The sequence below is a fragment of the Tenrec ecaudatus genome, chromosome 15 (assembly GCF_050624435.1).
Source record: "Tenrec ecaudatus isolate mTenEca1 chromosome 15, mTenEca1.hap1, whole genome shotgun sequence".
Classification (NCBI taxonomy): Eukaryota; Metazoa; Chordata; class Mammalia; order Afrosoricida; family Tenrecidae; genus Tenrec; species Tenrec ecaudatus.
In genome coordinates, this window is record NC_134544.1 from 50134949 (window position 1) to 50383907 (window position 248959).

The 248959-nt window shown below is 47.0% G+C and overlaps 1 protein-coding gene, 1 non-coding gene and 1 pseudogene across 3 annotated transcripts; 2 read left to right on the forward strand and 1 right to left on the reverse strand.

Moving 5' to 3' along the window:
• Nucleotides 1–13618: 13618 nt before the first annotated feature.
• On the forward strand, nt 13619–145915 carry KCTD1 (potassium channel tetramerization domain containing 1). 2 transcript variants are annotated; one of them, XM_075533102.1, is made up of 5 exons: nt 13619–13943; nt 67433–67611; nt 122045–122189; nt 139622–139927; nt 144974–145915. In XM_075533102.1, the coding sequence occupies exons 2-5, from the start codon at nt 67448–67450 to the stop codon at nt 145130–145132; spliced, it is 774 nt and encodes a 257-aa protein (XP_075389217.1). In that variant the 5' UTR covers nt 13619–13943; nt 67433–67447; the 3' UTR covers nt 145133–145915. The 2 variants fall into 2 exon arrangements, with proteins under 2 accessions (XP_075389217.1, XP_075389216.1); XM_075533101.1 differs by lacking the exon at nt 13619–13943 and adding an exon at nt 13971–16105.
• LOC142428427 (small nucleolar RNA SNORA42/SNORA80 family) lies at nt 27823–27971 on the reverse strand (annotated as a pseudogene).
• LOC142428318 (U6 spliceosomal RNA) lies at nt 102568–102670 on the forward strand. The gene has a single exon (XR_012780241.1). It is a non-coding gene; the product is annotated as a U6 spliceosomal RNA (small nuclear RNA).
• Nucleotides 145916–248959: the final 103044 nt, after the last annotated feature.

A 248959-nucleotide genomic window follows, 5' to 3' on the forward strand; every position in this document is an offset into this window, starting at 1 on the left:
CTCTAGAGAGATAAAACCAGATTGCTGATAATTTTACATATATTTATAAACAAATGAACTGTTAAATTATACACAGATAGATATATATAATACAAGAAATGAACAGTTAAATTATAAAGCAGTACAAATGGCTCAGTGCAACTCACTCCTGGTGAGAGAGTTGTGAGACACTGGTAGTCCTTCAAGTCTTGACAGCCACCAGGTAGTCCTCTGTAGAAAGAGCGAGGCTATCCCAGCACAGGCAGCAAACAGCAAGGCAGGTCATCAACTATCAGCCAGGTCACCAACTGTCAGTCCCCAGCTCCAGAGATGTACATTCCAATTGTGTGGTCTTAAAGGGACCTCAACTTACAGCAACACAGTCCACAGACTAGGCATCCCATAGGTAGTGTACCCTTTCAATTGAGGCGCAGAACAAGCAAGGCAGCTGCACACTGATCTGATGATTAAAGAGTCAGAGAGAAGAAAGGCGAGGCTCACCAAGCCATTTATCTCTCCGCCCTTCAATTAATCCCACTTGTGTTTCTTGGCCAGGCTGGCACAATAAACTACCTCAGTGGGACAGGAAAAAAGTGAAGGGAAATAGAGGAAAGAGCTGGGAGGCAAAGGGCACTTATAGAGGTCTAGATAAAGACATGTATATATGCAAATATTTTTATATATGAGGATGGGGAAATAGATCTATGTGCATATATTTATAGGTTTAGTATTAAGGTAGCAGAAGGACACTGGGCCTCCACTCAACTATGCCCTCAATGCAAGAATACTTTCTTCTATTAAATTGGCATTCTATGATGTTCACCTTCCCGACAAAACCGCTGAAGACAACGCGGGTGAATAAGCAAATGTGATGAAGAAAGCTGATGGTGCCTGGCTATCAAAAGATACAGCATCTGGGGTCTTAAAGGCTTGAAGGTAAACAAACAGCCATCTAGCTCAGAAGCAACAAAGCCCACATGGAAAAAGCATACCAGCCTGTGCAATCATGAGGTGTTGAAGGGATCAGGTATCAGGCATTATCAGAACAAAAAAAAATCTTACCATAGTGAATGAGGGTAGGAAGTGTGGAGTGGAGACCCAACGCCCATTTATAGGCCACTGGAGATCCCCTTGCAGAGGGGTCTCGGGGAGGAGATGAGCCAGACAGGGTGCGATGTAGCAACAATGAAAAATACAACTTTCCTCTAGTTCCTAAATGCTTCCCTCCCCACCTCCACTATCATGATCCCACTTCTACCTTGCAAGTCTGGCTAGACCAGAGGATGGACACTGGTACAGATAGGAACCAGAAACACAGGGAATCCAGGGTGGATGATCCCTTCAGAACTAGTGGTGTGAGTGGCGATACTGGGAATATAGAGTAAGGGTGGGTTGGAAAGGGGGGCCCGATTAAAAGGAACTACATGTGACCTCCTCCCTGGGGGACAGCCAACAGAAAAGTGAGTGAAGGGAGACGTTGGACAGGGCAAGATATGACAAACTAATAATTTATAAATTATCAAGGGTTCATGATGGAGGGGTGAGTGGGGGGGTGGGAGGGAGGGGGAAAATGAGAAGCTGATGCCAGGGGCCTAAGTGGAGAGCAAATGTTTTGAGAATGGTGAGGGCAATGAATGTCCAAATATGCTTTCCACAATTGATGCATGTATGGTTGTGATAAGAGTTGCATGAGCCCCCAATAAAATGATTTTTTTAAAAAAGAAATCACCTCAGAAGGTCCTAGATAGAGTGCGAGAAAAGATAAAAAAGAAAATGTGGAACAAAAGTCAGAACCTTAAAAAAGACCAATCTTACTGGTTGGATAGAGACTGGCGGGACCCCAGAGACTAGTTTGCAGCCAAACAAGAGAAGGACTATACTGGGAGCAATCACAATAGGGAGGGCCACACACCGGAGCGCAATCAGCCATCTGAGCTCAAAGGGACAGTTTGGGGAGGGTGAGATGAGGAGGAGGCAGGGCCATAGGAAACAGGATGCGAGATACCTGATGGGACGTTGAAGGATGCAGTGAATAAGATGAAATAGAATGGGTACTGATAGCTGAGTGAACACAGACAACCCACTTGGCAATCACACAATTCACAATAAAAAGTGAGAAGAGAGAAATAGTCTTCTTCACATTTGGCCAAACTTGCTTTATCAGCGTTGGGGTGAGTGAGGACTAATATTTCTCCCCGGATTCTCAGGGATGTTGGTCTTTGTAAAAGTTTCCCAGGAGATTCGAGGGCATCGCCAGTGTGGAGAACCACGATGTGAAGCTTTCCAAAGAGACGTAACTACAAGCGAGAGATAAAAGCACCTGTGGGTGTCAAAGTAGGATCAGGCTGCTGGCTTTTCTGGCTGGAAGAAGATCACCGGGCCTTTTTCTGAGGTGTCTCTGGGTGCACGCCAGCTCCAGTCTCTTGGTTATTGGTTGGGTGCTTAACTGTCTGCACCACCTCAGGACTTCAGTGAGAGAGTAGGATGAAGACAGCCATAGGCCGTCCCCAGAACTTAGGCCCAAAGAGCCTCCGGAATTCCTTCTGAGTGAAGGGCCTGGCGACAGGGGTCAAGGGCACAGACACTTTCCTTCTGGTCATAGCTCAGTGGTCAGGGAAGCCTTTACGAAGAAGTGGGGAGTGGAGCTGGACCGTAATGAATCAAGACACTTTAGATCAAGAGAAGAAAGGGGAGTTCCCAAGTCACTCTGATTCAGACCTCCTCCCAACTCCTCCCAAAGGGGCCCTGGTGGAATAATGGTCATGCATTGGGCTGCTAACTGCAAGGTCTGCAGTTCAAAACCACCAGCTACCCCTTGGGAGAAAGACGAGGCTTTCTACTCCCATAAAGAGTGACTGTCTTGAAAACCCACAGGTTTCTTAGCATCGTTACAAGCATAGTGTGTTTGGTTTGAGCAAACAGCTCCTCCAGCCATAGGCTCCATCCACCATGGGAGTCACAAAAGATGCTTTCCCTGCCGCCTGGAATTGACTCCGGTAAATGAACAGGCTCTTCTCCTTAACCACTTGCTCCACCTTCCTTTCCACTGCCGTCTCTTCCCTGTGGATGTGCTTACCCTCCTCCTCCTGGACCAGTGGATCTCCTCGTGAGCTCTGCAAACCAGAAGCATCAGATCCGCGTGAGGGTGTGCAAATCCCCAGGCCCCGTCTGAGACCTGCAGAATCAGGTGATCCTGATGTCTGTGGAACTTGAGGGCCACTGCCCTCAGGGCTGCCAGCCGTGTTTGCTCCCAGAGCCTGGCATTTCCAGCTCTGTTCTTCCGGAGTCCTGCCCCTCCAAGGGCTGAGTTCATGGAGTGCCCTGTTGTTGGGTGCTGGCGAGCCTATTCTCTACTCAGAGTGACCTGAGTGACAGCAGAAGAGCAACATAAGGGTTCCTGGGCTGTGATATTTTATGGGGCAGAGTCCTGGTGGCAGAGTGGTTACGAGTTGGGCTGTCAACCTCAGGGTCAGCTGTTCAAAACCACCAGCCTCTCCATAGGAGAAAGACAAGGCTTTCTGCTCTCGTAAAGTTACTGTCTCAGAAACCCACAGGGGCCGCTGTACCCTGTCCTATAGGGTTGCAACTAGTCGGCCTCCACTCAATGGCAGTGAGATCTGTTACAGGAGCAGATGGTCAAGGTTTTCGTCTGTGGACTCGTTGGGTGGATTCAAACTGGCAGCCTTTCAGGAAGTACCTTTGTACCATTAGGGCTCCTTGAACTCAGGTAGACCATTGGAAACATTGGAAAATGAAGCTGGGGCAAGATGATTGGACTTGGAATTCAAGTAAAGGAGGATCCATGCTACCATGTTGGACCAGGAAGAAGTGTTCAAGCGAGGCTCGAGTTGAATAAGGCGATCAGGGAGCAGGGTTACACTTTGGGTTGCTAAAGCAGGAGGCCAGCAGTTTAAAGCCACCAGTTGCTGCTCAGGAGAAAGAGAGGGCTTTTCCCACGAACAATACAATCTCAGAAACTCACAGGGGCAGGTCTCCCTTGTCCAGGAGGGCCACCGTGGTCACACAGACCGGTGTGCTTCTTCCATGTGGGCTTTGTTGCTTCCCTGCTAAATGGCCGCTGGATTACCTTCAAGTCTTGAAGATCTCAGATGCTCTATCTTTTAATAGCTGGGCATCATCCACTTTCTTCACCCATTTGCTATGCACGCATTTTCACTTCAGTGATCTTGTCAGGAAGGTGAGCATCACCAAACGCCATGTTATTAGAACAAAGTGTTCTTGCATTGAGGGAGTACTTGAGTAGAGACTCAATGTCTGTCTGCTACCATAATACTTAATATTTAAATTTATGTGCATAGACCTATATCCCTATAGTTATATATTAATATATTTACATACGTGCATGCCTATATTTATACCTCTGTAAATGTCTCCAGCCTCCTAGTTCTTTCCTCTATATTTTTAACTTCCTCCCATCCACTATCATTCTGCTCTCAGTAGTTCCTCCCACCTACACTTTACTTGATCAAACCCCACGGGCATTCTGTGCTCTCCTTGCCATCAATTTTAGATACCTTGTAGTTCCCTTGTCCCTGGGTTTGTAGGCTTCCCCACTCCTTCTCCTTCCCCTACCCTTCCTCTCCACTGTCTCTCCAGAACCGTCTGCCCCATTTTTTGTTCCTCAGGATTATTTATCCGGCCTATCTTATATGGACAGACATGGGGGGGGGGAGGGGTGAAGCCTATAAATATTTCCAGTTCTCTCTCCTGACCCTTATGTTTTCCAATTAGATTTGGTGAGGTGCTGATCCCTGCTCACCAATTCTGAAGTCTACTTTTGGGATTCCTCAGGGACTTTGTTGCTTTGCTCCCCTTGCTGTTCTGTTGCGCTCCCTTCCTGTTTCACCCCAGTGGGGGGTTCAGATTGGGCACAATCCCCTTACTGTGTGTCTTCATGGTATCCCCTGTAGTGCTGTGGGTCAGTGAGGGGACATCGTGTCTCCTGGTGGGGCCAGCCCTATGGTCCTCTCTGTGCGTTGGCTGCTCCACGCACGTATGTTGTTCTCGAGGCTTGGTGGGCCAAGATGTTCTCCTCCTCCTCCTCCTCCCCCTCTCCTCGTTTCTTCTTCTTCTTCTTCCTCTCTCTCTCTTCCCCTCCAAGAAGGGACATTCTTTTATCACTAGTCAGCCCAAGTTGACTACCCAGTAAGCAAGGTAAGCTTACTTGTGCTTCCTGATCTGCGAGTAGTGAGTCACTTCACATGGTACCATCTGTGGTAAAACCCACATGAAATTGTTCTGGGTGTTCCGTACCTGTCTCAAAACAAAACAAAAAAACCCACTGGCATGAAGGTGAAGCCGACTCAAAGCAAACCTGTGGGACAGAGTAGAACTGCCCTAGTGGGCTGCTGAGAATAAAACTCTTTCCAGGAGCAGAAATTCTGTTTGTTTTCCTCAGAGCGGGTGTTGGTTTCAAACTGCTGACCTTGCAGTTAGCAACTCAATGCATACCCCACTCCGCCGTCAGGGACTGTCAACTTGAAGAGATTTTTATTTGGGTGGAAGGTGCTGGGGGTTGGTTGGGAGAGAGACAGGTGCTAGCAGTACCTAGTAGCAGGATCTCTCATGTGCTAAAAAAAATGTGACGTTGTTCACTGCAGACTAGTCAGGAAGCACAAGTAAGCAAGCCTTGCTCTCTGAGTAACCCTCCCCAGATGGACTCCGATGTTAGCTTTTGTGGCAGCGTTTTGCTAAGCGTGGCCAGGTCTGCATTAGAATCGTCTGAGCTCTGGGTTAAAAATGTACAATTCTGGGCAGTGCCCAACACCAGAATCCGCTGGAGTTGGGATTCAAAAATGTTTATTTTAAACACATTCCACAGGTGGTTCTGGGTAATTCTGATGTACCCTCATGTTTGCAAACCTCAGTCTCTGCCCGGCTCCGACTCTAAAAGCCGATGCTTCCCGGAGAGCTAAATGAATAGGGAGATGAGGAAGCATGCCAGCCACTACATCGCAGTGCTCAAAAGCACTCAGGAGATCCAAATTGCCACCTACATGGGCACAACAGCCATGGCAAACACGACCTCAGGTGTTCTGGGGACTGTCCATCCACCCGGTCCCCAAAGAAGGCCTGGTAGCAGGGTCTTCCTCAAACCCTGGCAGGCCAAGTTGAAGGAAAACGGTTAGTGTGGGTTTCTGGAGCAGATCAGCATGGGCTATGAAAACCAACCCCAATCCAAAAGCCACTGCCATCAAGGCGATTCTGACTCCTAGCACCCCTATAGATCTGAGTCGAGCTGTTCCCAAGGGGTTCTGCAGCTTCTTCTTTCTCCTTCGCAACAGACCGTGGCCTTGAACTACAGAAACTTGTCGTGAGCACGACGCTCACCCCACTGGGCTTCTTCACTATGAGAAAGGCCCTGGTGAATGGCTGCCTGGAGGCTGCCCGCTCCCTCCAGTCAGCCTGGTGTGTCCCTGGAGAGCATCCCCTGGGTACGACTCACCCCTTCTGCCTCCGACCATTCCTGCTTCCCACCCCTCCTGCCTCTTCCAGTGGCTTGGCAAAGCTTGCCAGAAGTGCACTGGTAACACTGGGTTATGGATTTTGAGATATGTCGTGCTTAAACAGTAAACCATGTGGCATAGAATTCACAGAGAGCCAGCAAACCTAAGAAGTGGTTTTGTCTGGGTAAAGGACATAGAAGGGACAGGACTCGGTTAGGAAAAGCCGTAGCTCTGGAATCTGATGCTGACAGCTCTGTGTCTGATGCTGACAGCTCTGTGATGATGGACAAGTCCTTTACCCTCTCCCTCTAGTCATAGACACCCTGGTGGTGGAGTGGTCACAGGTTGGGCTGCTAACCACAAAGTCAGCAGTGTGAACCCACCAGTTGCTCTGAGGGAGAGAGCTGAGGCCATCCGCTCTGGTAAAGATTCAGTCTCGGAACTCCACAGGGCAGTGCTACTCCATCCTACAGAGTCCGTGTGAGTCAATATGCACTCCATAGCAGTGAGTTTGGTGTGAACTGGTTTGGGTCTCTAGCTGTAAGATAGGAACAATCATATGAGAAAGAAAAACACTTTCTTATACGTGTGTAAAAGACTCGACCAAAGCCCCTCATCTCAGGGCCCTCCCGCCAAAGCCAGTTGCCATCAAGTTGAAACCAACTCAAGATAAGCTCATGGGCGTCCAAGCAGAGCTGAGCTCCGCAGGGTTTTCAACAGCGGTTTTTCAGAAGTAGCTCACCACGTCTTGCTCTCAAGGTGCCCCTGGGTCAATTCCAACCTTCAACCTTTTGCTGAGTAGCAGAGCATGCTGACTGCTTGTACCATGCACCTGAGCTAGCACTCATTAAGGTGAACGAGAAGGAAACACGGTGGACATGTCTTCCCATTTCAGTACTTCCCAAATATCTTCTCCAACAAAGTGTGTGTGTGTGTGTGTGTGTGTGTGTGTGTGTGTGAACTCTAAGAGAATGAACTATAAAGACAGCAAAACAAACAGATGAAATTGTCAGGGGAGTTTATTTGTATTTGAAATGTGACCCCTGGGGCGTCCCAAACAAAGGACAGAGTACAAGAAGACTGAACATGAATAACTGTGGGTCCCTTACTGGTACCAGCCATGGCCAGGCTCTGGAAACTTGGATCTCTCCATGGAGGGGTTAGGTCAGAGTGTCCCTGCCCCCCTGTCCTCTCCACAGCAGTCCTTTTGCACAGGCTCGATGCCGGATTGTCACCATCAAATTAAAGAAATGGAACAAACCCAGCCCATGGTTTCTTTAAATATTCACATGAGCCCTTGTGTCCCTATCAGTTAAATTAAGCTTTCCTAAGAAAAAGTAAGTCAATTAGTTCAAAATGTGGGTTAGTGCTTCTGGGTATTTAAAAAGTTTTTTTTTTCTTTTTTAGTTCATTTAGAAGCACAGCCACAGGGCAAGTACATACTACTTAGCCCATCCTGTGAATTTCCACGGTATAGACCTAGGTACTAATTTCTGATACCTAGAACTTCAAAATCTGGTCCACAAACTTTCTCAGAAATTTCGAGAATACTGAATTCTGAGCTTTAAACTCAACTGGGCTTCCCTTGTGTGGTTCGTAGCCTTTATCTGTATCATGTACTTAGCTGCCTAAATTGCTTGGGGTTCATATTGCTCTAGAACCTTGAGGAGACAGGATTCTGCCCTGACTGAATGTCTTCCACTACTCTCTCAACAAATATTGACCGTCTCTAGCCCTTTGTCAACACGAACTCAGTTAACCACGGCATTATGAAATGCTGTGCAGGAGTATAACTCGTCAAGTGTACCGCAAAACTCGTTTGTGCCACAGTGTAGACACAATAAACCAAACTGTTCTCAAATGCAAATAAAATGAGCTACTTCTTATGAAGTGTCTCCAGAACTTGGTTTCTGGATCAAAAAGAAGTTCCGTGGTTTTGAAACAGTCTGCCCAATTGCTTTCTTTAAAAGACGATCCAATAGATACTAGCAATACAAAATTACAGGAAGACCATTTTCTCAAGGACCTTTGGGTATAAAGTGGCTCAACGTGTTTCTCTTGTTTTACTAATAGGCTATATAATCATAGCAAATCATTTTAAGAATACTCTTTATGTTATGAGACAATTTTAAATAGCCCCCATTATTAAGAAATACATTTGTCACAAGACATATTGACATAGCGTCGTCTCCTTTGCCACCTGATGGTGCTGAGTTGCACCCTTTTTTAAAAAAAATAGGTGGAACAACCACTTTAAATATACATGCACCATAAAGAAATGATTAGGAGGAGGAAGGAAATCATTATTGATGTCCATAATTGAGTCAACTTGGACAACTTTAAATATACTCCTTTATCAGCCAATGAAGTTGCATGATCAGCATGTTCTAACAGACACTTCTGGGCTCCGGAGAGCATGGTCGACTTAGGGAGAACTACATTTCCCCTGTACATGACTTTTTAAAAAACCCGCAGAGTCCGGTATGTGATTACAAGGTTGAAAGATCAAGAGTAACAGACACCAGGTGACAATTGGAAACTAAACATTCTCCTCCTGCCCATCACTGTCATAAGTTCACTTTGACCTCTTCTTTGACAAAGGGCCAAAGGGAAAAAAGGTCGCGCCCTCCTTGTCCCTGGGAGATTGATGAGGAACAGCCCAGGGTTTCCAGAGAAAGTCTGGCTGGATTCACGAACATTCTTTTCCTCTCAGAATTCATTGACATTTCTCTAGGATACAAAATGAACCCCAGTCACCCCCAAAAGGGCAGCCCTGTTACGTGGCCAAAGGACCAAAGGTAACACCGTTTCTTGGCCCATTTCTGTTGGGTTCACAGCCCAAGACCTGCTCACTAGTCTTACTTTCCAAGATTCCTGAGTCGAATTGCACACTGGAGTATTTTCGTGGTAGAGATTGCTCCCTTGAGGATTTTTGTTTTTAATTCTTCTGTTCCTAGAGGTTAAATGTGGTCAAACAGGCCTTGGAGGAAGACATGCTTATCTACTGGAGACACCTTGGGACTCTTTGGCCTTCCCTTCCTAGTTTTTAATCAGCCCTGGAAAATATTGAAATATTAGACTTAATATAGTAAGAGCTAACAATTAAATGTTTACAAATCTGTCAGACTGTTTAATGTTTCACCCAGATGAACTCATTTCATTCTTCAACCAATCCTATGAGCCATTCTTTTTATTTACTTTTTTTATTACCCCAACCCAAACCCGAACCCTAACCCCAACCCCAACCCTAACCATAACCCCTATGAGCCGTTCTGATCCCCCATTCTACAGAGAGGCTAACTGAGACCTAGAAAGGGTAGCTGGTAATTGACCAAGCTAGGATTCAAACCAGATGGTCTGGTCTCTAGAAATGAAGCTTTTAACCACTCACCTGACCAACGTTTTCTGCAGTTTAGCTCTCTCCCCATACATAACATTTTTTGAGTACTATTTGCCAGCAACTCTGGGCAATACACAAGGAACTGGTGAAGCCCTGATAAGACATCATTTCTGCCTCTGAATGGAGTTATCTTTCTCTTCTGCTACTTTGTAGAATTAGGTTATATGGATTCCATTTGAATCTGAGTTCAAAATATTAGCCAACATGCTCTTCAATTAACAGGCTAATAAATTCAAAACCTTAAAGATATGCCCAAAGAGTTTCCATTTAAGTTACTAACTTCCAATGTACTTTCTGAATCTTTCAGTAATCAAGAAAACATGACCTTCTCTTATGTTTCTTTAAAGTGATTAAATGCTTTTTATGGCCTCTCCTTGTAGAAAGCTCCCCCCAAACTCCTTGCATTTACCAATGTAAATCCTCTCTCAGTTATACAGATAATTCAGTTATGCAGATTTGCTTTCAAGAAGCCACACTAACCCTGCTGAGGGAAACTGGTCCCTTGCTTTACTTCTGCAGTCACTTTCTATAACACCTTCCATTAGGGAAGGAAGCAATGGTAGGGAAATATTAATCCAAAACAGTCTTACAAGTATTTTCACTTGCAAGTCATGGTGCCTTGTAGTTAGTGTTTTGTCCCACTTTTAATATAGACATTCAGATCCGTGATCTTTCAGGGTTTTTCATCAAAACATGTTTCTTGGTAAGAAGAGGATTTAAGTGAAGGCAGATCCTGTTGGTGTTTGCTTTCACTGTCAATAACAATGACTTGCGTGTTCACCGTGTCCTAGGACTCAGCCTGAAATTGGAAGGTTTACTGGCTTAGTAGACAAAACGGAACACCCCCAACCCACCCACCCCCCAAAAAAGCAGTTACAACAAATAAAACAGATGATGCTCAAAAAAGCAGCAAAACTAAAGACCAGCAGACTCTGTTCCTATATGGCATATCATTTCACAGTGTGAACCTGAAATGGGGGTGCATAGTTTCTGAGAAAACATGTGCTTTCCACCCCAAATAACTGTTACTACTTTTACCTATTTTGAGAAATGGAGATGCACACATATACAAAGTAATACTTAAAAAAAAGAAGAGACACGTGGAACATCTCACTGACGTTGTAAGCATCTTAATGTAATTTAAAGAGTTTTTACAATTTATTGCAAGAAATGCCCCCACTGGATTCATTTGTTTGTAATGAAGACAAAGCATTCCACTCAAGAAATAAAGGGTCCTTTTGAAGGAGGAAGCAGGCAGCTAGCAGTCAGCTGTAAGCAGTGGGCGAATGGTCATCCAGATGGGGCGGAGTTAAAGCAGAAAAATCAGGTGTTTGGCTGTGATGCTCAGTCCACGGTCCCTCTTCTATACCAAAACAAGAAGGAAGTTTTCTTGTTTTCCTTTTGGAATTGTGTGAAATCACAAGTTGTTAAACTTCGAATGGAATTCTTTTAGGAATGAGACAGGAATTTTGCACCATTGGGTTAGAAAGAAAATCAAGCAGTGATTTTGTAAAGGAGATGGTGGGCTGGTTATCGGCTGGAGTTTCCTGCTAATGAACACTATGGGCCCTAGCTACCCTGGAGGGACCTTTTCTAATACTAGAGGACATATCATTATGGGCAAAAGAATTTTAGTGGAGATACTTGGTAGCCAATGCCAAGAGGCTGACTGACACACGTTCGCCAAGGCACACTTTCCAACCGGGAGGTTTCGGATTGAAGTGAATGGGGGGTGGGGGGGGGTCATACCCATTGCATGCAAACTGTTGGGGCAACTGAAATGGCAGCTTTTCAACCTCCCTTTAAAGTTAATTGCATGCATGCGTGCGTGTGGTGTGTGTGTGTGTATGTGTGCATGTGTGTGTTCGGCTGTGCTCCCCATGCCTGGTTTTTGCCAGTAGAGACCTGCCTCGGGGGGTATTTTGTCCTGGGAGTACAAAACTATTTTCTTTTCTGGAAATAAGTTGACGTCAACTGGGAGCTGTTTTTGGTTGCTTTGTTTCCCGGAGCGTCTACCCTGCACACCGCCTCCGGCAAACTGCAAGCAATTCAAAGCAGCTCGCCCAGAGCAGAGGGAAGCTAGCAGGAGAGCGGGCGCCGTGGGGGTGGGGGCACCGCCTGCACACCCAGGAGACCGGGGAAGTGCCTCCACTTGAAGGTCTGAGCTTATGTCGGGGTCCCTAGGCTCCTAGGGCAGCCTGGAGCCAGTGCGGCCCTCTGGGTGGCTAAGAACCCGGAAGGCAACCTGCCAGCAGTACCCTGGGTTCTAGTCCCCTCTAGGTCATCCCCGGCCCTTAAACAACTGGGTGCAAAGGGTCAGTTCTTAGCCGTGGACGTGTGCGACGAACATGTGTGGGCCCTCCAGAGCGGCTGACCTGTATTCTGGGACACAGGCACGCCGGGAGGTCAGCGCAGCTCTGGTGGATTCCTGAGCAGGGCCGGCATGGGTGGGGGTGGGGGACGGGGTCCCTAACCTCCTGGGACAGCTGGTGTTTCCCTAAGAAGAGGTAGAGGCCCTGGGAGGCAGAGGCTTGCTTTAACTTGTCTTCACACCTGGCACGGTTTCCCCAGCGCTCCTTGGAGTCTGGGCGAGGACTGATCACTGTCAACCACCCAGCCGGACGCCCCCCTGGCCCACAGACCCGCTCTTCGGCCCTCTTTCCGTTTTTAAAATTACAAACTGATGGAGGGTTCTCCATTAATGAGCAACACTGTCAACTGCCTCAAAAGCAGAATGGGGGGGGCGCCTAGGGAAGGGAAGAGAAGGGAAGGGGGAAGCAGTGGACCTTGACTGAGAATGAAAGTTCGGAGTTGGCTACAAACGCAAAGGTGCCCTGGAAGGGCAGGCAAGGCTGTCTTGGAGAAGGGCTGACCTGGGGGATGGGGGTGGGGGTGGGGGAGGGGGTGCTGCTGGGACCCGAACTCCACCGGAATCATCTCACCCCTGAGCCTCAAAGGTACCCGGGGAGAAGAGAGTCGGGCAGCTCCGCAAGCAAGGGAGGTGGTAGGGGCCAGGGCACCAAAGAGAAAAACCCGAGCGTCCGGCGGCTCGCCGGGCCCTGCTGGAGGCGGGGACGCGCCCGGGGCCTGGGCGCGCCAGGGGCGGGAGCTGGCCTGCCCTGGGACAGTGGCTCCTCTGGGAAAGCGGGACCCGGCGAGTGCGTTGGCTGCTTTTCCAGTTTCCGAGGTGCCCGCCCCCGCGCGCCGGAGGCAAAGCAGCCCCGAGAGCAAACGAATGGCAGTTGGCAAACTTGGAGAGAGAGGGAGAGAGAGAGAGTGAGCGAGCGCGCTCGGGATCCAAATTGCCAGAATTGTTGCGGCGGGGGCGGCCGGGACCCAAGTTCATTTTTTCCGCCCGCCCGCCCGCCCGCCGATCGCGGCTCCCTGGGGCTCCAGCCAGGTGGAGCGCCTCGCCGGGGGCCGTTGTGTCCGTTGGCCCCCGGGCGCAGAGGGCGGCGGCCGGGCCGGTGTGTGGGGAGGGGTCCCCCGGGGTCCCCAGCGCCTCGCCCCGCGTCTCCCCTCCCACACGCCCCTCCCCGGCGTCCTTGCTCCCTCCTTCCCCGGGCGGGCGGAACCGGCGCGGGCTTGCCCCAGCCCCACGGGGAGCGCCCCGGGTCTTTAATGACAGCTTAAAAGTGGCTGTTGGAAAAGTCTAAAGGGATGGGGCGGATGTGGGGCGTGTTTCGCTCCTGGGAGCCAGCCGGCCAGGGCGCTGGGAGCCGCGCGGCTGGCCCCAGGCCCCCGCGCCTCGCCGCCAGCAAGTAGGTGGGGGAGCCGCCGCCAGCCCCGTCCCGCTCCCAAGCCTCGCCCGCTGCGCCCTGGCCGCGGGCGCCGAGAGGGTGCGGGGCCTCGCCGTGCCTCCTCCACCCAGCTCATTAACCTGCCGGCTCCCCGCCGCGCCGCGCCAGCCCCGGACTTCTCGTCGCCGCAGCCCGCCCGGCCCCGCCGCCCCGCACCGCCGGCTCCGGGGGGCAATGAGGGGGCGGGGGAAGGGGCACCGCTGCTCGGGCATTACTTAGCCAAGTGAGACCGCCCCGCCCTCCGCCGGCCCTCCCTCTCCCGCACCCGCCCGGGCCCGCGCGCCACTCCGCCGGAGGGTAAGTTGGGAGTGTTTCACGCCGCCCCCCCCCACACTCCGACAGTACTCCCTCCCCTTCCCTTGGCGCTTTTCTTCCCCCCTCCCCCCGTTTCAAACTTTGCTGAGAAGTGGGAGCGGGCTGGGGTGGGGGGATGCCTGCGTCCTCGGCCCCCTCTCTGTCGAACGCCCGTCCCCTCCATCCCCTGCGCGCCTCGGCCCCTCCGGAGCCCCGCTCGGGAAGGACAATTGGAGCGCGGCTCCTTTAAGAGCCCGGCTTTGCCTCCCGGTAGCTGAAGGTCATTAAACACAAAAGCTCTCAGCGCTGCGGTCCAATATAGCGCATGCGCCCTGCCCGAGGACTGGCAGAGAGACGGCAATATGGCGAGAATGCCTGGCAGCGGGGACTGTAACACCAGCGCGGGCGGCAGCGCCGCCGCCGCCGCCGCCGCCGAGAACAATGGGGAGCGGGGCGAGGGCGAGCGCGGCGCGGGGGCCCGGGGCCGCCGCCACAGCCGCCCGCACTACTGCAGCGCGGGCGAGGAGGAAGAGGAAGAGGAGGACGACGACGACGAGATCCAGGAGGTGCAGATAACGGGGGACGAGGAGGAGGACGGCGGCGGGGGGCTGGAGGAGGACGACGAGGAGGAGGAGGAGATGGGGCTGGACTGGGACGAGCCCCTGGAGCCCGACGACTCGGCCGGGGAGGAGCTGGAGCCCGAGCCGGTCCATAGGATCCGTATGGACCAGAGCGCCGCGCTGGAGCCCGAGGCGCCGCCGAGACTGCTGGCGCCGCGGGCGCGGGCCGGGCCGCCGGCCGCCGGCGCCGAGCTGGACCCGGACCCGGACCTGCTCCCGCGGCCCGAGCGGGCCCGGCTGAGCGAGAACACCCGGCTGGCCACCCGCTACGCCGTGCGCATCTTCCGGGAGTACCTGAGCGAGAAGGCGCAGAGCCCGGACTTCGAGACCATGGACAAGGGGGCGCTGTGCCGCGTGCTGCGCTCCTTCTACGCGGAGGCCCGCTCCAAGAGCGGCCAGCTCTACAGCAAGTCGTCGCTCATCAGCATCCGCAGCTCCCTCAACCGCTACCTCAACGAGCCCCCGTACTGCCGCACGCTCGACCTCACCAAGGACCCCGAGCTGCGCAGCGCCAACCTGACGCTGGCCGCGGTCATCCGCAAGCTCGAGGAGCAGGGCGCCGGGCCGGTGGTGCAGAAGCAAGCCATCACGCGGGCCGACCTGCGCAAGCTCTACACCTCCAGCGTCTTCAGCACCAACACGCCCTTCGGGCTGCTCAACAAGGTCTGGTTCGAGACGTGCATGTACTTCTGCACGCGCGGCCGCGAGAACCAGCGCGAGCTCGAGGAGGACTCCTTCGGGCTGGCCATGGACGAGGACGGCCGCAAGTTCGTCTACTTCAAGTCCCTCGGGCCCTACCACAAGTCGCGCTCGTCGTCGTGGAGCAAGAAGCGCGCCGAGAGCAGCGACGAGGAGAACTTGCCCCGCATGTACGAGACGGGCACCGAGTTCTGCCCCTACGCCAGCTTCGTCAAGTACCTGTCGAAGCGCAACCCCCTCTGCAAGGCCTTCTTCCAGCGGCCCCGGGACCACTGCAGCGAGGGCGATGTGACCTGGTACGAGAACAAAGCCATCGGCAAGAACTTGCTGGGCACCAGGATGCAGATGCTCTCCAAGGCGGCCAAGCTGTCCAAGACCTACACCAACCACTGCATCGGCGCCGTCTCTATCGCCACGCTCAACAGCATCGCGGGCATCGGCACCAAGCTAGGCGCGCCCGGCCCGCCGGGCTGCTACGGCGAGGCTCTGAACGGGGCGGCTCGCCACCACCCCCACCATCCTCCCACCCACCCCGCCCACCACCACCGCCCCCAGCCGCCCTCGCTGGGGAACACCTATATCCTTCCCAAAGACTGCCAGGTCGCCGCCGACGTGAAGTCCGAGGCTGCGCCCAAGCGCGCCCTGTACGAGTCGGTGTACGGGTCGGGGGATCTCTGCGGCCCCTCTTCCCCCAAAAGACTTTGTATCCACCCCGCCGAGCCTGTGGATGCGGTGGTGGTGGTTTCCGTGAAACACGACCCCCTGCCTCTTCTTCCAGAAGCCAATGGGCACAGAAGCACCAATTCTCCCACCATAGTTTCACCTGCAATTGTTTCCCCCACCCAGGTAACCAAACCAAACTCTATGCATGAACTGTTTCTCTGGGGCCATGGCGGGCCTAACTTTTGTGCTGATGCAGGTCTGGGCTTGGAAGTTTTTTGTTGGTTTTTTTTTTTTTCTTAAAGTAGCACATACACAAATTCGCGTTCCGTTTCACCTGCAGAAGCTTAAACTCTCGTGGCGGGTTTCCAGGCAAGTTGTATACGTAACCGTAGGCTGTGAGCGAGGACATGCTCTCCGAATACGCACAGGAAGACTAAAAACTATGTTGGCATCTGAGCAGGGTTAGCTCAAACTCCTGCAGCCTCTCGCCTGTGAACGCGCGCGTTTTATAAGGCATGGAGCTGGGCAGGGACGCGGTATATATAAAAGGAAGCAGTTTTAAATCTTGAAGAGTTCAGTAACCATCGCATATTTGCCAGGCATATGCAGGTAGAAAAGGTTATCCAGTTACTGAAAAGAAAGCATGGCCAAGCCCACTTCCTGTAGTTTTCCTTGTTTGTTTGGTTTGTTTGTTTTTTTCTCAGAAAAAGGGGTGGGCACAGTGGTGAGGGGTGGAGTGGCTGGCACTTGAGTGCCAGTTGATGTTCTCTCATGCTTTCAAATGAAGCTAGGAAGCCACTTGTTAACGTTAGCACTTGAAGTTACTATTCCATGGAGGGAGGGCTAAGAATCTGGAACCCCACACTGGGCTGCCCTCTGGAGCGCCCCATCTACCATATATACTGAAATATAAGCCGACCCAAATAGCAGCCGGGACACCTAATTTTACCACGAAAACTGCATTAAAAATGTGCTGGAAAACTCGGCTTATACACGAGTGTATACGGTAAGTAGAGATGGGAAGAGAGATAATGAATTAGATTGGCAAGAATACCAAAGACTTCTCTCCCAGCAGCTGAGTCACCTTGGGCAAACCAGCTTCCATCTCTGGGTTTCTGTGCCCAAATCAAAGATGAGCGACCTGTTGCAACACTAAAATGATCTCCCCCTAAGCAGCAGCAAAGGGTAGGTCAAGAGTAGGGGCTAAGGTGGATTATTTCTTGTCTGAGTATTATTAAAATGATACTCCTTTTTTGGAGGACAGGGCGATCCTCTCCTCTAGGAGCCGGAGACCTCTGGGACTACCCATGTTCTGTTGTGCAGGCAGAAGGACCTGCTGGGGACTTTGCAGCTTTACCTCCTTGCACTTGAGCAGGGGTGGCAGTTTCTTCGCATCTGGAGGTGGAGAGCAGGCCCTGGGTGGAACAGAAGTCAGGAACCTCTGCCTTTTTAGCAAAGTGGAAATGCTAGTTCTGGATAAAGTGACCCTTTAGCTCCTCAGCAAGCCTCAAGGCCAACTGAGAAAGGGGGGGGGGGGGGGCTGTGAATGGTCACCAAAGTTTTCCAGAATACACAAGACTTGCAGTCTTTATCTTTCTGTACTAGCGTGTACAGTGTGCACTTGGAGAGGTGGGTTTGGGGGAGCTTTTTTTTAGAGAGTTTTAGGGATGAAGAGGAAAACTCTCTCTGCTCTTTGGCAAACTAGTGTTTGCTTTCTATCTCAAAGCAGGAATGGTCACATTCTCCAGATACAGTAAAAACCCTCCCCAGTGCCCTGGGTTTAGAATAAACTAAGATCCTTTGCCTTTGATTGAGTTGATTCCAATTCATAGTGACCCTCTAGGACAGAGTAGAACTGCTGATAGGATTTCCAAGGCTGTAAATCTTTAAGGAAGCTGACTGCCTCATCTTTCTTCCTCAGAGCAGCTGGTGGGTTCAAACCACTAACCTTTTGATTAGCAGTTGAGTACTTAAGCACTGTCTCACCTGTGGCTGATTAAGATTTAAAAGCCTAAGGAACAGTATATATTTGCTTGGAACAATCATGGAACAGTTGCCCCCAGCATCTTGACCTGTCATAGAACCCTGACCCAGACTCCCGGGAAAGCTTTGTTGATTTGATGTGATTTTGTCCTAAGAGACGCCATGTCTCTCTGTTGAAGCCTTTCATTTGAGTTGAGTGAGAGAAATCACTGCTGTGGACCTGTGTGCTGGTCACCCGCAAGTGGAACATAGACGGAAGTGTCCATTTGTGGCCTTAGGACGATCGCGGCTCTCAAGAGATCACCTAAGCTGTTTCTTTTAGTTAAAGCACTTGAAGAAGTAGTTCTCTGCGCACAGGTGAGAAGTAGTCGGCTCATGCTGCTCAATTCTCCCTGGCATTCCGAAGTTTGAGGCAACTCTTGAAACCAGTCACTCCCATGGCCTCACTGAATGAACTCAGCAGTCCAGTATGAACTAGTTGGGTAGTTTAAAAGGAAAGCCGATAGTAAACTTTTTCCTCTTGTATTTTATTAAAGTCAGTGTAAAGGTTGAGGTCAGGCATTTCCTGGGGATTACTGGCCAGCTGGGCGCACTGGCCTGGTGTTCTGCTCCAGGTTTAGAAATCCCCAGGAAATGCCCAGTGCTCCTCGAGCCTGGCTCATTGCAGTATCACTTCATTATGAACATCGGCTTCCTAACCTGACTACTGTCGGAACTCGTCAACGCCGGCACACCAAATCTCACTGTTGATCGTGGTATTAAGAGACTTCTTGGGGGCACAGAGGTTGCCTCCTGGCAGGACTTTGATTGTCTGCTAACCTGACAAGTTTCTCCGAAGAGAAATCGCCCACACCATCAAACGCATGTACTCTGTTCGCTTCTTGAGGGCATGCAGGGGCATGCCTGCTAGAAGGGGGCTTTGAAAAGTTCCTGGAAAACCTCGTCTTCTCTTTCCATTTTCCCACCAACTCTGCATCGCCCTCAAATAGGAAGGGCTGGCGGGTGAATGGATGATTGAGAGTTGAGAAAGGTGTGGGTTGTATTCATGCGAAGTACTTGGGGCTGGGGGGTGGGCAGGGGTGGTAGGGGTGCTGGCAGTGAGGGGGGTTTGAACTGGTTCACTACTTAGTGCTCATGAATAATTACATGAAAAGGAAATGGTCCTTTTGTTGTCTTTTTTTCCCCCAGTGTAACGTGTGACCCAGGTTGGTCCAGTTATTGGTGTTCAGTGGCCTACTTTCCAGGGGGAGATGACATGGTGTGCTTTAATGGGCTTAGAACTGCAGGCTACACCTGCGCAGCTAATTCCCTTTTCACAAACATACAATGTTTTTCCTGCCACAGAGAACAGTATGAGGCGGGAGGTGGGGGCGCTGCTTCAGGAAAGTTCATGGAAATGTTTCATTCTTTTTAAATTCTGCTTTTGCACGAATTTTGTAAGCCGCTTTGTAATTCAGGTTAAGAGAGATGGCAGAAATTTGTCACCTGTCATTTACAGAAGAAGAGCGCTGACAAGTTTGGAGCTGCGATATCAGTGATTGCAGCCTGCACCTCTCTAGGGCCCAACACAAATGAGCTTTTCAAATGCATCGCTTGCAGCTCCTGTAAGCAGGCCGCAGGGGCATCTTTCATTGAGCTTGCCTAGCCTAGTCCTGAGAAACAGCTGGTGGGTTCAGACGTCTGACCAGTTAGCAACCAGGCATTGAACCCGGCCACCACGACTCCTTCCTTGCTTGGCCCTGAAGCAGGTCACTTCCCGATCACCTGCCGTGATGATGGGTCAGGAAACCGTTTCTGAGCTCCAATTATTTTAAATTTTTGTACCAGAATCTTTATAAACTCATCCGTTTTCCATTTGGCGAGTAGTCTCATTGGCACGGTTTTGGGCCCCGCTAAATATTTACACGAGACCAGACTATAAAAAGTTAGAAGGTGATACGCACCTAACATTGCGATGCTTATTTTAGGAATGACATCTTTGTGTTAGTATTGCCATCAGTACCTGGGAATGAGATTTTAAATTGATGTGAACACACACCAAATATCGGGTCACTCTTTCAAATCCGACCCAGGAACTAGAACTACCTGTTGCCAAATGAACGAGTGGGTCCAGCTTCTTCTAAGACTGTCGTCTTTATAAAGATGATAGAATCTTTGTTTTAAAAGCTGGCTCCCCAAAAACTGGCTCCGAAAGGTTGTCCTCTTGTCATTTCCAAAGAGTCCCTCCTTTCTCAGGATCCCTGATTATAAGTGGGGCCCTGAAGACAAGCTTCTCACCTTGACCTAGGCCAGTTAAAGGCTCCATGATGTAATTTCAGAATCGAGCGGTGTTACTTTTTGGTGAAATACTAACTTCTATTTCAAATGCAGAAGGGATCAAGGAGTTCATGTGAAAAATCTTAGGTCCACACATGTAAATATGTCACCTGTGGGCCACTCACCTGCTGAAGTTTTTACTTTTAGAACCTATTTTCCTTCTCTGAATCTGTCATTTACCGCATCATACCAATGAATCAAGGTGCATTTAAAAGACTTATTTAGAAAAGTTAGCTAAAGGATAAGGTAGAGCCATTGTCAAGGCGATCCTGTCTCGTCGTGGGCCCATGCAGTCGCACCGCCCTATCATGGAGCTTCCATGGCTGCGAGTCTTTATGGGAGTAGACTGCCTCAGTTTTCTCTCCGGGAGCCGCTGGTGGGGCTAACAGTTGACCTTAAGGTTAGCAGCCCAGTGCTTAACCTACTGTGCCCATTGATTGGTCCTCTAAGGGATATTAACCCTGATTTCCCAAAATGAAAGAAAATGTGGCTCTATGGTGTGAAACATTGAATTGGCTTTTTGTTGTTTGTTTTTTTTAAATTTAACCACACTGGTGTTTGAAAGATGCTGAATGTATTCCAGCTGTTGTTTATGAGCACCTTTCTCCTTGCTAACGAGGCCCTGCCACGCAGAGCAGGATCAGCTCTGGCCCCCAGAGCTGGCAGAGCAGAGGCAAGCTGGTGGACTAGTTCTTGCACGCAGAACCCATTCTCTGCTCGATACCCACAGCATCAGAGTGGAAGTGGTGAACCTCCTTAAAGCTGTAGGCTCCCCAAACTTCACTTGGGTTTTCACATCCCAAAAGCATTTTCTTTGCCTGCTATTCTCCTTAAAGACTCTGCCTTTCTAGGACCATGATCCCTAAGTAAATGGTCCCCGAGCCCTGGTAGCGTAGTGGATTGCACAGTGCAGGGTCAGCAGTGGGAACCCACCAGGATTTCTGAGGGAGAAAGATGAGGCTTTCTGCCCCTGTAAAGACTGACTGCCTTCGGAACCCACAGGGGCAGCTCTACTCTGTCCTCTGCGGTTGCTGTGAGTCCGAAGGGGCTGGCTAGCCGTGGCTATTTGAGAGGCCATTTGAAACACTTCACAGCAAGTCTGTGACTAAATCCGAATAGGAGACTACATTATCGCATGCCCACTGGTACCACAGGAGGCTGAGCTTAATAAGAAGGGTTTTTAGAATTTCAGTCATTTGCCACGCCCTCTGCTGCACATTCTGTTTCTGGTTAGACCTCCTTCCTCAGAATCTGATGGAGCCTTTTCTTCTCCTTGAAAAGACATTCATCTGTAACAGCAAACTTTCCTCAGCCACTGCTCGTTTTTATTTGTAGCCCACGTCTTAGGTAATAGAATTTTCAAAAGCTCCGGAAGTAAGTGCTATCTCACAGTGCTGTACATTCCAGGTGGCTGAGCTTCCGCTGAAGTTCCCATCACGCGTGCTTCTGGGCAACTCTTCCAGAGCTGCAGCTTGCTTGCGGCCGGCTCCCACATTTTCAGCCCCCTCTCCTCACCTCGGGGGAGCTTCTGTTAACTGGAGACCCCTATGTTTTGAGACATGTGTTTCCTGTTTCTTGCTCTGGCCAGGCAGTGATTTTGTTTTTGTTTTTTATAGATATCAAAGTTTATTAGCGGTTACTAGGGTCGGGATAGAGAAAGTGGGGGAAGGAGGGTAGGGGTTATGGAAAATCTACTTTCATTATGGAATGGTACACTTGCCAACAGATACATGTAATTGCTGACAAGGCTTAAACCTGTACATAACTGAACAGGCAAAAGATGTGTGATATACAGGGGACTTCAGAAATTTGTGGGAAACTTTCATTATTTTAAAATGTATTTGCAGTCATCACTGGGGCTATTTCTTGCTGTCGATTTGTTTGCTGGCCTGCTCTTCCACCTGCCTGGTCAGGCACAGGGCCTTGATGACACCTTTGAGGGGAGGAGGTGCAAGGAGTCCTGGGGAGGAGGCACCTCTGGGCCCGTCTACTACACAGTGCTCAGGCTGCAGGCGCTTCTCTGGCACCAAGCCGTGTGCACAGCAAGTAGGGGCCTCGCTATGACCCCCCAACTTCCCTGTTTTTGTTTTTTAAATCCTGTTGGGGGTGGGTGAGTGGGGGGCCATTTCTCTCAGGTTGAGTCTCAGGTCAAATTCACAGCCATTGACTCGATTCCGACTTATGGTGACCCCATGGGACCGAGAAGTACTGCCCCTGTGAGTTTCTGAGACTGTAACTGTGGAAGTACACCACCTCATTCTTCTTCCAAGGAGTGGCCGGTGGTTTCGAACTGTGGACCTTACAGTTAGCAGCCCAACACGTAGCCACTTCACTAAGCCCTGGCTGTCGGAGTGGGTTTGGGGAGACGGTGGACGATTGGGGACCTGCTAGAGCGGCTCAGTTACACCCTGATCCATTCTCCACATTCATCACCGACCCCAGCTCCACCCAATTACAGAGCCAATTACATGGGAAATTTTTATAATGTAAACCTTCCCTGAGACGGTCTGGATTCCTTCTCACCTTGCATTACTGTGTGCCCCCACCCTCTGTCTGTGAACCCTGGAAGACAGGTATTTTGATCCCCTCTGGGAAAAGAGGAGTAAAAATGCTACCTGAAAGGGCTGACAGATTTAAGAGATTAGGTTCTGGGCTTCTGAGAAAGGAGGGTTTCAGAAAGGAATGTTGAAGGGTGGCAGAGACAAATGCCACTTCCTTTGTGGGTAATTCGGTCACCCAATTAAAATGTCGAGCCGAGTTTGGAAAACTTGCAATCACCCATTTCTAGCTGACTCCGAGTCCCTGGTGCGGGTGAAGCTGGTTTTAGTCCTAGTGTCTCACCATTCAAACCGCCAGCCACCTGCTTCCTCTTAGCACAGGAAAGGGGGGCTACGCTTTGTAGCATCTTTTCCTGTCTGAGGATCCCTGGCGGCATGGCTCCAGCATTGGACTGCGACCTGCAGTGCTGGTGCTTTAAACCCACCCGCTGCTCTGCTTTTCCGGACAAAGGTGAAGCGGCCTGCTCCCAGAAAGATGGACAGCCCCGGGAATGCTCAGGATCCCTGTGTGAGTCGGAAGCCACTTGAAAGCAGTGGGTTTGGTTTGGGAATGAGGGTCAAGAACAGGTTTCTTGCGTTTGTGCTTAATTTTGATGCTTAAACAGGCTGTGACATGTGATTTTAAGGACCTGGTGTGGAAATGAGTGATTTCATTTGCCTCCTGAGTGGCATAGTAAATGAAATCCAGTATGAATGATGGGAGTTTGTTTTTTTTTATTTGGGTGGAGGGGGGCGAGGATGGAGGGCACAGGTCAGGAGGCTCTGGGTTTTAGTGGCCTGTAATCCACAGAGACAAGCTGCTTTCATTCACCGTGACACTTGATGTCAAGTGCCACAACATCTTCATGATCATTTCAAGGGAGGAAAAGCATTCCTAAGAAACAGACTGCACAGAGGGCTGCGAAGCTGCGTTGCCTGGCATCGCATCACCTGGGAGCTTGTGGAAAATGCAGAATCTTAGATACTCTGCCTCCGACCTCACCCCCACCCCCACCCTGCACTGGTTCATTATAACTTGAAGTCTCCCATGTAATTCTTACAGTCAGTCCCTTAAGCATTGATGCATTTTGGAAGTAGACCCACAAGCCTTTCTTCCCAGGTGCCTCTCAGTGGAGTCAACCACCAATCTTTTGATTAGCTTCCAAGTGTTTGAGCTGTCATGGCCAACTAGAAGTGCTGCTTGGTCCCCCCCAAAAACCAAACTCGCTGCCATTGAGTAGATTGTGACTCATAGGGACCCCGTTGGGCAGAGTAGAGCTGCCCTGGAAGGGTCCTGTGGCTGTCCATTTTTCCAGGAGCAGAAAGCCTCATCTTTCTCCCGAGGTGGCGGCTGGTGGGTTCCAACTGCCTGCGTTGGGGTTATCAACCCAATGCGTAACCAGGGTAGATGGGTAGATATCAGATGTCACTCAGGTGTGTCTGCTCCGGCTCTACTTCTGTGCTTTGCATATGCTGTGCGCCAAGTGGGACTGATCTCCATACCTCTTAGGTTTGCCTGCAGACCCTCCCTGCGCCTTATCATAGAGCCGGGGAATTTCCAGTGGCCGGAGCAGAGGGGAGCATTCTCCGACTCCAGCACATCCACACACGTCAGCTTGGAATGAAATCAACAGTTTTCACAAGCTGGTACAGAGCACTGAGCATGGAGTGGCGTGAAGGGAGGGGTCCTCTTCAAGCATTGTTGAGGCTCGCGATAGCGATGACTTTACAAAGCTCTTGATTTCCCTACCCTGGAAATAGGCCCATAGTTGTGAGCCTGTGGCTCGATTGTCTGTGAGGGGCGTTTGTCTTTCTTCACGTGTGACTGGACTGGAATTTCACAGTTCTCTTCTCTGGGAGCCCAGATAAATCAATAGAAGTTTCACCAAAGTGGGGCAGTACACTGAGATATGTTTTGGAGAGACAGCGGAATCTGAATAATTGGTTGGTGTTAGGAGGCAATAGGGCTGACTAGTCATTGACCTTTTGTGATTTGTTTTTAGTTTGGCAGACGCCTCACATAGATTGATGAAATGATGCAGGGATGCAGTTTTCAATAGTCCTTCTAACTTAGTTTGCTCTGTAAGTATTCTTAGCACTCAGCTACTCTAGTGCTTAGAGAATACGCTCAGGGGGGTTTCAGAGTAAGGTGTTTTATCAGACATGCTCGTCTGGAATGTTGGCTTCCATTTGATATGTCATTCGTCGGCCAGTCCTAGATCTAAATTGATAAAAGCACATTTTAGATATTTTATTGCATCTAAGCCCCTTGAAAAGGACCTCATGCTTGACAGCAATTCGGTGAAAAAGAAGGCCCTAAGCTGGTGGATCGACACAGGGGCCGCAACAGTGAGCTCCAGCAATAAGATTGCGGGGTGGGAGGGTGGTGGTGGTGCAGGACCTGGCAGCGTTTTCTCTGTTTGTGCAGAGGCCACAATGAGTTGGAGCTGACTCGACAGACGTTCACGACAATCTCTCACCCCAACGAACAATGAATGTCTTCTACTCCAGGAAAAAAAAAAAAAAAGACTTGCGGCATGTTTCTTTTTCAGTGAATGGAGGTGGCAATTTAAAAACAGGTTGCTGTAGAGACACATAGTTCTCAGTACAAGTAGAACAAGAGTATGAGAAAATGGATTACACTAGTTTCAGTTTCATTTTCTCTCTACCCAGTGTGCATTTATATATTAATTTTTAAAAATAATTTTATTGCGGGCTCTTACAGCTCTTAATAACAATCCATGCATCAGTTGTATCAATCACATTTGTGCATTTGTTGCCACCATCATTTTCAAAGCATTTTCTATCAGCTCCTCTTTTTTCCCCTCCCTCCTCCACCCTCCCACCATTATGAATGCTTGATAAATTATAAATTATCATTATTTTCATATCTTACACCATCTGCTGTCTCTCTTCACTCACTTTTATGTTGTTTGTCCCCCTTGGGCAGTGTGTGTGTGTTACATGGTGATCATTGCCATCAGTTTCCCTTTTTTCCTCCTCCTCCTCCTATCCTCATGGTATTGCTACTCCCATTACTGTTCCTGAGGGGTTTATCTGTCCTAGATTCTGTGTGTCGAGGGCTCTTATCTGTACCAGTGTACATGCTCTGGTCTAGCCAGATTTGTAAGGTAGACCTGGCGTCATACTAGTGGGGAGGGGGGCGGGGAGGAAGCATTAAATAACTAGAGGGGTGTTGCGCATTTTTTGGTGCTGTGCTACACCCTGGCTGACTCCTTCCTTCCTTGCGAGCCCTCTGTGAAGGGATGTCCAGTTGTCTACAGATGGGTCTTGGGTCTCTACTCCAACTCTCCTCACTCACATCGTTATGATTGTCTGTTTTGGCTCTTAATAATGCCTGATATCGGATCCTATCAACACCTGTGATCACACAAGCTGGTGTGCTTCTTCCATGTGGGCTTTGTTGCTTCCCTACTAATGGCCACTTGTTTAACTTCAAGCCTTTAAGACCCCAGATGCTCTATCATCTAATATGGGCACCATCAACTGTCTTCACCACGTGTGCTTATGCACCCATTTTGTCTTCATGTCAGGATGGTGAACATCACAGAGTGCCAGGTTATTACAACAAAGAGTTCTTGTATTGAGGGAGAGCTTGAGTAGAGGCTGTCTGCTACCTTAATACTTGATGCCATATATTATTAATTTTTATAATCAATAGTTGGTCACAGTACTAGCGACTTCACTGACATGGATATTTCTTTATTTGCTGTGGGGTGTTAAATTACAGGATTATTTCGGGGGGGGGGTGAAATTTCTTGACTCATAAAAAGAATCATGGTATACAGAATCTCATTCTTTTGAGCAAGTGTTGCCTCGAGAGAGATTCTGTAGTTAACACCTGTTGGGGTTACAAGTGCTGATCGCGATCTAAGCAGAAAAATGGCGACATGAAGGCAAATACTGTTTGGTTTTTTTAAAGTGAAAAGGGTAATCATTTATAAAAGCATTTATTGAGCACTTGCTATGGAAGGACAGAACTTTGGAGTTAAGGAATGGCCTAGAAATATTTAAGAAAAGACACTGGAGAAACTCCAGGAGATTCTTTATGACAAGTCAACAAAGAGGGCGGCGGTAGAGACGAAGGGGAAGCTCCTTGGATGAAAACGCTCCTGGAAGCCGCCTTCCAGCCAAATCCTTTGTGGGACTATACAACAATGTGATGACTATACCCCTCAGAGCAATCAACGCTTCCAGACCCACCAGGCAGTATTTGCCTAGAACCAAAGCTGAGAAGACGGGGAGGGCCAGGAAAACCCAAGGACGACAGAGCTTGGCATGTTGCATGAGTCGCAGCCAATGCCAGGACCAGTCTGTGTATAAACTGTTGACTTGTAAAACCAACCTGCTATGTAAACTTTCACTTAAAGCACTGCAAAACTTTTTTTTTAATGTGGGTACACCTGAAATGAGAACCTGAGTGGGAAAACTATGGGTGCACAGAAACGCTGGAAAGGGAGACACGGAAGAGGCGGTGAGCCCTGACGTGGGAGATATTAATACCAGGATAAGCGAGCAGCACGCATTCAGCCCAGACACCTGTGTCTCAACCTCTGCCAGTCCTGAGATGTGGGTGCTATGTTTTTGCTGGCCTTGTTTTCTAAGCTAGAGGTTGCGGTTCTAGCAGGGTGTCAAGCCACACCATTTTCATTCCGGTTCTCATGGTACAGTCACATTTTATACATTTGGGCTTCTTCCAGTGTAGCTTTGTTGACTGTGACTGAACCAGCAAGAACCAGTTTGAAGCCCTGCTTAACGTCCACTAAGCAAATACCTTGATCACGTAATATACAGAAGTCGGATCTTAGAAACTTTCGTCATTAAAAACACGTCGCAGATTTTTTTTTTTTTTTTAATTTTTAAAAGCTCATCAGACACCACGTGGTGCTCACGCCAAGGGAGGAAGCACTGTGTCCAGAGACCCTCCGCCCTTTGATGGTACCCATGCTGTTCTCAGCTGACTAAGCGAGATTCATTGAAAATGAGACTTAATGTTCACCAGGATGGTCAATGGGTCTCTGCCCAGGCCAGACCCCCACCCCCCACGGTGCAACCCGCTTCAGTGCTGGAAGCCTATGGGCTAGGAGGCAGGGCAATGGTTTGGGCTACCATTTGCTCTGGCATGGGACACGATGAGATTTTTTAAACATGTTTTAAAAAAATGTTTTCTCCACCATTGTCCAATCTCATTCACCTACCAAAGTAAACAAGAATATAAAGCTTTGGGGCAAACCAGCCAGAGAACGAACAGGGTGGCTGGACTGGTCTGAAGGTTCTCACTTGAGAGGGATTATGTCATTCTCCTCCCTCCTTTTTCCTACTGAACCAAGAAAAATCCTTGCTCAGTTGACATAAATCACCTCTTAGGCTTAATTTAGTAGATTCCAATTTATTTAGAAATGAAGTCAGTAAGGATCTGCATCATGAAGTGTGAATTGGAGTTTAGTTATTAGTCTTCAATATATTGCTTGGTAGCAGGGCTGTCTACATACTTTAATCCTCATGGTCAACCCATCACTAACATGAACGTGTTATAAATGTCACTGCAGATACTCAGTGTACATTATTCTATTTGATCCTTAAAACAAGACTTGATTAAGTAAACCTCCCCAGGCAGTATAGTCAGTAAATGGCAAATCTGAGATCGTTTCTCAGGTTTCCTACTCACTTGGTCATTCAACAGGTTGGTCACTGGTGACCATCAGTTGCCATGACGTCAGTGTCGGTTGATGGAAACTCCCCGCGTTTCAGCGGAGAATAGGGCTTCACAGGGTTTCCAATGGCTGTGGCCCTTCAGGTGAGCCCTGGTGCTAAGTGGTTACAGTGAGGCTGTGAGCCACATGATCAGCCACTTGAAACCACCAACAGCTCCGTGGAAGAAAGGCTGGGCTCTCTACCCCCGTAAACAGTGACAGTCTTGGAAACCCATGGGGGTGGGGGAGGGTCGCTGCGAGTCAGCATTGACTCGATGGCAGTGAGTTTGGTATGGTTTGGTGGTCTTTTAGAAGCTGCTCCCGCAAGCTTTTCTACCAGGGCTCCTCTGGGTGGATATGAACTTTCACCCTTTGCTTAGTAGCCAAGGGCTTACCCACTTGCACCACCCAGGAATGCAAAAAGGACAGACAAGGTGCCTTTCTCATGGGCTTGACAGTCAAGTTGGAGAGCCAGCCATTCAAACCAACAAGACGTGGCTCATGAAATAGACTGACGTGCCAGGTGGCCACTCCGGACTCCAGGATCCTACCTTTCAATTTCTGACCAAACTTGTGCTAATGTAATCACAGACGGGCATGGCAGATGGAGGCTGATGGCCTTGTCCACTCTGGGGGACTAGCTCATGGAGCCGCAGCAGACGGAACAGTCACTGTTGGATGAGCCACATCAGATTTGGAGTTTCTTTAATGAAAGCATCAGGATCAGCACACTGCCCAGTGCAGCCATCAGCAGTGCTTCTTAAGAACACGGTGCCCATAACACATTTGTCAACTTCAACCTGTTGCAAGGTGGGCGAGGGAAGAGAGACTCAGAGATGCAGTGGCAGGGTCTGGTCCAGAGTCAGGAGCCCAGCCTGACTCATCAGCTCCTCATCCCTTCTGCTCTAGACAAGCCTCCTCTCCTCACGTGGCTGCTGATGTGTAACCTTCACAGTGGGATTGCAACATCTTCATTCAGTTGATCTCCATCCTGGGGAGCTGGGGTGTTGCTGCGGGACTAATAACTTTGCTCTCCTCCTTGGGTAATACTGGCCCCCAAATTGCCTGTCTGGATTGATCTGTCAGGAAATCTGTGCCCCCTCCCAGACCCATGTGAAAGAAAACTGGTAAAGTGCCCAGGGAATCAAAAGAAAATATTAACACAAGGAGGCACTTGCTTAGGAAATGCGTAGTCTACATTGGTCATGCCAAAGAATCATGGGGTGAGTGTGTGGGAATGAGAACTAAGCCGAGTAGCCTGGTCTCAGATCAACTCCCTGTCCATTGTGTCTCAGGCGGACTCACTAAATCAATTTACAAGCCTTTCCGAATAGGACAGCTACCACATGGTTCTGGCTACCAACCATCCGCATGTGGAGTAGCCAAAAGGTCCGCAGTTCTAACCTGCCCAGGACCACCTCCAAAGACAAAGCCTGGCCTTTGGCTCCAGTAAAGATTACAACCAAGACCCCAATGGAGCAGTTCTACTCTGGAACACAGTGGGTGCTCGAGTCGGAATTCACTGGGCGACCCAAGACAGCACAACCATCTGATGGGAATTCTTGGTCACGTGACCTTTAAAATCTCTTTTCCATCCTGGGAACCTATGAGTCTGTCCTGGAAAGAAAAAAAAAATTAAAAAGGCTGAAGTTAAAAAAATAAAAAAAGGCTGAAGTTAAAATTCTTGCAAATCAAACGTTTGTACGTTGAATCACAGTTTAGTGACACCAAGAGAGATTCGGTTTGGAGCCCCTCCCCTGCTTTGACATGAGTTCGGATACCAGAGCAAGCTGTTTGACAGTACCTGGCTCAACCACACAGTGTCTGTTGCCCTTTCCAGTGTGGAGTTACATGTTTCCAGGGCTTCTGTGTCGTAGTTATAACATTGGACTTCATGTGACACGTAAAGTAATGTCATCAGTATGTAGATGACATTTTCTAATGAATTTAGGAGCAATGCTTATTGGCTGGATGCAGAGTAGACCCTCAACGAGGCACGGTTGATTCCTTTTAAGAGCAAGCAGCGATCCTTCCTGATTATATTATTATTCATTCTCTTTGCAATGAGGTCCATTCCTTGCGGGCAGGGAGGGGCACTGCAGCTTTTATTCCTCACTGCTTTCTTCCCAGAACCTGGCACGGTGGTTGGCACATACTCTTTGCTCAGAATTTGTAGAAGTGAATCGGAATCATTGTGCATTAACATATTAAAGGTTAATTTATAATCCTTGCCATCTTCGCCTAGAACAGAGAGAGGTCCTAACTATTTTACTTTTCATCTTGAGAACGAATTTCTTAGCTGCGGAAGATTAGAACAGAAAAGCTCTCCCAGCAGCTTGCAGGGGAACACCGAGCCTCACCTGGCCTTGAACAGCTGTTACACACCGACTGTGTACCCAGCACGGTGCTGTGCACCAGAAAGTTAGGTAGGCCTGAAGGTCAAGCCAAGTTCTCTACTCCATCTGCCCTCAATGTAATTTGCTCCTTTCTGTTCCCTTCGCTGCACACCAAGGGACACCCCCTCAGCCAGATACACGCACCGGTGCGGCGGAGGCTGTGGCGGCAGCCGTGCTGTCCTGGTGCAGGCGTGGGCCTGCTGCCATGGTTGTGCCTTTGGGGGATGAGGGAGGGGCAGGTTGAAGGAGCACTGGGCTCTGGCTTTCCAGCCTCCTCTTTTGTGTTTGAACCCAAACCAACCGATCCCACTGCCGCCACATGCACTCAGACTCCTAGCAGTCCTGGGTGAGACTTCTAAGACGGGGAGTCTTGGGGAACAGCCAGCCAGCCTCATCTTTCTCGCAAGGAGCAGCTGGTGGGCCTGAGCGCCGCCCTTGTGGTTCGCAGCCCAGCGCTCACCCCACTGCGCCACCAGCACCCCTCGCCATTGTCCCAGGTCTGTTCAAATAGGTGTGTTCCCCTCTCCGCCTTCGACTCACTCAGAGCCCCGCTTCACCACGGCCTTCACTTCTCATTCCAGCGCCCTTTGCACCACAGAAACACCTTCCATGCGTGTGTTACTCCTCCCATCTCACGCGCTCGTCCAGGGCGCCGTATTTGCTCAAGGCAACACGTTGACGGGGTAGAGGTGAGAGTGATTCGGGGAGGGAACGCAGGCTTGTAGGGGCCGGGGCTTAAGATAAGGAGGAAAAGAGGTCTAGCCTCCTGCTCTGAAGTACCAAGGACATAAATGAAGTTCCTAACCACAAGTACGTGCCAAGCCTTCTACGCCTCATCGCGCAGTAGAATCTGATCCAAGAGTAGCAGTATTTCCTTGGACTAAAGCGCCTGAAAGGCCTGTCCACCTGGAGTTTCCTTGTTTTCCGACATCCTCTTCTGACCCCTCCCTGTTTACATTCTATTAACATTAACGCAATCAGGATCCCAAAGGGGCGGTTGGTGGGTCGGACTTTCTGGAAGGAGTACCCGGGCCTTTCCTCTGGGTGCACTTGGACCGCAGCCTTCCCGTTAGTTGCCAAGCACTTCACTACTTGTGCCTACCGGGGAGATGTTGAGCATCACACAGACCGCATAAGAGACAGGGAGCCCTGGTGACACTGTGGGCTAGCCACTTGGCTGCTACCCGAAAGGTTAGTAGTTCAAACCTACCAGCCGCTCTTGGGGGGAAGATGAGGCTGTCTGGTCCCATAAAGACGGACAGTTTCAGGAAACTTATATAGGATCGCTCTAAGTCTGAATCTGTTCCACGGCAGTGGTTACGGGTCTGAAGAAACTTAATACTTAGATGCCTCCAGAGGAGGAGGGCCACTGGAGTGTAGGGTGTCAGGGCAAAGGCAGTGGTCACCTTTGCTCATTGTCGCTGAGACTTCAAATAAGATGAGAGCACAGCTTCTCTGTAGCGTGGTTGTTTTGTGCCATCGAGTCAATTCCAACACATGGGCACCCTGGGTGGTACAGAAGCAGAAGGCTAGATCTTCCCTTCATGATGCTGCTGGATGGATTTGAACCGCTAGCCACTCAGGGACCCTGCCTCCCAGGGCATCTCATGGGAGCAGTTGTGTGGGGTGATGGTGTCAAAGCTGCATTAGAGGACCGGGTGAGGGAGTGGGACTCGTTTCTGGTTTGGCTGTGAAGGAGAAGAGGCAGAGACGGAGGGTGTTGGGGAGAAAGAAGATTTCTTTCTACCCATGTGGCAGGAGAGATGCTCATTGTGTGGGGGGCGTTATTTTCTGGCTTTTTAAATTTTTTCCAGAGGCAGAAAAAAAGCTTGTTATGGTAGAAGCAACACTTGCATTTTTTTCCTTTTATTTATTTATTCTGGTTGCAGTAGTCATTGCCCTCGCAAGGTGAGAATGTCCTTCCCCTAGGCTTTTTTCTGAAGCCCTCCACACAACCGGAGTCATAGCTTTGTCTTGGTTTGAGTACATTTGTACAATGAAGAAAAACTGAGCCGCTGACCGAGGACTATGACTTTATCGCAATATGTTACTGGATTGTTTTCCATGACTAATCCCCAGCTTCATTCTTCTCGCTCTAAGTCAGTCAGTCATTTCCCCTCCCTGCCTCTGTGGTTAGCATTTCAACAGAAGCTTCCCCCCTTCTTTGGGGTGGAGGGAAAAGTAGACAGAGCTGGCCTCCCAGATGGCCCTTGCTTGGCCTCGCCTGTGTACAGTGAGGAGATTCATGGTGCCAGAGGGCCACGGAGGGGACCCTGTGGCTTTTTAAAGGCATCAACACCCAGGTTGAAGTCAGGACAGTCAAAGGACAACCAGAAAGGTGGCTTGAGAATTAGGGGGTTCACACACTGGCACTCAGGCCTCTACTGTTGGCTCCTTGTTCTTCGTACAGAAAGAGGAGTGGAAGGATGCTGGTCAATTCAGTGGTGTGAACATTGTAGGGGAACGTCCCAGAGTGCTCAGGATGCACTGGGATGAACACGCCAGTTCTTCAGGGCAAGGCCTCACTCGGCTGTTCTACACGCAGGGGGCCTCCTGAGCGTCTCCTCGGTTGCAGCATCTCTCTGGGAAGAGAATTGGTCAAACACAAGGCCACCTTCTCGGACTTCATCCCCAACCAGCCTCTCTTCTGCCCAGGCCTCCTCATTCATTCTGGATAAAGAGCCCTTAGGAAGGTGGCAGGGAAACTCCGTGGCATTGTGATCCCATTTCCCCTCTACCTTTCTGAAGCTTGGCTGCCATTTCTCAGCTCACCTCCTGACAATTGCAGCCTCATCCCAAGTGCTAATAGCCACAAAATCGCAGGCCCAAGGTGCTTGTCAGATTTCTCTAGCACCTGCTCAACCACCTGCTCAACCCTTTATAAGTCACGGGACAGTCGTCTTGTGTCCCCACCTCAAATTGGCCGTGTCTCCCCACGATGCATGCTCTACTTTGGGGGAACCCCGATGTAGACAGCAGCCTCAGAGCGCTGGAAAGCAGAACAAAGATTGCCTGCATGAGTTCATCGAGGCCCAAGGGACCTGGGGGCACATGGGAGGTGTGTCAAGGAAGGGCTGCTTCCTGCCTGATCTTTCTTCGCATGTTTGATGCTCATGATTTTGCACACCATTTGGGTTTCTTCTTCTTTTTTTCCTCCACTCCCAGAAGTGCTGTGAGAGACTGGCCTCTTGCCTCCAGGAACATAAGATTTGTGTCACTTGGGCTCCCACGTTGGCAGAGAGGGACGGGGGCCTGGTCTTGTTTCTGCTGCTCAGTGCTGTCCTGTGAGCTCTGACTACAGCGAGCCTACAGAAGACTGAATGCACCCCTGCCGGGCCCGCCCCATCCTCACACTCGTTCTTACGTTTGAGCCAGCTCACTGTGGCCATCCATGTGGTCAAGAGTCTTCCTCTTGTTTGCTGCCCTGCTACTTTACCAAGCATGCTGTCTCTTTCCAGCAGCTGGTCTCCCCTGATACCAGGTCCAACGTACGTGAGACAAAATCTCACTGTCTGCACTTCTAAGGAGCGTTCTGGCTGTACTTCTCCCAAGACAGATTCGTTTGTCCTTTGGCAGTCCCTGGTACTTTTCAATCTTCTTTCCCATCACCACCATTCAAATGCATCCACTCTTCTTCTGTCTCCCTCATTCATTGTCCAATTTTCACACACATATGAAGCGATTGAAAATCCTTCTCCAAATGGAATACACAGAAATCAAATTAACTACCTCTGTGGGACAAGATGATGGAGAAACTCACTGTCAGCAGCTAAAACTTACATCGCGGAACAGACTACCCATTGCCCGTATGTAAGTTCCGATTGAAGTTGAACATTAAAATGAACCCACTGGAACCAAATTACAATCCTGAGTCTATCCCACCTGGATTTTGAGAACATCCCGAGAACAGATTTGACTTATTGAACACTAATGACAAGACCTGATGAGCTGTGGGCTGACATGAGGAGAGCCTTAGGGTCACATGAACATTAGGAGTAGGTCATTAAAAAGACAGGAAAGGAAAAAGGTCAAGGGGAATGTCAGAAGAGACTGCAACTTGGGTGGGAGCTCAGGGATGTTCAGGCGACTCGACTCTCTCTCAGCCTTCCCTGCGGGGGCTAGATTCTGACTCGGGCTACCTGACGTGGCACAAGAAGCAGATCTCCAGGCCCTTCTGCTGCAGGGCCTTTGGGTGGGTTCAAACTGCCAAGCTTTCAGTTAGTAGTGGAGTGTAAACTTTTGGTACCATCAGGGATGACCACTTGGCTGCTCGCGGAAAGGTTGAAGGTTTGAGTAGACCCAGAGGAGCCTCAGCAGGAAGGTTTGGAGATCCACTTTCAGATAAATCGGCCCTTTGAGAACACTGGAGCACAGTTCACTCAGACATGTGTGGGGTGACCAGGGGCTGGAATGGGTGGCAGCTGGTTTAGGTACAGGAGCTACATAGGCTCCGGGAATGACTGTCATCAACCAAGCAAAGACCTGGCCTCAGGGAATAAGATGGACCAAGGAGGCAAAAAGAGACAACTTCGCAAAACAGCATCATATGGTAGTCTTTTAGAAGAGCCCTGCCCTGGTGGCAGTGCAATGGTTACAGTGCTCGGCTGCTAACCCACGGGTCACTGGTTCAAACCCACATTCCATCCACAGAAGAAAGATGTGGCCCTCTACTTCTGTGTAAGGATGTGCCAACCTGTCCTGTGAGTCAGAGTCCCCCAATGATAATGAATTAAGTACGTTGGAGTAAAGAAAATCGGACGTGACGCGTGGTTATTGGGAGAGTACGACATTCAGGAAGGCAATCTCAGAAGCGGTCCAGATGGGTTAGGACAGCTAAGGCAGAAGTGTTGGAAAACCTTTAGAAAATACCAGCTTCATTCAACTTAACGCTAGGTGCATAGAAAGACGCCAAGTAGAACGGTCCATTGGGACCTCACTGGAGTGGAGTTTGCTCTTGATCCAGAAGGCAATGGGGAGTTACTGGAAATGCATCGTCTCAACCCAAAGGAATCACATCCCAGAGTCCTGTCCTGGAAACAAACCAGTTGTCTTAATTATCAAATGCTGTCACAACACAACGCATTTCCTCACAGCTCCGAAGGCTAGGCGTCCAAATCCCATTCCGAGGACCTGCTCCAGGGGAAAGCACTCTCTCCGCTGGCTCTGGAGAAAGATCCGCATCGCCTTTAACATCTGTATGATCCACATCCCTCGGAGACCTCCATGCGCCTAGGCGGCGTCAGCCTTCCCCTGGGCTTGGTAGTTCGCTATGCACGGACCCAGGTCCAAAGCGCATGCAGACTCCAGCTCCCCTTCCATGGTCATATTGAAGTCCCTCCTCCGTCCACTTCACTTTCCTTGTATATCTTATCAGATAAAAAGTGATGCAGGCCACATCTCAGGGAGCTCCCCCACCCCCACCTTACATCAGGATTAGGATCTCACCATAATGCCCTCAGAACCAACTGTGTGGCTGATCGTCGATCATCAGATCAGGTTACGTCATGGCCATGCACTGTCAGTCATGGCCCAGACAGAATGCCGCATCTTGCTGCCGAACACATCTTGCTGGGGGCAGACGCCTTCTGGGAAGGCCTCTGGTGGAAAAGCAAGTGGGCCTGTGGACAGTAGCCAGGGCTTATTTAGAAGTTGGTGTTTGAATCATTCTGCTTTGTGCAGGACTCCTCAGAGAAAGGCTGCGGAGACTGGCATTTGCTGGGAGTTTTCTGCGAGGGGAATTTTTTGTTTTCAGGGAAATGAACTCTTGATATTCAGCATTCTTTTCCGAGGACTCGTTTGGGTGGAGTTTATCCAGGCAGTACATATCAACAGGGAAATTGAGTCATTCGCTAGAGAAGAAGGAAGAGCTATGGTCCTAACAGGTTTCTCTGGAAGGACATGTATGCATTTTTTTGTGCTCTTGGATTAAAACATGTTTCCCTTTATCACACGTAGATGTTAAAAACTGAAAATATACCATGAAATATAAGTCTGCTTCCTACCTTTGACTCCCAGTTCTCCTTCCCTTTCCTGGCCGTGCGTCTGCACATTCTCCGAAGGATACTCTGAGACATACGCTGCGTAGCCAACCGTGTGTATCACACAGTTCTTAAAAGGGAGAGCTTTACGTGTTTAGGTATAAGGCAGCTGCCCAGCAGTTTGGCGGACGATTACATATGCATATAATAAAGATAAACAATAGAGGGAAAAGATAGAGTCATTAGGCTATTGATCCTGGGGCACTGGGGAATTTCAGGGTTCATATAAACAGCACAAACTGTTGCTAAGATGACAATAAAAGCAACGTGCTGCTACATTGAGCACGTTCTATCTGTAGAGACAGAATGTTTTCGAAATAAGCAGGACCATAAAGTGTCTCATTTTCTGCACACGTGGATGTCTCTCTAGGGTTGCTGTGAGTGGGAATCAGCTGCCTCCGGGAATCCAGGGCAGGAGAAGGGGGAGGCTTGTGCGTGCTGCCCAGGAAGGGACCGTCCCAGCCAGGAAAAGTGTCCCAGGAGTCTGGGGGATGGCATTCTGAGAGCTCTGGTCAGCGTCGGGCAGGCCATCAGTTGTGCCCAGTGAGAGGCAGAATACCTAAGCTGGTGGCTGTGGGTAAGCTGGTGGCTGTGGGCAAGGGCTCAGAGAAGGTGGAGTAGCCAGATGCCCAGGCGAGTGATCTGAGGACATTTGCTTTAGAAGTTCCCGCCCCCCCCAGTTACCATTTATGAAGCTCCTGCCCATGACTTTACAGGAGATACCATGTAATGGTCTGGTGGCATGGTGCATTATGAGTTGGGCCGCTAACCTCCAGATCAGCAGTTCCAAATCAGCAGCTGCATAGCCTGTAAAAAGTTACAGTCTCAGAAACCCACCAAGGCAGTTCTACCCTGTCTTATAGAGTCACCACGAGTCAGAAATGACTCGATGGCAGTGAGCTTTTTTTTGGGGGGGGGGGTTACCCATGACCCTATTCTAGATACTTCATAACATAATTGAATCCTCAGGTCAGCCCTGGGCAGTACATAAGCCGCCCCATTTATGAGACAGTTTCTGCGTGTGTGCACGCATTCATGCTCATGCATGCTTTAATCAGGTTTTTGGTTACTTTTCGTTATCTGGAAAATGAGTATAATTGGGGGAAATTAAAATTTTGCATCAGTACAGTTTCAGGATACCAGTAGCAAATGGCACATACCGATTGTTGGTCGACTGTCACAAGGCCTTTGGGAAGGTGACATGAGACGCACATGCCAAGTGCACGTGAGGCCTGTGTGGTGCTGCGGGCTGCCGCGGAGGCCATTTCAATTCCAGCCTGGCAACGAACCAAACAAGTGGTCGGTGCCAGCTCATGGCGACCCCACATGCCGCCGAGCTTCCTTGCCCTTTGTAGGGTCTCCATCGCGTGACCTCTCAGAAGCAGGTTGCCAGACCTTTCTTCAGAGGCACCTCTCGCTAGATGCCGTGGCTGCCCTTTGCATCAGTAGCCTGAGCTACTAGTTAGCAGCCTTTCGTTTCCCCAGCAACTGCTTGTTGTTAGTTGATTCTGCCTCATGACCACACAATGGGGGCAGAGGAGGGCTGTTGTCAAAAGAAGATCATCACACCTGTGTCCCAAGGCACCTGCGGGTAGGTTTGAACTGCCAACCTTTTAGCTAGTAGTCAAGTGCTTCATCCAGGACTCAAGCAATTGTGTAGTCTGCAACTTAAAAAAAAAAACAGAACAAGAGCACTGTTGTCATTGGGAGACTCAGTCATCACAGCCTAAGCACCTCTGTGATGATCCAGGCCTGCGGCCTTCACCCGGTGCCCCTTGGGGCCCAGAAGGTTCTTCCCAGCTCAGACCTGCACGGTTTGGCAGCGAGTGTGTGCGCTTGCACTGCTGCCCCACCAGAAGCTCTTCACGCAAGGCTGAAGCGTCTGTTTTCCTCTGAAAAGGAAAGTTTATACTAGTCACAGCTGCGGGCAGACCATGGGGGTTGCCCGCTGGGCTGGAGGCAAGAGGAGGCTGCGTGAGGCAGCATTCAAATTCCACTGCAGACGTCAGTAACTTGAAGGAGGAGCTGCCAGCCAGCCAGCGAGAGCTGCAAGGTTGGGCCATGAAGTCCGGACTGGTCTACCCATCACAGTATCTACAGTCAAACAGGAGCAAAAGCCATGGGCCCAGATTGAAAGGTACTAATTTTACCACTTCTTGCTTGGGGCACGTTCAATATGCCGGAGTTAAACTATGGAGTCGGCTGGCATTGTATTCTGAGTGGAGGCCTGGGGTCGCTATGGGTTGGGTGTTGGCTCCTGATTGAAGTTGAGACCCAGGGGATATGTTCCCGTGAGGATTTACAGTGCCGCAAGCCCTCGGCAAACCCACCTCTGCCGTGGGTCACTGGGAGTCAGAATCGGCTTCATGGCCGCGGGCAGGTCTTCGAAGTAGCTATCTTTAATTTTGTTTGGTTTTGCTTCTAATTTGCGTGATTACCCTCACCCTGGTCTGGCATATCACTTGTAAACATATATAAATTAAAGTCGGTTAGCATGTCGGTTCACATCCGCCTCAAAGCACATCTCCAAGTTATCTTCGCGTAAATCTTGAGGAGATAGGGATTTCAGGTTAAGTGGCAATTAAGAAGCAAGAGCTGTGCTCCATCGCCTCCGCGAGGACACCTGAGCTCCTCTGCTGTGGAGTCTTGGCAAACACTGTCTGCCATGATTGCCACGTCTGGTTAGACGATTGTGCAGGGGACCAGTGTCCTCAGGAGGAGCTGGCAGGACAATGCCCAGCAAATGCTTTTAACAACGCCGGGTGTCCTGTGCATGGGACACCAGCGCTGTGGGTACAGAACGCTGGCCATGCTGCTGCTAGTATTTTAAAAATAATTTGGTTTTGGTGTTGCTGCTGTATCAAATACACATCGCCAAACATACACCGATGCCATAGTGTAGCAAATACACATCTCCAAACATACACCGATGCCATAGTGTAGCAAATACACATCGCCAAACATACACCGATGCCATAGTTTCTCCAGGTAAATTCAATGACACCGATTTCATTCTTAACTTCCTTTCCCAAGTTGATCCTCCCCCTGTGAACGTAACCTCACTGCCCCCTACACTTCCTACCGCATCTATCAGCTGAACCCCATGCAGATAAGTCTTTAAAAAAAAAACCCACTCACTGCCATAGAGTGGATGCCGACTCATAGTGACCCTGTAGGACCGGGAAGAACTGCCTCTGTGAGTTTCCCAGACTGTCACTCTTTACAGGACTGGAAAGCCCCATCTTTCTCTCATGGGGACTGCTGACCATGGAGAAAGAAGTCCAATGCATAACCACTCCGCTGTCAGAGCTCCTTACAGATAGGTCTTAGAAGAACTTAAGCTCAAGGCAACAGACGTCTTTCACTAGTGATGCTAACAATTGTTTGGATCTATGAGGACGGTAGCAGCTAGTTTTGGTTTAAGGTTTAAAGATTATCTCAGGGCCATAATTTCAAGAGTTCATCCAGCCTCCATGGCTTCAGAATATCTGGATTCCATGAGATCTGGAAATACTTTCTGCCTCCTCACTTTTTCTAAGGAACCTTCTATAAAATATTTGATCAAAATGTCCACTAATGTAGCCGGGCACCCTCCAGTTCTTCCGGTCTCCTGGCAAAGGGATCAGTTGTTCATGGGGGCGTTGGCCACACATTCCATTTCTGCCTGCAGTCGGGGCTTGCCTTCTGCCAGGCAAATAGGACCAATTGTTTTGTACCTTGGACCTCCCCCTTGCAAACTTTTAAGACTCGATGCATTAGGTAATGAACTTGGAAGTATCACTGACGTTGGTCAGAGCAAGTCCCCCTTGAGTCCCTCTTAGCCTCAGTGTCCACCTTTTCTTGAGAACTGATCGCAAACCATGCCTCCCTGGCCCTGAATTCATTTGCTATTTCATCAAAATGTGAAGATGCAAATTCTGTATTAGCGCTATGAACTCAAATGTGATTCTGTATAACGAGATTAGTAATTTAGGTAAGTGTATTGTCAGATTTGACGCTGCGGACGCATTCAGGCTAATTAGACCAGGTACAGTGAACAGGCTCCTGCTAGGCCTGTCTCATTAAGGCTGAATGGAATTGATTCTGATGCTTTCTTACAGATTTATAAATTAAGAAAAACCAATGACGGTAATTGGTTTCAAATATATCGACTTGTACCTAGAGCGTCACAGCCCCTCTCCCAGGTTACTTCATTTCACATTTGACCGATGCTAATGCCTTACCTCCTCCTAGCCTGCTCTCTATTATAACTCTATTACGTTCATCCCACCAAAGATAGCTTGAGAGAGGGTGAGGCTGGGAATCATTGTTTAATTAGTTTAAACGTTTTAATTCCTCTATACCAAGAACATGGAACAGGGTTTCATTAGCACATAAAACAATATGGCTGTGGAATTTAGTTTGTGGGAACAGTGAGTGATTATCAATAGTCAGGTCGTCCTCCAAACTGATCAACAGGCCAGCGAGCTAAGTGCTGCATTTATTAACGTCACGTGATCACCTCTCCGTGTACGTCTTCTGTTCGTACGCCAGTGCATTTTCACGTGTAGGCCATTACGAAGGTTTTCACGGACTCCAACACAAACAGCAGTCGTTTAGCAGGGCGTGCAGAGCGCCCGGCCTCATAGATGGCGTCTTGGTCGTATGCTGAACCACTGAAAGGAAGGGCTCAGCGTTTCTCAGGGCACTTCCTTTAGCATGGGAATTCTCACCGCGGTAGTTGTCTACGGCCTTCATGAGAGTATAGGAAGATCTCTGAAATGCAAAACTTGTGTGATTTTCACATAACTTCAAAAGTCGGGTAAACTTGCATTCACTAAATCTGTGGATTGAGAGAGAAGTTGCACTTGAACAGCTGGAAGAATAAAAAAAAAAATCCAAACCACACCCCGTGGTGTAGAGCGGTTTGCATCTCAGAGCAACCCCCCAGAACAAGACTATAAATCTTAGGGGGAGCAGACAGCCTTGTCTGTCTCCTGAGGGATGGCTGGTGGGTTTGAACCACCGACCCTGTGGGCAGCACCGCGCAGAGTCTCAGTAAAGGAATGCTAGATAAGAGCGGTGTGCATCTGTTCCGACCCACCTGCAAACTCTCCAAGGCACAGTGAGCAATGGATTGGCGTGTCACCTGGGGACTGCATTCGGGAACCGCTTTTCCCTGCACTCGGAACTGGGTGGGAGCACTGATGGCATATGGTTACGAATTGGGCAGCGGTCCTCCAGGCCGGCAGTTCGAACCCACCAGCAACTCTGTGGGAGAAAGACTGGGCTCCCTACGCCCATAAACATCAGTTACAGTCTGAGAAACCCACAAGAGGTCAGTATGCGTCAGCACTGAACCATGGATGGCAGTGGGTTTGGGTTTAGGGAAATGGGTGGGGTTTGACTCACTTGTTGGGAGCAGCCCCACCCCCCTCCCACCACAGTCCAAACACGTCCTTTGCAGCTGCCGAGGTCCTCAGGTCACCCAGAGCGCCTTAGGCTACCTTCTGCTGTTTTTCTGAAGCAAGGCCTTCCTAGTGCTCCTGATTCCTGCTCCTGGGCACTGAAGGTTCCTCAGGCAGCCCCAGGCCGCGTGGTTCCTGCCAGTACTAGACTACCGACCGCCCCGCACACCAGTGTCTTGGGCAGGGGGGAGGGGGTGTTTCCACAAGTACCATGTCCCCTCATTAGTGTTTGACTGACCTCTGTGCCTATTAATCCCTTGAGACGGTGGGTTTTGTTGCGTTCCGGGGTTTGTGACAGGTGCAGTGAATAACAAAGCCGTGCTTGAAGGGCACCACCTGAGTTTTTTCAAGGACAAAAAATCTTCGCTGGCTTTTTTCTTACTCGCTGTTGGTATTTTTATCTTTATATCACTATTGCTTTATCCTTACCGCTTCATTTCGTCGTCTTTATTGTTTCGGTTGGGTTTCCCAGCGTGTGAAGCACGGAGGGAGTGGATGCGTACAGATAATAACTGATGCAGGCGTTCGTAGGGGCGGAAGCATGGGGTAGGGAGGGGGGACAGGGGGGAGGCGGGAGGGGGGCATTTCGGGAAGGAACAATGAAGGTGGCCGGGGAGTGCACACTAGAACTGAAGGTGATTTTATGCAACTCATTGTAAAGATGGTTTCATTGTGGGGAACGAAAGACGTTGTATTGAAATGGTGGTAATGGTCGTGCAGTTCGTCTTGATATGATCCATCTATTGAATCGTGTGATATAGGGATTAAGTGCCAATAAAACTGTTTGCTTTTTTAAAAAAGCCACTGTAGCTTAGAAACCCCCCGCAGTCACTGACTGGGAGGAGATGGGAGGTCAGTTACCTAATCCTGCCTTCCTTTTCATCAGAGCTGCTGATTCATTTTCTACTGAGTGCACCTGTGAAATAGTTCAGTTACGTACTTTCTCCGGGGAGCAGCGAGTAGTTTCGAACTGCTGACCTTGCCGTTAGCAGCCCACTGTGTAACCACGACACCGCCTGGGCTCCTCGGTACAGTGGAAGCTCTGACGGAGCCCTGCCGGCACAGTGGATTGAGGGTCGGGCTGCTCCCAGAAGGAGCTGCAGCTCAAAGGCAGCAATCACTCCCTGGGAGGAGAGGTGGCTGTCGGCTCCATTAAGATGTCTGCCCTGCCCTGTAGGGTTGCCCTCAAGTAGAGTCCAGCCCACGGCAGCGGGTGGGGCGAAGCTGGTGCATCCATCCATGTCATGGGGGCGCCTGTCCTTGACCAAACACGTGCCTTTTCCAGATGCCAGTCAGGATGATGACATCTGTCTTTATGCCTGGAGTCTGAGACAAAGTCTTTCCAGGGCCCCGCTAAGGAGCATTCTGGTCGTCTTTCTTCTGCTGTGCTGTTCTGCGTCCGCTGTAGAGTCGGTATTGTTCACTGACGCCTCAAACCAAATGCATAAACGCTTCCGTTTTTCCTTGTCCACTTTAAGATAAGATGACCAGATCTTAATATTGGTAAAGTGGGACATCATTGATAAAACTCATATCCTGGCGAAATAGCCACATGGCAGCCCAAAACCGCATACCCTAGCTTGTCATGCATTCTTTCCAAAAAATCAGGACTTTTTAAAAACGCCGCGGGACACGGGAGAAATTGTTCAAAATCGGGACGTCTGGCCACCTTACGTTAAGACCACCCTATAACTACCTCTCCCAAACCGCTTTCTTGGCTGCCAGCTGGAGAGAGCCCTTCAGACTACCAGCTGAGAGGACAGAATTATCACCCCTTTTTGTCTTCCTGGGAGCCCCTGGTGGCTTGGATTGGCTTCGCTTCTAACTGCAAGGTCAGCAGTTTGAAACCACCAGCTGCTCCTCAGGAGAAGATCGGCCCTACGACTCCTGGAAGAGTTAAAAGCCTTCGAAACGCACAGGGGCAGTTCTGCCCTGTCCTTAGAGTGTCGCTGCGAGTCAGCATCGACTCGATGGCAGCACGTTTGGTGTTGGGAGTGTATGTTGCTGTCATCCTTGTCCTCCTGAAGAGTTCAGTGGACAGGTGGTCGGAAAACAGATGAAACTGCTCTGATCCCCCCACCCCCCTACCACCACCACCCACAACTCTCTCCTCTGGTCTCCCTCCCACGTCAGCAGCCTTCTCCTTCCTGCCCTTTCCGCTTCTTTCTCATCTTCGAATTTCTTCTTGGCTTCCTTTCCCGGGCCGCTGTCGTGTCCCACGCCCGCTTCTCCAGCCCCAGCCGCTCTTCTCTGCAGCTAGAGCTGTTTATGCTCCGCACTCGCCCTCCCCCTCCCTCATCTTGGCTTTATAGACGGTGTCTTGTGGTTGAAGTATGAATCTAATAAAACTAAGCTGGGGCTCCTGAGAGTACCAAAGAAACTCTGCTACATGTTTTGCTTCCTACAGCGGAAATGCTCCCATGCGAGGCTGTCTGCTGCCACAGACAAATAAAAAGACCTCTATTTTCAGAGTCTGACCTAAGCCCAAGTGGATCCAGACACCAACAGAGTTGCCCCAGACCGAGACAACCACTCAGAAACGGGCGAATTCAAGTGTAGACCCCCGAGTAATATGCTACGAGGTTGAAATCAGCTAACTCTTTTGACCTTGGGGACTGGATTTAATATTCCTAAATGCCTCCTCACTTTGGGGCAGTTTTCATTTTATTGCCTGATACCATGTCCCCCCTCCCCCCCCCATACACGCAAGCAAGCATCATCCAACCTTGCCTTTTCCCTGCTCTGTGGGCCTTTTCAACCCCTACGAATGTGCATAAGGAGTTTGGAATTCTTTATATAAATATGACACTGCAAATTCCACGGCCGTGGTTTTTTGGTTGGTTTTTGTTTTTTTTAATGCGTTTCCAATTTTGAAGCCAGCTCTTCTTTGCCATATCAGGTTGATCTTTTAAAAGTTGGTTTGCTTCCTGACTCTTGTTGGTGTTTATTTTAAGATCCTCAGCAGGACGCAGATGTCTTCTGTACAGTGTGAGAACTGGAAAGAATAGCTCCCTGCCATGAGACGCTGAGGAGGAGGCCTGCTTTGCTGTTGCCTTCACTGCTCGTTCGCCCTCTTCCCGGTCTGTGCGTTCAATGCTGTCTTCTCTTCCATCTGCTTCTAAGCAGGAAGCGTCACCAACCAGCGTCCCTGCCAAAATAGCTGCAACTCCCTGAGACACATCCACGAAGCTAATACCAGGGCTAGCAGTGGACACTGTTGGGCCTTTCAGGTGTCCCTGACCACCACGGTCAACTGCAGTCCCTGCTGCTTTCCGCCCCCACGGGAGAACAGCCGGAGTAACTCATTGGTTCTCCTCCGTGTGTATTCCCTACAGCTGCCTCCTGTCCACAGCCCAAGTGGACAGCATGTAGCTAAGAGCCAGGGTGACACCCCTAGCTATTCGCTCTAGCTTGTAAACAGAGCCCACTCCCCTCGGTCTTTTTTATCATTACCACCATCCAATATATCTTTCTGAATGGTGCTTTTGAGTGGTGAGGTTGACCGAGAATACCGAATATGCCCTGGACTGACAGAATGAACGGGTTCGTGGTGGAAAAACTTGTCGCCAGAAGCAAGCATGGCCAGGTTTGCTCTTACATGCTTTGGACAGGTGATCAGGAGGGACCAGTCCCTGGAGAAGGCATGTCGGTTGAGAGTTGGCAAAAACTAGGAAGCTCCGCAGTGAGCTGGATTGGCACAGTGGCTGCAACTTGGCTCGCACACCCGGGAAGGATTGTGAAGATGGTGCCCGCCTGGGTCCTTTTCCTGTTCTGGTGCACAGGGGCCCGCTGTGAGCTGGAGCTGACTGACTGGACGGCCTCTCTGAAAAGCTAGCCCTGACGGTACTTCCAAAAGATGTTTACTTATTTCAAAGCATTCGTTTTCTATCACCGAAACTAAATTGTTGTTTTCTATAAGGGAATCCCATACTGCTCTCCAGCCACTCTAGAATTTTAGAACACAGTGAAATATAAATAACACTCCAATAAAGCAATAGGAAATAAAGCATCGCTGGAGCACAGGCGTTCTGTTCAGGAAGCTCCTACTTTATTGGCTATTCTCTCCCGTCAGTAAAAGCCAATAAAAAGCAGTAGTGATTGAAATTTAATTTCCCCAATCAGAGAAGAGGCTGTGATTATTGAGAAATCATCTATTTTGATGGTGTTTTTTTCCCCGGGGGTGGGAGCACTCCCACTATAAAAATGACCAGTTCTCGCTTCTTTGAGAGGAATTTTGAATTCCAATTCTGACCTCATCCCGTGCTGGTGGTCTTAAGCTGTCTGTAGCATGACAGGCCTATTTCAACATCTCAGACTTGTGAACAATCAGAACTGAAGAGAACTCTCTAGACCTGTACATCTAGCTCATGCACATCAGTTGTCAGGGAAGCCCACTGGGAGAGAAGACCATTGGCCAAGGTTCCTCACGGGCTGTGCGGCTCGCACTCCAGCGTAGGTCGGTCCGTGTCACCGGCTCTCAGGGAAGTGGTTCTGCGTTTAGGAGCGCCATCAAGGTAAGTGGCTTTGTGAGCACCGGCCCCTCCTTGACAGGTGATCAGGTCAAGTGTTGGGAGCCTGATCCTTGTCATAGGAGGGTCAAGGAGCCCCAGGGCCACACGCAGAGTGCTCGCTGTGAAATGAGAGCTGGGGATCCGAGGATTCGCTGGGGCAGGCTTGCTGGGACTTGGGATCTCTCTGACTGCATACTACAACACAGAAAAACCAACACAAGTCGGCTTGTATTTACAGATGCCCAGGCCCTTTGGAAAGCCCAGCCTCATTTCCTGCTGCCGGGAATGTATCATTTGCTTTCAAAATGATTCACTTTAAACACCAAAAAGTAGCTCTCAGAGGATTTAAAGGATAACTTGATCCTTTTTAATTATAAAATACACATCATGAAAATTTTGCCGTGTTAACCATTTGTCATTGTGTAATTCAGGTACATTAGTTATGTTGTTTAACCATTGCTACTGTTTCCAAAGGTTTTTCTTCACCCCAAACAGGAGCTCCGTGCTCATTAAGTGATAACTCCCTACTCCCTCCTTATTTCTCCCCCTTCCCCTGCCCTCCCCTCCCCGCCCTTCTGGTATCAACTAATAGAACGAATACATTTTTATCTCTGTGCGCTTGCCTATTCTGGATATTTCAGTGATGTATGATTAGGCACCATCTGTCCTCTGTGACGGGCTAACCTCAGGCACCATGATTTGAACTATCAGAACTTGAGTTCTCTTCTGGGTTCATCTGTCGATGTGCATTTGGGTGGTGTCCATCTGTAACTCGCCTTGTTACATTTTACATGGGGTCTTCATCAGGAATATCTATCCCATGCCTGTGGCCGACTCCCAGCATGGGTTCCCAGCTCCCTGTAGGGCTACGTTCCCCTAGTGGTCTAGCTAAGGGCCAAATAGAGGAGTGGGATTTTCTCAATGAACAAACCAGTGGGCATTGACGTGTAATGAACTGCATTACATTGAAAATTAGAGCCAGTATATTCATAAACCTGCATATCTTAATTCTTTAGTTCTGAAAGCAGAGACACCAAGCAAATTGGTACCCAAGGCTAGAAGGGAAGGGTCCCTCTTAAGGGACTTGATTATGGTTCAGAGGTACAAGTTTCGCTTTTGGCCCTCTGCTGGAAAAGGCTTTTTTAAAAAAAATTTTTTTAATCACATCCAAGATGTCAATAAGTCGGGTTCATTGTCTTCTTTAGAAGCAGGTGTGTTCTTTAATGAATACCTAGACCGGGGAGTTGGGGAAATAAGTAAAATGGTAATGCTCTGTGATGAGGGACTGAAAAATAAGTGTCAGAATTGGGGTGCCCACCTCCTGGGCCAGCTGCCCTTCTCTATCCTCTGACCCCGAGACCAGCTGTGTGTGTGTCCCCAAACAGACAGGGCAAACAATGGCGGGTAGCTGGACCAAGGCAGGCCTCTGCCCTCCCCTGGGAAAACCACAGTGTGTACAGTCATAGGCCCATGGTAACCTTATCTTGGTACATGACGGATAGCGTGTAAAATACCACAGTGAGTTCATTACTAGATAATTATAGGCTAAGCCACTTGACCTCGGAGTCAACTTCCTGCTCTGTGAAATGGTGATAATACTTAACATTGTACCGAGGATTTGGATGTCAAGCTAGAAGGCTCCTCTCTCTGTGCTAGATACAGTTTAGTTGCCAACCTTTGCTGCTGTTTGCATTTTCCTTCCAAGAGTGCGCCCAGCCCAGACCTGTGGGCGCACGAGAGGTGGACATGGGCAGCATGTGTTGTTTGCCTCCCAGGAATGGAGGGCTCTGGGGGAAGGGTCCCAGCAGTGTGGAAACCATGGGTCCCTTCCCTTCACTCAGCATCAAACTAGTTTTTCTGTCAGCCAGTTAAGAGTACCATAGCAGGGCTTCTGTGGTCAAGCCCACATGGGCCGGTTCACCACAGATCAGTACGTAAGCACAAGGAAGCCTGTGCTTACCATGTACACTCTTCACTATGTGAAGGATTGCAAATCTGAAAAGAAGCTTTGGTTCTGCAGGAAGGTGCTAGGGGCCTTGTTAGGAAAGAGACAGGTACTAGCCATTCCTAGAAGAGGAATCTTTGATGTGGTGAAAAGATACACGATGGACCAGTAAGTGAGCACAAGTAAGCCTGTGTTTTTCTTGCTTATTGGATAATCAGACACTGACATGACCCAAGGCTCAGTTCCTTTTCTGTGCGACAACTTTCTTTCTTAGTTTACAAAAAGGGGGAGGGGGAGAGGAAAGGGGGAAAACATTACTCCTAAATATGGTTCTATTTTTGTATTTCTTCTTGTAACCCATCCTTTTTGAAATGTCAAAAAATTCCCTATGTTGAAGGTAACATATAGCAAGATGCCAAAAGCATATGCTAATTGATTTTTTCTATAAGAATAATGTTTACATTTCAAAAATAATAAATTTCAACTCCATAAAGCACAAAAACTTTTAAATTGCCAGTAACATCATCATCCAAACTTCAGTACTGCTGGTACTTGGATTCACCAAATCCCCGAGTTCTTTGTCGGACATGCACAATACTTTGGGTGGTGGAGGTTCTGTTCTTGCCTGTTTTGTTCAACACTACCTTTTACTAAAACCAGAAGAGAATTACTAACATCTGTACCTAAGCTGGGTTTGTATTTTAAAAGACTGTAGTGCTTTAAATGCATCTACACGTATCTGAACAGTGAATTTAAAAAACAGTTTGCCCAGGAAAATTCTATCAAAATATTTTTGGTTTTATTTTTTCCTTGAGATGTCCTTTTATTTGGGTGGGGGGAGGGGCGCAAAGAAATATTGGCAGATACTAATTTCTTTCATGGTCCCAGTTTGGTAGTCTCATAAAGGAGCTCCTCAGATAGATTTCATTATGAAAATGAAAGGGGGAGGGAAAGGCCCAGGGCCCTTCACATCTGGCAGAAACATTGTCTCTGCAATCATATTGGGGAGCCTTCTTTCAGGCCCAGGCCAGGGCAGCCACATTTGACTCTTTCACCTTCAGTTGTAGTGGCAGAGTGACTGAACAAGATTGCTGACCAAACAACTTTGAAATAGTCCACTTTTATTTGTTTTTTTTTTAATTTGGGGAATTAAATTATTTCTCTGCCCAAAGAAAACGGTACAGCCAAGTGTCGCTTCATTTTATAAACCCACTGTGATGATTTCTTTTGCTACTTCTTTCTTACCCTTTGTCCAAAGCACATCATTCCCACCTTGCACTCTGTCCTGTCTACGCCCCTGCCCTCGCCGACACACCACTCTCCTTTTCCAACTCATGAATTCGATGATTCATTGCAACGGACAGTGCAGAATTCTGACTGTGCGCATGATTGATTAAGGAAGTCAATGGGTTACAATGTAGCTGGAGGAATGCTTAGGAAACAGAGATTCAGTGAGGGCACATTACAGAATTTTTTCAGGGCTGCTAATAAATGCCCAAAGGGCATGCCACTCCCCTGTAAGTTCCAATATGAAGGCTTTCAGCTCATGCTCCATGGGTCAGTGAGCCCTGCTTCCCCGATTAGGTGTCCAAAGGCACCCCACTTCATGAAACAGCCTCCTCTCCAATGATTCAACTTAACTTGCTCTGTGGGCTGGGAAGTCCCCAACTCTGATACCCAGGTCCAGAGAGTACGCTCCCTTCCTCACTCTAGCTAGTAGTGAGCTCCTCCCTACAGCCTCTCCAAGGGTTCATTTTATACCCAGCAGAATGGTAATCCAATAATGTCTGTAATAATTACAGGTCAGTCCTATCATTGTCTCCCCCCCCCCTTTCCTACTCAGACACAGCAGGAACTAGTAGGTTGGTGGAAGTTACAGACATTTTGGTTAGAAGAGCCCCTGCTATCCCACACATTGATACTTTATATAGCAACATGAAATGCTGTCTTTTCCACCCATGAGCTGTGCTTTCTCTGCTCCATTAAAAGTTCCCTTTAAGGGTCAAGGGTCTCGGGGAGGAGATGAGCCAGTCAGAGTGCAGGGGAGCAACAATGAAACATAACAACTTTCCTCTAAATGCCTCCTCCCCACCTCCCACTATCATGATCCCAGGTCTACCTTACAAATCAGGCTAGGCCAGAGGATGTACAATGGTACAGCTAGGAACTGGAAACACAGGGAATCCAGGACAGATGATCCCATCAGGACCAGTGGTGAGAGTGGCAATACTGGGAGGGTGGAGGGAAGGTTGGGTAGAAAGGGGAACCAATTAAAAGGATCTACATATAACTTCCTCCTTGGAGGATGGACAACAGAAAAGTGGGTAAAGGGAGACATAAGACAGTGTAAAATATGACAAAATAATTATGAATTATCAAGGGTTCATGAGGGAGGGAGAAACAGGGAAGGAGGGGGCAAAATGAGCTGATACCAAGGGCTCAAGTAGAAAGCAAATGTTTTGAGAATGAAGATGGCAACAAATGTACAAATGTGCGTGACATGATGGATGGATGTATGGATTGTGATAAGGGTTGTACGAGCCCCCATAAAATGATTTTTAAAAATTCCTTTTAAGAGAGATGAAAAAACTACTCAGCAACTTTAACTGGCAAGGAAAGAGACACCAGGTAACCAAAGCATTACTCAAGAACCAATTCAAGGTCTCTCACCTCCCTCTCTGCACCCCTTCTCCAACAGCCACGGTCGTCCAAAGCACAGAGACCACTGGGACTGAATTGAAAAATGACTCTTCTTTGGAAAAGGCTGGAAAGACATTAAAAGGAAAATTAAAATTTAAAAAAACACATTAAAAGGAAGGGGTCGTTTCTTTTAAAAATGGTGCTTGCAAAATTGGACATCCTTTGACGGAAGAATGAAACAAGACCTATGTCTCAGACGATATGCAAAAACCAACCCAAGATGCATCAAAGCCCTACATGTAAAACCGAGGACTATAAAACTCATCAATGAAAAAATAGGGGCAAATCCGGGTTCCTGAATGCATGGCACAGATGGACTTTCGAACATAACTGAAAAGATGCACTCTCGACACCTCCTAAAAATTAGGAGGCACTTCAGTGCACTGGAAGATATCGCCAAAGGAGTAAAAGGTGAACCCACAGACTGGGACCAACCTTTGGCAATGACACATGGGCCAAGGGACTGATCTCTAACATTTATAGAGAACTTCAACAAGAAAAGGACAAATAATTCAGCTTTGAAAAATGGGCAGAGGACACGAACAGACAACTTCTTTGTGGCCAACAAACATGAAGACATGCTTACAAGCATAGTCATTCAAAGGATACAACATGAACACATAACAAACAATAGTCATTCAAAGGAATCAAAACAGCAGGGAGATCCCACCTCACTCCAGTATGATTAGCGTAGTTCACAAAGTAGGAAAGTGCAAACATTGATGAGGGTGTGGGGAAACAAGAGTCCTCATATACTGCCAGCTAGTGGGACGATCAGAGGGTGTGACCACCTGGAAAGAGGCATGGTGCTTTCTAGAAAAGTTGGGAATAGAAATACCAAATGATCCACCAATAGCTCTTCTTTGTATATATTTTAGAGAAGCAAAAACGATGATAAGAATAGAGATATACACGCCCACATTACTTGCACTTGCTCACAAGAGCACAAGCGTGGAAACCACCTATGCCCATCAGTGGAAGCCTGTATAAACATTGGTACATGCATATAATGGGATTGCACACAATGTTGAATAATGATGAACCTGTGAGGTACCTCATACGGGGGATGAATCCAGAGGGCATTTTTTTTCATTTTATAGGGGGTTCGTACAACTCTTATAATCCATACATACATCCATTGTGTCAAGCACATTTGTATATTTGTTGCCATCATCATTCTCAAAACATTTTCTTTCTACTTGAGCCCTTGGTATCAGCTCCTCATTTTGCCCTCTCCCTCCCCGCTCCCTCATGAATCCTTGATAATTTATAAATTATTATTTTGTCATGTCTTGCACTGTCCGACGTCTCCCTTCACCCACTTTTCTGTTGTCCGTCCCCAAGGCAGAAGGTTATATGTAGATCCTTGTAATCAGTTTCCCCTTTCCAACCCACCCTCCCAGTATCACCACTGGCGCCACTGGTCCTGAAGGGATCATCCGCCCTGGATTCCCTGTGTTTCCAGTTCCTATCTGTACCAGTGTACATCCTCTGGTCTAGCCAGATTTGTAAGGTAGAATTGGGATCATGGTAGTGGGGTGGGTGGGGGAAACATTTCGGAACTAGAGGAAAGTTGTATGTTTCGTCATTGCTACATTGTACCCTGACTGGCTCGTCTCCTCCCCAAGACTCTTCTGTAAGGACATGTCCAATGGCCTAAAAATGGGCTTTGGGTCTCCACTCTGCCCTCCCTGCCTCATTCATAATGATGTGATTTTTTGTTCTGATGATGCCTGATACCTCATCCCTTCGACACCTTGTGATTGCACAGGCTGGTGTGCTTTGTCCATGTGGGCTTTGTTGCTTCTGAGCTAGATGGCCGCTTATTTACCTTCAAGCCTTTAAGACCCCAATGCTATATCTTTTGATAGCTGTGCACCATCAGCTTTCTTCACCACATTTACTTATTCACCTTCTTTGTCTTCAGCAATTGTGTCGGTAAGGTGAACATCATAGAGTGCCAGTTTAATAGAACAAAGTATTCTTGCATTGAAGGAGTACTTGAGTGGAGGCCCAATGTCCATCTGCTACCTTAATACTAAACCTCTACATATATACACATAGATGTATTTCTCTATCCTCATATATAAATATATTTACATATATACATGCCTGTATTTTGACCTCTATAAATGCCCTTTGCCTCCCAGCTCTTTCCTCTATTTTCTTTGACTTTCCTCTTGTCCCACTATCATGCTCAGTTTTCATTTGGGTTTCAGTAATTTCTCTTGGTTACATTACCCTTGGTCATGCCCTACCAGGCCTCCTACACCCTCCTCACCACCTATTTGGATCACTTGTTGTTCCCTTGTCCCTGGCTTTGTTAACACCACTACCTTTCCCCCCATCTTCCCCTTCCCATGTCCCCCTGGAACTGTCAGTCCCATGGTTTTCTCCTCCAGATTGTTTATGCAGCCTATCTTATTTAGACAGACCTGCGAAGATAATAGCATGCACAGAAACAAGACAGAGCAAAACTAAGCAAAAAATAAAACAACAACAAGCCAATGACAAAAACAACACAACAACAAAAAGAAGAGCTTGTAGTTCGTTCAGGGACTGTTTGTTGGCCTTTAGGAGTGTTTTCTAGTGGAGTCTGTTGGGGCGCCAACCTGTATTCCATGGGGACTTCATTGCTCTGCTCCCCTTGCTGTTCTCTTGCACGCCTTTAGTGTTTTGCCTCGGTGTGATATCGGGCAGAACTCCCACACTGTGTCTGCAGTGTTGTCCCCTGTAGGGCTGTGAGTCAGTGAAGGATGTCTTGTCTCATAATAGGGCTGGCCAGGTGGTCTTCTCTGTGGATGGGCAGTTCTGAGTGGGAATATCGTCCCCAAGGCTTGGTGGGCCAGGATGTGCACTCTCTCTTCCTCCCCCTTCATTTGCTCCCGTGGGCTCTGATCAGACATGTCAGTCTCCCGGAGCTGCAGATTCATTGCTGTCCTCTGAAATAAATTCTTCTGGGGAGAGGGGCAGGTATCCACATATTTGGGATTGGGGCCAGCCCCTCAGACTTCTCCACTGGTTTCCTACTCCACGCCTTTGATCAAGCCCCTACGGGCCTTCTTACACCTTCCTGGCCATAGGTTTTGGATCACTTATTGTTTCCTTGTCCCTAGGTTTGTTAACACCTACTTCCTAACCCTACCCACTGCCTCACCCTCTCCCCTCTCCCAGAACCGTTAGTCCCAGTTTCTCCTCCAGAATGTTTATCCCGCCTATTTCATCTAGATCGACCTACAGAGATATAATATACACAAAAAAGAGCAAAACAAAGCAACAAAAGAAAACAACAACAAAAAACCAATGACAAAAAAGTAGTCAATCACAAAGGAACAAATATTGTATGCAAGCATTCTTATAAAATCAAGCAAGGTTTTCACACTACAGGAAACCACCTCTGATGGTTACCAGGAGCAGTGAGGAGAAGACAATGGTAGATAATGTGGGCGAAGGGAAAGATGGGTGCTTGGCCAAAGAAGTGATGGAGGCAGGGGAAAACCCGAGAAGGTTTGCTTGAATGAAAGACTCGAGGTAAGTGATATTAAATACACAGTCCTTCAATGACCGTGATCTACAAGTAGATGCATGGCTAGACAATGCAAGGTGAACAGATGTGGTAAGGAGCATGGGTGTATATACCCACAAATCTATTTAGATTTGGCATAGGATATATATTTATATATATATATCCTGTGCTGCAAATAGAGCCATGACTGTGGTGGAATATATAGGGGACAGAGCTATGAGAGCTTCTTAGATAGACCCAAACACCTTAGAGAATGAGTTGCTGGGCTTGGGGGTTCAAGACTGTAGTCTTGGGGGACATGAAGTTCAGTTGGCATAACATGATTTCCAAAGATAATGCTCGACGTTGCACCACAGTCTTAAAAGTTGATGAGCAGCCTGCTGAGGTACAGTTACACTGGCCAACACACATTTTGGTGCCTCCTTGTTTCTGGGTGTAATTGACCTGCTGCTTAAAAAAAAATGGCTCCAGCTTTCCCCTATCGGCTCTAGTTTTTGAGACACAGAACATATGCCGTATACCACTCCATATCTGCTCACCCAGAAAAAACTCAGGATATTGTCATGTAGTGTTGGCTAGCCTGAGATAGAGGAAGTGCATGCTGGCTCTATTTAAAGTAGTTTGTGTTGTACTAAATTTTTAAGTCAACTTATACATTGCATGGTGTGTTCTTTGATCCAAAGCTGAACAGTACACATTACATGAACTTGGTATTTTCCCCCAAGGATCATTTCTTCATTAGGAACTGAATAGCAGGCAGTTCCAATATGTTATCTTACAAAGGGGTCTGCGATAGTTTATTGTGCCAGCCTGGCCGATAAACACAAGTAGGATTAATTGAAGGGCAGAGGGATAAATGGCTCGGTGAGCCTCGCCTTGCTTGTTCTGTGCCTCAATTTAAAGGGGTACACTACCTGTGGGATGCCTAGCCTGTGGACTGTGTCGCTGTAAGTTGAGGTCCCTTTAATCCCACACTATTGGACTGTTCGTCTCTGGAGCTGGGGACCAACATTTGGTGACCTGCCTTGCTGTTTGCTGCCTGGGTATATATAGCCCAGCTCTCTCTACAGAAGGGGACTGACAACTGACGGCTCTCAAGCCTTAAAGGACTGCTAGTGTCTCACTGCTTTATAATTTAACTGTTAATTTCTTGTATTATCTATCTGTATATAATTTAACAGTTCATTTCTTGTATTATATATCTATCTTTAGAAATATATTTATATATAATTACTAGCAATCTGGTTTGTCCCTCTAGAGAGCCCTATCCAAGACAGGGTCAGAAATAGGAGCCTCAATGACAGAGTTGATTATGTGTTGGACTGCTAACCACAAGATCAGCAGTTTGTGCCCATCTGCTGCTCTGAAAGAGCAAGATGAATCTTTCCGCTCCTATAAAGATTGACAGCCTCAGAAACTCAGAAGTTCTACTCTGTCCTATAGGGTTGCTATAAGTCATAATTGAATGACTGGGAGGAAGTTTGGTACAACCCAAAATGGGTCTGTCAGAGTTCAAACTCCTTCATTGAAATTAAAATGCTCTAGTCTTATTATAAGATGGCACAACTTTACCTGTCCACAGAAACTCTTAAAATAAAATATAAAAATTTCCCAGAAAGAAGCTTGGAGTCACCCTTACCTCCGAAACATTTCACCTGAATTAGCCATCGACTCCTGTTTGCTAAAATCAGTTCTGAAATGTTTACTGCATAATTTGAAGAAGAAAGCTTTAAGTATTAAAAGATTTAAGAAAAGTGCAATGAAGGCGTACCTTTTCAACACTCAATTAACTTGCCTTTCAATAAATGTGCCTTTTCAATTAAAAATTTTTAAATTCCATTCTTTTCAAGCTGTGGGCTTTTCAATATCCAACCTGTCATCTCTGTATGTATTGTTCAGCCTCCGATACCGAAAGAAAATCCAGCTGCCAGCTAATAGATTCTAGTCCCGAGTGATCTTATGGGACAGAGAAGACTTGCCCCCGTTGAATTTCCAAACGTTTAAATCTTTTAAAGTTTGCAGAGTGACTGCTGGGTTCGAACCACTGACCTTATGATTGGGTTCAGTGCTTAACCAGGTAGCCACCGCAGGTTATTTACATATGGCTTCCCTTGGAAGCCCCTTAATACCTAGCGCCATTAAATATCGGTCTTTCCCTGTCTGAGACAAAGAACAGTGATAGAGCTCAAAAGACACATGGAAACAATTAGTCCTGCAGACATCATCCCTCACCACACTGAGGCTGGAAGTAAATGGTACCCGCAGCTGTGAAACGGATCACGTTAGTAGGTTCTGGACAGAGTGGAAGGAAAATGTGGAACTAAACTCAAAATCACAAGCGACTAGGTTTACTGGTTGAATAGAGACTGATGAACCCCCAAGACTGGCCCTTAGTCACACTTCACGTGTGGAACTGAACCTGCCCCCCACCCCATAGATCAATTTTCAGCTAATCCATAGATCCATCTGGGGAACTATTACACTTGGGAGGTACACACACCTTAAAATAAGCACCCATTGATCATCGGGCAGCACTTCCCCAATGGCAGAGTCCAGAAGGGCTAGGAAAGGAGGCAGACTGGAAACCGGAAACGGAGGAACGGGGACGCGCTGTTCTGCTGAGGGGATTTCACAATGAAAAGTGAAAGAATAAAACAAGGTTCACGAATCTCACTGAAAAGCCCTGGCGGTCCAGTGGGGCTACTGACTGAAAGGTTGGTGGTTCAAACCCACTTGCCACTCTCCTGTGGAAAGATGAGGTGGCCTGCTCTCGTAGAGATGTGCACTCTCAGGAACTCTGTAGAGCAGATCTGTGTCTGTCGGGTCGCCATCAGCTCCTCGAGGGCAGGGGGTAGTCTCTCTCTCTTGTTGTGGTTGTTTAAATATATGTATCTGTGAATTTTTAAAAAGTCTGCAAAGTCTCCCAGCGCCCACCAGTGGCTATCAGCTAAGTATAGCGGCGGTACAGGATTGCTTTGTTCATTTCTGTCCTTGAATGCCCCTGCCAATTTGTCCCCAAGGAGCATGACTTTCTTCGGATACAAAAGTTTAGCTTTTGACTGACTCATGTGTAGTAAAGAAAAGCAACTTTGTAAAGAACCAGCCCAAGCCTGTACGTAAACCATAGACCCACTGCTGCGACGTCAACGCCCCTCGTGCACCCGATATTACAGGGGTATGATGGTAGACTGCCGTGGGGCTGGTGTCCTCACGTGGTCCAAGCAGGTTCCTTTGGGGTTGCCTGTAGTAGCACAGGTCTTCCGCGTGCACCATCTCTCCCTCTCTACAGGTATGTAGACGGGGCGCCTTTTAGAGATGAGCAAAGTGGAATCAGATCAGTTTTGTCATATCTCAAAGACTGGGTGAAGGTCGAGGCTGAGCTCAAATAGTCGTCTGACCCCCAAACCAGTGTTCTTTCTCCTTAGCCCTTTCAGTGTTCTGTGTACCGGAGTTTTCCAGCTAACTGAAGTTTTAAAAATGGGTTGTACTAGGAACATTGCTTTTCTTTCTTTCTATTTCTTGAGTGTAAACCTTTCTTTAATAAATTATATGCTTTCTCATCAAAATTACTCTGGGCTAATTTTGGATAATTAACTGTTCTGCCACGGACTAGAAAACCAATAACCATGCTATGCTGTGCTAGCTAATTTCCACCACGTTGATTCTGACTCCTAACAACCTGTAGGAGAGGGGAGAACTGCCCCTGCGGGTTTCCAAGACTAGCAGTCTACAGGAGTGGAAAGCTTGGTCCTTCTCTCATGAAGCCCTAGTGGTTATAATGGGTTAAACATCGGGCTGATAACCCAAAAGTTGGAGGTTCAAGCCTGCCAGCCGCTCTACAGGAGAAAGATGGCCGGCTGCTTCCATAAACCCTGTGGAGTCTTTCTTCTCTGGTCTCAAGGGTCGCTATGAGTCAGGAAGGTGCTATGGCAGAAACATGGGTCCATGAGTAAAGTGGATGGAAATATGACTTCAGATTTGGGTACACAAAAGGCAACATAATTCACTTCTGTCTTCCAGATGGTTAAGATTGACAGAAACTGCCTTGTACATAAATTATGCATACAGTACCTCTTGATTTTGAAGCTGCTGGTTTGTTGATTTTTTTTTAAACTCCTGTGAAATCCTAAATGATGCTTTTTCTCTCCAGAGTGTCTCTGTTTTTGGTTACATTCAACAGCGATCTCAGATTGACATAGGAAAGGTACCAATAAATATTTGCATGAAGAAGCCAGTAGGGCCTCTTTCAAAATAGGCTGACAGCGTTGTCAAGAGTCCTGTTATGTGACTAAATAATTATGGTCAGTAAGGTGGCATATTTCTATTTAAAAGAATGGCTGATATGTCATTAGGATGGGTCAGCCTTAACATAATACTCCCAAGGCAGCCACAGATTTTTCCACCCGGGAAGCAGGGTTCGTGCCTAAGATATTTTGCTACTCGTGTGCCATAAAGTGTCACATGGGCAGAAAATGCGTGAATCACACCTCTTCCTCAAGGCATTCTATGTCATTGAAATGGTGTGTGTGTGTGTGTGTAAAATACATGCCCAAACACCTCCCTGCCATTGAGTCAATGCTGACTCATAGTGATGACCCCGTGTGGGTTTCCGAGTCTGTGACTGTTAACGGGGGTAAAATTATCAGGTGTTCATGAGGGAGGGAGGGGGGAAATGAGCTGATAGCAAGGGCTCAAGCAGAAAGAAAATGCTTTGAAAACAATGATGGCAACATATGCACAAATGTGCTTGAGACAATGGATGGATGGATTGTGATAAGCGTTGTATGAACCCCCAATAAAATGATTTAAAAAAATTTTTAAAGCCCAGTCTTTCTCCCTCGGAGCCACTGGTGGTTTCGAACTGCCGATCGTGTGAATCGCAGCCCAATGTGCAAACCCTCCACCATCAGGACTCCTAAAGGGGGTTCCAGGAAGCTTGTAGAGAAATTCCATTGCTTTTTTAGTCCATTTCCCCCACAAACCTGTTGAATCCCTCCCTCATATATTTCTTTAACACCAGGTTGAAACTTGCAGAAGAGTTGTGCTGGGTGCTCAGCTCCTTGCCCACTCTCCAGTGCTCATAAAGGTTTCCAATAGCACAGGTAAGAGTCTTATATTGACCTGCCTGGCTGGAGGTCTCCAAGAAGCCTGCTCTTCCCCAGTGAGGCAGAGAGGTAATAGCCCAGCTTTGTAGTGAACCGTGAGGCAAGGCGGGGGCAGACATTCTTAACAAATAAAGTCATTAAAACTTTCCACTTAAACTTCATCCCATTTGTTCAAGGCAATGTCCCCGGGGCTCCTGTTTGAACAGCATATAGCTAGATTAGATTTAGGAGGTAAATTTTTCATTAGCTCCCTCTGAAACATGCCTGAAGTCAAATCCCTTGAAGGATTCTCCTACCAAAAAATCATTGCTGCCCGGCTGCAAGGTGAGATGGGTGATTAAGCTACCAGGAAGCAGCAACGTGCAGGCAGCCAGGAAAGGGCCGTTTTAGAGATAAACTGATCAGCGTGCTTGAGAAAGAGGGAAGGAGGAATTTGAAATAAAATTTCAGAGGGCTGCTTCACGTCAGAGCATTTGTCAGATTTGCGAAATCCAGGAACGGAAATGATAAACATCTTTCTAGCTGCAGCTGCTGCTTTTTTTGTAAGTAGTATTTTACAGAATTTGTGTACTTGAACAGGAAATTTTTCTGAAGGGAAAATTTTTTTTAATAAATCATTATTGGGGCTCATACAACTCTTATCCCTATCCACACATACATCAGTTGTGTAAAGCACACTTATACATTTGTTGCCCTCATCATTCTCAAAACTGGCTTTCCGCTTGGGTTCCTGGAATCAGCTCCTCATTTTCCTTTTTCCCTTCCCCTCCCTACTCGGTCCTCCCCCCCCCATGAACCCTTGATAATTTATAAATTATTATTTTATCTTATCTTACACTGGCCAGCGTCTCCCTTCACCCACTTTTCTGTTGCCCATCCCCCAGGGAGGAGGTTATATGTAGATCCTTGTGATCGGTTCCCCCAGAAGGGAAATTTTTATAAAATAATTAATTTCAGACTATTTTTATGATTGTCTTTTTGTCAACAGGATTTTCCACAAAGCGACTAACTGTCACCTAGCTGGTTGAGTATGTGGGTGTAAACTGGTGGTCCACGCAGATCAAGACTTTGGGCTTTTCGAATGTGCCAGAAGGCTCCTCCAATACACCCGGGCTTTACCTGTCCCTGGCTTCCTGTGCTGGGAGAACTTTGGTGTAGTGGTTATGAGTTGAGCTGCTAACCACATGGTCAGCAGTTCAAAGCCACCAGCCTGTCCGAGGGGGAAAGGTTTGGGACTCCCATCAAGAGTGGCAGACTCGGAATCCCACAGGGGTGCAGTTCCTCTGCCTTCGGCCCAGCGGAACCAGCTCGATGGCGGGGAGCTGGTTTCGGTTTGGTTTTGAGCTTCCCGTGAATGGAACCACCTAGTGTGTGCTTTCGTGTTTGTTTGTTTGTTTTCTGTGTGGTGTGCGGACTATGTGGGCAGCAAGAGCGCTCCCGTTTCAACAGCCTGCACCTGTGACCTCATGTCCACTGCTACAGCTGGCGGCTTCCGCGTGGTGCTATGTCTGAGGCGTGTGTGTGTGTGTGCATGCTGTGTGTACAGGAGCTCGCCGATCCTGACCTCACTGTCAGCTCTTTCCTTTTCGGAGTCAGTAAAAGAGAGAGACTGTCAAACGGAGAGGGAGGGAGGGCGCGTGTCACAGGGTCATACGCCGTTGTTACTCCATTCGAAACCACCCCTGATTCCCCACTGCACCACGACTGATGAATTAGAAGGCGTCATGGTTGGGGTGTGGTCCTATTGGTAACAGTTAAAGCAGAGATGACCATGCTGCCCGGTGCGGCAGCCACGAACGACATGCAGCTCTCTTAATTAAAATTAAGCTAAAAGTCCAGTGGCTTGGTTGCGCTGGCCACATTTCAGATGCCCAGATAAACCACCTGGGGCCAGTGGCGACCAGGTTGAAGCGGGAGGATAAAAACCGTTTCCATTGTTGCTGAAAGTTCCTTTTTCCTTAAATTATTGAAGTCTGTGGTGCTCAGACTACCAGCTTAAGAAAGCAAATCAGGTTCGGTGACATGAGTTACATTTTGCATGGTGTGTCTGCCTTCTCTTTAATCCCGTTCTGGGTGTTCGATGTCAGGTACTCTTCCCCACCCCCTTACTGTCTCGTCTGTCCTTTGGAGCTGTCGTTGGCTTGGGGTCACACACAGGTGTTGGATTAGCAGACCACTGGACCCGTGGGTCTTACCGTGGATTTCATGACCGTCTCTGTCTGGGTTCAGGCTTTAAAGAGTCTCTCGGAACGATGGCCTCAGGGAGTTCTCCAGTACTCCACTGGCCCAGGAAGTCTGGACTCGGTCAGAATTTGAGCTCTGTTCAGCATTGCACCCACACACTATCGGGGTCCATGATCATCCTGTGTTTTTTTTATCACTGCTGTGGTGGGATTTTTTCTTTTTAGGCACCCTGATGAGACTCAGACAAGCATGTGACGGAGAGAACTTGGCTACGGCCACCCACCTGTCACAGAGACAGGTGTAAACACTTTGTTTGGCGTAGACCCGCGTGTGTGTGGACTAGAGCCCTGGAGACAATACTTTTGAACGTACCTCGGCCACGTGCACAGATAAGATACTGCTATCTGCACACAGACGAGGAACGTCCTGGCCAACTCAACCGGGAGGTCTGCCTTAGTGCTCGGGCCGTTTCTTCAGCCGAGGTGATCACACAACTGAGTCCTTTACACCTTCTGGTTGAATTTCCTGGTTTCCGTTTCTTCAAAACTCTGTCAGAAAGGCATCTAGGTAAGCTGAGCTATGACAGTGGGTGAGTAGAAGACAGGAAGGCTGTGGGGGACTTGGAGTTGACGCATGACAATAAGAAGGCGGAAAGTTCTGCTGCCCCGAAAGTCTCCCCCAGCCAAATGACCTCCCCAAGTGGCGTCCGTGTGAACAGGATGGGTGCTCTGCCAGGAGAGGTTTGGGTGGCAGGTGTCAAAAGCCCCACCCCAAAACCAGCTTCTAGGACAAAACCCCGCTTTCTCCAGGAACTGGAGTGCCCTACCGCAGGTTCCAAGGCAGTGAGCCCGGTGTCTCAGCAGGGCCAGTGAGGACCCATGGTCCTGCCAGCTCTCAGCCCAGCCCGTCTGGACGCGGGCATGGGCTTCATCCTTCAGCCGGTGGCTAGAAGGCTGCTTCAGTGCCCGCATTCCACGCCAGAGCTCCATGTCCAGAGAAATTAGAGCGTGCGTGTCCTCTGTCACGAGCAAGGGTAGAAGGGTTTTAACTACAGCATAGCTCTAGCACAGCGGTTCTCAACCTGGGGGGCACGACCCCTTTGGGGATCGAATGACCCTTTCACAGGGGTTGCCCCATTCATAACAATACCAAAATTACAGTTATGAAGTCACAACGAAAATAATTTTATGGTTTGGGGGGGTCACCACAACATGAGGAACTATATGAAAGGGTCGCAGCAGCATTGGGAAGGTTGAGAACCACTGCCCTAGAAGAAGCCTCTGAAATAGATGGTATCAGTTTTAAGGGTCCTGGCTAATGTCCATTACAAGTGTAATAACTTCTGAGCCCTTCGGTATCCCTCAGCCTCTTAAAACGTGTCCAATTGAAACGTCTTTCAGCCTGCACTGATACATACAGAAAACATGGGGTAAATTGCTTTATTATCAATGAGCTAATCTCAACATGCCTTAGCAATGGTCCCACAGAACAAGGAACATTTCTGGGATGGGTGCGGAGCCAAGAAGGAGAAGTCAGTCGGAGGGTTCACCAAAGACCAGTCCCAATATTCCAATCTTTGCAGCGTGCTCAAGCCTCAGCCAGCTGGAAATGACTTCCTTAGCCCTAAGAGTTAACCCTGCCTCCTGCTCCCCCAAACCCCCCGGGGGTTGGGGGGCTGAAGAAACCTGGTTGAATTTTAAATTTAGCAGTATCCATGCATTTGTAATTTGCAATGTAAATGGTATCTCCTCCCAAGAAATCTGGAATCCTTCAGCCGATCAGTTATGCTCCCTGTTTCTCTCTCTCCTCCTGCATAGACCCCACAGTGTTAGGGCTGTGTGGCGAATGAGGTCACAGTCTGATGACAATATTAACCCTGCAAATCTCTTCATTTTTGCCTGCGCACCCTCAGGCAGGATATGGAATGTGTCCAATTGAAAAACGATTACAGACTCTGCAGCGCTGTAATGGGCTGAAGGGTAGCAGGGAGAGGGTGTAGTGTGTGTGTGTGTGTGTGTGTGTGTGTGTGTGTGTCTCAGAAATCATTATCTAAAAGGAATTCAGGTAATATATATCACGTAAAAAGAGAGATTATTTTAGGGCGGGGATGAGAAGAATGTTTTCTGTCACCCAGATTTCCAAAAGTTCAATGGTTCTAAACCATAACAATTTTAGATTTCCTACCAACTACATTCTTTGCATTTCAACCTTTTTTCCTACCCAGTATCTCTTTAACACCTTCCCTTTGTGTTACAAACCACCTTTTTGGGTGTTCTTGCGTCTGTTTTGCATTGTCAAATATGTACAGAGCAGTATAAAGAATGAGTACCGAGAACTCCCGTGAACTCGCCACCCACTGGCAGCAGTGAACCGTGAACTCTGATTTTTCAGAGTGCTGGGCGATTCTGCATGTGGAAAAGCACCATGCAGATGGTAAACATTTTGTGCAGAGGCCCAGTCCCCACCCGACCCGAGTGATGTTGAGTTCCAGAAAGCCGAGTGTGCACCATCACGCCTGGACATGTGGTTAATGCTAAGTAGTCTAAGAGTTGTGCCCCAGGTAATTCCTAAAGCTGTTCCAGATCATAAAATCTAGGATGTTTTGCAAATTTATATTTTATCGTGCTGAGTTTTGTGCACAAAAGCTCGATGACACTCCCCCTCCCCCACACACACACATTTTGTGTTCTCCTTCAAAGGCAGTTTTCCAAGTCGCTTTGTTGTGCCTTATTGCTGACTTCACCACACATTGTTTGCATGTCTGAAAGCAATCTGTCTAAATTATCAAGTCGAGAGACTGCGATAGTTTATTGTGCCAGCCTGGCCGATAAACACGAGTAGGATTAATTGAAGGGCGGAGGGATAAATGGCTCGGTGAGCCTCGCCTTGCTTGTTCTGTGCCTCAGTTTAAAGGGGTACACTACCTGTGGGATGCCTAGCCTGTGGACTGTGTCGCTGTAAGTTGAGGTCCCTTTAATCCCACATGATTGGAATGTTCGTCTCTGGAGCTGGGGACTGACAGTTGATGACAGTTGGTGACAGTTGGTAACCTGCCTTGCTGTTTGCCACCTGGGTATATATAGCCCAGCTCTCTGTACAGAGGGGACTGACAACTGGCGGCTCTTAAGCCTGAAAGGACTGCTAGTGTCTCACTGCTTTATAATTTAACTGTTAATTTCTTGTATTATCTATCTGTATATAATTTAACGGTTCATTTCTTGTATTATAGATCTACCTTTATAAATATATCTCTATATAATTACTAGCAATCTGGTCTTGTCTCTAGAGAACCCCGTCCAACACAGAGACTACACTTGCATCTCTGTCTCACAGCACCAGCCATAAGCCTCTAAACAATGTGACCCCCTTCATTGAGTGCCAGAGACTTGGCCTGGCTTGTCTGTGGTCTGGACACTAATTTGCAAGCAATCGACTATGTTTAGTGTTTGAACTATTTATACTGTGTCCATGGAAAGGATATCATACTTTATTTTCTGAAGAATTCCCCTTTCTGAAATGGGCACTGGCCGCCACAGTGCGGGTCCCCCTCTGCTCTGCTGCCTTACACTGCACCTCTGTTCCATGGCCGCACAGCCTGGGTCAGCATCTGCCTGCCTCCGTTCCACAGGGGAACTGGGTTTCTCCAAGAAGTCACATGCGCAGAACAGCTTGCTGGTGGTTCACAAGCATATACTAGCAGCTCGAGGGATCCCAAGTCCAAGGTTCTACCTTGGAAGACAACCAGGGACTTAGTAGACCAAGCGTGGGAAGATCATCTTAAAAGTCTGTGGACTAATAAGCTTATGATCATCTGTAACCAATGCAACGAAACTCAATGGTACCCAGTCCAGTCCAACTCACAGCAAGCCTCTTGGACAGCAGTTCTCAACCTTCCTCATGTCACGACCCTTTCATACAGTTCCTCATGTTGTGGTGACCCCCCCCCCCAACCATAGAATTAATTTTGTTGCTACTTCATAACTGTCATTTTGTTACTTTTATGAATCGGACGACCCTTGTGAAAGCGTCGTTCGACCCCCAGGTTGAGAACCGCTGCTACAGGATACGGTAGAACTAACTGCCCTTGTGCCTTTCTGAGACAGCAATTCTTTACAGGTGCAGAGCGCCTCATCTTTCTGCTGCAGAGCAGCTGGTGGCTTCAAACTGCTGACCTGTGGTAATCAGCCCCACACATAATCCACGACACCACCAGGGTTGCTCTGCAAGGTCACTACGTATGGGAGGTGTGCCTCATTTCCCTGATGGTAGGAACAAAGAATTTTAGCAGAATGTCAAGCAAGCATTTGCGAGCACAAGCGCCTTAACCAACCCAAACTGACTTCCAGGGAGCCGATTCTGAGTCATGGCCACCCTGCAGGACAGAGCAGAACTGCTCCTGGGAGTTTGCCAGACTGCAGCTCACCTTTCTGCTGGAGTAGGGCTCCAGGGCTCCTGAGGGTCTTATTTATTCCATGTACAAGGTAGTGAAAGAAGCCCCAGTGGTGTAGTGGTTTACATATTGGGCTGCTAACCACAAGGTGAGCAGTTCAAATCCACCAGTTGCTCCAAGGGAGACTGGTGAGGCTTTCTGTTCTTGTAAAGATTTACAGCTTCCGGAACCCTGGGGATCAACTTGATGCCAGTGGGGTTAGCATACCAGTGGGAAGTTTTCCAAGAGAAGGATAAATCAAACATAGTTAGATACGTGTTGCGTCAAATGTTGATTATCTTTTCATTCGGAATGATTAGCATTTCTCCACATTGCCATTTACCAATTGTTAAGGGCCAGAGCTCATTAGTATAATGAGCCCTTATAGTTCTCAGGGTGATCTGAAATGAACATGAGTTTAACTCCTTGATTCTGAGCATGTCAAGTTTTCCCTTCATGATAAACTCTTTTTCTGCTATTCACTGTGCCACCATTGCAAGAGCGTGCTTCCCTCCCTGATTTTATCACCAAATGAGTATTATTCACTACATGAATTGCATTGAATGTGGACGATAGCCCCTTCCTGTGGATCTTAATTTGTTCTTCAGACTGTACATGTCTCCTTCTCTCTCCCGCCCCAAAGCAGAAACCATGTCTAAACTTGCTTCTCTCTCTGTAGGACAGTCGGCCCAATATGTCAAGACCTCTGATCACTAGATCCCCTGCATCTCCACTGAACAACCAAGGCATTCCTACGCCAGCCCAGCTCACAAAGTCCAATGCGCCCGTCCACATCGACGTGGGCGGCCACATGTACACCAGCAGCCTGGCTACCCTCACCAAATACCCCGAATCAAGGTAATCTGAAACCGACCCACCCACCCAGCCGTGCATGTGTGTGGTGATCTTCCTTTGACCAGGGTTGGGGTTGGGACCTAGAAGCGCGGCATGGGGCTGCTGCACCGCAGAGGCTCTGCTTGGATGTGGCTGTCATCCTCTGTGAGCCAGGATCTGAGCCCCAGCTCAGGCAAGTGTGTGTAAAAATGCCACACCGGGTGGGGCTCTGTCATCATTCCACACCACAGAGCTCTCTTTCTGTGTCTCACATCTTTGCTTCTACCCAAAAGGGGGTGAATCCTCTCCCCTCTCCAGCAGCCCCTTTCTTCTGCCCTCATCCCTGAAAAGTCTGTCTTAGAGATGTGGATAGTTTGGGAGGATATCAGCTGGCCCACTGACTTGTGAACGGGACAGGGAGCAGTTAGACAGACTCTGATCAGTGGGCAGTATATTTAGAACAATGTGCAAAAGTCCAGGAAACCAAGAGAGACCTGTTAATAAAAACAGATTGTGCGGTGGGAGGAGGTCTGGAGTGGCGGGAGGGTGAGCCTGGAGCTTAAGAAGCAGCTCAAGCCCGATCAATAGCATATGAAGAGGAAGGGTAGTCGTACAGGAACGGTATGGAGAGGGAGGGGGGTTTACAAAGAGACACTATAAATTTATGCCGGTGCGATATCCCCTCCCGCCCCCCTTCCCGCCCATTTCCAAAGGCGCTCCAAAGAAATAATTTACTTTGCACACTGAGACAACCCTCTTGGCTGGGCCCCAAGATTTGGGGGCTGGAATGGCATTTCTCTCTGCCAGCTGGGCGGCTGGGCCGGGAGGAGGCGTGAGCTCCCCCGTGGACTGACTCTTCTGCTGGGTTCTGCTCTTTGGGAAGGGAAGAGGCCCTGCTTAGGCGGCAGAAAAGCAGTCATTGTGGTTTTTAACCATCTCACAGAGTGACAGCAGGTAGCTGTCTAACAGCAGCAACTCATAGCAGGTACCGCCGATGTAGAGGTCACAGTCACCTTGATCACCGGAGGAAGGCTGTTTCATGTTTTTCTCTTCTCAATGTGTTTTTATTCTACTTATTTACAGTTGACGAAAGGATGGGAGGGTTGGGAAGAAAGATGAAATAGTCTACCTCTTGATTCCCTGGTTTAATTTGGGAAATGAAATCAAAATGAAAGGGTTCTGTAAAGGAGTGTTTCTAATCAATCAAATATCTGTATTGAAATCGTCCTATTACTGCGTTCCCACCTTCCCTGCGTACATTGGTAAGAGATGCTGCAAAGTCCTGTGATAGTGACAGCTAGGTGAATAAGTAGTGTTCTCACAGACAGCAGCAGCGAGAAAATGCCTGGTTCCAGGCCTTGTGGCCCTCTGCAAATACCAGCATTCACGGCAGAAAATCGCTGCTGCCTTTTCAGACGGTCAGTCTCTGAATGCAAGAGGACAGGTCACAGGACGTGCATGAGAGTCAGAAAGCATTTGCTCACATGCAGCGGGGATCACCTGGCTGGTGGCCTGTGGCTTCAGTTTGTTGTTTGTTTGAAATAATAGGGGTGGGGGTGGGGGGGTGTAAAGTGTACGTGATGAGACACTTGCCGGTACAACCATTTTTGCATGTGCTCCGCATCGACACTGAGGGCATTCTTGGGGTTGTGCAGTGTTATCCCCATCCTTTTGTGGTTGGCTCCCCCACCCTTAGCACAGGCTCAGTTCCCCTGTCTCTAATCAAGGCGAAGCCAATCATTGCCCCCCTTGTGTGTGGCATTAACAGTAGGTTTGCTTTTGGTCTCATTGCAACTGGATGGGAGTCAGCCCCCTGATGAATGGCCCACGGGAGTTTCTGTCCTGTGGACTTCTTTGGTGTCACCTGACCTGTGGATAATGGTAGAAGGTGGCGGACTGGAGGCTCTACTTACTGTGTTGAGAATAATTTGCCGCTTCCATCATTGTGGTACTGCGGTGCAGTAGTAGTAGATAGACCTCAAATCGTATCTCCTTTGGAGAATCTCTTTGGTCCCCCTATCCATGGATATTTCTATGTGACTACTTTTGGTTGCTTGCTGCCCACATCCTGCGATGGCCCTCAGATTACGTGGGTTTCAGTATTGCCGACACCTGCACTGTCATAAGGTGCAGTCCTGGTGGTGCTTTTTGGGTAAATACTGTACTGCTCACTGCCAGGTCAGTGGTTCAAACCTACAAGCTGCTCAGCGTCTGCTCCTCGGAGGATTTCCGGCTTCGGAAACTCTGTGTAGGGGTTGCCAGGCCTCAGAATGGTCAACATGACAGTGAGTTTGGAAGGTTGGTTGGTTGGTTGGTTGGTTGGTGGCTTCTTATGGTTTGCTTTTTGGGCACACTCAGAAGTAGCCACATACATCTATTGAGCACTTGAAATGTGGCTGGTCTCCAAATTGAAACATGTCCTTTAAGTGTAAAATAAACAACTTGGTTTTAAAGACCCAGAGAGAGAAAAAAAATAGGGAAACTATCTCAATAATGCTTTCTGCTCTTGATTTCATGTTGGAATGATACTGTATTAGATGGAATAAAATATATTGAAATTCATTTCACCTGTTTCTTTTTATATGTGAAATACGGCAGCTAGAATATTTTAAATCAGGCCTGGATTTCATTTTGCATTTATTTCAGACAGCCCTGGATGATACACAGATGTTTAAAACTCAATTTAATTAAGCCCACCCCTCCCCCGATGTGATACTGTGTATGTATACCATAAATTGAATTTATTTTTCACCACCTGAAGTAGAGCTGTTCTTTTTCCTTTCCCCAATTTTTCCTTTGATTCCTTGTCACCAAGTGGCCAGAGTATCATGGAAACCAAAATTCAACCAAATTCCCTGCCATGGAGTCAATTGCCATTCAAAGAGACCACATAGGACAGAGTAGAACTACTTGCTCCCTTTGGGTTTCTGAGACTGCAAATCTTTACGGGAGCAGACCACTTCCACTTTCTCCCACGGAGCTGCTGGGGCATGTGAGCTCTTGACCTTGTGGTTAGCAGCTCCACGTACAACGCAGTCTGCCACCAGGATTCCTGGAGTATCGTGGAAGTAACAGTAAAATAACCTTTCAGTTCTTTCATCCTGGGTTTAAATGCTGCCCCTGTGTTACTGTTTGGTCGTGGATAGGTCCAATTCCTGAGCATCTCTCTTCTCTCCTTTGAAATAGGCAAAGGTATCTGTGTTGGACAGGGTTCTCTAGAGAGACAAACCAGATTGCTGGTAATTCTATGTAAATATATTTATAAAGATAGATATATAATACAAGAAATGAACCGTTAAATTATATACAGATAGATAATACAAGAAATTAACAGTTAAATTATAAAGCGGTGAGACACTAGCAGTCCTTTAAGGCTTGAGAGCCGCCAGTTGCCAGTCCCTTTCTGTAGAGAGAGCTGGGCTATATATACCCAGGCAGCAAACAGCAAGGCAGGTCACCAACCGTCGGTCTCCAGCTCCAGAGACAAACATTCCAATCCTGTGGACAGTCCACAGGCTAGACATGTTCATCTCTGGAGCTGGGGACCGACAGTTGGTGACAGTTGGTGACTTGCCTTGCTGTTTGCTGCCTGGGTATATATATAGCCCAGCTCTCTCTACAGAAGGGGACTGGCAACTGGCAGCTCTCAAGCCTTAAAGGACTGCTAGTGTCTCACTGCTTTATAATTTAACTGTTAATTTCTTGTATTATCTATCTGTACATAATTTAACGGTTCATTTCTTATATTATATATCTATCTTTATAAATATATTTATATATAATTACCAGCAATCTGGTTTGTCTCTCTAGAGAACCCTGTCCAACACATTTTGGTACCAGGAGTGCTTCCAGAGAAATAAACCATAAATATGGATTTCTTAAATTGGCTTTCCAACCTATTTAGTCTTGACGTGGATACGTCTGCTACCCTTACTAATCCATGGTGTGAAACAGAAAAGATAATACCTGAAGTAGCATCTCCGATGGATGATGTGCTGGATAAAGGAGATGCTCTAGGTGATCGTATGTTTGATATTTTCCAGGAGTTTTGTGATAATGACAAGTATAGGGAAGCTGGTTGGCTGGTCCTTCGTACAATGGAAAGTATAATTAAAGAGAGGGATGATCTCAGAGCCTCAAAAGCATGCCTCAGGTGCAGACTAACAGATTTGAAAACTTCCATCTGTGCTACAAAGGAGAGCTTTCTCTCCTCTAGTAAAAGAGCTGACATTGCTGAGAACCAGGTCCAGAGTCTCATTATACTAGTGGCTGATTTACAACGGCAGCTGAATCGCAGATCTAGAGTAGTGTCTGAAACCAAAGTAAGGGCATTGATTGGGAAAAGTTGGAACCCTGAAACATGGGATGGGAACATATGGGCTGATGATCCAGAAGAAGAGGATATTGAGCCCTTAGAAACACCTGAGCAGATTAGCCAAACTATTCAAGTTGATATGCCAGGTGGGGCTGCATCAGTAGCATTACCTGAGGAAGATGCCTCGCAAGATATTGCTGAGAGCACCCAGAAAACACCCTCACCACCCATTATTTCCGCTAGACCTGTCACTAAAATTAAGTCTCAGAAACCTCCTAAAGGTGAGGGTGAGAGGATTATCCAAGAAGAAGCACGCTACACACATAAAGACCTGCTCGAGTTCTCAAATACATACAAGCAAAAGCCTGGAGAATATCCCTGGGAATGGTTACTAAGGGTGTGAGATACTGGTGCAGGAAATGTAATATTAGACTGGTCTGAGTTTCTGGATATGGGACCCCTAAGCACAGACTCTTCTTTCAATGTCTCTGCGAGACAGGCTAAAAAAGGATCTAAGTCTTTATTTGGTTAGTTCAATGAAGCATGGACAGCCAGATGGCCTAGATTAGACCAACTTGAAGTACCTGATCTACCTTGGTACACTGTAGAGGAAGGCATCCAAAAGCTTAGAGAAATTGGTATGTTAGAATGTATCTATCAAGATATTCCCAGAGACCCCAAAAGGGGGTGTCCTGAGGCCATACCCTTTACCACAACCATAAGGAACAAGTTTGTGAAGTGGGCCCCAGCATCTAAGACTCCTGTAATTGCTATTTTATGTGCACCAGGATTAACAGTGGGCACTGCCCTAAGCAAACTCAGACATTTGCCCACAATGGGGCTGATTGGTCCCCGTGATGGTAGAGGGCAGGTGTCAGCACTGAATCAACAGAGACAAGGTGGGCGTGGTTGTAATAGACAACAAGTTTTCAATAATAATCAAAGCAACCTGTCTCGTGTGGAATTATGACATTGGCTACTTAGCCGCAGAGTCCCTAGGAATGAAATAGATGGGAAGCCTACTAAATATTTATGTGATCTGTACAGGCGAAAGAATGGTAGATCAGGTGAACAGCAGAATAGACAGTCACGATCGCTCATTCAACTCCCAGACCTGAGCCAGTTTACAGACCCACAAGCCCTTGAAGGAAGGGGAGGCCGGGTCCCTTGTAAGGAGGACCCTGCTATATCACTGAAGGTTTATACTGTTAGTCTTTCTTCTAGCCTTCCGCAAAGGGACCTGCAGCCTTTCACAAGAGTGACTGTTCATTGGAGGAAAGGAAATAATCAAACTTTTCGGGGATTACTAGACACCGGCTCAGAACTGATACTAATTCCAGGAGACCCAAAATGTTTTGAAGGCCCACCAATCAGAGTGGGGGCTTATGGAGGTCAAGTTATCAATGGAGTTTTAGCTCAAGTATGCCTCACTGTGGGTCCAGTGGGCCCCCGGACCCATCCTGTGGTTATTTCCCTGGTTCCAGAATGCATCATTGGAATAGACATACTTAGTAACTGGCAGAACCCCCATATCGGATCCCTAAAATGTGGAATAAGGACTATCATGGCAGGAAAGGCCAAGTGGACACCATTAGAATTGCCATTACCAAGGAAAATAGTAAACCAAAAGCAGTACTGCATTCCTGGAGGGATTGCACAGATCAGTGCCACCATCAAAGACTTGAAAGATGCAGGGGTGGTGATTCCTACTACATCCCCATTTAACTCACCTATTTGGCCTGTAAAGAAGAGAGATGGATCCTGAAGAATGACAGTGGATTATCGTAAACTTAACCAGGTGGTGACTCCAATTGCAACTGCTGTCCCAGATGTGATTACATTGCTTGAGCAAATTAATACTTCTCCTGGTACATGGTATGCAGCTATTGATCTGGCTAATGCCTTCTTCTCCATACCAGTCTCAAAAGACCACCAGAAGCAGTTTGCCTTCACCTAGCAGGGGCAACAATATACTTTCACAACTCTCCCCCAGGGGTACATCAACTCTTCTGCCCTGTGCCACAATTTAGTCCGAAGGGACCTTGACCACCTTTCTATTCCACAAAATGTCACACTGGTCTATTGTATTGATGACATTATGCTGATTGGACCCACTAAGGAGGATGTATCAAAGACTCTAGATTCATTGGTATAATATCTGCATACAAGGGGTTGGGAAATTAACCCAACAAAGATTCAGGTACCCTCCACATCAGTAAAATTTCTAGGGGTCCAGTGGTGTGGGGAATGTCGAGATATTCCTACTAAAGTGAAGGATAAGCTATTGCACTTGGCACCCCCAATGACTAAAAAAGAGGCACAACGCCTAGTGGGCCTCTTCAGATTTTGGAGGCAACATATTCCTCACTTGGGTGTTCTACTTCGACCTATTTATCAAGTGACACGAAAAGCCTCCATTTTTGAGTGGGGCCCAGAACAAGAAAAGGCTCTTCAACAAGTGCAGGCTGCCGTGCAAGCTGCTTTGCCACTGGAACCATATGATCCAGCTGACCCAATGGTGCTAGAGGTGTCAGTTGTAGATAAAGATACAGTGTGGAGTCTTTGGCAGACCCCTATTGGTGAATCACAGCGTAGACCATTGGGATTTTGGAGTAAAGTCTTGCCATCCTCTGCAAACAACTACTCCCCCTTTGAAAAATAGCTATTGGCCTGTTACTGGGCCTTGGTGGAGACTGAACGCCTCACCATGGGCCACCAAGTCACCATGAGGCCTGAATTACCTATCATGAACTGGCTATTGTCTGACCCACGTAATCATAAAGTTGGATGTGCGCAGCAACACTCCATTGTTAAATGGAAGTGGGATATACGAGATCGGGCCAAAGCAGGACCTGAAGGAACAAGTAAGCTGCTTGAAGAAGTGGCCCAAATGCCCACAGTCTCCACTCCTGTCACATTGCCTCCTTTCTCTCAGTCTGCACCTATGGCCTCCTGGGGAGTTCCTTACCATATTTTAACTGAACACCAAAAAAGTCATGCTTGGTTTACGGATGGTTCTGCACGCTATGCAGGTGCCACTCGTAAGTGGACAGCAGCAGCACTACAGCCCCTTTCTGGGATCTCCCTAAAGGACAGTGATGAAGGGAAATCTTCCCATGGGCAGAACCTCGAGCAGTGCACCTGGCCATTCAGTTTGCATATAAGGAAAAATGGCCAGATGCGAGACTATATATCGATTCATGGGCTGTAGCTAATGGCTTGGCTGGATGGTCAGGGAATTGGAAGGACCATGATTGGAAAATTGGTGACAAGGAGGTGTGGGGAAGAGGTATGTGGATAGACCTCTCTGAACGGGCCAAGAAAGTAAATTGTATCTCATGTGAACACTCACCAAAGGATTACCTCTGAAGAGGAGGACTTCAATAATCAAGTGGATAAGATGACACGCACTGTGGAGACTGGTCCTCCTCTTTCCTCTGCCACTCCTGTTATCACCCAATGGGCACATGAACAAAGTGGACATGGTGGCAGGGATGGAGGTTATGCTTGGGCACAGCAACATGGACTTCCACTCACCAAGGCTGACTTGGCCACTGCCACTGCTGAGTGTCCCATTTGCCAGCAACAGAACCCAAGATTAAGTCCAAGACATGGAACCATTCCTTGGGGAGATCAACCAGCAACTTGATGGGAGGTTGATTACATAGGACCACTTCCATCATAGAGGGGACAGCATTTTGTTCTTACTGGAAAAGACGCCTACTCTGGATATGGATTTGCCTTCCCTGCATGTGATGCTTCTGCCAAGACCTGCTGTGGAATTCCAAGATCACGGTGATCTGGAGGTCATTGTAAGCATATGGCAAGGCTTCGGGACTTCCGTCTCTGTTGCTCACAGCTCAAGTGGTGGCACTTCTCGGATGGCACTGGTCTAGCTGTTGAATTGACCACTGAGTGGCGCTTTCGTCCTCAATCTCGTTTTGCTCCGTTTAAGTCATTGAGGGCTCACCTCAAAGCATCCGTCGCTCTCATGGGACTCATGTACAAATCTTAATTAGTCATAGATACCAGGAAGAAGTTAGGCAGGTTTCCCTCACCAGTGGAAGGCACTGCTTGCCATTTCTCAGGAAATCTCTCACATAGCATTCATTTGGGGCAAACTAGGAAATGGTGTTGCCGTTTGTCACAGAATCGCAAATAACTGCAGTCCTTGGAATCCCTGGGTGGCACAAACAGTGAACCGCTGGACTGTCGAAAGGTTGTCGGTTCTGGTCCACTCAGAGACACCTCAATGGGCAGGCCTGGCAGTCTGCTTCTGAAAGCACACAGCCTTGCACACCCCATGCACACTTGGGGTCGCCATGAGTTGGGACTGACTTGATGACAACTGAGAGCACCGCCACACTGTGTGTAACACGTGGCCTTCAGAGCCCACAGGCTCCTGCTGTGGGCACCTCAAAGACTCAGCACTCCAGTTTTACATTCTGTCTCTCCCAAGTAAAGAGCAGCTAACCAGGTTAGGGCATCCTCCTGGAAGGTGCTCGAAGCACCTGGAGACATTTTTGAAAGCCCATGCTGAGTAGCGCTAGCAGGAAGGTAAAGAGAAGGTGGGGGAAGGAGGGGCGGAAGGGGAACGGATCGCAATGATCACCGTGTATCCCCCACCCTGGTGGGGGATGGGACGAACAACAGAAATGTGAGTAAAGGGAGACAGCAGTTGGTGTAAGATATGAAAACAGTCATAATTTATCAAGGAAGTCATGAGTGGGGGAGGGGGGAGAGGACAGGAAAAAGGAAGAGCTGATACCAAAGGCTCAAATAGAAAGTAAATGTTTAGAAAATTATGGTGGCAACATATGTACAAATATATTTGATACAAGTGATATGTGGATTGTTATAAGTGCCGTAAGATTCCCCCAATAAAGTGATTTTTAAGAAATTAAAAAAAAAAAAGACCTGGCTGGGTCCCGCCCTGCACCAATCAGATCTGGGGCACTGGGCTTCTCCTACGAGCTCCTGGTTTGGACCACCTGGATTGGACCATCCCCAAGCCGTGTGGTGGCTGCAAGCCAACCTAGGCTTCTGCTTTGCTTCAGTGCGTATTTTATGCTTTATTGTAACGGCCATTTCACCAGATGAAAACATCTTGTGATCTTCCTTTCTTTATTGCCGCCCCCCTCCTCAGGGGGTGGTGGGGGGGTGTGTGTGCCTCCCCCTCCCTGCCGTGGTTAGCCATCACGGAATAATTCGCCAAGTCCGAGCCTTTGGGATTCTCGCCTCCCGTGGTGTGATCCCCTAGCATCTGTCAGCGGAGGCTCAGCAGAGCTTCCAAACTCAGAGAAACTGGGAAGTCAGCCCTCGTGATCCGCTTCCGTCAATCAGCCGGCGAAACCCCTCTGACTCCCAGGAGTGTGAACAGGGGTGGGACCCGGCACGTGGGCAGCGTTCCGTGGTCCCGTGCATGGGATCGCTGTGAGCAGGCAGCGAGCCCGGCGTTGTGGCTCGGAGCTGCGTGACCTTTCTCTCTCCCAGCCAGGCGGGACACTCATCCTGCAGGCTCTTCCCTCGACAAGTGACCCTTAGGGGACTGCGCTCTTCACATTAACAAATTAACGGGAGGTTGCCGCTGCAGCGATGGACTCTGCCGTTGCCCATCTCTTCTGTGCAGCGTGCAAGGGCTCTTCGTGGGTGCTCCTGAGACAAATTCTGATCTCCGCTGGGCCCCTGATTAGCACTTTGCCCTTTCAGAAATCAGAGCCACCTCTGGTTCTGATCAAGAAAACACATCGCCGTCAAAGAAAGATGACAAGTGTGTCTGCAAAGAAAATAGGACGTATTTTATTGGACGGTGTGTTAATTTGATTTATAACTTGTAAATATCCAGACACATGGTAGGTAAACCTCCACTTGTCCGCTTGCCCCAGGCCCTGCCAAGTTTAACGACAGGCCTGGCTCGAGCTGCCCTCTATGTTCATGTGTAGGCCGTTTGTCGGCACATTTGAATGCAGCGTTTGTGGTAAAATTAGGTGCTTGGCTGATATTTGGGGCGGCTTATACTTGAGTGCACACAGTAGTTCAAACCCCATTGATTAGTGCCATTGATGACAAATACCTGGGTATATCTACATACTTTTCCTCATAAATGATTGAGTGGTACTAAATTATTTCACCTGAGAAAACCTACCACTGACGCTCAAAAATACCACTTTAGCAACACGTGTGTATGTGGCGTGATAACATCCAAACATTCTAATGATGCTTTAAAAAGTAAACAAGTCTGCGTCCAGACCTAGGGCTAGTTCACCCTTTATTACTCCCTCTAGTTCCCAAAAGCAGACTGGAAAGCATTAATAGCAGCTATATAAAGATGTGGAGGTTGGTGGTGCTGTGAATTAGGCATTGGGCTGCTAACCACAAGGTCAGCGGTTCAAACCCACTAGCTACTCCCCAAGAGAAAGATGAGGTTATCTGTTCCAGTACAGATTTACAGTCTCTGGACTGCTACACAGGGTCTCTCTGAGTCCGCATCCGCTCGATGGCAGTGGGTTTGTTTTCTACTGCAGATGCGCAGGAGCAGAACGAGGCGAGGCTCCTGATTAACGGAATCTGTCTGGTGGTAGTAAGGCAGGGGTTTCAGCTAAAAGAGCCGAATGTCAGTGAGTCGGGTGGGTTCCAAGTAAGGTAAACACAGGTTTACTTGTGCTTACTTACTAATCATTCGTGAACAGTTTCACATGGGTTGCACCACATCTGGTACTTTTCACGTGTGGTACAAAACATGAACTTACTCACTATGGACTAGTAAGCCTATGCTTACCTTGCTTACTGGATATATTTCCCCCGCCAGGGATTGTAGGCTTGAAGAGACTTTGATTCTGTGGGGTGTGGAGAGAGACAGAGGCCAGCCAGACCTAGAAGTGGACTCTTGGATGTCATGAAATTGTTCACTACAGATTAGTAAATAAGCAAGCACAATTAAGCCCATGCTTCCCGTGTTTATTGGGTAATCCTCCTCTGGAAGAGAAACATATGCTAGCCACACCTGGAAGCAGACTGATGTGGTGGGGGGAAAGAATGAAATTTCTCATGAGAGATTAGTGAACCTGACTTTACCTGGTCTGTTGGGGCATCTGATACTGCAGCCAGTGACCTGGGGGTTGAAAGGCGAACACCCACGTTACAATCCGACTGCTTGACAGAGCTCTTGTAGAATGTAAACCTAGTGCAAGAATTCACTCCCACATCCGTGGATTATGCTAAACAGGCCTCCCCTAAATGGCAGTGGAGGTCCTAAGCACACTGGCATATGTAGGTAATTGCAGCACTCCAGAGACTACACTCCCAGACTTGCACTTGACACCGTGGCGACCCAAAGGGGGTGTGTATTTATTTGGAGCTTCAGGACGGAGATGCCAAGCATGTGTGACTTGCCAGGCAGGACCTGGCTTCCTGGAGCGCTTCACGCTCTGAGTGCTAGCCGTGGCACGGTCGTCGGTGGGAAGGCAGAGGAGTACAGCTGCGGGCACCCTCAGGACCATCGTGTTCTGTAGCTGGGAGCTCCACACCCTTGTGGTGCGCTCGCCCAGGGAAGAGAGCTTGCTGCAATCTGGGATTGTGGCGGGGGACTCAGGGGGAGTGGGGAGTCTTTTATGACTTCACAGTTCCAGTTGAACTCTACAGTCCTTAGATACGATACGGGTCCAGTAGAGTCACCGCTCAGATCCACCACTCAGGATCACAACAGAAAATCCCCCCAAATGAACGCAAAAGCTATCTTTGGAAATTACTGAATGGTATGGAACTGAATGCTTTTTATTATGAACTGCTTTTAGATCGTTTTGTAAAAGTCGGTGTTTAAAAGTCACAAAACGGGTTACTTGGGATATTGTTCTTTGGTGTTGGGAGTGGGTTCGTCAGTTTAGATAAGTCAAAATCAGCCGTAGGATCCCAAGTCCTTGATGGCTAACTGACACAAGTCGGTGGTCCAGTCCCTGCCATGGAGTGGATGCCAACTCATGTGAGGCAGAGCAGGTGGTAGGTGTGAACTGCTGGTGTTTCCACAGGTAGCAGTCCAGTGCGTAATCATGCCACCACTGGACAAAGGCTTGGTGATCTGCTCCCTGATGGCCTGCAGCCCCGCAGGCCCAAGGGGGGGGGGGTGTTCTTCTGTGCCAGGGGGGCTGCAGTGAGTTGAAATCAGCTGTGGCCACCTGGCAGCAACACCTACTGCAGACACCCTCCTTGGGTCCAGCCACAGCGCACATGGCAAGGGGGAGCCCTCCCTTCCACGCCATTGTGAACATGGCATTAAATGCTCAAGGTCACGGAGAACAGTTTTGATTGGTAAGATCGGTTGCTCTTTAAAAAAAAAAGAAAAAGAAAATTAGTTTATGGAGGAATTAAAAGGAGGAAAAACATCTGGCAAATAAAAATGGAAAGTTTCTCCAGGGCAATTGGGGGAAATTTTCCCCTTTCCTTTCTATTCTTTTCATCTCACAATATTGCTTTTCCAAACTTGCTTGTCAGTGATATAGGCAAAGAGTAAATGAAACAGGCTTCAAAAGACAAATAATTTTTTAAAAGCCATGAAATGGTTTTGGTTTTGTTGTTTTTTTTTTCACTTCAGTGTGGAAAAGCCAACCCTTCAGAGTAATATGGGGGTTGCTAAGAAGGCGGATCATGAAGAACTTGGCTGGTCCCTGAAATCTGGGGGTCAAGCTCAGAGGTGCTGCTTGGTGACTGACTGGCGGAAAATGTAAATGAAGTGCAGTTCTGCCCTCACTCACTAGGGGTCACCGTGAGTTGGCGCTCCTCAGACAGCAGCTGGTGCCTCTGCTAATATTCGGGTCAGCTTATGCTCGAGTATATACGGTAATTTAAAGATAAGCTAGCCATACCGTGCTTGTGGTTTCCCCTGGCACATTCTTGAGTTCCGTTGATAAACTTACTGGGTGCTCACCGTGTTACTGTTGCCAGGTGCCATCAAGTCAGTTCCGACACCTAGGGGCCCCATTCACAGCGTAATGCACGCAACACCGCCTGCGCCATCCTCACATTTGTTCTTGTGTGCGCCCATGCAGTCGCTGCGTCAGTCCATCGTGTCCTCCTTTTCACTGCCCTGCTGCTTTACAGGCAAGACGTCCTTCTCCAGGGACTGGTCTCTCCTGACAACCTGTCTAAAGTACGTGAGACCTAGTCTCGCCTTCCTAGTTTCTAAGGAGCTTTCTGGCTCTCCGTGCACCCAAGACTCTATCCCCTAGAAGTTGACGTGGTGGGCAGAACAGACTACAAACAAGTAAACAAGCAATACGCAATGTTTCAGTTCATCGCATTGTTATGAAAAATATCACAAAGTAAACACTTTGGTATGTAGTTTGCTCTCTCCGTATATAATCTAAAGATCATTATATTTTTTCTTTCTAAACAAAAGTTTTTATTTATCTGAATGTCCAAGACCAAACCAAGAGGACGATTTCGAGCCTGAATTTACGGCAGCGTCACAATGACACCTGATCTCTGATGAGGTGTCTATTCTGAGTTGTCGCTTTGTTATGTGATTGTAATTACATAAGCGAGTAATTACATTCACCCCTCAGCTCAGTGGGAAGGAAATACACAATTAAGTGTGAACCAAGATACTGTTTCTGATAAGAATGTTTTTAATTTTTTAACTTACTGGTTGCTGAAGCTACATTATTGTTGTTATGTTTTAGGTCAGAGTTTACACCGCAAATTAGGTTCCCCTTTTAGGGGGTCCTGGTTGCGTAATGTTTACACATTAGGCTACTAACTGCAAGGTCAGCAGTTCAAAACCACCAACCCCTCTGCAGGAGAAAGACGGGGCTTTCCATTCCCATAAAGAGTTACAGTCTCATAAACTCGTAGGGCCAGCCCTACGCTGTCTTTCGGGTTGCTACGAGTCGGCATGAACACCATGGCAGTGAGTTTGGAGCTTATGTTGTACCAGTTGACTAGACTGACCCACAAAGCTGGTCCCTAGCAATTGAACCTAATAATCCCATGAGTTGATTGTCTATGTCTAGGAAGCATCCATAATTGTGCCTTGTATGTGGTTTGTTATAAATGTGGCTCTATAGGTGCAGGACAGCCAAATGTATATGTACATATTCTCACAAGTACATCTATACATGTGCGTGCACTTGCCAGCATTCGCCGTCCTGTACATACTCTGTGTGCATCCTTATCTGCTCATGTAACATATACATATTTTGGTTGTTTTTATATTGTTGTAAGTTTGTGTGTGTGTGTGTGTGTTATAGCATTTATCGAAATTGTCCATTTTCTTTCTATACATCTTAGTGTCTTCATTTACCTTAGTCAAGTTGTGCTGACTGTGTCTGGAGTGGGTCTTGTCTTCTCCATCACCAAGAGTAACAAGTATACCCTGTAGAAAGTGACTCTCCACTCCCTCTCCCTCCCTGTCTCTGGTAGCCATCAAAGAACGTGACTTTCTTTGTGGTATGCCTGTGCTTGATATGGTGTCGTACAATACTTCCTTTTTTGTGATTTCACTCAGTATAATGTCTTCCAGATTCAGTCTGTGTTAGAAGATATTTCCTGATAGATTCATTATTCACTATAGTTGCTATGCACCTCATTGTACTATACACCACAGTTTGCTTTTCCATTATTTCATTGATCTGTACACAGCTGTCTTCATCTTTTTGCTATTGTGAATAATGCAGCAATGAACATACGTGTGCATGTATGTATTCGGGTCATTGCTTTGAGCTCTCTCTGATATATATACCTAGGAGTGGGAGTTGGGACTAGTTCTAGCTTTTTTAGGAAGCACCATACTGTTTTCCATAGTGGCTTTACCATTTTACAACCTCATCAACAATGCATGAAAATTCCAGTCCCCCATAACAGCATTGGTCTGCTTATTATTTATAGTTCTCATTGCCATTTTTACAGTGGTGAGATGGTATCGAGCTGTTTTTTTTCATTGATTCGCACCTCTCTACTAATTAATGATTATAATCATCACTTCTTGCATTTGTTGGCCTCCTGAGTATCCTCTTTGATGACGTGTCTGTTCATGTCCTTTGCTCATTTTTAAAAAATTATTGGTCTTGTGGTCCAGATGTTGAAGTTTTCTAATAACTTTGTGATAAGACCCTTATCAGATATATTGTTTCCAAAGATGTTTTCCCCAGTCTGTAGGCTTTCTTTTTACTTGCCTCGTAAAGTCTTTTGATGAATGCAAGTATTTAATTTTTAGGAAGTCCCAGTTATCTGATTTACTTTCTGTCATTTGTGTACCTTTAATTTTGTTTGATGGGCATATGCTGAAAATTAGGTCACTAAGTGCTATCTTTTTGAGACTTAATAGGTTTTCTTTTCTGTTTTGTTTTTGCATTTGCAATTAGTTTTTTGATCCTTTTTAAGATAGTTTTGGCGCATAGTGTGAGATTTATGTGCTGCTCCATTTTCATGCATGTGAATATTTGCTTTTGTCAACCCCATTAATCAAAGAAACTATATCTTCCCCCATTGAATTGACCTTGATCCTTTGTCAAAGATCAGCTGCCCTGTTTCATCGGTCTGTGTGTCTGCCATTGAACCAGTGTGAGGCTGTTTTCACGACTGTGGCTATGGTTAAAAAGCTTTGAGCTAAGGAAGTGTGAGACTGCAATAATGCTTTAGCTATTGGTGACCTCCTTTCTTTCCATATAAGGTTGGAGATTATTTTTTTCATTTCATTAAATAATATTGTTGGAACTTGGAGCAGGATTATGTTATGTCTGGCAGTGCTTTGGGGAGTGTTGATATTTCCAGTATGTTAAGTTTCCAATCCATGAGCGTGAAATGTTTTTTCACTTATATGTGAATACCTTTATTTTCTTTCAGGAGTGTTTATCATTTTCCTCTGGAGGCTACTGTAAATGATACTGTTTTCTTTACCCCCTTTTCTGAATACTCTTTTCAGCGTAAAAGTACCCAAGTCATTTTTGTCCGTTGATCAACCCAAGTCATACTGCCTGCTACTTTACTGAATTCTATTAGTTCCAGTACCTTTCTTGTGGAGTATCTAAGGTTTTCAATTTACATAATCATGCCTTCTGCAGGTAAAGATAGTCCTACTCTTTCTTTTCCAATGTGGAGTCCCTTTTTATTTCTTGCCCTTTTCTCAGTTACGTTTGGTTGTGATCAAAGTAAGGAATTAGAAAATGCCAGAATAAGTGTGGGCAGCAACCCCTCAGAGACGCTAACTACAAGGCTGCCTTGAGTGCAAATCTCGGTGGGCCCGGTGGGCCTGAGAAGAACTGAGCTCCATAGGGTTTTCATAGATGTTTGGCTGTTTTGTATTGTAATAGAGATTCCAGATGTGCAACCTACCAGTTAGCACTTATGCCTTTAACCGGTGACACCACACAGAAACTCACCCTGTTCTTTAGTCCAGTCCTATATTGAACCAGGAACAAAGGTCCAGACCACCGACCACCTATAGACGTCTCAATTTTTATTGAAAATGCAGCCTCAGCATCGATACAAACCCTCTTCTCCTGGGTCTGCTAACCACAAGATCAGCAGTTCGAACCCATCAGTTGCTTCTTAGAGAAAAATGGGACTTTCTACTCCCCTACAGAATGACAGTCTTGTAAAACCCACAAGGGAAGCTCTACCCTGTTCTGTAGGGTCACTATGAATCAGACTTGGCTCGATGGCCGTGAGTTTGGTCTTTGAGTATTGTTTCTGCCACCAAGTGGACCTTTACATCTGCTTGATTATATTAAGTAATAACTGGGTAAAATTGTGTACAGAACCAAAGTCTTCAAGACAAAGAATTCGGGAAAATGACTGAGTAAAGCCATCCAAAATCTCCAGCTGGGTTAAAGGCCGTACCGAGTCCGTTACATGCACGATGTTGTTACTGTGTCAGAGCAACCTCTCAGGTGGTGCTGACTGTCCACCCCGTGCGTGGGGACCGCCGTTTGCGCTGGTTTATGCATCAGAGCACGGGGAAGCTGAGCAGTTAAGTGATGGTTTCAGTCTGTATCAGCAAACCAAGAGAAGAGCCAGGACCCATCCCCGCTCTTGACTCTTCCCTCATTCTCACTTCTTTCTGAGTGGTGATTCTCTACCTTGGGGTCATGTTAGCCTGGTGTTCTTTTTAAAAATCCTAGCCCCGCCCCGTGACTTTCTGATAGCACTGGTGTGGGGCAAGGCCTGGGCACGGTGATGCTTCTCATGTTCATCCAGGTGATCCACTATCCTACCTTTCAGGATGATGTCAGCTAGGATCCTCTGCTGATTTCAAGCCCTACAGGACCTCAAGGTCGCTTTGACCTTCCCTTGGGGCAAGTTTCTTGGTCAGTGCTCAGGACGTGGTTCCGCATGCTTCCACATTCAGCCCTGCAGTAGCTAGAGTCCCGCCCACTCACAGCAGCTATGGGCCCTTTTATCAACCCCACTCTCGGGGCCAGCACCCTGCTTTCAGGTTTAAATATGTGTCACAACTCTGTTAAATTTGGAAAGCACTGGTGAAATTGGGTAATGGCATAAATAGTTGTTTTCTTTAAATAGCTATTTGCTTGTAGACTACAGGAAGTTCTTTTTTCAGGCCCCAACTTTCAGTGTACAAAGTTGCACTGCAGTGAGGGACGAGGTTGACCTTGGGCCGGCTGACCTTGCCACTTGCTCAGTGGTTGTATGTGGTTCCCACCTGAGAAGAGAAAATCATTAGCAAAATATTCAGAGACCAGATTCGACCTTGTCATGCTGTGCTCCATGCCCCCAGAAGGCATGGCGATGCCCCTTGGCACGTTGCACAAGGCTGGGGCCCGGGCAGCGCATTGGGAGCACCTCGGCCCTTGGCTACAATAGCTACCGCCCATCTGCGCTTCTCCCCACTGGTGGCTCACAGCCAGGGGCGGAGAGTGTGCCCAGCACAACAGCAAACGCGTTCAGCATTCGCACTGCTTCTGCACAAAACATGACTCAGGGACTTGCACCCCCCCCCCACCCCGTCATGGAGAAAATTCAAAATAAGTCATTGTGAAAACATGCCTTCTCTGCCCTGTGCCTTAGAACCTACTCAGTGGCAGTTGCTTTCTGGTTTGTTAGTTTGTTTTTTATAATACCTATGCCTAAGGGCCCTGGTTACGTTTTGGGGTACTAGCCTGAAGCTTGTTGGTTTACAGTGTCAGCAACTCTTTCCAGGGCTGCTATGAATCGTAATCGACTCAGGAGCAGTGGGGTTGGGGTGTCTCTGCCTTAGGTTTTAAACAGACAGCCACTCCCGTTGCCTTACACACTCTGTCTGGCACATAACAGGTACTTCATCAATATTTATGTTTGCCTAGCATTCCTCCCCCAGGACCTGCAGCAACTCACGCTCCCACAGCTTGGCAATCAAATACTTTGAAACTTCAAGTGCTCAGGCGACTTCCAGATTTAGTCGCAGGCCTGGTCCAATTTGAACAGCAGAAATCCTACCCCCAACCCCTAACCCCCTGTTATTACTTTAAGGCAGAAACCGGAAAAGGTGTTGTGGGCCTACTTATCCTGAAAGGAAAAAGCGAGGAGCTGGGAGTAACCCAACCAAGGTGAAACCCAACACAGGGGGACCAGGTCGACAGAAGGCTGGCACCTGTGCCCTGGGCACTGACCTCTCCGACTTAGTACCTTGACCTCAGGGTCATCTCAAGGGACTTAAAAAAGCTGCCGGTCTCTAGGCCCCCCACCCAGAGCTTGGGTAAGCTGCAGCTTCATTAAGCATGCATGGGTGTGACCCACCTGCGTGTGGACCCCTGGTTTGGGAGCCACTGCACAGTCATGTGGGGACAGCAGCCTTTGTGATAGATGCCAGGGTGACTCACATGACTTGGGACGATGATTGCTCCTCTACTTGTGTCTGATCTGTTGGGCTGGATGGTGTCATTGAGCAGTGCCAAGGTCATTTCCTTTCAAGTATCTGGAAAAGGAATCTTCATTCCTTATCGCCGAACTTAAGTTCTTTAGCGCCTAGTTCCACTGATGGCAGAAGATTCTCGCTTTCGTTGTTCGGCGCTGCCCAGTCGGTTCCAACGCATAGCGAGCCCATCCGTGTACAAGGCAGTGAAGCACCACCCGGCCCCGCACCGTCCTCACTGCTGTTCTTCCGTTGAAGCCCACGGCGGCAGCCGCGGGGGCGAGGGTCTCCCTCTCCCAAACGTGATGTCCTTTTCCCAGGACTGGTATTTCCTGATAACAAGGCCCAAATACCTGAGACGTCTCGTCATCCTTGCCTCTAAGGAACATTCTGGTTGCACTTCTCCCGGGACAGATTGAGTTATGTTTTTGGTAAACACTTTAGGATATTCCTCCCATTTCCTTTCTCATTACCTCTCTTTACGGGTTATATAAAAATCAACCAGGCATACAAGACGGGGCTTTCTACTCCTGAAAAGAGTTAAAGTCTCAAACTCACAGGATCAGTTCCACCCTGTCCTAATGGGACACTATGAGTCAGAGTGGACTCAATGGCAGTGAGTTTGTATTTTGTGTGTATTAGTCTGGGTACTTTAGAGAAACAAATCCACAGAAACTCATGTCTAAGAGAGAGTTTTATATAAAGGGTAAGTGCGCATCAAGGAAACATCCCAACCCAGTGCTGCCCAAGACCACAAGTCCAACATTAACCCATATGTCCAACACCAATCCACAAAGTCTGCCTCCATCTCACAAATCAGACACAATGAGGCCAACAGTAGGAGGAAAGCGGAGTCAGTGAACGTGTAAGCATCTCAGTGCTGGTAGGGTTCTCCACACGGCTGCTCCAGCACCCAGGGCTGCATCGGGGTAGGTCCATGCAGCTTCTCCTCGGGGATGTCTTACAGGAAGTGAGCCTTGCCAGCTGAAGCAGGGAACTGGCTAAGGCAGCTGCACCCTGGTCCAACCATCACAAAGTAAGAGACCCAAGAACTAGAAAGGCGAGGCTCACCAATCCATTGATCCCTCTGCCCTTAAATTAACCCCACATGTGTTTATCAGCCAGGTTGGCAAAATGAACTTTAACTATCTCAGCGAGGCAGTACTAAAGAGTACATCTATTCTGTATCAGGCTTGATTCAGTATTTACACCCATTGCGAGCGTAGCAGCTGTTTTGCACGGTGTACATCATTGAAGTTTGCTGTGCTCTGTGGTCCTATTTCCGGTCTTCAGGTCTCTTCGCCCCATCTGGGACCACAAGCCTCTTCAAAGACCCCTGCCTATTAAGTCTTCTTCGTGTTCCCCTTGGGCACTTGTGAAATTGTTGAAGGACGTCCTACATTTGTCAGCCCTTCCAAAGTTCTTCTAAGGCAGGGGTGGGGAGCTGCTTTTTTTTTTTTCTGCCCAGGGCCATCTGGATTGTGATAGCAACATTCATGGGCCATCCTGGTCAGCCATTTAATGAGCTCACCCCTGGTGGGAAGGCCTGAGGTGCTGCTCTTTGGTGAGGCCTGTGATGTTCGCTAGAGCCGCTGCTGATGCCGAAGGCCAGGCGCCCCCAACCTTTTTCTAAGGCAATAAGCAGTCCCTACCCCAATCTCCATGGCATACAATGATAACCAAGTTCCCATTGGCTCTGTGCGTTATTTATAAAAGCATACTCTCATGGTTTCTCTTCTCAATACAAGAAATTGCACTGATAGTCAACAGTGTGACTCACTCATTTAGAAAACGAGTAGGAATTTCAGAGAGATTCACGTTAAGACAAGATTGGTATATGAAAAATGTGCTCTACTTTCCTGTGTTCTTGAGGACAATTCTGATGTCCATCCATTTAAAAAGGACTTGAAAATGTAAATGTTTTGTTGTTGTTGTTGTTGTTAATTTCCTTTGTAACCCAGCTCAGGAACCTCATGGGACTCATTCACGGACAGACAGGGGCTTCCCCAAGACCTGCCATTTCTGTGAGCTACGCCACTGTGACTCTGGCTTATGCGCCCGAGAGCTTCCCCATGACAAAGGAGAACCAACAGTCAGACACCCTGTGGGTGAATGTCCCGTAGACAGGGACAGCGGGCCCACACGGCGAGCCAGGGGGCAGCAGGCCTTGTGGTACCTATCTGAGATCATCTTCCTTCACCAAGGCTGCTTAGCACTCCTTAGCCCACTACTCTGAAAGCAAGGGTGTGCCATGCTGGGTGAGTCCTGGCTGGCACAGGACAAGGTACAAACAGAAGCATTTACTTACAGCCTCCAAAGTAAACGAAATCGACACAGTATTTTCACCGGAAGTGCGAGGACTTAAAAATATACATAAATCAGCCTGCGGTAAGCAGTGTCACCGCAGAGAGTGCCACTAAGAAATACTATTTGGAGTCTGCTAAGCACATGCAGGCCCTCTGCTGAAAGTGGAGGGGTGTTAGTGGAAGACTCGGCTCCGGCCTATCTGCCAGGCACCGTACTCTGTTCTCATTATGTAGGCAGACAATTAAAATGCCTCTACCTTCCATTACAAGTGAAGGATGTACATGTACAGCCCCCAGTGCACGAATCCATGCCACAGAAGGTCCGCTTGGGCAATGCTGTCCTGATATCCATCTGCTATAGTTTATTGTGCCAGCCTGGCCGATAAACACAAGTAGGATTAACTGAAGGGCAGAGGGATAAATGGCTCGGTGAGCCTCACCTTGGTTGTTCTGTGCCTCAGTTTAAAGGGGTACACTACCTGTGGGATGCCTAGCCTGTGGACTGTGTCGCTGTAAGTTGAAGTCCCTTTAAGCCCACACGATTGGAATGTTCATCTCTGGAAATGGGGACTGACAGTTGATGACAGTTGGGGACCTGCCTTGCTGTTTGCTGCCTGGGTATATATAGCCCAGCTCTCTCTACAGAAGGGAACTGGCACCTGGCAGCTCTCAAAACTTGAAGGACTGCTAGTGTCTCACTGCTTTAAAATTTAACTGTTAATTTCTTGTATTATCTATCTGTATATTATTTAACGGTTTATTTCTTGAATTATATATCTATCTTTATAAATTTATATATAATTACTAGCAATCTGGTTTGTCTCTCTAGAGAACCCTGTCCAACACACCATCCGAGAGGCGGGGAGGTAGGGCTTGTTTGGGTGCCAGAAGCCGGGACGCTGTCAAGTCAGCAGCATCCTGGCAGCCTTGCCTCCGCTCCCCCTGCTGCTGTGGCTTGGTAACAGCGTACCCCCACCCCATCCCCGCCCGCCACCTTGCAGGTCTGGGCCCGGGCAGTGTAGCATCTGAGCAACTCAGAGCTTTGTCCACTGAGCCGGGCCCCTCTGGACTTGCGATTTCAGAGCCAGGTCAGCTTGAGCGGTGGTGAGTTTCATATACGTGGATCGAATGTCTACACAGACATGGTGTATATAACATGGTGTTTGCACAAGGTCCAGATCACGTCCTGGCTCACAGACTGTTAAGGGATGATAACCTCTATTCTGCTTCTGAAAGAATGCTCTCAAGATGCCCGTGCGCCCAACAATAGCAACAGTTCATCCCCAGCAGCAAGTGGGAGGGAGCAGCCCACCTTCCCCGCTGCCCCTTCCCAGTGGGCTCAGCTGGTCCTGGTGGCAGAGTGAGGCCAGGCCCCTGAAACAGTCCTGTAGACTCTGCGAAGTGAACTCTTTTTTGCCTCATATATTTATCTCCCCAAGGCAGACACCCCGCACCCCCCAACCCCAATTGCAAGGGAGTATTAGCAACACATGTTCTGCCCCATAATCGTATCCACCCTCAGCTGGGCTGCCCGAACTTGATGGAGACGTCGCACCACTAGAAATGTCGCAGTCCCTACGATGGCCGTGCCCAGTGCAGGAATGCCGCCTGTGTGTCAGCCTCCTTCCTAATGACGTGGCTGGTTATCTTCCTTGGTGGTAACGAGGAGGGAGGGTTTTATGTTTTTTGTTTTCTAACTCTTGTGCAGCGTCCCTTCTTGTGCTCCCCACGTCCTGAAGATGAATTGCAACTGTGCTAAAGCACCACTTCCACACGGGGCAGCCGGTGCCCGGCGGGGAGGGCTTCATACCTGAAGGCGGAGGTTGGGCTGCCCGGACTTGTTTCCCACATTTGAGTCCAATCTGTTCCGCAGCTTCCACCCAACCTCACTAGGCTGGGCCAGGCCCTAGTGGTCTTCAACCCAAACCCAGACTCCCTGCCCTGAGTCGATTCCCACCCACAGCCATCTGCCCCAGGGAGTTTCTGAGACTGAAACTCTGTACGGGAGTAGAAAAACCCGTCTTACTCCCAGGGCACCTGCTACCCCTCCAGAACCCTTTTTTTTTTTTTTCTTCTTAGAAACTGGCTAGATCGTTCTAAGGGTAAAGGAATTACTAGCATTTACCTTTCATTAAAAAAAAAAAAAGAAAAAATCCATCTAAGTCTCAGAGCAGTACAGTTGACATAAAAGAAAAAAGGGGTACCCCCTCAATCCCCTAAGGAACAGACTAAAACCCAATATCACCATTCTAATGACACGTCGTCCAAGGAGCAAGGCGGCCTTAATGGATGGGATCAGAGAAAACTGCTGGACCTAGTACAAAGGGTGGATACAGGTGTAGCAATCAAGCCGGCCTTGGACCAAGGAGAACCCAGCCCCCTTCGCCTGGCTCTGCGGCTCTGATGGTTGCACCAGTGCAGACAGGGTCCGTGCTTACAGGTGCCTGGCTGACCGGGCTCTTTTGCGGTCCACTGTGCAGATTTTAAGTAGTTACTTGAAAACTGTTCTTGGGCTTCAGTCCACTTCCTCTCACTCAGGAGTTCCAGATGATAAATGACGGGGACAAGTTGCGGGAAGCAATGGTATTCAGCGATGACTAACCCTTTTCAGCTTTGGTATATGATCATCCGCCCCAACCCACTGCATCCCCCCACCCCCAAAATAAAGAGAGAAAAATTCTTCCTATTGGCTGGGAAGTGCGTGTTTCTGTCAGGCTTGGCTCTCGTTGGTTGCATCGGGGATAGGGAGACCTACCTGTAGGACGGTATGTCCTCCCCCCAGTGTGCCCGCAGACACATTGTTGAACTATGACAAAGCGAGCCTAAGACCCAGAAGGGCGTAGAGTGTTGCACAAGACCCACCCCGACAGACAAGGCATTGTGGCCGTGGCCCAGCCTGAGGCAGGGTGCTGTTAGCAGCTTAGCTCCAGAGTTCCCGGCGGCACGCACCTGCGAGTGTTGTCTTTGAATGGAGAGCTCCTCTCTCAACTTCACGTTTCTCACGTGTCGTTTTGATTTGGTGACTCTTTCAGCAGTCTTACGCCATCAACCAGGAACTCTCAGCTTTGCAGTAAAAAGCTGATGCCAGATGCGTTTGGTCTGTTGTGAGATGAAGATACCATCATTAGACTTAAAAAAAAAAAAGATAATGCGGGCACTTTGCTAAGGGCACTTTATAATCTAGACAAGGAGCCTTCACAAGGCGCATGGGAAAACTCGCTTCTTTTAGTTTTACGTTTTCCACCAACTGTTTGATGGCCCCTCCATATTCTTTCAAATGTCTCTGATACTGCTGAAGCTGTGTGAATGTGACTCATGCCCCGTTCCCAGCTTGCTTCCCCTTTTTGAAAGAGGTAGAAGGGATGTTTCTGAAGCTGTCTCCTCCCTGTGGGTGCATCCTGCTGAAGCCCAGGCCTGAGCGTGGCTTTCAGCTTCCTAGTCAACTCTGAGTTTACACAGCGACAGGGTCCTCCCTCCATTTTCAATGGCCCCCTCACTAGCGATGCTTTTAAGTATCTGAATGGTACTTGAAATCAATAGGAGTCCCTCGGCAGTGCACACAAGTGACACACTCAGCTGAAAGTTGCCAGCTCAGACCCACCCGTAGACGCCACGCAAGAAAGGCCTGGCATTCTGCTGCTAAAAGCATATGGCGCACTGCCTACTCAACAACACGCAGGATCTCCCTGCATCGGGATCCACTTTGTTGGTCGCTGGTTTGTGTTTCTCTGGTTCTGAGGCCAGTAGTGAAAGTTCCTGCCGGGGGCTGGGGGTAGGGTGGTGGTGGTGAGAGCGGGGAGGGTCAGGGCAGGAAGTACACACAAGAGAAGAAGGGAAACGGGGTAGACTGAGCTCTTCCACACATCATCTACTAGGCTTTCAGAAACCTCTTAGTCAAGCCCTACGTGGATTCTGTGTATTTGTGCTGTTCTGTCTCTCTCTTTCTGGTAACCCCTATGCTAAAGCCTCTGGTTTCCCACTTATGGTTACCAAGCAAAAGATGTGACTACTCCCCCGGCCGCTGCTATTTGCTGGCTCTCCCAAGTGGGAGAAATTGTTAGATTGAAAATAGAAACAGCTGGCTTGGCCCGCGTCTTCGCGCATATAATTAATAAGACGCCCTCATTTGAAGTGGTTGCTCTAAAGATTTTAAGAGGATTCCAGTAGTCTGGAACAGTGAGGAACCAAGGAAATGTGGGCCAGCTCCACTCCACATCCTGTTCCCATTGGCAAGCACGACGCGGGACCCAGAGGGGAGGGGCCACCTGGAGAGCAGCTCTCGCCGGGCCTGAGTGGGCTGGGGTCTACTCCATTTATGACAGGCTTGCTGACCTGATTGGAAGAAGTGGACCACTTCATCAAACAGTGGGTTTGATGCCGGTGGGTAGCATGTCGAGCTACTGTTCGAGAGGTTGGATGTTCCAGTCCAACCAGAGGTGCCTCAGAAGAAAGGCCTGGTGACCTGTCTCTGAAAAAGCAGCCCTTGAAAAGCAGCCCTATGGGCTACAGTTCTACTGTGACCCATGTGGGGTCACCACGTTAGAGCAACTGCTGGAGTGGAAGCCCGCAGTGTCAAGGTTGGGGAGACTCGGGAGCCCAGGAACAAGAGAGAGGCTCCAGGGGGCACTACCTCATCAGGCATTCGCTCCGTCTTAAGAGATTTGAGTGTGACCGCAAGGGAAGGAAAGATGGTTGGAACAGTCAGGGCAAGGAAGGAGCTGGGAGCTCTGGGGCAAGAACAGCCTCGAACACAGGCTTCCCCTCTCTCTCCAAGAAAAGGAAACGAGGCAGCTCAGGGGCGACCGGCATGAGATGGTCCTGTGACTGTCCAACAAGTCACGTCAAGCTCTCCCCTGTACCACTTCACTGAGTTGTTGAGAAGGACTGAGTCACATAACCCATACCGTTGGCTCACGGAGTTTGCCGCACACCAACTCTTCATCAGTGCGCGTGACTGCGCCCATTTCCGTTTCTCTGACTAGCAATTACGATTGTAACGTGGGAAGTCTATCCTGGGGTTTTAAATGGTGAGAGAAGCGGCTCAGGAGTTTGTCAAAAATACCTCCAAATGCAGAGCAGATTGTTGGCAGGCGGGTGGGGGTGGTCTGCGGGGGCAGGCTCGCATACATATGGGCACGCACGCTTGCCCACATACAAAGCAAGGGAAAGTCTACACAGAAGCCATTTTTCAGCTCAAAGCACCAAATGGAGCTTCCAAGGAAGAGTGTGATGATCGGATGCTGGACTGATCTTAGGAAATTAGCCGCTTGCCCTAGAAGTTATTTTTAAACAGACAACTTGCTCGCACCAAGGAGCAGGAGCAGGTGATTTGAAAGATTTTCTTCCAATTCAAGCTCAGCAGATCACTAAGGGCAGGGTAATTACATAATACTGAGAATCGTACCTAGCCAAGTCGTCCTATATTTTTGAGGGGGGGGGGGAGGAAGAGGAGGGAGTTATTCTCTAACATTCCGTAAATGCCGACTTTGCCCCATGCCTGGAACTTGGAGAGCACTCGGTGTCTCGGTTAGCTAGTGCTGCAGTAACAAACACGACACCCGGATGGCGTTCCTAAGAATGAATGTGTTCTTTCACAGTACAGGAGGGTAGACGTCAGGGCAGCAACTCCACAAGGCTTGCTTGCTCTCTCGGCCAGCGGTGGGCATAGGTCGTTCCTCGGGTCCTTGCAGAGCTCCATGTGGGTTGGCATCAAGCTTTCCCTGGGCTAGGAGGTTCTAAACTCAGGGACTCAGACTCCGAAGGATGTGCTCTGCTCCTGGCACTTCTTTCTTGGTGGCATTAAGGTCCCTTTCACCTCTGCTCACTTACTTAATCTCCCTACCCATCACCCCTTTCGTAATGAGCTGTTTATTGTGAATTAGGTGGAAGGATTTACATTCCAGACCATCCACTCTGCACTCCACAGCTTAAACCACTCATGGACTCCCCTCCCCGCCCCATCCCACCCACAGTACAGTCTGACCCACTTCACCCAAGGCAGGACCTGCCGACCCTCCAATCCAATTCCATCCCTGCCCTTTGGCATGCAAATCTTTAATCTTGGCTTCTAGCCTTCTAATAGTGGTCTCATACAGTGTTTACCCCCTTCACGGCCAACTGACTTCACTCAGCGTGTTCTCCGAGTCCTTCTGTGTCATGAGGGGTTGTGTGTCCTGCATAGGAGTCCGTTGTTTGTATGTAGCAAAGCTTCGGTATCCGTTCTTCCCACTGTTGTAAGCATGCATAAGTCTACTTGTGTTATGGCTCCTTAGGGTAGGTAGCCAGCGAGGTATTGCTGGATGTACGGACGTTCTGTTCCCAGATGTTGGAGGTAGCACTGAATCTCTAAAGCCCATGTGCACGAGTATGAGTCCCCATCATCTCTCACACCCCCTCTGCCACTTGTTGTTTTCTGATTGTTTGAAGTGGGCTCTCGTTGTCCACGGAAAGTGTATGTCGCATGGTCGCTTTGATTTGCATCTCCTGGAGGGCTGATGATCATGTGCAGTTTGTCATGTTTGTTAACCATTTAGATGTCATTTTTACAGAGTTGTTCATGTCCTTAGTCCAATTCAAATTGGTTGTTTGTTGTTTTGGGGTTTTTGGTTTTTTTTTTTTTGCTTATTTAGGTATTGTAGTTTTCTATATCTTTTAGAGATAGTTCCTGTCCTTTGTGCCAGAGTTAAAGATTTTTTTTCCCCCAATCCACATTTATCTCTTTACTCTTTTGATGAAGTCTTGCAATGCGCATCTGTGTCTTTATTTCTGTGGGTCCCTGTCTTCTATTTTGGCTTCTGTGTGTGCTGTCGTCAATAAATTTGATAGGCCCCCTGTGCCCTGCAGTAGGGTCCTGCCGTTTGTCCGGATTTTCACACTGATGATTTTATAGCTCTGGGGTTTACATTTGGTCTTTGCTCTGTCATGACGTTGTCTGGTACCTAGGACGAGGTACCAGTCCTATTTCCTCCTTCTGTAGAGGGAAATCCCCATTTTGCCAGCACCATTTGTTGATGAGACTGTCTCTCCCCTGTTTAATGGTTTTTTGGCCTTTTGTTGAAGGTTAGTTATCTGTGTGGATGGATGAGTTTATAATCCCTTTTATCTCTCAAAAGAGATTGATGCAAAATACAACCTAATCCTATGGATTCCATCTTTGCTTATTACATAACTACCCCTGAGCCTGCCTCATTAACATCATAGAGGTGCAAGGATTCCCAACCCATAAAGATAATTACATCAGATCACACAATAGAGAGTAAACACTTAATACTGGGAATCATGGCCTAACCAAGTTGCTACATATTTGGGGGGTGGGGGCGGGGTGGAAGGGACAGACAAGTCAATCCATAGCCTACAGGAGTGTAACTCTTTTTAGGTACCCCCTTATTCATCACACGAATCCATTGAGCTACATATTACCCTATTTTACAGATGAAGGAATCAAAAGTCCAAAGTGATTTGGTCTCAAAGACAGGAACAGTGGGTGAGGGGTGACGGAGGATGATGTAAGATATGAAAATAATTATCTATAACTTATCAAGGGTTCGTGAGGGAGGGCGGGCGGAGGGGGGAGAAATGGGGAGCTGATATCAGGGCCTCAAGTGGGAAGAGAATGCTTTAAAAATGATGATGGCAGTGTATGTGCAAATGCGCTTGACACAATGGAGGAATGTATGAATTTTGATAAGAGATCTAAGAGCCCCCATTAAAAGTATTTCATTTAAAAAAATTTTTAAAGACAGTAAAGCCAGGATTCAAACCCAGGTCTTCAGGCCTTCAAGTCTTGAGCTGAGCATGCCAAAACTCCCACAGGCAGTGCTAAAAGCAAAACTCCTGTCAGCAGTGGTGTCTAGATGCTCAATGGGGCTGGGCGAGATGCTTCTCCAGCTGTCTGCTCTTCACCCCCACCTCCTTTCTGGCCTCATTGGCTTTGGCCCAGCCATCTCCTCTGCCTGGAGTCTATTCCAAGCCACTGTGCCCATCTCCTTACTCCTACCCATCCTTAAAGTCCTGCACAGGCACTGCCTCCTACAGGAAGCCTTCCCTGCCTGCTGGGTAGGTCCCTTTCCGTATCTTTCCATAACATCCAGGGTACTGTATCAAGCTCATTTTCAGAGACCCGGCAGAGCTCTGAGAGCACTGTAGAAGCTCAAGACTTGGAGGTTTAGCTATATGAATTGTGCTTTGGGAGGGGAGTATTATTACTTTAGGTTTATTTTTTTTTCATTGTAAACAGACCTCCTTGTTTTCAAGAATTCTTTTAGGTGGTCTTTGGAGACCCTGTGGTATTTAGTGGCCCCTTGAGTCACCCTGAGCGTCCACGGGGCCATCAATGTCACCCTCAGTGGTCACTCCAAAACTCTGACTTCTGGAATGTGAGCTGTGCTCAGACTCTTCTGGGTATTTTCAGCTTGCCTTTCCTCCCTCCCCTACTTCCTTCAGCTCTGGGTTCCATTTAAGAAAAGGATGCTGCCTCGAGGAACAGCTACTGGAAGCTTAGCTTCCCCATAAGCAGATGAGCATTTGTTTCATTTTTCCTGAGAAGGTATTTTATCCCTTCTCTTAAATTACTTCCATCCACTTCTTTAACAAGCTCTGAATTAATTTTTATCTGTGCTCATAAAATAAAGATGGAATTTCCCAAGCCTGAAAACTTTAAAGAACTATATTCCTAGAATTTTTAGCAGTCAAAATACTTCAAGCAAATTAAATGCTACTTGTGGCAATTCAGACTTGTAAAATGCTAAATTTACAACAATATCCAGCATAGCATTCTTTTTCTTTAAAAAAATTAAAGAAAAGTCTTCTTATTGTGGGCACTTAAAGATACAGGCAAGAATATGGAATATTGGGGAGAAAAAAAATGGTGTTAACAAACCCAGGGACAAGGAAACAACAAGTGATCCAAATTGGTGGTGAGGAGGGCGTGGGAGGCCTTGTATGGCATGAACAAGGGTAATGCAACAAAGAGGAATTGCTGAAACCCTGGTGGGGACTAAGCATGATAGTGGGACAGGAGAAAAGTCAAGGGAAATAGAGGAAAGAGCTGGGAGGCAAAGGGCATTTATAGAGGCCTAGATAAAGACATGTATATATGCAAATGTATTTATATATGAGGATGGGGAAATAGACCTATGTGCATATATTTATAGGTTTAGTATTAAGGTAACAGATGGACATTGGGTCTCCACTCAATGCAAGAATATTTTCTTCTTTTAAATGGACGTTCTGTGATGCTCACCTTCCCAACACAACAGCTGAAGACAAACATGTGCATAAGCAAATGTAGTGAAGAAAGCTGATGGTGCCCAGCTATAAAAATATATAGCATCTGGGATCTGAAAAGTTTGAAGGTAAATAAGCAGCCATGTAGCTCAGAAGCAACAAAGCCCACATGGAAGAAGCACACCAGCCTGTGCGATCCCGAGGTGTCTATGGAATCAGGTTTCAGGCATCATCAGAACAAAAAGTCTTACCATAGTGAATGAGAGAGGGGAAGTATAGAGTGGAGACCCAAAGCCCATTTGTAGGCCTCTGGAGATCCCCTTGCAGAGGGGTCTTGGGAAGGAGACAAGCCAGTCAGGGTGCGATGTAGCAACAATGAAAAATGCAACTTTCCTCTAGCTCCTAAATGCTTCCCCCCCCCCCCCCCGCCTCCACCCCCCCAACCACTATCATGATCCGAATTTTCCCTTGCAAGTCTGGCTAGACCAGAGGATGTACACTGGTACAGATAGGAACTGGAAACACAGAGAATCCAGGGCAGATGATCCCTTCAGGACCAGCAGTGTGAGTGGTGATACTGGGAGGGCAGAGGAAGAGTAGGTTGGGAAAGGGGGAACTGATTACAAGGATCTACATGTGACCTCCTCCCTGGGGGATGGACAACAGAAAAGTGGGTGAAGGAAGACATCAGATAGGGCAAGATATGACAAAATAATAATTTATAAATTATCAAGGGTTCATGAGGGAAGGGTAGTGGGGAGGGAGGGGGAAAATGAGGACCTGATGCCAGGGGCTTAAGTGGAGAGCAAATGTTTTGAGAATGATGAGGGCAATGAATGTTCAAATGCGCTTTATACAATTTATATATGTGTGGATTGTGATAAGAGTTGTATGAGCCCCTAATAAAACGATATTTTAAAAAGAAAAGCAAAGAAAATACCATAACTTTAGTCAGGGATGATAAGCCCTGGTGGTATAGTGGTTACACATTGGGCTGTTAACCTCAAGGTCAACAGTTTGAAACCACCAGCTGCTCCCAGAGAGAAAGATGAGCCTTTCTACTCCTGTACAGAATGACAGCCTCACAAACCCACAGGAGCAGGTCTACCCTGTCCTAGAGGGTCACTATGAGTCAGCATCAATACCAAGGCAAAAATTTTGGTTTTAGTTTTAGATCAGGTGCACCTTAGTCCTCAAAGTAATATCTTTGCTTTTTCAATGCAAAGATTACAGTGTAGAAAATTCTATGGGACCGTTCTACTCTGTCATCTAAGGTCCTTATGAGTTGAAATCAACTCAACCACAGTTCATTGCAACTACTGATTCAATCTCCAGGATGGCTCCAGTCTTGCCCTTATTGCTTTGATTAGAATGCCATGAACCAATCTTGTAAGCTATCTGAGTAACAAAATGCATGTGCTCAAATCATGGTCCTGCTCCTGCTGTTGTAGGCCCACTAGTAACTGCGATGTATTGATCTGCCACAAAGCATGAATTTGTGACCGTTTTCTTTGTCCCATACCTTATTTAGCTAGTGTCCTGGCTATAAATCCTTGGACGCCACTACGGCCTCCCTCCTCCCAGTGATGTATCTGTGTCTTTGTGTTGTCTTTGTCCCTTTAAGACTTAATAAATGCTCCCCGGAAATGACAAAACAGAATATTGAATACTAAATATTGAGCCCTTATGTGTCCAAAACTGTTTGACACCAGTCTGGCTGCGATAGTTTATTGTGCCAGCCTGGCCGACAAACACAAGTAGGATTAATTGAAGGGCGAAGGGATAAATGGCTCGGTGAGCCTCGCCTTGCTTATTCTGTGCCTCAGTTTAAAGGGGTACACTACCTGTGGGGTGCCTAGCCTGTGGACTGTGTCGCTGTAAGTTGAGGTCCCTTTAATCCCACACGATTGGAATGTTCATCTCTGGAGCTGGGGACCGACAGTTGATGACAGTTGGTGACCTGCCTTGCTGTTTGCTGCCTGGATATATATAGCCCAGCTCTCTCTACAGAAGGGGACTGGCAACTGGCAGCTCTCAAGCCTTAAAAGACTGCTAGTGTCTCACTGCTCTATAATTTAACTGTTAATTCCTTGTATTATCTATCTGTATATAATTTAACGGTTCATTTCTTGTATTATATATCTATCTTTATAAATGTATTTATATATAATTACTAGCGATCTGGTTTGTCTCTCTGGAGAGCCCCGTCCAGCACACTGGCTTTGCTCTTCTTTCTGTGCACTGGGTTTCTTTGCTCTCCCGCGCAACAGGGAAGAAGGGAAGGCATGCGCTGGGCACGGGGTGCGCTCCTGTGTCTGCAGCCTGCACGCCATCTCCTTGCCCTGCTCGGCTGAGGGCAGGTTCCTCCAGAGTTCAAGCCCCACACAACACCCACACATGCACACATATGTCTCACACACTCCAATACAAGGGGGCTTCAAACGCCCATGGCAAAAAGTCCATTGCGATTTTCCTATGAACTTTCTGAAGCCTACACACACACACACACACACACACATGGCATGCACACACATGGCATGTACACAGCGTATGTGCACCACACACATATTAGCCCACACATACACACAACTGTGCAAGCCTAAACCCAGCGCTCTTCCAACGTGGCCATCTCTGGGAAATCTCAGGTACTAGAGCGGACACATGGTGGGGAATCCCAGTTAGCAGGTGGAATAGGAAGGCAGTTCTTGGAGACCTGATGCCTGAGAAAGCCCCTTGGCCTCATGACTCTCTGAGGCACAGCTCACGGGACCCAGGCTGGGGAAATGCCGGAGAGGAACGAAAATCTTGCCCTCTGCCAGGCACAGAAAGCACACAGCGTTCCAGTGGTACCGAAATAACAGGCACTTCAATAAAACTGTCACAGCTAAATAAAAAAATTTTTTTAAAGAGCACTCAAAAAGAACACTTTAATTAAAATTTTGGTTTTTAACTTTTTAATTTTTAAAGTTTAATTTTTAAAAGTTAAAATGTTAAAGTATGAAGTTGACAGTGTTTGCAAAACAGTGCTGCATTCAATAGAAAAGTACACTTTAATGCCGTTTTGTTTTAAATGCCCCATTGAGTGGTGGGCGCATGGCAGATGGTTTTTCTGGTTTCTGGCTTCTTCATCAGCTGTGGTTGCCTTGGGTGTCACCAGCAGTTACACACTCAGCTACTCATCCGAAAGTGGACCCTTTGCACCCACTCGGAGGTGCTGCAGCAGAAAGGCCTGGTGATCGACTTCCCCAAAGTCGGCCTCCAAGAATCCTTTGGAGCACAGCTCACTGTGACACTGCATGGCCTCCCCATGAGTTAGAATCAGCTGGACAGCAATTGGTTTATTCTCTGTACTTGTAGAATTTGCAACAATGAGTAGATAAAATTCTTATAATTTAAAAACGCCCCCTGCCCCCTTCCAAAAAAAGGGGTGAGGGAGGGTTAGAAGGAGGTAACTTGGGAATTGCCTTCACATCCAGCACAGTAAACCTGGACCAGAACCTAAATGGAGTCTTCTCATCAAGCCCAAACAGTATTTCCTATGACTTAGAGGTCCAGAGATTAAAAAAAAAAAGGACATTTCTTGGTGGAGGAGAGCTAAGTAGGTAAAAGCCCATGTCCTGCCCCTTTCTCCCCCTCTGCTCCCTAGGCTGTCCTTGGCACTTCATTCCCAACCCCAGCCCTGGACAGCGTCTTCCCCACCCTCCTGGACAAGGCCACCCTTCAGCCAGCGCAGAGAAGCTCCGGGAACCACCTCCCTCCCTGTGTAATTACCATGCAGGCCCCGGCTTTGGTTAGTTGAAAGGATTAATCTGCTTCCCTGGGAGTGGAACGGGGCCTGGTGTGGTGTTATACACCACCGGGCTCACCAGAAGGGAGGGAGGAGGGGACGCGCGGGGCCTCAGGGCAGAAGGCACCTTTAAGCATGTTGGCCAACCTTTCCAAGCAAAATGTCCTTAGTTGTCAAGTAAGTGACAGATGCCACGGGGATTCGTCAGGATTAAATTTGTAGGGACCCAACGCCCAGTGGAACGCAAGAAATACAGGGAAGTTGCTCTCTTGTGGCCCTGGGGATCTCTGCTTTCCCATCTCGCTTAGGCCGCTTCATGGCTGTTCCAGTGCTTTGAGAATAAGTTCAGAAGCCAACAATGGCGGGGGTGGGGTTTAAGGTATTTTCTTGGAACACCAGTGATTTCTCTGAGCTCAGCTCGACTTAACCCCGGACCTTCCATTCTTACACTGCCGCCATTACGTCCATTTGCTCCCTACAAAGTGGATGAGAAGAACCAAACGTTCGTGTTTGCTTCAGCAACACGTGCTAAAATTGGAACGACACAGAGAAGATTAGCATGGCCCCTGCGCAAGGATGACACGCAAATTCGTGAAGCGTTCCATATTTTTAAAAAAAAAGAACCAAACTTTCTGGTGATGACATGTAATACGAGCAAGTTCTTTTGAACTCTAAAAATTGTATGCTTCCCAAAGGAAATGTTCTGCTAGGTTTTTTTCCCCACCAAATTATAAATGAAGAGGCAATATATTTAGTGGCCAAAAACAGGCTTTGCAATAAGGGAGGCGAAGCTTTTCTTCTGCCTAGGGCCATAGGGATATTTTATCACATCGTCCAAGGACCATAGTACACAAACATTGAGTGAACTCACCCCAAAAGCCATGGCTGGCACCGTGTCTGGTTGGTGAGGTGTGTGGTGGTGTGGATGATTTCGAAAGCCCCCCGGCTTTAGAATCAGATCGAGGTTGGGAACCAGGCATCATTTAAAAGCTGTGACCTAATCAATCTGAGCTTTACTCTCCGTCCCTGGTAAATGGAGAGAATAAGGATGCTTCAAGAATCAGATGAGGTAAAACCCTTTAGCCCCGTGGTTGGCACCTGGTGTGCTCGTGGCCGGCGAGTTGGCTTCCCAGCTCATGGTGACCCAGTGCACAAAGGAACCAAGTGCAGCTGGACCCTGTGCCATCCACGTGATCTGGTGAGGCTAGGGCCATTGAGATCCACAGGTTCTCAAGCTCGTGAGAACTCAGAAAGGAGCCCTGGTGGGGCTGTGGTGCGTTGGTCTCCTAACCACCAGGTGTGTGATTCAAACCTCTCAGCCACTCTGTGGGAGAAGGAGGAGGTGGTTTGCTCCTGTGGAGATTGGCAATCTTGATATGGTATGCTTTTCTGTCCATGAAACTCAGATTAGGTAAACCTAGAGAGACAACTACTGGATCAACTTTTAGATTCAAAGTGACAAGGAAAAGGAGGGAATGGGGAGCTGGCAACAAGTCCAGGGAAGAAGAAATGCCCTGGCATTGATTGTAGTGAGGGGGCGTGGGGGACAGCTCTTCTGAATGTGATTGAACTGGGGAGGGCTAATGGTATGTGGATTGTATGTCAATGAAATTGTTAAAAGCAGACTGAAATAAATGTTTTGAAAAGAATTTCATTCTTGGAAGCCCTGCGAATTGGAATCAACTCCCTGGCAGAGGGTGGCGGGGGGGTAGTGGACAGCAGCTCTGCCTCCAATGGGCTGTGTGTCCTTGAACACTGAGTGGGTGGGGGGGGCTCTCTTTCTTCCTTTGCAAAATGGGGAGGTGGAGCTAGGTCAGCCTCGCTGAGAGTTTCAGGGGGACGACTGTGACAGTTGGAAGTAGCAGGACCGCCAGTTGAAAGCAGGGCCCGTGGGTGCCGTGGGTGGACTCCTGTTCACCTCGCTCATCGCCCTCTGCTCTGCTTTTTCACCTGGCTCTTCCTTCGACTCACTTGGAGAGATTTTCAAAAACTCTGGTTCCAGGACCCCAGAATGTCCAGGCACGAGGCCCACACACCAGTGGTTTCTAAAACTCCTTGGGTGATTGCACTGCTCACCCAGGGATAGGAGCCTCTGTGATATGCAAATTACAGACAGGAAGGAGGCAAAGGAGACGGCCCGACCAGCTGTCTGTGAGAAGTGACTTCAAGTATGTTATTCCCATGCTGACACACTTCTAAATTTGGTTTTTTACTGAATTTAGCTGGACATCAGTCTGCATGGTCCTCGAGGCCAAATCCTACTCTTCGTCTCGGCTTATGAGGCCCTTCAGTACCTGGCTGCGGCTGAGGCCGCGGCTGCTCCAGCCACTTCTTTCAGACTGCCCACCTCTGTGGAGAGTGGCATGCCCTGCATGCCCTGCTGTCATCCCCACAGCTCTCCTCACTTACCTGTCTTACCTCTGGGTCTGTGTACGTGGCCAATTTCTGCGGATTCTACCTGTCTCCAGGGAGCACCCTGCCCTTCGTACTAAATGGAGTCACCTGTGTGCCTCCTTTGGGAAATCCTAACCCCATCTACACCCGCAGTGGCTCGCTTGAGCATTCTGCACTTGGTCTGCATTCCCTCCCCAGAGACTGCCAAGTCCCACGAGCACACCCTCTGTGCCTAGCTAGCACCGTGGTTGCGTGGTCAGGCGCAGTGACTGTTTGTGGAAAGAATGCGCGAATGACGACACAAGAAAGAAGGAACACAACATTGTTCCGGAACTGAGTCACAGTCAATTCAGCACATCACGCTCGGAAACCGAATGAATGAGGAAGAAAAATCAAGTTCTCAGTGGTTCACAGTCAGTCAGGTAGCTCAGGCTTACCCCTCCAATTCTCGTTCAGTTGAACGCCCCCTATTTAATATCCACTGTGTACCAACACTGAGCCGGGGAAGGTGGGACCACCAAGGGGGCCAAACCCACTTCCTGCCACAAGGACCCTGCTTCCATCTTTAGCTTCAGCAGTAAAAATACCCAGGGGCAGGGCAACAATGAGCACAGGAGGGAGACAATGTTTAAAAATGGATTGTGGTAATGATTGTAAAATCCTTAGCTGGCTGAGCTGTCGGATCATATGGTTTGTGAATTATATGCCCAAAAAGCGATTATATAAATAAAGAAGGAAGAGTAATCCGTGAGGTGCTCATTTTTAAAAGAAAGGAGGCCAGCAGTCAGCATCTGTGACTTTACCTTTATAACGAACCTTGATGATCCTATTAGTTAATGAACTGTTTACAGGCAAAATAATATGATGCTTGGGATTCGCCTGCAAAAACCTAGTAGCAAGAGGGAGGAGCATAGCTCCAACAAGATGTGCCCAGAATTGATAACTCTTGAAGATGGGTGACGAGGACATGGGCATTCTTCTCGCTTTTCCCCTTTACTTTGGTACAAATTTGGAATAGTCCAAAATAAAAAGGTTTTGAAAATACTAGTAGGATGGTGCCACATTTGAGCAATGTGTGTACCACAGCGTGATCCAGATAAATGATACCACAAAGTAATACACCAGAAGAAGTCTATTTTGGTAACTGCGAGCATATATGTGTATATTTCCTTTTGAGAATGCATTTATTCATTCATGTTAAGAGTTACGCAATCATTTTCAGAACCATTTATGCAATCAACTTCAGAATATTTTCTTCTGATACTCATTGTTGCTAGGTCCCCAGCCTCCTCTGCTATGCCCCTAGAGAATTAGTAATTAAGTAACTGTTCCTATAGATTTAGCCATCCTGGATTTCCTATAGGGGGGTTGTGGGGGGGGGGGACCTCAGTCAAAAAAGAGAGCAGAAGACATTAAAAACAAAAACAACTTTACAAGAAAAAAAAGAAAATTATTAGGGCAAAGAATGTACAGATGTGCTTTATACAAATGATGTATGTATATGTATGGATTGTGATAAGAGTTGTATGAGCCCCTAATAAAATGTTTAAAAGAAAACAACAACAAAAAAACTTTAAAAGGGAGATCAAAGATAAGATGTACATCTGCCATACTCAACTTTATTTACAATGTTCTCTGTCTGATAGCAAGGCCACTCTCACCCCTGGAGTACAGTCAGATGAGATTCACTCGAGCCTGAAGTCATCCATAGCCTTCTGCAAGCTCTAATACCTTTCCCTGCTTTGGATTTTATTATTTGTGATCGTTAAATCACATAGGCCGATGTGCTTCTTCCATGTGAGCTTAGTTGACTCCTCACTTGGATGGCTGCATGTTTGAAGACAGGCCTTTGAGACCCCCGATGCTGTTCTTACTGATAGCAGGGCACCATCTGATTTCTTCACCACACTTTGTTACCATATCTTCAGTGATATCTTCATGAGGGAGAGTATTCAATAGGGACATGTCACGAGAACTAATTGTCCTTAGATTAGGGCTAGAATGAATTGGGAGCACAAAATCCTTTCATATGGTTTTCGTTTATATATGTCTCTGGTTCACCTGAGAGACGTTATCGTTTTATGACAGAACATTAAAAATCATCCCCGTGGGGCATGTGATAATTGTATTGAGAGTGTCTTTAATTTAGCCAATGGAATAGAATATAACAGTGTTTTAAATTACACAAGGAAATTATACAAGTATAGGCTAGCATTTTAGACCATAATAGCGTGTTGTTGAAGGGCACAGATTCAGCACTTAATTGGACAATGTTTTCATGAACCGTGAGGGTTGTGGACAGGGCAGACTTTCAATACACACATTCACAAAGGCAGAACCATACCTACCAGACCTCAGTACAGGTCTTAAAAAAGCAAAGAGATCATTAAAATAGTAAAGAAATAGTTGTCCCAGGACACCATTCATTGGGCACCGTCAGCGCAAGAGATCTGAACCAAAGTCCAATGACCACCAGTTCTGTAACAGCGCTGGCAGTCACCTGCTTCTTCTCACACTCAGTGCTTCAGCCAGGAGAGTAGGTCAGTTCTTTAAATCTGCTTCAGGAAGTTTAAGATGGAGTCCAAATCACTTAGAGCAGTGGGTCTCAACCTTCCTCATGCCACGACCCTTTAACACAGTTCCTCATGTGGTGGTGACCCGCCCCAACCATAACATTATTTTTGCTGATTCTTCATAACTATAATTTTATGAATAACTGTTATGAATCGGTCGACCCCTGTGAAAGGGTTGTTTGACCCCCAAAGGGGTCGCAACCCACAAGTTGGAAACCTCTGACTTAGTGGGCTTTCTGAATTGTAGTATCATGTTGTGGCCTATGAAGGACGTTGTACCCCTCAAAAGGACAAAGTCTAACGTCCTAGTAGTCTATAACACAGGGCCTGGGTCATCAAGAGCTGGATAGAAACTAGGTCCATCCAAAAGGTCCAATTAGGAAAATAGTACCAGGTGTATTCTCCCTTTTGAGTTCTACATAAGTCCTATCAAGACGTTGCTCTACTTGCTTGACCCAGCAGAAGTGTAACCGCTTTCTCTTAGGCTTGCACATTCATTCTCCCGCCTTGATTAATTTGGGATGACTATTAATTTGGAGTGTCTATTAATTTGGGGTGACCTTAGCACAGCATTTCTCAACCTATGGGTCATGACCCCTTTGGAAGTCAAACGACCCTTTCACAGGGGTCGCCCGATTCATAGCAGTAGCAAAATTAAAGTTATGAAGTAGCAATGAAAATCACTTTATGGTTGGGGGGGGTCACCCTATCATGAAGAACTGTATGAAACGGTCGAGGCATGAGGAAGGTGGAGAACCGCTGCCTTAGCACACAGTTGTATGGTGGCAACTGAATGGTCCTCTCCCTCCCCCATATCCTCCGAGAAACAGCCATCAGCTGAGGCAAGGTCTCCTCTGCTGAAGTGGTTTTAAAGATGCACATCACCACCATGAGGGATGCCTACTCATGGCGACCCAGAACTGCCGCCTGTGGGTTTCTGTACCTGTTTACGGGAGTAGAAAGCTTCATCCTTCTCTCAAGGACAGCTGGTAGTTTCGAACTTCGGACCTTGCAGATCACAGCCCACGTGTAACCACTGAACTACCAGGGCTCTTAAAATTGTACCGTACGTATAAAGTAGGTGATACGTGGTTCTTGGCACTAGACAGGCTCTCTACCTTATTGCGTGGGAGACTAAGAAGATGGCATGATCTGGGAACAGAAGCCTGCCTGTGTCTTGATGTTTATCCTTATCATAGTGGATGTGTTCAATAGTCATCCTTTTGTGATTGACTGACTTCACTCGGCATACCTAAAGGGTCCACAAATACAACATCATTCCAGTCCAAATCCCAACTTCATTCTTATTTTTAATCATTTTATTGGGGGCTCATACAACTTTTATTACAATCCATACATAAATTAATTGTGTAAGGCACATTTGTACATTCGTTACTCTCATCATTCTCAAAACATTGGCTTTCCACTTAAGCCCCTGGCACCAGCACCTCATTTTTACTCCCTCCCTTCCTGTCCCTCCCTCCCTCATGAACCCTGGATAATTTATAAATTATTATTTTGTCTTGTCTTACATTGTTCGATGTCTCCCTTCACCCACTTTTTTGTTGTCCACCCTCAGGGAGGAGGTCACATGTAAATCCCTGTAAGCAGTTCCCCCTTTCCACCCCACCCTTCCAGTATCACCACTCTCTCCACTGGTCCTGAAGGGATTACCCACCCTGTATTCCCTATGTTTCCAGTTCCTATCTGTACCAGTGTACATCCTCTGGTCTAGCCAGATTTGTAAGGTAGAATTCGGATCATGATAGTGGGCCAGGGGGATTTAGGAACTAGAGGAACGTTGTTTGTTTCAACATTGCTACATTGCACCCTGACTGACTTGTCTTCTCCCACGACCCTTCCATAAGGGGATGTCCAGTTGCATACAAATGGGCTTTGTGTCTCCAACCGCACTCCCCCATTCACAATTATCTGAATTTTGTTCTTTGGTGCCTGATATCTTATCCCTTAGACACCTCGTGATCGCACAGGCTTCTTCGTGTGCTTCTTCCATGTGGGCTTTGTTGCTTCTGAGCTAGATGGCCGCTTGTTCACCTTCAAGCTTTTAAGACCCCAGATGCTAGATCTTTTGATAGCCAGGCACCATCAACTTTCTTCACCACATTTGCTTATGCACCCATTTATCTTCAGTGATCATGTCATGAAGGTGAGCATCATAGAATTCCAATTAAGTAGAAAAAAGTATTCTTGCATACTTGAGTGGAGGCCCAATGTCCATCTGCTACCTTAATACTAAACCTATACATATATGCACATAGATCTATGTCCCTGTTGTCATATATACATATATTTACATATGCACATGCCTTTATTTCGACCTCTATACATACCCTTTGCCTCCTAGGTCTTTCCTCTATTTCCTTTGACTTTCTTCTTGTCCCACTATCATGTTCTGCCTTCATTTGGGTTTCAGTAATTCCTCTTGGTTACATTACCCTTGATCATGCCCTACCAGGCCCCCCACAGCCTCCTCACCACCAATTTTGATCACTTGTTGTTCCCTTGTCCTTGGGTTTGTTAACACCACTTCCTTTCCCCCCACCCACCCCTCTCCCATGTGCTCCTGGAACCGTCAGTCCCAGTGATTTCTCCTCCAGATTGTTCATCCAGCCTATCTTGATAGACCTGTGGAGATAGTAACATGCATAAAAACAAGACTGAGCAAAACCAACCAACAAAACAAAACAACAACATACCAATGACCAAAAAAAATGAAAAGCTTATAGTTAGTTCAAGATTATTTCTTGGCCTTTAGGAGTGTTTTTGGGTCGAGTGATGGGGTGCCATACCCTGGCCCCAAAGTCTATTTTTGGTATTCCCTGGGGACTTCGTATCTCTGCTCCCCTTGCTGTTCTGTTCAACGCCCTTGGTGTTTTGCCTCGGTGTGATGGGATCAGATCAGGTGGAATTCCTATACTGTGTCTCCAGTGTTGTCTCCTGTAAGGTTATAGGTCAGTGAGGGGTGCTGTGTCTCATAGTGGGGCCGGCCACATGGTCTTCTGTGTGGATTGGCTGCTCTGAGCAGGAATCTCGTCCTCAAAGCTTGATGGGCCAGAATATGCTCCACTCTCTCTTCCTCCTCCTTCATTTGCTCCCGTGTGCTCTGATCAGACATGTCCCTCTCCCGAAGCTGCAGATTCAGTGCTGTCCTGAAATAAATTCTTCTGGGGGCAGGGGCAGGTGTCCACGTAGCCCAACTTTATTCTTTAAAGAAATGGAAAAAAGTAATTACCAACTATAAATGGAGAGGGAAGAACTCCTCAGAAACAGAGTTGGAGACCTTACACTACCCAACCTCAAAACCTACTACACAGCCACAGTAGTCAAGACAGCCTTGTACTGGTACAAGGAGGGATACATAAGTCTAATGTGCCAGTGGTCTACAGCACATGGCCTCACTAGTTTATGGTCCCCCTATCCCAGTAGAACAAGATAGAAAACCCAGAAATCAAAGCATCCACCTACAGGCAACTGAGGTTTGACAAAGACCAAAAAAAAAAAGCTACATGAACAATTGACACCCTATTCAACACATAGGGTTGGGAAAATAGAATCTCCATCTGCAGAAGCTTGAAATAGGACCCACCACACACACACACACACACACAAAACACCCTCAAGAGGGATTAGCGACCTAAACGTAAACCCCAGAGCTATCAGGATTATCAATGAGAAAACTGGGACACAGGTAAGGGCCCTCTTGCAGGGCACACACAGACTATCAAATATAATAAAGGGAACACACACAGTGGGAAAGACAAATCAATGACTGGGACCTACTAAAAATAAACCACTTACGTACATCAAAAGATTTCATCAAAAATGTCTAACAAGAGCTCACGGAGTGGGAAAAATCTTTCACGATGACACAATAGACAAGATCAATTACTAAAATCTATAGAATTCTTCAGGACCTCAATACGAAAACACAATCCAATTAAAGGGTGGGCAAAGGACATAAATAGACATGCACAAGGGACAACACTCAAATGTCTAATAAACACATGAGGAAATGTTCGTGATCACTAGCCATCCAGGAGATGTAAATTAAAACCATGATGAGATAACACATTAAACCAACAATGATATCCCAGTTCAAAAACAAAACAGCGAACGACTGACACTGTAGGCGAGGCAGAGAGACTGGAACTCATGTTTCTGGTAGGCTTGTAAATATGCACAACCATCGTGGAAAGTGATATGACACTACCCCCAAACAACTGGCAATAGAAATAGCACACAGTCCAGCAGTGACTTTGCTGGGCATCTACCAAAGAACTAAATGACAGAAAACAAATAGATGCCCCCCCCCCCATGTGCTCTGCAGCACTGTTCACAATAGCAAGAGGCTGGAAACAGCCTAAATGGCCATCACCGGAAGAATGGATAAAGAAAGTGTGGTACATACACACAGTGGAATACTGTTCATTGCTGCGAGGTACCATAGAGTAAGTACTGACCCATAGTGACCCTGTGCACAAGAAAATGAAACACTGCCTGGTCCTGCGCCAGCCTCACGGTTGTTGCTGTGCTTGAGCCCATTGTTGCAGCCACTGTGTCCATCATCTCCTTAAGCACCTTCCTCTTTGCGCTGCCCTCTACTTTACCAAGCATGATGTCCTTCTCCAGGGACTGGTCTCTCCTGCCAATGTGTCCAAAGTATCTAAGACAAAGTCGTGCTATCCTTGCCTCGAAGGAGCCCTCTGGCAGTACTTCTTCCAAGGCAGATTTGTCTGTCCTTTTGACAGTCCACGGTGTTTTCAGCTATCTCCTCTAGCTTCACAGTTCAAATGCATGATTCTTCTTTGGTCTTCCCTATTCAATGTCCAACTTTCACATGCAGATGAGGTCATGGAAATGAGGACCTTCGTCCTCAAAGTAACCTCCATGCTTCTCAACATTCTGAAGAGGTCTTGTGCAGCACATTTACCCAACGCAGCACGGCTTTGGGGCACTGTTGGATCTCTTGACTGCTGCGCCCGTGGGCATTGATTGTGGATCTCACCAGGATGAGATCTTGACAACCTCACCATTTCCTCCATTTATCGTGATGTAACCTATTGGTGAGCTGTTTGGACACAGAGTTGTAATCCATACTGAAGGCTGCAGTCCTTCATCTATATCAGCAAGGACTTCAAGTTATGCAGGTTGTTAATCAGCCTTCCCCAATCCGGATGCTGTGTTCTTCTTCATATTACCCAGGTTCTGTGATTATTTGTTCAGTGCAAAGATTGAATAACGATGGGGCGAGGATACAACCCTGACACACACCTTTCAGGATTTGAAATCATGCAGTAGTCCCTTGTTGTTTGCACACGTTGCACTTGAGCCCAATGAAGTGTTCTGAAATTCCCATTCATCTCAGGGTGATTCTTGTAGGTTGTGTGAGTCCACACAATTGAAGACCTTGGCAATCAAACAAAGGTAAACCTCTTTCTGGTGTTCTGTGCTTTCAGCAAGATCCAGCTAATGTCAGCAATAATATCCCTTGTTCTTCGGCCTCTTCGGGATTCTGCCTTCATCTCAGGCAGCTCCTTATTGGTGTACTGCTGCAAATGTTGGATAATATTTGACAACATTTTATTTGAATGTGATATCAATGATACTGTCCGAATAATTTGAGCATTCTATTGGGTATGGGCACAAATATGGATCTCTTGCAGTCAGTTGGCAAGATAGCCGTCTTCTAGATTTCCTGGCTTAGATGAGTGAGTGTATGTATATCATATACATATACTAAAACAATTAAGGAACAGAGTTGCTAATATTTCTTAGACAAAGACTAAACCAGTCATCTCACAAGACTGATTTTCTTCCTTTGAAGGCTTAGAGTCAAAGTCTCATGGAATTTCATGGTCAATAGGCATATTGTTCATAAGGTTTATAGTTCAACCTCCTACTTTGGTAAATAGTGTTGTCTGGTATCTTTAAGTTTCCGAGTGGCCATCTAATATCACCATGGAACTATTGATCTTTACTCATCCAGCGCAAAAGAGAAAGAGGAACCCAAGATTCAGAGAAGACACTAGTCTATAAGAGTAATGGCCTACTCAGCGGTTCTCAACCTGTGGTTCACGACCCCTTTGGGGATCGAACAACCCTTTCACAGGCATCTCACAATTTATAACAATAGCAAAATGACAGTGATGAAGTAGCAACGAAAATAATTTTATGGTTGGGTCGGGGGGGGTCACCACAATAGGAGGAACTGGACCAAAGGGTCATGGCATTAGGAAGGTTGAAACCACTGGCCTACATGAACCATGACCTTCTGTTCCTTCCCTCAGAACAGAAGAACTAGACCGTTGCCCAGTTATCACTACCAGATGTTCTGTTCTGGCCAACACTAGATGGGTCCTGATAAAAGGGAGGAAAATGTGGAACGGCCCCTTGGATGATTTAAAAATGCACACTTACTGAAAAGACGGGAGAAATCCCCAGGACTATTGCCCTAAGATACTCTTTAAATCTTGACCTTAAACTATGCTGTGAAGTCACCTTTTAGGCTAGCTCATACATTAGACAATGTCACCCACCAGTGCCGTGCTCCTTAAAGAAACTATCCATATAAGAACAATGGTCAACAATTACTCTAGAGCAGGCGTCCTCAAACTACAGCCCGCGGGCCACATGCGGCCCGACAGGGACATTTATCTGGCAGGCCGGGAGTTTTTGCTCCGTTTGTTTTTTTTACTTTAAAGTGAGATATGTACAGTGAGTATAGGAATGTGTTCATAGTTTTCTTAAAAACCATAGTCTGGCCTCCAATGGGTCTGAGGGACAGTGAACTGGCCCTGTTAAAAAAAAGGAGGACCCTGCTCTAGAGCCAGCCCGAGAGGGTCGGGAAGTAGAAAGGCTTGGTTATCAGGAATAAAACAGCTAGCGTCGAAATCAGGGGAATGTTGACACATCTGCAGACTGGGACGGATGTCATGGAATGGTGAGTATAGGAATGGTTGCGTGTGACCGATTTTGTTCTATATCATTTTACCAAAAAACAATAACATGAAATATGTATATGTATAAAACAAAATACAAACCCGCTGCCATAGAGTTGATTCGGACTTCTCGCGACCCTGCTTTTTAAATTATTTTTAATCGTTTTATCAGGGGCTCATACAACTCTTACCACAATCCATAGAAACATAAATTGTGTAAAGTACGTTTCTAAATTCGTTGCCCTCATCATTTTCAAAATATTTTCTCCCCACTTAAGCCCCTGGCATCAGCTCATTTTTCCCCTCCCTCCCCCCTCCTCCCTCCCTCATGAACCCTTGATAATTTATAAATTATTTTGTCATGTCTTGCCCTATCTGATGTCTTCCTTCACCCACTTTTCTGTTGTCCATCCCCCAGGGAGGAGGTCACATGTAGATCCTTGTAATCGGTTCCCCCTTTCCAACCCACTCTCCCTCTACCCTCCCAGTATTGCCACTCATGCTACTGATCCTGAAGGGATCATCTGCCCTGGATTCTCTGTGTTTCCAGTTCCTATCAGTACCAGTGCACATCCTCTGGTCTAGCCAGACTTGCAAGGGAAAATTCGGATCATGATAGTGGTTGGGGGCGGGGGGGGGGCATTTAAGAACTAGATGAAAGTTGTATTTTTCATTGTTGCTACATCGCACCCTGACTGGCTTGTCTCCTTCCCAAGACCCCTCTGCAAGGGGATCTCCAGTGGCCTACAAATGGGCTTTAGGTCTACACTCTACACTCTCCCCCTGCCCCATTCACTATGGTAAGATTTTTTGTTCTGATGATACCTGAAACCTGATTCCATAGACACCTCGTGATCGCACAGGCTGGTGTGCTTCTTCCATGTGGGCTTTGTTGCTTCTGAGCTACATGGCCGCTTGTTTACCTTCAAACTTTTAAGACCCCAGATGCTATATCTTTTGATAGCCGGGCACCATCAGCTTTCTTCACCACATTTGCTTATTCACCCGCTTTGTCTTAAGTGGTTGTTTCAGGAAGGTGAGCATCATAGAATTCCAATTAAGTAGAAAAAAGTATTCTTGCATACTTGAGTGGAGGCCCAATGTCCATCTGCTACCTTAATACTAAACCTATAAATTTATGCACATAGATCGATTTCCCCATCCTCATACATAAATATATTTGCATATGTACACGTATTTATCTAGACCTCTATAAATGCCCTTTGCCTCCCAGCTCTTTCCTCTATTTCCCTTGACTTTCCTCCAGTTCCACTATCATGCTGAGTCCCCACCAGGGTTTCAGCAATTCCTCTTTGTTACATTACCCTGATCATGCCCTACCAGGCCTCCCACACCCTCCTCACCAACAATTTGGATCACTTGTTGTTCCCTTTTCCCTGGGTATGTTAACACCACTTCCTCCCCACCCCCACTCCTCCCATGTCCCCCCAGAACTGTTGGTCCCATTGTTTTCTCCTCCAGATTGTTCATGCAGCCTATCTTATTTAGACAGACCTGCAGATATAATAACATGCACAAAAACAAGACAGAGCAAAACCAAGCAGCAATATACAACAAAACAACAACAAACCACTGACAAAGAACAAAACAAACACATCAAGAAAGAAAAGCTTGTAGTTAGTTCAAGGATCATTTGTTGGCCTTTAGGAGTGTTTTCCAGTCCAGTCTGTTGGGGCACCATGCCCTGGCCCCAAAGTCCACCTTCAGCATTCCCTGGCGACCTCGCCGCTCCATTCCCTTGCTGTTCTGTTGCACCCCCTTAGTGTTTTGCCTCTGTGTGGCGGGATCAGTTCCAGTGCAATTCCCACTTGTTCTCCGGTGTTGTTCCCCACAGGGCCATGGGTCAGTGAGGGATGTCAAGTCTCATAGTGGGGCCGGCCCTGTGGTCCTCGCTGTGGACTGGCTGCTCTAATTGGGAACATCATCCACACAGCCTGGTGGGCCAGGATGTGCTCCTCTATCTCCTCCTCCCCCTTCATCTGCTCCCGTGTGCTCCGATCAGATATGTCCCTCTCCCAGAGCTGCAGATTCAATGCCGACCTTTGACATAAATTCTTCTGGGGGAGGGGCAGGTGTCCACGTAGCAGTTGGGATTGGGGCCTTCCCCCCAGACCTCTCCGCTGGTTCCCTAGCGACCCTGGATACAGTTGCTCAGGCTGTGCTGCTTCCCAGGGGCCGGCAGCCTCACCTTTCTCCCTCACAGGAGCTGGTGGATTTGAGACATGACTTTGCAGTTAGCAGCCCAACACCAAGCCCACAGTTCCACAGGGCTTGGGAGCGTGGGGCAGCGTGGATAGATGCATATATACACAAGGAGACTTCAGAAAGTTCCTGGAAAAAACGAGAATGAATGGTAATGACATTTCCAGAACATTTTGAAATCCATGTGGGGTCGTGTGCATGGGTGTGTGAACACATACGTCCAAAAGAATTGAAGGTAAGCACACAAATCTTGCACAAGAATTTTCATATCAACATTAGTTAGGTATCGTTTACTGAAAAGTGGAAACAACTCAAATGTCAGCTGATAGGAGATACCAAATGTGTCTTATCTATACATTGAAATAGTCTTAGCCATAAGAAGCAGTGACGTCCTGGTGTATGCCACTCAAGGATGACCCTGTAGAACGTTAAGCTATGTGTAAGAAACCACACACCAAAGGCACGTGTGTGTGATCCCATTTCTATGAAGTGTTTCAAATATGCAAATCCACAGAATAGAAAGTAGATTGGTGATTGCCAGGGGCTTTGGGCAACTGGCTGCAAAATGGGCACAGGATTTTCTTCGGGATTAAATTAAGGATTAAAATGCCTTCAAACCAAATTGACGTGGTGGTTGTAAATGTACTAAGTGCCGTTGAACTTGGTGAGTTTCATGTTATGTGAATTCCACGTTACGCTGTCATGTATGAGGTGAGCGACTCACTGGGAGAAATATGCTCTCTAGTCTTCTTAAGAATTAGTCTCAGAAACCCACAGGGGCAGTTCTGCCCTGTCCCTTGGGGCCACTAAGACTCGATGGCAATGCGTTTGGGTTTGTTTCCTATAAAACTTATTATCTCTAATTAAAATAGTAATGATCCTACCTTTAGCGGTCAATGGTTTGTAGGGGGAAAACTCTTTCTCAGCATTGCCACTTGGTTCAACAAGTGCTTTTGTTAAAAAAAATTTTAAACAAAGGAAGCAGGCTACGTACACATCAGCCAGAGCCAACCGGGGTCTTGGTCAGTGGGAAACAGGAACGTTCTACCAGGTTAGGAAAGAGATTTCAGGCACCAGGTTACAAATCACTGCAGATGGATTTTGTCACTCCTTCATGTGTCCACAAGAATTATGGCCTGTGTCGAGGACCCCTCTATTTGCTTAGCCGAAACAAGATCCTCCTCAGTCAGTCAGCCCCCTGGGGATGTCATGTCCCAGTCACTGGCCCCTCACACTCCTTCCCCGACCCCCTCCATGGTTTGCACAGTTGGAAATGTTTCGCTCCTTCAAGTTGGCAGCAGTCAGCAGCATCCTGTACCCCGCCCCTTCCCACCTCCTCCTTGTCTGGAACACAGGCACTTTCTCTTGTCCAGGGGACGTGCACCTGGCAGGTAGGACAGTGCCGCCCCCTTGGATGGGAGCGCTTCTCTTCCCTCTGGCTCTCAGCTCCTACACCACCGCGGGCTCTTTCTGCCCCAGCCAGGAGTCCAAGAAGGGCTTTTCAAGCCATCTTCAGGCCCATGCCCTTGCCTTACCCGCATCCTGCTGAAAGCACGCTTTCTCCCGCAGCCCTGGCAGGGCCTGTGTGTGCCCTGCTGTCCTCTGCAGTGCCGGCAGCGCCTAGCACCACAGCCCGAGCGGTTTCTCATCAGGCCTTTGTATCAACTCCTTGCCTCTTTTCGATGCTTCTGCCTAGCGAGTCCAAGTCTCCCCAACTATGGCTTCTAGAGGCCACAGCCCCTCGCTCTTAGTCCACAAGCCAGGCAGTTTTTCCAGTGTTCAACATCACCCTACAGTTCCCTCTCCTGGCTTACGTAGCTTCTTTTTCTACTTTGCATAAGTCAGATGTAAATGTACTTTGAAATGTATCGATGCCCAATTTCCTATATCTGCCAGAGGTAGTTTTCTTGTGCCTTAAAAGATACTGAATGACACTTCTCCCCTAAATAATGCTGTTTTAGAAAAGTCTGGGGGGAAAAAAGAAAAACTCACACATGCTTCCTCCAGGTTTTTCCTTCCTGCTTCGGAGTCCCTTCTTACTGTGTGCCGCCTCTAAGAGCTGCTCTCAAAGACGTTTTTGTTTTGCTGTTTGGAGTAGTGGGTTGTGCATTGGACTGCTAAAGACAAGTTCATCAGTTCAAAACCACTAGCCACCCCGAGGGAGAAAAATGAGGCTTTCTGCTCCCCTACAGAGTTGCAGTCTCAGAAACCCACAGAGGCAGTTCTGGCCTGCCCTGTGTTCTAGTTCTACCCTGACATAATGACCCTTCAGTATGAGTTAGGATTAATTCGATGGCAGTGGGATTTTTCTTGCTGTGCAGTTTGAGCTAGTCATGTTTATATTTGATTTTCCCATCAGTCCCCTGGAAAAGCGGGAGCCGTTTTATAAGAGAGATAGAGACTTGGTTTTGTAAAAGAAATGAGACACTGAGTGGCCCAGGTTACAGGTGACAGCTGTTGGAGTCTGGACAGAGCACACAAGCTCAGTTCTACAATCCACTCAGTCTGTGCTTTCCCCCTTCATTCTGGGCAGATTAATCGCCTATATTCTCTGCCAGTCTACACTCAATCCTGAATTTTGCAAATGGGTATTTACCTAGCAGTAAGAAGTACAGTTTATTTAAGAATGAAATATTTCTCTACTCTGTCTCTTATCTCTTCACTAAAGTGACTTGAGTTCATTGATACGGATGCATTTCAGACCCCAAGCATAATCAGCATCCGCACATGGGTTTCATTGTGATGCTCTGCTGAATAAACATACAAGGGGGTACCCCCACCCCACCTCCCCAAAAGACAGAATTGCACTGGGCAGAGTGGAGCTTTTGTAATATGCATTTTTCCTGCTAGGCGAGCCTCGAGCAACCCATTCTGAGTTAGTGCGCCCAGTGGCATCGCCGGGGAGGGTTTTTTGTAAAAGCAACTTTGCTCAAACCTCATTTTTTGTGATGGCTGATTTAAGAGAACAGCATGCAGCAGTAAAATTTTGTTTCCTGCTTGGGAAAAATGCTGCAGACACTGTTGTGATGTCGAACACAGCTTACAAGGACAGCACTATGGGAAAACTCAAGTGTACAAGTGGTTTTCTCATTTCAAAAAGTGAAATGTCGATTGATGACAAACTTCGTGCTGTATGTCCATCCAAACAGACGAAAATGTTGACTAGTAGTGCGTTTGGAGTTTATTGTACAGGTCAGACTGCTAATTAAGCTTTCTATTTAGAGGTTCTCACCAAAAAAAGGCCTGATTTGTGGCAAATGTGAGACTGGTTTTGCCACCACGATAATGCACCTGCTCACACAGCCATCCCAGGGCGCCAGTTTGGGACAAAAACGTGCCTCTCTTGCTCCAGGCAACTGACTCACCTGACCTTGCTCTGTGTGACTTTTTTGTTTCCACGCATGAAGAGGGACATAAAAGGACAGCAATTTGACGCTGTAGAAGAGGTGAAGAAAAAATAAAACTAGGGAGGTGTGCTGTCAGCCATCCAAACAGATGAGCTTGAAAAATGTTTCCAAGAATGGAATCGCAAATTTGACAAATGTATTAAGTGTAATGGAGAGAACTTTGAAGGTGATAAGGGTGTTATTAAAAAAATTGAAATACACAGCTTTTAAAAATAAAAATCTGGGGTTTTTTTTGGGGGGGGCGCGGGGGTAGCCTCTCATATGCTAGAACTAACTCTAGACCCAAATCGTCCATGTTGTAGCAGGCATTCGTGGTGTAGTGGGCATTCGGGGTGTAGCAGGCATTCGGGGTGTAGCGGGCATTCGGGGTGTAGCAGGCATTCGGGGTGTAGCGGGCAGTCGGGGTGTAGCGGGCATTCCCTTCGTCGCAGTAGCTGCAGGGAGGCCCCTTCAGCGTGAGACGGTGTGCAAACAGTATGCTCATTCCCCCCGCTCCGCCCCTTACCAAGGCAACATAACTCGTTGGGCAAGTGACTCATCTCTTGAGCCCATTTCTTTCATTTTAAAATGGGGCAAATGACATTATTACATGTCTAAAGTACTCCAGGTAATGCAAAACACCCGGAAGGTTTTTACCACACGTAGTTCCCCTCTTGTTCCCCTCAACTGAACGAACTTGGTTATGAACAGTGAGGACTGAAATGGTCAATAACAGGCAAGCTCGTTTACAGCTTGCTTCTGACTGCCCTAGAAAGAAGCCCCTAAGTGAAGGTTGGGTTCCCTGCCTCCTCTCCGTCTCGTCCAGTGTTCGATGGGTGTGTAAATGAGAACTGAGCCACACGGTGGCACACTGAATATGAATCCAAGGCTGATTGTCAGCCCCTGTCCTAGACTGTCCCCATCATGGAAAGTTAAACCAGAACCCTCGCTTAGAAAAAGCTACTTTGTTTGACAAGTATAACCCAACCATAATTAGTTGCTTTCTTTGAAGCCACTCATTACCTTTCCATGCAGGAGACTGAGTGGGGCAGGTGAATAAGCATTGGTCTGCTGTCTGCAAGGTCGGTGGTTCAAACCCGCCAACTGCGGTCCTAGAGAAAGATAAGATTGTTTGCTCCCATAAAGATTTCCAGGGCCTCAGAAACCCTATAGGGCCATGGGTTACGTGCAGAGAGCTGCTTCCGATGGGATGTTTATTTTCTGGTTAAATTTGAAAGAGGTTTATTGAAGCAGTAACATTTCTCTCTTTCTTTGTGAGAGTGGGTGTCCTACTTTTTGGTTTGCCAGATTTTAAGAGTATAGTGTTTGCGAGTGACCATTACAATGGCCTCATTTACGGATGAGATTAGAAAATGTCTGGTCCCGAGTTCACCTTCAAGCAGTTAAACAGGTGATGCTGCAAATCAGAACTGCATTTGTTGAGATTCCGCAGTGGCTCTTCATTAACGAAGGGGGTGCTTTGCTTCTAGTGCTACTGAAAGGCAAAAGGCACTTTCTGATCGGGGAAATGAATTCTTGGGCACAGGTTCTCGTTTCTGAAACGGGTTGTTTTGTGCATTATGAGCCAGCTGTGGGCCCAAGCACGATCTGTGAGGACCGCCTAAATGTGCAGCTTCGACCTTCCTTAAAGGAAACCCGAGGATGGATGCAAAATGCCTGCCCTGTCACAGAATGCACCCGTGTGAGCTCTGTGGACGGGGAGAAACAGCATGGCTCCTTGTTCAGAGACAGCCGAGCCCCTTAGCTTCTCACTAGACCAGGGCACATTCTGGGGACGGCCACATTTAACACTGGATACTGATGCCTGGCGGTTCCTAAAATGCATTTTTCTGAGAACTAGGACACTAGCTTGTGGATTATTTATGGAAAATGTTCTTCCAGACTAAGGGGCTTTTCAATTGTCCTTTTAATCATTGAATGTGGACGTCCACATATAATCATTGCTTGGTTTTTAGCGACACTAAGATTCACGGACAGGAAAAGCTTGGAAAACAAATTTCTTGAAAACAACAGTGCTTTTTAAAATAGAATCCGTTGAACAGACTTGGAGGGAGCGCGCGCGCGCGCGCACACACACACACACATATACTTTTTTCCTTAAGAAGCAGAGAGGCTCATGTAAGGTAGCGCGAGGAAAGACACGATCTTCCATGACAGGGACAGCACTCTGCGACAGTCACCAAGTCAGGAACATTTTCTTTCCAAGTGAAAGACCGCGGAGAAGAGGATTTATTTTCAGAAAGCCTGAGACTGTGTTTTGAGTTGTCTAGTCCTCAGATGTTTATCGAGGAACGACTAGCGCGTCTCAGGAAAGGTCAGCACTAAAGGTGGTTTTCTGTTCCTGCCTGCTAGCTTTTAAAAGCGCGACACCAAACGGCAGCTCGCAGTCTCTGTGACTACAGATGGACTCTCTGTGTTTTCCATTGCAGAATCGGAAGGCTTTTCGAAGGCACGGAGCCCATTGTCTTGGACAGCCTCAAACAGCACTACTTCATTGACAGGGATGGGCAGATGTTCAGATATATCCTGAATTTTCTACGAACATCAAAGCTTCTCATTCCTGATGATTTCAAGGTGAGTAACCCACATCAAATTACGAAGCGCAATTGGGTCTATATCCCTGTGTGATTTTTCTGTCTTTTCTGACAGTGAGTATAGACGTTCATGTATAACTCGTGGCGTGGAGAGGAAGAAAAGTTGTGGGAAAGGAGACCGAATTAATGTAGCCATCAGCATATAGAGTTAGTAAGGAAATGCTATCTCAGGACTTTGTGTGTGTGTGTGTGTGTGTGTGTGTGTGTGTGTGTGTGTGTGTGTGTGTGTGTGTGTGTGTTTTCATTCGTTCGTTCGTTCTCTAACCTATACAACCGGGAGTTCACCCAGAGGGACAGTTACTGGGATATGAAAATGATTTCATTTCAACCTACTCGGAATCTTCACTGAGTAGCCCTTTGGCCCCTTAAAGTGAGTCTGCCCAACCATGAGCTCCCCATGCAGCCTCCAAGCACCACCACTGCCAGCACAGAACTAACTCCTCGTCCTTTGCACCCCATCTCAGTAAAAGATGCCAAAACCCACCTACTTGCTCAAGGCAGAAACCTGGCAGTCCTTCTGGACTTGTTCCTCTTCTTCACCTCCCGCACATGGCCAGTTGGCGAGGCCTGTCCGTTTACCTCCCAGAGCTGCGGCTAGCGTAAGCCCCTCCTCCCCACCCGAGCCCAAAGCACAGCAAGTTTCTACCCCTCTCCCACTTACTTTTCCTCCTGAGACCAGGAGGTTCTTGAGGACGAGGATGCTGATGAAGCTTATATTTGAGACTGCACTGAGATGGTCACAGATTCACCTGCAGTGGCCCAAGTAAAGAGTTCCCAGGCTGTAAATCTTTACAGATGGCCTCACCTTTATCCCATGGAGCAGCTGGTAGTTTTGAACAGCTGCCTTTTCCGTTAGCAAATAATAATAGTCTAAGAGTAATTTCTTGCAAAACTCCCGTATATCACAGTCATGACATTGACAATACAGTCCAGGTACAGAGCAGTCCGTCTCCACAGGGATCCTCACATTGCCATCTCTGAGCCACACAGTCCTTTGTGTCCTGTGTTTCCCAGCCCTACCCCATCCTGGGCTAGGAGATATATTATTATATCAATTACTATTATTATTAATCATTTTATTCAGAGGGGGGGTTTCCAGATCTTATAACAACCTATCATTCAATTGTATCCAGCACTTTTGTACATATGTTGCCATCATTTCCAAAACATTTTCTTTCTATTTAAACCCTTGGTATCAGCTCCTCTTTTCCCCCTTCCTCCCCATCTCCCAGCCTCGTGAATCCTTGATCAATTATATATTATTATGGCTATTTCACATCTTACACCAGCCCTTGACTAGGAGAGACTTTTTTTTAAGAGTGGATCACAACTTGCCCCTGCCTAACATGCTTCAGGCAGTGCCCCTGGTCCACAGACCGTGCTGCATCCTTCCAGAGCCTGCCTGTCCCAGACGACTCCAATCTCTGCCCAGCTCCCGACTTGCCTTGTTCCCTACACATCGATCCCACAAGATTTCTCACACCTCCTCAAGCACATCATCTTCTTTCCCACCTCAGAACAGGCTAATCTGTCTGCCGGAGACCATCGTCTCCCTCCTCTTCCTCCGGCTTGCCCTCATCACCCCACCTCCATCCCCAGAAAGCCTCGCCTGCCCCAGCCCAGCTAGGTTTGCCTGTGCCCCTGATGCTCCCCAGTCCCACGCAGTACATTTGTAATTCTGGCTGCACCAGTGAGCACTGCAGACCCAGATGTCAGTTAGGAATGCTTTCTGTTACACGGATCAGACTACCCAAACTCGTGGCCTAAAACAATGCTGCTCAGATAGGCGACACGGGCCCTGGTAGCACTGAAATGATACAGAGGGGCTGCAAACACAGACGCCTGGGCTTTCTCCTGGATGACGGCTGTACACAAGCTTGCAATTGCCATGCCGGGGTGTGTGTGTGTGTGTGTTTTAAGTATTGTTTTTCTGCAAAGGGCTCGTATGGCGACTAAAGTTGGGGAGCCTGTGGGCTAAACAAGTGGAGATTTATTTTTCTCACATAAAAAGTTAGAAGCCCGTGGTTGTGGGCCGAGGTGTCTGCTGAGTGATGTGATCAGGGAACGCTGTTTCTCTGTCCTGCAGTGTCGGCTGTTGAGGCCCTGTGCTCGGCACCTCCAGGTGGTCAGGTGACTGGCATCCCTCCAGGCTCAATGTCCTCATTCCTGCCAAGAAAGGGGACAGACAGTGTTTTCCTCACGAGGCTCTGTTCTTGACAGGAACCCCTGGAGGCTTCCTCCTTGGAGCCCCCGTGGCCAGAACAGAGCCTCGGCTTCCTGCAAAGGAGCCTGGGAGAGGCGCTTTCTCTTTTTTCCACCTGTGAAGTGAAAGCAATGGGCCCGGGATGCAGGGTTGGCAGCCTGGCAGGGGGTTGGGGAAGCCAGCCAGCAGTGCCTGTCACACGGGCTCAGCACCTGGCACCTAGTAAGCATGTAAATATTTGGGGCATGAGTGAATGAATGTGTCTGTATCTTGACTCCCTAACTATTGTGCAAGGTTCTTACAGGCAGGGACAGTTCCAATTTTCTAGAGGACACTGTGTGCTGGGCATAAAAAATTAAGTTAATTGCTAATTAAGTTAAACACTACAAAAATAAGAGTCAAAAGGAGTCCTAAAACTCTAGAATGTAAGTTAACAATGCATTTGTGTGTGTGTGTGTGTGTGTGTGTGTTTTAAACGTATTTTGAATTGGGTAAAGACTCAACAGAAAAAAGCCGTTTCCCATCCAGCAATTCATGTACACTTTGTTTCATGTCATTGATTACAGTCCCCTGCATGGTTGTGTTACTTATCCTACTTCCTCCCGTGTTTCCTGTTTCCATTCCTCCCCCTTCCATCTCTCTGCCTGCCTTCTGAGCTTGTCCTGCCCTTCTGATCTCAAATGGTTGATTATTCTGTGGCATGATTGGTTCTTGGAGTGATTGTTCTCCCGTCAAACCTGTGTATTTGAGGGCTGTGCATTGAGTCACGGGGGTTGAAGAAGTGGGGTGAGAGCCCTGTCTGACCTCGATACAAAGGAAGGAAAAACCAGTTGAACACCAGCTCACGGCTGATTGCCACAGGCAGAGGTCAAACATGCCTCTAGCATCCAAGGTCCTTTCTCTTCTTTTGGCACCAACCATCTTTCCCATGGCACTCTGCCGTTTCTCTGGGTTTGATAATCCTTTGTGGAGACCAGAGAGAACTCACAAACAATACTCGAGGTTCTGGGAGTTTATTAGGGAAGTTAATAGGTTACCACAAGTCAAGATCAGAAAACATTGTGGACACAGTTCTTTTATCCACAGCACCTCCTTTCAGCCACGCGGACAGGTGCACCTCTCTGGACCCACCTCTGTTCTGAAAGCTCTTTAGCAGCTTTTCTTGTTCCGTGAGCCAGGAGACCCACTATCCTGTCCCGGGCATGAGGTTGGCAGTGGTCCTCTGCTCCGGTGTCATGGGCTCAGCGCTGCAGCCTCTGCCACCTCAGGCAGGGATCTAACGCGTGCTCCACTGACTCTTCCTTCTTGAGGGTGGTAGGATCCCATGCCCCCTGTTTCGGAGACTTACACCCAGAACATTGCTGAAACTGACCAACCCCTCCTTTTTTAAATCATTTTCTTGGGGGCTCATACAACTCATCACAATTCATACATCACTTGTCTCAGCATGTTTGTACATATGTTGCCCTCATTCTTTTCTAGACATTTACTTTCTATTGAGCCCTTGGGATCAGCTTTCCCCCCTACCCTCGTAACTCCGATAGATTGTACATTATTATTCATCTCTCACACCGACTGCTGTCTCCCTTCCCCCTGTAGAGGGGTGTATGGTTATGTGCTGATCACTGCGATCGGTTCCCCCAATCTCCTTCTTAAGAGTCCTCTGCACCTTCCTTGTTCGTATGTTCCGGGGAGTTTTAAAATCTTTGGATAGAAGAGTGATACCAAATAATTTCACTTTACCATCGAGCCGAATTCAGTTCCCGCCCCACAGAGTGAGGCAGGGCCACAGTCTGTGCGTGTGCACCCCCTCATGGACTGTCCCTGCAAGACTGGATATAGAATACGACTGACCTCTGGGGCCGTTCGCTCATATTCCTCTCACCGTCTCCTCCGCTTACATTGCTGATCTCTCTCATTCTATCTTGCCTTCCCATTCACTCACGTGAACATTCGTCTGCCCGCTAGTTAGTGAGTCACCTCTTCCTCTCCCACCTCAGCTCACCATCGAAGAATTGTTTTGATTGAAAAAGTAACTTTTTCTAATAGTGGTGCCATGCAATATCTCTTCTTTGGTGATTAGTGTTTCATTCAGCTTAACGTCCTGCACGAGCTAATACACGGATTGATTGCTAGTCTTTACTGTTGCCTCCTATCCCATTGTGCGTGTGCACCAGTTTATCTGTTCCTCCACTGATGGCCGTGTCACCGTTTCCATCTGTGCCTTTCGTGCGCAGTCCCGCAGTGATCGTGGGCGTGCATACACCTGTTCGTGCCGTGCCTCTTACTTCTACCTGATCGCAGGGTTGCTGGTCAGAGGGCATTTGTGTTTACAGTTTCTTAAGAAGCACCTTTCTGCTTCCTCCCGTGGGATCACGGTACAATCCGACCCGCAGTGTGAGAGCATCCCAGGCCCTCCGCCGCCTTGCCCCCATGCTCTGTTGAACTTTGCTGTTAGCGACGAGACGAGATTCATCCTAAAGGCTGGGGATCCAGAACAGCTCTTTATGTGTTTACTGGCTGCCTTCTTTGGAAAGGTCTGTTCCTGTCCTCTGCTCACTCTTGAGTTGGACTCTTTGCCTTGTACTTGTCGCAGGGTTGGGAGTTTTCTCTCCATGGTTACAGCTCAGCCTCTTGTCTGACCTGGCATAGCCAAAACGGTTTCGCCAGTCTCTGAGGTCTGCTCTCACTGCTGGGGAAATCGTTAACGTACGCCCGTCTGAGGTTGCGGGGGATCCCCCTCATCTACTTTGTCTTCTGCCCTTGTGCCTGGACAGTTAGGCTCGATAGTATATCTGTTGGACATGTACGTCTTTTAATCGTCTCCTGCTTCTGTCTGTGGTGTGAGATGTGAGTCCTTGTCTCGGGTTTCTGCAAATGAAGATCCAGTTTTTTACTTCTTCCGTGTTTAAAATTACACAGGAACCCCCCAACTCATAGCGCTAACTCTGTTCTGACTCTTAGGACCCCCCTGTGTTCCAGCTTCAAATTACCCCCTCGAGCTGCTACAGAAGAGATAGCCAGACATTTCTTCCACAGTGCCGCCTCTGGAGGGTTTAGACTGCCAGCCCTTACATTGTTAAGTCAAATCACTGATACCACCCAGGGACTCTTTGAAGAACCCTGCCCAACGACGGGGAATAGCAAGCGAGGGTTGTTGCTGCAGGTGCGTCGATGCAGTGCCAGCTCTCAGCGCCCTGTGTCCAACACTGCCCGGGCGCGGGACATCCTCCCAGCTGTTTGGGCCCATTGTTACAGCCACTGGGTCAGCCCATCTCGTTAAAGATTATTCAAATAACATAGATCGTACTGTCCTAAGCTACTTAGCAGGGTAATACATTAACTTATAATCCCCACGATTAAAAGGCATATAGACTCTGGCAATTTTTATGTAGAAATATGCGGTTAGAAATGGTAACAACCATCCAGTTTTAGTTGCACTGCGTCCCACATCCTGAGCTCAGTCTTGTAGACACATACCCCCCCCCCCCCGCACACACACACAATCCAAACTCACTGCCATCGAGGCATCGAGGCAGTGCCAAGTCATAGGCTTCCATTTAAACCCATGAGGCGGGCATTGTTTGTCCTTTATGAGCCCTGGGTTCAATGCTGGCTTACGACATGCCCTTTAAAGCTGAGCTGGGCAGATGCCAGAGGTCAGTCCCTTGAGGGTCACCCGTCAGCTAGCGATTGGGAAAAGTTGCTTTTCTTGCTTTCTGCGTGCTTCCTGAGCCTTCTAGAGCCCTTTCAGACCTGCTATTCATCACTTCTGACTACAGAACATACCCTTTAATTGGGGAAGGATTTAGCTCTAGCCCAAGCTTGAGAGAGAGAAAGAAAACACACACACACAAAAAGTCAAATGAAACTCACGTCTCCCAGGGCCTTGAGGTGCTTGTCGCAGAGCCTCTGGTGGCAGGCAGTAAATTATGGGGCATGTGGGAAGCTGCAAGAGCAGCGGCAAGGACTGGAAGCTGAGAGCCACTAGACTCCTGTGGACAATGACGGACCTGTACAAACAGCAGCAGCTCTGCCTACAGCCACCGATACGGGCACCCGTCCGAGCTCTAAGAGCTTTGTTCCTCGTAGTTCTGCGGACCCCCAGGAAAGGGACACAGCCGTTTACCTGTGGGAGCATCTCCCCGACTGGCTCTGCTTGGAGGAGGACCTTCATTGAGGCTCGGTGCCTTGCTGCTGTTTCCTGGTGGGTGGAGCGAGCACATGAAACCTTTAAATCATAGCAGCCTCATCAGATATTCCACAAATACGCTGCCTCTGCTAGATACTCGTTTAGCAATTTAGATAATTTCCGATTTCAGAACAGCATGGAAGTGGCAGCTGCTCGTGCTCTGGCCCCACTGAACGCCCCCAGAATCTCCTCTGGAGGAGCGATTACAGAGCTTCTCGCAGTGTTTCTTCATAGAACCCACTGCCTGCCCCTTTCCCTTGATTCCCTCTCTGTCCCAGCTTGCTTATTCCCTGCATAGGCAAGGACAGAGTGCACCTCCATTGCCTCCACTCACCATACTTACTCACCATCAGAGAAGCCGGACTCTTTGAAGAGCGGGGTATCCGAATTGGAGGGAGGCTGGCTTTAGCAGCCTGCGATGGGCAGAGGACACTACCGGCTTGCTGACAGTGAAGAGGACTTGGAGCACTTGCGGAAGAAGACCAAGACTGCAACCTTCAGTGTGACTGCAACTCAGGGTAAGGAAAATCAGACTCCTCACACCTGAGCCAACAGGTATCATCATCATAAAGAAAGAAAGGCTGGCGCTGTCAAGGACTTCATCATCTTGGCTGCACAATCAATGCTCACAGCAGCAGCGGTCAAGAGCTCAAACAAAGCACTGCATCGGGTAAATGTGCTGCACCAGCCTCTTTCCAGTGTAGAAAAACAAGGAGGTTACTTTGAAGATTAAGGTTCGCCTGCTCCAAGCCATGCTGTTTTCAATACCCTTCTGTGCATACGGAAATTAGACCTGGAATAAGGAAAAGTGAACAAATGCGTTTGAATTATGGGACTAGTGAAGAATATTGAAGTACCATGGACTGCCAAAAGAGTGAGCAAATCTGTCGTGGAAGAAGTACAGCCAGAATGCTCCAGAGGTAGTCTGGGTTGACTAGTGAAGCAAATCTAGAGAAAAATATCTGCGTGTAAGAGAAAGCGTTGTAGAAAAGAGCGATTGTGTATTGAGAAAACATCCCAGCTCAGTTCATATCAAGTTCAGAAGTCTGATATTAGCCCATATATCCAATACTAGTCCATAAATTCCTCCTCAGACTCACACAGCACATGCAATGATGCCAAATGCAGGATGATCCCAGGTTGGTGGATGAAAAGTCTTGTGGATCCAGTGGTGGTGGAAGCATGTCCAGGGCTCTGGCTGCCATCAGTGTGGCTCCATGTGGCTTGTCAACAGGAAGGTGAAGCAGAGAGAGTGTGTCCTGCCTCCAGGGAGGAAGTTGCCAGAATCTTCATGAGAAGGCTAAGCCCACAAGGAGGTATGAGGCTGTGTGTCCTAATTGACAGGCTAGACTCCACCCCTTCACTCTTACCATCCTCAAGTTGACATGAGATTATGTAACTACCACAGATCCTTAGAGGCAAGGATGGTGAGACTGCTTTGGACATATTATCAGGAAAGACCAGTCCCTGAAAAAGGAAAAAGACATCATGCTTGTTAAAGAGGAAAGGCAGCAAAAAAGAGGAAAGCGGTTATCTTTTTACTAATATTTTAATATTTTATATATATATATACATATATATACACACACACACACATAGGAAATTTTAAAGTGTGGACAAGTAAACATTTTTAAAACATGGTATTCCTACCACTCAGCAGTTGCCATTGTTAAAATCTTAGTGTATAGCCTTCCAGAATTGTTTTTTAACATTTATTCTAGACAACTGTTTACCTTCATACTGTGCTAGTGTTTCATTACCTTTGATATAAAGGGTCTTCGGGAAAAATCCTGTATGTTTTCATTTGTCCATTAACTTTAAGTTCCCTCTTACTTCACCCAGGATCAAAGGTCTAATTGTCCCAAGAAATGTCATTTCTCCAACACATCCTCTAATTGAAGCCCATCTGTTGCTTGTTGCTGTCAGTGCTGACTCAGCTCTGACCCATGGTGACCCTGCATACTGTGAAACCTGTTGAAGCTAGAACTCGGGAGGACTGCCTTGTTTGTTCTAGGTCTGGCAAGTTTTCCCCCTTTGACAGGGTACAGCCTCACCACCTTTCTGCCATTGATTTTAGTGGGCAGTATTTGGATTTTCCTTCTCTGACAGGTCTCTGCCCTCCACAGGTCTTGCCTTTCGCAGATTATACTGTACAACAGAATCAAGTGTTTCCCAGGCCCCTGCCATCTTCCTGGGCATGGGGAGGTTTGAATACCTTGGTGTGGCCACGGTGTCATGTCAGTCCATCCCATTGATGGCCTTTCCTAGCCCTTTGTCTTTTCAAATGCTACGCCCACAGTGAGCAAGTCATTTGCACGATCTTAGCTTCTAAGGTGCAACCTTGTTATATTGTTTTTCCCTAAGCCTGGTTTGAAGGCCTGATGTCCTTATATCTCTCGGTATCACGCATGGTCCCTTCTTCTAGCATACTGAGTTGCTAAGGAGATACGCTGGTTGACCTACAGAATGTCCTGCCACTTGGCTTTGTCATATGTAGTTTAGCTTATTGATCTAACCCCTTCACTTCCTCTATACACCAAAAGTTATATCTTAAGGCTTGATGTTATCTCTTAAACTGAAACACTCTGGCTGGAAGACCTCTCCATTGGTGTTGTATACTTCATAATATATCACCTTAGAAAACACAGATAGTTGAACCACCTTGAATGTTTAGGATTACCCACTGGACCAAGGTGAGTTACCTATAACTTAGTTGCAACCAAACTACTTCTGTCTAGCTCAGTTTCCCGATCTCAACACTACCAATGGTTTAGGCTAATCATCCTGCTGCCGGGGCAGTCCTGTGCATTGTTAAGATGTTCAGTGGCAGCAGCCCTCGCCAGTACTCACTAGAAACCAAGAGCATGCCCCCCTTCCTGGTTGTGCCGATCAAAAATAGCTCCAGACATTACCAAATATTCCATGGGGTCAAAATGCTCCATCTTACAGCAAGAAGGAAAGAAAAAACAAAACCCAACACACTGCCATCGAGTTGATTTTGGCTCGTAACAGAGTATTTATGGAAAGGACATTAGTTTATCTCAGAGAAAATCCTGGGAAATCCCAGGGCAGTGCCAAAGACCCAAATTGTGGGCACTCCGGGGCCTTCTGAGAGTATGGCCGGGGATGTAGCCGTGCTCCCCCCACAGAGGCCCTGGGAGTCCAGAGACTTAAGATGCTAACTGCCAAAAGAAAGAAAAATGGGAGGTGCAAGTCCATTCAGAAGCGCCTCTAAAGAAAGGCCTGGTGATCCCTTTCTGAAAAAGCCCTGTGATTCGCAGGTCCGCTCTGACACTAGGAGGGTCATCCTCACCGGTCAGAATCGGCCTCATCTGAAGGCAATTACTAGTCCCTTGGAAACCAGACACCGAGTTCTCTCATCTCGAGTTTGTAAATGAGACCAGAACAGTGGGCCAGGTCAGATAAAGCTCAAGGAAAGAAGATCCCAGAACTTGCAGAGCCAAGAGGGGAATGAACACACACCAGAAGATTTTAAAAATAAAGAAATGTAAGCATGAGATTTAAGTAATAAAATTCCCTGGTCCTGATTAAGGAAGAAAAAGAAAGCAACCAACAGACTTGGCTCCGCGGGCAGTTTTCTGATGAGCTGAGCCTGGAAGCCGTGTTAGGGAGTGTGAGCAGACAAATCATCAAGGAGCCTGCCAGGAAAACAAATGGCCAGCCTGAGCCCAGCTATGCAGCACAAAGGAGCCTCCTGGTTGCCGGGTCAGAGCGCACAGAGAGCGCCTCTCCCCAGGGACCCAGGGGGACCAGCTGGGCTCAGGAAGAAACCACCCAAATAGTGACATGAGAGTGAAAGAGCACTTCCTGCTTCAGGTTGTTCAAGGAATGGCCCCCTGGGCCCCCTCTGCAGAGTGCAGATTGCCTTGGTGATTGGGGCTCTCAGGGTGGCTTTTAGGCCTTTAAAGGAACATCCTCAGTATCCTTGAGGAATCACCAAGAAGTGCCAACAGTCTAGACAGGACCACATGTTCCCTTCTCCTCTTCGAGAAAGAGCAGGTAAGATGGATTCGAGGAATGTGGTTTCCAGAAGTGCAGAATCTGTGTGACAGCCGCCCGTGCCCGTCAGTACATGGGCAGACTTCAGAGGGGGTTCTTAGACACGCAGAGGGTGTCTAATCAAAGAGCGTGGTGAGGGTAGTAAGTCAGCACAGAGGGGACTTGGAATCCTAAATCCTGCCAACTGCCCTCCGTACTTTGGGGCTAAGATAACAGCCAGACCAGGGCACTGGTCATACAGGCAACATGTATAACGGGCTTGGAAGCAACGCTAATGGAAGTGAGTCCCTCGTTTTAAAGGTAAAGAGCCCCAAAGACGTGCACCTCTCCCACGTTGCTACTTCCCCTTACTAACTTGAAAGCAAAGTCCAACCAGTGGCATCCAGTCAGTTCTGATGCCTAGTGACCCTGTCGGATGGCACAGAACTGTTCCTTGGAGTTTTCAAGGCAATAAGTCTTTACAGCCTCATCAGTCTCCTCCGGAGCAGCTGGTGAGTTTGAACCACCGACTGCTCTATTTCCACAGTACAGCACTCTGACTTCAGTGGGGTTTGATCACTCATTGCCATAGCCACACAGAACTGACAGATATGAAGGGGTACCCCCCCAAAAAAAGGGTATTTTTTGTCAAAGCAATGTATTTAGTACTCTCCATTACACTTAATACACTTGTCAAATCTGCAGGTCCATTCTTGCTCGCCTGGCGGGAAAATACATACTACGAAAGCTCCACCCACCAGAGCTTTTTTCAGTTTGTTTTGGTTTGGGGGGGGGTACTCATGATTGTGGGGTTTATTAGGGAAGTTAGCAGGTTACAGCGCATGTGAGAAATGCAGGCTTCAGTGATTCAGTGAGAACAATCTCCTCTCTTCTGCAGACAGGTCTCCCTTTGGCACTCAGCCGCTTGGCCGGACTTCTGACCTGCTTGGGCAGTGTTATGAAGCACTTTTAGGACTGCCTATTAATGCCCCAAGGTCATACCACTCCAACTCTGTGGGTCAGGAAACCTAGCTGCATATTTTAAGTGCACCCTACCCCACACGTCAGCCTCCTGCCCAAGAGCACGTTCCTTGCTCTGTGAGCCGGGAAACCCACCGCTCTGGCTTCTGGTTCTGCTGCTGCTTCCACTCGGGCTCTTCTCTCTTTCTCAGCCCCTGCTTCTGAGATGGCTCACTGTACACTCAGCAGATGGCAATCGTGTAATAGAATCAGTAGCCTTCCTCCACCTTCTTGCCAGACCCATCAAGGAAAAGTCATTTGGTGGGAATAACAAACACTGCTCCTGACTAGAAGATCCATAAGTACCTCACAGTACAGCCTAGCCCAGAACGCAACTCACTAGACCCCCAGGGCTCCTTTCGTTCCCCAACACACAGTATGTCATCACAATACCTACCAAGAGCCACAGCTGTAAACTGGATGCGCTTAGAACTACAGGTTTCTCAAAATGCAGGAAGAGCCAAAATCGAGACTCTTCAGCTGTGATGAGCCTCAGCCTGACGGAGGGGCCCCCACACAGCCCTGTGCTCTCAGCACTGAGACGCACTCTCGCATCCAGACACATAACACCTAGCTCGTCCCATTTGCAAATGACCCAGAAAAGGGGCCCTAGATAGGAGAATCCAAATGTTCTCCATTCATTCAAACAGTCCAGCACACGTATACAATATAAGGGAGCTAGTTTATAATGAAGTTTTTAAAAATTATTTTTCCCAAAAGCTGAATGAGGGAGAAAGCGAGTTCAATAGCATTTGTTATGAAAAGGGTAATAAGAATTTGCGTGCAGGCCAAGCCAAGCGTCCATCACCCCTCTGGCCACAGGTCACACTGTGGCGGCCTGCGCATTGCCGTGAAGCTGGTGGTTGCGCCACCACTGTTTCAAATCCCGGCAGGGTCGTCCGTGGTGAGCGAGTTTCAGCAGAGCCTTGCTACTCTGGGCACATTACAGAAACAAGTCCACAGAAACTCATGTGTATCAGAGAGAGTTTGTATGAAGGGTAAGTGCACATCAAGAAAACGCCCCAACCCAGTGCTGCCCAATCCCATAAGTGGCACATTAGCCCATACGTCCAACACCAGTCCACAAAATCCTCCTCCATCCCACAAAACACACACAGTGATGCTGACTGCAGGAGAAAAGCCGAATCAGTGAACATGTCAGCATCTCAGCTCTGGCAGGGGTCTCCACATGGCTGCTCCAGCACCTAAGGCTGCATTGGGGCAGGTCCATGCAGCTTTTCCTCAGGGACGTCTGGCAGGAAGTGAGCCTTACCAGCCGGAAACTGGCTAAGGCAGCTGCACCCTGGTCCAACCATCAGAAAACAAGAGACCCGAGAACTAGAAAGGCAAGGCTCACTGAGCCATTTATCTTTCTGCCTTTCAAGTAACATATTTTTGTCTCTGCACATGTTTTTATTGGCCAGGTTGGCACAATAAACTTTGTAACCATCTCAGAGCCTCCAGACTAAAACAGACTTGGGGGAAAGGCATAGTGAACTACATCCAGATGAGCACTGTGCAGCAAGGGCTTGGAGCACACCACCATCACTGTGAGATGACGCTGTTTGATGACATGGAAGTCATCAAGGGAAAGGGAGACATGGGCTGGAGCAACAGCAGCGAGCCTGGGCTCGAACGCACTGCAGTTACGCTGCTGCGAGGCTGGCGGCACATCATTCTATTGCACATCGGCTCGTCATAATGGAAGGCACCTTGAAGGCAGCTATCTGCCCATGAGAGGACTTCAAAAAGTTCCCGGGAAAAAAAACGGAATTAAAAGATAATAGAAATATAAAATGTAAACTTTGTTTCTCAACACCAGCTCCATTAAGTTCAGGAGTCCCTCTGTAAGCAATGATACCAGCTCTTTAGTCCACCCCCCTAAAGAACTGCAGTCCTTGGAATCTAACCATGTCAATGGAGTCTCTCATAACTTATCAACTGAAGAAAGATGGGTGCCCTTTAAGTATTTTTTACAATTAGGGGAGAAAAAGTCAGGAGGAAGTAAATCAGGACCAGACAATGTATTGCTTCAAGTTTCCCACAAACACTCACAAAATTGCACTTATTTGATAGGAGGAGGGAGCAGGAGCATTGGGAGAGGTGGAGAAGGGCTCTCTCGTAGATGAAGCTTTCCCAGGAAGTTTTCTGTTAAAACTTTGGCTAGCTTTCTCAAAACAACCTCAGAGTAAGCCGACATTATCGTTCCTTGGCCCTCCAGAAAAATCAACAAGCAAAATGCCTTAAGCATCTCCCAAAACTTTTCCCACGACCTTCGCTCTTGACAGATCTGCTTTTGTTTTTGACTGGGCCCACTTCCACCACTTGGTAGCCATTGCCTTGATTGTACTTTGTCTTTGAGATCACACTGGGAAAGCCACGCTTCATTTCCTTTTACGAGTCTTTAAAATCTTGGTCCCACAAGCATACTACTTCCATCGAAAGCTCTTCTTCTGTCTGCTCACCTGTGCACAGCTGTTTGGGCACCCAGTGATTGGAAAGGTTGCTCAACTTTATTTTTTCAGTCAGAATTGTATAAGCTGGACTAATTGAGTTGTCTATGATTTTCTGCTCAACATCGTTTGGTTCCTTCTTAAATTAATCGATCCGTTTATGAACTACTGATTTCTCTGGGGCACGGTCCCCATAAACTTTTGTAACTCCTCATTGATTTCACCATTTTCCACCCAAGTTTCACCATACATTTGATGTTTGCTCATGCTTCAATTTTAGCACAATTTGTGTTGCTCTGATGGGACCTCTTTTCAAACGGATGTCTTATCCTTCTTAGTACCTCAAACTATAGCTTGCTCAGAAATATCATAACAAGTTAATACAAGTTTGTTTTAGAATAAACATTTTTTCAGATCCATGCATATTTTTCATAATACACATTTCCCATGCATTTTTCAAATACCCTCATATTGATCTAGGCAAAATGTCAACCAGTGGTGTACTGGAAAAGCCTATGACCATTTTCCTGTGTGGTAGGTAGAGTGATAGTTCTCAAAAGATGTTCACATCCTAAGATCCAGAACTTTATCTGTTACTTCAGATGGCAAAGGAAACTCTACAGCTGGCATAGAGTTACGAATTCTGAGATGGGGAGATGATGTTGGATTATCCAGTGGTCTCAGTATAATCACAGGGCTCCTTATAAGTGAAAGATGGAGGCAGGAGAGTCAGAGTTAGAGATGAAGTAAGGTACAGTGATGAGGCCACAAGCCAAGGAATGTGGTCAGCCTCTGGAAGCTGGAAAGGGCAAGAAAACAGATTCCCTCCTAGAATCTCAAAAAGGAACGCATCGCTGCCAGCCCCTTTTAGACGTCTGACCTTCAGAACTATAAGCAAATAAGGGTTTGGTGTTTTAAGCCATGAAATTAATGATAATTATCACAGAATTAGTAGGGAGAAAATATGGTTATATTCACGGTGACAGAGAGTACAGCTGAAAAGAGGTCCTACAGTGCACCAGATAGCTTATGTCTGAAATAGTGAGGTCAGTTGGGGGTTCTAAAAAGCCCATTGACCAAGTCAAATGGACAGCAGATATTGACGAGCTAGAATGCCGTATGGAATGAGAAAGAACTGAAAAGATTGAGTATTTTCGTTTGAAAACTGTTAAGACCCAATGGTTGTCTTCGAACATATGAAGGGCAACCATGTCAAAGATGAATTAAAATTACTGCAGCGCCAGAGGGCAAAGCGAGAACACATCAGCTGGCGTTCCTGGAAGATTCAGGTCATTCTGACAAAGACATTTACAACGATCAGATCAGAGCTGCCGACACAGTGAACGTGGTGCCCTTGAGTTCGTAACTTCCTGGTCACCGGACACATTCAGTCTGAAGGGTCACCATCCAGCAGGATTGAAAGGGGTCTCCACAGGGGAAGTTGGTCAAGAAGACCACTCTGGACCTGCACCCTAACAGTGGGAGACTTGATAGCTCTAAGATGACAAGGTATATTTTCCCTGGAGGTGAAAATAGTCTCTTTTCGGCTGAGTTCTCTCATTAAATCCCACGAGACAATAGAAAGCAGGCGTAGAAGTTGTTGCTTTTGTTGCCTGTGTCATTTCTCAGCACTGTTTGGAACTTCCATGAGCTCGCTTATGTGATCATTCTGTGTATCACAGTTGATGTTTGGCAAGGTAACAAGGCCACTGCAGTAGGGTCTCCCCTGGAAGCCTGCACCCCGTCTCCCTCCTGCCCCCTCAGGTCCAGCTAGGCAGCCCCGGTTCTACTGTGCTCTCGGAGTGACCACATCTCAGTTCCAGTGGCTCACGTCCTTAAAACCAAGCAGTATCCCCTTGCAGAGCAGGAGGGTTAAGAAGCTGGAAGCGCGTGCACTGGATGTGGTACCTCACCGTAGAGAGCCAAGACTTAATGAAGCGGTTGGCCACAAGAGGGACAGAATAAGGCAGCAGCCTCTTCTGCTGAGAGAAATATTGCCAGATGAGCATCTCCACGTTTTTCAGCAGCAAAGCAAATGCCCCAGGGAGCACCCTCGAGAGCCCCACTCGCCTCTCCACGCGGTTGTCTCTGGAGGTGCTGGGTAAATGCTGCTGCTGGATTTGAAAGCAAAAGAATAATGTGTAAACTTCAAACAGAGGTCGCCTCCTCTCCTCTCCTCTCCTCTCCTCTCCTCTCCTCACACTCCAGGCCACAGCAGAGCCCCCTGGCAGCACTTGACTGTGTGCTTACCTTCGCTCTCCCGCAGGCAAGGAGGCAACGTCACCAGCACCAGCCTGGGGAGGGATCGAGGGAGGCCTGTGTCAGTTGCTTAGCACGTTCGTAGTCAGCAAGTCTGGACAAGTATCCACTATCTCACACCCAGAAAGCGATTGTGGCCATAGCTACGTGTAGACATAATATTGACTCGCTTGTTAACATTGTTCTTAAAATCCTGCCTCCCCCTCATTCTCTTTTGTCTTCCTGTTCAATCGCTTGTGCTCCGTTTAATACTTGTGTGTTTGGTGCTTGCTTTCATTCAATAGTTTGGGGGCTTTTTTAAGACCAGAGTAAAAGGAACCAGCAGCAGATGCCTATGAAGTGGCTGGTTTCGCTTTCAAGAAAGGAATCGGTTTCCTTCTCTGTACTTTTATCTGACTGATGTCAAGACCTAGTGCTGACGACTGCTCTCCGTTTAGATAGATAGCGGCCTCAATAGATGGTTCCTGGGGGCGCTTCCCAGATCTCCCACAGTCGTCCCCAAACCACGTCAGATAAGCACACATGCTTCAGTAGAAGCGGGCATGGCTGCTCTCGGACCTCCGCCCACAGCTGACTCAACCAGACTCCCCACACCCTCCTCTAAGACACTCTGGGATCCACACTGCTGACGGGTGCACCTTTGACAGTGGGGCTCGGCATATCCATGGGTCTCTTCTGAACAAACACTCACGACCATTGAGTCAATTCTGACCCCTGGCACACCCCCCCTCCGGGATGGAGTAGAGCTGCCTCTGTGGCTTTCTGAAGGAGTAAAGAGCCGCCTCGCTCTCCCTGGAGGGGCTGGTGGTTTCCCACAGCTGCCCTGGTCACGCACAGCACACCCGGTGACCATCCGTCACAGGGCACCAAGGCCCATCAGAGAGGACCTGAATCGGCTTCTCACCGGCAGTCACATGTTAAAGGCCCCGAAGGCATTTTTCTACTAAAGGGGACACAATCTTGAGTCCATCCTTTCACATCCCAGTTTTCTCATCTGCAAAATGGTGATATTAATGGTCTCAACTCGTTGGGCCTTAGTGAGAGGTGCAGGCCTGAACTTCACTCACGTGAAGCGCTTCGGTGAGGAGCGGGCTGCCTAGTCATTAGCAATGGTCCCAGAGTCTCACCGCATACGTGCACGCGGATGACCTTAGTCCTTGCAAACGGGGCACGAATGAAAATGCTGCATCCACCTTCAGATTCTCGAACTCGGGGGTGGGGGGCAGTGATCACTTGCAGCCCCTCATGTTTGCGTTTGTACTGTGCGATATCTGTTCCCTCCCCAGGACTACACTTTGTTATATGAAGAAGCAAAATACTTTCAGCTTCAGCCGATGTTGTTGGAGATGGAAAGATGGAAGCAGGACAGAGAAACTGGTCGCTTTTCCAGGCCCTGTGAGTGCCTGGTGGTGCGCGTAGCCCCCGATCTTGGCGAGAGGATCACGCTCAGTGGCGACAAGTCCTTGATAGAAGAAGTGTTCCCTGAGATCGGCGACGTGATGTGCAACTCGGTCAACGCAGGCTGGAACCACGACTCAACACACGTCATCAGATTCCCACTGAACGGATACTGTCACCTCAACTCCGTCCAGGTAGAGAGTTGGCCGTCTTAATACTTGACCTTGCCCTCCTTCGCCTAGTACCTTTCTACCAAAGCGCTGGCAGCGTCTCATGCATTGAGGTTTCTGCTGGGCAGATGAATGTACACACCCCACCCCATGCTACTCCCCCCACCCCTCACTTTGTCCACACATACAAATTGAGCCCCTACTGGGTGCCAAGTTCTGGTGTTGGTACTGCACTGGGGATACAGACCAGAACCACCGCTGTTTTCATGGAGGGCCGGGGGAGGGTCGCACACTGAGAGAGACATGAATGTTTGCCAGGCAGTGAGAGGAGGCTTCTCTGGGGCATGTCCCTCCAGCAGAGGGACTGGCAGTGCTGAAGACCACGAGGCGGGAGCATGCTCTGCCTATTAGGAATATCAAGCTATTTGAAGCCAACAGACTAAGAGTACCACCCCCACCCCCTGACCCCCGCCCTTTTGAAATGAAATGGACCCATGATCTCATTCAATATTTTGCCAGCAAAACCTGCCCAGAGCCGAGCAAGCACCCAATATACCATATTGCTCCGTGACTGCTTGTAACAACTGAACAGATAACTAGGCGCAGACCAGCAGGAAACTGACAGAAAAGAGCACCTGGCTCCATCATGCTCGTGGCAGGCGCCCACCCTCACACAAGTGGGGGCCTGGCTTTGAGTTGCGCAGACCCAGGGGGCCCATGTGCTTGCTTCACTGTGTGCCTGGCGCCCTTAAGGTTGTGCGCAGCAAAGCCCCTGGGCAGTGAGTGCACTGGGTGGGGCCTGTAATGCCCTGAAAGCCTCACCCCTCCCCACACATACCCTTACCCTGGCTTTCCTCCAGAGAGGGAGGGAGGGGCCGGGTGTTCGGAGCCAGGGTGGCGTTTCATCAGTCTTCTAGGGCCCCACCCCACAGGCCTGTGGGTAACTCTGAGATAGGCGTGATTGACACACTCCCTGGATGCTTTGAGTCGGATCAGATGTAGACATTGCCTCATGGGGTAACTGTGGTGCCACAATGGCTGGGGCCCACGCTCCACACTCCATGCTCCCCTGACTACGAAACGAGTTAACTGCTAGCTCACTGGTTCTCAACCTGTGGGTCTCAACCCCTTTGGGAGTTGAATGACCCTTTCATAAGGGTCTCCTGATTCAGTTAAGTAGCAACAATTTTTTTGATTTATAAATTATTTTTTCATATCTTAAACTGTCCGAGGTCTACATTCACCCACTTTTCTGTTGGCCATCCCCCAGGGAGGGGGCTACATGTAGATCTTTGTGATCGGTTCCCCCTTTCTACCCCACCTTCACTCCACCCTCCCGGTATCAACACTCACCACGGGTCCTGAGGGGTTTATCTGTCCTGGATTCCCTGTGTTTCTTGTTCCTATCTCTACCAGCATACATTCTCTGGTCTAGCCTGATTTGTAAGATAGAATTGGGATCATGATAGTGGGCCGGGGAGGGGGGGAGATTAAAGAACTAGAAGAAAGTTGTATGTTTCATCGGTGCTACACTCCATCCTTTCTAGTTTGTCTCCTCCCCACAACCCTTCTGTAAAGGGATGTCCAATTGCCTACAAATGGGCTTTGGGTCTCTACTCTGCACTCCCCCTCATTCACAATATGATTTTTTGTTCTTTGATGCCTGATACCTTCAACACCTCATGATCACAGAGGTTGATGTGTTTCTCCTATGTGGGCTCTGTGGCTTCTCAGCTAGATGGCCGCTTGTTTAATTTAACTTCAAGCCTTTAAGACCCCAGATGCTTTATCTCTAGATAGCCGGGCACCATCAGCTTTCTTCACATTTGCTTATGCACCCACTTTCTTTTTAGCGATAGTGTCCGGAAGGTGAGCATCATGGAATGCCAACAACGAAAATAATTTTATAGTTAGGGGTCATCACAACATGAGGAACTGTATTAAAGGGCCACAGCATTAGGAAGGTTGAGAGCCACTGTGTTAGCTAGATAGACGTGGGACTACAACTTCAGCCACGTGTAGCTGCTTTAGCTCACTACAATGATCACCACGTTGAAGCGTCTTGTGATGGCCAAGGCGGTATATGCCAAGAAGCTTATGCTATTGGCCGTGCATTGGAATAAGCATTGGACACATTTAAGGTAAAAGCCGACTGGATCTGATTGGATAATTATCATATTATGTATGTCGGATCCCTGGGGGAGGAAGAGGCGTAGGGGATGCTTAGATTAGGGAGGTAGCTATCACCACAATGAAAGGAAAGGAGAGTGGTCGGAGTTAGGTTCTTTGTATTTCCGAGTCATGGCCAGGAAGGCTTGCCAGTGCAGTGGCAGGTGCAAGCAAGCTGGGCTGCTGATTGCTGGCAGGTGAAGGTCCCGCCTCTGCTGGGGAGTTCTCCTTGTGGCCAGCTGTCCTTCACCTTGTTTACCTGCCACCAAAGTACACCTTGATTTGAAACTCAGGTGTGTGTTTTTTTTGTTTCTTTCAGTTCTCTCTGCACGCTGACTGGTCTATTTGTGTGTGCTGAATGCAGTGACAGATCGAGCACGGCCATGCAGGATGTTCACTTGGTTCTCAGAGGGCTTGTTTTTGTTTGGGGGGCATTTAACTTTTTTCAGCTTTTGAACACACGTACTCTCTTGCTTCCCAGTCTCAGCTAGTAAGTTGGTGAGACTGGTCAGTAGACTGCATAGATTTCCGGATTAGTCGGCTGCATTCCCTAGCAGAGTAGTTGTAGATTCTACGCCATATAACAGTAATTGCAGATTATGCTCCACATAACAGTTGTGGATTATACTCCATATAAAAATCCTTGTACAAAACCCACATGGAAAAAGCACACCAGCCTGTGTGATCATGAGGTGTCGACAGGATCAGGTATCAGTCATCAGAAGATCCAGAACAATCATATCGATGAGAATGAGGTGGGGGGAGGTGGAGTGGAGACCCAAAGCCATTCTGTAGACAATTGGACATCCCCTCACAGAAGGGTCACAAGAAGGGAAGAGCCAGTCAGGGTGCAGTATAGCACCAATGAAACATATAACTTTCCTCTATCATGACCCCAGTTCTGTCTTACAAATCCAGCTAGACCAGAGCATGTATACTGGAACAGATAAGAGCTCTCGACGCACAGATCCAGGACAGATAAACCCCTCAGGAACAATAATGAGAGTAACGATTCCTTGAGGATATGGGGAAGGTGGGGGGAGAAAAGGGGAACCGATCACAATGGTCAACGTACAACTGCCACTCGCCCAGGAAGACGAACGATAGAAACGTGGGTGAAAGGAGACAGCAGTCATTGGAAGATATGAAAATAATAATTTATAAATTATCAAGGGTGAGGGTGGGAGGGAGAAAAAACTAAGGACCTGATACCAAGGGTTCAAATAGAAAGAATATGTTTGGAAAGGGATGTCAAAATATGTACAAATGTGCTTGACACAATGGATGGATGGTTATAAGAACTGTAAAAAGCCCCCAATAAAATGGTTTAAAATAATAAAAGTTAAATAAGTCATTGTAGATTATACTCCATATAAAAGTTGATGATGAAACGCCAAAGGAGCCCCCTTCGCTCTTGACTATACTGAAAAAGTGATGTGTCAACTTTTCATTTCATGACCCACAGAGAAATGATGCCAAGCCTTTTATTTAAGTTGGAATTGAGTCATCTTGCTCTTGGAATACCGGGGGAAGTAATTTCATTGTATTCAAAGTCCTAGCAGGAACATTCGCAAGCCTAGTAGTTGTTGAATTCGGAACAGAATGTTCTAGATCGATTTTCTGTATTTTTGCCTAAGGGTTGCGAAACAGAACTCTAGCGGTGCCGTGGCCTATGTGCTGGGCTGCTAACCACAAGGCCAGTGGTTCAAACCTACCAGCTGCTCCTCGGGAGCAAGATGAGCCTGCTTGTCTATGTAAAGCTTTACAGCCCCCCAAACCCCACGGGGCAGTGAATTAGGGTGGCAGGCACTATTTGCTGCATCTAAGAAGTCAGGAACCTTGTTGGCATTAGGCACTGAAGTCCAGAATTCACAGAACAGATTATGTGTCCTGTGTCTATAGAAGTTTGAAGATCGCACTCTTGGGTCATTTTCTAACACACAGCCATTGCGTTCATTCTCGCCTCTCTGCCCACACAACCAGGCGATCCGTAGATTTCACATGCCACAGGCTTGCAAACCTATAGGTCAATCTCAGCTGGCTTTAGCAGTGCGTGTCTGCTGCTGTTACATGTGTGTGAATCTCCCAAGCAGAACGCCTGGAGATGAGGTCAGTATTGAGAAACCGAGCAGTGGCGGGGCTGAGAGTACAAGCGCAGCACCAGCGAAACAGGTTCAAGCAGCATGGTTCTTCCATGGCCTTGTCGCATCGAGCCTGTTTCCGCTGTAAAACGGCTGGGGAATGTGAGCCCTCTCCTTTGAGAGAAGTTAACGTTGCATATTGGAGGAAAACCAAAACACACGGGCCCCTCCTTCGGGGCCAAACACAAAAACACCCCTGAGTCGGTAACCCAATTCTGTGACTCCGTGGCCAGGAGTCTCCATGTCCTCCCTTCTCAAGGGGTGCCATACATACGCACGCATTTTGCGGCGTGGTTGTAACTACGGCAGGCATGTCACGGCAAGCACAGAGTGGCAGGTCTCAGTATTAGACGCACGGGGATCCCCCCAACCCGTTGCCATCGCCCCACCTGCCAATCACGGCTTCCCGGCGTGTCAGAGGAGCACCGAGCTCCCTCGGGTTTCCAATGACCGGTTTTGCAGAAGCAGATCGCCCGACCCCCACCCCTCGGAGTGGACTCCAACTTCAGATGGTTCGGGCAGCAGCCGAACGTGTTCACTCTTTGTCCCCGGCAATTCCCTGGCCCCCTCCCTACTGCCCTGTAATGCAGCGTGACCCTCTGAGGGACCCTCACCGAGACTTGGGGACTGGATGAGATGGAGCAGAGCTGCCAGTGCTCAGCAGCCTCTGCCACAGACCAGTGGGGGGTGGGGGTGGGGAGGATGTGGCCAAGGGGGCCTGGCTCCTCCTTAACTGGATACCCTTCTTGGCCTCTTGCAGGTCCTGGAGAGGTTGCAGCACAGAGGATTTGAAATCGTGGGTTCCTGCGGGGGAGGAGTGGACTCGTCCCAGTTCAGTGAATACGTCCTGCGACGGGAACTGAGACGGACAGCCCGTGTCTCCTCCGTCATCCGGATAAAGCAGGAGCCTCTGGACTGAGTGAACATGTTTCTTATGCAAACACAACGACACAAAAACATACACAAGAGTTCATGCAAACGAACAAGGGACATTTCTGTGCAGTTGGGACAGCAAACCAAGTCCTGGACGTAAAATCGAATAAAAGACGCATTTATATCGAATAGAGACCACACCTGTATTCCTATGGGAACAATTGGAATAGTGCTATCCTCAAGGTGTACAAAATATATAAATATATATATATATGTCAAAAGGTAGGAAATGCAAAAAGAAGGGTGATGGCTACAGTCGGTGCTGTGATGGCCGTGAAGTGTCCTAGGCCCCTGGGGCCTGCTGACCAGTAAACAAGCCATGACCGGTGAGGACACCTCTCCTGACAGTCCCCGTGTCAAACAGCCATCCCTGGGTTCAGTTTCCCTTTTCTTTCTTCCAGCCTTCCTCTTCTTCTTTTTTTAAATGGAAAAAATAAAACCCACCCCACCTTGACCGGCATCTCTTTGCATCTCAAGGTTTCATGTCTGTCTTTAGACAGGGGCCTGGCAGGACTGCAGGACAACTCTGCTGAGCACATTGCATTTGAAAGATGTTAGCCATGGGATTTTCACTGTAGTTTATACAGAACTCACACACTCTTTTTGTCTGCCTCACGGATGTGAACATGACTTTGTTTTTAAACCGATCGGTTTTGCAAAGGGGCCAGAATTATTACTTGTTAGAGTTGCTCCAAGTTTGAGTCTGCTGCTTTCCTACAATTTTTCAAATTTTATAATGTATTAAATACAATAAACTCTGTTTAAAAAATACGGTCTGCGTGAAACACACGTGTTGGGGGGAGGCTGGATCTGAGCAGAGAAGGGGATTTGATTGGAATTTCCTGGACCAAGCGAGCATCCAAAGAGAGGCTCAAGCGGAGGCGCTCCCCGGTCGAAGTCACAGCCCCTCCCTCGGGGACAAGGACCGGTCCAGCAGTGCTCTCCCAGCCCAGCCAACGGCATTCCCTCGCTGCGTTCTTCCACGCGGGTTCGTGAGACGAAGCTTTCTTCTGGTGAACGTGGCATTTATACTGTTGCTGCTTTGAAACCTGGCCCGAACGTAGTGGCTTCAAACAACATTTCAGTCTCGCATGTGACTCTGCGCGTCCTGTGAGTGAAGCCACGATTCGTGGGCTCTAAGGGTTTGGGATGGCACAATGACATGGTCAGCCAGTAGCCTCTCCAGGTAGCTGGGGCCCCTTGCAGTATGGTAGCTAGGTTCTAAGAGGGAGTATCCCAAAGGCCGGTGTCCCCAAGGGAGAAAGCAGAAGCTCTCGTCCCCCCTAAGAGGCCCTAGATGAACTGCATGCTGCCCTCCCACTACATTCCATGGGCTGCGTGGATTCAGGGTGCGGAAAGCCCAATATGAATAAGTCCATTTCAACGCGTGGCAACTCCGTGTTTTACAGGGTGAGATCACCTGCTCCACAGAATTGTCATATCTATCATCTTTACGACGGCAAACCGCCAGCCTTTTTCCCACAACACGAGTGGGTGAGTTTAAAATCGGCCAGCAAGGTTTAAGGTCAGAGAGGAGCATCACGGTTTTGTCCTCCCCAGGCCCCCCAGCATTCAAAGGCTGGGAAATTAAAATCCCCCTCTTGTGGAGGACAGTGACAGACTGTGTGGCAAGTTTGGGTCGACGGTACCATCTGCCAAAGAGATCTGAGCAGTGAGGGACACCTGAGACTTCCACATCGCGTCAGAGTTGGCCCTAACTCATCCGAGTTACGGTGCCCTGGAGGTGTGACAGGTTACACATGGTGCTGTTAAATCACGAGGCTGGCAGTTCGGAACCATCCTCCGGAAAAGGCTGACTTTCTGTTGCCTTAGATTGGCAAGTCTTCGAAAGCACAGCGGCGGTTCCAGCGTCCTACAGGAGCAGTATGAGTCCTAACTGATGGCAATGAGTTTGACTTTGGAGTTTTTCCCAAGTTCTTGAGATGCCAGCTCCCTGAACAGCCCCTGTGGCTGTGCAGCATTGCACCAACTCCCACTTGACGCAGAGCGGAAAAGAGCCGCCCATAGGGCTTCCTAGGCTGCATCTTCACAGGTGCAGATCATCAGGCCTCCTGCCTTTCAGGAGCCCCGGTGGTGTAGTGGTTACACATTGGGGTGCTAACCGCAAGGTATGCAGTTCAAAGCCACCAATCACTCCACAGGAGAACAAGGAGGCTCTCTACTCCCATAAAAAATCGCAGTCTCAGAAATCCATGGGGACAGTTCTACCCTGACTTACGGGGTCACCGTGAGTCAGAATTGACTGAGCTCAGTTGTGGGTTTTGTCCCTCAGAACCATTGGGTGGGTTAGATTAGGTACCTAGGGCTTAACCCCTGCACCACCAGGGCTCCTTCCAAATTGCCCTGCCCTCACCTTTCTTCCCTATGTGGTCTTCCTCCTCTCAGACACTCCAAATCAAACCAGCATGCTGAGAAGACTGACAGGGAAACTAGAATGCTTCTGCTGCAGAGAGCTGCCTGTGGTGGTAGGCTATTTCCATCCGAAAACTTTTTTTTTTTTAATTTAAAATAAGTCTGTGCCTGAAGACACTAGTAATGAAAATATATCTGGCTTCTGAAACCAAAAGTAACCTGCTGAGGTCCCCCGTCACTTCCTGAAACGCAGATGCCGCTCGAACGCTGGATTACTTCAGTGACGTCTAGCCAGGGTTCCACAGCATTGTCTGATTTTCCCTGTTTGAGCCTGAGACCCCACCGTCTCACCCGGGCACGGCCAGCTGCTCTGTCACCCACGGAAGGGAGAGCAATGCTGCTCTGTGATTTTACCAAGTATCCCTCCTCATTCAGTGAAACTTCCTGAAATCAATGAAACAAGGGACTTACTGCCGTTAGTATCCTCAACTAACATTTACCCCAAACTTCCTATGAGCACTAGTATTCCCCCCCACTGAATGGTATCTGTTCGCTATCGGCACCCACTTTGTTCCCCCACCCCCGCCCAATTGCACATTCCTGTACAGACAGTCAGATCCAAGTCAACAGAGCAAATATCACACCTGCGACAAAACAAAGCCATTTTAAGGCAAGAAGATAAATGGATTGAGCCTTATTTAATAGACCGTTGGCAAATCAGGGTAGCCAACTGATGAAGGAGTCTGAAGATAAATGAATGTCCAAAGATTTTTATATTGCGTGTTAAACCGGGGCCTTGGACACGGGGCCAAAAGTGTGTGCATCATCATCTAGCTGACAACAACTTCTAGTGGTACCAGGGTGTTTCTGTTGCTTAAATTGGACTGCACATAGACAGTTCTTCCAACAAGCACGAGGCCTTCAGCAAGATGGGCTTCACAAAGGTTATCAGGCTATTGTCTGACTGTTGACATTAGGAAACTCGTTTTCTCAAGGCGCAAAAGAGCTCAGCGTGATGGGTCACCGGGACCAGAAGGATCTCAGAAATCTGGGCTCCAGGAGAATTAAAACTGTGTCTCACTTAAAATTAGCATGGGTTTATTTGGGTCTTAATAACAGATGCACTGGTGGCATAGTGGGTTTCAGGTTGGGCAAGATCAGCAGTTCAAAACCAGCAGCCACTCCTTCAGAGAAAGACAAGGCTTCCTACTGCTCTCAAGACTGACAGTCTTGGTGTCCCACAGGGGCGGCTCCAGCTTGTCCTCAGAGATTGCTATCAGTCCATGCAGTTGATGGCAGTGACTTTGAAGTCTTAATGTATAGTTAACTCAAATACCAAGGTACCTCTGGAAAGAACTGGTAGATCAAAATATAATTAAGTCACAATCTTTTGTTTTTTTCTAATTTTTATCCAATAGTGATGGGAGGTCAAACATATTGTTACAAAATCATAAAAAACTTGATTAGACAAAACTATCCAAATGTGAACCTACTGTTTCTTGACATCCTCCAGCTACTTGCATACACTTCTGAAAGTGGTGTTTCCATCTAGATCTTCCTAATGAATTCAGCATTCTCCAATTTATTATTTATTCAGCACATCAACTGCTGTGATCTAAAGCCATTCCTCAGTGTGATTTTCCTGGCCGTTTTCTCACCCAGGCCGTTTTCCATTTTCTTAACATTTCTTCCTAATAAGCCCCTGTAATTGTCCTGCCTTTTGAGAAAAATCTATCATGATTTCTCCTTGTAGAATACCAAGACACCATAACCTTCTGAGCTGACTTGTCTTGGATGTCAGTAGCCTAGCAGGTCCCCTCAGACGTCACTGTTTTAATTGGACCTTTTTTTTTTTTTTTTTTGAAGACACCCTAAGGAGACTATCACTAAGAGAGCTTGGCTGCAGCCAGCTACTGCTCACAGGAACATGTTTAAATACATCCTGCTTGGAATAAGCTGTGTCAATATGTCCTGGGATCCTAGTAGCAATCACTGACCCTCCTAGCATTCATATTCAAATCTTTCTAATTGTCCTCATCCTGATTATCATTGTGCATCCCCCGCCCCAGGATCTGACTGAGGATAGGCACTGCATTCAGTAATGCCTTCAGTGTTGTCAGCCTCCATTAGGTTGGCCCTGACTCATAGGATCCCTTGCATGACTGGGTAAGACCATGTTTAACACCCCACCAGCCTCCCTGAGGGAGGGTGGGGGTAACTGTTCATGGGGCGCTTTGGCTGGAATCGAACCTGGGTCTCCCGAATGGATGATGCCAATTCTACCGCTGAACCGCCTAGGCCTTATCTCTTTAGCTTTACAAAGGTCTTCCCACAGCCTTTTTGTTCCACTTGTCTTGCTTCGTTTTCTTGTCTTTCATGACATTGACGTACTTGACCGATTAGCTAAATATTGGCTATATTGTTATGCAGTCGAGATCTGTCTGATTGCTCCTTCAGCAGGATTGCTTTTGTTGCGTTTGGTTTTTCATGAACATTACGGAAGTGATGCCATGCCCTTCCCATTGCATCATCACATGATGCCATGCAGAAGGGCATGGTGGCCCATACTGGTGATGGTCTTGTGGACTGGTCGGTGGAAGGATGCCACCAAACATCTCCCAGTTAATAGTAGCCTTTTGTAATTCCCAGTAGTCCGTGAGTTGACATGATGAAGCTGGGTAAATATTTTGCTCCTCAGCACACTCTGACTCAACTGTTTTAACCTTAGAAATCTTCTCCAGAATCCATCACTGCCCTGGTGGTCAATAAAGGATGAGTTCTCAAAAAGCTATGATTGCCTGGACCAGTGGTATTTGAAATTACCGTTTTGTCCTTTCTCTCTCTTTTTCTGAAGCAAAGTAAATTCCTTTAGTCCAGGGCAATCCTTGACCTGCTTTTTTCCTAAGAAGTATTTTAGAAAAACAAAATTAAGTAACTCACTGCTAATCTGGCTTCTAATATTGGTGAAGTCTTAGAAATAACAGCCATCCAGTGCGTGTTTGTCTGTAACCATCCACTGATCACAGGCACCTGTTTAAACACATTCTGCTCAAAATAAACTATGCAAGTATGACCTGGGATCAGACACCAGCACTGTAATATGCACTTTCCCTGCATTCACTCACCTGTGACCACACTGGGGCTATGGGGCACAGCCATTTTTCAATCCCCAAACCAAAGCCCAGTGACATTAGTAAAGCATCAGGAACCCCAAAACAAACTACTTGAGAAAAGGTGCGCTTTCGTGACACTAGGATGGAGAAGAAAGGATTTTCTCCTGAAAATGATGGTGGTTTCCTGTACGTAAGTATTTTGAGCATCTTTTATAATATGTTGGGCACTAAGCTTAGTGTCGGTGCTAAGATGACCGCGATGTGGTCTCTGCCATAGGACGCAGGAGTTCTCTGCACATCTACTAGCAGAACTTAGGTAGGAACATCGCTAATTACAGGATGTACCAGGTACTATAGAACATATGTAAATGCATAATTACAAAGAAGTGACTATCAGAATGCCCAGGATCAAGGATTCATTTATCCGAAGACATTAGAAAAGGCACCACAAGGACAGTGGCGTTGGAAACAGGTCACAGGCTCCCATCTCGGTTCAGACAATGGTGTGGGATCCAGGTGGGTGTCCGTCAGGGAGAGTAAAACTCAGGCTGAATTAAGGAGCACTGGGTGGAAGCAGGGCAGTAGGCCTTGAGGGTGAGGCTGAATTGGACTTCACTGGGGAGCTACTGGAGACTCACAGAAAGTAGAATTGCTGTTTGCTCCTCTAGATCTGTGAGTTTGACCAGCTGGGAAGAGTGTGTTGGTAAGGAACGGCGGGTGAGTGGCTGCCCTCTCTCTCTCTCTCTCTCTCTCTCTCTCTCTCTCTCTCTCTCTCTCTCATTCATTCATTCATTCATGAGCTATAAGCCAAGCTAAGAGCTGATGAGCTAAGAGCCTAAGACACATGAGAAAATAAGACATCACTTTGGGGGTAAAGTGACAAACTCAGATAGCCAGGAAGCCCCCAAACGAAGAGGACACAGGCCACCTGGAGTATATGTGTCCCATTCCAAGAGCAAGCCCTGTCCAGGTCTAGCAGGTGGAGAAGGTCTTGTTACTGAGACAACTTTTTTTTTTTCCTGGAAAATCTGCAAATCTAGATTTTTTGGATGTGAAATCTTTTGGCATATAGATATTGTGACTAACTTGCCCTTTTTTTCCCAAATGTGCAGAGCAAACAAGGCATCAGGGACATGCAGTTTGTAGCTGATGGATTGTGAAATAATAAAAGAGTTTCTGACTTTCTAGAACTATTTCATTTGGGTGGAATTACATGGGAACGTAGTAGTTTGAAGACCTCACTTTGATGATTTGCTTATAAAGATTTAATTTGGGGTGTACATAACTGATAGTAGTAATCATAGCTACCTTCGCCAAGTGCTTACTGTATCCGCCTAGCATTATGCAGAGGGTTCTGCGGCTTTCCTCTCCTTTCATTGGATGCTGGAATTATGATCCTGCTTTTTACAAATGGGAAAACTGGTAAGTCAACACATTTTGCCAAAACCCACAAGAAACTTGGAACAGTGAACTGTCATATGCACGAATCCACACTCCAAGTATTTATTTGCTTACCACCTTGGACTTGACTCTGTCTGGTTTCCCCATGCATTCACAATAAAAATAAAAAAGACTTTCAATAGTCACTCGCAACTTCAGCGTAGGACATCGTTGCCTACAGTCTTAAGATGTCACCACAAGGAAACATGTCACTGTAGCAGCAATGATGGAGGGTTACTCTGACATCTGTGACCCACGATCAGTACATGCAGCCAGTGCCCTGAGAAAATGTCCCAGTTCTGACATCGTGGCCGTCAAGTAGCTTTGCTAAGTGAAAGTTCATGGTGCCTTCAGGTGGTTCTGACTGAGCAGTCAGTGTCTAACAGTGAAACTTTGTCCAGTGTTTCTGCCTCCTCCCAGTAGAAGCTCCGTGTCCAGGAACGTCTATGAGTCCGCGGTGAGAGGCAATGGAATCGCCAAGAGGAAATGGGAAAGGTGGGCCACTTAGATGAGTCTTAAATTCTTAATTTCCAGCCCTTCACTACCCTCTGATAGCACGTCCAATGTAAGATGAGGAGGTCTCGCCACACGCTCTCTCCTGAGGAGCATCCTGGTGGTACTTCTTCCAAGACAGATCTGTTCATTCCGGCAATTCTGGGTACAGTCAATAATCGTCACCCACACCATCATTCAAAAGCACGGGGTCCTTGGTGGTCCTTATTCCTTGTCCAGACTTGCTACCAGTTAGATCAGTATCACTCAAATCTGTTTGGTCTTCAGACCCCTGCTCGAACGACAGATTCCAGTCCACGGACACCTCCACCGTGACTCCCTACCAGGTCTCCTGGTCTCCGTCTCGAGATGAGCTGCCTAGGGAATCTGATTTCTTAACAAATGTCCAGCAGAGGTAATTTGGGAAATAGTGTCAGTGTGTTTCACCAAACCAGGCTGAGAATGGGGTTGAAAATTTTCTGGGGAATGACACTTTTATGACATGCCTTTTAATGCCTTCATTGCTATGGATTAAATAATAGTTGGATTCTCTTGGTTTTTTGAAGGCCTGGTTGAAGCCTTCAAATGGAATTAGTGAGAATGGTGGAGGGAGCAGGAGAGCACTTGATAAAAATTAGCCAGGGGCCCTTTATCCTTTGCTAATTCAGTAAGGATGTGCCCAGGCTGGGGAAGACAGCCCACTAGCCACACATTTTGTGTGCATCATCTTAAAAAGCTATCTGAGGCCAGAGTAAACAGAAAACATAGAACAAGAAAAACATTTACAGGAGTGCCTAACACCTGTCACAATCGCTCTTTCTCTGATCATTTACGGGAATTTCTTATAAGCTTCAATATTAACTTCCAACCCTCGCCATTTGAAAAGCAAACCCACTGCCATCAAATTGAATGTGAGTCACAGCAGCCTGATAGGGTTTCCCAAGGCTGCACAACGTCACGGGTGCAGATAGCCTCGTCTTTCTCCCACGGAGCCACTGGTGGTTTCGAAATGCTGACCTTGAGATTATAGCCCACCTCATAATCCACTACACCACCAGAGCTCTGCCAGAATTTGAAGGGTCTGCAAATCTAGAGGCCTATCCATCAACCCCAAACCTCCTTTTCCTAGGATGTAATTCATAGATCGCCACCTGCTTTTTTCCCCCACAAGGCTATTAAACCTCATTCTCTCTCCCCTTTCCCCCTTATTCTCCATGCGAATCACACGATATTTCATCACCCCTGCTCACTGGTCTATCAGATTGCGCCAGAACTGAGTCGGACCACAGGTTAACAGAAGTTAAGATAACCGGCGTGGGTTGCTATGTGTGCCATTGTGACCTTGGGACTGGACTGACAAAACCGGTCCTGGGAGCTGAAGATAGTTAGTTCCTCGTTGCAAAAGCGTCACACGAGTTGGAAAAGAAGCAACACCAGGAGACAGTTTGTAAACCCGGGCTTTCATAAATTGCACGAAAGGATCAACCAAAGGTTTGCAACTTGAGCAATCAGCTTGATGCAGGTGGGTTTTCTGTTAGTCAGCAGCGGGAGGCAATGGAATTGCCAAGGGGGGATGGGAAAGAAGTCTTAAATTCTTAATTTCCTGTCCTTAATTATCTTTTGCTTTAATTTTCTTGGTTACTTAAATATTGTTCTTTTGTACATCATACCTTCAGCTAATTGGCCTCTTGCATATATAAGTACCTGAAATTCTGTTGAGATTACACATTCATAAAAATAAACCAGTTGGAGCTCTCTTGCCAAATGGATGTGTTTCTAAAACAGAATACTTACCTGTGTGACCTTTTCCTTGTCGTCATTATGATTTCAATCCAAAGGTTTGGATTATTTGTTTTTCACACACAATTTTCCCTCCCAATAGTTTTATGTCTCTCTACCATCTGCTGTGACTCGTCCTCCCAACCCAACTCTTCTGCCAAAGCAGCGTTAGTCATCTATGGATAGAAGCGATTCTCACGTTTGCTAAGCCACATCTTTGTGTTCGTGGTTGTTGTGGTGGTGATTGGCTGCTGTCCAGCTGAAACAAAACACCGCCTGGTGTTTGCATCTTCCCCTCTGGTCAGTTGCAGAAAGGACTGTTGTGACCCATAGTTTACCCCTTGACTCATTTTTGGAAGTACATCACCAGTCCTTCCTTCCTAGTCCTTCTTGGTCTGGAAGCTCCCCTGACACCTGTGCCGCATGTCAGCAGCACACAGATCGGTAGTGGCTATACATGGTGTGCACTGGCTAGGAATCAAACCCACGTCTCCCAAATGGCTGTCCACTACTGCCCCTATTCATGTTGATTCAGCATGTTCAAAGTATACACGGGGTGGGACGGGGGTGACTTACTTAAACCAAAAGCATCAATGAAGCAGCAAGACCACATCAAGTCGGTCCTTCCCCAGACCACTGAGGAGTACATGACAGCCTGAGACCACCGGGTCACTTCGTCCTGACACAAGACAAAGATGCTCGCACCTCAAGCGGAGACTATATCTCTGCTCTTGTCAGGCTACACTCTGCTTTTCTGGTTGTTCTCCGCCATCTAACAGCATCCTTCCACCTGTGCCTCAAGTCTGACCTCTCCCCAAGCTTCAGGCTGGGAGACCAGGCACTGAGGGTGCCAAACAAATAAGGCTCGGTCCTACTGGTCAACTTTTATCTAGCAGAAAAAGGCATGCAATCAGATAAATTCCTCATAGCCTAAGCAGTGATCCATGGAGGGTCTGCAAAACACCTCCATCTGCCTATAAAAAATCTTTACACCTTTCCTTTTAGAGTTTCTAGGAGCCCGGATGGTGTAGTAGTTATGCATTGGACTGCAATCCTCGAGATCTGTGGTTCAAATCTACCAACCAGTCCTCAGGATAAAGAGGAGGCTTTCTACTCCCAGAAAGAATGACCATTTCGGAAACTCACCGGGGCAGTTCTGCCCTATCTGTAGGGTCCCTCTGGGTTGGCAGAAAGAGATTTCTGCTTAGGGGGCCCCACGATCCAAACCGGGAATTCACTTCCACTCTCCCAACATCTACTTGTGTACCAAGTCCTACATGAAGTACTCCCTAAACATTTCTATGACGTCCCAATTTCATATGATCAACTTCTCTTAGTTTTCTGCTGCGAATTACAAGTGCTTCCCTCTAAAATTCACCCTCCACATTGCAGTTCAGTCTTCCCCTCACAGCATTTCCTCCTTGCATTCACAGGGGTCTCCTCTCCATAGTGCATGATGCAAGACCGCCATGGCCCAGTCCTCAACCTCAGCCACAGCCACCCTGGCCTCATACTTGAGGTTTCTAGTAACCCCCAATGTCAAATTGCTTCCAGTCTACCTGCTTGGAAACACATTTACCATATATACTCGAGTATTAGCCGACCTGAATATCAGCCAAGGCACCTAATTTTACCACAAAAACTGCATTTAAAATGTGCTGCATTAAAAATGAAACCCTCAGCTTACACATGAGTATATATGGTATCTCCTCCTTTGCATAATCTCCTGTATCTCAGCTTTCAAAATCCTTCACTTATCACCACATATGGACCTTTCTGGGGACAAAGGGATCTCTTTCAGGTAAACAAGTGGCCATCTAGCTCAGAAGCAACAACGCCCACATGGAAGAAGCACACCAGCCTGTGTGATCACGAGGTGTCAAAGGGATCAGGTATCAGGCATCAAAGAACAAAAAATCATATCATTGTGAATGAGGGGATAATGCGGAGTGGGGACCCAAAGCCCATCTGTAGGCAACTGGACATCCCCTTACAGAAGGGTCATGGGAAGGAGACGAGCCAGTAAGGGTACGATGTAGCAATGATGAAACATACAACTTTCAGCTCCCAAATGCTTCCTCTCGACCCACTATCATGATCCCAGTTCTACCTTACAAATCTGGCTAGACCAGAGGATGTACACTAGTACAGATAGGAACTGGAAACACAGGGAATTCGGGGTAGATGATCTCTTCAGGACCAGTGGTGAGAGTGGTGATACTGGGTGAGTGGAGGGAGGGTGGGTTGGAAAGGGGGAACTGATTACAAGGATCTACATATAACCTCCTCCCTGGGGGATGGATAACAGAAAGGTGGGTGAAGGGAGACGTTGGACAGTGTAAGACATGACAAAATAATAATTTATAAATTATCAAGGGTTCATGGGGGAGGAGGGGGAACGGAGAGGGAGAGGGAAAAATGAGGAGCTGATGCCAGGGTTTACATGGAGAGCAAATGTTTTGAGAATGAAGAGGGTAACAAATGTATGTATGGATGGTGATAAGAGTTGTATGAGCCCCCAATAAAATGATTTAAAATATTTATATTACTGCTGGACATTTCTGTGCATGAGTCATATGGAGCTACACTGATAGAGCAAGATCCCTAGAGCTGGAGGAGCCATGTGGAGACCCATGCCAGCACCAAGATGCTTCCACCACCACTGGATCCATTAGACTTTCCACCCACTGGCCTGTGATCTTCCTGCATTCAGCGTCATTGTATGGCTGTGTGTGTGTCTAAAGAGGAATTTATGGACGAGTATTGACATTTGGGGTAATATCAGACTTATAGACTCGATCTGGACTGGGCTGGGATGTTGTCTTAATGTACAATTGCTCTTTGATATAAAGTTCTTTCTTACACACATGAGTGTCTATGAATTTGTTTCTCTAGTCAACCCTGATTAAGACAGCTGTTAACTCATTTTGATCCCACCACTCACTCAGATAGAGCAAGGAGGTGTCCTCTCCCTTAAAGATTTACAACCTTGACGCACGTGGGCAATTCTACCATGTCCTCCAGGGCCGCTGTGAGTCACATTGGACCCATGGGCAGGGAGTGAGACAGTATGGCTTTCATGTTGCTAGCCCCATCACTTAGAAAGCTAGTAAGTATGCATACAAAATAAGTTAAGGGAGAACATGTGTCAAGCAGCTGATACAAAATAAACTCACTCCTGCCATCGAATTGATGCAGACTCATAGCAACCCCAGAGAACAGGGTCAACCTGTGCCTGTGAGCTTCGGAGGGTAACTCTCCATGGATGGAGAAAGCCCCACCGAGTGGCTGGTGGTTTCCAACTGCTGACCTTGTGACTAGCAGCCCAATGTGTAACCACGACGCCACCAGGGCTCCTGTGACACAAAACAGAGGGTCAGTGTATTAAGAATATTAAGTCCCTCAAGTCCTATTGGTCTTTGGAGGTTTACATTGGACCTTGCCCAATTAAAGGAAGCATGAGGACTTTCCTATTTAACCAATGTGGCTTCGCAGGTGATCGATTTACCCTGCTGAGGGAAACAAATTACAAATTGGACAAGCATATACGAAACAATACCTTTCAAGACGTTGGCTATCAGGCATCAAAGAGCTGATTCATGAGAGGTGGATGACAAACAAGGTGGCCCTCCATGGGCTCCAGCGCATGGACTTGGGAAAGGCTCCAGGCTGGAGGGGCAGACTGTTCTAGAAGAGATTGTTCTATGAGTGCAAGGAACCCAAGAACACTTGGGCCGAGGAATGGAGAGAAAAAGCTACCCAGAAAGGAAGATGAAGAACCGAACAGGGTCTCTCTGGAGCCTGAAGTGTGTATGTCTAAGGAAACTGCCCAGGGCAGTAAAAGAAGCACCTACAAGATTAGATGATGTGTGTGTGGGGGGGGGGGGAGGGGGGGGGAGGTTGGGAGAGGAATCCTCAAAGCTCACACAGAGCTGGAAATCTTCCCTATCCCCATCATCCTGAGCAGGAACCCTCATCCTTCAGGGGCACTGGTTAGAGTGCCCGGATGCCTCAAGAGCTGGGGGTGGGGTGAACCAACCCTAGACTAAACATGGCTCCGATCACACCTGAAAAAGCTTAAAGGCAAATCCCTAAAGGATCAAGCTATTCCCCAGTAACTTAACATCCGGCTAAAACAAAGGTCAAGACTATTCATAAGAATACCAAAGTTTAAGTGGAAAGCAAATTCTTCGAAAATGATTAGGGCAAAGAATGTACAAATGTGCTTTATACAATTGATGTATGAATATGTATGGATTGTGAAAAAAGTTGTATGAGCCCCTATTAAAATGTTTTTAAAAAAAAGCATACCAAAGTACCCAGCAGCTAACAACATAAAATTCACAATGTCTGGTATTTCACAAAAATTACCAGGCATCAGCTATCAAAATATATAGCATCTGGGGTCTTAAAGGCTTGAAGTGAAACAAGCAGCCGTCTAGCAGAGAAGCAACAAACCCACATGAAAGAATCCCACCAGCCTGTGCGATCATGAGGTGTTGACAGCCTCAGGAAACACACATCAGATGATTTTAAAAAACCCAAAAACATATTGAGAACGAGGGGGGCCAGAACAGAGACCTAAAACCCAACTGTAGACAACAGGACATCTCTCACAGAAGGATGATAAGGAAGGGATGAGGCAAGCAGGGCACAGTATAGCACTGATGAAACACACACTATTTCTCTGGTTCTTTGAGGCTTCCTCATCCCCCACTATCATGACCCATTCCTGCCTTTCAGTTCTGGCTAGACCAGAGCATGTACACTGGAACAGATAAGAGCTCACAACACAGGCCAGATAAACCCCTCTGGAACAGAAATGGGAATAGCAATAGGAGACTAAGGAGAAGGGGGGGAGAGGGGGAGGGAGAACTAATCGCAATGATCTATACATAACCCACACACACAGCCTGATGGGAACAAACATGGGTGAAGGGAGACAATGGTCAGTGCAAGATATGAAATTAATAATATTTTATCATTTATCAAGGGGAAGGAGGAAAAAAGAGGAGTTGGTATCACGGACTCAAATAGAAAGTGAATGTTTAGAAAATTATGGCAGTAACATATATACAAATATGCTTGATATAATTGATGTATGGATTGTTATAAGAGTTGTAAAAGTGAGGGGGAGTGGGGAGGGAGGGTAAAAAAAAAGAGGACCTGATGCAGAGGGCTTAAGTGGAGAGCAAATGCTTTGAAAGTGATTAGGGCACAGAATGTATGGATGTGCTTTATACAACTGATGTATGTATTTGTGTGGATTGTGATAAGAGTTGTATGAGCCCCTAATAAAATGTTTTTTAAAAAGAGTTGTAAGAGCCTCTCAATAAAATAATTTTTAAAAATTACCAGGCATAAAGAAAAGCCATAAAATACAACCAATTATGAGGAGACACATCAATAAATCTAAACCTACCCAGAAATAATAGTGCTGATCAAATGAATAGGTAAAGGCATTAAAACGGTCATTAAATGCCATTCAAGAAGCTCAAGTAAAGGCTAGACATATTAATTGGGGACATGCAAGATAACAATGAAATGAAATTTCTAGAAATGAAAACTACAAAGTTTAAGATTAAAACTAGACCTGAAGGACTGATTACACATTAGAAAGGAAAAGTTAGTGAACTTGAAACACAGCAATAGAAATGATCTAAAGTGAAATACATAGAGAAACACAAAAATCTGAGCATTGGAACAACTTCAAACAATCTAATAACACGTAACAGCAATCTCTCTCAAAGAGGGTAAAGAACAAAGAAATATTGAAAAAACCATGACAGAACATTTCCCAAATCTTTCCCTCTACCCCAATGTTTTCCAAATTTAATGGCAACTACAAAGCCACATTTTCAAGAAGAAAAATGAGCTATCAGGAAAAGAAGCATGAAGAAAGCTACACCAAGTCCCATTACAAGTCAGTTGCTTAAAATTAGTGGCAAAATAAATAAGCAAACACAGTGGGGGAGTTTAAAAAGCATCCAGGGGTAAGGGAAGAGGGACCAATTGCACACAAAGAAAGATACGGGTGATAACAGGGTTCTTGTCAAAAAACATGCCAACAAGAAGGGCAAAAATATTACCACCAATAAAGCAGGCCATTTCATAATTTATAGAAAACTCAAGAAGATATAATCCCAATCATTTTAAATTATATAAGGCAATAAAGTATTAGAATATAAGAATTAAAACTGGTAGAACTGCAAGGAGAAATAGACAAATCCTCACAATGACTTTCCTCTCAATGACTGATAGAACAAGTAGGCAGAAAATCAGCAAAGAAACAGGTGATTTGAATAATGCTGAAAACACAGAGTCACTATGATTGACTTGATGGCACTGGTTGGTAGTTAACAACATAAAATAAATATTAATGGACTTAAACGATTCAAGTAAGAGTACATTCTCTAACCAACAGTGAACTTAATTGAACTAGAACGGTCTCTGGAAAATCCCAAAATATTTAGGCTCCAAATTATACTCTTCTAAACCCATGGGACAAATAAGAAATCAAAAGAGAACTGTATAAAAATGTGACCTTATCTGGAGAGGTCTGAGGGGCCGGCCCCAATCCCAACTATGTGGACAGGCACCCCTCCCTCCAGAAAAATTAACTTCAGAAGACAGCACTGAAGCTGCAGCTTGGGAAGAGGGACATGTCTGATCAGAGCACACAGGTGCAAATGAAGGGGAAGGAAGAGAGAGTGGAGCACATCCTGGCTCACCAAGGCTTGAGAACAATATCCCTGCTCAGAGCAGCCAATGCAGAGAGAGGACCATAGGGCCAGCCCCACTGCGAGACGCAACATCCCTCACTGACCCAGAGCCCTACAGGAGACAACACTGGAGACATAGTGTGGGAATTGCGCCCGATCTGATCTCACCACACCAAGGTAAAACACTAAGGGTGTGCAACAGGACAGCAAGGAGAGCAGAGCAACTAAGTCCCCAGGGAATACCAAAAATAGACTTTGGGGACAGGGCATGACATCCCATCAGACTGGACTGGAAAACACTCCTAAAGGTCAACACAGTGCTTGAACTATTCATAGGCTTTTCTTTTTTCTTTCTTTTTGTTTTTTTTTTGTCATTTGTTTTTTGTTGTTGTTGCTTTGTTATTTGTTGTTGCTTTGTTTTGCTGTCTTGTTTTTGTGCGTATTATTATCTTTGCATTCCTAGCTAGATAAGATAGGCTGGATAAATAATCTGGAGAGAAAATAACGGACTGATGGTTCCAGGGGGACATGGGAGAGGGGAAGGTGTCGGAAAGGAAGTGGTGTTAACAAACCCAGGGACAAGGGAACAATGAGTGATCCAAAATCGATGGTAAAGAGGGTGTAAGAGGCCTAGTAGGGCTTGATCCAGGACAATGTAACCGAGAGGAATTACTGAAACCAAAATGAAAGATGAACATGATAGTGGGACATGAGAAAATTAACAGGAAATAGAGAAAAGAACTAGGAGGCAAAGGACATTTATAGAGGTCTAAATACAGTCATGTACATATGTAATTAGATTTATATGTGATGATGGAGAAATAGATCTATGTGCATATATGTATAGGCTTAGTATTAAGGTAGCAGATGGACATTGGGCCCCCACTCAAGTACTTCCTCAATGCAAGAACACTTTGTTCTATTAAACTGGCATTTCATGATGCTCACCTTCCAGATATGATCGCTGAAGACAAAGTGGGTACATAAGCAAATGTGGTGAAGAAAGCTGATGGTCTGTGGCTATCTAAAGATACAGCATCTGGGGTCTTAAAGGTTTGAAGATAAACAAGCAGCCATCTAGCTGAGAAGCAACAAAGCGCACATGAAAGAAGGATACCTGCCTGTGTGATCATGAGGTGTCGCTGGGATCAGTTACCAGGCATCAAAGAACAAAAAAATCATATCATTGTGAATGAGGGGGAGTGCAGAGTGGAGACCCAAAGCCCATTTATAGACAACTGGACACCCCATTACAGAAGGGTTGTAAGGAGGAGACAAGCCAGTTATCATGCAGGGTAGCAATGATGAAACATAAACTTTCCTCTAGTTCTTTAATGCTTCCTCCCCCCACTATCATGATCCCAATTCTACCTTATAAATCTGGCTAGATGACAAGATATACAGTGGTACAGATCAGAGCTGGAAACACAAGGAATCCAGGACAGATAAATCCCTCAGGACCAGTGGTGAGAGTGGCGATACTGGGAGGGTGGAAGAAAGGTAGGGTAGAAAGGAGGAACCAATTACAAGGATCTATATATAATGCCCTCCTGGGGGGTAGGCAACAGATAAGTGGTTGAAAGGAGACATCACTCAATGTAAGACATGAAAAAATAATAATTTTTAAATTATCAAGGGTTCATGAGGGAGGGGGTTGTGGAGTGGGAAGGGGAAAAATGAGGAGCTGATACCAAGGGCTCAAGTAGAAAGCAAATGTTTTGAGAATAATGATGGCAACAAATGTACAAATGTGTTTGACACAATGGATGGATATATGGATAGTGATGAGTTGTATGAGACCCCAATAAAATTATTTTTAAAATATATATAACCGTATTAAAATGTGTGGAAAATTTTATGGCAATCAGAAAAAGAAGACTGGTTCAAGTCAATGGCCTCAGTTTGTACCTCAAGAAAGTAGAAAAAGATTAAAAAATGAAATCTAAAATAAATGGAATAAAAATAATAAAGGTCAACATGAAAATTTTAAAAAGGAAAAATAATAGAGAAAAGGTGTGAAATCAAAAGCTAATACTTTGAGAAAATCAATACTATTGATAATTCTCTAAGCTGATTGCTCACGGGGAAGAAAGAGAGGTGACCTAAATAAAATAAAAAATATGTCCCACAGTGAAATAAAGAGGAAGTCCAAGCCAGGCCAACTGTCCACTCCCTGCCACCCCATTTCATGAGCAGCTCCTGGGAGTTCAGAGAGACCATCCAAATGGACAAACAGGTTGGATTCAACTTGCATAGGGTCTTCTGGAGACCATGAAAGTGCCTTTTAAAAAATTATTTTATTGGGGGGCTCTTACAAATCTTAAAACAATCCATAATTCAATTGCATTAAGCACACTTGTAAATAGTTTGCCATCCTCCTTTCCACAGCATTTTCTATTTGAGCCCTTGGTATCAACTCCTCTTTTTTTCCCTTCCCTCTCCTCCCTTCCCACCCTCATGAATCCTTGATCAATTATATATTATTATTGCTATTTTGTATCTTACAACATCCATTGTCTCCCTTCACCCACATTTCTATTATCCGTGCCCTAAAAGTCTCTTTAACAAGTTTGTGGGATGGTGCTCTAAAACTGAGGTGCTTGGTATGATTGAAATTGACTCACCGAGTTCCAATTGTTTCCTCACTAAACTTTAACTTGTCCCAAATTCCCTGTTTTTCCTTCCTAAGAATAGAGTCTGTGGCTGAGAGTATTGAGGCATGTAACTTCTTATAAAACTTTAACCACACTCAGCAAGCAATGGAGGAGACAAGAACGTGGTTTATGAAGAAATATTTGTTAGGAGTTTTTTACTGGGCTGATCCTGGGAGAATGCTTACAAGGCATGTCCCAGGAAGAATGCATATGTAGACATTTCAGAAAATTGCTCTCTGGGTAATCTCGAGGCAATCTATATTAGAAAATAAATTAGCTAACTTTACAAAATTTTAACTTGCTTTTGTCTTGTAACTACATGTAATCCAAAGCCATCCCTTCCACGTTTTTCTGAATAAAAAAGCTCACCTCTTCCTCAAAAAGTTGGAACCTTTTGTGATCCAGCATGACATCATGCTGCCCAGGTTGGCACTCCAAACCCTGTAATGAAATGTTTTGCTTTCCCTTTTAACAGCGTATAAGTTGTATTCAGCGCTAAGATTTCCGAATTACACCTTGAAACCCAAAAACGTTTCACCAATACTTTAGGGAAATAATTTTAAATTTTGCCATCCTCTAAATGATTCACAATGAATTAAAAAAAAATTCAGTTAGAAGGTTATCAGACTTTGAACAGTAAATTATATTTTAAAAGAAAATTTATGTCTTTCAAATTAAAAGAGCATTTACCAGAAAACAACATTGTAAAGATACGTTATTCACAATACGTTTTTTAACACACACACATATTGTGGTAATTACATAATTTCTTGTCAATGTGATAAATCAGTGTAAGGGTAGAGTTTAGCCTGTCAGCCTGATGATGCCTCCTTATGGGTGTGATCTCCTCATGAGGATTTTGGGAACCTCCTCCTTCTCCCTGGAGGCAGGCCATACCTCTATATACTTTCACCTTCCTGTTGACAAGTCACATGAAGCCACATGGAGACTATCTGAGACCTGTGAGCGCCCCTCTCTGGGCTTCACCTTCCTGGTGAGGAGCCACTCCCAGTCACACTGCTAGCAGCCAGAGCCCTGGAGATGCATCCACCACCATTAGATCTACAAGACTTTGCACCTACCGGCCTGTGATCTTCCTGCATTATTGCATGTCACTGTGTCAGTCTGAAGAGAGATTCAAGGACTAGTATCAGACTTATGGATTTAATCTGGACTGCACTAGAATGTTATCTTAATATACAATTACTCTTTGATATAAAGCTCTTTCTTATACGAGGGGGTACTCCCCCAAAAGTGGAATTTTTTTCAAAGCTATTAATCTAAATTTTTTTTACAAAGTACTCTCCATTACACTTAAAACATTTGTCAAATCTGCAATTTCATTCTTGAAAACATTTTCAAACTCATCTTTTGGATGGCAGACAGCACCTACCTTTTTTCCTTCACCTCGTCTACATCAATAAATCATTGTCCTTTCATGTCCCTCTGCAATCGAGGAAACTTGTGACAAAAACAAGTTGCAAGTAGTGAGGTCAGGTAAATAAGGTGTGTAAATAAGGGCAAGAGAAGCATGCTGCTTTTTTGCCAAATACTGGCCGCAGTGAGATGACTGTGTGAGCAGGTTGATTGTTGTGGTGGCAAAACCAGTCACCTCCCTGCCACAAGTCAGGCCTTTTTTGTTGCACACTATTATACTATCTTTTTCAGAACTCTAAATAGAAAGTTTGATTAACAGTCTGACGTGATGAAATGAACTCCAAGTGTACCATCCCCCTCACATAAATAAAACAAATGAGCATTGTCTTGATTTTTAATTTCACTTGACAAACTTTTGGGGGGTGAGGTGAGATGGCATCTTCCACTAGCTTGATTGATGTTTGCTTGCAGGGTCATAAGAGTAACACCATGTCAGACTTCTGGGAAAATGGCGACTTAGTAGCACATACCAGAGGGAGTCCACAGAAATCAGCCCAGGAGAATGAGAACACAACATACTAAAACTTAAGGGATCTAGCAAAGGCAGTTACCAGAGGAAGTTTCGTAGCAATACATGCACACCCAAAAAAGGAAGAGAGACTCATGACTGATATGCTGACACAAAATTTACAACAACTAGAGCAGAGTCAGCAGGACAATCCTATTAATAGCAAAAGAAAAGAAATAATAAAAATCAGGGCTGAGATTCAGGAGAGGGAAAATAAGAAAACTGTGAAAATGAATACTACTAAAAGTTGGTTCTTTGAAAGGATAAACAGAATCGACAAACCACTGGCAAACCTAATCAAAGAAAGGAGAGAACAAATTTCAATATCAAAATGAGGGATGAAAGTGGGGACATTCTTTGAAGTCTGCTCAGTGGCTTTTTCACAGCTCAGCTGAAGCTTGCTGTGCTGCCTCAGGGCGTGGACTAAACCCTTGCAGCTCCACGGGTGGGGATTGGGACTTATCTACATAGTCACTTTTGTGGCCCTCTCTTCCCTATATTCCTGCACAGTCTTAACGGTCTTAATTTTTTATTTTTTTCCTCCTCTTTGTCTCTTTCCCATTCTCTCACACTACACTGCTGACCTCCAGAAAACTCCCTGTGCCCTAGGGCATTTACGCCTGTACCACACCCAGCTATGTGAGCTCCACCCTGTGTAATTAGCCTGAGTCTAGAAAAGCCCCACTTTCCCTCCAGGGGATACTCTGCCCAACTTATCACCAGGGAACTCCTGCCTGTGTACCTGGGGGCATAAGGCAGCTCAGCCAACACTCATCAACATTCCAAGCTGTTGCAGGAACCTCTGGGTAACCTCTGCAACACCAAAGCAGGCAACCCACCAGCCTTCTGGGGCACTCCCCTGATAGGGAAACCACGGGAGGATAAAGAGGTATGTTAATCCCATAGTAAAATTAGCTGTAGGCAGTTCAAAGAAGCATTCCTATAAATCTCCCAGAGAGCCAGTGCTCTTCGACAACCTGGAAAATGGCACCCGGCTCCTCTAAAACAACGCAATGCAAATAGCCATCAGTCCCAACCTCAACGAAAAAACAGGAGAAACAAAAGGCAATGGTAAAAGAGGTCCTGAACTTTACGACATACATAGAAGAATCAGACATTGAGCTGCCACACAAAGAATTTTTTAGAATGCTGCTTGGAGTCATACAGGATATGAGGGAAACAATACAGAAAAAGGATGAAATGATAGAAGAGATAAAGGCCATACGCCAAAGGGAAATACAGAAGCTTAAGGAGGAGATAAAAAAATCCAGTAGCAGAAATACGGGCCTTGAGAATCAATTGAAGGAATCAGAGAACCGCATCAGTGACTTGGAGGACAACCAAACAGACTTTAACAACGTGAACAAAAATCTAATAAGATCATCAGAGAAGCTAAAGAAAACCTAAGAGCTATGTGGAGGAAGACACAACAAAGAAGTCATCTACAACAATAGTGAGAGACTTCTTGGAGGAAAACTTCCCCAGCGTAATGAATGAAAACCAGGCAACCATTCAGGAGGCTGAAAGAACACCAGCAAGAATGAACCCCAAGAAGAAGTCGCCAAGGCAGATAATAGTTAAACTATCCAACTTTGAGGAAAAGGAGAAAATCATGAGGGCAACTATGGAAAAACAAGCAATCACATATAAAGGTTCCCTCATAAGAATATGCTCAGACCTATCAGCAGAAACTATGAAGAGGAGGAGAGAGTGAAGTAACATTCCAAAAGTTGAAGGAAAACAACACAAACCCAAGGATACTCTACCTGCCAAATTATCGATCAAGATAGATGGAGAAGTAAGAGTTTTCCCAGACAAGGAAAAACTCAAAGAATACGTTAGAAGAAACCTAGCCCTACAAAAGATCCTTGCCAACCCAGTATGGGCAGAAGAACAACACTCACCGAGCATAAATAAGAGACTGCCACATAGAACAACCTCATTCATAGGGCAACAAAGAGAAAACAGACACCAAGATAGCATTTGCTTAAGGACGGAAAGAAGTCACGAATGATACACACGCACGCATGCACAACACACTAGTGAGAAAGGAAAGTAGGAAAGCTCCCAACACAAAAGGTATAAGAAGACATCACAGAGTCCACGGATGGAGATAACCCTGAATATCAATGGCCTGAGCCCAGGCATTAAAACACTGAGACTAGGAGACTGGCTTAGAAAACACAACCCATCAATCTGCTGCCTACAGGGGACACATCTCAAGGCTACAGACAAAAATAGGTTGAGAATCAAAGGCTGAAGAAGGTCCTACACCAAGCAAACACCAATTCAAAAAAAGCAGGAGTTGCTATCCTAATCTTGGATAAAATTGAACTCAAAGAGCAAACCATAAAAAAAGATAAGTAGGGACACTATATAATGCTCAAGGAAATGGTAGGCTAAGTAAGAGCCACTGAGCATTGTAAACATATATACCCCGAATGAGAGACCGGCTGAATACATCAACCAAACACTCCAAAAGATTAAAAAATAAATCACAGACTCGATAATTATACTGGGTGACTTCAACACACTACTCTCTGAGAAAGATAGATCACAAGAAAAGAAACTCAACAAGGAGGCTAGAGAGTTAAACACCACAATTAGACAATTTGAACTGATAGATATTTACAGAGGTTTTCATCCAAATGCAAAAAAAATGCATTCTTTTCAAGTCCCCATGGCACATATTCAAAGATACACCACATGCTGGGGCATAAGGCAAATCTTCATAAATTTAAGCAGATTGAAATAATACAGACCTCTTTCTCTGACGTCACACTGTGCCATAAGGCTGGGAATCAACAAAAGGATGACAAAGAAAACAAGGGCAAACAATTGGATAATAACTCTCTACTGCAAAAGGAGTGCGTACTTGCACAGATCAGAGATGAAATTGGGAAATTTCTAGAAACCAACATAAATGAGCACATGACATACCAAAACTTATGGGACACAGCAAAGGCAGTCATCATAGGAAGTTTCATACCAATACATGCACACCTGAGAAAGGAAGAGAGATTCATGACTGATATGCTAGTACAAAATTTACAACCACAGCAGAGTCAGCAGAACAATCCTACTAATAGCAAAAGGAAAGAAATGCTCAAATTCAGGGCTGAGATCCAGGAGAGAGAAAATAAGAAAACTATGTAAAAATTAATACTGCTAAAAGTTGGTTCTTTGAAAGGATAAACAGAATCAACAGACCACTGGCAAACCTAACCAAAGAAATGAGGGAACAAATCTCAATAGCAAGAATGAGGGATGAAAGAGGGGTCATTGCAACACACCCTAATGAAATCAAAAGGATGGTTACACAGTACTAGGAAGGATTGTACTCCAGTGAATTCAACAATTTGGAAGACTTGGACAAATTCTTGGAAAACCAATCCCTCCCTAGACTATCCTCGGTGGACGTCAAGAATTTCAACAGAACCATAGTAATAAAAGAAATAGAAAAGGTTATCAAGGGATTACAAACAAAAAAAATCCCCTGGACCAGATGGCTTCACTGGAGAATTCTACCACGCATTTAAGGAAGAACTAACACCAATCCTACGTAAACTCTTCCAGAACATAGAAAAAATGGCAAACTCCCGAACTCCTTCTGTGAAGTTAGTACTACTCTGATACCAAAACCAGTCAAGGATCCCACAAGAATCGAGAACTACAGACCAATATCCCTAATGAACATTGATGCAAAAATCCTTAATACTAGCCAACAGAATACAAAAGTATATAAAACAAATAATTCACCATGACCAAGTGGGATTCATACTAGGGACGCAGGCATGGTTCAACATACAAAAGACCATTAGTATTATTTGTCACATTGACATGAGAAACGATAAGAACCACATGATAATATCGATAGATGCAGAAAAAGCATTCGACAACATCCAACAATTCCTGTTTAAAACACTTGAGAAGATAGGAATGGAAGGAAAGTTCCTCAAGACAATACAAGCTATATATGAAAAACCAACAGCCAACATGGTAGTCAATGGAGAAAAGACTAACACAATCCCACTGAAAAAGGGGACCAGACAAGGATGCCCCCTTGTCCCCACTCTTATTTAATATCATGCTGGATGTTTTAGCTAACAGCCTAAGGCAAAGAAGAGACATCAAATGTATTCGTCTGGGGAAGGAAGAGGTGAAACTATCGTTATTTACAGATGATATGATTTTATATATGGAAAATCCCAAAAGTTCCACAAGGGGAGTACTGGAAGCAATAGAGGAGTTAGGCAGAGTGGCAAGATACAAGATCAACAAACAGAAGTCCATCGGACTGTTATACACATCAGATAAGACCGCAGAAGAGGAGATGAAAAGGTGGTATCCTTCACAATAGCCAAATACAAATTTAAATATCTAGGGATATACCTGACTGACAAAACAAAAGATCTATACAAGGAAAATTATAGAACACTATAATAAGAAACCAAGAGCAACCTCAACAAATGGAAGAATATCCCATGCTCTTGGATTGGAAGATTCAATATAGTTAAGATGTCAGTTCTGCCAAAAGCACTATATAAGTTTAATGCCATCCCGATACAATTACCCTCATCTTTCTTCAAAGAAATGGAAAAACTGATTACCAACTTCATATGTAGTGGGAAGAAGCCCAGAATTAGCAGAGAATTCCGCAAGAAGAAAGACATAGTGGGAGGGCTTTCTCTATCTGACTTTAGCACATATTATACAACCACAGTTGTCAAAACCACATGGTATTGGTATAATGACAGATACTCAGACTAATGGAAAGAACTGAAAACCCAAAAATAAAATCATTAGCATACAGACAACTGATCTTTGATATGGGTCAAAAAAATCCAATGTGAGGCAGATGCCCTCTTCAACAAGTGGTGCCAGAAAAATGGATATTTACCTGCAGAAAAATAAAGCAATATCCTCATCTTACTCCATGCACAAGAATAAACTCAAGGTGGATCACAGGCCTTGAAGTTAACCCCCAAATTATGAGGGCCATCAATGAGGGAATTGGGACCAACCTGAGAACTTGGCATAGGGAATACATAGGCTATCAGAAATAGGGAAGGACACAAACACAGAGGAGGCACAAATTGATATACTGAAGAAAAAACACCTGTGTACATCGAAAGAATTCACCAAAACAGTCATAAGAGAGTCCACGGACTGGGAAAACATCTTTAACAATGACACATCAAAAAAAAACAAACAATGACACCTCACACAAAGGCCTTTATTACTAAAATCTACAATATTCTGCTAGCTTCCAAAAAGAAAAAAACTAACTGCCCACTTAGGAGGTGGGCAAAGGACCTGAACAGAAGTTTCACAGGGGCAGAAATCTGAATGGCCAACAAACACATGAGAAAATGTTCCCGATCTTTAGCTATAAGAGAAATGCAAATTAAAACAACAACGAGATATCACCTAACACCTCAAATATAGCCAATTCAAAAAAATCAGAAAGCAACAAGTGTTGGAAGAGCTGTGGGGGGACAGGAACTCTCATCCACTGCTGGTAGACTTGTAGGAATGCACAGCCACCATATAAATTGATCTGGCGATATCTAAAACAGATGGAAATCGAGCTACCATACGACCCAGAAATCCCCCTACTGGGCATATACCCAGAAGAGGCAAGGAACAACCCAGGGCCAGACATTTGTGCTCCAAGGTTCATTGCGGCACAGTTCACAATTGCAAGGAGTTGGAAACAACTCAAATTTCCATCAACGGACGAATGGATTAAAAAACTAGTATATACATACAATGGAGTACTACACATCTCTAAAAAGCAGTAATGAACGTATAAAGCACATTGCCGCATGGGAAGAACTGGAGGAAATCATGCTAAGCGAAGTAAGCCAAGCACAAAGGGACAAGTATAACATGAGTCTACTGAGGTAAGCTTTAAAAAAAAAATGTAAAAGGGGCATAGGGAAAAAGCTACTGTATACAAACCTTCCTGGAACGAGGACCAGGTAGTATGGTAGGGGCCAGACCAAATCCAGGGATACATATGGTAGCCAACTAAAAAGGAGTGGGGGAAAGGAAAAAATGAAAAAAATTGGGTAGTGGGGGAACAGGGCACTAACCCACCCAAGGGAACTGTATTGTTTATATATCCACAGGGAAAGAAGGACCAGACTTCAACCCAGTTCTCCAAGATATGAATGCAACATGCCGCCATGGAGAAGGGAACTAATGGAGAGTTCTGCGGGGCCAGCCCCAGTCCCAGCTATATGGAAAGTGCCCCCCCCCCCCAATTCACTTTAGAGGACAGCACTGAAGCTGCAGCTCAGGGAGAGGGACATGTCTGATCAGAACACACAGGAGCAAATGACGAGGGAGGAGCACATCCTGGCCCACCAAGCCTTCACGACGATATTTCCACTCAGAGCAGCCAATCCACAGAGACCTTATGGCCGGCCCCAATATGAGACACAACATCCCTCACTGACCCATAGCCCTACAGGGGACAACACTGTAGACACAGTATGGGAATTCCACCCAATCTGATCCCACCACACCGAGGCAAAACACTAAGTGCATACAACAGAACAGCAAGGGGAACAGACCAACGAAGTCCCCAGGAACAACAAAAATAGACCTTGGGGCCAGGGCTTGGCACCCCATCAGACTGGACCTGAAAACACTCCTAACGGCCAACAAACAGTCCTTGAACTAACGACAGCTTATCTTTTTTGGTTGTTGTGTTGTGCTTTTGTATTGTTTTGTCATTGTCTTTTTGTTGTTTTCTTTTGTTGCTTGCTTTTGCTCTGTCTTTGTGTGCATGTTATTATCTCCGCAGGTCTGTCTAAATAAAATAATCTGGATGAACAATCTGGAGGACAAAACGACAGGACCTACAGTTCCAGGGGGACATGAGAGACAGGGAGGTGTGGGGAAAGGAAGTGGTGTTAACAAACCCAGAGACAAGGGAACAAGTGATCCACATCAGTGGTGAGGAGGGAGTAGGAGGCCTGGTAGGGCTTGATCAAGGGTAATGTAACCGAGAAGAATTACTGTAACCCAAATGAAGGGCGAGCATGATAGTGGGACAAGAGGAAAGTAACAGGAAATAGAGAAAAGAACTAGGAGGCAAAGGGCATTTATAGAGGTCTAAATACAGGCATGTACATATGTAAATATATTCATATACGAGGATGGGGAAATAGAATTATGCATATATTTATAGATTTAGTATTAAGGTAACAGACGGACCTTGGGCCTCCACTCAAGTACTCCCTCAATGCAAGGATACTTTGTTCTATTAAAAGTGGCATTCCATGATGCTCACTCTCCTGACAATTACTGAAGACAAAGTGGGTGCACAAGCAAATGTGGTGAAGAAAGCTGACGGTGCCCAGCTATCAAAAGATATAGCATCTGGGATCTTAAAGGCTTGAGGTAAACAAGTGACCATCTAGCTCAGAAGCAACAAAGCCCACATGAAGAAGCACACCAGCCTGCATGATCATGAGGTGCCCAAGTGATCAGGTATTAGGCATCAAAGAAAAAAATATATATATTATTGTGTGCTCACCTCCCAGATATGATCACTGAAGACAAATGGGTACATAAGCAAAAGTGAAGACAACTGATGGTGCTCAACTATCAAAAGATATAGCATCTGGGGTCTTAAAAGTTTGAAGGTAAATAAGTAGCCATCTAGCTCAGAAAAAACAAAGCCCACATGGAAGAAGCATACCAGTCTATGTGATCATGAGGTGTTGAAGCGATGAGGTATCAGGCATCAAAGAAAAAATTCTATCATTGTGAATGAGGGGGAATGCAGAGTGGGGACCCAAAGCCCATCTGTAGGCAACTGGACATCCCCTTACAGAAGTGTCGCAGGGAGTAGATGAGCCAGTCAGGGTACAGTGTAGCAATGATGAAACATACAACTTTCCTCTAGTTCCTAAATGCTTCCTCCCCACCCATTATTATGATCCAAATTCTACCCTGGCTAGACCAGATGATGTACACTGGTACAGATAGGAACTGGAAACACAGGGAATCCAGGGCAGATGATACCTTCAGGATCAGTGGTGAGAGTGGTGATGCCAGGAGGGTGGGGAAGAGAGGAGGAACCGATTACAAGGATCTACATATAACCTCTGCCCTGGGGGGACGGACAATAGAAAAGTGGGTGAAGGGAGACATTGGACAGTATAAGATATGACAAAATAATAGTTTATAGGAGAGCAAATGCTTTGAAAATGATTAGGGCAAAGAATGTACAAATGTGGTTTATACAATGTATGTGTATGTATGGATTGTGATGAGTTGTATAAGGCCCTAATAAAATGTTTAGAAAATAATCGTTTATAAATTATCAAGGGTTAATGAAGGAGCGGGGAGTAGGGAGAGAAGGGGAAAATGAGGACCTAATGCCAGGGGCTTACATGAGAGAAAATTTATTTTGAGAATGATGACGGTAACAAACGTACAAATGTGCTTTATACAATTGATGTATATATGAATTATCAGTTATGAGCCCCCAATAAAATGATTAGAAAAAAAGAGAATCGCGCCATGTCTCATTACCAATGACCTTGGAATAAAAGTCTGGTCCCTTTGGAGCTGTCCTTCCAAAGTGTGCCATGTTTCCTCTTGACACTCTTCCCGATCAGTCAGAACCTGAGGCACAAATTTCATAGCAATATTTCTCATTCCCCCAAACCTTCCATTAAAATCCACGGAACCGAGTTCCAAGATAGTCCAGATAACTTCCCCATCTCTTCAAAGGTTCGTCATTGGTCTTCAAACATAAGTACACAAATGTTGTTGACATTTTCATCTATTCAGGAAGCTGACAATGTCCAGAACGAGATTTGTCATCAATCAACATTTCACCTTTTTTGAAACGAGAAAACCACTCATACACTTGAGGTTTTTCCCATAGTGCTGTCCTTGAAAGCTATGTTCAACATCACAACACTTTCTGTGGCATCTCTGGCCCCACCCACCCACTCACCCCTACCCTGGGCAGGAAACAAACTTTCACAGTTGCGTGCTGTTCTCTTAAATCGGTCATCACAAAATAATGAGGTTTGAGCCAAACTGCTTTTACAAAAAAATTCACTGTGACCAGAAAGAACTTTCCCAGGCAACACCACTGGGTGTACTAACTCAGAAAGAGATAGAGTTGCTTGATGCTGGCCTAGCTGGTGGGGGTGGGGGAAGAAAGTACTACAAAAGCTCAGCCGAGAGTAGTTTTCGATTTTGGGTGGGGAGGGGTACGCCCTTGTACATATCTGAGTCTCTTTGGATTTGTTTTTCTAGTCAACCAGGCCTAACACACAATTATACATTTGCATTGGAACATTCTGAAACCCTGATAATAGAGTTTAAAGTTGGACTTCTTCATGATATGCATAAGGAATTTAATACAGTTCATCAAAAGCCATAGGATGGGGGTTGAGAAAAGAAACTTACACAGGCTGAACTCCCCTTCTGCATCTTTAGTCTGAATACACAGATAAATGAGTTCATCAATCAAACAAAATAGTACGTTTTATTCTAAAACTTACTGGCTTTCCATTGCTAGGAAAGGGAAGGCAGTAATACAATTTGCCTCGAATTGCTTACTTATCACTGGAAATTTTAATTCTTAGACTCACAATGCCAAAGTACTTTCTTAGGTTCACTGTAGCCAAAGTACTTTCTGAGACTAGCTTCTCTTTGGGTGTTACCCACTTTCCCCTTGATTTCCACTAGAAAACATGCAAACTGCCAGGAAAGTGGAAACCGTACAAAGAACATGCATTTCTCCAGTTGTTCCAAAAATTTTCTTTTGAACCACATTGTTTGCCATGTCTCAAACTAATCAAGGATCACACGTCGCATTTGCTGAGTACTTTTCAACCGTTTAAAGGTTTCTGTCTGGTTTACCCTTCCCACCCAGTAGCAAGTCTCAATGAACGCAAGCGTCTTTCTGCAACGAATTCAGAAGTAATGCCACTTGCAGCGAACCCCTCAGTAACTGATGCACTGTTCCGAAAGGCTGGAGCCGCTACTTCATTTCATCTTTCTTTTAACTAAATGGCATACATTATTTAGAAATTATTCAAAGCACTCAAGCCAGGGAAACCACTATCTCCCAGTCCTCAAGACCAACCTTTCTCTTACAGGAGATGGTGGTGTTTGCAGTTGACTGTCAGTAACATCCTGAATCCTGCATGGGCATCTTCACAATCACAGATAATTAGAAATAAAGGATCTTTAACAGCCTTGTATGATCCCTCCCTTATAACGGATCTTCTCAGCAGAATCCTAGTTTAATCTCCCAGCTGCTTCTTCAACCATAATCTTGGATTACTTGGGAATTCTATTGGGCCAAAAACCAGTTCTGTACACTTAGATTCCAGCCTCAGCTCTGTGAGCTCTGTGGCCTTGGATAGGCCACTTAAGCACTCTGGAGCACGTTAGCTAGAGAGGGCATATGGTCTCCTTAAACTCTACCAGAGATGTCCTGGGAACTCAAGAGAATGTGGAGAAGCCTGGCCCTGCATAAATAATAGTCATTGCTGCTGTCAAGTACAGCACACCTGTATTACCTTGATAGCCCTCCCCCCTATTACACTCCACCTAAAAACTATTTGAAGAAAGCATCTTACTATTTTCTTCAACTAAAATACCTTTGATCTTTGCATACCCCAAGAATTAGACAACACCCCAAGCTTGCCTTTAATCAAACTCCCCCAGCAAAAAAAAAGAAAGGAAAAAAAACAAATCCACTGCCCCCCAAGTCCATTCTATTTCATAGTGATCCTATATTGGAACTCCGGGGCTTTGTCAATGTCTACTCAAGCAGGGAGCAACAGGTGAGTGTGATCAAGCCAGAGATTCTGCCCAAGACCAGGAGCAATAGATCATTGTAGCCAAGTGGGAAACTTGTCATTCGTTCCAGCCCTTCATTCTGGTTGGTCTCTTGAATGATTTAAAAATCTTACACCTACCTTCCAAGCTATTCACTCTCCTTCCTGTCTGGAGGCATCTGAAAATCTGTAGGTGTGCCTTGCACTTCATTATTCAACCCACTGATGCAACCGCGTAGCTGTAGCACACCATGGCCCATCTCTCTCCAGGACGGTACCAGTCCAGTCAACAGTATTGGGGGTACAGGTATTCCTAAGGAAACCACCTGCCTGTGCCATCACTCCACACAATCATTCCTTCCTTCCTTCCAAGTTCCCAAGTGCCCTACTGAGCACCAGCACTGTGCTCTGAGTCAGCCACTCGAAGACAAACAAGACAAAGCCGCCTACCTCCTTTTTGTTTCCACAAGATCATCTGATTTCTGTGTCTATGCCCTTCTTATCTGTTTAGTAAGCCCATCTAAAAGGAAATTATTTATTCTAAGGGGCCAGAATTTGATGGGAAATGTGGTTGACAGTTTAGATACACTTCCTGAGAATAGTTCCTTACCTCTCCGTCTAACTTCCTGTGAACTGACCTTCTTCATACACACACAGAACTTCCCCTTTTAGAGATGGAGAGGCTATTGATTGATCGGCCTTCTTGACTGGCCCGGGGTGAATCATGGTACCAACTAGGGTCTTTTACCTGGGAATGTATCATTTGGTCCCAGGAAGTCTTGTCTCAGCCTGGCTGGACTATCAAAAGCAGGAGGCTCTATCAGCAGGGGCTGTAGGGGGCTGCTCATTTCGCTTCCTAAAGAAACTTCAGAAGCAAGTGTACAGCCAAAGCAACAGCGACGGCACTCGATTCTGGGTTCTGGTCTATCTTGAACCCTCTAGATTCCTGCAATGTGTTCTGTAAGCCAGCACCATACCCTTGTAAGAAACCCCATCTTGTTTAGGTAATTTAAATTGGTTCCTGTTATTTGGAATGGAAAATGCTTAATTATCATAAAAATGGACCGTTCGGGTCAAAGATTTAACCAAGTAAATTTAAAAATCAGGGGAAAATATAGTCCATTCGATATTTAGGTACAACTTCTTTTTTCCTCCACATTTTGGTCACTGGAACACATCTATTTCTCCATTTTTACCACTCCCGCCTCGCCATGATTTCTCCAGGAACTCTTACTAGTTCTCCCATCAAAAACCCTTTCCTCATATGAAGGGAAATGACCTTCATATGCACCAAAGACCTTGAAGGCTGCCCGATGGCAGCCCGCATCAACCCCAGTGCTGGACCTCGTGCGTTGACTTTGCACCTTCCAAGAGAAGGCTGAGACGGGGAGTGAATCGGTCTTCGGAGGCCACAGGTGAACATGATGCTGCTAGGCCTCTCCCTCCTGCCTGCCTCGGGGAGCATGGTGGTTTGGCCCATAGAGTCTCGCTCCGATCCCTGCCCTGTGTTGACCAGCCATGGGACCCGGGGAAGCTGGGACTTATCCTCCCCATGCCTCAGCTTCCTCAGTGAAAGACGAAGCACCATGGCATTCCCTATCACCCAGGGCTCTGGAGAGGAGGCCAGTGGGGAATTAACACACACAGGCTTCCCAGATAGGACTCAGTGGGAAATTCTCTTCCCATTCAGACGAAAGAGCTCCCCTGGTAGCGTTGCTCTAATTTTCCACTTGGGTCTTCTTGGCATTTTTTCATGTTTTTCCCTTGAGCTCTTCCTGCTTTCTATGAATGAGAAAGTAAAACTAAGGCTAAGCTAATCATTTCAAGGACCTAGCCCGTTGTGTTCGTCTGGGTACTTTAGAGAAAACCAATCCACAGAAACTCATGTCTGAGAGAGAGTTTAAAGGGTAATTGAGCATCAAGGAAACATCCCAATCCAGTGCTGCCCAAGCCCACAAGTCCAACATTAACCCATATGTCCAACACCAATCCACAAAGTCTGCCTCCATCTCACAAAACACACACAATGAGGCTGACTGCAGGAGGAAAGCGGAATCAGTGAATGTGTAAGCATCTCGGCGCTGGCAGGGGTCTCCACATGGCTGCTCCAGCACCCAGTGCTGCATCGGGGTAGGTCCATGTGGCTTCTCCTCAGGGTTGTCCTGTAGGAAGTGAGCCCTGCCAGCTGAAGCAGGGAACTGGCTAAGGCAGCCACACCCTGGTCTGAGTATCAGAAAGCAAGAGACCCGAGAACTAGAAAGGCGAGGCTCACTGAGCCATTTATCTCTCTGCCCTTCAATTAACCCCACCTGTGTTTATTGGCCGGGTTGGCACAATACATTTTAACCATCTCGCCCATTGAGAAGAAAATGTCATTACTGGACTGTCCCACCACACGCTCTGAATAAGAGTTTGCCCTGGCATTTGCCTTTCTAGAAGTCACGGTTTCTCTCAGGCCTCACTGCTGCCTGGCACAGGACACTGCTGGCACCTTCCTAGTGCAACCCTCCTCTCCCACAAAAGGTCAGGCCAGGACACTACAGCCTCCAGGTGAAGGGAAAACAGGCTGCCTCCTGGTAACTGGAAAATTCAATGGAGCTTTTCAACACATTTCTTGACCATGCAGTAGGGAGGCCGTTCAGATAAACCCCTCCAGCCTCCACCCTGTGAGAGAAAAGACCTGTCCATCTGCAATCAAAGAGCAGAGCCCAGCAAACCCTGGGTGGCACTTCTGCCATATAACCATGGTCCCCGTGAGTCACACAGGCTCCAAGGCACACAACGACAACACTCTGGTAGGCCTCCGAGTTGAGAAGGCTCCTGTTGGACACTCAATTCTCATTCCTTCGGCCCTTCTCCATCCCATCTGAATTTTCTCCGACTGAAATCCATGAGTTGGTCAAAACAGACTCTGAGAAACGAAGGTTTTTACCTAAAGCAACGCTCATCATAATCCCGAGTAATCCGTTCTTTTTGTGAGAATCAATAACAAACTGGTCCCCAAAGCCCAACTCTTATAAGATGCTAGTCTGCTCCATTTCCAGCCCCCATTTGAGTATATGCCCGCACATTTCGGGGGTCTGCAAATTTCTGCAGTGTCCCCCAGAACTCACAAACGTTTGAGCAGTGCTGTTCAGCCCAAAATCCGAAGGTCAGGCAGGAGGAAGGCAGATGCTTGGTCCGGAGCACAGGCTTCTCTCCCGGCTCTTGCCGGTGATGCGATAACATCCCTGCTTCTCAGTGGGTTCCTTTCTTGTGTCGCAGATGGCATGGCAAGGAAGCCTGCTTACAATTACTCACAGGCGTACCCAATCAGGATCTTCCCCACCTTCTTACCAGACCCATGCAGGGAAAGATCGTTTGATGAGACTTATATGGTGCATTCAAATTCCACCCAAATGTAGCAATCTATTCTCTACCCCTAGATTCTATCTTATTTATGCTCCTGGGCCTCTGGCAAGTTGTTTCCAGCAGGCATCGCCCACCCCCACCCCCCAGCCCCGACAACCACTAATCTTAATCAGCCAGGCTTTTCCCCAGGCCACCCCAGTATCCGTTTTCTTTCTCCTCTCAGCTGTAGCATTTAATTCCTTATGTCCTTCACAAGTCACAGTAACCAAGATAACCATTCAACAAAGAATGCACTCTGATTCCTCTAGTTCTTAAATGCTTCCTCCCCCCGTTATCATGATCCCAATTCTACCTTATAAATCGGCTAAACCAGAGAATGGACACTGGTACAGATAAGAACTGGAAACACAGGGAATCCAGGGCAGATGAAGGGTCAGGGCCAGTGCTGAGAGCGGTGATACCGGGAGGGTGGGGTGGAAAGGGGGAACCAATTATAAGGATCTACATATAACCTCCTCCCTGGGGGACAGACAGCAAAAAAGTGGGTGAAGGGAGATGTCGGACAGTGTAAGACATGACAAAAAAAATTTTAAATCATCAAGGGTTCAGGGTGGGGCAGGGAGGGAGGGGAAAATGAGGGGCTAATACCAAGGGTTCAAGTAGAAAGCAAATGTTTTGTGAATGAGGATGGCAACAAATGTACAAATGTGCTTGACACAATGGATGGATGTATGGATTGTGATAAGAGTTGTACAAGGCCCCAATAAAATGATATTTTTAAAATAGCGCTGATTCTACGGTTAGAACTGAATCTCATCCTACTCCTGTTTGTTAGCAGATAATGCCTTGAAAATGGAGCTCTCCACAGGTGTATGAAATCCAGAATTATATCACATAAGGCCTTATGGCTGGAAGGGCCATATTGATTGAGTGTAACTCAACTCCCTGACCAGCAGGGCTTGAAATAAGAAAGAGGAGGCGGCTAGCTCATTCGCGTTTCTAATTTGCCAAGGCTAGAAGGGGGCTGTTGTGCCAGGTGCTATGCTATACACCACGGATGAGCCACGAGGAGATTCCCTTCCTTGGAGGAGATGCCCCCATTTCCAGGAGGGAGTGAGGGTGGGAACACAAAGAGTTGACAGGTGCCCTGATAGGAGTGTGTTCAGAGCACTGTGGAAACATTAAGGAGGGATACACTAATGTATCCTAAGGAACTCAGGAAAGGCCTCATCTCAGCTGGGCTTGCAGCTGAACCTGGTAGGATGGCCCCATCAGAGGAAAGGGAAGAGGCCTGGGAAGCAAGAAGTGTCCCAGAGAAAGAAAAAATACACTTGACTGCCATTAAAGTCGATTCTCATAGCGATGTCATAGGACAGAGTAAAAGTGCCCTTTTGCACTTCTGAGACTTTAGATCTTTACAGGAGCAGACAGTCCCAACTTTGTCCTTGGAGTGGCTGGTGGGTTTGAACTGTTTACCTTGTGATTACAGGGTCTCTATGAGTTGGCATTAACCCAATAGCAGTGAGTTGTTACTGCCCGGCTTCTATTCTCATGCATGCTGCAGAAGAACTGTTGATCATTTGGGCAACAAGGCAAAACGTGAATGGACCTGACATTTTTAATGCACTTCATCATTTTTGTTTGTTTTTTTAAACATTTTATTAGGGATTCATATAACTCTGATCACAATCCATACATACATCAATTGTATAAAGCACATCTGTACATTCTTTGCCCTCATCAATTTCAAAGCATTTGCTCTCCACGTAAGCCCTTTGCATCAGGTCCTCATTTTTTCCCCTCCCTCTCCGCTCCCCCATGAGCCCTTGATAATTTATAGATTATTATTTTATCATATCTTGCCCTATCCAGCGTCTCCCTTCACCCTTTCTCTGTTGTCCGTCCCCCAGGGAGGAGGTCACCTGTGGATCCTTGTAATCGGTTCCCCCTTCCCAACGGCACCTCATAATTGTTAAAGAGGGAGCATTCTTCTTGAGCTAACTTGCTATTTAGTTAAAAGGTGGCTTGAGATTGTTGCAGTTCAAAGTTTCAAGCGCATCTCAGAGCAATAGTCTTGAGGACTCCTCCAGTCCCACAGAGTCCAGGAAGTCTGGCGTTTTGGAGATTATAAAATTCTCTTTTACATTTTTCTTAAGATATCTGTCTCTCTGCGTTTGTTGAATTACCTTTTTTTTCCCTCACAAAGTTTTCAGTGGCATGTAATTCACATATCAAACACTTTAACAGTTCAATCACATCAAGAAGACATCTTCTTTAATAAGGCAGATGTCCAAGCCTTACCCCCTGGAACCCTTCCAGGGCTCAGAAGCCCTGAGGTGAGGCGCCAGACATCTACCTCCACGTGACCCTGAGACCAGTATGGGGGCTTGAGACAGACAACGAGAAATGGCCGCCACTATCAACGCAAGAGCGATGCACCTGGATTTGTTTGCAAGAAATACTATTTCTGTGGACGAATGGAGGAGGAAGTGGCGCAGACCAAGGCAGAAGAGGAGTTAAATCAGCAAATGCTTCCCACTGTCCCACAACACTATGAAAAATGAAAGCAATTGGGAGGGAGAAAACGGGGAGCAAATTCACAAAACATTTTCAAGGTAGAAACAACAGACAGACAAGGATCAGCAATCAGCCATGGGTCGTGAGAGAGCGAGGTGTGAAAGATAATTCCAAAGGTTCTCTCCCAGGCTTCTAAATGCTTGAGGAGCCCTTAGGGAAGAAGCAAACCAGAGACGAGGTACCACTTTTTTCTGCCCAGGGCCATTTTGGATAGTTATAACATTCAAGGACCGTATTGAGCAAGCATTTAACTAACTCACCCCTGGCCTAACGCGATGACTGGAACGGCTTCTCCTTGGTGAGGTGTCTGACGTCAGGTGGTGTTGGTGATTCTGAGGGTCTTCTACAGACGTTCCCCATCCTCAGAGTCAAGGCCGACCAAGCAGCAGCTCAGCCCCTGTGGTGCAGGTAAAGAGCATGCTCAGGTAAAGAGGTGGGTTCTGAGCATGCGCACCAGGTGTCTGTGGCCCGCCAGGAGCTGGGTGGGAGCCAGGGTAGGCGGTTGCGCGCGGGGGGGGGGGGGGGGGGGAGAGTGGGGGGCACTGCAGGGCGCAGAGGTTAAACTTGCAGATCTGAAAAGAGATGGAGCCCGGGGTCAGGGGGGTACTGTGGAGAGGGAGACGCTGAGGTCCAAGAAGACATCCCCGAAGGAATAGGAAAACCAATGTCAACTGGAAGGAGGAATTAATGACGGGGAGTTTTTCCAGGAGAGCATGTGAGTGTCCATTGTCCAAGAGATGTCAGCTAGGAAAGGGACCGTAAACAAAATGCTGCTCACGTTGAAGTGCAGGGATCTGGAGCTACACTGCTGCGGCCGAGAAGTGACTCCGAGGGAAAGCAGGGAAGCCCACAGCTGTGGGCCATTCTGCTAAGACCGTGCCAAGAGAGCCTAGGCCTGAAGGCAATCCTGGAGTTCAAATGCATGGATATTTTCTTCTTTTAACTTCCACTTTATTAAAATGACCACCCCGTAACACCAGTCATTCGAAATACCTTCCACATGCTAGAGTCGGAGGTCTTCAAAATACTTTCTCAGCATTTCCCAAATGTATTTACAGAGGGGTAGTCTGAGCAAGCTATGATACATGTTTAAATGTCAACATTGAGACCAATCACATCTATTCATATCAGCTCATATGCTTGCAGTAAAAATAAATTTAAAAAATAACAAAACACAGCTAATTAGCCACAGTGTTAAGATTATCATGTGAGTCCTCAAATTCATTGGCACTTCCTGACCTTCTCCTGTTGACACCAAGTACTGCTAATGAGGAGCCTTGCTTAAGGAGCTGCGGTGATAGATGGGATGGTTAAGCGGTCTGGGGCTGACTGAAAGGTTAGCAATTAGAACCCGCTCACCACTTTATGGGGAAAAAGGCTCAGTGATGTCTTTCTGTAAACATTCAAAAACCAAACTCATTGTCATCGGTCAATTCCAAGTCATAGTGACCCTCTAGGCCAGGGTACAACTGGCCCGGGGAGTTTCCAAGACTAACACTTGACGAAGTAGAAAGCCCTGTTTTTCTCCTTGGGAGCAGCTGATGGATTTAAATTGCTGACCTAGTGGTTAGCACTGGGCCACCAGTGTCCCTCTGTAAAAAGGGCTGCCTAGGAGATCTTATGGGCATTCCCACCCGCACGGATTCCTGCTCTCAGGCTGTGCGTTTGAAATGAACCCAGAGCCTCCCGACATCACGCTCGCTTGCTCCTCAAAGCACGGAGTGAGCTCCGTTCATGTCTTCACTTCAAACCGTTAATCACCTTTCATTTGCCAGGTGCTGCAGATCCTAACTAAGAAGCCACTTCTGTTCTTGAAGAGCTCAGGGTCCCTTAGGGGAGACACGTGTGAGCAGATGATGCCCAGTAATGTGCCGATATGAAACAAGGGGTGGGGGTGGGTGGGTATATGGCTTATTGGAGTCCCTGTGTGGTGCAAATTCTTAACACCCTCCCCTGCTAGCTGAAAAGTAGGTGCTTGGAGGCTGCCCCAGGTGCCTCAGAAGAAAGGCCTGGGGATTCACTTCTGAGAAAACAGCCGTTGGCTCTACAGAGCTCAGGTCTGCTCTGACACATGCCAAGTCCCCAGTGAGTTGGAATTGGCAACTCCTAAGCGGTGTCAGGTTTGGTGAGGGCACAAGCAGGGTTTGTGCAATTCTTCCGAGAAGGGGAGTTTGAGAAGGCTTCAGAGAGAAGATGTTTAGGGCAGACAGAGATTAGGGAACTGGGGAGAGGGAGAAGGAGAGGGAGGGGGGAGGAGAGGGTGAGGGGGGGGGGTAACCAGGAAAGCACAGGTGCAAAAGTATAAGAATCTGCCCTCCTCCTTCCCCTCCCCTCCCGTTCTCCCCCTTCTCCCTTCCCCTCTCCCCCTCCCTATCCAAGACTCCAGGTCCAAAAGGCCACCCTTGGTAAAGTTCCCCAGCCAGAAGGTCCCATATCAAACAACACCAAAGGCGTCCAAGAAAGATGGCCTTGTACACGCCCCTAAGGATTACGTTCACGGAAGCTCTGCGCATGCTTATTCTACAGACGGTTCCACCACAGTGAGGGCTGAAGCTCCGTGCGTGGAAGCACAATTGTCCTTGCACATTTTCACCAATGTGAGGATCTTAACAAGCACCTCACCGTCTCAACCACTGTCTCCTGCGCCCACGAAACACATGCACTTGCTGAAACGAAAGCTGCAGCTTCCAGGTGATAGATAGCAAAACAAAGCAGCGTTAATGAAAACAGATACTGCCATAAGAAAAATGATCTGTTTTCTCCCACCTCTGTATTGATTTTTACCCAGCCCTGTAATTGGAAATGTGTAATTTTGTCCTAAGGTGAAGGCAGGGAACAGAGCCCGTGATTCCAGTCTGGCGTGAGAGGACGTGGGCACTGTGAGGAAGCTCTGTCCTGAGTGGTGCGGCCCTCTGCCCTTCCCCGTCTCCCCTGAAGCCTGTTCCCTGGGTCATCTGAAGTTACTGAATCCCAAAGTCCTGAATCCTGGGTCAGCTGAAGCAACTGATACCAGCGTCTCCCCAGTCTATTAGAGTCACCTTTTTCTCAAGTCACCAATCTCAAGCGCCGCAGTGCCTAAATCTCCAAGGGTTAGGAATCCCTGAGTGATGGTGACGTCTGTGTTATCTCACTCATTTCCACCTCCACGCGCCCCTCCCTTCCTTGTTCCTTCCTTCCCTTGTTGCTCCCCTTTTCTACTTCCACTGATTTGAGGGCAATCATGAAAACAACAGCATTGCCAACTCAACCTTCTCCACCTCCGTGATCAGTGGCTCCAATGACCAGTATCGAGGTGTTAATTTTTCATCACTATTAGCAGAAATTCCGTGCTTCCTGAACAATGATTCTTCCTTCCCACTTCCCTCCTGCCCCTAGTGACTACTGTTGATCGTAGTCTCGCGGCATTTGCTTAAGGAGTGTTGGTGTGGAGCACTGGACTGCTAACCAGAAGACGAGGCTTTTCTGTTCCCATGAGCAGGGACAGCCTCAGAAACCCCCAGGGGCAGTTCTACCCTGTCCTGTGGGGTTGCTGTGAGTCGGAACAGACTCAAGGGTAGGGAGTTTTTGTTTTGTTCGGTTTTGGGTTCTTTGAGTGACTGGACCAGTGGTCCCCTAAGTGAATGCGCCAAACAGGTTCATAACATACACGATCCAACGGGGATGGGAGAAAAAACAACTAGGACTTCTATTTATAATTTTAATTTACTCTTTAAATTATTCTAATTTGAAGGTCTATTTAAGTAGACAGAGCATATTAGTATGGAAGTGTACATGTGAATCTTAATGGAAGTGGAGCTGCTTTTTCCTTCTGCAAAGTCACACAGTGGTTGGTGGGTTTGGACCACCAACCTTTCAGCTATCTGGCACTTGGCACACTTTGCCACCAAGATTCCTTCAGCACGTGTAGAAAGACCCCTTGAGAGGTTGAAACAAACGTAATGCAGACGTACAAATATACCTCCCTTTGTCAGACTGTTGTACTGCGGTGGCTTGTGTGCTGACAGGATGCTGGCAACTGTGCCACCAGTCTGTCAGACCAGCACTTGTCACCAATGGGGGACACATTCCAACAGGGTTTCCAAATTCAGACAGACTGGGGAGAAAGGCCTGGCAATCTCCTTGGAAATATCCGATGAAAGCCCTGTGGCTCACAACAGAGAGTATCGGACTTCGGGCTGGACGAGGCAGGAGCCCTCGACAATGGAAGGCACTCAAAACAGTGTTTGGCTGAAGAGGGCCAATGATCCTGAAGGTGGTGTCCAATGGGCAGCATTTCCTTGAGTTGTACACGGGCAGCATTTCCTTGAGTTGTACAACGGGCAGCATTTCCTTGAGTTGTACAACGGGCAGCATTTCCTTGAGTTGTACAATGGGCAGCATTTCCTTGAGTTGTACAACGGGCAGCATTTCCTTGAGTTGTACAACGGGCAGCATTTCCTTGAGTTGTACAACGGGCAGCATTTCCTTGAGTTGTACAATGGGCAGCATTTCCTTGAGTTGTACAACGGGCAGCATTTCCTTGAGTTGGACGTGGGTCATCATGAGTCAGACCTAACTCCATGGCAACTGATGACAACACCACACACGTGATGTGCAAATAAATGGACTGACTTCAGAGAAACCTTGAAACCATCCTACTCTGATCTATAGAAAACAATAACTGGATTGATAATTGCCTAGGGGCACGGCAGAGGAGCATGGGAATGAGGAGCTAACAACAAGGAGGAGGAGAAGAAAATGGCCTGAAATTGAGTGCACAAATCTCCTTACTTAATAAGGTGACCAGATTTTAACATTGGTAAAGTGGGACACCATTGATAAAACTCACATCCTGGCAAAACAGCCACATGACAGCCGAAAACCATATACCCTAGCTTGTCGTGCATTCTTTTCAAAAATCGGGACCTTTTTAAAATGCTGTGGGATGTGGGAAAAATTTTAAAAATCGGGACTGTCCCATCAAAAGCAGGACATCTGGTCACCTTCCTTGACTGAAAGATTAAATTGTATGATATGTGAAGCATAGGTCAGTAGAACTATTTTAAAAGAAAGAAAGAAAATACTTTACCCTGATGTGGTAGTTATACAATTTCATGTCAACTTGATAAATAAAAATGAAGGGTGGAATCCAGCCTGTCAATCAGGTCACAACCTGGTGATCGCTCCTTGTGGACATGGCCTTCTCATGAAGATTCTGGGACTGCTTCTCTTCCTCCCTGTAGGTGGGACACACACTCTCTCAGCTTCTCATTCCTGTTGACAAGCCACATGGAGCCCCGCTGATGGCAGCCAGAGCCCTGGAGATGCGTCCCCTGCCACTGGACCCACAGGACCTTCCACCCAAGGACTTTCCATTCAGCAGCCTGTGATCTTCCTGCACTCAGCATCATTGCATGTGCTGTGTGAGTCTGAAGAGGAATTCTTGAGCTAATATCAGACTTATAGGCTAATATTGAACTTATGGACTTGATTTAGACTGGGCTGGGATGTTTTATTGATACATAATTACTTCTTGATATAAAGTTCCCTAATATATATATGGATTTGTTTCTCTAGTCAACTTGGACCAACACACCTGGTTGACTCCACTGGACCAGATGTCTTTGTATGTTTTGTTCATATATGTATCATGTACTCCCAGAACAGGGCCTGGAACATAAGTCTTCAATAAATACTATTGACTGGTCCCTATCACTGATGCTCTCCCTAAATGCAGATGTTCTTAGGTCAAATCTTCATGCCATTTGGGACTTTTACTTCATCAGGCCCTATCCTCCTCCTCCTCCTCCTCCTCCTCTTGTTTCGCACTCTATCCCCCAGTTCCTTCATCTGTAAAATTAGGAATTGGAACCACTACGCTTGGGGTTTCTAGCCTTCTCTAGTGCTGTGCTCCCTGCCTCGAGGGTCACTTGGTAGAAGCCCTTCTGAGCAAAGAGGTATTTCTGTGTTGGGGTGGGGATGACATGAGAGTGTCATCCCCACCCCATCCCTGTGGCCAAAGTTCTGGGCACACTGCAAGCATCTCCCCTAGGCTTCACAGCCCATCTTAGGTCACTAATTGGGGCCCTCCTACTATTTCAAGTAGGCTTTTTCATTGAAAGGAGACTCTTTCAGAGGTTGAAAAAGAAATGTACACACCTTAGGTTTCCATTGCAGTCTTGCTCTTACACAGCCTGGTGTGCAGGAAATTGGTGCTGGTAAGAACATGACCCAGTGTAAATCCCATGGCCCCACTCATTTCCTGGGTGGTTTTCAGTAACTTCCTTAGCTGAGCTGAGCCTCAGATTCCTCTTTGGATCATCCAAGAGATTATGTATCTGGAAGAGCTGGGAGGGAATATAAGGATGAGGAAGACAACAGTATAAGATGCAATCATGACCACTATTATTACATTGGCTTTCCTCATATTTGAGATGAGAAGCAACAGCAGTAGCCACAAGAGGAATTCTAGAGGTCCCAGCACCTATCAGCAATAGAAGGAGCCCTGGTGGCATAGTGGGTACAAATTAGGCTGCTAACCATGAGGTCAGGAGTTTGAACCCACCAGCTGTTCCTCAAGAGAAAGATGAGGCTCTCTGCACCTGTAAGGATTTACAGACTTAGAAACGGAAAGGGGACTTCTATGCTGTCCTGTGGGGTTGCTCTGTGTCAAAGCAGACTCGGTGGCAGTACACCTGGTACTCTGAGTTGACAGAAACAGGTGGGCTACATGTGGAGCTCATCCTTCACTGTGCCTCGTGTCCCCCGCTCCCCCCCCCACCAGCTTTGCTCTTCTTTATGTTCATTTGGGTCGCATATGATTTATGAATTTGGGATTCTTTTGAAAAAAGAATTCAGAAGATTTTTTTAAAGTCTTTTAAAACTACTGGGCTAGATGATCAGATAACCTTCCATCCCATTTCTCTAACCAATGCATAGTAACAGACACCTGGTGATGCAGTGGTTACGAGTTGGGCTGTGATCCGCATGGTCAGCAGTTCAAAACTACCAGCAGCTTCGCTGGAGAAAGATGGGACCGTCTACTCCTGTCAATGGTTACACTTGCCTGCTCATAGCTAGGCTGGGGGACAAACACATCTGCTCTTCTACAGGGACATGACGTGGCACCACGGTGCCAGTAAGGTTCCTTTCTCGGAGGAATACCCAGAAACCAAGCCCGCTCCACAGAGCGTCCAGCTGCATCCATCTTTCTCCCATAGGGAGCTGGTGGGTTTGAAGCGCCTCGGGAAAACCCCACACTGCCACCTCTGCTCATGGCCACCCTCTAACTCCCTACCTTCTTGATCTCAAGGAGCTCTCGGGAGATGCTTCTGAGAACACAGAGAAACTGCACTTCCACAACCTTTCAATCCGTCTTAGTCCGGGGCACGGACTTAAAGGGACACTCTCCTATCGATGGTCTTTCAAAGCAATAGACGGTGGTTTGTGCACGCATGTCCTTTGAGGGTATGGACAAATGTGCAGACTGTTTGCCTCATCCCAGGGCTGTTGCTAATCTGAGCTCCAGGGGCCGGTGGGATTGGCTTTGTGGCAGGTGGAACAAAGGACACAGCGGTGTAGTGAACATGGCCTGGTCTGGAGGTCCAGGGTGGTGTAAACAGTTAACACCAAAAGACTGGAGGTTTCACTCCTCTCAGAGGTGCCTTGGAAGAAAGGCCTGATCGTCTAGCTTGCAACACTCAGCCATGGAAAACCCTGTGGCACAGCACTACCCAGACACACCTGCAGTTCCGAGTAGGCTGAGTCAGCGAGTTTACTGGGCGAAGTGGGCGGCCCACCCAGCGCCTCCATTTGTTACCAAGAAACCTTGGGCAGGAAGCCTTAGTCTCCACTTCTAAAAATGAACAGGGGGAAAGTTTGCCCTTGTGTACCTCAGAAAGCCCTGGTGGGACAGTGGTTACAAGGTTACAAGTGGTTGCAAGGTCAGCAGTTTGAAACCACCAGGCAGCCACTCCTTGGGAAAAAGACACGGGTTTCTACTCCTGTAACGAGTTATAGTCTCAGAAGCTCACAAGAGGAGTTCTACCTTGTCTTATAGAGTTATCCCGAATCAGTATTGACTGGATTTGATTTGGGGTTGTGTCCCTCCCGGGACCATAGTGGAAAAAATCTCATGGAAGGACGGGTGCAAGAGCCAAAACAAGGACCCGAGGTTACCAGAGAGCATCTGAGCCCACCCCTCACTGGAAAAGCCGGCTCCGCCAGGGGGCCATCCTGTAGACACCCCTGCCCGTGATCCCAGGTATGAGCTCATCTGGGAAAGGAGAGGCCAGGAGGACTGCAGGCTGCAGCATGACCCATCCTCACGCCAGATCCCCACGCCAGGCAGGCTCGGATCAAAGTGTCCTGGCTGAGATTCCATCCAGATACTGCTACTGCTGCGATTAAACACACAGCGGCTCACACTCCCACCGCTTCTCAAAGGCAGGACTGCCCTTGGCTTCTCCCTGGCGCCCAGGGCAAGAATGGGTGAGGCTCCATCTCCTCTTCCTGCCTCTCCCTGCCAGTCCAGGCCTGGGGCAGGGGGAGGAGAGGGATCTTCAGACTTAGGTGTAGCAGCACACCTTCCCAAACCAAAGCCAAACTCAATGCCATTCAGTTGATTCCAACTCATAGTGACCATATAGGTCAGCCTAGAACTACCCCTGTGGGCTTTCAAAACTATAACTCTTGACAAGAGTAGAAAGCCTCATTTTTCTCCCTCTGAGAGGCTGGTGGTTTTGAACTACAGACCTTGTGGTTAGTGCCCAACAAGTTACCACCATGCCCCCAGGGTTGCCACTTAGAACACAAAAAGGCAGAGAGGGAATCTAAGAAGTTAGCGGCATGTCCCTGGATGATGCAAAGGATTGACATGCCGGGCTGCTTACTGGAAGGTCAGAGGTTCACGTGCACCCAGAGGCACCTCAAAAGAAAGGTCTGGCGTTCTACATGAGAAAATTCAGCCCATGGAAACAGATCTATGCTGACACACATGCGGTTGCCAGAAATCAGAGCACACTCACCAGCAACTGGTTTGTGCTGGTTTTGAAATTAGGTGTGATTAAACCGATGTGGTAAGGATTCGATTTAGGAAATCAAATCCAGACGGCGACATGTACAAAGCCTGGTGGAGTCCTTCACCGTTTCAGGGTTCTGTGAAGGATTCCGTTGGAGAGGAATCTTGCATCTTGAATGAGGATGGGGAAATAGACCTACGTGCATGTATTTATAGGTTTAGTATTAAGGTAGCAGATGGACAGGGTGCACTTAACTTACCCCATGGGCTTCGTGGAGCCAAGCTCCAAGAGCTTCATCTCCCCAGACTGCTAACTTGTTTTTCACAAAACTTTCTTTATGATATAACGCACAAACCATACGGCCCACCTGTTTAAACCATACAGTTCCATGTTTTTTTGTACGTTCACAAGGACTGTGCAGCCAGTACCAGAATACACGTTACAGCATTGCCATCGCCGGAGCTCCGGCACTCCCCACCACCAGCCACCGCGGTCCCAGCGAGGCAACCACTAATCTACTTTCTGTCTCCCTGGCTTTCTCTAGTCTAGACGGCTCACATAAATGGAATAAAAAATATATATAGTCTTAGAGGGATAATTTTTATATGAAAGCAAACAGCGGGGTTATGAAAAGCATGTGAAAATTGCATTAATTTTTAAATCACAGAAGATATTTCAAAGAAATCTCATTGTGTCTGGCAGCTCCGTGCTACTTTTACGAGTCCTCCTCGGCTCCTTCATGGAAATGTTCCGGGTGCCACCGCATGCAATGATGTTTTAGCCCCATTCTACCTCGGAACTTTAAAAGACTCCAAGGCCCCAGTCTGAGAACCCTTCAGAGGGATTTTGCAGGAAAACTGTCACTGGATTTCTTTGCCCTTTTTCCTCTCTCATCCGCTTCATCTTTCCATCTGAGCTCATCTCGACCCAGAGGTTTACCCTGAGTAGAACTGTGAAAATAATAAGATGACACCGCTCACATTCTGGATTTTGATATAAAGTAATAAAAGGCTGGGCTTGTCCTCCCTGCTCCCACTTCTTCATACCATTCCCTCAGCCTCCGGGAAGCAAGCCCTGGGTCCTGCTATTGGCCGAGGTGGAAATCTCCAGTGCTCAGGGCGCTGGAAATCTGATAGGCACTCAATGGCTCTTTCCTAGAAGGAAGACATGAAGACTGCTCGCAGAGAGGAATGGAGGAAGGGAGAGAAGGAGAGACCGAAGGGTGCAGGAGCGAGGACGCGGCCCAATCGTGCTAGGCACTACAGTTGTGGGAAGTCGTCCATGACCGCATCTGAAGGCACCAGTTCTGCCACCTCCGGTTTCACGTGGTGCTCTGGTGGGGTCAGGGTTATGTTCTGGGCACCACCAACGTCTAGAGTTCAAAACCTCTCTGAGGGAGAAAGACAGGGCTTTCTACTCCCACAAAGAGTTATTCAAGTTGAGAATGCATGGGGCACTTCGACCCCGTCTTACAGGTTCACTGTGAGTCAGCATTGATTTTGGCAGTGAGTCTGGCTTTTGGCTTTAAGTTTCAGAGGAAGTGGGTGGGGGAAGCAACTATGAGTAAAGAAAAGAAATAGGAAGAGGAGACCAAGAAGTAGTTCTGGGGTACCCCTTGGAGGAGGGGGAGGATAGGCAACTCAGTGGGAAAGTAGACTGGCCGGAACATCTTCGGTCCCCAGTTGTGACTGTCTGAGAGATTTCCTTCCTTTCCAAATCTTGATGGAAAAAGCTGCTCAGGACTTGATTCTGAGACCAAGAACCAAACGCTCCTCAGAAATAATATCAAGGGAATGTTGAAATCCAGGGTTCCAGAGCCACCCAGATCATGGGCACTTAGACTGTGAAAAGAGGTAGATGGGGTATTTCCAGTTGCCGCAACCCAGGACACTGATGGAAAGAAGTAGATGGAACCAGTGATTTAAGTCACGTGAAATCTACCAAGAAGGCTACTGCTGCTATTACAGAGCTGCTGCAAACACCAGATAACAGCCACTTCCTTCTGTTTGGATCACTCAGCTTGTGCTAGGTTATGCTGCGTAACAAATGACCCTCCATCTCTCAACATCGGACATCAATAAGTACCATTTCCTACCGATTTCACATGTCTTGTGGGTCCAGGGTAGCCCTTTCCCCTCCAGAACCAATGCTGACTGTGCAGTCCCTCTCTGGGACATTTTTGTCTCTTGACTGAAGGAAACAAAGAGGAAAGCTAGTAGATCCTTGTGGAATCGGTGTCTTGTTACCTTCGTTCCCCTTTCTAAGCCATGTGACCATGCTGCTATTGATGCAGGAGAGAAAAATAATCTTCTCACAGGGAGAGGCAGCAAATAATTAGAAGCAATGATATAGTCAACCACACTGCTCCAAACACTACTGGAAAGGCCAGGCAGAACTTGCGGAATGCACAAACTATGACGTTTATTTCTGCAGTGTTAGTGTCTAGCACAGAATCTCACTTTGTGGTAGGGTGCTCAATAATGGAAAGATGGGGTTCACATGTAAAGGCTAACCACACTGATAATCCAAAACGTATGATGTATTCAAGTTACAGGGACCCACACATACCACCAGCTTCTTTTAGTGAGGGGGATATGTGCTACAACGTAGTGAGGGGGATATGCACTACAACGTAGTGAGGGGGATATGCGCTACATACGTAGTGAGGGTGATATGCGCTACAACGTAGTGAGGGGGATATGCGCTACATACGTAGTGAGGGGGATATGCGCTACATACGTAGTGAGGGTGATATGCGCTACAACGTAGTGAGGGGGATATGCGCTACAACGTAGTGAGGGGGATATGCGCTACAACGTAGTGAGGGGGATATGCGCTACAACGTAGTGAGGGGGATATGCGCTACATACGTAGTGAGGGGGATATGCGCTACATACGTAGTGAGGGGGATATGCGCTACAACGTAGTGAGGGGGATATGCGCTACAACGTAGTGAGGGGGATATGCGCTACATACGTAGTGAGGGGGATATGCGCTACATACGTAGTGAGGGGGATATGCGCTACAACAACGTAGTGAGGGGGATATGCGCTACAACGTAGTGAGGGGGATATGCGCTACATACGTAGTGAGGGGGATATGCGCTACATACGTAGTGAGGGGGATATGCACTACATACCATGTGTCAGTGCACAAAGTTTCAGTCTCAGAAACTCACAGGAGTCGCTCCTCCCTGTCCTGTAGGGTCACAGTGAGTTGGCTTGGACTCAATGGCAGTGATTTGCTTTGGTTTTGCCTTTTAGCATCCTCAGATGTTCACTCCCAGCTGAGTGATCAGAATTTATAGATACTAATCATAGAAACATTTTTTAAAAGAGAGAGCAGGGTATTCGATTTACATCCGAACCAACTTATAAGAGAGTTGGCTGAATACAACCCAATCACAAGTCAGGGGCTGTCTTTAGGTACAGTGGCCCTGCTAACACTAGATCTCAGCTTCCTAGCGTCCTATCACCAGACAGTGCTGAAATGCAAGATCCTGGAGGGGCTTTGCTTTTATTTGACTGATCGCAAGTCATCACTGCCCCAATCATGTCAAAGGAACGAGTGCTTCACAAGTCATTTCGCAATAATTTGAAAATGAAAAGAGGGGAGTGGGGTGGGGGTGGGGTGGGGACACTTGGCCCTTGTAGCTTAGAAAGTGCTTTTCCAGAGGATTAGACCCTCCCAGAAACCTTGTGAGGAAACCGGGGCAAGGAAGATTGTGACCCTGCTAGAGAAAAACCCGGTTTGGTGTACGTCCTGGCTCTGTCCTTGCTGGGGGTGTGCCCTTGGGACTTTCTTTAACCTTGGTGATGTCAAGGGTGTTAATGATAGAACTCAAGCACTGCACAGAGTGGCGCACCTTGGTTGTGGGAGGGCCAGCTCCTCTGTAACTAGTCTTGATTATTGGGCATTAAGGGAACCCTGAGAGGAATGGGGGCCAGGAAGTCTCAGCATGCGTGTCAGCTGGGAGAGAGGTGTTAGAGCAAGGTGGACAGTCTGCATCAGTCACTGACCGGTCCACTTTGGGGAGAGGGGTCCCAATGTTAGGGAACCTCGCTGACAATTTCAAGGTTAGTGATCGAACAACTCGGTGCCTCTCTCTACAACCATTCTAAAACTCAGTCTCCCCATCTGTAAAATGGGAGTCCTAGCAAGGGCCGAGGAGAGCCTTGTGGGCATAGTGGCTTACGCACTGGAACCTCCTTGCCAATGGGTCAGCAGCTGAAAACCCTGAGCCTTTCCTCGGGAGAAAAATGAGACTTTCTCCTCCCGTAAAGAGTTACAGGCTCAGAAACCGACAGAGGACATTCTACCCAGTCCTACTGGGCCACTATATGTCCACACTGAGTTTGAAGGAGCACAAGGTCTCTGAGTGGGACAGTCTGCAGTCGGCTGCTAAATGCAAGGCTTGTCGTTCGAACCCATTCAGCAGTGCTGTGCAAAAAAGACCTGGCAATCCGCTTCCACAAATATGACAGCCAAAGAAACCCAATAGAGCAGTCCCACTAAGTCAGAATCAGCAGAGCCCCTCCCTCGGGGTGAGGGGGAATGGGGCGATATAAGTGAGACACCACATATGGTATCCAGGCAGTGCTTGCGGAGGGCACCACTCATCTGGGCAGCCAGGCGTGGTGGAGACGGTACCCCATCCAGCTTCACTTGTTCAGGCCCCTTCAGGATACAGGCTGTCTCCCTGTGCCCAGCTCAGGGTCCCCTAGCCCAGGCTGCATCTCCTTCCAGCGCTTGCTGTCCTGGGGCAGCGTGGGCTGACACAGCCACCTGGGGAGAGTACAGAACCTTTCCTACGCAGGCAGCACACGCTTGTCTCTGCTGCACGCATCCAAGGGCTTAGGGCAGTTACCTATTCCTAAAAAAATAAACACACACTAAACTTTCCAATTGGCATCCACTCCAGCAAGGTCTCTCCCGAGCTACTGGAGACCCCAGAACAGCAAAGGGCACTCACTCTCTGAAGGGGAGCAAGCAGCATGCACCCTGCCCTTGCCAGGCAGTGAGGTGTTGCTGATCCAAAGGTAATGTTCCCCAGCCTTGACCACAGCTCCGAGCTCCCTCAGCACCCTTGAAGGAACTTCTCCTTGACAGGGCAGGCAATCATGGCATCTCCCCCAAAGCAGGGTCACAATAGGGGTTCTCTGGGGCTGCTTTGGAGAGCTCACCAACCCTTTGAAACCTTCTGACTTGCTTTCTTGCTGCTGCTGGAACCTGGGGGCCAAACCCCGGACTCGAATGCCCAGTGTGCAGGGCTTTTAGGACTTTTTTTTTTAAACATTAGGGGCTCATACAACTCTTATCACAATCTGTACATATACATACATCAATTATATAAAGCACATCCGTACATTCTTTGCCCTAATCATTTTTTTTCTTTTTTTAAAATATTTTATTAGGGGCTCATACAACTCTTATCACAATCCATACATATACATACATCAATTGTATAAAGCACATCTGTACATTCTTTACCCTAATCATTTTCAAAGCATTTGCTCTCCACTTAAGCCCTTTGCTTCAGGTTTTTTTTCCCCTCCCTCCCTGCTCCCCACTCATGAGCCCTTGATAATTTATAAATTGTTATTTTGTCATATCTTGCCCTGTCCGACGTCTCCCTTCACCCCCTTTTCTTTTGTCCGTCCCCCAGGGAGGAGGTCACATGTAGATCCTTGTAATTGGTTCCCCCTTTCCAACCCACTCACCCTCTACTCTCGCAGTATCGCCCCTCACACCCCTGGTCCTGAAGGTATCCGCCCTGGATTCCCTTTGCCTCCAGCTCCTATCTGCACCAGTGCACATCCTCTGCTCTATCCAGACTTGCAAGGTAGAATTCAGATCATGGTAGATGAGGGGGGCGGGGGGCGGAAGCATTTAGGAACTGGGGGAAAAGCTGTATTCTTCATCGGTGCTACATCGCACCCTGACTGACTCATCTCCTCCCCTAGACCCCTCTGGGAGATCTCCATTGGCTGACAAATGGGCTTTGGGTCTCCACTCTGCACTTCCCCCTTCATTCACTATGGTAAGATTTTTTTTTTTTATGATGATGATGCCTTATACCTGATCCCTTTGTCACCTCGTGATCGCACAGGCTGGTGTGCTTCTTCCATGTGGGCTTTATTGCTTCTGAGCTAGATGGCCGCTTGTTCACCTTCAAGCCTTTAAGACAAGACCCAGACACTATCTCTTTTGATAGCTTTTAGGACTTTTGAGGGCACCTGATGTACCTTTGTGTCTGTCTATACTTTATGGCTACAATTGCATAAAACCCCAAACACACTGCCACCACTGCGATGCCTGTTCACAGCGACCCGATAGGCCAGGGTAGCACTGCCCTGTGCATTTCTGAGACTGTAACTCTTCATGGGAGTGGAAATCCCCTTCGTTCTCCCATGGAGCAGCTGGTTTCAAACTGCTGACCTTGCAGTTCGCAGCCCAACAAGTAACCACCTCGCCACCAGGCCTCCTTACAATTCCATGGAGTTCAATACCATCCAGACTGCATTGATGTTTATTACCATTCCTTATTTCCCTCCTAAATTCAATCATGTTTGTGAGCACCTACAAGTCATATCCGTCCCAGGCCAGCGGGCTGCTGGGCCCAAAGGAGGAGTTGGCCCTGAGGCACTGACATCGAGAAGGCCCCGTGATAGCATGCAGGACGCACTGGAAAGTGGACTGTGGCAGATGCTTGATATTTTCCACCCTATTTTTGATAGCCCTTTTGATCCATTAAATTTGTTCTAGTTTTTAATAGTTCATACGTTCTGCTTTCTTTTCTATTGTGGTTTCTTATCTGTTTCCCTTTGTTATTCTTGTGAGCTTTCATTTTTTACGTGTTTTTCTACATATGAAATCCAGGAGAGATAAATCTATAGAGACAGTAACTGGATTCATGGTTTCTTGGCGGTGTGATGGGGGAGGTTGGGGGAAATGGGGAGCTAATAATCATGAGCACAAGAATGAAGAAAATGTTCTAAAACTGATTGTGATGATGTGAATGAACTATTGAATTGTATGATGTGTGAATTGTATGCCAATAAACCTGTTGGATAATAATATAAAGAGAACACAGCCATGCTCAAAGCCCCAGCCCTTCCTGTGCAGACTCCTGCAGGGCACGGGGATGAAGCGAGAGCTCCAGGCAAAAGGGAGGGGGCGCTTTCTGACGCTCCATGGGTAACGCCAAGAGATGTTAAGGAAAGAAGATGGGTTTCAGACAAAGTGTGGGCATGTACCAGAACACTTACGATTTAGCCATTCTTATTTGTACAATTCGGTGACATTAATGATACTCACTCTGCTGCGCAACCATCGCCGCTACCTAAAACAAAGTGTTTTTAATTTAATCGTAGCCTCCGTTAAAACACAGAGAGAGACATAATTAAGGGCTGAGAGCCCCAGCGTTTGATCATGGCTTTAGCTAGGGAAGGAGTTTGGGGCTATCTGGATAGAAAGCAGCACCTAGACTCTTGAGTGGCCCCACCCTCACCCAGAGGGCAAGCTTCCTCCGGTCCTGCAGACCCCTGGCTGTGCACTGGCATGCGTGCTGCGAGGGTGCCTGAGCCAAGAGATGGCACATCGGCATGAGGGTGGGGTGGGGCAGTCTAGGGCCCCGGGGGAAGGATATAGAATGGGCAATGCAAGGGAGAGTCAGATCTGGAGGGGTGTGGCCTTTCGGGCGGAGGGGTCAGCACAAAGCAAGGCAAGAACCTGTGCAGTGACTGCACAGCGTCGCCGAGCGCCAGATCAGGGACTGCACCCGGGGACTGCGCTTGGCAGGCTGGACACCCCCCTGCAAGCGAAAGAGCATCAGAGGCATGCCCAGTTACAGAATTCAAAGGCCCAACACAAATGAAAACCCAGGCCGCTGTTCAAAAGCATGAGGAGTTAGAAAGCTGACACAGGAGAGCAACCAACCAAGTGCTGGGAGGCCTGATGGCACAGCCGGGTCAGCGTTGGTCTGCTAATCACAAGGTTGGCTGTTCAAACCCACGAGCTGATCCACAGGAGAAAGATGAGGCTGTGCACTCCTGTGAAGACTTAGCTCGGAGCCCTAGAGAGGCTTACTCTTCAGTGGAATCAGCGCTCTGGCTGTGGGTTGGGGTTTGGATTTGGGGTCCTTCTGAGTTTCAGTTCTGTGTGACTACACAGGTCGCTTGCAGGCGAAACTTGTCCTGCAGGAAGTTGGGGATATAATTCTCTCCCCAAACAGACTACAATTTCCCGTCTAAGCCAGTATAAGCCTGTAATTGTTTGAGGGTAGCTCAAGAAGTATTGCTACAAAATCATAAGAATCTTCATTTTTCAACTTATCCTCCCTCTGGGCTTACACACTTCTGAAGGCAGTGTTTCTCCTCCTTCCCGCAGAACACCATGCTCTTCAACGTGCACTTCATCCAAATGGCCGTTGGGCATCCTCCAGCGACGCAAACCCTGTGTCTTTCAAGTAGTCAGGGAGCATTGCTGGAGTGGTGGTTATGAGTCGGGCTGCTATCTGCAAGGCCGGCAGTTCAAAACCATCGCTGCTCTGTGCAGAAACCCAAGGCTTTCTACTCCCATAAACAGTTTCGGTCTCCAAAACTCAAAAGGGCCATTCTACCCTGTCCTCTAGGGTCACGGTGAGTTAATACTGACTCAAGTTGATGGCAGTCAGTTTGGTATTTGGGTTCTGAGTTTGGGAAACAACAAGAAGTGTGAAAGGGCATGTCCAGGGCTGGAGGGTAGATGGGGTGCTGTTTCTCAATGAAATTCTCTTGTAGGACAGCCCTTGCTACCATTGACGAATGAGCCGGCACATTCTTGTGAGGAAGGAAAAAAACACACAAAATAACAGCTCTCTTGGCTTTTTTCTCACCAAGGAAGTTTCCATTTTTCTGCCAACTTCTTCCTACTAAGCCTACTAAGCCCCAGTGATTGTCCTTTAAAAGCATTTAAACACATTACTTCTCTAGAGTCACAAAATACATCACCTTCTGAGCCAACCTCTGCCCTGCATGGAATTGGTCCAACAGATACCCTCAGAAACCAGTTTTGAATGAACTTCCTTTTTTTAAAAGCTGCCTAACAAGAGTAAAGCAAGCGTATAACTGAGATAACTTGTCTTCAGCCAATCGTTGAGTGCAGAATATGTTTAAACATGTTTTGTTTGGAATAAGCCCACATATGCAGGAACTGGAACCCTAGAAACAATACCGTTTGACTTGCTTTTGTGTGTTTTTGCTATTTTGCATTTTCTTCAACTTTTGGGGGGATATTGACAACGTTGCTGCTGGGTGGTTTGCTTGCATGTGGTGTGCCATTCAAAAGGCAAATCATTCAACTAATAGAAAAGTCAGAGACTACTTTCCCGAATCGATCTTTTCTAGATAATGTGACCCATCGCCAAAGGCCAAACTGTCCAAGGTTCTTCAAGGTAGCTCAGAAAAGCTCACTGCTAGTGCTGGGAAATGGCTGTGCCTTCCAAAACAGAGCGGCACACGTTGTAGGTGGCAAGTTTATCTCAGGTGAATTTTAACCCTCGCCTGAGAAGAGCAGACGGGACCATACACATCGGCTTATGTTGGACACACGGGAAGTCTTGAAGTGCTCCCCTCTCCATCTTTTACAGCAAAGTCAGGCAAACTGATTACAAACACTCCCCAAGAAATCCTCTCACCACAAACCCAGGGGAGAAGAAGGACAGTTCACCTCCAGTCGTAGGTGAAAGCTTCTCTTTGAGGATTCCTGGTAGCCTCCTTTTGCCCCTGAACCTGAACCTTCCAGTTCCACGGAATTCCTCTGGTCTGCAGGGACCCTGTCGTTCAGGAGGACTGCCCACACAACTGGGTCCCTGGGCAGCCCTGTGGGGAGAGGTGCCACTTCTGTTCCCACCTCACCAAGAAGGGAACCTTTCAAAAGTCGGCCCGATTTCTTGGGTTTCTTAGCTGCTTCACTTTCTACCTGGACTGTGAGTACGTCTCCAGGGGCCACTGAATGCTGCCCAATAAAGCAATCTTGCCATGAGCATCAACGGAGAAACTCAGTGTGTAACCTTCTTTAGCCGTAGCTGGCACACAAGAAGAATCTAACCAATATTGGCTATTGCCCTGAGTTCTATCTGATTCCCTAAAGCAAACACTGTCAATACCGAGGGCAGACAAGGGATTGGAAGTGGCCTTGGCGGAAGGCTGATTTTTCACAAAGCAACTGTCAATCCTCACTCTTCAGACCCCTGTGGCACCAATTCACACTTGTCACAGACTTTACTTGTGTCCTTTGCCTCTAGTCATGGCCCGGGACAGGACTCTCACATTTCTCTTTTGCTTACTTGCCCACCGCCTCCACTCACACCCTCTGCGTGCCAGGAGCCGCCTGCCATTGCATAACAAGGAGACTTGCTCCCAATAGCACCTGATCAAGGCTTTCCATCAAAATGACTGTCCAAAAAAAATGTGTGTGCAAAGTTCCAGCAGGAATTTGTTCCTTTTAATAAAAATGGTCCTGTAGTTAGTTGTAAAACAAAAAAAATTCATAAACCCAACTAAATGTATGGTATGGAGGGCATGTCTGACCCCTGACATCACAAAGGAGGAAGGAAAATCAAGTCCAAATCAGTCCAAGGCCAACTCCAATGAGACAGGGGGCCAACAGACCTCTGCCCTCCAGCCTTCTACCAATCCTGGCACCAGCTGTTCCTTCCTCTCTCTCCCTGCTGGATCCATTCATTGGAACCCACTGCAATGGAGACAATACTCACAATTATGGGATTGACTAGGGAAGCTAACAGGTTGCCTAGAATTCAGTTTAGAAATGCTCAGGATATGAGTGTTTGGCCAGGACACAAGTGTTTGGCCTCTTCTCACCAACCATGCCCCTAGGTTGGTACTTGAACTTGCAATCATGCAACCCTTTAGCCCATGTCCTGCTTGGGCGATGTTACAAAGCTCTTTTAGGGCTCTCCACCCATGTCTAAAGGATACTCTATTCCATCATAAGTAGGCCTCATCCCAAAGGCACTCGCTCGGCTGTATTCCTGTGGATCAGGAAGTCCACTGTTGCTTCTTCTGCTCTGGCTCCTGATTCTCCTGCTGCTGCTCCTCTGCCCCTTCTCTGGTGTCACAGCTTTCTGTCCCTCTCACTTACTGCTGTCCATTCAATCCCGACTCACCGTGACCTCATAGAAGCACACGAACCTCCTCTGGCAAATAGATGGCAGCCCTGCATGAGGTGCATTGGCTGGGAATCACATCCAAGTCCCTCAAAGGAAGGTGAGAATTGTACCAGTCAAAGACCAATGCCGTGTGAAATGCAGCTACTATGACCTGGTTGGCATACAGTGTTAGGTTTGTTGCTAGGTGCTGTCAAGTCAGTTCCAACTCATAGCAACTCTGCGTACAACAGCACAAATTCCTGCCTGGTTCTGAGCCGTCCTCCCGATTGTTATGTTTGAGCCCATTGCTGCAGCTACTGTGTCAACCCATCTCATGAAGGGCCTCTTTTATTTCACCAACCCTCTGCCAAACATGACATCCTTGTTGAATGACTGGTCTCTTCTGATAGCAGTTCCAAAGTGCACGAGACAAAGTCTCATTGTTCTAGCTTACAAGGAGGATTCAGGTGGTGCTTCTTATAAGACAGATTCGCTTGTTCTCCTGGCAGTCAATATTCTTTGACAACATAATTCAAATGCATGGGTTCTTCTGTGCTCTTCCTTATTTACTGTACAACTTTCACACGTATATGATGGAATCCTATGCGGGTCAGGCACACCTGAGTCCTCAAAGTGACATCCTTGCTCTTCAGTACTGTAAAGGGATCTTGTGCAGCAGATCTGCCCAATGCAATTCAGGCATCATTTGATGTCTTGATTGCTGCTTCCATGAGAATTGATTATGGATCCAAGCACAATGAAATCCTTGGCAGCTTCAATCTTTTCTCCAGCGCTTGTGAGGTTATCGATTGGTCTCATTGTAAAGATTTTTATGTTCTTTACATTGAGTTGCAATCCACCCCGAAGGCTGCAGTCTCTGATTTTCATCAGTAAGAGTTTCAGGTCTTCTGCACTTTCAGCAAGCAACATTGCGTCGCCTGCACACACATCACAGGTTGTTAATAGATTTCTTCTAATCCCTATGCCACACTCTTCTCCATATAGTCCTCTTTCTAGGGTCATGTGCTCGGCATAGAGATTGAATAACTGCGGTAAAAGGATACAACCCCGATGCAAACCTTTCCCGATTTTGAACCAGGCGGAACATTCCATTGTGCTCCTGCAGAACTTCCTGGACCCAGAGGAAGACGTTCACACAGAACAAGGGAATGCTGAGTGCTTTAAAATCAAGAAAGGTGGCCCATCATGGGTTTCAATGACGCTTATTGACTCTGAATTTTCTTAGGTGAAAGAGAGAAGATACTTCCGGGCTACGAGGAATCATCTTTGCAGGTAGGTGGGATTGTCGCAGCTCTCCTGTTGAGGAAGCCTAGACTCATGACTCCAACTAGCAAAGTCAAGGACAAGTCCTTTCTTGAGCCACCTTGCTGTTCCTTTCTCTTGAGCTTCTTTCCCAAACTTGTGCTACTGGATGTTTTCATTGCTCCACAGCAGCATGCATCTGAGAAGCTCCCGGAAGTAATGCTCCAGCCCCCCTGGGGCTCCAGGCCCCTTACACCCACCCACAGGCTGGGGCGGTAGATCTGGGACCCCCACGGCAGTGCTCGTCATGAAATGGCATTCTCCAAAGCAGCCTGCTCATTGTTTTAAAGGATGACATTTATGGCTTGAAAGTAATGGCTGTTGACCTCATAAAATGAGTTTTAATATCACCACAGACATTCCGACTATTGGCCAAATCCCCAAGCCCGCTATGAAGAGTGAGTCGCCCTCGGCAGAAAAGGATTAAATCCACTCAGTGTCATAAAAGCACAAAATGGGGTCCTATTTTCCAGGGATAGTGGTACTAAGCAAGGGTCCTTGTGGCATGTTCTTCGTTCCTGCTTTCCACGACACCCTGGTTCCCAGCCTCCCAATGAGTTTGGCCTTCGCACTAACCCCCTACCACCTCAGCTTCTGACCCAGACCTCAGACTGGGCCCGCCCCATCACAGCCAGTCGCTTTCACTGCCTCCTGAACCCGCTGGGGCATCTCAATTTTGTTGCCAGACATTGGAAAGTGGATTAATGAAACAATACTTACGAAACGCTTATATTGCCCGGACCTTTGGGGTGTGTGAAAAGTCCCATGCTACTTTATAAACAGAGACCTCGAGAAAATTACTTAATCTCTCTGAAACTGCTTCCTCATCCATTAAAAGAATTTTTTTTAATGTGGAAATGTAACTTCATTATACGATCCCCCTCAATCCCCACTAGACTTTTATGAGCGGGGTAGTATTGCCCTCACAGGAACCCAAGAAATGACTGCTGCCCAGGCAGGGAAGAGGATCCGGCATTCCTCGCTTGATTTGTCAGATTTCAAAATCGGTAGTTTTTCCTATTCATCTTCCCATCTTTCACAGCGTTCTCATGAGATAACAAAGGTTCTTGTACTTGTGGCTGCTGGGCGCCATGGCGGTGATGCCAGCCACGGAGCTTCCCTGCGCAGCCTATAAGGAGCAGACCATGCCCTGGGCAAAGGCCCGCAACCCAGTTCGCAATAAGGTTTTAAATCATTGGCAAGGTTTTTATTGTGGTAAAATATATAGAACACAAAGTTGGCATTTTAATATTTTAGGTGAATAATTCAGTGATATTTGTTGTTTTCACCATACATATGGAGAATCTTTACTAGTATTGATTTCCAAAACTTTTCAGCATCCCAAACAGGAACTCAGTACCCAACCCCTGATATAATCACGCCTCTATTTTTGCCTCCAGGCATTTGCCTATTTTACATGTTTCTTTTTTAAAATATATTTTAATCCCCCCCTACATGTTTCTTATAAGTGTAATCAGACACGACTGGTCCTTTTCATCTGATTAATTTCACTCAGCACATGGGTTTCACGGCTCATCTATGGCTACATCACATGTCAGAACTTCATTTCTCCTTATGGCTCCATCACATTCACATTTCAGCAGCATCCTTGACTCTGAACTCTTAGGGGAGCTGGGTCAAAAGGAGGAGCCTGCTTCTCCTTCACTGCTGTCTATGTCTGTGACTGAACCTGCCCAGGACAACCTGGGCGAATACAAAGTGAACTGACTAAAAGGAAAAGAAAAGGAGAAAGACTGAGAGGCTAACTCAGAACTTCAGGAAGCAACATTAACAACAGGGACTGCTTTGTGAAGCAAAGAGCCCTGGTGGCATCGTGCGTTATGTATTGGGCTGCTAACCACAAGGTCAGCAGTTTGAAACCACCAGCCCTCTAAGAGGGAGAGGTGAGGCTTTCTACTCCCTAAAAGACTTATAGTCTGAGAAACCCAGTTTCTCAGAACTGGGGGCTGTTCTACCTTCCCCTATTGGGTCAACTGTGAGTTGGAATTACCCAATGGCAGTGGGCTTGGTTTGGCTTTTTGGTTTGTGGAAAGTTGGAGAAATGGCTGGTACCTCTAACAAGCGCCCGCATGTCTGCCCCCAGTCTGCGCTGAGCTCTGTGAAGCAAGTCCTACAACACTCGGCTTTGAATTCCTCACAGATTTTTTTTTTCTCCATCTAAAAAAATAGACAACAAGGAAGCCATTTGACAAGGAAGAACTAAAGAGCATCAAGAAAGCAGTCAGGGGTAGGTATGGATTGTGATAAGAGTTGCACGAGCCCCCAATAAAATGATGGGTTTTTTTTAAAGAAAAGAAAGAAAGCAGTCAGGAAAACATGAAGCTTATGTAAGGACGAACAAGTGCTTCCATTTGGCTGACATGTAAGTTTAACAAGGAGGGTAGGAAACTCATTTAGCTATCAAATATATGTTGATTTATTGCAAAGAATATACATACCTGGTTCAAATAAATGAATGCATGACAAATTAATCACCTAAAGTCATGATAAATGCCAAATGTGCTGGTAACAAAACACACAGGATGTGGAAGGAGAAATTATTGTGCCTCTAAAGAATTGAAAACAGCTTTGTAGACCAGGTAAAGCTTGAAATAGGAGGGACCAACATACAGAAGGGCAAAGGGGAGAAGCAGAGAGGAAATAACTTCAAGGAAATAGAACAAAGGGAACAAAAGACTGAGTTGGAAGGAGATGCATAGAGTTGATTCAAATGGATCCTGTTGGGGAAGTGTGTATAATCAGGTCAATGAAAAAGTTTAAGGAGGAATTTGAATATCACAGTAAAGAATGTGCTCTGTATCCCATAAACTACGGCATCCACAAAGAGTTTGTTAGACTGGTAAAATCCTGGGAGTGACTTTTGGAATATTAGTCAAGGATGATCAGAAAGGAAGGAAACTGAGAGCAGGGAGCCTGGTGCAGCAATTGAGGAGATGAGGTCTTAAAGCAGACGGGGGCCGCCAGAATGCAGACATGTTGTAAAGGCAGAATCCGCTTGTTTGAGACATTTCTTTGACAAGGAGTGAGGAAGACAGGAGTAAGAAAAGGAGAGAGACCAAACCAAAAATGCAAGGATACTGTTTGTATTGGACAGGGTTCTCTAGAGAGACAAACCAGATTGCTAGTAATTATATATAAATATATTTATAAGGATAGATATATAATTCAAGAAATAAACCGTTAAATAATATACAGATAGATAATACAAGAAAATAACAGTTAAATTTTAAAGCAGTGAGATACTAGCAGTCCTTCAAGTTTTGAGAGCTGCCAGGTACCAGTTTTTTTCTGTAGAGAGAGCTGGGCTATATATACCCAGGCAGCAAACTGCAGGGCAGGTCCCCAACTGTCATCAACTGTCAGTCCCCAGCTCCAGATATGAACATTCCAATCGTGTGGGCTTAAAGGGACCTCAACTTACAGCGACACAGTCCACAGGCTAGGCATTCCACAGGTAGTGTACCCCTTTAAACTGAGGCACAGAACAAGCAAGCCATTTGTCCCTCTGCCCTTCAGTTAATCCTACTTGTGTTTATCGGACAGGCTGGCACAATAAACTATAGCACTGTTTTTCATGTAATTACCTAGGATGTGGTAGAAGACATGACAAAAAATTAAAATTTTTTAGCAAAGAGAATCCTTTTGAACTGTTATTGCTGCTGTCTTAGACTGGGCTTTCTAAACAAGCAAAACCCATGATGCTTATATATGTATATATAAAGCAAATATTATGTCAAGAAGAATGGCTCACTTAGTTGTAGAAGGGGGCAAGTCCAAGTCTGGACAGGTTCCAAATCTTTTCTTGAGACATGAGGCAGGAGACTTCGCCTGACTTGTATCACGTGGCTGATTGACCCAAGATCAGCAGGAAGATGGCAGGCTGATGGCTGTAGAGGTAGATCACATGGTTGATGGCTCCCAGGATCAGCAGGCAACATGGCAGGCTGTTGGCTCAAGTCCCCAAAACTCGAGGTTGAGGATCCAGACCCAGCAACTCCACAGGAAGCTTTTCCACAACATCCATTTGCATTGGAAGGAGGCCATACCACCAAAGAAAGGTTCTCTCAATGGATTACATCAGGGAAATGAGCTGAGTAAGGTTGTTGCATCCCACCCAAATCTTCTTCCAACTGTAACGCTTCACAGAATGGAAAGCCCCATCGTTCGCCCTCAGCTGGTGGTTCTGAACTGTGGACCTTGCAGAGATCAGCCCAACGTGTAAATACCACACCACAAGGGGCGCTCCAAAATGAAAATATTGGGAGAAAATTTGTGAATGCCATATTTTACCTCTAGAACAGTGGTTCTCAACCTGTGGGTTATGACACCTTTGGGGGTTGAACGACCCTTTCATAGGGGTCACCTGATTCATAATTATAGTTATGAAGTAGCAAAGAAAATAATTTTGTGGCTGGGGAGTCACCACAACATGAGTAATTATATTCAAGGGCCACGGCATGAGGAAGGTTGAGAGCCACTGCTCTAGAAGAAATTCCTGTTAGGTCCATAGAGTTGCTCTGACTCATGGCAACTCCATGCACAACACAACAAAACAAAACACTGTCAAGTCTGATTTAGGTTGTGGCTCAGACAATGTTCCGTTGTGATTCACAGGGTTTTTGTTGATTGGTTTTAAGAAGCAGATAGCCAGGTCTTTCTTTCTAGTCCAACTTCATCTGGAAGCTCTGCTGACATTTGTTCAGCATCATAGCAACATGCAAGCCTTCCTTGACAGATGGGTAGTGACTGGGCGTGGGTTGCATGGGCTGCAATCATACTCAGCCCTCCCACGTGGGAGGAGAGAATTCTACTATTGATGGATAGTCAAGAGGTAAGAACCAACCTCAGAAAAATAACTAAAGCTTTGAATAGAGTGGGATCCCTCAATACAGAGAAGGCAGCTAGAAGCTGAGAACCATGCACCAGCTTGGATGGAAAGGTGAAACAAGAAACAAGAGCAGCTAGAGGCCAGGAGGAGAACTAGGGCAGCACAAGTCACATGTAGCAGAGAAAACTTTGCCAGGGTGGGATGAAAGCTGGGGAAGAGATGTGTTGATCATTAGCAAGAAACCCTTTTAAGAGTACAGACAGAAGTCATAGGCCATATGGTAAAGGGATTTAGAAGGGAATTTATTTTTAGTTAGTTAGTTAGTTTGTTTGTTTGTTTGCTTGTTTAGCAAAGAACAAGAGCAAGCAAAGATATTTTCTTTCCACTCAAGGTCTAAAAATCTTGAGTGTGTTTGACCACAGAACAAAGTGATGCAGTGAGGATGTATCAACTAAAAATGGATTAAGAAATGAGAGGTCAATGAAAAGTCTACCTGAATCATGACCCCATCTACTCTGAGACCAGAAGACCTGTCTGGTGGCCAGCAGCCAGTACCAGTGGTTCTGGTCAGGAACCCAAAAGATCCTGATGCAAGGGGAGTACAATGTGGCACAGAGCTCAATTTCTAGACTCATGGCCAGACTCATGGGAGTGATTGAGACTAGGAGACTCCCTGAGACGATCACCTTGAAATAGTCTTGAAGCCTTGAACTTAAACTAAGCTATTCTAGGAGGTCATATTTTTTGAAATTACAGATTGACTCAAAGAGTAAACAATATCACCAGGAATACTGTGCTTCTTTAAAACAATCACTTCTAAGAGACGGAATGATCGACATTTACTCTGAGGAGTAGACAAGAGGTCAAGGTGTCAGGGAAACTAGATGACCGGAAATGGAACACCTAGAATGAAAATAACAAGAAAGTGGACAGACTCTGCAAAATATAACCAGTGAACAAACTATGTAGAAAACATTCCATGGGAACTTAATTTGCTTTGTAAACCTTCATTGAAAACACAATAAAATATTGTTAAACAAACAGTGACAGCTCTCAAGAACTCAAGATCTTATAGGAGATGGGACCATTATGCAAGTAATAATATTGCTTGGCAACCTTAGGCTGGGTTGCTAGAGAAACAAAACCAGTGACATTCATGTATGTATAAGAAGAAACTTCATATCCAGAAATGAATGCTACGTATTAAGTTACAGACTTGCATATCTCAGAGATCTGGATCTGAAGAGACCAATTTATCAGAGGACTGCAGCCTATGGTCACTTTGTCAGGGACTGCTTCCCATGGGAAGTACCCCAAAAGCTTAAGGATTTTTAAAAAAGTCTTTTCCCCACCAAGTTGTTGGTGTAGTCTACAGAGCCTCCTTCAAGCTCTGAGGGAAAGGCCCCCTCCCCCTTCCTAAGTTTTTCCTGTCCTCTTTCAGCTCCTGACCAGCTGAAGTCACTCTATAATCAATGAGGAGAGCTGTAGCTATTAGGGGGGCCTGGCTGTATGTTGGGCTCGCACTCTGTCCCTGGTGTTTGTTCACCATTATAATGCATTTAATGAACACAGGCGATCCTCGTAACTGCCTATAAACAGACAACAATATAATAAATAATGCATTGAAATTGAAGAGAAAAATAGTAGCTTGGGGAACCAATTACAAGGATCTACATATAACTCCCTCCCTGGGGGACAGACAAGAGAAAAGTGGGTGAAGGGAGACGTCAGACAGTGTAAGGCATGACAAAATAATAATTTATAAATTTTCAAGGGTTCGGGGGGGAAGGAGGGGGAATGAGGAGCTGATACTAAGGGCTCAAGTAGAAAGCAAATGTTCTGAGAATGATGATGGCAACAAATGTACAAATGTGCTTGTGATAAGAGCTGTACAAGCCCCCAGTAAAATGATTTTTAAAAAAGAAGTAGCTTAATACAAGAAAGCATCCAAGCCCAATCCAAGTCAAGTCCCTGGGTTGGGTGCTGGCTGGAATCCTCTTCAGACTCATGTTGCTGCGGGCCAATGATGCAGAAGGTAAACGGGATGCAGGGAGATCCCAGGTCCGCAGATGCAGTCTTGTGGATCCAGGATTCGGCACAGACAGCTCAGAGGTTAGCTCTCAGGGTCAGCAGCCCACATGGGACCAGCCTTGGAGACAGACGCAGAGAAGAGCAAGAGAGAGAGAGAGAAAAAAAGAGAGAGAGAAAGAGAGAGAGAGAGAGATGGAGAGGAGGGACCCCTAGTGTCTCTCTTATTAAAAGGCCACACCTTCTAGGAGGCATCATCAGGCTGTGACCTGATTGACAGGTAGGACTCCACCCACACCCCACCCCCAAGTACAAGTTGACATAACATCTAATGGCTGTGTACAAAAAAAAACCAAGCAAGTTATACTTTCAAATTTAATTTTTAATTCCAACTTACAGTCATCTTAAAGGACAGGGGGGAAGTGCCCCTGTGGGTTTCCAGGACAGTATAGAAAGCCTCATCTTCTCCCAAGGAGCAGCTGGTGGTTTTGAACTGCCGACCTTGCAGTTAGCAGCTCAACATGTAATCACTAACCTGCCAGGGTCCTTCCTGGCAGTGTAAGCCCTAAGTTAATGTTAACAAAAAATACACTTTTGGAGTTCAAAGAGAAAAACTTGGGATGAAGGGGGCAGGGCATCTCAAAAGACAACACAGAGGAGAAAGTAGTGTATTGAACCTTGAAAGCCTAGCAGGATGTAACTGGGGAAAGATGCAGAGAATAAGTGGAGGGAAGGAGAAATTCCAAGTACAAATACGGAAGTTATGGTGAGGAGAGAGAAGCTGGCTTTGGGCAAAAGAGACAAGTAAGTCTCTTTTTTTATCTTTACTATTTCTTATTTATTCTGCAGAGAGGATAACTAGGATAAAAGTGGATAGAGACATGTACCGTAGAGTGGAGGAAATATAAGAGAACACATACCCGATTTCTCAGTGCTCGTACTTTGTAATGCAGGAAAGCAAAGCTACAATCTTGAAGAACGCTGTGGGCAAAATATTGAATGATACAGGAAGCATTAAAAGAAGATGGAAGGTGTAAAGATGAACTGAGGCACAGGATGAGTAAGAAGTAAACTGAGGCACAGGGAGATGGACAAAGGTGACTGACAGGACAAAGGGAGGACAGAAACAGAAGTAGCATTACTATGGGGGAGCTCCTGGGCAAAGCCCTATGGTCAAGCAAGTAGCCCAGGGGAATCGTGGGGCCCTGTTCGGGGTCTGGGGTTTTTTAAAGGAAAACAGGCAGAGGAAAGTCTGTGCTGCAGCAGCGAGGTGTACGGTCCACGACATCAGCAGCGAGGTGTACGGTCCACAGCGTCGGCAGCGAGGTGTATGGTCCACGACGTCGGTAGCAAGGTATACAGTCCACGGCGTCGGCAGTGAGGTGTATGGTTCATGACGTCACCAGTAAGGTATACGGTTCATGACATCACCAGTGATGTATACGGTCCATGATGCCAGCAGTCAAGTTTATGGCCCAGGATGCAGTTGATCAGCTCTGGCAGGTAGGGTGTCCAGTTTTCGGGGTGTCAGGTAGCCCTGGCACTGTTTCTCAGTCTCCTCATTCCAGGGGACAACTGCTGACCTTCGGGGACCTGCAGGGAAGCCAAGGACCCTGCCTGCCTCAGCTTAGCCCAATCAGAAGGAACACATAGAATCACTATACGAAAAACAGTCCGTCAACATCCATCCACTTCAAGAGGTAGTACATGATCACGAACCAAAGGTTCTGAAGGAAGAAATCCATCAGTGAAAAGCAAGACTCCAGGAATTACCAGACTCCAGTTGAAATGTTTCAACAAGCTGACAACGAACTGGAAGCACTCAATTGTCTACGTCAAGAAATTTAGAAAATAGCTACCTGGCCCATCAACTGGAAGAGATCCATATTTGTGCCCATTTCAAGACAGGTGGCTTACTAGGGAATGGAGTTATTGAATAATATTAATAAAAGTTTGGGGGCAATAATTGAAAAATGATCGTAAGAGTACATTCAGAGGGAGTAACCAGACATTCAAGCTGGATCCATAAGAAGACATTGCTTGAGAGCTATCATTGGTGATCTCAGTGGATCTTGACTGAAAACAGAAGATCGGAAAGATGTTTGTTTCTGTTTTATTAACAAAGGCATTCAACCATCATTAGCACTGAGAAGAATAGAATCCCAGACCACTTCGTGGTGTTCATGCGGAACCTGGACATGAAGGAAGATTGGTCACGGAACAGAACAGGAGGATACTGTGTGATTTAAAATCAGGAAAGGGGTTCAGCATTTATCCTTCCACCACACTTATTCCATCTGTGTGCTGAGCAAACAGTTACATGAAGAAGAATGTGGCCTCAGGAGGAAGGCTGATTCACACAAACTGCACGAGGCAGATGACACAACTTGCCTTGCAGAAAGCAAGGAAGACTTGATGCCTTTCCTGAGGAAAATCAGAGACTGCAGCCTTCAGCATGGATGACAACTCAATGTCAAGACAATAAAAATCCTGACAACTAGACCAACAGAAAACATCACGATACTCAGAGAAAAGATGGGAACTGTCGAGGCTTTCATATTGCTTGGCTCCACAGGCAATGCTCATGGAAGGAGCAATCAAGAGATCAAGTGCTGTATGTATTGCATTGGGCAGATCGTCTGCACAAGACCTTTTGACATTGATGACGAGCAAGGATGTCCCTTGCTGGCCCACAACACGGTATTTCCAACAGCCTTATTATATTCGGGTGAAAGCTGCACCATGGACAAGGAAAACAGCAGAAGGCTTGGTGTATTTGAATTATGGAGTTGTCAAAAGTACCACGGACTGTCAGACGAACAAACACATCTGTCCTGGAAGAAGCATAACTGGAGTGTTCTTTTCTAGTCAGGGTGAAGACTTTGTCTCTCGAACTTTGGACGTGTTATCAGGAGGGGGCGGCCCTGGAAAAGGATACCAAGCACCCTACAGCAGAGGCTCGGGGAAGCAGAGGAAGCCCCTCCACCTACCTGATGGAGTGACACAGTGACTACTGCACTGGGCTCAAACAATAGTCATGGGGACGGTGCGGGAGCATGCGGGGTCTCCTCCCGTTGCGCGCACGGTAGCTACAAAGCAGAACCAGCTTGATGGCACCTAACAGCAAAAATATCATGCATCTATTGAAAAAGATTCCCAGAGAACAAATAAAGACATTTTCATATAAAGAACAACAGAGCGAGGTCTCTCAGAAAGACTCACAAAATAGGTAGGCCTGATCATCTAATTTTAATGAGGCTAGCATAAGTTTTATATCAAGATTGGAGAGGAATAGAAAGGAAAGGTACAAGCTTACTTAGAAACACAGGTGGAAAACTCATCAGTTACTAACTAGGTAATCATGGCAGAATAAAGATGGCCACAAATATTTTGCTACTTTTCTCCTTCACCGGTAGAGTTCAATTCTTTCCCCTTAAATCCAGGTTGGTTTGAGGAACGTGCTTCATCAATAGAAGGTAGTAGGGACGGCACTGCCTGACTTCTGAGGCTGGTGAGGTGAAGCTGGTAGCTTTGGCTCTAATCTCTTGGGATGCTGTTTCTGGGAGCCCTGAGCTGCCAGGTAGGAAGCTAGACTCCCCAGAGTGGCCAGCTGGAGAGGCAGCCCAAAGACACAGGCTGACAATCCTTGGTGGCCCAGTTTTCTTTGGCATCTCTCTATCCGGCGACACACAGGAGAATGAGGTTATCATATACTCACCAGACCAGTTTCACACCATCACGTGACCACCATGAGTCCACATGGAATAGGGACGATCCCCTAGCTGAGCCCTGCCCAAATGTCTTACTCACAGAAGGGAAGCTACGATCAAACGGAGGCTGTTTTAAGCCATGCATTTTGAGAGCAGCTTGTTAGGCAACATCTAGAACACAAACGGGCTCCAGCTCTGTATAAAATCATTACGACCTAGTTGGTCATAAACATTAGGAAATCAATTAGTGTAATTTACCTCATTAACAAATTAAAGGAGAAACGCCAGGCTAGCCTCCCAATCATAACAAAGTGGGGGAAAAAGGTAGTTAAAATATCACATCTACACATTATTATAGTATTCTTTAATCTGCCATAATTAACTAGTAACGAGATTTTTTTACACCTTTGTTTCATAAATGAGATTGTACCGTTCCTTTCTATTTTTATCTTTTCCTAGTTGATATACGGAGCCTTTGTGGTATAATAGTTATGTGTTCATCTGTGATCTGCAAGGTCATCAGTTTGAAACCACCAGCCGCTCTGCAGGAGAAAAATGGGACTTTCTACTCCAATAGAGTTACAGTCTCCAAAACCCACAGCAGCAGTTCTAGCCTGTCGCATGGATTCCCTATAAGTCAGCGTTGACTCAATGGCAGAGTCTTGATATAAACGTATGCTAGCCTCATTAAAATTAGATGGTAAATGGCCAGATATCTGTGCTCCAGTATTCGCAGCACAGTTCACAATTGCAAGGAGTTGGAAACCACCCAAATTTCCATCAACAGATGAATGGATTAAAAAACTGTGGTACATGGATACAATGGAGTACTACGCATCCCTAAAAAGCAGTGATTAATGCATGAAGCACATCGCCACATGGGAACAACTGGAGGAAATTATGCTAAGTGAAGTAAGCCAAGCACTCAAGTACAACATGAGTCCACTGCGGTAAGCTTAAAAATGCAAAAAGGGCATAGGGGAAAAGCTACTGTATACATACATTCCTAGGGTGTGGTCCAGGTAGTATGGCAGGGACCAGACCAAATCCAGAAATACATATGGTGGCCAACTAAAAAGGAAGGGGTGGGGGGAGAAAAAAGACATGGGTAGCAGGGGAACAAGGCACCAACCCACCCAAGGGGAGGGTATTGTTTATATCTCCACAGAGAAAGAGGGACCAGACTTCAATCCAGTGTGCCAAGACATGAATGCAATGTACCTGCATAAAGCAGGGAACCAGTAGAAAAGTCTGAGGGGCTGGCCCCAATCCCAACTACATGGAAACACCCCCCCCCCCCGAAGAATTTACTTCAGAGGACAGCACTGAAGCTGCAGCTCAGGGAAAGGGACATGTCTGATCAGAGCACATGGGATCAAATGAAGGGGGAGGAAGAGAGAGTGGAGTACATCCTGGCCCTCCAAGCCCTGAGAAAGATAAGCCTGCTCAGAGCAGCCAATGCACAGAGAGGATCATAGGGCCAGCCCCATAGCGCTACAGGGACAACACTGGCTACACAGTGTGGGAATTGCACCTGATCGGACCCCACCACACTGAGGCAAAACACTAAGGGCGTTCAACAGAACAGCAAGGGGGGCAGAGCAACAAAGTCCCCAGGGAATACCAAAAACAGGCTCTGGAACCGGGGCATGGCACCCAATCAACCTCAACTGGAAAACACTCCTAAAGGTCAACAAACAGACCCTGAACTATTTACAGGCTTTTCTTTTTTGTCATTGGTTTTATTTTTGCTGTTGTTTTCTTTTCTTTTGTTGTTTTGTTTTGCTCTGTCTTGTTTTTTTGTGCATATTATTATCTCTGAAACTATCTAGATAAGACAGGCAGGATGAAAATCTGGAGGAGAAAACAATGGGACTGAAATTTCGAGGGGGGCATGGAAGAGGGGGAGTACTGGGGGAAAGGAAATGGCTGTTAATAGCCCAAGGGACAAAGGAATAACAAATGATCTCAAATTGGTGGTGAGGAGGTTGTAGGAGGCCTGGTAGGGCTTGATCAAGGGCAATGTAACCAAGAGGAATTACTGAAACCTAAATGAAGGCTGAACATGATAGTGGGACAAGAGGAAAGTAAAAGGAAATAGAGGAAGGAATTAGGAGGCAACGGGCATTTATGGAGGTCTAAATAAAGGCATGTACATATGTAAATATATTTATATATAAGAATAGGGAAATAGATCTATGTGCATATATTTATAGGTTTAGTATTAAGGTAGCAGATGGACATGGGGCCTCCATTCAAGTACTCCCTCAATGAAAGAACACTCTTTTCTGTTAAACTGGCATTCTATGATGCTCACTTTCCCAACATGATGGCAAAGTAGATGCATAAACAAATATGGGGAAGAATGCTGACAGTGCCGGCTATCAAAAGATATAGCATCTGGGGTTTTAAAAGCTTGAAGGTAAACAAGCGGTCATGTAGCCGAGGAACAAGAAAGCCCACATGGAAGAAGCACATCAGCTTATGTGATCACAAAGTGTCCATAGGATCAGTTATCAGGCATCAAAGAACAAAAAATATCACTGTGAATGAGGAGAAGCGCAGAGTAGAGACCCAAAGTCCATTTGTAGGCACCTGGACATCCCCTTATAGAAGGGTCACAAGGAGGAGACAAGCCAGTCAGGGTGCAGTATAGCACCAATGAAACATACAAATTTCCTCTAGTTCTTTCATTCTTCCTGCCCGCCCGCCTCTCCCCACCCCACCCCCACCTCTCCCCACCCCCCACCCAGCCCCCGTCAACTATCATGATCCCAATTCTACTTTACAGATCTGGCTAGACCAGAGGATGTACACTGGTACAGATCAGAGCTGGAAACACAGGAAATCAAGGACAGATAAACCCCTCAAGACCAGTAATGAGAGTAGAGATTTCAGGAGGAGAAGGGGAAGGTGGGGAAGAAAGAGGGAACTGATCACAATGATCTACATATGACCCCCTCCCTGAGGGACAGACAACAGAAATTGGAAGGGAGACATCAGACAGTGTAAGACATGGAAAAATAATAATAATTTCTAAATTATCAAGAGTTCATGAGGGAACGGGATGGGGAGGGAGGGGAAAAATGAGGAGCTGATACCAAGGGCTCAAGTAGAAAGAAAATATTTTGGAATGATGATGGCAGCATATGTACAAATGTGCTTGACACAATGGATATATGAATGGATTGTGATAAGAGTTTTATGAGCCCCCAACAAATTTATAAAAAGAAAAGGAAAAAAAATGGATAAACAAAAAAGCGTATGAATGACTATTATCCAGCTCCAAAGAGAACTGAAATGCATGTGACAATATGGAGGAACCTCGAAAACATTATGCTAAGTAAAATAAGCCTGACATAAGGGACCCAGATGGCATGGCCTTATCTCTCTCTCTCTCTCTCTCTCTCTCTAAATATATATATTTATTTATTTATTTATTTATTTTGGGCTCATACAACTCTTATCACAATCCATACATCCATCCATTGTGTCAAGCACATTTGTACATTTATTGCCCTCATCATTCTCAAAACATTTGCTCTCCACTTAAGGTCTTGGCATCAGCTCCTCATTTTTCCTCTCCCTCCCCGTTCCCCTCTCCCTCATGAACCCTTGATAATTGAGAAATTATTATTTTGTCATATCTTGCACTGTCCAACATCTCCCGTCACCCATTTTTCTGTTGTCCATCCCCCAGGGAGGAGGTCATGTGTAGATCCTTGTAATTGGTTCCCCCTTTCCAACCCACCCTCCCTCTACTCTCCTATTATTGCCACTCACACCACTGATCTTGAAGGTATCATCTGCCCTGGATTCCCTGTGTTTCCAGTTCCTATCTGTACCAATGTACATCCTCTGGTCTAGCCAGATTTGTAAGGTAGCATTGGGATCGTGATAGTGGGGGCGGGGAGAGGGGAGGAAGTATTTAGGAACTAGAGGAAAGTTGTATGTTTCATCGTTGCTACATCTCACCCTGACTGGCTTGTCTCCTCCCTGTGACCCTTCTGTAAGGGGATGTCCAGTGGCCTACAAAGGGGTTTGGGTCTCCATTCCACACTCCCCCTTCATTCACAATGATATGATTTTTTGTTCTGATGATGCCTGATACCTGATCCCTTTGACACCTCTTGATCGCATAGGCTGGTGTGCTTCTTCCATGTGGGCTTTATTGCTTCTGAGCTAGATGGCCACTTGTTTACCTTCAAGCCTTTAAGACCCCGGATGCTATCTTTTGATAGCCAGGCACCATCAACTTTCTTCACGACATTTGCTTATGCACCCATTTGTCTTCAGTGATTGTATCAGGGAGGTGAGCACACAATAATATGATTTTTTTGTTCTTTGATGCCTGATAACTGATCCTTTCAGCACCTCATGATCACACAGGCTGGTGTGCTTCTTCCATGTGGGCTTTGTTGCATCTGAGCTAGATGGCCACTTGTTTACCTTCAAGCCTTTAAGACCCCAGATGCTATATCTTTTGATAGCCAGGCACCATCAGCTTTCTTCACCATATTTGCTTATTCACCCGCTTTGTCTTCAGCAATTGTGTCAGGAAGGTGAGCATCATGGAATACCAGTTTAGAACAAAGTGTTCCTGCATTGAGGAAGTACTTGAGTTGGAGGCCAAATGTCCATCTGCTACCTTAATACTAAACCTATAAATATATACACATAGCTCTATTTCCCCATCCCCATAAATATATTTACATATGTACATGCCTGTATTTAGACTTCTATACATGGCCTTTGCCTCCTAGCTCTTTCCTCTATTTCCTTAGACTTTCCTCTTGTCCCACTAGCATGACCCTATTTATAAGAAATATCTAGAATAAAGAAACATATAGTGACAAAAGTAGACTATTGACTTCTACTTGCCTTGGAGGCGAAATGGATGTGGAGTTGTTATTGAATAGGTGCGGAGTTTCTGTTTAGGAAGATGAAAAAATTTTGGAAATAGTGATGACAGCCACAGTAGGATGGCTGTAATCAATGTCACTGTGTTACACATTTGAACATTGTTGCAAAGGCAACTTTTATGTTGTCTTATTTTACCATCGTTAACTGGATGAGGTAGCATGAAAAAAGAAAGAAAAATAGCTTAAAATCTCTATTACAAGATTATTAGCATTGTTAGATTTTAGTAAGGTGCTAGATTTAAAATCAGTATACAACACTCAATTGCATTTCCTCACACCCGCAAGCTCTAAACAATTTAAAACAGAAAATTTAGAATAGCATCAAAATTGTATAATCAACAAAGATATCAATTGCCCTGGATATAAACCTATAGCAACTTTTCTGCAGATTTAATTCCATTTCAGTCAAAATACCAACAAAAGTTTGGTGGGTCTTGACAAGTTGATTGTCAAACTTTCACAGAAATGCAGAGGGACAAGGGGAATCTAGTGGCCAGGAGCCGTGTAAAGAAGAGGTGTGCAGTTTCAGGGACAGAGACTTGTATCCTAAGATATCAATGTTTATTTTAAGCTCTAGTAATTGAAACATCACAGTGTTGGCACTAGAGAAATTGGCCAGGGGAATTGAAAGCCCCTGTGTACACAAGACCAGCAACACTGCAGTGAAGTGGTGGGACAATGACTTGTTCACATGGGGATAAAATTAGAGCCTGAATTCTCACCGTTAAAACAAAAAAATCAGTATTAGATGGGCTAGATGAAAAACTGTGGTAAAAGGATACAATCCTGATGCAAACCATACACCCCTCTCCAGGAGGAAGAACAGAAAACACGGGGGAAGGGAGATAGCTGTTAGTATGAGATATGAAAATAATAGCAATGGACAATCTATCAAGGGGTTTTGAGGGAGGGGGGAAAGAAGAGCTGACACCAAGGGCTCAATAGAAAGTAAATGTCTAGAAAAGAATGATGGCAACATATGTACAAATTCGCCTGATGCGAGTGATGTATGGATTGGGACAAGAGTTTTAACAGTCCAAAATTTTTTAATAAAATTTTTAAAATAAAATGGGTCAAAGGGGGATCAAATGGCAAGATGGTACGATTTAACCCAACTACATCTACCACAATGCACTCTGTCAGACAGACAAGCTATTCACACCCCTGGCCAGAGGGGACTGACTCATCAAAGACTCCGTTCATGTGTGGATGCTGGGCTTCCACTGTCACTCATAGCCTGCTGAAAACCAGGTCTCACAATTTAAGCTCTGAAACCATTAGATTTGGATTTGGGAGGTATTTTTATAGTCCTTGAATCATATGGACTGGTCTGCTTCTTCCATGTGGACTTAGCTGACCCTGCGCTTAGATGGCTGCTTGTTTGAAGGCAAGCCTTTAAGACCCCAGACACTATTCTTTCTGCTAGCCCAGGAACACCTGGTCTCTTACCACACTTTGCCACAGCATCAAATGGGTAATCTCGGTGGATTTTCTTGAACGGCACAGAACTCTCACGGGGCCTTATGTCAGGAACACAGTTGAGGAAGATGGAAAATTGCATTGGTGACCAGGGAACTGAAACAAGATTACACACACACACACACACACACACACCCATCACAACACCGCACCTACTCAATCTCTGAGAGTTGCAAAGGCTGTCCTATGATAATTCCATTCGGAAACCTTACCCTATTCATCCTACAACCCTGATCTTGCCCCTAAAACTCCCTTTTGATTGCTCCCCCGACTCAAAGACTATTAAAAGGAACATGATCGGTGTCCCTCCAGGATGCTCACACTGCCGTTTTGATGTGGTGTCAATCTGAGAGCGACCTGATGTGCCACAGAACAAGACACCGTGCAATCCTGAGCCGTCCTCACCCCGGTCCCCATGGCGGAGCCCATTGCTGCAGCCACTGTCAATGCATCTCCTGCGGAGTCTTCCTCTGTGTCGCTGCCCCTCTAATTTACCAAACATGACATCCTGGGACATGTTTCAGCACAGAATGTGTTCCTTTTATACTCTCCAGCGTTGTTAAAAATGATCCCTAGGAGTTACCCCGGCTGTCTGTCCCGTGGTCGGAGAGGCCAGAACCCAGCCTGCTCAAGTCCCCCATTTCAGAAGACACATGGGGGGGGGGTTGTACCTCCATCGCCTCTCTGAATTATGAAAACGTTTCTCCTTTGATCTTCTACAAATAGGTTTTCCACTTGAGCTAGATGCGAGGGACTCTGGCTCTGATAGACTAAGGGTTGTGTATGTGTGAGCATGTGTGAGTCGGGGTGAGGGGAGCGGGGCAGGGAAGGGGTAGATAAAGACAGAGGGGAAGCACGAGGGTGTGGGAGGGGCTGGAGCTGGTTAGGGTAAAGACCCAGGCACAACATGGGAGAGTCTTAGGGGAGCGTATCAGAGCAGCCCCAAGAAAATGAGGATTAACCTGAACGCACCAATTAATGCATCTGCGTGTACACCCAGGGCCTGATGAAGCCAGTTTGATTCTGGCCCCCGGCCATGGGCGAGAAACCCCAGTGGGGCCTGCTTTCACCGTGCCCTTGAGGACAGACCCCTTGGAAGGAAGAATAAAGGGTTATGTCAGGTCCTGCCAACTTCTTATCCTTGCAAGGTTCGCGCTTCAATTAAGAATGTGTCCATCCTGCTCTGCCTGTCTGTCAGGGGACGGGGCGGAATATGTTGGCCTCACCCAATACCAGGATTGCTTGGTCTTCATTTTACCTCCAGCAAAACTTGGCACTGGCTGCAGTGGAGCAGAGAGCCGAGCCTCGTCCCTCCCAGGCCATTCATTCTTCATCTCGGCTTGGGGCAGATGATTCATGAAACACCTTGGGGCAGGACCCACCGGCTGGCCCTGCCCAAAGACACACATCAAAGGCCAGAGGGAGGGTACCGTGGCCCCAGGTCTGGCTGTTGGGCCTTTTCGTTTTTATTATGTTAAAAAAGAAAAAGGTTTTAATCAGCAAGGATGAGTGCAGCGGGCTTTATGGTGCAAGAATTCGGTGTGTTTTGCTGTAAATATCCCCAGGCAAAGTTCAGGCTCTTTCATAGGACAATCGAAGCAGCTGTAGCACAGAATCTGAGGGTGAGCAGCCGGCAGCAGGCCCACCAGCGGCATGGGAAGGGCTTTGTCTTCGTGCACCGGGCACACATTACTTATCAAAGAGATTGACCAGCTGGGCAAATACACCGCCCAGAAGTAAAGATACAGAGAAAAGCCAAAGTATTTGCCGAATTCAAAATATATATATAAATTCTCCATCCACCCCCTCCCCTGACAAGAGGATCCTCAGTTGTGGGTTTGGGCGAGGCTGCTCTTGAGAAGACACTGGCAACGTGTCCCGCGCTGGAGGCCGAACCGCCGTACCGTGAAGCGGTGGGGCTTGCTTTTATCCAGCCTCTACCTCCTCTGGAAAACAAATCAAACCTCCCGGCACGTGACAGTCTGAAATTGCTCCACTGAGAACAAAACGTGGCCAGCGTGGGTGTGACTGCCCAGATGGCATTCCATCCCGGGCAAGGCAGAGGAGCTCGCGGGCGTAGTGGGCGAAGTACTTTGCGCTGCGAACCGGAAAGGTTCCGTGGTTCAAATCCACCAGCTGTCTCTTCCTGTGACGACTGAAAGTCTTGGAACCCCAAAGGGGCAGTCCCACTGTATTCTACTCGGTGGCTCTGGGTCAGAATCGACTCGATGGCCATGAGGGAAGGTCTCCTCTGGCGTAAATCTCTGGTTTCCCAGTTGGGCAGTCATACCCTGGTCTGCATCCTGGGCATTTTCACATTTGATTGTCACAAGATCCCCGCAGCGTCCTTGCCCTCGCCACAGACCCCACCCACCGAGGCTGAAGGCAGAGTAGTGCCTTCCCTGCGGGCAGACACCCATTGTCTCCTTTCCCAACCAGCCCTACAAAGGCCGCTTCTCAGGCAAGGGGAGCGAGAGCTGAAACATCCAAAGGCAGACCCTTCCTGGGGACAGCCTGCAGATACCTGGTTCTTGGACTTGGCCATGCAATGGTGACTCCTCAAGGTCAAACCCTGCATCCAGTTTTTGAGCACCGAAATGCAGTTCCAGTCAAGGAGCTTTGGCAACTTTTGACATAAGAAAGCCCCAAACCTCTCTGCCATCGACCCGAACTGACTCATCGCGACCCTAGAGAACAGGGTAGACCTGCCCCTGTGAGTTTCTGAGTCTAACTCTTTAGGGGAGTGGAGAGCCTCATCTTTCTCCAGCGAAGCTGGCTGGTGGTTTCGACCTGCTGACCTTGCGAGTAGCAGCCCAGAGCATAAACACTACTTTAAAAATTGCTGGCCCACCTACAAAAGAGATAGTGTCTGGGGTCTTAAAGGCTTGAAGGTGAACAAGCGGCCATCTAGCTCAGAAGCAATAAAGCCCACATGGAAGAAGCACACCAGCCTGTGTGATCACAAGGTGTCAAAGGGATCAGGTATAAGGCATCATCAAAAAAAAAATCTTACCATAGTGAATGAAGGGGGAAGTGCAGAGTGGAGACCCAAAGCCCATTTGTCGGCCACTGGAGATCCCCTCACAGAGGGGTCTAGAGGAGAAGATGAGTCAGTCAGGGTGCGATATAGCACCGATGAAGAATACAGCTTTACCCCAGATCCTAAATGCTTCCTCCCCCCCCCCCCCAACTACCATGATCCGAATTCTACCTTGCAAGTCTGGATAGAGCAGAGGATGTACACTGGTGCATATGGGAGCTGGAGGCACAGGGAATCCAGGGTGGACGATACCTTCAGGACCAGGGGTGTGAGGGGCGATACTGGGAGAATAGAAGGTGAGTGGGTTGGAGGGGGGGGGAACTGATTACAAGGATCTACATGTGACTTCCTCCCTGGGGAACGTACAACAAAAAAGGGGGTGAAGGGAGACACTGGATAGGGCAAGATATGACAAAATAATAATCTACAAATTATCAAGGGCTCATGAGGGAGAGGGGAACGTGGAGGGAGGGGGGAAAAAGAGGACCTGATGCAAAGGGCTTAAGTGGAGAGCAAATGCCTTGAGAATGATTAGGGCAAAGAATGTACAGATGTGCTTTGTACAATTGATGTATGCATATGTATGGATTGTGATAAGAGTTTTATGAGCCCCTAATAAAATGTTTTTTAAAAAAATTGCCAGCCCTGTGCTGAGGAACACAAGGAATGCACCTGATCTCAGGTCCTGAACTTCCGAGGTTTCAGGCGCCACTTCCCCTGACCCAGGGTGAGAGCCCCGCAAGGCGACAACTTGGAGGTAAGAGGCTAGCAGGGCTGGGTGGCTTCTCTGCTGGCCTCCGCCCCACATAGGGGCATCACTCGGGCCTCCCTTCCGCTGCGGATGGTGCAGCCCACACGCTGCAAGGGGCACTTCACTTCAGGCACACGAAACTGTCTGGAGTCACCACCAGAAGCCACCAGCCATACGTGGCGTCTGCACCCCCTCCAGCCACTGAGAGGCACTAGGCAGGCTCCCTTAGCAACGTCTCCAGGGCCGGTGGCTAGTTCACAGGCATTGAGGTGGTGCCCAAACATAAAACATCGGCTCCAATTAGAGGTAGAAGGGCCTGCACATGAAACAGGTTTGCCCGTCTTCACTGCACCGCCCGAGGCTTGCGCCCAGGAGAGTGGGTGATGAGAGAGAAGGACATCGATCTTGACTCCTCCGTTTGTCCGCAGGCGAGACGACCATGGGATCCCTTGGCTGGGGTGCCTCGCTGGGAGCCGGCTCCCTGGTAAGAACAGCTTTAATGAGGCCGTTGGCAGATGCCTGGAAGCTCCTGGGAGCCCTCAGCGCAGAGCACATTGGAGAATGCTTGGCCTGAGTTAATGGTGTGACTGCGCGTGGGAATCTTTGGCTGGGCTGCCACGAGGTGACTTAAAACAGATTCTGTACACAGGTGATCCACCTAACCCCTCTGGGGAGCCCTCCCCCCCCCCAGGAGCATGCCGGGGGCTCAAAGGGCAACCTGTGCTGCCATCAACTGTCAGAGCAACCTGCCAGGGTCCTGCCCAGCCGGTTTGGCTCCTGCCGACTTCCAGAATTTCCATTCCAGAAGAACTTGAAGAAAAGAAAAGAAAGAAAGATAAGCTCTCTAATTATGGCTTCTGTGGGCACTTCCTCCCTCAGGCTCCAGTTACCTGGCAAGGCACCTAAGAAGTTTCCCAGGTGTTGAGTGTGTGGGGGGGGGGGGAAGGGAGGAGAGGGGGGGAGTCCTCTGCTGACTCTCAGCTTTTCTATGCAGCCAGGCCCCATACTGCATTCCCATGTCCTCTACATTGGGTAGCCCTCAAACTGACAGCTTGGACATAAGCTCAGGACAGGAGATTATATTTATATATAATATATAACACATAAGTAGAAATGTATACACACACATATACATAATCTTATCACACATAAGTGGGGACCAACCGCACACGTACCATTCTCTATGGATAACCCCAGGCTGTGGGCCCAACCTCAACTACCCCAGTGCCAGGCCCTCCGAGGAGGAAGCCAGGGTGCAGTGGGACAGAATTGCCCAAGAAAGGCTCCAGGGTTCCACAGTGCCAAGGGCTGGGGGTGGGGAGCGGGGGAGGGGAGGGGAATGGGGGGGGCAGCTTTCAAATGCTTGCTTCTACAGGAGGCTCTTGACTCCCCCTGCTGGTGTCTCTGATAATGGTGACCAGAGAGGCCACCCTGAGCTGCCTGATCACCAAGCCTGCAATGCAGGAAAGTTCAAGTGCAGTGGCTGGGAGGTGAGCTAGGGTGTCCGTGAGCAGGGTAAAGGCGGTGGTGGAGTAAAACTTGAGCACCGCGTATCCTTCCATTCTAGCAGGCATTGTGTCTCCCAAGTGCCTCCGTGTGTGCCTCAGTAGCTCGCAACTGAAAGACTGAAGTGCCCGTGGGGGCAGGTCCGCCAGGACGGTCGCATGAGCTCCTGTACGCCTCAGCCTGACTTGGCTAGCCTTTCACTGTCACTTTCTACTGTGCACTTGACATGCCCTGTCTTCAGAAACTCACAGCTCCCAAATAAGACATGGTGCCTCTGTCCCCGGCCCAGACAACCTTCCTCGGCCTAAGTAGCCCCTACTTACACTTTTGAGAACGCGTAGCACACGCGCCCTCTCGGTGCCCAGCTTGCCTGTGTTTTCTCTGTCCGGGAGGCATTTGGTGACAGCTTAGGCATCTCTGTGAGGCCATCACCCTTTGGGAAGTTCGACGGACACATGCTTTTTAGAGAAGTTTTTAAAGGTTTGAAGCTCTCTGATAAAGAGGTATTCTTTCTCTCGAAAAGGCGACAGGAAAGGGAGGCATTGAAAGAAGCGAACGTTGATGTGGATGGCCACTGATTCCCCACTCGGCCCAAGGTTCCGGTGTGCCTCGCGGCGCTCTAATCGCCAGCTCACAGGTAGGTCTCCGCTCCCTGAGGAGGCTAGATGCGTACTTACCGTGGGGTCCCACTGTCGGAGACCCAGCAGCCTACTACACATTCGGGGCAAACGGTAGAGTCGTGAAGTGTATCCAACTTACCACCAAAAAGCCTGCAGCCCTGGGAAGAAGAGCCAAAGCTGAGCCCTGTCTTGGCAGGACAGGGTAACTGGTACCAGGCAGCCCAAGCCAATGATCAGCACACCAGACACGGGCAACTCCCAAGCCCATCTCCAGGCCACACGGGGTTGATTGAGCCTCTGTCCCTGGACTCGTTTCTGCGTTCCCACTGGCCACTTGTGAACATTCGTTCGCTCATCTACCAAGGAGGGTGGGCTGGGATGGGGGAGCCGCACCAGAACTCCTGCATTTGCTTTGAGCATTCACGGGTCGGACTCCATCCCACCCCTTCGAAAACCCTGTAAGGTGGATGTTCTGTGGCTAAAGATGGAAGGAACCTCTTTGAATGGCCAGTATCGGAAGTCACCTAATCCTTCCATCACTTCCATTAGTTTAGGCCCAATTCTTCGATTATTGTTGTTGTTGTTGTTGCAATGGCAGGCTTTATTATGCGTACCTTCACCACACTAAAACAAATGACAAACATACAAGGAGAAAAGATAATTTGATGAGGCAGAGGATGCGGTAGGGGTGCAGAGGTAGACCTCAAAGCACAGGATCTTTGATGGCTTTGCCAGTGTTTGTGAGCGATGGGCCTAATTCTTACATCTATCTGGCTCAGAAATGGGCTCAACATTGCCAAGTTGAATGCATTCGTCTGTTTGTTAGACAGAATCCTAAGAAAATGGAGCCCAGATAGTGTACTGGTTATGCATTGGGCCTACGATGTGCATAGTTGGCAGTTCAAAACCACCAACAGCTCCATGGGAGGAAGACTGGGCTCCTGTAAACAATTACAGTCTCTGGAACCCCCAGGGGGTCGCTATGAGTCAGCATTGACTCAGTAGCGGTGAATTGCTCTCCTAGTAAGGAGGCCTGATGGCTAGTGAGCTAAGCATTGGGTTGCTAACTACAAAATTTGTGGTTCAAATCCACCAGTCACCCCACGGAAGAAAAATGAAGCTGTGTGCTTTGGTAAAGACTTACTGCCTCCGAAATCCCAAGGAGCAGTTCTCCTCTGTCCTATAGGGTCACTGTGAGTTGGAATTTATTGGGCAGCAATAGGCTTGCTTTGGGGGATTCCCCTAAGGCAAAGTTTAGGAGCCCTGGTGGTCTAGTGGTTAGGTGTTGAGCTGCAATTCGCAGGGTGGGCAGTTCAAAACCTCCAGCAGCTCCATGGGAGAACAGCTGGACTTCCAACGCCTGCAAACAGTTACAGTCTCCAAAACCGGCAGGGGCTCGCTCACTACGAGTCAGCATTGACTCGTTGACCGTGAATGAGAATTGTGACAAATCACAACAGTGTCTAGTGCTCTGGCCCTGGGCAAACCAGCTAGCAGTCTCTCTGGGCTTCCCAGTCTCATTCGGAAGTTTGACCAGATGGCTGGCTCGAGACTCCTTTCCAATTCCTACCTCTGAATCAGATCTGACACACAAGGGGATGCCGTTGAAAGCAAACCTGAACCATAGGGAAGAGGCCGGAGCTACTTGGGAGTCGGGGAGAGCAATGCTTCTCCAGTGTCTCTGACATGCACACAAATCGACTGGAGAACTTGTTCAACAGGAAATTCAGACTGAACAGCTCTGGGGTGGGCCCCGGTTCTGCACGTTTAACAAGTTCCCCAGTGGCACCCTAGCTGTGGGCCCAAGCACCACTCTTTGGGTCCTGTCAGGACCTCAACCTGGCTCATTGCAGTAGGACCCCGTACTGAGCCTTTGTATTTCCAGCCTAGATATATTGAATCCGAATAGGGTAGGTCAAAAGTAGTGCTACAAAGTCATAGAAACCTTTATTATACAAAAGAGCCACACGTCACCTCGGTCCAGGTCTATACACTGCAAAGGGAGGTGCTTCCATCTCTTGAGCCCCTCTCTAAACAATTCTGCCCTCTTCAATTTACCCCACATCAAACGGCCATTTTGGCATCCTCAAGAGTCACAAGGAGCCCTGGTGGCCTAGTGGTTATACCCTGGGCGGCTAACTGAAAGGTCAGGGTTTCAAAACTCCTCGGGAGAAAGATGAGTCTTTCTACTTCCTTAAAGAGTCACAGTCTTGAGGGGAGTTGGGGCTGGGGGTGAGGGAAGAGTGGGAATCTTGGAACCCCACAGGGTGGTTCGACTCTGTCCAACAGGGGGCACTGTTGTCAGAATCAGTTCCATGGCGAGGAGTCTGGTGTGAGATTGGAAGGGACTCAATTGCCTTCTCTTGCCATGTTCTTTTGAGTTTGGGGAACAAAAGGAAGTCTGTAGGGTCAAGACCAGGGCTGGTAGATGAATGGAGTAAGGTTTCCCAAGGAAATTTTCCTAGGCTAGTCCTTGCTACCCTGGAAGAATGAGCAGATACATTGTTGTGATGGGAAAAAACTCCCCAGGGCAACTTTCCACGCCTCTTTCTTACCAGTGCAACTTCCCATTAAAAAATTTCTCAAAGTACGCCTCTATGATTGTGCTGTGACCTTCTAGAAAATCTATCAAGATTACCCCATGTCCATCCCCCCTAATCACCACAAATTTGGGAGCTGACCTCTCAACCTTGAATTTAATGGGCCAGGAGATCCCCTGGAGATCCATGATTTTGAGTGGCCCTGGCTCCATAGACCACATTGGTGAATCCAAGACTCACTCCCACTTACTATTTGTTTCACAAAAAACATCTTTATTAGCTTCAGTCTTGCGTCAACAATTGATAGAAAGATCCACTTCTGAGCGAGCCGATCTTCATGCAACACCTCCGACACCATGGAGCTGAAAGCTTGCTGGTCTTTGCTTAAAGGGAAGGTGCTGACCCATGGGTGCTCCGCACGTGGCAGTCAGTGCACCAGCGGCGATGCTGTGGTCTTCTTCACCGCTTTCTGGATCTCAGCCACAGGCTATTTGTCCAGATTGACTGTCTTCCTTCCTTGACTCTTTGAGGTCTTCCCAATCCTCAACATGATTGCTCCTCAGGGTGCAATATAGCATCGATGAGACATACAACACTTCTCTACATCCTAAATGTTTCCTCCTCACCCACTATCATGATCCCAATCCTACCTTACAAATCTGGCTAGAACAGAGGATGGACACTGGTACAGATAGGAACTGGAAACACAGGGAATCCAGGGCGGATGATCCCTTCAGGTGTGAGTGGAGATATCGGGAGGATGGAGGGGAAGGTAGGGGAGAAAGTGGGAACCAATTACAAGAATCTACATATAACCTCCTCCCTGGGGGACGGACCATGGAAAAGTTGATGAAAGGAGATATCGGGTAGTGCAAGATATGATAAAATAATAATTTATAAATTATCAAGGGTTCATGAGGGAGTGGGGAGGGAGGGGGAAAAAGAGGAGCTGATGCCAGGGGCTTAAGTGGAGAGCAAATGTTTTGAGAATGATGAGGGTAACAAATGTACAAATGTGCTTTACACAATTGATATATATATGGATTGTGATAAAAGTTGTATGAGCCCCTAATAAAATGATTTTTAAAAATGCTTGCTCCATTGAAAATCTGCAGCATCCTCATTATCTTCAAGTTGGGAAGATGTCCGCTTGAGCTTTATTAAAACTCTGATATATTAACCCTGATCACAAAATCTATTTTTTTTTAACCTACAGCACAAAAAGTACTCCTCCCCCTATTTTCAGGCACCCTAACATTTGTATTGCTGAGAGAACTTGTCTGCAACCATTCACGGTTGCAGACCACGTTCAAATTGATTTTGTTTGGAATACACCTGTGCATAAAAGAACTGGGACCCTGCTAGCAGTACCTTCTGCTTCAGTCTTACACATAGAGATTCTGAGTCGGTCTATCTGACTTGGAATGAAAGTCCTCCGCAGTGGGTTAACCAGAATGAACCAGTTCAAAGCCCTTTGTAGTACACCTCTCCTTAAATCAGTCGTTCTCAACCTTCCTAATGCTGCGGCCCCCCTTTAATACAGGTCCTCATGTTATGGTGAAACCCAACCATAAAATTATTTTCGTTGCTACTTCATAACTCTAATTTTGCTACTGTTATGAATTGGGAGACCCCTGGGAAAGGGTCTTTTGACCCCCAAAGGCCCCGGGACCTGCAGATTGAGAACCGCTGCTCTAAATACACAACAGGGCCAGGGGGTCTTTCTTGTCTTGCCTTACACCCACGACCCCGCCTGTCTGGCTACAGCAGGCTGCACTGGCGCCCAGCATCTCACTCTGAAGGAGCTGTGTAGGCTGGCTACAACTCAGAGCACGAAAGGACCACCCAGAGGGTATAAGCAGCTCCTAGGAACTGCAGAGGTGCACTCACTTCCTCGTTTGAACACAACAAGCAGAACCATCTCGCCCAGGTCAAAAAATGCACAAATAGGAGAACAAAGAGGGGAGCAGGACAGTGGTTGGGTTGTAGACACAGAGTGAGACTTGCAGAGGCACCAAGATGCCAAGGATTGAGAGAAGTGGAGTCTGCTAAGGAGGAGACAAGAGGATAGGGGTTCCAGAATTTGTGCTGTCCCGGCCTGACTCGGCCATGGTGTGTCCTGGTTTTCCCAGTAGCCTTTCACTAAATCTCATGTGCAGACATCTGGGACATTCCTCGGACCTTGCTACCCCGGAGAAGTGACTCTTTATTTTGAGGTCATCCTTGACTTCCCCTGAGAGTTACAGTGGCAAACACCCCTGAGACATTTAAAAAGTGAGGTCTTTGTGCTCATGTTTCTCACAGAGACAGCAGGGTAGCCGTAGGGCATCTTGTGGGAGCCTGGCTGACCAATTGCATCACAATGCCAGGGTAGAAGAAAGGTGGGATATCCACTCCCAATCCACTCCCAGGCTCAGCAGTGTGAACACCTCAGCAAGATGCTCTTCAGATCTGTTGACCGAAATGGTGTGAACTCGGTAACCGCACAGGTAGCCAAGGTCACGGTTCACTAGACAGCGACTTCAGCATTAAAAGATGGGTGGACAGCAGCCCGGGTCAGGGTTTTACATCAGATCCTGGCCTACTCAACACATTTACCAGGAAGCGGACTGGGTGGACACAGAGGGTATGCCCACAACACCTGTGGCCAGCATGGGGCTGATGTGGATACTGAGCTACCAGACTTGCTTTGGGAACCTGGACTTCAGAAGTCCTCCGTAAAGGAGTCCCTGGCCTCAGTAAGCGGGAGAATCAAAACGTAGCTGATGGTGTCTGGCTAGCACGGCGGGTCAAGTCAACCAGATGATGCGCACCGGGCCGGTGGGAGAGGTTCTCTCTGGGCCGATAGAGCAGTGCCCCTCAAGGCTTACTTAGGGGGTGCAGCGGTCACAGCAAGTTCCCGAGAGTCTGATTCAATGGGTCTGGAAGGGGCTCGGGAGTCCACAGCTCGAACAGGTCCCCGGATTATGCCCGTGCCACTCGCTATGAGTCACAGTCTGAACAGCAGGAGTGGAAAGGCCCCCGCTGATCACAAGCCTCGCCCCACCACAATCTGGCTTTGCTCCAACGCTAGTACAGGTTTCTCATCTAAGGACCAAGTGGATCCACTGCCCTCCACACGCCCGAGGCCCCTCTCCTCTGATGCACTCAGCTCAGGGAACCACAGGTGAGCATGACCGTTGACATATTAGACCACAAGCAAGAGAACAATGAAACACGGAGGGACCTGGAATCCGCCTTGTGAGAATTGCAAAATGGACCCATGTCCTTAGATATTAAAATTATTAACCCGGGATTCAAAAATAACGGCTACGTGTAGGGGCCAAGAAAAAAGAGTGCACGTTCTGGAAAAGCATAGGTTTAAATCCCAGCGCCATGACTTTCCTGTGACTTCGCACAAATGACCTAACCGCCCCACACCATGGTCCCTTCTTATACACTAGAACTAAGAATGCCAGCACTTATCTGCATCGTGGAATCCAGCTACCGTCACTGCTACGCGAGCCGCATCGTGTTAGTGGAATCAAAACCAAACTCATGGCCATCGAGTCAGCTCGGACTCATAGCAGCCCCACAGGACAGGGCAGGGCCGTCCCTGTGTGGTCCTGCGACTGTCACTCTTTACGGGAGTAGAAAGCTTGTCTGTCTCCACAGGAACAGCTAGTGATCTCAAACCACTGATGCTTCAGGTAGCAACCCTCGTTGCTTCTGGTAGGTAGGTTCTCTTGAGTGTAATAAAAAAGGGGTGAATTACAGGCTTCTGGCTCCAAGCCATACTTCAGACGTGCAAGGCTCCTCCCCCTGGGGAACTGTTCCATCTTCAACACCAAGGCTTCTAAGGTCACGGTGGAGCGGGCACGAGCCAGGAAGACCGTGAGCTTAGCGGGAGCCAGATCTGAAAGGGTCAACGTCACTCTGCCTACATCTCCCTGGCCAGACCCAGACCCGTGGCCGCACGGAACCGCAGGCCAGGCTAAGACATGCACATGATCACGGTGAGTCCAGAAGGAAAGAAACTGAGTGTGGTGAATACGGACTCTCTCTTGCAAGGTTAGTTAGATAACGCAGACGTTTGACACAGGATCTGATACACAGGGAATTCCTACTGGGGCTATGGACCTTCAGAGAGCAGCAGTATGTTCAACATATGACCTTATAGGAGGCAAATTTCAACTCACACCAAGATGGGACCCTGAAGTTGTTCCATCTGCTGGTGCGATGGTGCTGACTTGGCAGCTCCGCATGGGTCAGCAGACCGGTGCCTGCGAGGGGCTCGAGGGCTGAGAGTTCAGAAGTAGATCACCAGGCCTTTCTTCTGAGGGGAGTTTGAACTACCGGTCTTTGGATTAGCAGTCAAGTACTCGTACTGTTTGCAAGCCCCAGGGATTCCACAGAAACAGCGGCTGGCTCGGCAGCTCCCTGTCAGCCAGTTGATGTGCCTGTGGAACACAGTAGAACTTCCCCTTAGGGTTTCCAAGGCTGTACCATTTTACTGGTTCCATTACGAATGTTTCATAAGGTAGTAAAGCCCTCATGACCGAACCATTCACAGAGAGGACCTTTATCCCTTTGCTGAGGAGAATTCCTTCATGAGTTGGATAATGGACTAGACAGCTTTCAGACATCCTCTCAGGAACATCAAGTAACCATGCAGCATGGATCTAGGTGCATTTACACATCAAGGTGGTGGTCTGGGTCACACCAATATCCTTAATCTCACAATCTCTTGTCTCTGCAACCCAGACTGTACCTTAGTCAATGATGCCCCTGTGGTGTCAACTTGAGACTATTAAGAGTGAAGGGGTGGGGGTTTGGCAGTCAGTCAGGTCACAGTTTGATGACCTCATTTGCAGGCGCTACAGAGATAAATAGCTCACTGGAAGCCAAGCCCACACTCTCTACTTGGTCTTCCTGTTGACAAGACAGATGGAGTTATGCTGATGGAACCAGAGCCCTGGAGCTAGAGGAACCACATGGAGACCCCTGCCAGCACTGAGATGCTTCCACTGCCACTGGATCCACAAGACTTTCCATCCACTGGCCTGTGATATTCCTGCATTTGGCATCATTGCATGTGTTGCATGAGGATGAAGAGGGCTTTATTGGACATTGGACTCATATTAGACTTATAGACTCGATCTGGACTGGGCAATTGCTTCCTGATATAAAGTTCTCTCTTACACATATATGAGAGTCAATGAATTTGTTCCTCTAGTGTACCTGGACTAACACAGCCCGTCAGCAACTTGGAGACTTAACCAGATCAACAAGGCAGCATTCTGCCATATTCCTCAACTCGACATCTCTCTCCATCCCCATGCCTACCACCACACCTTCAGAAAGGTGAATGGAAACCACCTGGAGGCCTGAGATGTGCATGCTCCCTGAGACAACCACAGACACAGTGTCAGACAGTGTCATTGAGAGTAGTCTGAAGCTCACTGTGTGTTCACGTTCTAGGCAAAGCCTGATGTTTTCTGACTCCCACAGGCTGCCATCAGACAGGCTGTTCTGCAGGTTTCTGCCTGCGCTATATGCAGAGAGCCCCTTCCTCAACCCCTACTATGTCAATGAACGCAAAAGAAGTAGGGAGGGGATTTTCTTTTTTAAAGCTATAGAGGAGCCCTGGTGGTGTAGTGATCTGCATGGTCGACCATTCAAAACTACCAGCAGCTCCTCGGGGGAAAGACTGGGCTTTCTACTCCTGTGAACAGTTAGTCTTAGAAACCCACAGGGGGTTAATATAAGTCAGCATTGACACGATGACTGTGAGTTTAGTTCCTTTGTTTTTTTCATTGTACCCAAACCTAAACGCACTACCATCAGGTCAGTGAGTAGTCTCTTAGAGTGCCAAGGCTGTAAATCTTCACAGGAGCAGGAAGCCTCCTCTTTCTCTTTAGGAGTGACTAGTGGTTTTGAACCACCGACCTTCCAATTACCAGCCCAACTTGTAAGCCACCATGCCATCAGGACTCTTTAATTCAATAGTAGACACACACACACACACACACATCCCCTTTTAGGTATATAAGAAGACTGAGAAAACCTGAGTTGCCTGTCGTGACCCTAGATTTAGACTGGCAATGGACTCCACCTGGGCAAAGTCAATCAAGTTATTGGGATGTTTCTTCAGTTTCCAAGTTCCCTTGGGGATGCATCTCACACCTGAAATTCTGGGCCTTGCTCCTTCTGTTCTTTCCCCAATAACACAGATTCCTGCCTCCGAAGCAGGCCTGCCAGTATCAAATCAATGGAACTAAATCCTTTCACGGGACTGGGCTCCTGGCGTGGATTGTGTCTCCTCCAAATTTGGGTTGTAATCCTAACCTTTATACCCGTTGTGTGACTCCGGGTAGACTGGAGAAACAAATCCATAGACAATCATATGTGTATGGGAAAGAGCTTTATATACAAGGGAAATGGAATATTGAGAAAACATCCCAGCCCAGTCAGATCAAGTCTGATGTTAGTTCATATGTCTGATACCAATCTATAGTCCTCTTAAGACTCTCGAAACACATGCAATGACACTGAGTGCAGGAAGATCACAGGCCAGTGGGTTGGAAGTCTTGTGGATCCAGTGGTGTTGTAAGCATCTCAGCACTGGCAGGGGTCTCTCTATATGGCTCCTCCAGCTCCAAGGTCTGGCTGTCATCAGTCTGTCTCCGTATGGCTTGTCAGTAGAACATCTCTCAGGGAGTGAGCAGAGAGAGAGTTTCCCACTTCCACTGAAGAATACCAGAGTTCCCAGAATCCTCAAAAGAAGGCCATGTCCACCCAGAGGCCTCATTGGCTATGATCTGATTGACAGGCTAGACTCCACCCCTTCACTCTGAATTCTCAAATTGACAACAGAATATGTGACTACCACACCCATGTAGGTAATCCGATTGGGAATGAGGTTTTTCTGTTACATAAACGGGGTTATGTAGTGGAGGGCCTGTCCTATCCCCAACTGCTTTTGAGTTTTAAGGAGTCACACAATGAATTCAGACTTTTGGTTTCCTGAGCTGTGAGAAAATAACTTGGTTTTGAAGGCCACCTACTTGTGGTATTTCAATCGCGGTGACAGCAGCACCAAAAACGTGACAAAAGGTTGGGAAGAGTTGTTGACATTCCCCATATTGGCACAGTTTCGTTCCAGAGGACTAGAACTCCCTTGTCCTTGGAAGGAGAACCCAGGTTTATTAACAACACCGGCCAAGTTCTAGTAATTCCCGTTTGGTAAGAGACGGCATTTCCATTGGAGATAAATTTGTGATTTTCTCAGATAGCAGACAGTTTCCAGAACAGCAATCAACATAACATGCAAATAGTATTCACAACCATGAAATGCTTCAGTAGGGAGATTCAATTGAATAAATCAGTGCCAACAGCAGGAAGGCCTGATCTTAACCACCACATCAAAGACATTGTTTCTCAAAACAGGGACACCTGCTAGGAACTTCTGAACCTTCTTGAAGTGGAAGAGAAAGTAAGGGCAGGGCAGGCAGCTGAAAGACCTCAAGACCCTACCCTGCCAGAGCAGGAGTCACACAACCAACCCCTTTACATCAGAATCGCCAGAGACTTTCACTGTCCTTGAAGCCAGAGGCAGAGCACAGGGACCAAGTGAATGCAAGCTTAGCATGCTCTCCTCTGAGTTGAAAACATGTCCCCTACCAAATCCACATCCACATGAGACCTCAGGCAGTGACCATATTTGGAAATAGGGTCTTTGCAGAAATAATTAGTTAAGGACAAAGATGAGAGAATTGTGAACGAGGGTGAGTCCCAAATCCAACGACGGATGATGTGTTAGTCTGGGTGGACTAGAGAAGCAAGTTCATGGGCACTCACAGAGCTTTATATACAAGAGCAATTGAATATTGAGAAAACATCCCAGCCCAGTTCAGATCAAACCCATAAGTCCACTATTAGCCCATATGTGTGATACCAATCTATAAAGTTCTCTTCAGACTCACAAAACACATGCAATGATGTCGAGTGCAGGAAGATCACAGGCCAGTGGGTGGGAAGTCTTGTAGATCCAGTGGTGTTGTAAGTATCTCAGTGCTGGCAGGGGTCTCCATGTGGTATCTCCAGTTCCCAGGGCTCGGACTGCATTAGGGTAGCTTCTCGTCAGAAATGTCTCTCAGGGAGTGTGTCTTGTCAGTAGAGTCTCCCAGGGAGTAAGTGTGTGTCTTACCTCCAACGAGCTATTTATCTCCTTAGCTCCTCCAAAGGAGGTCATCAAGTTGTGTTCTGATTGACAGGCTACACTCCACCCCTTCACTCGTAAGCCTCAAATTGACAACAGATTATGTAACTACCACAGCTGTCTTCATAAGATGAGATGGCAGGGCAGCGCCGTAGGGGCAGAGGGCTCCATGGACAGGGAGGCAGTGGCTGGCCATCTGCTGTCATGAGCTAGAGACTGCCCGCCAGAAGCTGGAAGAAGCAAGGAAGGCATCTATCTCCCTGAGTGCTGGGCAAGGGAGGGTGGCCCTGCTGACACTTGGCGCTCAGACTTCTGGTCTCCAGGACAGTTGAGAGACAAGTTTCTGCTGTTTCAGGTCACCCAGGAATTCATTAAATTAACCTGAGGAAACATAAATACATAAATCATTAACCAGGCTTATATCTTCTTCTCTGGGCCTTGGCCCAGTACCACACCAATTTCTGCTTTTAATTTAAAATCATTTTATTAGGGGCTCATACAACTCTTATCACAATCCATACATACATCAATTGTGTAAAGTACATCTGTACATTCATTCTCAAAACACCTGCTCTCCACTTAAGCCCCTGGCATCAGCTCCTAATTCTTTTCAATTTTTGCTTTTTAATGGTGGCAGTGTATGGAAAAGACACAGATGCCTGTCTCTTCTTAGTGTTAGAGGGGGCCATCTACTTTGTTCATGTGTGCTAAGATACACATGAAATTTCTGGAAAAAATGGAATTACATGTAAAAAATACATATAAACTGGGATAAACAACAGAAACATGGGTGAAGGGAGACAGTGGATGGTGTCAAATATGAAAATAAAAATTATTAAGGGTTCATGAGGATGGGAGGGTTGGGGAGGGAGGGGAAAAAAGAGGAGCTGATACCAAGGGCTCAAGTAGAAAGAAAATATTTTGGAAATGATGATGGCAATAAAGGTACAAATGTGTTTGACACAATGGATGTATGGATTGTTATGAAAGCTGTAAGAGCCCTTAATAAATTATTTATTAAAATTTTAAATTAAAGAATATATTATATATAAACCTTATTTCTTAAGATCATTTTATTGGGGCCTCTTTCAACTCTTGTTACAATCCATACATCAATTGTATCAGACATATTTGTACATAAATTGCCATCGTTCTTTTCTAGACATTTACTTTCTATTGATCCCTTGGGATCAGCTCTCTTTTTTCCCCTCCCTCCCACCCCTCCCCCGCCCTCGTGGCACCTTGATAGATTATAGATTGTTATTGTTTTCATATCTCACACAGACCGCTGTTTCCCTTCCCCTCTGTAAACCTTATTTCTTAACATAAATTCTATCAACTTTAGGACATGTCTGTAAGTGATGGTACTAGCTATTTAGTCCAAACCTAAAGAACTGAGGGTTAGAGGAATAGAGTCATATCAATGAAGTCGTTTACATTATTAATGAAAGAAAAATGGATTCCATAGTAAATAGTAGGGGAAGGGGGAGGGGCACAGATTACCCTCTTCTGGGTTCCCTACTGACCACAGGCAGGAATCAGACAGGCCTCCACGCTCCACCTTTCTTTCTTTTTTTTTTAAATGAAAACAAGTTTATGATCTTGAAGACCCAGCACAGCGAGGGAGACAGTCTGGCCTGACGTGAAAGGAGGGTGGGTCCTGAAGGGTCTCCAAAATCGATGGGGGAATGGGAGGCGCATTCTGGTCACCAAGGTCGCAGTAGTGTCCTAAGACCAGCACCCTGGCTTCCCTAGATGTGGGAAAACCACAGACGATACCAAGGGATGCAGCAGGGACTGCCAGTTCAGAGGCCACTGTGGTAGTTCAGGGAAGAGATGCAGCCCTGACCAGCTGCGGCAGAGGGGCTGTCGTGTGACCTAAGGCAGCCAAGAGAGCTCTGCGATGCATGTGGAGCAGACGGGCAAAGGCGAAGAACGACGTCTAGGTTTCTGGCTTGGGCAACTGGTGGACTGAAAATTTCGCTGTCCTGGTCCAACGTCGCTGGGGCTGGGCAGGCCCTGTGTTTCCCAGGAGGGAGCTAGGAGTAATACAGGTGGGGGACAGGAATGCCCAGGTCCGCCTGCCCCCAGGTCAGGGTGGGACAGTATCTACCAGCACTGCTGGTCCCACCTATAGGTCCTGGGAACCCAGAGACGAGGGCGGGAATCGGGCCCAGCAGAGCCCAGGGGGCTGCAGAGTCTCTAAGGGGAAGAGGCCCGGATCATAGCAGACTAAGCACCCCGGCGGGCAGGGACCCAGACACCTACCCATACCACTCCAACCGTTGAAACGAAACCTGAGCCCCCAGGGAGGACCCCAGATCCTGCCAGGCTGCAGACGCCACAGTTCCGTTCCATGAGCCTCCGCCCCCCAGGTCCACTCACGGTCGCGGTCCCAAATGGTTTTCCGCCAAGACTCGAAGTCTTCTAGCATGAGCCCATGCTCCATCTTTCTTTACCCTCTTGTGACCCCAACGGATCCACTGCACTTGACTTCTATGCTGGCATCGATCCTTTGCGGCAATGGCTACACCAAACTCAATCATCACAATGAAGGGAGGCCCAGGTCACCAGAGCCAGGAACACGTTAAGAAGCCAGCCACTCCAGTCATTGCACCAAAGCAACAAGTCAGCAGCCAGATCTCTCCCTGGTCTTCAGCCTCAGTTGGCCAGGAAACCGGCCAGCTGCTCTGCCCTACGGTCTCACAGTCTCTGTGCCTCTGGTCTGGATCTCCACCACTTCAAACAGATCTCAAATGAGCTCTGCTTCCCAAAGGCTGGTCCTGAGATTTCTCTCCCTGCTCTGCCTTCAAAGAATGCTCCTTCTTACAGTCAGGCGTGGTGGTGGAACCCAAACCGACCAGTCTCCTCTGGTAGCATGACACCCACCCACCGTTTAGTGAGAGTCCAGAGAAAGGTAGAGGAGCCCTATTAGGAAGTTTGCCTCTGATAGGGAGCTGGATAGGGACAGGGGATGTCTCTCCCCATGCCCGAAGGCCGGATAGAGGTGAGAAGATAATCGGGGAGACTTAGCCATGGGCATGTTCCACCAGTCAGGTGGGCAGTACACCTGGGCGGCCCAGCTAGGCACAGGTGGGCTTGATTTAGCCAATGGGGTCAACCAATACCTTCCACCACGCCTCCCTCCCCAGCCAGAGGTTTAAATACCTTAGTGGTGGGACAGCACTCTGCCATCTCCCCAGACTTCCCAAATTTGAACAATTTTTCCCACCTCCTGCAGCGTTTTTAAAAAGTCCCGATTTTTGGAAAGAATGCATGACAAGCTAGGGTATATGGTTTTCGACTGCCATGTGACTATTTCGCCAGGAAATGGTGTCCCGCTGGTGTCCCTCTTTACCAATGTTAAAATCTGGTCACCTTACCCTTGACCCTGCCCTTCACCCGCGTGGCCGTGCCTTGGTCTCTCTGGCCTCTGCCACCATATGTGGGCGAGCAATCCCACCAGGTTGCCCATGTTCAGTGGTGACCCCCAGCGCGACTTAGTCACAGTTTGGCACGCTCCCCAAAGTAGTGTGTGCTCCTTTGAGATTATAAATCCTGAAACTTCTCCTGTCTTTTATAAAAACCAACTAGGATCACAAAGTAGGCTTTGGCGTGAATTCTTTCTCGTGCGAAGCCCAGAACCGAGGTATTTCCCACCCGAGACACCTAACTCCACACCGATTCCTCTGGTGACTTTTACCATCAGGAAACAAAGTCAGAGATGGCAAATCCGGACCGTGCGGCGGAGACCTGATGGCTTCCCTGTAGAAAGTCTCAAACAGAGCAGTCTGAGGAGGAGAATGAGCAGGAACTGAGTTTCTGCGGGGACAGGGACTTTCTGGGGACGCTTTCCCGGGTGTTTTTACTCTAAGTTTCAACGAATGATCTCAAAACACTCTCATCATAAGCAGATATGTATCGGAAAATGTCGTGGGCATCTCAGAAGACTGTTGTGACCTTCGCCCCACCCCACTGCAGTAGCCCATTGCTTTCATTTGTGTTCCCTCTTCAGGATAAAGTCGGACTTCATCTCCTGTTACAATTCTTCCAAGAAAGGCTTCAGGTTCTTGATGCCACTCGTTGGAAATGCTCCCTTCCCGAGCGCTCTGCTCTGGGCTGCGGCTGATCTGGGTGGAACTGTTTTGCAGCTCATCCAGGGGAAAGTTTGCTCCACGGTACGTTTTCAGACAGAATCGTGTCCGCTGGACCAGCTGCGGTGTGGACAGCATTGGCTCTTGGGTCTGCTGGGAGGCGGGGCCCCCCTTCTATTACAGCCCAAACAATACCGCTTCCTCCCAAATTGATGTGGCCGATCTGCTACTCAGCTGCATCTTCAACATCAGCTTCTACTCTTGTTTAAGGAACCACCCCTTTGTAAAGTGTTACACCATCTGGGGTCCTTAGGGCAATGTCCCCAAAAATTTCTCGGAAAGTTTCTGCCGCCTTCTACCCAAGTGTCACCATGAATTTGATGCTTGCTCATGCTTCAAGTGGAGCAGAACACAGCGCTCCCACAGGGGCTCTCTTCAAAGTCATGTCTTCTCCTTGAGGGCCTCAAACTAGACCCTGTTAAGAGATGTGTGAACAAGTGAAAAGAACAAGCCAACCAGATCAAACACACCACTGCCATGGGGCCCATGCCAGGCCACAGCGACCGAGCACAGAGCCAAACGGCCCTGTTATGTCAGAGCTGTAGCCCTTGACCAGAGCACACCACCAGAGAGATGGCTTAGCAAACTCTTCAGTAGAAAGGGGATGCATGGGGCCACGAACCTCCAGGTCAGCTTGTTGAAAACCCCAGTTTCACAGGAGAAAGCAGAGGCTGTCTGCTCCTGTACAGCCACAGTCTCAGAAACCCACAGGGGAAGTTCTCCTGTGTCCCACAGGTCACTATGAGTTGAGTCAACATCAACTCAATGGCCGAAAGTTTGGTTTTTTGTTTGTTTTTTTAACAGTTTTATCGGCACATCACACGTCATAAAATTCAATCACTGAGTTGTACCATCATCATCACATTCAATTCTAGAACATTTTCTTCTTACCTGTACTTATTATTTTTGTAATTTTTTAAAATTGTGGCAGAAATATACATGACAAAACATTCTCCGGTTCAACAACTTCTACATGTATAATTCAGTGCCTGTTTTGTTTTTGTTTTCGGAAAAAATAATGAATGTCTATATTTTTTATTCTCCAGTGTTTGGTGGGTTTGAACTGCTAATCTTGTGGTTATCAGCCCCAATGCAATGCATTATGCCACTCTGGCTCCTTAAATATGCACAAATTTTTACATATTCATTTTGGTGGAAAAGAAAATGAAATCCATGCATAGTTTTTTATAATATGCATTTATGTAAACTTTAAAAAGTATTCTTAGAAGAATTTTATTGCATCAAAATATCACAAGCAGGTCTTAGGAATCATCTGGTCCATAGCTGGTTCGACACCTCTGGGATCTTACTTATCAGCCTGTTGAACTGTTCTTTTGCAGAAACACAGGATTTTGGATACCCTTGCTTTTAACTGTCATGGCTGGATGAACAAAAGCAACTGAATTTGATACAAGTTCAATGTCATTTCCTTCAGGAATTAGCTCATCTTTCTGGACCTGAGATACTGAAGCAGCAACACCTGTCGTCATCTGAATCCTCTGTCCAGATGTACTTTTAACCAGAATGTTATGGATTTCAACAAGAGACGCATTCTCCTGAATAATGGCATTGACGGGGAAGTGGACACAGACCTCCTCTTGTATCGGAAGCCCTCCTCCCCTGCCCGTCCGATCATGTTCTGTGCATGACTACAGAGAGTGAACTGTAGGCAGTTTCTTTATATTCTCCCACCATTGGTCAACGTCAAGCCTCTTTGACTCGTCAATGAGAGTCAGTTCTGCACTGGCATGCATGATTGAAGTCCCACAAGAGCTATGTATCCCTTCAGGGAGATGTCCCCACTTTCTGTAATGTCAACGTCTAGTTGCTGAGAGTGTTCTTTGTGGGGTACCAGACCCCACAACTGAATAGGTCCAAGGGGTTGTGTAATTGAGGGTAAAATTAAAGAGACAAGATAAAGCATGTGAATGCTCACCTCCAGGACCATCATGACTTCAGGAGCCAGATCCATGCAGAGAGGGACTATCTTTCCAACGAAAGCTTATATACACTCTAGGGGCATGCACGATCCTAATTACAGGTAACCATATGCATAACAGGAAGGGAGTGAGCTAGGGGTATACATCCAAAAGGAAGGGGAGGCACTAGAGGCCTACAGGTGACAGGAAGGCATACACAAAACAAAATAGGCGGGCTCTTAGGTAAGACAGCAGTCTAGCCTTGGTTATCCCGGATTTAGGTGTCTCTGGGCTCTCCTTCAGGGGAACAATCCACTATCCTTATCAGAAGGGAGTGGGCCCTACTTAGGGTGGGACAGACAACAGGGTCTGATTGCCTCAGAGAGCTGACAACCTTTAAGCAGTTGACCTCAGTGCTTCAGGTTTGGCACATATTATGGGGGGGGGGGGCATCCTGGGGAATAACTTTTCTGTTTCCCACAGTTCTTCCTTCTTGCAATAGATGCAGCAAAGCAAGCAAGCTCCATGAACTTTTAGAAGACCTTTCTTTCATATTACACAAATTTTCCATTTTAACAATCTTTGATTGTACAATTTAGTGACATGAATTATACTCACCATATTGTAATTACATTTACACAACGATTTCCAGATGTTTTTCATCCCTCTGAATAGAAACTCAGTATCCCTTAAGCCTCACCACTCTGTTTCCCTAGAGTGCTAGTGGAGTAGTTGGTTATGTGTTGGGCAACTAACTGCAAGGTCAGCACATCGAATATGCCAGCTGCTCCATGGGAGAAAGTTTTAGTCTTGGAAATCTCAAGGGGCAGTTCTAGTCTGCCCTGCAGGGTCACTGAGTCAGAACCAACTTGATGAGTTTGGTTTTTTGGCTTTGTCCGTCTCCCAGCCTCTAGTAACATTAACCCCCAGTGCCTGTAACACTGCAGGTGTAGTGAGTTGCACGTTGGGCTGCTAACCACAAGATAAGCAGTTCAAAACTACCAGCTGCTCCAGGATAGAATTACAGGACAGCTCTATCTGGTCCCCCAGGGTCCCTGTGGCCCTAAGTGCTTTACATATGCAAATGCATCTAATTCTCACAACCACCTAATTGGTAGGAGCTATTAGGAAACTCAAGCCCAGAGAAGTTAATAATTTAACCAAAGTCACACAGCTGGTAAGAAGCAGGACTGAGATGGGATGTTAAGAAGTTTCTGAACTATACGAGGGGGTACCCCCCTAAAAGAAAACCCCACAGAATTGCACTGGATGGAGTTTTATGCATTTTACTCACTAGGTGAGCATCAAGCAATTCACTCTGAGTTAGTGCACCCAGTGGTGTTGCCTGGGAAGGTTCTCTGGTCACAGGGCATGTTTTCATAAAAGCAGTTTCACTCATGGCTGATTTAATAGCATACAGCTGTGAAATTTTGTTTCCCGCTCTGGAAATGTGCCTCAGAAACTGCTCTGATGTTGAACACAGCTTACAAGGACAGCACTATGGGAACACTTAAATGTATGAGTGGTTTTCTTGTTTCAAAAAAGGTGAAATGTCAATTAGTGACAAACCTCGTTCTGGATGTCCATCAACTTCCCGAACAGATGAAAAATGTTGACTCGCAGTGCATTTAGAGTTTATTCCACCAGGCCAGACTGTTAATCAAGCCTTCTATTTAGAGGTACTGAAAAGATCAGCGTTAACAGTGTGCAACAAAAGGCCTGATTTGTGACAGATGGGGGACTGGTTTTGCCACTGCTTATGCAGCAATCTATGCACCAATTTTTGGCAAAAAAAAAAAGCAGGCTTCTCTTGCCCCCCGCACCTGACCTCACTCCATGCAACTTCTTTGTCATTTCCACAAATGAAGAGGGACATGAAAGGCCAGCAACGTGAGGGCAGAGAAGAGGTGAAGAGAAAAGGCACTCCACTGTACTTTGTGAGCAACAACATTCAAACGCATCCTTTTTCTTCAGTCTTCCTTACCCAATGTCCAACTTTCACAGGCATGAGGCACAAGCAACATCCTTGCTTTTCAATCCTCTAGAGATCTTGTGCAGCAGATTTACCCATTGCTACTTGTCTTTTGATCTCTCTTTAAAAAATCTTTTATTGGGGGCTCTTACCACAATCCACACGTCCATCCACTGTGTCATGCACATTTGTACATGTTACCATAATCAATTTCAAAACATTTTCTACTTGAGCCCTTGATATCAGCTCATTTTCCCTGTCCCCACCCTCCCTCCCTCATGAACCCTTGATAATGTTTTTCATGTCTCACACCAACTGCAGTCTTCCTTCCCCCACTTTTCTGTTCTCCCCTGGGAAAGGGTTATATGTAGATATTGTGATCCATTCCTCCTTTCCCCCCTCACCTTCCCTTTCCCCTCCTCTTGATCTCTTCACTAATGTTTCCATGCGCACTGATTGTGGATCCAGCAAGACTAAATACTTGACAACTTGCATCTTGTCTATCATGTTACCTGTTGGCTCAGGATTTTAGTTTTCTTTACTATGAGTTGTAATCCAAACTGAAAGCTTCAATCTTTGATCTTCATCAGCAAGTGCTTCAAGTTCTCCTCACTTTCAGCAAGCAAGGTTGGGTCAGCTGCATAACTCAGGTTGTTAATAAGCCTTCCTCCAATCCTGAAGCCAGTATAATCCAGTTTCTAGGTTTACTTGCTCAGCACATAATGACTTTACAAATATTGTGAGAGGATACTACCCTGACTCACACCTTTTGATTTACATCATGCAGTATCACTTTGTTCTGTTGCACAACTGCCTGATTCACAGGCTCTGCATGAGTCCAATTAGTGTTCTGGAATGCCCATTCGTCTCAAGGCTCTCCATAGTTTGACCTGGTCCACAGTGTTGACACAGTTGACTGTGCAGACCATAATTCCTCACCACCACCGACAGTACGAGGAGTTAGATGTCAACCTGACATTATTTTAAAGGAGAAGAGTTACTATTAAAATTGTTCTCATCGTGGCTTACCAACAAAGGTGAAGGTGTGTCCCTTGGGAATATTTTCTTTCCATAAACTTTCAATCGATGTGCTAAAGGTAAATCTAACCTTAATACTAACATAATTGTGTCTGTTACCCTCATCTAACTAGCTATGTGTCCAAGGATGGTGGCTCCAATTTTAGGTTTCCTACTTGCGTAACACAACCTCTCAAATGTTTCTCAAAAGATAAATATGACTTTAAAAATGCTCCTGGGGATAAATTTCCACCTGGTGAAACAACCTCAGTGAAAGGGTCAGTACATCTAAATGTAAAACTGGAATACAAATGAAAGTGTTCATCCATAGTTTAAATCACTCAGATGTTGATATCAGATGTAAATCACACCCACATGCTAAAAATAGGAATTTCTGATGCCTACTTATATAAGATAGGCAGGATCAGCAATCCCACGGAGACAGGAGTAGGGGCGGGGGTGATGGTGCATGAGAGAGGAGGCAGGGGAGGAGAGTGATAAGCTAATAATGTCAGCAACAGGGGACTAGCAAGGGATCTAAAATCAATGATGAGGAAGTTGCAGCATTCCCGATTGTGTTTCATCAATTGTAATGTCTCCACGAGGTGAACGATGGGTGAACATGATAGTGGGGAAGAAGGAAAGAACAAGGAAGTTAAAATTATATATAGGCATAAATATACAAATATGTGAAAATATATAAAGATATATATGCATTTGTCTCTATCTATGTAAACACAGTAAGGAAGCAGATGGACTTTGGGCCTCTATTCAAATCTTACCTCAGTACAAGAACAGTTTGTTCGAATGCGGTACTGTATGATACTCACCTTCCCAACATGATCACCGAAGACAAAATGGTGCATAAGGAAATGTGTTGAAGAAAGCTGATGGTACTGGCTATCAAAAGATAATACTGTCTGGGGTCTTAAAGGCTTCAAGTTAAACAAGTGGTCATCTAGCAGGGAAGCAACAAAGCCCACATGAAAGAAGAACACCAGCCAGTGTGATCATGAGTTTTCAATGGAAATAGATATCAGAAGTTCAAAAACAAGCAATTAAATTGATGTGAAGGAGCATAGACAAAGTGGAGACCCAAACCCACCTGTGAGATAATTAGACAGTCTCTCAGAGAAGGGCCACATGGAAGGGGTATGTCCACAGTACAGTACAGCACTGATGAAACACATAACTATCCTCTACTTCTTTAATATTTCCTCCCCCCAATTATGGCCTTAGTTTTACCTCATTAATTTTGCTAGCCCTGTATATGGTCATTTGTATGCCGTATATACTCGTGTAGAAGCAGAGTTTTTCAGCACATTTTTTTTGCAGTTTTTGTAGTAAAATTAGGTGCCTTAGCTGATATTGGCTTATACTTGAGCATATATGATAATTAAGATCATTTGATGCATGAAATCCAAGCTGGATAAACCTCTCAGAAACAGTAATGAGAATAATGATTCCCTGAGGGTACGGGAAGAGGTGGGAAAATGGGGTGCAAGGGGGAACCGATAGCAATGACTGTATAATCCCACTCGAGGGGTACAAACAACAGAATTGTAGGCAGATACATTAAATGAGATACAGCAAAAATATTAACAGTAAAATATATTATGGGTTCATGGAGCTGTAGAGTGAGAGAGGGAAAGGATAAAAGGGACCTGATATCAAAGAGTTCAAGAAGAAAATGTTTTTAAATGATTTAATGATACTATGAATTGTATAATATCTGTAAAAGCTCCTAATAAAATGATTAAACCATTTTTTAAAAGAGTGTTGTGTCAGCTTAGAAAGGCATACAGTGCTTGAAATGGCAGTAATGCCAAAACTAAAAGAATGGCCACCAGATCACGTATCAACACGTGACCCATTATAACTTTATCTGCGGCAAAACCACCAAGTCCTGTCCGGCTCAAAGTTTCATAAGCATGTGTTCGTTCACTGTACAATTAGCCAAAGAGAAAGTCCAACCTAATCAGTAGCTTATTTTCATAGTTTCTAAAGAATATAACTTAACATTGCTTGTATTTTTTACTGTATTTGTTACAGAATTGTTCATTCTACCTAGAATTTTGGCAAAATTCTAATAGAGTAAAATTTACCTCTAATGTACAAGTCCTGATAGCATAGTGGTTATAAGTTGAGCTGTGAACCTCATGGTCGGCAGTTCAAAACCACCAGCTGTTCCTTGGGAGAAAGATGAGGCTTTCTACTCCTGTAGACAGTTACAGTCTCGCTATGCATCAGCATTGACATTATGGCAGTGAGGTTTTGGTTTACCTCAAATGCAGGTTTTGAAACAATTTTAATTTCTCTTAGAGGAATAAGGTCAAAGATGCTCAGGAGACTAATTAAAAGTA

Excerpts from the sequence above, each read along its gene's own strand:
- KCTD1 (XM_075533101.1), top strand. The coding sequence starts at position 14,303 with ATGGCGAGAATGCCTGGCAGCGGGGACTGTAACACCAGCGCGGGCGGC. Across the intron at positions 16,106-67,432 it reads CAATTGTTTCCCCCACCCAG|GACAGTCGGCCCAATATGTC; the intron begins GTAACCAAACCA and ends CTCTCTCTGTAG. Across the intron at positions 139,928-144,973 it reads GTCACCTCAACTCCGTCCAG|GTCCTGGAGAGGTTGCAGCA; the intron begins GTAGAGAGTTGG and ends GGCCTCTTGCAG.